Source organism: Salmo salar, chromosome 20 (assembly GCF_965601325.2).
Source record: "Salmo salar chromosome 20, fSalSal1, whole genome shotgun sequence".
NCBI classification, from domain to species: domain Eukaryota; kingdom Metazoa; phylum Chordata; class Actinopteri; order Salmoniformes; family Salmonidae; genus Salmo; species Salmo salar.
In genome coordinates this window covers 5,475,381-5,758,332 of record NC_138310.1, presented here as the reverse complement: position 1 = coordinate 5,758,332, position 282,952 = coordinate 5,475,381, and the positions used below count along the sequence as shown (strand labels likewise).

The 282,952-nt window shown below is 42.9% G+C and overlaps 4 protein-coding genes, 1 long non-coding RNA gene and 1 pseudogene across 6 annotated transcripts; all 6 read right to left on the bottom strand.

The window, feature by feature from the left end:
- Positions 1–3,474: 3,474 nt before the first annotated feature.
- On the bottom strand, positions 3,475–14,945 carry LOC106580196 (uncharacterized). The gene is made up of 2 exons (XR_001322836.3): positions 14,707–14,945; positions 3,475–4,330 (listed from the first exon to the last, which is right to left on the bottom strand). It is a non-coding gene; the product is annotated as an uncharacterized LOC106580196 (long non-coding RNA).
- A 4,479-nt stretch (positions 14,946–19,424) lies between these two features.
- On the bottom strand, positions 19,425–27,690 carry LOC100195274 (MAD homolog 4 (Drosophila)). 2 transcript variants are annotated; one of them, XM_082966052.1, is made up of 11 exons: positions 27,474–27,690; positions 24,032–24,526; positions 23,515–23,689; positions 23,406–23,435; positions 23,075–23,290; positions 22,557–22,664; positions 22,359–22,409; positions 22,069–22,252; positions 21,762–21,928; positions 20,538–20,678; positions 19,425–20,240 (listed from the first exon to the last, which is right to left on the bottom strand). In XM_082966052.1, the coding sequence occupies exons 2-11, from the start codon at positions 24,269–24,271 to the stop codon at positions 20,029–20,031; spliced, it is 1,524 nt and encodes a 507-aa protein (XP_082822178.1). In that variant the 5' UTR covers positions 24,272–24,526; positions 27,474–27,690; the 3' UTR covers positions 19,425–20,028. The 2 variants fall into 2 exon arrangements, with proteins under 2 accessions (XP_082822178.1, NP_001133775.1); NM_001140303.1 differs by having other exon boundaries at positions 19,427–20,240; positions 20,538–20,676; positions 21,760–21,928; positions 27,474–27,639.
- Positions 27,691–62,545: 34,855 nt separating this feature from the next.
- LOC145862468 (general transcription factor II-I repeat domain-containing protein 2A-like) lies at positions 62,546–81,299 on the bottom strand (annotated as a pseudogene).
- Positions 81,300–86,118: 4,819 nt separating this feature from the next.
- On the bottom strand, positions 86,119–212,247 carry LOC106580197 (uncharacterized). Its single transcript, XM_082966838.1, has 6 exons — positions 212,037–212,247; positions 209,043–209,167; positions 200,049–200,102; positions 198,123–198,230; positions 107,978–108,600; positions 86,119–86,281 (listed from the first exon to the last, which is right to left on the bottom strand). Exons 1-6 carry the CDS (start codon positions 212,245–212,247, stop codon positions 86,233–86,235), a joined length of 1,170 nt encoding a protein of 389 aa, XP_082822964.1. The 3' UTR covers positions 86,119–86,232.
- A 6-nt stretch (positions 212,248–212,253) lies between these two features.
- On the bottom strand, positions 212,254–214,334 carry LOC106580244 (nucleus accumbens-associated protein 2-like). Its single transcript, XM_045704208.1, has 4 exons — positions 213,885–214,334; positions 213,601–213,694; positions 212,986–213,162; positions 212,254–212,294 (listed from the first exon to the last, which is right to left on the bottom strand). The coding sequence occupies exons 1-4, from the start codon at positions 214,332–214,334 to the stop codon at positions 212,254–212,256; spliced, it is 762 nt and encodes a 253-aa protein (XP_045560164.1).
- A 16,562-nt stretch (positions 214,335–230,896) lies between these two features.
- LOC106580198 (uncharacterized) lies at positions 230,897–246,139 on the bottom strand. Its single transcript, XM_082966165.1, has 7 exons — positions 245,939–246,139; positions 245,402–245,652; positions 242,933–244,764; positions 242,586–242,765; positions 232,034–232,276; positions 231,390–231,922; positions 230,897–231,208 (listed from the first exon to the last, which is right to left on the bottom strand). The coding sequence occupies exons 1-6, from the start codon at positions 245,959–245,961 to the stop codon at positions 231,569–231,571; spliced, it is 2,883 nt and encodes a 960-aa protein (XP_082822291.1). The 5' UTR covers positions 245,962–246,139; the 3' UTR covers positions 230,897–231,208; positions 231,390–231,568.
- Between the last annotated feature and the right edge of the window lie 36,813 nt (positions 246,140–282,952).

The window sequence follows — 282,952 nt, the reverse complement described above, 5'->3', positions numbered from 1 at the left end:
TATGAAGATATTACACTATTGTGGAGAGATGTACTTCTTGGATTCTTTACCTACGATAGAAATAAGCTGAAACATTTTTATGGAATTAATTTCATTATTCTTTTGGCCAAATTTCATATTCACAAATGTAAATTTACAAACAAAACACCACATTTTCTTACCTTACAAAAATAAATGTAACTGTATTTTAAGACAATTAAATACTCTACTAACAAAAAAAGCTGTTGGAATAATAAGTGTATGTACCCCCTAGCCCAGTTGTCCTTTGAATATTATTCATATATACTAATGTTCCCACATGTACTTCCTGTATTAATTTGTTGTTAATTCAAAAAAAGATAAGGTATTTTACGCATCAGCTAACCACATCATATTGTAATGAAACAGGCAGAGAGCAGGTCTCGAACCCTCGACCTTCTAGCCCGAAGTCCAGTGCGCTATCGACTGTACCCCAAAAACAGGCTCAAGCGGCAGAGTCGATATCCGCGTTATAAACCCAGGGTCGTTACAATATGTTATAGCATTCATTCAGTAAATTACCCAGTCGATAATGTGCTATGCAACCTATGGGCGCATTCCTCTGCCCAGGCGTTGCTGATGCATGCAAGATCGTACAATGCCTGTATAGGTATTTTACTTATCAGCTAACCACATATGTTACAGCAATCTGTCAGTCGATGACGTGGCACTCAACCATTGGTTGATGCATGCAATGTCTTTATTTTATTTAACCTTTATTTATTTTAATTAACCTTTATTTAACTAGGCAAGAACAAATATTTTATTTACAATGACGGCCTACCTAAAGGCAAAAGGCCTCCTGCGGGGACGGGGCCTGGGATTTAAAAAATGAATACAATATAAATATAGGACAAAACACACATCACAACAAGAGAGACAACACTACATAAAGAGAGACCTAAGACAACATAACAAGGCAGCAACACATGACAACATAGCATGGTAGCAACACAACATGACAACGACAACAACAAAACATGGTAGCAGCACCAAAACATGGCACAAACAAAAAAGTCAACAGCACAAAGGTCAAGTAGGTAGAGACAACAATACATCATACAAAGCAGCCACAACTGTCAGTAAGAGTGTCCATGATTGAGTTTTTGACCTAGGTCTGGGCGATACGGCCAAAATATCATATCACGTTTTTGACGGTATTTTATGTTTTTGAATAATAAAAGTTCTAAATTAGCCTAGGGTGGCAACAAATACATTATTAGTGATTTCAATGGGGCTTTATACATTCTGATTGAAGAGAATAAAACATAACTTAAACCAAAAATAATTTCCTGCATTTTCATCAATTTCTGCATTTACTACACTTTTGTTATCATCTCCAAATTGTGCCACGTAGAGCTGAATGGTAAATATGGGCAAACAATCTAGGCCTAGTTTATTGGTGAACTGTATGAATAATGGAAATAGAAAGATTATTATAATTCAATAGCTGGAATATAGTGGGCAGCACTTTGAATATATTGTTGTTTGAAATGACAACAAATTAATAAGCCAGGGAGGAATTATGGATTCAGTGGTTCAGCCTAATAGTTCGGTTCTAGGCAGTCTTGTATCTATTCCAATTCAAGCCAACCCCATGGTATTTTCTAATAGAAAGCCTGCTGAGCATGGCATGTTCTTATAAGAGACTCTGATCTGAAATCCCACAGCTGCAGCTTTGGGGAAAATAATTTTTATTCTATCTGGCTTCTGTACCAACATGGACATTCTGGTTATAACTGAATCTTGGTTAAAGGAGTCTATGCCGGACTCTGGTGTGTTTCTGACTGATTATAATGTTTTTAGTCTGACAAAGTTGGCAGAGGAGAAGTAGTCGCCATATACATAAAGAGCCATTTAAATGTTTCTGTATCCATTACCACCTCTGAGCTAAATCTAACTCAGCTGATAACTAAACCAACTCGCTCCAACTTTAAACACCCTAACAAATCTACTCTTTTAGATATTATTCTAACAAATGCCCCTCATAATTGTACAGCCAATGGGATATTTGCTAATGAGTTCAGTGACCATTGTCCCGTTTCCTGCATAAGAGGTGTTTAGATACTGCATAAGCGAGATTTGGGTATTACAAATAGACATTTTTTTATTTTAATGAGCAATATTTTGTGTCTGAGCTGGGGATGAGTGACTGGTGGATTGTGCCAACCATCACTGACTCCGATCAGGCCCTTAATTGTTTCCCAATTTAATTCTGTTGCAGATAAACATGTGCTGTACAAAAAGATAAGGGTAAAAAACAGATCTAATCCTTGGTTCACGCATGAATTGTCTTAAATTACAGGAAATAAATGTAGCGTGGGTAAAGACTGACTGATTCTACGTCTAATTGCCAGTCCTTCAGACAATGAGAAATAGATGTCTATCTCTGGTTAGAAAAAGCAAAATCAACATATTTATTGAATTGTGTATCTGAGAGTGGTGGTAATCCAGCTAACTTCTGCACAGTGGTCAAATCTTTTAAACAAAACTGCACCCCCTCGTTGCTGCTTTTAATAACCATTTGGCTTCAGCTGGCCAAAAATGTGTGGTGCTTTTAATAACCAAATCCAATATCCAAACAATTGTTCTGTATTCAAATGAATCACCCTTACCTTGATTAATTTGTCTGTGTTGTTATCCTCCGACATGATGTTCTACTATGGTCGAAATTTGTGGTGCTTTTAATTACCATTTTGCTTCAACTGGCCACACATTTGTGGCGCTTAGCGATCAAAACCGCAATATATCATAGGTAAATTGTGACTGACTGATCTACAAATAATAATGAATGGGAAGAATGGGAGAAACTCCCCAAATGTGACCCGTTTCAGGAAACTAGGCGTATGTTGCAAGTAACGACTTCACAGGAGAGCCATTTGAACGTAAACCATTTTTTTTAAATCAAAATGCGTTTTTTGGCAAAAATGCCTTCTTGAACATGTGAACTTTCATGCCATCTGTAAATGCGAATAAAGTTGTTAAATTATGAGCCTAGTCGGTATAGCAAAAGAAAAGGCAGGAACCTTCCCACTAGCCATGATTGGCTGAGATAATGAGTGGGGTGGACCTGCCGAGAGATGAGTTTCAGATTGGTCTGCGGTGTTGCATCTTGAGTCTATAAAATAAGCTGCTTGTTATGCATAGATAATCCTTTATACAATTTTTTTTTCATAAGATATAACATTAGCCATGGAGAACTGCAAATATGTTGCTATTGCTCTCAATAACATTGCTGTCCTGATTTTATCAGGCGCTATTGACAAAGGTCTGTGGGAAAAAGTTGTGATGGACTACTTTCTGGAGGACGATAGTGCCAAATTGACTCTGAAAATGAATCAGACGATGAGGAAATCCCTGATTTATGTACAAACATATTTGGTTAACTTTAGCTAATGTTAACGTGACGTGTTAGTAGTTGATGTTATTATTCAATAACACAGACCCCAAAGCAAATCAGGGGGAGGAAAATAGGTTTATTCAAAATGAACAAATCATGCGGGGCGGTAGATGGTAGATGTTCATGCTCCCCTGTCCTTGGTGATTCTCTCCTCAGTGATGCTCTCTACAGAACAAAGGGACAGGATGTAGTTTTATAACCCAGCACTAGCCTGTGGTTGACAATTAAAATTCCTTGTCTCTAACCCATTGATATTACAGAAAAACAACTATTTCTGTTGATCGTTAGTACTCTATTGACTTTTTGTCCTCTTGACCTCTCGTACTCTGCTTTGTGTATTTATCTTGGAAATATTCTTACACTCCCCCTAGACCATTTTAAAAATAAATATTCTTCAAAATGTATTTTTAGAAAACAATAAAAAAACATGTAAAAATAGACAGTATATAAAACGTTGGCAGTAAGCATAGAATCATTCACATTAAACACCTTGCATTTCTATAAAACACTTGATGTTACAATAAGAAATAGATTTCAAACAAAGTTATAGAAAATAAGTATTAACAGGTTTAATGATGATGTCCCTTACGATTCCTACCACATCTTGTATTAGGTAGGAAACTCACACAAAAAAAATGATTGTCTACAAGACAATAATATTCAATTGTCCTATTGGCAAGGTAATCATTCACCAAGTCCTTTAAAAGTGAACAGCTCTTACACACTGGTATCAGTCCCACATAGATAACTATTAGAAATTATGTTCTGACAGTCTGCCGGTAGTGAGTAATTATTCTTCTGTTCCACTGATTGATAAGGACTTCTAATGAACACTTCACCGGTGATCTTGTATCATTTCAAGTACAGTCCATGGATCAAGGGATATTGCTTCAGACTGTAGATTCTCATAACCTGTAATGAAGGAAACAAAAAGGTGAAAGTAACATGTCCTGCTTTGAAGAGAAATTGATATTTCCCATATTTCCCTAAGTACGCATGTCCCGATACTTCAGGATATTTCACCTAGATATTCCTAATATGATGACTGTGGTGTACAACATTGACGCTTATCATGTTCTGATCATCTTACTATGCTTCTTCACCCGAGATTGGCCCCTGATTGCTAATCAATCAGTTCTTTCCAACGGCTGACTAAATAAACCCATCAGAGACCTCCAGCCTACACTTCTCTACTTTAAAATGGTTCTTCATATCACTAGACAGTGAATTAAAATATTTTTCATACTCACATCCAGAGGAGCTGTCCCACCCTTTTCCAGAGTGGTTTTCTCACTTAACAATGGCATTATTTTAACTTCGAATCAAATTGTATTTGTCACATACACATGGTTAGCAGATGTTAATGCGAGTGTAGCGAAATGCTTGTGCTTCTAGTTCCGACCATGCAGTAATATCTAACAAGTAATCTAACCTAACAATTTCACAACAAGTACCTTATACACACACAAGTGTAAAGAAATGAATAAGAATATGTACATAAAAATATAAGTGAGTGATGGCCGAACGGCATAGGCAAGTTGCAGTACTGTCCCGTCATTGTGGATAGGGGGCTGCTCCCTCTGCTGTTTCCTGAAGTCCACGATCATCTCCTTTGTTTTGTTGACATTGAGTGTGAGGTTATTTTCCTGACACCGCACTCCGAGGGCCCTCACCTTCCTCCCTGTAGGCCGTCTCGTCATTGTTGGTAATCAAGCCTACCACTGTAGTGTCGTCTGCAAACTTGATGATTGAGTTGGAGGCGTGCATGGCCACGCAGTCGTGGGTGAACATGGAGTACAGGAGAGGGCTGAGAACGCACCCTTGTGGGGCCCCAGTGTTGAGGATCAGCGGGGTGGAGATGTTGTTACCTACCCTCACCACGTGGGGGCGGCCCGTCAGGAAGTCCAGGACCCAGTTGCGCAGGGCGGGGTCGAGACCCAGGGTGTCGAGCTTAATGGCGAGTTTGGAGGGTACTATGGTGTTAAATGCTGAGCTGTAATCGATGAACAGCATTCTTACATAGGTATTCCTCTTGTCCAGAGGGGTTAGGGCAGTGTGCAGTGTGATTACGTCGTCTGTGGACCTATTGGGGCGGTAAGCAAATTGGAGTGGGTCTAGGGTGTCAGGTAGGGTGATATGGTCCTTCACTAGTCTCTCAAAGCACTTCATGTTGACGGAAGTGAGTGCTATGGGGCGGTAGTCATTTAGCTCAGTTACCTTAGCTTTCGTTGGGAACAGGAACAATGGTGGCCCTCTTGAAGCATGTGGGAATAGCAAACTGGGGTAAGGTATGATTGAATATGTCCGTAAACACACCAGCCAGCTGGTCTGCGCATGCTCTGAGGACGCGGCCGGGGATGCCGTCTGGGCCTTCAGCCTTGCGAGGGTTAACACGTTTAAATGTTTTACTCACGTTGGCTGCAGTGAAGGAGAGCCCGCAGGTTTTCGTAGCGAGCCATGTCAGTGGCACTGTATTGTCCTCAAAGCGAGCAAAGAAGTTGTTTAGTCTGTCTGGGAGCAAGACATCGTGGTCCCCGACGGGGCTGGTTTTTCTTTTGTAGTCCGTGATTGACTGTTGACCCTGCCACATACCTCTCGTGTCTGAGCCGTTGAATTGCGACTTCACTTTGTCTCTATACTGATGCTTAGCTTGTTTGATTGCCTTGCGGGGGGAATAGCTACACTGTTTGTATTCGGTCATGTTTCCGGTCACCTTGCCCTAATTAAAAGAAGTGGTTCGCACTTTCAGTTTTGCGCGAATGCTGCCATCAATCCACGGTTTCTGGTTGGGGAATGTTTTAATAGTTGCTGTGGGTACAACATCACCGATGCACTTGCTAATAAACTCGCTCACCAAATCAGCGTATTCATCAATGTTGTTGTTCGACGTTATGCGGAACATATCCCAGTCCACATGATCGAAGCAATCTTGAAGCGTAGAATCCGATTGGTCGGACCAGCGTTGAACAGACCTGAGCGCGGGTGCTTCCTGTTTGAGTTTCTGTCTATAGGCTGGGAGCAACAAAATGGAGTCGTGGTCAGCTTTTCCAAAAGGAGGGCGCGGGAGGGCCTTATATGCATTGCGGAAGTTAGAATAACAATGATCCAGGGTTTTGCCGGCCCGGGTTGCGCAATCGATATGCTGATAAAATTTAGGGAGCCTTGTTTTCAGATTAGCCTTGTTAAAATCCCCAGCTACAATAAATGCAGCCTCAGGATATGTGGTTTCCAGTTTACATAGAGTTGAATGAAGTTCTTTCAGGGCCGTCGATGTGTCTGCTTGGGGCGGAATATACGCAACTGTGATTATGATCGAAGAGAATTATCTTGGTAGATAAAGCGGTCGGCATTTGATTGTGAGGAATTCTAAGTCAGGTGAACAAAAGGACTTGAGTTCCTGTATGTTGTTATGATCACACCACGTCTCGTTAATCGTAAGGCATACACCCCCGCCCTTCTTCTTATCAGAGAGCTGCCCATTTCTGTCGGCACGACGCGTGAAGAAACCAGGTGGCTGTACTGACTCCGATAGCGTGTCTCGAGTGAGCCATGTTTCCGTGAAACAAAGAACGTTACAGTCTCTGATGTCTCTCTGGTATGCAACCCTTGCTCGGATCTCGTCCACCTTGTTGTCAAGAGACTGGACATTGGCGAGTAGTATGCTCGGGAGCGGTGTGCGATGTGCCCGTCTACGGAGCCTGACCAGAAGACCGCTCCATCTGCCCCTTCTACGGCGCCGTTGTTTTGGGTCGCCGGCTGGGTTCCGAACCATTGTCCTGGGTGGTGGACCAAACAGAGGATCTGCTTCGGGAAAGTCGTATTCCTGGTAGTAATGTTGGTGAGTTGCTCTTATATCCAATAGTTCCTCCCGACTATATGTAATAAAACCTAAGATTTCCTGGGGTATCAATGTAAGAAATAACACCTAAAAAAAAAAAATACCTAGGAACGAGAAGCATGGCGGCCATCTCTGTCAGCGCCGGAAGTCCAGTTGTTATATATATATATATATATATATATGTTTCTGTATTTATTTAACCCCAATATATATATGTGGGTGTATATACAGTTGAAGTCAGAAGTTTACATACACCTTAGCCAAATACATTTAAACTCAGTTTTTCACAATTCCTGACATTTAGTCCAAGTAATATTTCCCTGTCTTAGGTCAGTTAGGATCACCACTATTTTAAGGATGTGAAATGTCAGAATAATAGTAGAGAGAATGATTTATTTCAGCTTTTATTTCTTTCATCACATTCCCAGTGGGTCAGAAGTTTACATACACTCAATTAGTGTTTGGTAGCATTGCCTTAAAATTGTTAACTTGGGTCAAACGTGTCGGGTTGCCTTCCACAAACTTCCCACAATAAGTTGAGTGAATTTTGGCCCATTCCTCGTTGTGAATTTTGGCCCATTCCTCGTGACAGAGCTGGTGTAACTGAGTCAGGTTTGTAGGCTTCCTTGCTCGCACACACTTTTTCAGTTCTGCTCACACATTTTCTATAGGATTGAGGTCAGGGCTTTGTGATGGCCACTCCAATACCTTGACTTTGTTGTCCTTAAGCCATTTTGTCACAACTTTGGAAGTATGCTTGGGGTCATGGTTCATTTGGAAGAGCCATTTGCGACCAAGCTTTAACTTCCTGACTGATGTCTTGAGATGTTGCTTCAATATCCACATAATATATATATATATATATATATATATATATATATATATATATATATATATATATATCCACATAATGTTCCTACCTCTTGATGCCATCTATTTTGTGAAGTGCACCAGTCCCTTCTGCAGCAATGCACCCCCACAACGCGATGCTGCCTCCCCCTTTTTCCTCCAAACATAACGATGGTCATTATGGCCTAACAGTTCTATTTTTGTTTCATCAGACCAGAGGACATTTCTCCAAAAAGTATGATCTTTGTCTCCATGTGCAGTTGCAAACCGTAGTCTGGCTTTTTTTATTGCCGGTTTTGGAGCAGTGGCTTCTTCCTTGCTGAGCAGCCTTTCAGGTTGTGGATATAGATACTTTTGTACTGGTTTCCTCCAGCATCTTCACAAGGTACTTTGCTGTTGTTCTGGGATTGATTTGCACTTTTCACACCAAAGTACGTTCATCTCTAGGAGACAGAACGCGTCTCCTTCCTGAGAGGTATGATGGCTGCGTGGTCCCATGGTGTTTATACTTGCGTACTATTATTTGTACAGATGAACGTGGTACCTTCAGGCATTTCGAAATTGCTCCAATGGATGAACCAGACTTGTGGAGGTCTACAATTTTTTTTCTGAGGTCTTGGCTGATTTCTTTAGATTTTCCCATGATGTCAAGCAAAGAGGCACCGAGTTTGAAGGTAGGCCCTGAAATACATCTGCAGGTACACCTCCAATTGACTCAAATGATGTCAATTGGCCTATCAGAAGCTTCTAAAGCCATGACATCATTTTCTGGAATTTTCCACGCTGTTTAAAGGCACAAGTAAACTCAGTGTATGTAAACTTCTGACCCACTGGAATTGTGATGCTGTGAATTATAAGTGAAATAATCTGTCTGTAAACAAAAAAAATTACTTGTGTCATGCACAAAGTAGATGTCCTCACTGACTAGCCGAACCTATAGTTCGTTTACAAGAAATTTGTGGAGTGGTTGAATAACGAGTTTTAATGATACCAACCTAAGTGTATGTAAACTTCCGACTTCAACTGTGTGTATGTGATATATATATGTGTCCTAGAAGAGGTTTGAGTCCTCAAAACGTTTTTTTTATATATATATATATATATATAATATATATATATACACAGTGCCTTGCGAAAGTATTCGGCCCCCTTGAACTTTTTGACCTTTTGCCACATTTCAGGCTTCAAACATAAAGATATAAAACTGTAATTTTTTGTGAAGAATCAACAACAAGTGGGACACAATTATGAAGTGGAACGAAATTTATTGGATATTTCAAACTTTTTTAACAAATAAAAAACGGAAAAATTGGGCGTGCAAAATTATTCAGCCCCTTTACTTTCAGTGCAGCAAACTCTCTCCAGAAGTTCAGTGAGGATCTCTGAATGATCCAATGTTGACCTAAATGACTAATGATGATAAATAGAATCCACCTGTGTGTAATCAAGTCTCCGTATAAATGCATCTGCTCTGTGATAGTCTCAGAGGTCCGTTTAAAGCGCAGAGAGCATCATGAAGAACAAGGAACACACCAGGCAGGTCCGAGATACTGTTGTGGAGAAGTTTAAAGCCGGATTTGGATACAAAAAGATTTCCCAAGCTGTAAACATCCCAAGGAGCACTGTGCAAGCGATAATATTGAAATAGAAGGAGTATCAGACCACTGCAAATCTACGAAGACCCGGCCGTCCCTCTAAACGTTCAGCTCATACAAGGAGAAGACTGATCAGAGATGCAGCCAAGAGGCCCATGATCACTCTGGATGAACTGCAGAGATCTACAGCTGAGGTGGGAGACTCTGTCCATAGGACAACAATCAGTCGTATACTGCACAAATCTGGCCTTTATGGAAGAGTGGCAAGAAGAAAGCCATTTCTTAAAGATATCCATAAAAAGTGTTGTTTAAAGTTTGCCACTTGCCACCTGGGAGACACACCAAACATGTGGAAGAAGGTGCTCTGGTCAGATGAAACCAAAATCGAACTTTTTGGCAACAATGCAAAACGTTATGTTTGGCGTAAAAGCAACACAGGCCATCACCCTGAACACACCATCCCCACTGTCAAACATGGTGGTGGCAGCATCATGGTTTGGGCCTGCTTTTCTTCAGCAGGGGCAGGGAAGATGGTTAAAATTGATGGGAAGATGGATGGAGCCAAATGCAGGACCATTCTGGAAGAAAACCTGATGGAGTCTGCAAAAGACCTGAGACTGGGACGGAGATTTGTCTTCCAACAAGACAATGATCCAAAACATAAAGCAAAATCTACAATGGAATGGTTCACAAATAAACATATCCAGGTGTTAGAATGGCCAAGTCAAAGTCCAGACCTGAATCCAATCGAGAATCTGTGGAAAGAACTGAAAACTGCTGTTCACAAACGCTCTCCATCCAACCTCACTGAGCTCGAGCTGTTTTACAAGGAGGAATGGGCAAGAATGTCAGTCTCTCGATGTGCAAAACTGATAGAGACATACCCCAAGCGACTTACAGCTGTAATCGCAGCAAAAGGTGGCGCTACAAAGTATTAACTTAAGGGGGCTGAATAATTTTGCACGGCCAATTTTTCAGTTTTTTATTTGTTAAAAAAGTTTGAAATATCCAATAAATTTCGTTCCACTTCATGATTGTGTCCCACTTGTTGTTGATTCTTCACAAAAAAATACAGTTTTATATCTTTATGTTTGAAGCCTGAAATGTGGCAAAAGGTCGAAAAGTTCAAGGGGGCCGAATACTTTCGCAAGGCACTGTATATATATAGACACTGCTCAAAAAAATAAAGGGAACACTTAAACAACACATCCTAGATCTGAATGAAATAAATAATCTTATTAAATACTTTTTTCTTTACATAGTTGAATGTGCTGACAACAAAATCACACAAAAATAATCAATGGAAATCCAATTTATCAACCCATGGAGGTCTGGATTTGGAGTCACACTCAAAATTAAAGTGGAAAACCACACTACAGGCTGATCCAACGTTGATGTAATGTCCTTAAAACAAGTCAAAATGAGGCTCAGTAGTGTGTGTGGCCTCCTCGTGCCTGTATGACCTCCCTACAACGCCTGGGCATGCTCCTGATGAGGTGGCGGATGGTCTCCTGAGGGATCTCCTCCCAGACCTGGACTAAAGCATCCGCCAACTCCTGGACAGTCTGTGGTGCAACGTGGCGTTGGTGGATGGAGCGAGACATGATGTCCCAGATGTGCTCAATTGGATTCAGGTCTGGGGAACGGGCGGGCCAGTCCATAGCATCAATGCCTTCCTCTTGCAGGAACTGCTGACACACTCCAGCCACATGAGGTCCAGCATTGTCTTGCATTAGGAGGAACCCAGGGCCAACCGCACCAGCATACGGTCTCACAAGGGGTCTGAGGATCTCATCTCGGTACCTAATGGCAGTCAGGCTACCTCTGGCGAGCACATGGAGGGCTGTGCGGCCCCCCCAAAGAAATGCCACCCCACACCATGACTGACCCACCGCCAAACGGGTCATGCTGGAGGATGTTGCAGGCAGCAGAACGTTCTCCACGGCGTCTCCAGACTCTGTCACGTCTGTCACGTGCTCAGTGTGAACCTGCTTTCATCTGTGAAGAGCACAGGGCGCCAGTGGTTAATTTGCCAATCTTGGTGTTCTCTGGCAAATGCCAAACGTCCTGCACGGTGTTGGGCTGTTAGCACAACCCCCACCTGTGGACATCGGGCCCTCATACCACCCTCATGGAGTCTGTTTCTGACCATTTGAGCAGACACATGCACATTTGTGGCCTGCTGGAGGTCATTTTGCAGGGCTCTGGCAGTGCTTCTCCTGCTCCTCCTTACACAAAGGTGGAGGTAGCGGTCCTGCTGCTGGGTTGTTGTCCTCCTACGGCCTCCTCCACGTCTCCTGATGTACTGGCCTGTCTCCTGGTAGCGCCTCCATGCTCTGGACACTACGCTGACAGACACAGCAAACCTTCTTGCCACAGCTCGCATTGATGTGCCATCCTGGATGAGCTGCACTACCTGAGCCACTTGTGTGGGTTGTAGACTCCGTCTCATGCTACCACTAGAGTGAAAGCACCGCCAGCATTCAAAAGTGACCAAAACATCAGCCAGGAAACATAGGAACTGAGAAGTGGTCTGTGGTCCCCACCTGCAGAACCACTCCTTTATTGGGGGTGTCTTGCTAATTGCCTATAATTTCCACCTGTTGTCTATTCCATTTGCACAACAGCATGTGAAATTTGTCAATCAGTGTTGCTTCCTAAGTGGACAGTTTGATTTCACAGAAGTGTGATTGACTTGGAGTTACATTGTGTTGTTTAAGGTGTTCCCTTTATGTTTTGAGCAGTGTATATATATATATATATATATATATACCCTTTGAGGACTCAAACCTCTTCTTAGACACAAATTGTCTCTGTTTGCCCTGGCTACCCATAAAAACGTATGATGTTCACTTCAAAAAGCTTTTCGATGGCTTACATTAACCACATGTGTAAAAATGTTTACTCAACTAACAACTCACTTCTATGCAACAAGAAGGTTTAACAAAAAGAAAGGACTCTAACCTGTTAATAGAGAACAAAGGACTTGAACCTTTATAAATCAAAGGTTACACCAGTCATACAAGGAAGCTTATGCCTCCCATCAAAAAGAGAGCTGGCCCAAGCAAGCACAGGTTACACCTGAAGCATGAGGACTTGCAGTGAGTGGTGAACTTCAACAACTACGCAGAGGATAATGTAATAGTATTACCAGGACACCACACAGGACACAAACACTGGCTGAAAGCTGCTGCTATCCCATGTGACAAAAGCAGCAGTGTGGCATCTCTACAAGGAATCGATGACAGCACTTGGTATGTAAAGCAGAAACAACACGTTTTCATTATTTAATTGACTTCCAACATGATTGACACTACTTTTATTGATTTCACATTATTTCTTCCCCCGACTGGTGCTTCGGCCTCTTCAAGCAGTGCTTCAGAAAGATCAGAGTAAACACTTTGTCTGAGATTGTTGGTGTTGTGAAAAGCTATGGCTGGCAACACCTGACGCCGTACTTCAGGCCGCTGCAACAGATCAAGCAGTACCAGCACTTCAGGTGAATATAATTTTCATTGTATGAGGTTATTGTTTTTATCTATTTCCTGTTTTACAGCTTTGATGCGCTGGAGCCTGGTGTTGTTGGGACCAGGTTTCAGCTGCTGCGCAACGCTGACATCCTTCCTGCCATGGATGGTCTGCATGTACAATCACCACCTGGACTGGACACAGCTAGACAAACTATATTTTTGAGAAGATCAGGGAGTTTTGCGACGAAGAGGCTATGGACATCACATGTCCTGCACCAAAGTCAAGGGCAGGACAGAAACAGGCTCTCCGAAGATAGATTCCCTTGTTCATGCGTAGTTCGGACAGACCAGCCATCAGCAATATCTGCAGTGCCTCTATTCAAATGACTCTCTCCTAACACACACGCCATACGTTGCTGCTACCATTTTTTTTTTTTATCCTGCTGCTCAGCCACTTTACCCCTGATTGTATGCATATAACTACCTCAGCTATCATTATTGATATTGTTCTTGTACATACTGTATATTATTTTATTTATAGTGACACTATCTATGTCTGATATTGCTACTATGCAAGTAACCATTTGGCTGTACCGTTTACACCTTCTGTAGAGACCCTTCCACTTAGCAAGACTTAGAAAATATTGATATACATAAAATTAATATTGATATGTAACATGATTTTGTGACATACCAGAAAAATATAATCTGACCGTATCAAGTGTCCACCATATATATATATGGAGCATGCAGCTGTTTATGTACTGTACATGTGCATCTCACTCAGGTTTCAACTCAGTTTGCATGGCCTTAATTTATGTATGGAATACTATGTGATAAGTGTGTGTGTAACAGTATATGAAGTATGCTAATGTACTGTGGTGTAAAGTACTTCAGTAAAAATACTTATTTTTTTGTTGTATCTGTACGTTACTTTACTATTTACATTTTTGGCAACTTTTACTTCACTATATTCCTAAAGAAAATAATGTACTTTTTACTCCATACATTTTCCCTGGCACTCAAAAGTACTCATTACTCAAGTAGTATTTTACTGGGTAACATACCTTAATAGAAAATTACTCAAGTAAAAGTATCTTTACTTTTACTGAAGTATGACAATGTAGTACATTTTTCACCACTGGATGTGGCTAGGGGTTATAGCATTTCTTTCACATGACCCATCAATTTAGACTGGGTAAGTATCATCTAATATTAATAAAATATTTTTGTCTGGACACTTTGTTTACCTGGAATTTTTCCTTATTGTAAGCTATTACTTTTACCACTTTTAGTCTTCATCTTTACTACACTACTCACTGTTTAGCACATGACCTCACATGTGAATCCATAAAGAGATGGGTGGGGCTGGCTTAAGAGGGTGTGAACAATGCTGAATGCATTCAAAGGCCCTTTTCTCAAAAGTGAGTTTACATGTGATAAACCTCTTCAAGATTAGGAGAGTTTGTCACAAATTACCAAAATCAAATGACCAAAATCACTCCAGAAGGAGAGTTCTTTCAAACAGGACAGTACCTGCGTGTTTGTTTCTCCGTCCTGGTCCACGCAGGCCGCAGGCGAGGTCAAGGATAGCAAGGTTCGGTACACGAATCGGGTTCTCGGTAGGTCCAGGTCCAAACGCCAACAGGTAAGTCCAAACAGTCCAGCTCATACACGGTAAATCCAGTCGAAATATATTGTCTCTTTCTCTATGGTTCGCAGATCCTTCCAGCCCCTTCTCTCTCTTCCTGGTTTGTCTTGACCCCTTATTTGTGGGTCGGCCCCACCTTCTGAGCGTTCCCCTTGCTTCTGGGAATTGTAGTTTTGGCGGTCGGTCATTTTGTGATCTGTAGTTCTGATTGGTGTGGCCATTTTAGTGAGAGGGTAGAGCCCGTTTATTAGTTCTGCTCTCACATATCTGCCATTTATCACTCGACCCTCTTCTTTGCCACACATCTCCCCCCTAGATCCGACCCCCTAGGTCAGGCTACCGCAGCAAAATATGCGTGCATGCGGGATAACCCATCCACATTTCCCATTTCCTTTCCTGCTCTGTGTTTTAAGTCCAATTGAAACGGTTGGAGCCTCAAAAACCACCGCATCACCCGAGCATTCTTCTCTTTAGCCCTATGCATCCAGGTGAGTGGGGCATGGTCACTGATGAGGATGAAGTGGCATTATTAAAATGGCATTATTACAGACAAATACTCCTCAGCACCCCGCCCCGCCTCCCTTCAGACAATCCCGCAGGTGAAGAATGCTGTGGAGGCCCTGGGCAGGCGTGGTTACAAGTGGTCTACGGTTGTGAGGCAGGTTGGATGTTCTGCCAAATTCTCAAAAATGACGTTGGAGGTGGCTTATGGTAGAGAAATCCACATTGAATTCTCTGGCAACAGGTCTGGTGGACATTGCTGCAGTCATGAAAAATTCACGGTCCCTCAAAACTTGAGACATCTGTGGCATTGTTATGTGACAAAACTGAACATTTTAGAGTGGCCTTTTATTGTCCCCAGAACAAGATGCACCTGTGTAATGATCATGCTGTTTAATCAGATTCTTGATATGCCACATCTGTCAGGTGGATGGATTATCTTGACAAAGACTAAAATGTTCACTAACAGGGATGTGAACAAATTTGTGCAATTTTATTTGAGAAATAAGCTTTTTGTGCATATGGAGAATTTCTGGGAATTCTTATCAGCTCATAACATGTTACCAACACTTTACATGTTGCATTTATATTTTTGGTCAGTGTAATTGGCTAAAGTAAAGAGACAGGAGAAAAAAGTCCACACTGGAACAAGAGATGTGTCAAAATGTCAGGTGTAAGAATTAACTTAAGTTATCAAGGGTAGAATATTCAAATAATAACAGGTTAGGTAATAGCATGATGTGAACCACCCAAACCCACATTTTATTTGGTAAGGCACAAAAATAGGAGTTCCATTGCATGGATGTTGGTCTGTAGATTTAGTTTTATTGGAATATTTGCAACGGTTGTCAATAGAGGGGGCGGAAAGTAGCCTGGCAGGGTCGGAGTGTTGGGCCAGTAACCAAAAGATTGCTGGGTCAAACCTCGAGAGGTTGGGTTAAATGTGGAAGACACATTTCAGTTGGTCAACTGACTAGTTATCCCACTTTCCCTTATGGTAGTCAATCCTACACGCTACAGTTATGCCAAGTTAAATGCCATTCAGATTGGTTTAAGCCTTACTCTGGTAATGTCTTCTACCTTGTATTTGTTTCAGGCAACCGATTCCACCCAACAAGCAAGATTAAATCACTGTGTGATAACCATGTCCAACCCCAGGCTCCCAAGCAGGGCAAGAGGGCCTCTGTTCCATCCCCAAAAAGGAGAAAAGTCAGACTCCTCAACAGACATAGATAACCCAACCCCCTTGCATCCAAAAGTAAGGCTCATTTAGGTTTTATTACTGCTACAAAAATTGCCCTTCTTGTGTTCAATGAACAGTGATTGTCAGAATGTATTATTCACATGATATCCAGAAGTCAAATGTGACAAAGAACACAGCTGAAGAGTTCCTAAAACAGTACCGGTCATCAGACAGCGTAAAGCTCACGAACGAAGTGGATGAATTGGAGCAGATCTCCAAACTTACACAGGAGAACTTTGAACTGAAACAGCAGAATGACACATGGAAGGAGATTGTTCTTCAATGTAACACTGAGCAATAGTCTTGACTCTTATCGGCTGGTATAACGACACAAGGCGAGACCCAGATGCAGACATGGGAGGCAGATGGTTTGAGCTCTGATATTTATTATAATCCAAGGAGTGGGCAAAAGGCAGGTTGGGGACAGGCAAGAGTTCATTATTAAAAGCACCTTTGGCAGCAATTACAGCCTTGAGTCTTCATGGGTATGACACAAAAAGCTTGGCACATCTGTATTTGGAGTTTCTCCCATTCTTCTCTGCAGATTCTCTCAAGCTCTGTCAGGTTGGATGCGGAGCATTGCTGCACCGCTATTTTCAGGTCTCCACAGAGATATTAGATCGGGTTCAAGTCCAGGCTCTGGCTGGGCCACTCAAGGACTTGTCCCGAAGCCACTCCTGCGTTGTCTTGGCTGTGTGCTTAGGGTCGTTGTCCTTTTTGGAAGGTAAACCTTCGCCCCAGTCTGAGGTCCTGAGCACTCTGGAGCAGGTTTTCATCAAGGATCTCTGTACTTTGCTCCGTTCATCTTTGCCTCGATCCTGACTAGTCTCACAGTCGCTGCCTCTGAAAAACATCCCCATAGCATGATTCTGCCACCACCATGCTTCACCGTAGGGATGGTGCCAGGTTTCCTCCAGACGTGACACTTGGAATTCAGGCCGAAGACTTGAGTCTTAGTTTCATCAGGCCAGAGAATGTTGTTACTCATGGTCTGAGAGTCTTTAGGTGCCTTTTGGCAAACTCCAAGCGGGCTGTCATGTGCCTTTTACTGAGGAGTGTCTTCCATCTGGCCACTCTACCATAAAGGTGTGATTGGTGGAGTGCTGCAGGGTCGGTTGTCCTTCTGGAAGGTTTTCCCATCTCCTCAGAGGAACACTAGAGCACTGTCAGTGACTACCGTCACCTACCTGACCAAGGCCCTTCTCCCCCGATTGCTCAGTTTGGCAGGGCGGCCAGCTCTAGGAAAAGTCTTCCTGGTTCCAAACTACTTCCATTTAAGAATGATGGAGGCCACTGTGTTCTTGGGTGCCTTCAATGCTGCAGACATTTTTTGGTACCCTTCCCCAGATCTGTGCCTCTACACCAGCGGTCGCCAACCGATCTTCAAGGCATTCCTAGTCGTTCACCAAATATTTCTGTAGAAAAGCCAACAAACGACAAAGGCTTATGCTCCTTTTTAAAAAATCGCGTTGAGCTGTTGCCGGTAGGTGCACTTGATTCAAAAGTCCTGCGCACCAGGTAGCAAAGTGTTCCCATGAGACACACTGCCTACTCCGCAGACCGGCGAATCTGTGCCTAAATCGAGTGCACCTACTGCGCTGCCCAATCAGATAGCTCAAATCACCGTGGCTACAGAGCTTCCATTACCCTGGCCACAGCCAAGTTTAATAGGCTACTAGCCTACGTAAGATTGAATAACTTTTAAAACCATGACCACAGAGAGACTGTCAACGAATACAGCAAAGAGCTGGTGTTTTTATGAGTGAGTTCATGATTTAGTTTATATTCAGCGCTTCTCCGTACTTCGCTCGGGCTGCAATGAATGAGTAACATAAACTCACCCCATTCCGTACAAATGTGCGCAACCGCGACATTCAAACGAGGCTGCAAAGAAAACTAATGGGACTGTAGCGACTGTGTTGACTTCAAAATCTGGGGTGTGAACTACGTTTCTATTCAAGCGTTGATCGACATGGTAATGGCTCTATAGTATTGGAGAAAAGTTGAAAAAAAAAAACTGTCCCTCCGTTACATCGTGACGTGTCATACCGTAATGTACATCACGAGTAAAGCAACTATTTCTGTCTTACAATCTCTCTCCACCAGGTGTAGCACTTCTCTCATCGTTTAAAAACAAGAAATGGACAGTGACGGGGGTAAGAGGGGATATCTAGTCATTTTTTGAATCGTCACTGCTAGCGATCATGACTAATTTTCCAGACTTTTTACATTTTTTTATTTAATCCATTTTAAAAGGCTGTAACGTAATAAAATGTGGAAAAAGTCAAGGGGTCTGAATAGTTTATGAAAGCACTGTAAATGTAGCAGAAATTCTGTAAAAACAAAAAAAGATGTGTCCTCCGAGGGGGGGGGCTGGTGTATGAGGTTATAAAAAATAGATTTAAAAAAGGTCTAAGAAGTGGAAGATGCCATTAAGTTTTGTTTTCGAACAGCTGAAATAATATTGATGGTTATGGAAATTATATTTCACAGCGGTTTAGATGGTACAATGATTATCTAAACTATACTAGCTTATCTTGTCACAAACTGACATTAGGTTAACTATTAGAGTTTTACTATAAATTACATACTGCAATTCACAAAGATAGTTGAACACTTGTTGAAATTCTTTCCGTAACTTATCTTGTCAGTCTCTCTCTTCTCTTAACACCTATGGACCCAGAACTTAATTTAGCTTTTTGTTCATTTTAGAGACCTATTTTGTCATTTGACAAAAGTGCTCGACACATTTGTTTAATTTGACATTTAACCTTTAATTTATAAAAAAATTGGGCTATTTACTTCATTTTTCTGTTTTAATAAAATACAATCTGAAGAACAAACAATTGTGGCAATTCATATCTTGCAGTAAAATACTTTAATCTCAAGAGTAGGCAGGTTAAATGTTGAGAGGTTTTATGTTCTTACTTAGAAAATAGTCCTGATCATATGATCAATATCCTAAACAACTAACAATACTTCAATTCAGTCATTTAAATTGTAAACACTTTTCCAATCTGGGAGGTAACCTCAAAGTATGCAATGATTTTGCTATGTATTTTGTATGGAATCAAGGCATTAGAATGTATCAGAGACCACCAAAATAGAGCTTGTTCTGCAAAAGAAAAAAAAAACAACAGGGGAGCCTGGCTGGCTACTTTTTCTATTTGGCTGAATACTCCATGTGCTTGTGGAAAACACTGCATAGGTTACCCAGATGGGATCACTGGTGAAGGGCACCAGGGCGATTGAGAATAGTAGCCTCCTTTCTTCATCAGAGCCTCTGTCCTGACTTGGACGTACTTGACAATATGAAGGCAAAGAGAAGAGGAACGACCCATAGAGAGAAACAAGTCTTTGTTTACTTGTATAGCTAAACAGGGAGTCTTTCCTGTCCCCTACCCCACCTCATTCCAAGTTCTCTCATAATGAAGTGTCACAGGGGAGGGGTCACTCTGGTGGTTCAGTCCAAGGATTGGGGGTCAGCGATGGGCATGGTGTGCAGCACCTCGTCCAGTAGCTGGAGGGCGCGGTGTAGGTGGATCTCAATCCAGCAGGGGGTCTCCTTGATGCTCGTCCGGGGGTAGTCAGGACCCCAGCCCTTGACAAAGCTCATGCGCAGGATGCACAGTCTCCTCAGGTCGTCCACGCCGATGCCGGCTGCTGCCGAAAGGCCTGGGTGAGGAGAGAGTGAGCCCGAGTTGGGTATACATCCACACTGATGAGGTATCTGAACTACAGAACTAGTATGGATTCCTACGGATCGTCAATGACTGACCGATGCTGCAATTTGATGTGATAATTGGTAAATTACTTTAGAATGGGCTATGTGAGCATTGTATATATCTATTATAAAAGTGGTGTGAGTGATGTAACAGGTTTGAAGTTGTGTGCGAGTCAATAGCAGCCAAGTGTCCTGTCTGTGGGAGTATGTGAGTGTTGCTCAAAGGAGGGAAGTGTTGTGCTGCTTACTGATGGCGGGAGCGATGCCTCCCACTGAGCCCGGCCCAGAGATGTTCCCAGCAATAGAGGCAGCCTGAGCTGCGGCTGCCGCCTGCGCCGTCGCTGCCTGCTGCTGCATTTGCCTGTGGCACTGATGCAGGTCAAACACCTGGAAAGGGGAACAAAAAAAAAAAACATGTATATCGTGTATGTGGACACCCCTTCAAATTAGTGGATTAGACTATTTCAGCCACACCCGTTGCCGACAGGTATATAAAAATCGAGAACATAGCCATACAATCTCCATAGACAAACATTGCCACCTTCCCAACAAGTCAGTTCGTCAAATTTCTGCCATGGTAGAGCTGCCTAGTTAACTGGGAGTACTGTTATTGTGAAGTGGAAACATCTCGGAACCACAACCGCTCAGCCGTCGAAGTGGTAGGCCACACAAGCTCAATGAACATGACCGCTGAAAGCTGAAGGATCACCATGCGCAATGACAAGCGTCGGCTGGAGTGGTGTAAAGCTCTCCGCCATGGACTCAGAAGCAGTGAAAACACTTTCTCTGGAGTGATGAATTATGCTTCACCATCTGGCAGTCCGACAGATGAATATGGGTTTGGTGGATGCCAGGAGAACTCTACCTGCCCCAATGCCTAGTGCCAACAGTAAAGTTTGGTGGAGGATGAATAATGGTATGGGGCTGGTTTTCATGGTTCAACCTAGGCCCCTTAGTTCCAGTGAAGGGAAATCTTAACGCTACAGCATACAATAACATTCTAGATGATTCTGTGCTTCAACTTTGTGGCAACAGTTTGGGGAAGGTCTTTCCTGTTTCAGCATGACAATGCCCCCGTGCACAAAGTTTGTTGAGATCGGTGTGGAAGAACTTGACTGGCCTGCAGAGCCCTGACCTCAACCCCATCTAACATCTTTGGGTTGAATTGGAACGCCGACTGCAAGCCAGGAATAATCACCCAACATCAGTGCCTGACCTCACTAATGCTCTTGTGGCTGAATGGAAGGAAGCAAGTCCACGCAGCAATGTTTCAACATTAGTGGAAAGCAACTCCATATTAATACCAATGATTTTGGAATGAGATAATCGAGCAGGTGTCCACATACTTTTGGTCATGTAGTGTACATTTACTACCAGCTGCATGCAATTCACAGCTTGGACACCAGGGGGTTGATAACAACACAATGAACACATTGGTAAAGCTAAGCAAACAGAGAAGTTGGGACCTCCCTTGATGTAGGCGCTGGGGTAGATCTTGTGCACGGCATCGCCGGGGGCGCGGCCGGCTTCCCTGTCCAGGTAGTAGCTCTGCACAAACACTGCGTGGTCGCTATGGCAACGGACCCACACGTCCCCTTCACCTTTGCACTCCAGCTGGATCCCCTTCCCGATGTGGAGCCTTGAAGTGAAAAGAACAGCAGTTATTATCAGTGGGGTGACCAAATACTCTTCTGGCAATGTCAAGAATTCACCTCCATTCAGAGCTAGAAGCTCATCATAGTTAAATGGTAAGGGGGGTAGGAGGCTGGGACGCCGTACCTGGCTCTTTCAATGGCCTCTGTCCGGTGCACGTTGCTCAGCTGGCCCAGACAGAAGCGGTCTCCACCCGACGGGTCCACGTAGCCGTCCACGGTCACGACAGGGCAAGTGGAGGGCACCTTGAAGGTCTCGCCCACCTGCACGTCCATCTCAAAGTAAGCGGTGGAGCACCAGTAATCGGGCGCTGCAACAGACCGCAGCAACAACACCCCGAACTCAGTCCTCTCCAGACTCACTCATGGCACTCTGAACACCTTGTTGGGTGAATATAGGTGTTGTGCTTCACTTACCTGGATGGTTGGATATGGGGGGCTGGAAGCCATGCTCGTTGTGCACAGGCCCTACGAAGGTGACATGAAAGCAGCAATGTTAAATCTTGGAACGTAACTCCTTCAACCCAGTTCTGAGTTGCAGGCATTATATGTTCTAAAAGTGAAATTCATGTTCTACTACTACAGAGAGTAATCCTGATGGTGGCATGGACTCACAGTAGTGCCCTGGATGAGGCATGGGTGGGTGGTGTTGCAGGTGCCCATTCTGATGGTGAGGCATGTTGGGCATGAAGCTGCTGTTTCTCGTCCAGGTGGAGGTGGCATCTGTAAGGGCACAGGTGGATTCTTACAGGTGAGAATTGTAGGGAGAGCCACACTTCGACACTGTCCATACAGCTAGTAAATGAGCTGTGATACATTTCAAAGAGGGTCGGGGAAAGTCGGGGTGTAAATAAGAGCCAATGAGAGGGAAGAGAGAAAGTGACCACAGGTGGGCAACATAATAAGTTCCTTTTCCTAAGCCATTACATTGCAGAATGAGTTTGACATTACTGTGAGATGAGTAATTTAGGGGTGTTGTAATCTTCTGTCAACAAGCCACAAGTAGATAAGCTGTAGCCAAATAAACCACTCAAACTTTGCCTATGACCTCCAATGATTTGGGTGAGGAGGATACAAAGAGCCATAAAATTAGGGGGAGATAAAGTGGATAGGGTGGTGGAGTAGGCACTCACTTCCTGATCCAACAGAGATGCTGGGGAAGGCGGAGGTGGTGCGGGCATCAGCGAGGGGCAGCAGGCCAGCGGTGCTGAAGGGCTCCGAGGGGGTCCCAACTCGGCTGGAGGGAGGATGCTGGATGGTTTGGAGGGAGTGACCCCCATCCATGGTGGGCAGCTGGGGCTGGCCGTCAAAGTCGTACTCATCTTTAACCATCAGTCCCAGGCTGGTAGCTGAGAGCACAGAGAGCAGCAGTCATGATACAAGTCAACAACAAACAAAACATACATTAACAGAAGATAGTTGTATACTTTTTTTAACGGAATTATCAAAACGAAGGTAACTTACCTGTGCTGGTAAGAGTCAAGCTTGATAGGTCTGTGAAATAAAATAAAAAGATCACTCTAGAGTTAAACCGTAAAAAATAAACTAACACCAGAGGCATCAGTGCACTCACCAATACCCGGAGACACCACCCGGTCGTAGTGGTAGGGGTTCACGCAGACATTGTCACACTTCAGGTCAAATGCAAACTGGCAGTATTTGACATGCTTCAGTTCATTTTTATGCAGATCGGGCCATCTCCACAACCGAGTGTAGATCACGTGGGGGAACCCTTTACGCCCTGCTACCTGAGAATATAAGATTAAACCCATTGATTTAACTAAATAAATACTTTGTTCTTCACCCAAAAGTGCTAATAGGTCCCATACCCTATACTTTTCACCTTTACAAGATCCCCAGTCATAATGCCATCTCATCTCGCCATTTTTACCTTTGCCGCTTACCCCAGGGGTGTATTCACTAGGTTCACTAGGAACCAAAGAAGCAAACGGGCCGAAATCGGGAGAGACTAACTTGAACAATGACAAAGGATTGTTTTGGTTGCAAAACATTTTCTGTTACTACATGTTTTTCTACGGTGTGTACTAGTGAATACACCCTTGATCCCCAGACAGTGGTGCACTCCCTACCTGCAGGCGGCCATCTAGAGTCCGCTGGATGGTGACACACTTGCTGGGGTGAGCTCCATTGGTGGTGATGGCTGTGATAAGGGAGTCCAGTTCATCCTTCTTCTCCTTCAGCTTTTTCACTAGACTTTCTATTGCTCGCTTGGCAAAGGTCTCACTCTCTGCCCCTTGCCTATGACACATCAAGCTGTGTACAATGCTCAGGCAAGCGTCGTTACTCGTAGGCATGTTGGTGATAGACATCCTGAGGTCCAATAGAGTATACTACTCCGTATAGGAAATAAATAATTTGTCCCAACAATAAATGTTGCTGTTTTGTCGTGTTTATAGTGTGGAGCAACGCATAAGAAAGATTTCGATATGAGAGGGTGTTTGTTTCCCCTCCAGTCACTGTCACTCTGGTTGTCCAGTTGTCCAAGTTGAAGTCCAAGGCATCCCAGAACAAAATTAAATGGATTGTCACACTTGCTGTGCGTCCAAAACCCACCACTTCAAGGGCTAGGATTAAGGGAAAAAGAGGACAAGAGTGGGTTATTATGGCACTGTACATACACTGAACAAAAATATAAACACAACATGAAACATGGGACCAACACTTTACATGAGCTGAAATAAAAGATCACAGACATTTTCACAAATTTGGTTACATCCCTGTTAGTGAGCTTTTCTCCTTTGCCAAGATAATCCACCCACCTGACAGGTGTGGCATATCAAGAAGCAGATTAAACAGAATGATCATTACACAGGTGCACCTTGTGCTGGGGACAATAAAAGGCCAGTATAAAATGTGCAGTTTTGTGACAACATAATGCCACAGATGTCTCCAAATGAGGGAGTGTGCAATTGGCATGCTGAATTCAGGAATGTCCACCAGAGCTGTTGCCAGAGAATTTAATGTTAATTTCTCTACCATATGCCACCTACAACATTGTTTTAGAGAACTTGGCAGTACATCCAATAGGCCTCACAACCGCAGACCACGTGTAACCACGCCAGCCCATGAGCTCCAAATCCAGCTTCTTCACCTGCGGGATTGTCTGAGACCAGCCACCCGGGCAGCTGATGAAACTGGGTTTTGCACAACTGAAGAATTTCTGCACAAACTGTCAGAAACCATCTCAGGGAAGCTCATCTGCGTGCCCAGTGTCCTCACCAGGGGCTTGACCTAACTGCAGTTTGGTGTCGTAACTTACTTCAGTGGGCAAATGCTAACCTTAGATGGCCACTGGCACCCTGGAGAAGTGTGCTCTTGACGAATTAATCCCGGTTTCAACTGTACCGAGCGGATGGCAGACAGCGTGTATCGAGTCATGTGGGCGAGCGGTTTGCTGATGCCAACGTTGTGAACAAGAGTGCCCCATGGTGGTTGGGTTATGGTATCGGCAGGCATAAGCTAAGGACAACGAACACAATTGCATATTAATCGACGGCAATTTGAATGCACAGAGATCCCGAGGCCCATTGTTATGCCATTCATCCGCCGTCATCACCTCATGTTTCAGCATGATAATGCACGGCCCCATGTCGCAAGGATCTGTACACAATTCCTAGAAGCTGAAGATTTCCCAGTTCGTCCATTGCCTGCATACTCACCAGACATATCACTCATTGAGCATGTTTGGGATGGTCTGGATTGACGTGTACGACAGCGTGTTCCAGTTCCCGCCAATATCCAGCAACTTCGAGCTGCCATTGAAGAGGAGTGGTCACACCAGATACTGACTTTTTTTTTAATCCACACCCTTACTTAAAAAATTTAAAAATAGGTATTTGTGACCAACAGATGCATATCTGTATTCCCAGGGCCTAATGAATTTATTTCAATTGACTGATTTCCTTATATGAACTGTAACTCAATAACATCTTTTAAATTCTTGCATGTTGCATTTATATTTTTGTTCAGTGTATTTTACCAATATCTCATAAGAAAAATGAAGAAACCCACACACTGCTCTCGATAGGTAAAGCTTATTAAAGAGCAGTGATACTATCGGACTCAAGGCCTTCGTCAGAGCTTTTGTGAGTTTAAAATGTGCAGCCTTATGTAGACATAGCTCCACACACATCTGTTCCAATGCATCCAACGAGGTTGGAGTCGAGGGGAAAAAAAGTGTTACCAAATATAACAATGTGCATTTCATAAATATTCTAATAAAAGGTGTGTACATAAAACGTATTAAACACGTCTGTAAAACCACAATGAGGACATCGGCACACCAAGCAAGTTTTCATAAACCAATGGTTGCAGCGCAAGAAACACATCAGAGTAATCAGAAATGGGGGCATTAATTCATGTTCACATTTACAACATAACATACATAGCCATTTCATCATTAAGACCTTTAGGAAATTATGTCTGGAGGGTGAAAATCCCAAAACATTCTCTTTTGCTCAGATTATTATTTATATCACCTCCCCTGTCTGATATGTCAACTTTCTCTATGCCACAGAATCTAAAAGGTAGAAATGTCATGTCTTTGGTCATTAAAATGTACTGTACAGTGAAATATAAGTATGCCCCCAATTCAATCCTTAGAAAAAAGATGGCAGTTTTGAAACTGCAGTAAAAGTGCAGTAACAGCGGTATTTTGGACACAGTAATTGCAGTTATACTGAACTGTAACTGTAGTTACACATCAAAATTACTGCAGTATTATTTTTTTGATATTTAGGATGCAGTATTTGCAACATACTCTAAGTATACTCATACTCTAAGTGCAATCTTTTTTGTAAGGGAATTCTGATCTCTAATACAGCCACAGTGTGACTTCAACATTAGTTAAAAAATATATATATTTTGTTCAATTTATATGGCAACATTCCAAACTTGTTTAACATTATCTAGATCAAATACGTAACGATAGCACTATTTGTATCCACTTGCATCACTTTCAAATAGAGGGGACGTATTTTGAAGGCGAACCACAAATTCAAGTGACTAATCCTTATTGTGTCTAGCATCACATAGGTCAAAACTACTATTGTGGCTGACTTCAAAACACGTCTAACATTACAGCTAAATTAGCGGACTAAACTCCACGGTGAAGGAAGCTTCTGATGAACTGCAACGGAGTGGAGTTTAGTCAGCTATTTTAACAGTAGTTAGTTACGGTAACTAAAGTAACCCAATGCACAATAATAAAACATTATCTGGTAGTCGGTCACAAGATGCTATTGTTGCTACAACCAGTTAGCTAACGTGCTGGCTTTGGCTTCTCAAAACGAAGATGTCAACAGAAATTAGCTGTTATTCTCAGTCCAAATGTTCATACGGTCTTGCTAACGTTAGCTAACTATCCACTGTTACTTTGCCTGATATTAATCAGCAGCGGTGTAAAATAAGGGAGGTTTGAGCCCATCGATTAGGCTATTTCGCTGGCTAGCTGGCAGGCTGCACTAGTTTCCCAAACTACGCTAGCCTCCCGTCTCGGCCTCATCCACATACCCTGCAAACGCGTTATTTCTCCTCTTGCATATGCGCTCGAATTGTGCTGATCGTCCGTGCTTCTTTGTTCGATCATTTAAAATAACATAAGGAAATCTTTTGAATTTCAAAATAAACGTAGATAAACATCAGATAAGTTGGATAACAAAACGGATTTGTATCAGCGCTTCTCGTTCCCAGCAATTTCCTCCAACATGGCGCTTTGCGCATGGGCGACATTATGTAGTATAGCACTCACAACAAACAGTGAACAACCAGGGGAGGATAAAAATGATGGTTAGGGAGAAATCAACCTTACGAACACTAGGTGTCGTCGTATACCCACAGATCAAATAGACTTTCAACAGTACTTGATAGAGTCCACAAGCTTGCTGCACTGATGGAAAATGTCACTATTTCACATGATATGTATATTATCTGGGACATTTTGGATATGTTAGACAGATACATCTATGCCATAAAAATTAGGCATAATCTAATGTTTTGCTTTCGCTGTAAAGCCTTTTTGAAATCGGACAATGTGGTTAGATTAACGAGAGTCTTGTCTTTAAAATGGTGTAAAATAGTCATATGTTTGAGAAATTGAAGTTATAGCATTTTTGAGGCATTTGTATTTTGCGCCGCGCGATTCCACTGGCTGTTGACTAGGGTGGGACGCAAACGTCCCACCTTGCCCAGGGAGTTTAAAGTGACTATGCATATATGATAAACAGAGAGTAGCAGCAGTGTAAAAGAGGGGTTGGGGGCGTGGGATAATGCAAATAATCCAGGTAGCCATTTGATTACCTGTTCAGGAGTTTTATGGCTTGAGGGTAAAAGCTACTGAGAAGCCTTTTGGCCCTAGACTTGGCGCTCCAGTACCGCTTGCCATGAAGTAGTAGAGAGAACATTCTATGGCTGGGGTGGCTGGGGTCTTTGACAATTTTTAGGGCCTTCCTCTGACACTGCCTGGTGTAGAGGTCCTGGATGGCAGGCAGCTTAGCCCCAGTGATGTCCTGGGCCGTACGCACTACCCTCTGTAGTGCCTTGCTGTCGGAGGCCGAGCAGTTGCCGTACCAGGCAGTGATGCAACCAATCAGGATGCTCTAGATGTTGCAGCTGTAGAACCTTTTGAGGATCTGAGGACCCATGCCAAATCTTTTTAGTTTCCTGAGGGGGAATAGGCTTTGTTGTGCCCTCTTCACAACTAGTTTGTTGGTGATGTGGACACCAAGGAACTTGAAGCTCTCAACCTGCTCAACTACAGCCTACTTTTCCTGTAGTCCACAATCATCTCCTTTGTCTTGATTATGTTGAGGGATAGGTTGTTATTCTTAATGTTCTTGGGCACAGGTACTATGGTGGTCTGCTTGAAACTTGTTGGTATTACAGACTCAATCAGGGACATGTTGAAAATGTCAGTGAAGACACCTGCTAGTTGGTCAGCACATGCCCAGAGCACAAGTCCTGGTAATCTGTCTGGCTCCGCTGCCTTGTGAATGTTGACCTGTTTAACTTAAGGTATAGGGGGCAGTATTTTCATTTTCGGATGAAAAGCGTGCCCAGAGTAAACTGCCTAATACTCAGGCCCAGAGTCAAATATTTGCATATTATTAGTAGATTTGGATAGAAAGCACTCTGAAGTTTCTAAAACTGTTTGAACGATGTCTGTGAGTATAACAGAACTCATATGGCAGGCAAAAACCTGAGAAAAATCCAACCAGGAAGTGGGAAATCTGAGAATTGTAGTTCTTCTTTTGAATCCCTATCAAAACTACAGTGTCTGTGGGGTCACGTTGCACTTCCTAAGGCTTCCATTGGCTGTCAACAGCCTTTAGAAACATGTTTCATCATTCTCCTGTTACTGGGCAGAGAATAGTAGCTCAGTCAATGAGTGGACTGCCTATGGACAAAGGGCTTGGGTATGCGCGAGCCGTGAGTGCGCCGTGCCTTCTTTTTCTCCTGGAATGAATACGCTATTGTCCGGTTGGAATATTATCGACGTTTTATCTAAAAAGACCCTAAGGATTGATTGTAAACAATGTTTGACATGTTTCTACGACCGGTAATGGAACATTTTGACTTTTCGTGTCCTGATTTACACTTGCGTGTTATGCCTTTGGCTAGTGATCTGAACGCACGAACAAAACGGAGGTATTTGGACATAAATATGGAGTATTTCGAACAAATCTAACATTTCTTGTGGCAGTAGGAGTCCTCAGAGTGCATTCTTACGAAGATCAGCAAAGGTAAGAGAATATTTATAATACTAATTCAGAGTTTTGTTGATGCCAAAACTTGGCGGGTAGCTGTATAGCTTGCTTCGATGGCTGAGCTATGTACTCAGAATATTGAACAATCTGCTTTCTCCGTAAAGTTATTTTGAAATCTGACAAAGCGGTTGAGTCAAGGAGTAGTGTATCTATAATTCTTTCAATAACTGTTGTAAATTTGATCAACGTTTATGATGAGTATTTTTGTAAATTGATGTGCACATTCACCGGAAGTTTTGGTGGGAATAAATTTTCTGAACATCACGCGCCAATGTAAAATGCTGTTTTTGGATATAAATATGAACTTTATTGAGCAAAGCATACCTGTATTATATAACATGAAGTCCTATGAGTGCCATCTGATGAAGATCATCAAAGATTAGTGAATATTCTAGCTGTACTTTTGGTTTTTGTGATGCATGTCCTTGCTTGGAAAATGGCTGTGTGGTTTTTCTTGTGAAGTTTATGTCCTAACATAATCTAATTTTATGCTTTCGCCGTAAAGCCTTTTTGAAATTGGACAATGTGGTTAGATTAACGAGAGTCTTATCTTTACAATGGTGTAAAATAGTTGATTGTTTGAGAAAATGTAATTATGAGAATTTTGCTGTTTTGTATTTTGCGCCATGCTATTTCACTGGCTGTTGAATAGTGTGTCCCGCAGGTGGGACGGTAGCATCCCACGTAGCCCTGAGAAGTTAAAGGACTAACTCACGTCGGCTACGGAGAGCGTGATCGCACAGTCATCCGGAACAGCAGATGCTCTCATGCATGCCTCAGTGTTGCTTACCTCGAAGCGAGCATAGAAGTGATTTAGCTCGTCTGGTAGGCTCGTGTCACTGGGCAGCTCGCGGCTGTGCTTCCCTTTGTAGTCTGTAATAGTTTGCAAGCCCTGCCACATAAGACGAGCGTCGGAGCCGGTGTAGTATGATTTAATCTTGCCTATTTGATGGTTCGTCGGAGTGCATAACAGGTTTTATTGTAAGCTTCCGGGTTAGAGTTCCGCACCTTGAAAGTGACAGCTCTACCCTTTAGCTCAGTGCGAATGTTGCCTGTAATCCATGGCTTCTGGATGGGGTATGTACGTACAGTCACTGTGGAGATGACGTTCTCGATGCACTTATTGATAAAGCCAGTGACTGATGTGGTATACTCCTCAATGCCATCAGAAGAATCCCGGAACATGTTCCAGTCTCTGCTAGCAAAACAGTCCTGTAGTTTAGCATCTGCTTCATCTGACCACTTTTTTATAGACCGAGTCACTGCTGCTTTCTGCTTTAATTTGAGCTTGTATGCAGGAATCAGGAGGATAGAATTGTGGTCAGATTTACCAAATGGAGGGTGAGGGAGAGCTTTGTATGTGTCTCTGTGTGTGGAGTACAGGTTATCTAGAACTGTTTTCCCTCTGTTTTGTTATTTAACATGTTGATAGAAATTAGGTAAAACTGATTTAAGTTTCCCTGCATTAAAGTCCCCGGCCACTAGGAGCGCCGTCTCTGGGTGAGCGGTTTCCTGTTTGCTTATTTCCTTATACAGCTGACTGAGTGTGGTCTTAGTGCCAGCATCCGTCTGTGGTGGTAAATAAACAGCTACAAAAAGTATGGATGAAAACTCTCTTGACAAATAGTGTGGTCTACGGCTTACCATAAGATACTCTACTTCAGGCGAGCAAAATCTAGAGACTTCCTTAGATTTCATGCACCAGCTGTTGTTTACAAATATGCACAGACCACCCCCCCCCCCAGACCACCAGCGTATATCCCGCTAGCTGAATATCCATGTCATCATTCAGCCATGATTCCATGAAACATAGGATATTACAGTTTTTGATGTCCCGTTGGTAGGATATTCGTGATCGTACCTCGTCTAATTTATTGTCCAATGATTGCACGTTGGCAAGTAATATGGACGGTAATGGCAGCTTTCCAACTCACCGTCTGCGGATCCTTACGAGGCACCCCGCTCTGTGTCCTCTGTACCTGCGTCTCTTTCTCTTGCCAATGACGGGGATGTTGGACTTGTCACGTGTTCGAAGTACATCCTGTGCGTCCTGCTTGTTGAAGAAAAAATATTTCTCTAATCCAAGGTGAATGATCGCTGTCCTGATATGCAGAAGCTCTTTTTTGCCATTAGATACGGTGGCAGAAACATTATGTACAAAATAAGTTACAAATAACGCGAAAAAAACTGGTTTGGCGCCCGTAAAACTGTCATTTCTTCCGGTTCCACACTCTTCTAAAAAGTAATTTATACACACGATATACTAGTAACTCTATTAGAGTCATCTCTTGTACATCACACTAAAGGTCTATCTCTTTCTCTACTATTAAGAAGATTTAAGATATTGTAGCATGTTGTTTGTAATGGTAGTCTAGGTGCGAAGGCCATCCCGTGGTTGCCTGAGGACCCAGCTGCCATAGAATTGACCTTTGATTGATGGATGTGCCTAGTGACAAGCTGCTGGAGCCTGTCCTCTGCATGGTGAGAAACACACATGCACAACACATACATACTCACTATGTTCACTGACATTCACATTCACTGCTCACAAACATGCTGGTACTTGCTGTTTCAACATACACGTCCAGGTATTGCACATTAACTCTCACATTTGTGTAATTGCTGAACCATGCTCATGCTTGTGTTTGTCTTCTCTGTGTCCCTCTGCCCTCCAGTCTGACATGCTGTGCTCACTATCCACCATGCGACCCACAGTCAACACGGAAGACTTGTTCAAGGTCAGGAAGTTCACAAAGAACTTGGGACAGGAGGGTTGAGAGGTCCCGGTCAGCCGGGGCTTCACTACTCCTTACCGTGTCTCTCCTCTAACGTCCCATTCGTGCAACCTCCTGTCAACTAGTAGCTACAGTACTACAAACTTGGACTTGTTCGACTAATCTGCATTGGCAAGAATGATGGAGCATTTTAACCTCATGCATATTCTTTCCCTCTAATCATACACTATTTGACAGAGTCCTGAAGACTGAAATACTTCTTATTTCTTTCTTTGCCGTCCTGCGCTTTTTTAATTTAAAAATGTGTATTAATCATTATGAAGGAGTGTCAGGGAAAACTTTGATAGCAGGAGGGGTGAAGTCAGGCGCAGGAGACTGAGATCCGTTTAAACGTACGTTTAACAATCAAAACAGAAAAAATGCTGCAACAAGGCAGGTTGCAAAACAACTAGGAAGGAGGACAGCTTCAAAGATCCACAAGGAGGCGGCGCAGCCCGGCAACCCTAAAGCCTAAACAAGCAGCTTCACTGGGAAAACATACAAAAATTCCCGACTATCAAACAACATGACAAAGAACAATCCCGCACAAATCCCCAAACGAAACAGACAAACTAAATACATTTACATTTACATTTAAGTCATTTAGCAGACGCTCTTATCCAGAGCGAAATACCCCCACTAATTAACTAACACAAAACAGGTGCAGATCTAATCAGACAAAACCAACAGACACAGAAACATAGATCGGTGGCAGCTAGTAGGCAGGCGATGACGACCGCTGAGCACCGCCCGACCGGGGAGAGGCGCCACCTTCCGTGGACGTTGTGACAGGAGTGCTGTTGAAGCGATAATTTTCTTGTCTCGCAACTGTATAATTAGATTCATGTGTTTTATTCAATGTGTAAGTCTTAAAGGAAAACGCCACCCAAAATCTATATTTTTCAAAGTAAAACATTTGCCCATTATTCTTTTGAAAATTCTTCAAGATCTGTCAAATTTGTTGTTGATCATTGGTAGATAACCATTTTCAGGTCTTCCCATAGATTTTTAAGTAGATTTAAGTCAAAACTGTAACTCTGACACTCAGGAACATTTACTGTCTTCTTGGTAAGCAACTCCAGTTTATACAAAGGGTGGGTCTAATCCTGAAAAAAACGCATTCCAGCCGGTGTCTATTCCACAAGTTGCCACCGGCTAAATCTATGACATTAAAATGCCTGGTTTACTCTGTTCCATCTAACTGCGTAATCCATTGTCTCATCAGCCCAGCCTAGCAATTTATAAACTTGATCTCCACTATAAAAAGCATCTAGACATTATCAAACATTTCTTTTAGACTAACATTTAGTTTTCAACAGCCGAGATTTGTATAATCCTTGCTGTCTGTCTCTCCGACATTTGCAACATTGTTTCAGTATTCAAATTCGACGTACTGATGTCCCATAGTAATGAACATGTTGTGAGTCGGAACAAGACAGACAGGCATTTCTCAGCCAGTCGAAATCATGACTGGCATACTTTTTATGGGTATATACAAAAAATGTAAATTTTAAAAAGGTCAAACGAAACAGATCATTTGCAGTCTTTCTATCTTCAGTTTGAAGTGATTGTGTTACTGTAGCTGTGTTGTTGGCTAGCTCCTCTAAACAACAGTGTCCTGACAAGTGATCACATTTTCTATGCCAGGCAAAATCTCACTTCATCAGCTTATTGTATTCCCTGTAGCTCAGTTGGTAGAGCATGGTGTTTGCAACACCAGGGTTGTGGGTTCGTTTCCCACGGGGGGCACAGAAAAAAAAAAATGTATGAAATGTATGCATTCACTACTGTAAGTCGCTCTGGATAAGAGCGTCTGCTAAATGACTAAAATGTAAATGTAAAATTGTAATGGATGTATCCAAATCAATGTCACTACTTTGATGTTATTCTAGCTGCACTTTTTTGACGTAACTGTAAGTTATCCGCAGTTGGCTAGCTAGCAAGCAAGGTGTTGTGACGTGACTATCATTAATGTGATGACTGCTATTTATTGAATAATTACCTACTACGTTTAATTATTACTCTATTAAATTAATCATGTAACAATTAACAATTAAAAAGTTGTTTACCAAGTTACTATCTCCCGACTTAAACTCAAAAGATTATCTAAATATCTCTTACATCAATAACAGTCAATTATTAATTATGTCCTCATATCAGACTCATTTTGAACGTCATTGACTTCGTAAATCTGCACGAACCCTAACATAAGTGATGAATCAGCAATACACAAATTGGCTTAATTATTTATTTACTAACTAACTAAATAATCACACAGAAAAACATAAACACACACACGGTATAGGTTATTGATTACTAACATAATGCAATGAAAAGAGTCCGTAGTGGACTAACAAAAACATGATTGTTTGGTTACACAATGGAAAGGGGGTGGGGAAAGATAAAGAGAGGGAGAGACAGAGAGAGTCAACTTATCGTACATACATTTGGAAACTACGCTCACCGTAACCAAAACATTTAGCACCCTAACAACCACTCATTGGGATTAGAAATGTAACATATATTTACGCGTAGATGTCAAACTAAGTATTACAGGACACTACATAAAGTGTAAAATAATAGGTTATAAATGTTCTGCTTTTCCGGACGACTGTGTGATCACGCTCTCCGTAGCCGACGTAAGACCTTTAAACAGGTCAACATACACAAGGCTGCAGGGCCAGACGGATTACCAGGACGTGTGATCTGAGCATGTGCTGACCAACTGGCAGGTGTCTTCACTGACATTTTCAACATGTCCCTAATTGAGTCTGTAATACCAACATGTTCAAGCAGACCACCATAGTCCCTGTGCCTAAGAACACAAAGGCAACCTGCCTAAATGACTACAGACCCGTAGCACTCACATCCATAGCCACAAAGTGCTTTGAAAGGTTGGTAATGGCTCACATCAACACCATTATCCCAGAAACCCTAGACCCACTCCAATTTGCATACCGCCCAAACAGATCCACAGATGATGCAATCTCTATTGCATTCCACACTGCCCTTTCCCACCTGGACAAAAGGAACACTTATGTGAGAATGCAATTCATTGACTACAGCTCAGCGTTCAACACCATAGTACCCTCAAAGCTCATCACTAAGCTAAGGATCCTGGGACTAAACACCTCCCTCTGCAACTGGATCCTGGACTTCCTGACGGGCCGCCCCTAGGTGGTGAGGGTAGGCAGCAACACATCTGCCACGCTGATCCTCAACACTGGAGCTCCCAGGGGTGCGTGCTCAGTCCCTCCTGTACTTCCTGTTCACCCACGACTGCATGGCCAGGCACGACTCCAACACCATCATTAAGTTTGCAGACGACACAACAGTGGTAGACCTGATCACTGACAATGACGAGGCAGCCTATAGGGAGGAGGTCAGAGACCTGGCCGGGTGGTGCCAGAATAACAACCTATCCCTCAACGTAACCAAGACTAAGGAGATGATTGTGGACTACAGGAAAAGGAGGACCGAGCACGCCCCCACTCTCATCGACGGGGCTGTAGTGGAGCAGGTTGAGAGCTTCAAGTTCATTCGTGTCCACATCAACAACAAACTAGACAGCCGTGAAGAGGGCACGACAAAGCCTATTCCCCCTCAGGAAACTAAAAAGATTTGGCATGGGGCCTCAGATCCTCAAAAGGTTCTACAGCTGCAGCATCGAGAGCATCCTGACTGGTTGCATCACTGCCTGGTACGGCAATTGCTCGGCCTCTGACCGCAAGGCACTACAAATGGTAGTGCGTACGGCCCAGCCCAGTACATCACTGGGGCTAAGGTGCCTGCCATGCAGGACCTCTACACCAGGCAGTGTCAGAGGAAGGCCCTAAAAATTGTCAAAGACCCCAGCCACCCCAGTTTTAGACTGTTCTCTCTACTACCACATGGCAAGCGGTACCAGAGTGCCAAGTCTAGGACAAAAAGGCTTTTCAACAGTTTTTACCTCCAAGCCATAAGACTCCTGAACAGGTAATCAAATGGATACCCGGACTATTTGCATTGTGAGCCCCCCCACAACCCCTCTTTTTACGCTGCTGCCATTCTCTGTTTATCATATATGTATAGTCACTATACAGTGAGGGAAAAAAGTATTTGATCCCCTGCTGATTTTGTATGTTTGCCCACTGACAAAGAAATGATCAGTCTATAATTTTAATGCTAAGTTTATTTGAACAGTGAGAGTCAGAATAACATAAAAAAATCCAGAAAAACGCATGTCAAAAATGTTATACATTGATTTGCATTTTAATGAGGGAAATAAGTATTTGACCCCTCTGCAAAACATGACTTAGTACTTGGTGGCAAAACCCTTGTTGGCAATCACAGAGGTCAGACGTTTCTTGTAGTTGGCCACCAGGTTTGCACACATCTCAGGAGGGATTTTGTCCCACTCCTCTTTGCAGATCTTCTCCAAGTCATTAAGGTTTCGAGGCTGACGTTTGGCAACTCAAACCTTCAGCTCCCTCCACAGATTCTATATGGGATTAAGGTCTGGAGATAGGCTAGGCCACTCCAGGACCTTAATGTGCTTCTTCTTGAGCCACTCCTTTGTTGCCTTGGTCGTGTGTTTTGGGTCATTGTCATGCTGGAATACCCATCTACGACCCATTTTCAATGCCATGGCTGAGGGAAGGAGGTTCTCACCCAAGATTTGACGGTACATGGCCCCGTCCATCGTCCCTTTGATGCGGTGAAGTTGTCCTGTCCCCTTAGCAGAAAAACACCCCCAAAGCATAAAGTTTCCACCTCCATGTTTGATGGTGGGGATAGTGTTCTTGGGGTCATAGGCAGCATTCCTCCTCCTCCAAACACGGCGAGTTGAGTTGATGCCAAAGAGCTCCATTTTGGTCTCATCTGACCACAACACTTTCACCAGTAGTCCTCTGAATCATTCAGATGTTCATTGCTAAACTTCAGACGGGCATGTATATGTGCTTTCTTGAGCAGGGGGACCTTGCGGGCGCTGCAGGACTTCAGTCCTTCACGGCGTAGTGTGTTACCTGTTTTCTTGGTGACTTTGGTCCCAGCTGCCTTGAGATCATTGACAAGATCCTCCCGTGTAGTTCTGGGCTGATTCCTCACCGTTCTCATGATCATTGCAACTCCACGAGGTGAGATCTTGCATGGAGCCCCAGGCCGAGGGAGATTGACAGTTCTTTTGTGTTTCTTCCATTTGCGAATAACTGTTGTCACCTTCTCACCAAGCTGCTTGGCGATGGTCTTGTAGCCCATTCCAGCCTTGTGTAGGTCTACAATCTTGTCCCTGACATCCTTGGAGAGCTCTTTGGTCTTGGCCATGGTGGAGAGTTTGGAATCTGATTGATTGATTGCTTCTGTGGACAGGTGTCTTTTATACAGGTAACAAACTGAGATTATGAGCACTCCCTTTAAGAGTGTGCTCCTAATCTCAGCTCGTTACCTGTATAAAAGACACCTGGGAGCCAGAAATCTTTCTGATTGAGAGGGGGTCAAATACATTAAAATGCAAATCAATTTATAAAATTTCTGAGATGCGTTTTTCTGGATTTTTTTGTTGTTATTCTGTCTCTCACTGTTCATATAAACCTACCATTAAAATGATAGACTGATCATTTCTTTGTCAGTGGGCAAACGTACAAAATCAGCAGGGGATCAAATACTTTTTTCCCTCACTGTAACTATACACTCACGTACATACTACCATACTACCTAATTGGGCTGACCAACCACTGCTTCCGCACATTGGCTAACCGGGCTATCTGCATTGCGTCCCACCCACCACCTGCCAACCCCTCTTTTACGCTACTGCTACTTTCTGTTCATCATATATGCATAGTCACTTTAACCATATCTACATGTACACACTACCTCAATCAGCCCAACTAACCGGTGTCTGTATGTAGCCTCGCTACTTTTATAGCCTCGCTACTGTATATAGCCTGTCTTTTTACTGTTGTTTTTATTTCTTTACCTACCTATTGTTCACCTAATACCTTTTTTTGCACTATTGGTTAGAGCCTGTAAGTAAGCATTTCACTGTAAGGTCTATACTTGTTGTATTCGGCGCACGTGACAAATACACTTTGATTTGATTCTGCTGATTTATGAAGGTTATCTCATGATCCACAGGTTACTGTAGGGTGTGATAGGTATTTAGGTGTGCTTGCATTTGTGTGTGTGTGTGTGTGTGTGTGTGTGTGTGTGTGTGTGTCACGCCCTGACCTGAGAGAGCCGTTTTTCTCTGTTTAGTTAGGTCGGGGTGTGATATGGGGTGGGCATTCTATGTATTTTATTTCTATGTTTTGGCCGGGTATGGTTTCCAATCAGAGGCAGCTGTCTATCGTTGTCTCTAATTGGGAGCCATACTTAGGCAGCTTTTTCCCACCTGGTTTTTGTGGGTAGTTGTTTTCTGTTTTGTCTTATGTGACCTGACAGAACTGTTGGCTTTCGTTTTGTTTCATTTGTTAAAGTGTTTCGTATTATTAAATAATTATCATGAACACTCACCACGCTGCGCTTTGCTCCCCTCCTTTCGACAGCCGTAACAGAACTACCCACCATCAAAGGACCAAGCAGCGTGGGCCGATTGACTGGACCTGGGAGGAAATCCTGGATGGGGCAGGACCCTGGACAAGGCCTGGGGAGTATCGCCGTCTGCAAGAAGAGATAGAGGCAGCGAAAGCAGAACGGCGATACTGGGAGGAACAGGCAAGGAAACAATGGAAGCCCGAGAGGAAGCGGCACATTTTTTTTGGGGGGGGGGGGGGGGGGGGCACACGGGGAGATTGGCGAAGTCGGGGTTGAGACCTGAGCCAACTCCCCGTGCTTACCGTGGGGAGCGAGTGACCGAGCAAGCACCGTGTTATGCGATGATGCGCACTGTGTCGCCAATGTGCACTCACAGCCTGGTGCGCTCGGTGCAAGCTCCTCACCGTTGCCGTTGGTACTCAGCCAGGAAGGAGTGTGCCTGCTCAGCGTTCCTGGTCTCCGGTGCGTCTCTTCGGCCCAGGTTATCCTGCGCCAGCACTACGCACGGTACCCCCCGTTCACCAGCACAGCCCAGTTCGTCCTGTACCAGCACTCTGCCATTGCTGGGCTAAAATAACCATCCAGCCAGGACGGGGTGTGCCAGCCCTAAGCTCCATACCTCAAGTGCGCCTCCACGGCCCAGTATAGCCTGTGCCTGCTCTGCACACCCAGTCTCCTGTGCGTCTCCCCAGTCCGGTAAGACCGGTTCCAGCTCCACGTAGGAAGCCTCCAGTGATGATCAATGGTCTGAAGCCGCCAGTGATAATCCATGGCACGAAGCCTCCAGTGATGATCCATGGCCCGGAGCCTATAGGGATGATCCATGGCACGAAGCCTCCAGTGATGATCCATGGCCCGGAGCCTGTAGGGATGATCCATGGCACGAAGCTTCCAGTGATAATCTATGGCCCGGAGCCTGTAGGGATGATCCATGGCACAAAGCCTCCAGTGATAATCCATGGCCTGGAGACTCCAGTGATGATCCATGGCACAAAGCCTCCAGTGATGATCCATGGCGCGGAACCTGTAGTGATGATCCATGGCACGGAGCCTGCAGCGACGGTCCCCAGTCCGGAACCTACAGCAACACTCCCATGTCCGGAGCCTCCAGCGACGCTCCCCAGTCCGGAGCCTCCAGCGACGCTCCCCAGTCCGGAGCCTCCAGCGACGCTCCCCAGTCCGGAGCCTCCAACGACGCTCCCCAGTCCGGAGCCTCCAGCGATGGTCTGCAGCCCAGAACCTCCAGCGGCGGTCTGCAGCCCAGAACCTCCAGCAGCGGCCTGCAGCCCAGAACCTCCAGCGCCGGCCTGCAGCCCAGAACCTCCAGCGGCGGCCTGCAGCCCAGAACCTCCAGCGGCGGCCTGCCGCCCAGAACCTCCAGCGGCGGTCTGCAGCCCAGAACCTCCAGCAATGATCTACAGTCCGGTTCCTTCGACGACGATCCACGGTCAGGTGGTAATAAAGCAGAAGGATCAGCGGGTGGAGTGGGGAGTACGCCCAGAACTGGAGCCGCCTCCTATGCTGGAGGTTAAGGTTATGTGGACTGCATTTGAGCCGCCATAGACTTTTGTCACCCTCCCTACCCTCCCTTTTGTTTTGTGGTTTCTTTTGTTTTTGTTGCATTCGGGGTCTGCACCTTTGGGGGGGGGGGGGGGGGGTACTGTCACGTCCTGACCCTAGTAAGATGTCATTTTCTATAGTAGAGTAGGTCAGGGTGTAACGGGGGTGTTTTGGTTTTTCTATGTTGTCTATTTCTATGTTTTAGTTCTAGTTTTTCTATTTCTATGTTGTTTTTTTGGGTTGATCTCCAGTTGAAGGCAGCTGATCCACGTTACCTCTGATTGGAGATCAATTGCCAGCCAGCTTTACCAACTAGCAGTACAGAAGAAACTAAATATACTGCTAAAAAAAATAAAGGGAACACTTAAACAACACAATGTAACTCCAAATCAATCACACTTCTGTGAAATCAAACTGTCCACTTAGGAAGCAACACTGATTGACAATAAATTTCACATGCTGTTGTGCAAATGGAATAGACAACAGGTGGAAATTATAGGCAATAAGCAAGACACCCCCAATAAAGGAGTGGTTCTGCAGGTGGAGACCACAGACCACTTCTCAGTTCCTATGCTTTCTTGCTGATGTTTTCATCACTTTTGAATGCTGGCGGTGCTTTCACTCTAGTGGTAGCATGAGACGGAGTCTGCAACCCACACAAGTGGCTCAGGTAGTGCAGCTCATCCAGGATGGCACATCAATGCGAGCTGTGGAAAGAAGGTTTGCTGTGTCTGTCAGCGTAGTGTCCAGAGTATGGAGGCGCTACCAGGAGACAGGCCAGTACATCAGGAGACGTGGAGGAGGCCATAGGAGGGCAACAACCCAGCAGCAGGACCGCTACCTCCGCCTTTGTGCAAGGAGGAGCACTGCCAGAGCCCTGCAAAATGACCTCCAGCAGGCCACAAATGTGTATGTGTCTGCTCAAACGGTCAGAAACAGACTCCATAAGGGTGGTATGAGGGCCCGACTTCCACAGGTGGGGGTTGTGCTTACAGCCCAACACCGTGCAGGACGTTTGGCATTTGCCAGAGAACACCAAGATTGGCAAATTCACCACTGGCGCCCTGTGCTCTTCACAGATGAAAGCAGGTTCACACTGAGCACGTGACAGACGTGACAGAGTCTGGAGACGCCGTGGAGAACGTTCTGCTGCCTGCAACATCTTCCAGCATGACCGGTTTGGCGGTGGGTCAGTCCTTGGATCAATTATATTGGTGGCGTGTCAATACATTATTTCCATAAAATAATAAATACAGATTACTATAGGCAATTATAAGATTTCTACATGCTATTATCTGACTATAACATTATTACGGGCCATTATATGATTAAGTACAGATAACTATAGGCCATTATAGAATTATACCAATAAGTACACTTAATCCCAGGATTACACATAGTGCCTTTGCTTACTCGCTTTGTGCTATTCAGCCTTTAAACAAAAAAACATTATCTTAACAGAAAGCACCCAAACATGTTGTTAGTAAAAATTGAAAAAAGCTAGGGGCCTAAACAGCTACCCTTGGGAATTCCTAATTCTAACTGGATTATATTTTAGAGGCTTCCATTAAAGCACACCCTTTGTGATCTGTTAGACAAGTAACTCTTTATCCACATTATAGCAGGGGGTGTAAAGCCATAACACATACGTTTTTCCAGCAGCAGACTATGACCGATAATGTCAAAATCTGCACATAAGTCTTACAAGACAGCCCCCACAATCATTTTATCATCAATTTCTCTCAGCCAATCATCAGTCATTTGTGTAAGTGCTGTGATTGTTGAGTGTCCTTCCCTATAAGCATGCTGAAATTCTGTTGTCAATTTGTTTACTGTGAAATAGCATTGTATCTAGTCAAACATAATTTTTTCCAGAAGTTTACGAAGGGTTGGTAACAGGCTGATTGATCGGCTATTTGAGCCAGTAAAGAGGGCTTTACTATTCTTGGGTAGCAGAATGACTTTAGCTTCCCTCCAGGCCTGAGTGCACACGCTCTCTAGTAGGCTTAAATTGAAGATGTGGCAAATAGGAGTGGCAATATAATCTGCTATTATCCTCAGTAATTTTCCATCCAGATTGTCAGACCCCGGTGCCTTTTCTTTGTTGATAGACAGCAACAATTTTTTTCACCTCTTCCACAACTGACTTTACGGAATTCAAAAGTACAATTCTTGTCTTTCATAATTTGGTTCCATATACTTGGATGTGTAGTGTCAGCGTTTGTTGCTGGCATGTCATCCCTAAGTTTTCTTATCTTGCCAATGAAAAAGTGTAACCGCTGTCTTCAAGAATGGACCAAGGCGCAGCGGGAATGTGGATACTCATATTTGAATTCAAAAGAGTAAGGCATCCACAGGAAAAAACAATAAACAAGACAGCAACAGTTTTGCAGGCTATCAAACGCAGTGCAAAAACAACTACCCACAACCCCAAAGAAAAACACACAGTACTATATAGGACTCCCAATCAAAGGCAACTCAACACACCTGCCTTCAATTGGGAGTCCAATCACCAACACAACCATTCACACACACAAAAACCCTGCCACATCCTGACCAAAACTAACACCATTATGCCCTCTGCTGGTCAGGAGGTGACAAAAAGTCATTAAAGTAGTTTGCAAAATCAGTGGGCTTTGTGATGAATGAAAGAGCCGAGTTGGCTTTTTTCCCCAAAATGTATTTTAAGGTGCCCCAAAGCTTTTTATTATAATTTTTTATTTCATTTATATTTGTTTAATAGTGTGGTTTATTTTTATTTAGTTTAGTCACATGATTTCTTAATTTGCAGTATGTTTGCCAATCAGTTGGGCTGCCAGACTTAATTGCCATACCTTTTGCCTCATCCCTCTTGCCTCATCCCTCTCAACCATAACATTTTTCAATTCCTCATCAATACAAAGGGGCTTAACAGTTTTTACAGTAATTTTCTTAATGGGTTAATGGGTGCGTGCTTATTAGTAACTGGAATAAGTCGTTTCATAAATGCGTCAAGTGCAGCGTCTGGTTGCTCCTCAATACACACCACAGACCAGCAATTATTCTTTACATCATCAACATATGAATCACTACAAACCTTTTTGTATGACCTCTTATACACTATATTAGGCCCAGCCTTTGGAACTTTGGTTTTCCTAGATATGGCTATTATATTGTGATCACTACATTCTATGGATTTGGATACGGCTTTAAAGCAAATATCTGCTGTGTTAGTAAAGATGTGATCAATACTTGTTGATGAGTTAATTCCTGTGCTGACTGTAACTACCCTGGTAGGTTGACTGACAACCTGATCCAGGTTTCAGGCACTGGTTAAAGTTTACATACACTTAGGTTGGAGTCATTAAAACTAGTTTTTCAATCACTCCACAAATTTCTTGTTAGCAAACTATAGTTTTGGCAAGTCGGTTGGGACATCTACTTTGTGCATGACAAGTAATTTTTCCAACAACATCTACTTTGTGCATGACAAGTAATTTTTCCAACAATTGTTTACAGACAGATTATGTCACTTATAATTCACTGTATCACAATTCCAGTGGATCAGAAGTTTACATACACTAAGTTGACTATGCCTTTAAACAGCTTGGAAAATTCCAGAAAATTATGTCATGGCTTTAGAAGCTTCTGATAGGCTAATTGACATCATTTGAGTGAATTGGAGGTGCACCTGTGGACGTATTTCAAGGCATACCTTCAAACTCAGTGCCTTGTTGCTTGACATCATGGGAAAATCAAAAGAAATCAGCTAAGACCTCAGAAAAATGATGGTAGACCTCCACGAGCCTGATTCATCCAGCAATTTCCAAACGCCTGAAGGTACCACATTCATTTGTACAAACAATAGAATGCAAGTATAAACATCATGGGACCACGCAGGCGTCATACCGCTCAGGAAGGAGACGAGTTCTATCTCCTAGAGATGAATGTACTTTAGTGTGAAAAGTGCAAATCAATCTCAGAACAACAGCAAAGGACCTTGTGAAGATGCTGGAGGAAACATGCACAAACGTATCTATATCCACAGTAAAACGAGTCCTATATCGACATAACCTGAAAGGCCGCTCAGCAAGGAAGAAGCCACTGCTCTAAAACCACCATAAAAAGCCAAACTACGGTTTGCAACTGCACATGGGGACAAAGATCGGAGAAATGTCCTCTGGTCTGATGAAACAAAAATAGAACTGTTTGGCCATAATGACCATCGTTATATTTGGAGGGAAATATGGAGGCTTGCAAGCCGAAGAACATCATCCCAACCGTGAAGCACGGGTGTGGCAGCATCATGTTATGAGGGTGAATTTGCTGCAGGAGGGACTGGTGCACTTCACAAAATAGATGGGATCATGAGGCAGGAAAATGATGTGGATGTATTGAAACAGCATCTCAAGACATCAGTCGGGAAGTTAAAGCTTGGTCACACATGGGTCTTCCAAATGGACGATGACCCCAAGCATACTTCCGAAGTTGTGGCAAAATGGCCACAAGGACAACAAAGTCAAGGTATTGGAGTGGCCATCACAAATCCCTGAGATGACAACCTCTGTCTGTAGAGTTGAGTGGGCAGAGTAAAGAACATTAAATAGCCAGCGCATATTATAGAAAGATTGCTTACCAGAGATAAATCCGGTTTGGTCAGAGTTAATTGTATTAGGCATCACTTTCTCTAAACGTCGCAAGAGGACCTTAGTGAGAATTTTATTATTGCAGCACAAAAGGCTTATAGGGCGGTATGAGCCCTATAATGAGCCCTAGGGTATTTTTGAATTTTTTTAAGCAAAACCGAAATAGTCGCCTGGGTAAGTGTCTGTGGCAGTTTCTGACTAGAAAGGATTTCATTGTACATAGAGCTGAGGATAAGGGATAATTTAGAGGAGAATGCTTTATAAAATTCAGTAGGGCAGCCATCAGGCTCAGGGGCTTTACCGCTTTACCGAGTAGCTTCATCATCACTTATTGAGGCATCCGTGTTAGTTTGTTCATCTGAATTGAAACAGGGGATGTCCAGATTGTCTAGAAATGCATGCATACGAGATGTGTCAGGAAGAGCCTCTGACGAGTAAAGAGCAGAGTAGAATTGCTTAATTTGATTGTTGATTTCTTTGGGATTGGTAGAAGTTAAATCAGCTGCAACACATATTTCAGGTATGGCGCTGCTAGCAGCAGATTGTCAATGCTGGTGAGATAACAACTTGCCAGCTTTCTCTCCGTGTTTATAGATTTTTTTGCCTCGACTTAAACAGAAGCTTCTCCGTTTGTTTGGTGGAAAGATTGTCAGATTCCAATTGGTGTAGCAGTCTCTCTTTGTAGAGTTCAGGAGTCAGAGTAGAGGCATATCTGTTGTCCACATCTAGAATGAGTTGAGATAGCTCCAGTGCTCTGTTTGTTGTAATACACAGTGTATGAAATAATTTGACCCCTTAGATATGCTTTTAACGACTCCCCCACAGTAGAGTGAGACACGTCAAGGTTGCAGTTGGTCTGTAAAAGACATCAATGTGAGTTGATATGTATTTTTTAAAGGCACTACAGGATAATAGTAGTGGGTCAAGTAGCCATGGATGTTGTGACACAGTATTGTCCGGAAAGCGGATTTATGGCGCACACCTGTCACCAGCATTACGTGCATAATGGCACTCACCTGGACTCCATCACCTCCTTGATTACCTGCCCTTAATATGTCACTCCCTTTGGTTTCTTCCCCAGTCGTCATTGTTGCTGTTTACTTTTCGTTGTGCTGTTCGTGTTTCTTGTTTTGTTCATTTATTTATTCAATTATTTCACTCCCTGAACTTGCTTCCCGACTCTCAGCGTACTTCGTTACAGCTAGACAGGGCTATGGTCTGAGATAACGATACTGTGATATTGGCTATTAGTTACAAAAGGAAGAATTCTATTGTCCAGCAGGAAAAATTAAATCCTAGAGTATGAGCGGTGGACTGGAGAAAAAAAGGAGTACTGTTTTGCAGTGGGATTGCTCCTCCTCCATGGATCAGACAATTTATAGGATTCTAGAAATTTGTTGATTACTGCGCCTGATTTTGAAATTACATTGTTGGGCTTTGGTCTGGATCTGTCTAGACTTAGATGCAACACAAAATTGAAATCTTCACCCAATATCAAACGATGAAAGTTAAGGTCAAGATGTGTTGCGATGAGGTCAGAGAAAAATTAAGCATCATCTCAATTAGGACCATAGAGGTTAGCCAGAATAACCTGTGTGCTAAACAGTTTCCCCATCACTATAATATATCTTCCATTAGTATCTGAAATTACTTTGGAGGCGACAAGGATGGCTTCACCTCTGGCCTTAACACCAAAGTTGGAGTGAAATATTTGGTCTACCCATCCTCTCTTTAGTTTATCGTGGTTGCTGGACCAGAGATGGGTCTCTTGGAGAAAACAATGTCCGGACTTAAGGACTTAAGATGAGCATACACTCGGCTACGCTTGATCACCTGGTTAATTCCTTTCACGTTCGAGCTGATAAAGCATAGAATTAGGAATAGTCATAGTAATCAGAAAGGAATGTTAGTACGATCACATCGCCAATGTGCTAAAAGGTCAGAGTAATAAAATATAAAGAAAATAGAACAAAATACCCAGAAGAAAACCTTGGACCCCTATGCATCTACCTCTCCTAGACTAGAGCAAAATGCTACCATGTTAAACTGAACCTCAGTAGAGCTCTATCCAGGGCGAACATAATCAAGTTTATACCAGGGTCGGATTCTGTGGAGGGAACCACCTCAGTTATCTAAGGTATCTTAAGCAATATTCATACTTGAAGGATAGTAAAACAATATATAAAAAAGGAGGTATAGGAACATGTCCGTCCCCCCCCCCACCCGACCAACCCCATCCACTTTTTAAATAAAAAATAAAATAAAATAAATATATATATATATATATATATATGTATATACACTGCTCAAAAAAATAAAGGGAACACTTAAACAACACAATGTAACTCCAAGTCAATCACACTTCTGTGAAATCAAACTGTCCACTTAGGAAGCAACACTGATTGACAATAAATTTCACATGCTGTTGTGCAAATGGAATAGACAACAGGTGGAAATTATAGGCAATTAGCAAGACACCCCCAATAAAGGAGTGGTTCTGCAAGTGGAGACCACAGACCACTTCTCAGTTCCTATGCTTCCTGGCTGATGTTTTGGTGACTTTTGAATGCTGGCGGTGCTTTTACTCTAGTGGTAGCATGAGACGGAGTCTACAACCCACACAAGTGGCTCAGGTAGTGCAGCTCATCCAGGATGGCACATCAATGCGAGCTGTGGCAAGAAGGTTTGCTGTGTCTGTCAGTGTAGTGTCCAGAGCATGGAGGTGCTGCCAGGAGACAGGCCAGTACATCAGGAGACGTGGAGGAGGCCGTAGGAGGATATCAACCCAGCAGCAGGACCGCTACCTCCGTCTTTGTGCAAGGAGGAGCAGGAGAAGCACTGCCAGAGCCCTGCAAAATGACCTCCAGCAGGCCACAAATGTGCATGTGTCTGCTCAAATGGTCAGAAACAGACTCCATGAGGGTGGTATGAGGGCCCGACGTCCACAGGTGGGGGTTGTGCTTACAGCCCAACACCGTGCAGGATGTTTGGCATTTGCCAGAGAACACCAAGATTGGCAAATTCGCCACTGGCGCCCTGTGCTCTTCACAGATGAAAGCAGGTTCACACTGAGCACGTGACAGACATGACAGAGTCTGGAGACGCCGTGGAGAACGTTAGCTCTCAATGGCAAGAGGAAGATCTAAATCATATTATTATTCACATTCATAGGTCTGAGTGGCAACGGCAAGGTTCATACAAACCTGGTCTGTTGCAAACTAAATGCTAGCTAGAAGCAAGAGGACATAATGTGTTTAATAAAAGCATACACTCTTAGATTTATAAAAGGGGTTATATTTAGAACCTGTTGGTTAAATCAAAATTGAACAATCATTCCGATTCAAAACCAACTGCCATTCCATTCCAGCATGACAACTCAAGAGAACGGTGGTTGAACCAACTTACAAGTAGCCTACCAATAAGCATGATATTTCAATGTATTAAGGTAAGCAAAGTTTATTATTTAATTCAAATATATGATACCGTTAACCCCATTAATCAGTTAGCAGAAGGAATTGGGTATTCCAATTTCCCATTTTAATTTAATATTTAATTTTATTTTACCTTTATTTAACTAGGCAAGTCAGTTAAGAACAAATTCTTATTAAAGGTGGAGCATCAGGTCTTTACTTATTTGGGGATAAAGGTCACAAGCTCATTTAAGGCTCTGTTTAAACAGAACTTCAAAACACTCCTGGAGTGCATGAAGCCGGATTTCATAAGGTGGTCGTCTCTTCCCATTTCATTAGCAGGTCGCATTAATTCTGTTAAGATGACTGTACTACCTAGGTTTTTGTACTTATTCCAAATGATTCCCATTTTTCTGCCAAAGTCGATGTTCAAACAACTGGACAGCTACATTTCCAACTTCATTTGGAATAAGTCCAAATTAATAACTTCCAACTTCTCCAGTCTCGCTCCTGTGCTCCCCAATGCCCATGAACCTTGGCACCCATGTTTTGAACCCCATTGTTAAGAACTCCCTTAAAATCTGGTCCCAATTCAAAATCACTTTAGCCTTAAACAAGCAAGCGGCTTCTCTCCATTAACATCTAATCATCTCTACCCAGCGTCACAGATTGACACGGCATTCCAGTTCTGGCATAGGAACGATCTGGTGTTTTTATGTGACCTATTTGTTGATAACATATTTGTCTCATTCGATACTCTGAGTGTTGACCATAATATTCCAACTACCCACTTTTTTTTAGATACCTGCAAACTTGCAGCTTTGCCAAAAAACATTTGCCTTAATATCCACTCGATCCTACTAAGTGTCCAGTCGAGAGATGCTTAGATCTTAACCCTTATCTGAAGGGCACAATCTCCAGATTATACGACATAATACAGAACATTAATCCGCCTTCCTTTGCAAATACAAAATCTGCATGGGAGCAAGACATAGGTGGCAAGCTACCCAATGATATATGGCAACAAAATATTGAGCGTATCCACACATCATCATTTTGCATAAGGCATGGGCTTATTAAGTTTAAGGTTTTGCACCGTCTCCTTTACTCAAATGACAGATTGGCAAAAATGTACCCAAATGTTGACCCCAAGTGTTTGAGATGCCACCAGTGTATGTGGGACACGTTTTGGTCATACCAATCTTTGAGTGGCCTCTGGGACTCCATTTTTTAGGCATTCTCACATATGTGTAATACAACTGTTAGCCCCAACCCGGTCACTGCCATTTTTGAGGTACTTCCTCTAGACCAGAATGCCACCACGCATCAGGCAAATGCGAAAACTCGCCGCCTTGTCATCTTTCACTGGAAGTCTGCAAAGCCGCCCTCCTTTATGCAGTGGGTTAAGGAGGTGATGTCATCTCTGCCTCTGGAGAAGGTTAGGTACACTGTGAATGAGTCCCGACAAAAGTTCGACTTAACCTGGTCCCCATTAATACAATACGTAGAGAGACTGTCTTTTACTTAGTGTAACTTGCACAATGTGGTAAGCAGTCATTTCTGTTCTAGTGGCCATTTGTGCTGATAAGAATTTTTCTTTAACATTTTTCCTAATGTTTTTCTTTGTATTACTGTTTGTTTCTGTTTCTTTCCTATTTAACTTTTATAGATGCCTTGGTGGGTGGGTGGTTGGGAGGGAATGACTGGTGGGAGGGAGGGAGGGATGAATGGGAGAATGAGGGTTTGGGGTTGTACTGTTTTTGTTGTTATATCTGAAAATCTATAAATAAAGTAAAAAAAAATAAAATAAAATGATTGTGGGGGCTATCTTGTTAGACTTCAGTGAAGATTTTGACATTATCGATCATAGTCTGCTGCTGGAAAAACGTTTGTGTTATGGCTTTGCACCCCCTGCTATAATGTGGATAAAACGTTAATTGTCTAACAGAACACAGAGGGTGTTCTTTAACGAGCTGCAGTTAGTTTGAGTGGGTGGCAAGGAATAAGTTATCCCTAAATATTTCTAAAACAAAAAGCATTGTATTTGGGACAAAACATTCACTAAACGCTAAACCTCAACTAAATCTTGAAAATAAATCATGTGGAAATTGAGCTGAGATGACTAGACTGCTTGGAGTATACCTGGATTGTAAACTGTCATGGTCAAAATATATTGATACAATAATAGCTAAGATGGGGAGAAGTATGTCCATAATAAAGTGCTTCTCTGCCTTCTTAACAACACTATCAACAAGGAAGGTCCTACAGGCCCTAGTTTTGTAACACCTGGACTACTGTTCAGTCGTGTTGTCAGGTGCAATAAAAAAAATGGCTCAGAACAGGAAAGCACGGCTGGCACTTGGATGTACATAGAGAGCTAATATTTATTATACTCATGCCAAAGTGGAGGAGAGATTGACTTCATCACTACTTGTATTTATGAGAGGTATTGACATGTTGAATGCACCAAGCTGTCTGTCTAAACCACTGGCACACAGCTCGGACACCCATGCATACCCCACAAGACATGCCACAAGAGGTCTCTTCACAGTCCCCAAGTCCAGAACAGACTATGGTTGATGCAGAGTACTAAACTCAGCAAAAAAAGGAAGTTCCTTTTTCAGGACCCTGTCTTTTAAAGATAATTCGTAAAAATCCAAATAATTTCAAAGATTTTCATTGTGAATGGTTTAAGTTTGCTGAAAGTAAACATAGTTGACAGTGAGAGGACGTTTATTTTTTTGCTGAGTTTATGTTAAAAAATGTGTCCTGTCTCAAACATACAGTCAATAACTGTCACGACTTCCTCCGAAGTCGGTCCCTCTCCTTGTTCGGGCGACGTTCGGCGGTCGACGTCACTGGTCTTCTAGCCATCGCCGATCCACCTTTAATTTTCCATTTGTTTTGTCTTGTCTTCCCACACACCTGGTTCCAATTCCATTCATTACATGTTGTGTATTTAACCCTCTGTTCCCCCCATGTCCTTGTCCGGAATTGTTTGTTGTAAGTGCTTGTGCACGTTATGTCTGGTGTGCGTCGGGTTTTGTACCCATTTATTGATTGTTCTGTTTTCCGGTGGGTTTTTATTATTAATAAACACCCTTGAAACCGAGCTAATCATACTCTGTCCATGTCTTATCTGTGTAAACGTCTTGACCCAATCCCCTGGTCTGCCACAAGTGGTGGAAAATGCAAACGTCCCACCTTGCCCAGGGAGTTTAAACTGCGCCGTTGGAAACATTGTTTTTGCTCTCCTGCATCTGACTTCTCTGCCACCAGTACGCATTCCGGACCAAACTTATGGAGTCAGCAGGAGCATGTACCCTGTGTATAGGGGTGGAGGAGCATGTCTGGGAGCACGCAGCAATGCTCCACCATCTTGGGACCGCCATGGACCGCGTTGTCCAGACAATGGACCACTGAGAGAGACAGGGAGTTCTCCCAGCGCCTCCACCAGCACAGCCGGGGTCTCCACTACGCGCCCCTCGCCGTCTGGAGAGAGGGAGATGCGGCATTGGACCAGTTCACCCGCCACTCTACCCTCGGGCGGGTGGTCGAAAGACTGCCCGGAAATGGCGGGTGAACTCCTCAAACTGGTCCAATGCCGCATCAGACCTCTCTCCAGACGGCGTTGGCCCACTCCAGGGCTTTCCCGGTGAGGCACGAGACGAGGGCGGACACCCTGTCATGGCCCGAAGGAGCCGGGTGGACGGTTGTGAATGCCTCTTCCATCTGAGGCAGGGGACGAGGAGCGCCCAGGAGTTTGCCCTGGAGTTTCGGACCATGGCTGCCGGCGCGGGATGGAACGACAGGGCCCAGATCGACCATTATCACTGCAGTCTGCGCGAGGCTGTCCATCAGGAGTTGGCCTGCAGAGACACCACCCTCACGTTCGACCAGCTGGTGGACCAGTCCATCCGGCTGGATAACCTGCTGGCTACCCGCGGACGTTCAGATCGGGGTCTGTTGGTTCCATCCCCTTGCACCCCCTCTCCGATAGCCATGGAGCTGGGAGAGGCGGTGCGCAGGGAGAACGGAGGGGGTTCCAGCTCGTGCACCATCTGTGGCCGCAGAGGTCACACTGCCGGTCGGTGCCGGGTTGGTTCCTCTGGGTATCGAGGCAGCAGTCAGGGCGCTCTGGTGTCACCCCAGGTGAGCCGGCACCATTCTCACCCAGAGCCCTCTGTTGCACATATGTTTGTGTATGTCACTTTTCCTGAGTTTTCCCCGCATTCCCAGCATAAGGCGCTCGTCGATTCAGGCTCGGCTGGGAGTTTTATAGATAGATCGTTCGCCCATAGTTTAGGGATCCTCATTGTTCCCGTGGCTGTGCCCTTCCCCGTTCACACCTTAGATAGTCGACCATTAGGGTCAGGGTTGATTAGGGAGGCCACCGCTCTTCTGGGCATGGTGACGCAGGGGGGTCACAAGAGAGAATTAGTCTCTTCCTTATTGACTCTCCTGCGTTTCCCATGGTGCTAGACCTACCCTGGTTAGCTTGTCATGACCCCACTGTTTCTTGGCCACAGAGGGCTCTCACGGATGGTCGTGAGAGTGCTCGGGGAGGTGTTTAGGGGTTTCTGTTGGTGCTACTATGGTGGAAAGTCCAGACCAGGTCTCCACCGTGCGCATTCCCCCTGAATATGCCGATTTGGCTCTCGCCTTCTCCAAAAAGAAGGTGACTCAATTAGCACCCCATCAACGGGGCGATTGTGCGATAAATCTCCTGGTAGACGCTGCACTTCCCAGGAGTCACGTGTATCCCCTCTCACAGGTGGAAACGGAGGCTATGGAAACATATGTCTCCAAATCCCTGCGTCAGGGGTACATTCGGTCCTCCACTTCACCCGCCTCCTCGAGTTTATTTTTTGTGAAGAAGAAGGAGGGAGGTCTGCGCCCATGTATTGACTATCGGGGTCTGAACCAGATCACTGTGAGGTATAGTTACCCGCTACTGCTCATAGCCACAGCGATTGAGTCAATGCACGGGGCGCGCTTCTTCCCCAAACTAGACATCTGGAGCGCTTACAACCTGTGCGTATCTGGGAGGGGGACGAGTGGAAGACTGCTTTCAGTACCAACTCAGGGCATTATGAGTACCTCGTCATGCCGTACGGGTTGATGAATGCACCATCAGTCTTCCAGGCCTTTGTAGATGAGATTTTCAGGGACCTTCATGGGCAGGGTGTAGTGGTGTATATTGATGACATTCTGATATACTCCGCTACACACCCCGAGAATATGTCCCTGGTGTGCAGGGTGCTTGGTTGCCTGTTGGAGCATGACCTGTACATCAAGGCTGAGAAGTGCCTGTTCTTCCAGCAGTCCATCTCCTTCCTAGGGTACCGCATTTTCACCTCAGGGGTGGAGATGGAGAGTGACCGCATTTCAGCCGTGCGTAATTGGCCGACTCCCACCACGCTAAAGGAGGTGCAGCGGTTTTTAGGGTTTGCCAACTACTACCGAAGATTTATCCGGGGATTTGGTCAGGTAGCGGCTCCCATTACCTCACTGCTGAAGGGGGGCCCGGTGCATTTACAGTGGTCGGCTGAGGCGGACAGGGCTTTTGGTCACCTGAGGGCTCTGTTTACATTGGCTCCCGGGCTGGCCCATCCGGATACCTCTTTGAAGTTCATAGTGGAGGTGGACGCGTCCGAGTCTGGGATAGGAGCTGTGCTCTCTCAGCGCCCGGGTACGCCACCGAAGCTCTGCACCTGTGCCTTCTTCTTGAAGAAGCTCAGCCCGGCGGAGCGAAACTATGATGTGGGGGACCAGGAGCTGTTGGCTGTCGTCAAGGCTCTGAAGGCGTGGAGACATTGGCTTGAGGGGGCTAAACACCCTTTCCTCATCTGGACTGACCACCACAATCTGGAGTACATCCGGGCAGTGAGGAGATTGAACCCTCGCCAGGCAAAGTGGGCCATGTTTCTCACCCGTTTTGTGTTTACCCTTTCCTACAGGTCAGTCTCCCAGAACGTGAATGCAGACGCATTGTCCCGGCTGTATAACACAGAGGAGCGGACCATGGATCCCACTGCCATACTCCCTACCTCCTGCCTGGTGGCGCCGGTAGTGTGGGAGCTGGATGCGGACATTGAGCAGGCGTTACGTGCAGAGCCCGCTCCCGTCCAGTGTCCCGCTGGGCGTCTGTACGTCCAGTCTGCTGTTCGTGACCGGTTGATCTATTGGGCAAACACGTCACCCTCCTCTGGTCATCCTGGGATCGGTCGGACAGTAAGAACGTGAGGGTTTATGTTTCCTCCTGCTCGGTGTGCGCCCAGTGTAAGGCTCCTAGGCACCTGCCCAGAGGGAAGCTACACCCCTTACCTGTTCCACAACGGCCTTGGTCGCACCTGTCGGTGGATTTTCTAACCGATCTCTCCCCCCCTCACAGGGTAACACTGCGATCCTGGTCATTGTGGATTGTTTTTTAAAGTCCTGTCATCTCCTCCCTCTGCCCGGTCTCCCTACGGCCCTACAGACTGCGGAGGTCTTGTTTACGCACGTCTTCTGGCACTACGGGGGGGGGTTTCACCCTGAGAGTAATGGGCAGGTGGAGAAAGTAAACCAGGATGTGTGCAGGTTTCTGTGGTCCTATTGCCAGGACCGGCCGGGGGAGTGGGCTGCCTTTGTGCCCTGGGCCGAGATGGCACAGAACTCGCTTCGCCACTCCTCCACTAACCTCTTTCCCTTCCAGTGTGTACTGGGGTACCAGCCTGTTCTGGCGCCTTGGCATCAGGGTCAGACCGACGCTCCTGCGGTGGACGACTGGTTTAGGCGCACAGAGGAGACATGGGAAGCTGTCCGTGTTCACCTTCAGTGGGACGTGCTGTGCCAAAAGGAGAACGCAGACCGCCACTGCAGTGAGGCCCCGGTGTTCGCACCGGGGGACCGGGTCTGGCTCTCAACCCGAAACCTGCCCCTCCGCCTGCCCTGCCGGAAGCTGGGTCCACAGTTTGTGGGGCCATTTACAGTCCTGAGGAGAGTGAACGAGGTTTGTTATAGGTTACAGCTTCCCCCCAATTACTGTATTAACCCCTCGTTCCATGTCTCTCCTCAGGTCGGTGGTGGCTGGCCCGCTCCAGGAGTCTGAGGTGCGGGAGGTTCCTCCGTCCCCTCTGGATATCGAGGGGGCCCCGGCGTACTCTGTTCGCTCCATACTGGATTCGAGGCGTCGGGCGAGGGGCCTTCAGTATCTCGTGGAGTGGGAGGGGTACGGTCCAGAGGAGAGGTGCTGGGTTCCAGTCGAGGACGTGTTGGACCCTTTAATGCTGCAGGAGTTCCACCGTCTTCATCCGGATCACCCGGCGCCTCGCCCTCCGGGTCGTCCTCGAGGCCGGTGTCGACGCGCTGCTGGAGCCGCTCATCAAGGGGGGGGGTACTGTCACGACTTCCTCCGAAGTTGTGACAGTTCTGTTTTCCATTGGGTTTTAATTATTAAACTGCGCCGTTGGAAACACAGTTTTTGCTCTCCTGTGTCTGACTTCTCTGCCGCCAGTACGCACCCCTTACATTAACACTATAGAAAAGTCTATATACAGTGTGTGCAAATGAGGTAAGGGAGGTAAGGCAATAAATAGGCCATAGTGGCGAAATAATTATAATTTAGCAATTAAACACTGGAGTGATAGATGTGCAGAAGATGAATGTGCAAGTAGAGATACTGGGGTGCAAAGGAGCAACAACAAAAAAATAACAGTATGGAGATAAGGTAGTTGGATGGGCTATTTACAGATGGGCTATGTACAGGTGCAGTGATCTGTGAACTGCTCTGACAGCTGGTGCTTAAAGTTAGAGAGGGAGATATGACTCTCCAGCTTCAGTGATTTTTGTAATTCGTTCCAGTCATTGGCAGCAGAGAACTGTAAGGAAAGGCGGCCAAAAGAGGAATAGGCTTTGGGGGTGACCAGTGAAATATACCTGCTGGAGCGGGTGCTACGGGTGGGTGCTGCTATGGTGACCAGTGAGCTGAGATAAGGCGGGGCTTTATAGATGACCTGGAGCCAGTGGGTTTGGCGATGAATATGAAGCGAGGGCCAGCCAACGAGATCAAACAGGTCGCAGTGGTGGGTAGTATATGGGGCTTTGGTGACAAAACGGATGGCACTGTGATAGACTGCATCCAATTTGTTGAGTAGAGTGTTGAAGGCTATTTTGTAAATGACATCGCCAAAGTCAAGGATCGGTAGGATAGTCAGTTTTACGAGGGTATGTTTGACAGCATGAGTGAAGGATGCTTTGTTGCGAAATAGGAAACCGACTTGCCGTGCAGATGCAGAGAGAACAGTCTATGATTAGGGTGGCTGGAGTCTGACAATTTTTAGGGCCTTCCTCTGGTATAGAGGTCCTGAATGGCATGAAGCTTGACCCAGTGATGTACTACCTTCTGTCGTGCCTTGTAGTCGGAGGCCAAGCAGTTGCCATAACAGGCAGTGATGCAACCAGTCAGGATAGTCTCAATGGTGCAGCTGTAGAACCTTTTGAGAATCTGAGGATCCATACCTAAGCTTTCTTATTGTCCAACAAGCTTTCTCTACCCTTAACCTTTTTCTGAACACCGCCAAAACAATGGTCATGTGGTTTGGAAAGAAGAATGCCCCTCTTCCCACAGGTGTTATTACTACCTCTGAGGGGTTAGAGCTTGAGGTAGTCACCTCATACAAGTACATGGGACTATGGCTAGACGGTAAACCGTCCTCTATTGTAATCGCTCCTCTTTCACCCCAGCTGCCAAACTAACCATGATTCTGATGACCATCCTACCCATGCTAGATTATGGAGATGTAATTTATAGATCGCCAGGTAAGGGTGCTCTCGAGTGGCTAGATGTTCTTTACCATTCGGCCATCAGATTTGCCACCAATGCTCCTTATAGGAAACATCACTGCACTCTACACTCCTTAGTAAACTGGTCGTCTCGGTATACCTGTCGCAAGACCCACTGGTTGATGCTTATTATTAAAACTCACTTATGCCTCACTCCCCCCATCTGAGTTATCTACTGCAGCCCTCATCCTCCACATACAACACCCGGTCTGCCAGTCACGTTCTGTTAAAGGTCTCCAAAGCACACACACCCCTGGGTCGCTCCTCTTTTCAGTTTGCTGCAGCTAGCGACTGGAATGAGCTGCAACAAACACTCAAACTGGACAGTTTTATCTCAATCTATTCATTCAAAGACTCAATCATGGACACTCTTACTGACAGTTGTGTCTGCTTTGTGTGATGTATTGTTGTCTCTACCTTCTTGCCCTTTGTGCTGTTGTCGGTGCCCAGTAATGTTTGTACCGTTTTATGCTGCTACCATATTGTGTTTCTACCATGTTGTTGTCATATTGTTTTGATACCATGCTGTGTTGTCATGTGTTGCTGCCTTGCTATGTTGTTGTCTTAGGTCTCTCTTAATTATGTGTTGTGTTGTCTCTCTTGTTGTGATGTGTGTTTTGTCCTATATTTACATTGTATTTATTTTTTATCACAGGCCCCCATCCCCACAAGAGGCCTTTTGCCTTTTGGTAGGCCATCATTGTAAATAAGAATTTGTGTGAAAGATCCTTTGAGGTAATCAGAGAGGAATGAAAATTGTTGTCAACCTTTTAATAGGCTAACAGCGAATGTCTATTGAACGTCTGTTGAATGTTTGATATAAAACCTACTTTATCTTGGTTCTGTACCACCCCATAGTTGCACACGCATCGGTTTTGTTGCTAAACAACCAACCCATAAATAGCAACAAATCAAAAATAATTAACGACTGGGTCGCGTCTTTATAGAATCTTGGCTGGAGATTTTCCATTGATCTTGCTTTTTAGTCCAGGACTAGACTCAATCTGTGTCTCCCCATATTGTTTAAATGAGTGGAATGGGTTGATGTCTTACATGAAAAAATCCATTTACATTACCAAATACATTAATGGGGTAAACCTACTCTAAGAGTATGTATTAGGCTGTTTGAGAGAAGGTTTGACAACCCATCCAATATGAGTGCATCTGTTGTTGAAGTACAGTAGATCAATAAAGCTACAGTACTCTAGCAGAGGTCAAGGTGCTTATACTGAAAAGCCTCATTAGTGCATAGGTCAAACTAGCTTTTGAAGTTGTATTTTTTTCGGCTTCAGGCAAAAGCAAAAATTTTACTTAAAAAGTATTTAATTTTACTAATACGTTGATACATTAGATAGGATCCATCTGCTAACTATCCCTGTCCAGGCACGACTCCAACACCATCATTAAGTTTGCAGACAACACAACAGTCGGATCACCGACAACGACGAGACTGCCTATAGGGAGGAGGTCAGAGACCTGGCTGGGTGGTGCCAGAATAACAACCTATCCCTCAACGTAATCAAAACAAAGGAGATGATTGTGGACTACAGGAAAAGGAGGACCGAGCACGCCCACATTCTCATCGACGGGGCTGTGGTGGAGCAGGTTGAGAGCTTGGTGTCCACATCACCAACAAACTAGAATAGTCCAAACACACCAAGACAGTCGTGAAGAGGGCACGACAAAACCTATTCCCCCTCAGGAGACTGAAAAGATTTGGCATGGGTTCTCAGATCCTCAAAAGGTTCTCCAGCTGCAACATTGAGAGCATCCTGACTGGTTGCATCACTGCCTGAATTAGAGGCATGGAAATAAATTCATACATTTCAGTATTGGGTCAGTATTTCAGTCCCATTGATTTTAGGGCCTTTCTTTTATTGAAATGGAATAAAATGTTATATTAAGAAAATATATTGATCGTGAAGGAAGGGGTTTTAACATCTTACGGATCCGCCCCTTTTTTCAATATTCACCTAAAATGACATTCCAAAATCGAACTGCCTGTAGCTCAGGCCCTGAAGCAAGGATATGCATAATCTTAGTACCATTTGAAAGGAAACACTTTGATGTTTGTGGAAATGTGAAAGGAATGTAGGAGAATATAACACAATAGATCTGGAAAAAACAACTGGTCTTTTGTATTATAAGACTCCTGAACAGGTAATCAAATGGCTACCGGACTATTTGCATTGAGTCCCATCACCCCGCCCCCAACAACCCCTCTTTTATGCTGCTGCTACTCTCTGTTTACCATCTATGCGTAGTCACTTTAACTATACATTGAAGTACATATTACCTCAACTAGCCCGACTAACCGGTCCCCCCGCACATTGGCAACCATGACTATATGCATTGCGTCTCGTCACCCCCCCTGCCAACCCCCTTTTACGCTGCTGCTACTCTCTGTTTATCATCTATGCATAGTCACTTTAACTATACCTATATGTACATATAACCTCAATTAGCCCGACTAACCGGTGCCCCCGCACATTGACTCTGTACCGGTACCACCTGTACATTGCCTCGCTACTGTTATTTTCACTGTCATTTTACTGTTATTTTTATTTTGTATTTCTTTACTTATCTATTGTTTACCTAATAACTATTTTTTTACTTAAATTGCACTGTTGGTTAGGGCTTGTAAGTAAGCATTTCACTGTAACTTCTACACCTGTTGATTTCGGTGCATGTGACAAATAAACTTTGATTTGTTTTGAACAAACTATGAAGAAATTGCCTGTAAATTCCAAGGGTTACCGATCGACTGAAAAGTGGTTCTCTGTAGCTCAGTTGGTAGAACATTGCACTTGCAACGCCAGAATAATGGGTTTGATTCCCAGGACCACCCATATGTAAAATGTATGCATGCATTACTGTTAGATGCTTTGGAAAAAAAGTGTCTGCTACATGGCATATATTATTATGGCGTGGTGTGGGGGCTGTCCTTTGGCAAAGTGGGTGGGGTTATGTCCTGCCTGTTTGAGCCTGTCCGGGGGGTATCATCGGATGGGGTCACAATGTCTCCTGACCCCTCCTGTCTCAGCCTCCAGTATTTATTTACATTTACATTTAAGTCATTTAGCAGACGCTCTTATCCAGAGCGACTTACAAAATGGTGCATTCACCTTATGATATCCAGTGGAACAACCACTTTACAATAGTGCATCTAAATATTTTAAGGGGGGGGGGGGGGGGGGTTAGAAGGATTACTTTATCCTATCCTAGGTATTCCTTAAAGAGGTGGGGTTTCAGGTGTCTCCGGAAGGTGGTGATTGACTCCGCTGTCCTGGCGTCGTGAGGGAGCTTGTTCCACCATTGGGGTGCCAGAGCAGCGAACAGTTTTGACTGGGCTGAACGGGAACTGTGCTTCCTCAGAGGTAGGGGGGATTTATGCTGTAGTAGTTTATGTGTCAGGGGGCTAGGGTCAGTCTGTTATATCTGGAGTATTTCTCCAGTGTCCTGTGTGAATTTAAGTATGCTCTCTCAAATTCTCTCTTTCACTCTTTCTTTCTTTCTCTCTCTTGGAGGACCTGAGCCCTAGGACCATGCCTCAGGACTACCTGGCATGATGACTCCTTGCTGTCCCCAGTCCACCTGGCCGTGCTGCTGCACCAGTTTCAACTGTTCTGCCTGCGGCTATGGAACCCTGACCTATTCACCGGACGTGCTACCTGTCCCAGACCTGCTGTTTTCAACTCTCTAGAGACAGCAGGAGCGTTAGAGATACTCTCAATGATCGGCTATGAAAAGCCAACTGACATTTAATCCTGAGGTGCTGACCTGTTGCACCCTCGACAACCACTGTGATTATTATTATTTGACCATGCTGGTCATTTATGAACATTTGAACATCTTGGCCATGTTCTGTTATAATCTCCACCCGGCACAGCCAGAAGAGGTCTGGCCACCCATCATAGCCTGGTTTCTCTAGGTTTCTTCCTAGGTTTTGGCCTTTCTAGGGAGTTTTTCCTAGCCACCGTGCTTCTACACCTGCATTGCTTGCTGTTTGGGGTTTCAGGCTGGGTTTCTGTACAGCACTTTGAGATATCAGCTGATGTAAGAAGGGCTATATAAATACATTTGATTTGATTTGATTATTATATGAAGTCAAGACATTTGAGAGCTTCTCAACATTTCTATTACCTGCCAAGTTTCAATGCCAAATGTTCCTTGTCATCAAAACGGATTTACTTGATCAGTAGTTGAAAGGTAGCCCAGTAGCCACAATGTTTTTCAAAATGTTTTGTTAAGTAATGGGCCATAGAGCCAAGATGTGCCACACCTATTGAAACTGAGGGCGCTCGTTCCCCTACAATTTGATCAATATTTATTATTAAACTATACAATAAAAATACAGAATTGATACCATTAGTGACCTGTTAAAACAATTGGTGCATGATGCCACTGCCTCTACGCATATAAGCACTCTCATGTAAATGGGAAAGAGTAGAACGTCTTGAAATGCCTGCAGTATCTATGGTGTTGTTATTAATTATACCCAGCGGGCAAAACTGGTTGCAACAACATCATTATGACGTCTTTTATGAAATCCTGGTCAAGTTGAATACTAGTTGCATTAGAACGTTTTTTGTATCGTTGTTTAGCAACCAGAAATATGTATCTTTATCTTGTTGTAACCTGGTTATCTGACCAAATGAAAATATGATGTATTCCCCACGATGTCTTGATCTCATCATCAGAAAGACATCTTTACCTGTGTCACAGTATCTAACGAAGGTGGCGCCCCTCCTCGGTCGGGCGGCGCCCGGCGGTCGTCGTCGCTGGCCTATTAGCTGCCACCGATCATTGTTTCTGTGTCTTTTGGTTTTGTCTGTCTATGCCGCACCTGTTTTGTGTCTGTAATTAGTGGGGGGTTATTTAGTGTGCATTTTCAGTTGGGATTCTTGTGCGGGAATGTCTATCTGTCGCTAGAGGACAGGTGTTAGTTAGCGCTGGCTTAATATTAAACGTGTTACTGTTCTGTACGGTGTTTGCCGGGCTGCGCCCCGTGCGTTAAACGTTTCCGTACGATTCTCCTATTTTTGGGTGTTATGCGCACCCTGTGCTTTTTTTCGGACGCCTTATTGTCTAAGGTGGAAATAAACTTTTGATCTACCGGACCTCAGTCTCCTGCATTTGACTCTGCTCCTTTCCTGCTCCTAAGAGAATACGTGACAACCTGCTTGTAACATTGACCAGTTGGTTGTAAAGTCTGCCCACTGGGTATTTTGCTTCAGGTGCGATGTACAAGTGACAACAGGAAGAACTGACAAATTCACTGACTACCAAACAGATGTGGTTCGAAAGGAAACATTTTCAATTTATTGGATTCTGAAAAAAACACTGTGCAATTAAAAAAGTTACATCAGAATGTGCATACTTCAGTGGTTCTTCCTGTGTAGTCTCCTCTCCAACTTCAGTATATCCCGCTCTCTCTGTCTCTTTTCCACTCTGGCCAGAGTTTGTTGCACATTCTTGCAAGGCACCTCTGTTTTAGATCTATTAAAAAGGGAGAAAGAAACAAAAGACATCAACATGTTCATATCATGTATAGCTAACTAATATCTCATTTTGAAAAAAACAAGAAAATCAACTCTTATAGAATATTTTGCTCTAGAATACGAACACTTGTACTGTAAATCAGTTCTGGCACCTTTTTTATTCCTCTTCAAGCACTACTGAATGTGTCAGAATTAGAGGCTTGGAAATTAATTCAATTTCAGTATTGGGTCGGTATTTCAGTCCAATTGATGTTCGGCCTTTCTTTTATTGAAATGGAATAAAATGTTATATTCAGAAAATATATTGATCATGAAGGAAGGGGTATTAATCCTCTTAAGAATTCACCCCTTATTTATTTATTTTTGCCTAAAATGACATTCCCAAATCTAACTGCCTGTAGCTCAGTCCCTGAAGCAAGGATATGCATATTCTTAGTACCATTTGAAAGGAAACACTTTGAAGCCTGTGGAAATGTGAAAGGAATGTAGGAGAATATAACACAATAGATCTGGAAAAAGATAATACAAAGAAAAAAAACAACCGTTCTTTTGTATGTTTTTTGTACCATCATCTTTGAAATGCAAGAGAAAGGCCATAATGTATTATTCCAACCCAGGTGCCATTTAGATTTTGGCGATTAGATGGCAACAGTGTATGTGCAACATTTTAGACTGATCCAATGAACCATTGCATTTCTGTTCAAAATGTTGTGCCAAGAGTGTCCAAATGTGCCTGATTTGTTTATTAATAACTTTTCATCTTCATAATTGTGCACTCTCCTCAAACAATCGCCTGGTATTCCTTCACTGTAATAGCTACTGTAAATTGGACATGCTGTTTAATTAACAAGAATGTAAGCTTTCTGCCAAATATCAGATATTTCTATGTCCTGGGAAATGTTCTTGTCACTTACAACCTCATGCTAATCGCATTAGCATACGTTAGTTCAATCGTCCCGTGGAAGGGACACCGATCCCATAACAGTGCTATTTGTGAGTTCCTAGGTCAAGCCATGTGGTAACACGCATCTTAATTATCATTGTTGGTAAGGGCAGGTAACACCACATCTGCCACACTGATCCTCAACACCGGGGCCCCTCAGGGGTGCGTGCTTAGTCCTCTTCTGTACTCCCTGTTCACCCACGACTGCGTGGCCAAGCACGACTCCAACATTAAGTTTGATGACGACACAACAGTGCCTGATCACTGACAACGATGAGACAGCCTATAGCAGGCCTGGGCAAATATTTTCCATGGAGGGCCACATTAGAATATATTTTTGCCTTCGCGTGCCAGAATCATATTACAGGATTATACCACATGTGTATGATTGTGTTGACAGATATATCTACTGTAAATCACATCCAGATATGCTACTTATTTAACTTTTTTAACATGCACAGAAATAAACCACATCCATGTTCTCTGTTTGGTAGGTATTTTCATTATTAAACATGCAATGTATTACACATAGGGAAAAGTACACTGTGAAATTCAGCACCACGGACAGAACTCTTGTTAATGGGTATGCAGAAAAACACAAGAAAGAGAGAGCTCAACATTACAATTAAACTACACAATCAGTGTGAGGAGTGAAGTCTCTGATGGGCATTGACTAGAGCAGTGAAGTCAGGTATATTCTCTGACGTCACTATGCGCAGAATTGCTGAGAGGTGAGAGTCAGTAAGAGATGATCTGTGCCTTGACTTGTTATCCTCTCTTGGGTATGTGGGACGTGACTGTCCCACCTGCGGGACACACTATTCAACAGCCAGTGAAAAGCAGGGCCCAAATTCAAAATGACAAAAATCTCATAATTCAAATTTCTCACACATACAAGTATTATACACCATTTTATAGATAAGACTCTCGTTAATCCAACCACATTGTCCGATTTCAAAAAGGCTTTACGGCGAAAGCAAAACATTAGATTATGTTAGGACAGCGCCTAAACAATAAAAGCCACACAGCCATTTTCCAACCAAGGAGAGGCGTCACAAAAACCAGAAATACAGCTAAAATTAAGCACTAACCTTTGATGATCTTTGTCAGATGGCACTCATAGGACTTCATGTTACACAATACATGTATGTTTTGCTCGATAAAGTTCATATTTATATCCAAAAACCTCATTTTACATTGGCCCGTAATGTTCAGAATTGATTTTCCTTCAAAAACTTCCGTTAAATGAGCACATCAATTTATAGAAATACTCATCATAAACGTTGATAAAATATAAAACTGTTATTCAAAGAATTATAGAAAAACATCTCCTTAATGCAACCGCTGTGACAGATTTCAAAAAAGCTTCACGGGGAAAGCACACTTTGCAATAATCTGAGTACGGCGCTCAGGAAACAACAGCAGGCAATACAGATACCCGCCATTTTGGAGTCATCTAAAATCATAAATAGCATTATAAATATTCACTTACCTTTGATGATCTTCATCAGAAGGCACTTCCAGGAATCCCAGGTCCACAATAAATGTTGTTTTGTTCGATAAAGTCCATAATTTATGTCCAAATACCTCCTTGTTGTTAACCTCTATGGGCTAGGTGGGACGCTAGCGTGCCACCCGTGGTGCACTCCATCAACAGCAGGTGCATTTCAAGAGCGGCAAATTTGAATCCAAATAAATGTCAAAATACAACTATTTTACACCATTTGAAAGATAAACATCTCCTTAATCTAACCACGTTTTACGATTTCAAAAAGGTTTTACGGCGAAAGCATAAATTTAGAGTATGTTAGGACAGTACATTTACAAGAGTTGTGTGTAATGTTTTGTCAAGTCAAATACAGGGTCACCAAAACCATAAAACCAGCTAAAATGATGCACTAACCTTTTACAATCTCCATCAGATGACACTCCTAGGACATTATGTTAGACAATGCATGCATTTTTTGTTCTATCAAGTTCATATTTATATCCAAAAACAGCGTTTTACTATGGCATTGATGTTGAGGAAATCGTTTCCCTCCAATAACCGGCAGTCAAGTCAGCGTCACAAATTAAATAATTAAAATTAGAAAACATTGGTAAAATATTATATTGTCATTTAAAGAATTATAGATTTACATCTCTTGAACGCAATCAACTTGCCAGATTTAAAAATAACCTTACTGGGAAATCACACTTTGCAATAATCTGAGCACTGCGCCCAGAAAAATACGCGTTGCGATACAGACTAGACGTCATGTTGGGGAGATCTAAAATCGAAAATACTATGTAAATAATCCATTACCTTTGATTCTCTTCATCAGATGTCACTTCCAGGTATCACAGGTCCATAACGAATGTAGTTTTGTTCAAAAAAGCTCATCATTTATGTCCAAAAATCTCCGTCTTGTTCGCACATGATCTAAGCCAGCCGGACTTCTCGTCATGAACGAGGGGAAAAAATATATTTCCGTTCGTTCAAACATGTCAAACGTTGTATAGCATAAATCATTAGGGCCTTTTTTAACCAGAACATGAATAATATTCAAGGTGGACGAATGCATACTCTTTTATAACGTATTGGAACGAGGGTACCCAACATGAACTCGCGCGCCAGGTGTCTAATGGGACATCATCGTTCCATGGCTCTTGTTCGGTCAGATCTCCCTCCAGAAGACTCAAAACACTTTGTAAAGGCTGGTGACATCTAGTGGAAGCAATAGGAAGTGCCAAAATATTCCTAAACCCCTGTGTTTTTCAATGGGATAGGTTTAAAGTCAATACAACACATCAGGTATCCACTTCCTGTCAGAAAATGTCTCAGGGTTTTGCCTGCCAAATGAGTTCTGTTATACTCACAGACACCATTCAAACAGTTTTAGAAACTTTAGAGTGTTTTCTATCCATATATAATAAGTATATGCATATTCTAGTTACTGGGTAGGATTAGTAACCAGATTAAATCGGGTACATTTTTTTTATCCAGACGTGCAAATGCTGCCCCCTAGCCCTAACAGGTTAACACATTCAGTAAGCTACTCCAAATGTAGGAAGCGCGCCAAAAATTTCACGACGAAAAGTCAAAAAAAGTTATATTTACGTTCGTAGAAACATGTCAAACGATGAATAGCATCAATCTTTAGGGCCTTTTTAACATAAAACTTAATACAATAATATTCCAACCAGACGATTCCAATGTCTTGAAAAATGTAATGGAACACAGCTACCTCTAACGTGAATGTGCGCCAATGAACTCATGTCCTTTCCTGAGTCAACAAATTCCAACTTCCTTTGTTTGCTCTCTGTTCACCATAGAAGCCTCAAACAACTTTCTAAAGACTGTTGACATCTAGTGGAAGCCTTAGGAAGTGCAAAATGAACCCTAAGTCACTGTGTGTTAGGTAGGCAATCACTTGAAGAAACTACAAGCCTCAGATTTCCCACTTCCTGGTTGGATGTTTCTCAGGTTTTTGCCTGCCATATGAGTTCTGTTATACTCACAGACATCATTCAAACAGTTTTAGAAACTTCAGAGTGTTTTCTATCCAAATCTACAAATAATATGCATATCCTACATGCTGGGTCTGGGTAGCAGGCAGTTTACTACGGGCACACTTTTCATCCGGACGTCAAAATACTGCCCCCTACCCTAGAGAAGTTATATTTCTTTATTGAAAATGTCTGTTCACATACATATGAGCATGACTCCTACTCTTTGGAAAGTTTTGTTCATCGAGAGATGCATAGAACCTTGTCAGTGACGTTGTTTTGAATAGTTCTCCAATCAGTGCGTCAGACTGAAGATCGATGAGCTCAAGTTGCAGGTCAGTGGGAGCGTTATCCACATTGAAGGTGAAAGGAGAAGAAACCAACAGCATGTCATTTTCCAACACTTTGAAATCCTCAAAACGATGAGAAAACTCACCGTTCAAAGCACGCAGCAGCGATGTATACTTCTCTTCTGGTCATCTGATAGGGAACAGACTAGTAGCGTCGGAAGGTGGGTGAGATTGTTGGCTTCTACTTGACAGGTCAGTAATTTTCACTTGAAGGCTTTGACAAGGCTGTACATTTGATGTGCAAAAAGGCCCTTCCCTTGTAGTTTGGAATTCAGGGCCATGATGTCCACGGTGAAGCAAAAATCAGCCAACCATTCTTTATCTTGCAGTTGAGGGAAATCCACATATTTTCCTTTCATTTGCAAAAACTCAGCAATTTCCGACTTCAAGTCTCACACCGTTTTAAGCACCTTCCCCAAACTCAGCCATCTCACATTTGTGTGGTAGGGGAGACCTGCATGACCCGACTCTGTCTCTTCCAACAGTGAGACAAACTGCCTGTGGTTTAAAGATTTTGCTCTTATGAAGTGTACCACTTTATTGACTGTATCCACAACATGGCTTATTTTCAGAACACATTTACAGAGCACCTCCTAATGAATAATGCAATGTGGGAAAATAATTTTTGGATCTGAGTTCAGCTCAGCTATTTGGTCTTGTAGCCTTTTCAAAAGGCCAACGTTTTTTCCTGACAAGTTTGGGCACCTATCAGTGGTCACAATGGATAACAGGCCCACATTAACCTGTTGGGGCTAGGGGGCAGTATTTTCACGGCTGGATAAAAAAACGTACCCGATTTAATCTGGTTACTAATCCTACCCAGTAACTAGAATATGCATATACTTATTATATATGGATAGAAAACACCCTAAAGGTTCTAAAACTGTTTGAATGGTGTCTGTGAGTATAACAGAACTCATTTGGCAGGCAAAACCCTGAGACATTTTCTGACAGGAAGTGGATACCTGATGTGTTGAATTACCTTTAAGCCTATGCCATTGAAACACACAGGGGTTGATTAATGTTTTGGCACTTCCTATTGCTTCCACTAGATGTCACCAGCCTTTACAAAGTGTTTTGAGTCTTTTACTGTGAGATCTGACCGAACAAGAGCTTTGGAACGGTGATGGTCGATTAGACTCTGGCGCGCGAGTTCATGTTGGGTACCCTCGTTCCAATACGTTATAAAAGAGAATGCATTCGTCCACCTTGAATATTATTCATGTTCTGGTTAAAAAAGGCACTAATGATTTATGCTATACAACGTTTGACATGTTTGAACGAACGGAAATATATTTTTTCCCCTCGTTCATGACGAGAAGTCCGGCTGGCTTAGATCATGTGCTAACAACACGGAGCTTTTTGGACATAAATGATGAGCTTTTTTGAACAAAACTACATTCGTTATGGACCTGGGATTCCTGGAAGTGACATCTGATGAAGAGAATCAAAGGTAATGGATTATTTACATAGTATTTTCGATTTTAGATCTCTCCAACATGGCCGTTTGTCTGTATAGCAAAGCATATTTTTCTGGGCACAGTGCTCAGATTATTGCAAAGTGTGATTTCCCAGTAAGGTTATTTTTAAATCTGGCAAGTTGATTGCGTTCAAGAGATGTAAATCTATAATTCTTTAAATGACAATATAATATTTTACCAATGTTTTCTAATTTTAATTATTTAATTTGTGGTGCTGACTTGACTGCCGGTTATTGGAGGGAAACGATTTCCTGAACATCAACGCCATAGTAAACCGCTGTTTTTGGATATAAATATGAACTTGATAGAACTAAAAATGCATTTATTGTCTAACATAATGTCCTAGGAGTGTCATCTGATGGAGATTGTAAAAGGTTAGTGCATCATTTTAGCTGCTTTTATGGTTTTGGCGACGCCTGTCTTTGAATTGACAAAACATTACACACAGCTATTGTCAATGTACTCTCCTAACATAATCTAACTTTATGCTTTCGCCGTAAAACCTTTTTGAAATCGGACAACATGGTTAGATTAAGGAGATGTTTATCTTTCAAAGGGTGTAAGATAGTTGTATGTTTGAAAAATTTGAATTTTGACATTTATTTGGTTTCAAATTTGCCGCTCTTGAAATGCACCTGCTGTTGATAGGGTGCACCACGGGTGGCACGCTAGCGTCCCACATAGCCCCAAGAGGTCGACGGGGCTGTAGTGGAGCAGGTCGAGAGTTTCAAGTTCCTTGGTGTCCACATCACCAACAAACTATCATGGTCCAAACACACCAAGACAGTCGTGAAAAGTGCACGACAACACCTTTTCCACCTCAGGAGACTGAAAAGATTTGGCATGGGCCTCCAGATCCTCAAAAAGTTATATGGCTGCACCATCGAGAACATCCTGACCTGTTGCATCACCTCCTGGTATGGCAACTGCTCAGCATCTGACAGTAAGGCGCTACAGAGGGTAGTACGCACAGCCCAGTACGTCACTGGGTCCAAGCTTACTGCTGTGATGGAAATTTTATGCATGTGCTTTTTCTTATAACTAATTTCTGTCTTCCATTCATGTGATGTTCTATAAAACAATTTCTGTGTTCACGCAAGTGACTGATTGAACGAATCCTCACTTATCAGTAGCTGCAATTTGGCAGTACGCCCAAACCTTGTTTTGAATGAAAGATCTCAGTTTCAAGGTCTCAGTATAGAGAGAAGAAGCCTCGTGAGTTATTGGTCTGTCACATGTTATGAACCAGTATCGGTCGGTGACATGAATGACAAAAAACGGTAAGGATTAATTAATTATGCTAAATCATGCAAATATAACTTGTCTGTGTATAGCTGTATTCAAGCAAGCAGAGCTTCTGACAGACAGACGTTCACATATGGTGCATTCAGTATGTTGGAACCTCTCCAGTGAGCTGACAAATAAACAAGGATTAATTTTAGATAGACTTTGAGTGTCCCTGTGTAAGAATTTCCACAACACTGCCATCCAGGACTTATATACTAGGCGGTGTCAGAGGAAGGCCCAAAAAATTGTCAAAGACTCCAGTCACCCAATTTATAGACCGTTCTCTCTGCTACCGCACGGCAAGCAGTACTGTAGCGCCAAGTCTAGGTCCAAAAGGCCCCTTAACAGCTTCTACCCCCAAGCTATAAGACTGATGAAGAATTTATCAAATGGCCACCTGGACTATTTACATTGACCCCCCCCCCCCCTCATTTTTTTTACACTGCTGCTACTCGCTGTTTATTATCTATACATAGTCACTTTTGAAACATAGACGTCTATGATTGGTTCAGATTTGGTCTGGTACACTAATTATTAAAAAGTGTTACAACCAAACTCAGTCTCCCCTACGCGTATACAAATAGTATTAAAATATGTGTCTTATCCTTCCACTGTCTCCACATTATGGCTAGATCTCCCACATGACACCTTGACTTTGAAAAAAATCTATTTTGGTTACTGAACTACAGTAATTGAAGAGGATTTACACTCGGTTACAGAGTCACGGCAAAATAATTTGTTCATGCGTCCCTGATTTGTACTACATAGAAATGCATAATTATGGATACAAATGTAATTATTTTCATGATGATGTATACTAAATAGGTACACAAAGGTAGAAATATGCAATATCCTCCTTTGCATATTTGGGTATTATTCTACACACTGGCTATTATTTTAATAAGCTCCACCCCCAAACAAGACCAAACTTGTTGGTCCAGACCTGACCAAATCAGAACGAATCATAAACGTCTATGTTTCACAAGTTTGGACATCAAAGAACATCACAGTAGAGCTCAGTACAGCACAGAACAGAACAGTAGAGTACAGTTCATTATATGGTACTCAACTCCAGTGTGCTCTACTGTGTACTGTACTGAACTCTATTCTACTCTACAGTACATAATTGTACTGAACTATACTGTAGTAAACTTTTTACTTTATTTCACTGTACTGTACTGTACTGTAGTGTACTGTGCTCTCCAAACTTGTGAAACATAGATGTCTATGATTGGGCCAAATGAAGACAGTTCCGGACCTGACCAAAACTCATCTGCGGATGTTGAAATTAAAGCTGGTCCGGACTGAATCAAAAACAACCTCTGTGGACGTTGAAATTAAAGCTGGTCCGGACTGAATCAAAAACAACCTCTGTGGATGTTGAAATCAAGGCCAGGGCAGACTGACCAAATTTCAGCTACTTTTCAATGTAAAGGACGTCTGGTGTCGGTCGGTGCTGCTCAGTGGGTAAGGATGCTGGTTACAGTAAATGGAAAGAAAGGGGGTTCATGGGTAGGTGTCAGTAAGATATGGGAGAGTTGACATGAACTGGAGAGAGAGTGGCAGAGAGAGAGAGAGAAATAGAGAGGGAGAGGGATAGAGAGAGGAAGAGGTTGTCCAGACTCTTCACACTTGAAGACAGAAAGAGAAAGAAAACTTATGAGCTGAACATAACAGTATGCCAGTGGAATGCAGGACCATAGCAGGTGACCCAACTCATTTGTGACGACTATGATTTCCTATTGTAGCCAATTCATTCATTTACAGATTTTCCAGAAATTGTCTTACCAATTCGGTAATAGAATTTTGAGTTTGAATAATTTAATTATTCATAAACCAAGTACATATCAGTAAAAACACTAACTGGTAGGTCTACCTTTACTTGTTACTTCTGTTAACTTCATTATCTTCTCTCCTCATGAGGGAGAACATTTTGAAAATATAAAATTTTAAATCTGTAGAATGACTACATTACCGATAATACTCTTTAACTGATCATTCCAAATTACCATGGCAGTTATGCATCCCAATAGTCATGATATTTCTATTGTGAAGGGCCTTCTATGATGTAGGGCAGGCCAGTAGCCTCTGTAATCAAATTATATTACTGTGTCAAGTAGCACAAAGACCTTTATGGTCACACAAGATGCCACCGATCGATTCAAAATGAGTGGCCTAACAATTAACCAATTTACATAGCCCAAGTAATTTTTGCGAGCAAAATCAATCATAGTTGCACACATAGGGTGGCAGTGAGCATTTGACAGTGATCATGAGCAAAAAGCTTATTAGTAGCATAAATAAATTGTACTTCTATGGTTGTAATCCTCAAATATTGAATTGCACTGAATCGAATTAATCAGATCCAATGATTTACTGGCAACAGGGCGAGGTGCTTCTAGCATATATAATATGTACTATGTTTAAATATATATGTGTGTGTGTGTGTGTGTGTGTGTGTGTGTGTGTGTGTATAGTACCAGTCAAAAGTTTGGATACACCTACTCATTCAAGGGTTTTCTATATTTTTACTATTTTCTAAAGACCTCAGAAAAAAATTGTAGAACTCCACAAGTCTGGTTCATCCTTGGGAGCAATTTCCAAATGCCTGAAGGTACCATGTTCATCTGCACAAACAATAGCACACAAGCATAAACACCATGGGACCTCGTAGGCGTCACACCGCTCAGGAAGGAGACGCGTTCTGTCTCCTAGAGATGAACGTACTTTGGTGTTGAAAGAGCAAATCAATCTCAGAACAACAGCAAAGGACCATGTGAAGATGCTGGAGGAAACAGGTACAAAAGTATCTATATCCACAGTAAAACGAGTCCTATATCGACATAACCTGAAAGGCCGCTCAGCAAGCCACTGCTCCAAAACCGCCATAAAAAAAGCCAGACTACGGTTTGCAACTGCACATGGGACAAAGATTGTACTTTTTGGAGAAATGTCCTCTGGTCTGATGAAACAAAAATAGAACTGTTAGCCATAATGACCATCGTTATGTTTGTAGGGAAAAGGGGGAGTTGTCACGCCCTGACCTAAGAGAGCTGTTTTTTCTGTTTAGTTGGGTCAGGGTGTGATAGGGGGTGGGCATTCTATGTTTGTGTTTCTATGTTTTGGCCGGGTATGGTTTCCAATCAGAGGCAGCTGTCTATCGTTGTCTCTGATTGGAAGCCATACTTAGGCAGCCTTTTCCCACCTGGTTTTCGTGGGTAGTTGTTTTCTGTTTCGTGTATGTCACCTGACAGAACTGTTGGCTGTCGTTTTGTTTCTTTGTCAAAGAGTTTCGTTTTCATTAAATATAATTATGAGCACTCAACTCGCTGCGCCTTGGTCCCCTCTATACAACGCCCGTTACAGAACTACCCACCACGATTGGATCAAGCGGCGTGCCCGGGCAGAGATGGATACCTGGTCGATGGAGGAGTGGATTGAAAGGAGAAACTGGACTTGGGGCCAGGTTTTGGACAGGAATCGTAGCCTACCGGGGAAGAACGAGAGGCAGAAAGATTTGGGGGGGCACACGGGTAGTTTGGCTGGGCCAGGGGTGAGACCTGAGCCAACTCTCCGTGCTTATCGTGGGGAACATGTGTCTGTTCCTCGCACTCTCCCTCCAGTGCGCCTCCATAGCCCAGTACATCCGGTGCCTGCTCCTCGCACTCTCCCTCCAGTGCGTCTCTCCAGTCCGGTGAGACCTGTTCCAGCTCCACAAGAAAAGCATCCAGTGATAATCCATGGCAAGAAGCCTCCAGTGATGATCCATGGCCCAGAGCCTGTAGGGATGTTCCATGGCACGAAGCCTCCAGAGGTAATCCATGGCCTGGAGCCTGTATGGATAATCCATGGCAAGAAGCCTGTAGGGATTATCCATGGTCCGGAGCCTGTAGGGATAATCCATGGCAAGAAGCCTGGAGCGATGATCCATGGCCCGGAGTCTGTAGAAATGATCCATGGTGTGGAGCCTGCAGCAACGGTCCCTAGTCCGGAACCTACAACGACGCTCTCCAGTCCGGAGCCTCCGGCAACGCTCCCCAGTCCGGAGCCTCCGGCGACGCTCCCCAGTCCGGAGCCTCCGGCGACCCTCCCCAGGCCAGAGCCTCCGGCGACGCTCCGCAGCCCGGAGCCTCCGGCGGCGCTCCGCAGCCCGGAGCCTCCGGCGGCGCTCCGCAGCCCGGAGCCTCCGGCGGCGCTCCGCAGCCCGGAGCCTCCGGCGGCGCTCCGCAGCCCGGAGCCTCCGGCGGCGGTCCGCAGCCCGGAGCCTCCGGCGGCGGTCCGCAGCCCGGAGCCTCCGGCGGCGGTCCGCAGCCCGGAGTCTTCGGCGGCGGCCTTCAGCCCGGAGTCTTCGGCGGCGGCCTTCAGCCCAGAGTCTTCAGCGGCGGTTGGCGTTTCAAAGCCTCTGGCGATGATCCACGGTCTGGTTCCTCCCGACACACAGAAGCGGGGGGGATCACGCCCTGAACCAGAGCCGCCGCCAAGTACAGTACTGTTTTTTCTCTGTTTAGTTGGGTCAGGGTCTGATAGGGGGTGGGCATTCTATGTTTGTGTTTCTATGTTTTGGATGGGTATGGTTTCCAATCAGAGGCAGCTGTCTATCATTGTCTCTGATTGGAAGCCATACTTAGGCAGCCTTTTCCCACTTGGTTTTCGTGGGTAGTTGTTTTTCTATTTCATGTATGTAACCTGACAGAACTGTTGGCTGTCGTTTTGTTTCTTTGTCAAAGAGTTTCGTTTTCATTAAATATAATTATGAGCACTCAACACGCTGCACCTTGGTCCCCTCTATACGACGCCCGTTACAGGAGGCTTGCAAGCCGAAGAACACCATCCCAACCATGAAGCATGGGGGTGGCAGCATTATGTTGTCGGGGTGCTTTGCTGCAGGAGGGACTAGTGCAATTCACAAGATAGATGGCATCATGAGGATTGAAAGGTATGTGGATATATTGAAGCAACATCTCAAGACATCAGTCAGGAAATTAAAGCTTGATCGCAAATGGGTCTTCCAAATGGACAATGACCCCAAGCATACTTCCAAAGTTGTGACAAAATGGCTTAAGGACAACAAAGTCAAGGTATTCGAGTGGCCATCACAAAGCCCTGACCTCAAACCTATAGAAAATTAGTGGGCAGAACTGAAAAAGCATGTGCGAGCATTGAGGCCTACAAACCTGAATCATGTACACCAGCTCTGTCAGGAGAAATGGGTCAAAATTCACCCAACTTATTGTGGGAAGCTTGTGGAAGGCTACCCGAAACATTTGACCCAAGTTAAACAATTTAAAGGCAAAGCTACCAAATACTAATTGAGTGTATGTAAACTTCTGACCCACTGGGAATGTGATGAAAGAAATAAAAGCTGAAATAAATGATTCTCTCTACTATTATTCTGACATTTCACATTCTTAAAATACAGTGGTGATCCTAACTGACCTAAGACAATTTTTATTAGGATTAAATGTCAGGAATTGTAAAAAACTGAGTTTAAATGTATTTGGCTAAGGTGTATGTAAACTTCCGACTTCAAATGTAACACTGAACATCAAATCCCATTCAATTCCATTGATTTGCAACCACCAGCACAGCAGTGGCGGTTCTAGACCCTTTCAACTGGGGGGGCCAAGCTGGGGCCAGTTGTACTTTTAGAGGGGCCAGTTACATTAGACGTTATTGTTGTCATATCGTTTTCTTCACTGCATTGCAGGCATTAGCAGGCAAAAACCATGTTCATAATCATCATCATTGCCACTGTCTAATAATGGATGTAAAAAAAGAACGATAGAAAATGTGTTATGTAAAAATTATTTCATACTCCACATTTAGGGGGGCCACAAGGGGTCCACAATTGTTGTCACAGGGGCATTGCGGTCTAAGTCACTGCATCTCAGCGCTAGAGGCGTCACTACAGACCCTGGTTCGATTCCAGGCTGTATCACACCTGGCAGTGATTGGGAGTTCCATAGGGTGCCACACAATTGGCCCAGTGTCATCTGGGTTAGGGTTTGGCCCAGGGTAGGCAGTCATTATAAATAAGAATTTGTTCTTAACCTCTTGACGGTCGCCTAGGATAGGGGGCGCTACAGCGATTTTTGAAAGAAATTCGTGCCCATTTTAAACGGCCTCCTACTCAAACTCAGAAGCTAGGATATGCATATAATTAATACTTGTGGATAGAAAACACCCTAAAGTTTCTAAAACTGTTTGAATGGTGTCTGTGAGTATGACAGAAGTCATATGGCAGTCAAAACCCCGAGACAGATCGTAACAGGAAGTGGAATTCTGAATTGCGGACTCAACTTCAACACTTTGCCTATAAATCACACCGTGAGCAATGGTTCATTGAGCACTTCCTATTGCTTCCACTAGATGTCCCCAGTCTTTACAAAGTGGTTTGAGCCTTCTACTGTGAAAACTGACACAATGAGAGTCTGTGGAACGTGGTCACATGAGGAGGGCCATCACCATTATGACGCCGGCGCCCCTGGCTACCCTCCCCTTTCGAAACGTTTTGAAAGACAATGCAATCGTCCCCCTTGAATGTTATTGGAGCTCTGGTTGAAAAAGGCCCTAAAGATTTATGTTATACAACGTTTGACATGTTTGAACGAACCTAAATAAAAAAAAATGCATTTTGTTGAAAGAGGAGTCCCGCGGCCGACGGAACTTTTGGAGCAGCCTTCAGAACGCGCTAACAAGAACAAGCTATTGGAACATAAAGGATGAACTTTTTCGAACGAAAATACATTTGTTGTGGACCTGGGATTTCTGGAAGTGCTTTCTGATGAAGATAATCAAAGGTAAGAGATTATTGACAATAGTATACAAGAGTAGATTTGATATGCGATTGTTCCAAGATGGCGCTGACCTGTAACGGTAGCCTATTTTTCTGAGTATCGCATCCCCTTTTATCGCAAAGTGTGATTACCCAGTAAAGTTATTTTTAAATCTGGCATTACATGTGCTTTCAAGAGATATTCATCTATAAATCTTAGAATGACAATATTAAATTTTAAATGTTTTCGAATAGTAATTTAGTCAATTGTAGCGCTGTTTCACCGGATGCATTTGAGGGAAAATAGTTAGTCAACGTCACGCGCCGTTGTAAAATGCTGTTTTTATATATAAATATGAACTTTATCGAACAAAAGAATGCATGTATTGTGTAACATGATGTCCTAGGAGTGTCATCTGATGAAGATTGTCAAAGGTTAGTGCTGCATTTAGATGTTTTTTGGTTATTTGTGATGCATGTGGTTGGTCGGAAAATGGCTATGTGGCTACTTTTACGATATACTCCTCTAACATAATCTAATGTTTTGCTTTTGCTGTAAAGCCTTTTTGAAATCGGACAACGTGGTTCGATTCAGGAGAGGTGTATCTATAAAACGATATAACATAGTCCTATATTTGAAAAGAAAAGAAAATACATTTTGTTATGCTAATGGCGATAGGATTTTTCGTTGGATGTCCGTCCCGTATGCCCGCCCAGAGGTTAACTGACTTGCCTAGTTAAATAAAGGTAAAATATAATAAAAAAGTAGAGTAGCAGCGCTTGTTTACTCTTTACTTTTGATGTTTGATCACGCTGATAAACCACTCATCAGCGTTCCATCCAGCTGAATTTTTTTTTACAAATATAAAGGCAATTCGTAATCCAATTCCAAACTAGCCTTGAGGCCACAGATATGTGAGGCCACAGATATGTGATGTCTCCTTCAGACATGCTTCCAAAACAACCACAAAACAGGGAATCCAAAGCGCCAATCGTGTAAAAACAAACATACATTCATTTTCCAAACAAAGGTAATTTTGTATGCTATATTCCATAAATGGTCAAAGTCAAAGCGATCAGATTTAAACGGTAAACAAAAAGTGTAGACTAATAGCAGATTTCTTAGTTCCAAGTATTGTTTTGTAAAAAATGTTTTGGGGTGGATCAGCTTAATATTGCGGAAAGATTCCATCAATGTAATTGTCTGCATCATTTCCAAATCCCCATATATTTTTTGGGGTAAATATATATATATATATATCTCCATATACATACACGCATGCATACATATACACATATATACATACACATAACTATATAGATATACATACTTTTTAAGAATATACCTCTATTATTCCCGCAAACCCTACCACCCTTCCCCCAATTGGAGTAAACTAATAAACACTTAGGCTTCTACCTTCAGTTTATACATGTGTGAAGGTGAACGTGTGAAAGTGTGAAGGTGAACGGAAAGGCTCTGGAGCAACGAACCGCCCTTGCTGTCTCTGCCTGGCCGGTTCCCCTCTCTCCACTGGGATTATCTGCCTCTAACCCTATTACAGGGGCTGAGTCACTGGCTTACTGGTGTTTTTCCATGCCGTCCCTAGGAGGGGTGCGTCACTTGAGTGGGTTGAGTCACTGACGTGGTCTTCCTGTCTGGGTTGGCGCCCCCCCTTGGGTTGTGCCGTGGCGGAGATCTTTGTGGGCTATACTTGGCCTTGTCTCAGGATGGTAAGTTGGTGGTTGAAGTTATCCCTCTAGTGGTGTGGGGGCTGTGCATTGGCAAAGTGGGTGGGGTTATATCCTGCCTGTTTGGCCCTGTCCGGGGGTATCATCGGATGGGGCCACAGTGTCTCCTGACCCCTCCTGTCTCAGCCTCCAGTATTTATGCTGCAGTAGTTTATGTGTCGGTGGGCTAGGGTCAGTCTGTTATATTTGGAGTATTTCTCCTGTCTTATCCGGTGTCCTTTGTGAATTTAAGTATGCTCTCTCAAATTCTCTCTCTTTCTTTCTTTCTCTCTCTTGGAGGACCTGAGCCCTATGACCATGCCTCAGGACTACCTGGCATGATGACTCCTTGCTGTCCCCAGTCCACCTGGCCGTGCTGCTGCTCCAGTTTCAACTGTTCTGCCTGCGGCTATGGAACCCTGACCTGTTCACCGGACGTGCTACCTGTCCCAGACCTGCTGTTTTCAACTCTCTAGAGACAGCAGGAGCGGTAGAGATACTCTCAATGATCGGCTATGAAAAGCCAACTGATATTTATTCTTGAGGTGCTGACTTGTTGCACCCTCGACAACTACTGTGATTATTATTATTTGACCATGCTGGTCATTTATGAACATTTGAACATCTTGGCCATGTTCTGTTATAATCTCCACCCGGCACAGCCAGAAGAGGACTGGCCACCCCTCATAGCCTGGTTCCTCTCTAGGTTTCTTCCTAGGTTTTGGCCTTTCTAGGGAGTTTTTCCTAGCCACCGTGCTTCTACACCTGCATTACTTGCTGTTTGGGGTTTTAGGCTGGGTTTCTGTACAGCACTTTGAGATATCAGCTGATGTAAGAAGGGCTATATAAATACATTTGATTTAATTTGATACATCTTAAACACATTTTACAGACACAATCTATTTTACAATAGTTATATTTTGTTTGTTTTTAGTCCTTCCTATTTATGATGTCCATCCAGTTTGATTTCTATTTGTAACTGTGCTATTTCAGAAAACGTCTGAACCTCTATACATTTTACAAACTCCATATGTTTTACATTGGTTATCTTGTTATTAGTCCCACCCTTCAGCTCCATTCAACCCCTCCCATCTATCTCTCAACATCATCCATTTTGGATTTCTATTTGTCATATATTTTTTAGCTGTGCTGTGATGCTTCACAAAAGTACTGAATCTTTCTATTCTCATAGCTTCTACAGATTGTAAATTAAAACTAAACATTTTTGCTAAAATAATTATTATATTATTGATTGATTGACTATGGCTTTTCAAATAACCCAGTATTGCTATCTGCAGCATTAGTTCTAGGCTAATGTTGCAATTCTTCAGCCATTCCTGGACCTGTGACCAAAAACGAGCTACATATGGACAATACCAAAATAAATGATCTAATGCCTCTGCCTCCTCACAGCAAAATCTGCAGAGATGGGAAGATTGTATCCACCCTATATATATAACATTCTATTGGTTGAAAGAATATTGTAAAGTAATTTAAATTGAAAAAATTGTAAGTTTTGAATCCAGCGTTGTTTTGCGTATCAGTTCATAAACCATGTGCCATGGAATGGGTACATCGAAAATCTCTTCCCAACTAGTTTGCAATTTATATGGCACAGCTGTCAGTTTTTTTGGTCCTTAAATTAAATTGGTATATGTTTTTATTTATCACACTTTTCTTTAACCATTTATGTTCTTTAATACAGGGCCGACGTACAAGTTCCTTACTTTTTGCCCCTTCTACTTGCCTCTTCCGTTTTTGTGGTAATGCTGCAATTAATTGGTTGTAATTTTGGGTAGAGCAGACATTTCCATATGTCTGTGTTAGCTGCATGTGTGACATAACTCCACCAGTCCGATTTATGATATCATTCAATAAAATTATACCTTTTTCAAACATTTCTTCGAAAAATACGTATTTTTTTATCAATTAGTGTATTTGAGTTTAACTACAATATTTGTATTATTTGTTCTGTCTTTTCAGGTGGATTAAACTGAAATTGCAACCAACTTTCTAAGGCTCGTTTAAAAAATAACGATATTTTGGAGATTATTTCCTTTTCAAACTACCGAAAGTGAGCAGGTGTAATCTGAATAAAGGGAAAAAGGCCATTCTTGAACATAGGTTGAGACATTCCTACCAATTTACTAGAGAACCAGTTTGGATATAAGTATAACTTTTGTATGACTGATGCCTTTAGTGAGAGGTCTAATGCTGTAATATTTAATCATTTCTGCTCTCTAGGTCCAAGTATTAGCGTAGCGGTCAAAAAACTGTAAGGTACCGCCATACCTGAGGCCTAGTTGACCCATTCTGCCAAAAACCTAAATAGGTGAAGGGAAGGGGAAAATGGGAAAAAAGGAGCGAGACCAGGAAAGGCTCCCTAATGGTTTTAAATACCCATAATAGAAAACCAAATAAGCAAAATTCATCAACCATACTCCTCAGTTCATAATGCAATATTTCTACTTATGTTCAATAATAGTATTCTTCAACAAAAAATAAATACACCACACACACACACACACACACACACACACACACACACACACACACACACACACACACACACACACACAGTACATGACCAAAAGTATGTGGACACTCGTCGAACATCTCATTCCAAAATCATGGGCATTAATATGGAGTTGGTCCCCCCTTTGCAGCTATAACAGCCTCCACTCTTCTGGGAAGGCTTTCCACATTATGGAACATTACTGCGGGGACTTGCTTCCATTCAGCCACAAGGGCATTAGTGTGGTCAGGCACTGATATTGGGCGATTAGGCCTGGCTCGCAGTTGGCGTTCCAATTCATCCCAAAGGTTCTTCCACACCGATCTCAACAAACCATTTCTGCATGGACTGCGCTTTGTGCACAGGGGCATTGTCATGCTGAAACAGGAAAAGACCTTCCCCGAACTGTTGCAACAAAGTTGGAAGCACGTCTTGAATGTCATTGTATGCTGTAACATTAAGATTTCCCTTCATTGGAACTAAGGGGCATATCCCGAACCATAAAAAACAGCCCCAGACCATTATTCCTCCTCCACTAAACTTTACAGTTGGCACTATGCATTGGGGCATACCTGCGTTCTCCTGGCATCCGCCAAATCCAGATTCGTCCTTCGGACTTTCAGATGGTGAAGCGTAACTCATCATTCCAGAGAATGCATTTCCACTGCTCCAGAGTCCAATGGCTGCGAGCTTTACACCACTCCAGCCGACGCTTATCATTGCACATGGTGATCTAAGGCTTATGTGCGGTTGCTCAGACATGGAACCCCATTTCATGAATCTCCCAACGAACAGTTTTTGTGCTGAAGTTGCTTCCAGAGGCAGTTTGGAACTTGGTAGTGAGTGTTGCCACGGGGATCAGACCATTTTTTTGTCTTGTTTCGTCTTTGTTTTGTGAGCTTGTGTGGCCTAATACTTCACAGCTGAGCCTTTGTTGCTCCTAGACATTTTCACTTCACAATAACAACATTTACAGTTGACTGGGGCAGCTCTAGCAGGGCAGAAATTTTTGGCAATGTGGCATCCTATGACAGTGCCATGTTGAAAGTCACTCAGCTCTTCAGTAAGGCCATTCTACTGCCAATGTTTGTCTATGGATAGTGCATGGCTGCGTGCTAGATTTTATACACCTGTCAGCAACAGGTTTGGCTGAAATAGCTGAATCCAGTTATTTGAAGGGGTGTCCACATACGTTTGTATATATAGTGTACCTTTTGTGAGTAAATTCCTGTGTACTGAATAAAAAATACAAGTGAAATGGGTCTCCATCGCTTTTTAAACTTTACTGATGGTTTATTCACAAATAAAATTGCATTATATAGTGAGTGTGCCCACTCTGGTATTGGCACATGGGTTCTAGCGTGTTGGCTAAAGCGCATGTATAGCCTACATGATGAGATTATTGTGGACAAAAGAGCAAGATCATTTGGTCAAACGGCAGGCAAGCATCAATGATCATGTCACGAGATTAAGACCTTCAATATTTATTGGAAAGGAGCACCAAGCTCATCACCTTGCACTTTCACCAACCTGTGATGATCATCATAATTAATTTAATCTGTAGCCTAATAAACTGCAGGCTTTCTCGAATAGTCGTAGTGGGAGGACCACACAACATCGCGTGACACCAACTTTACTTTGATATGATGCTTATTATATCAATATTTGCACATAAATGCGTTTCCATCGACATTTCTTGCATAATTCATTTTACCAACACAAAAAGATCCCACTTTGTCTAGCGTATTCTGTTTTGGCGATATTTGGAATCCACATAATTTCTTTGGAATCACACACACACACATATATATATACACTGCTCAAAAAAATAAAGGGAACACTTAAACAACACAATGTAACTCCAAGTCAATCACACTTCTGTGAAATCAAACTGTCCACTTAGGAAGCAACACTGATTGACAATAAATTTCACATGCTGTTGTGCAAATGGAATAGACAACAGGTGGAAATTATAGGCAATTAGCAAGACACCCCCAATAAAGGAGTGGTTCTGCAGGTGGGGACTACAGACCACTTCTCAGTTCCTATGCTTCCTGGATGATGTTTTGGTCACTTTTGAATGCTGGCGGTGCTTTCACTCTAGTGGTAACATGAGACGGAGTCTACAACCCACACAAGTGGCTCAGGTAGTGCAGCTCATCCAGGATGGCACATCAATGCGAGCTGTGGCAAGAAGGTTGGCTGTGTCTGTCAGCATAGTGTCCAGAGCATGGAGGCGCTACCAGGAGACAGGCCAGTACATCAGGAGACGTGGAGGAGGCCGTAGGAGGGCAACAACCCAGCAGCAGGACCGCTATCTCCGCCATTGTGCAAGGAGGAGCAGGAGAAGCACTGCCAGAGCCCTGCAAAATGACCTCCAGCAGGCCACAAATGTGCATGTGTCTGCTCAAACGGTCAGAAACAGACTCCATGAGGGTGGTATGATGGCCCGACGTCCACAGGTGGGGGTTGTACTTACAGCCCAACACCGTGCAGGACGTTTGGCATTTGCCAGAGAACACCAAGATTGGCAAATTCGCCACTGGCGCCCTGTGCTCTTCACAGATGAAAGCAGGTTCACACTGAGCACATGTGACAGACGTGACAGAGTCTGGAGACGCCGTGGAGAACGTTCTGCTGACTGCAACATCCTCCAGCATGACCGGTTTGGCGGTGGGTCAGTCATGGTGTGGGGTGGCATTTCTTTGGGGGGCCGCACAGCCCTCCATGTGCTCACCAGAGGTAGCCTGACTGCCATTAGGTACCGAGATGAGATCCTCAGACCCCTTGTGAGACCATATGCTGGTGCGGTTGGCCCTGGGTTCCTCCTAATGCAAGACAATTCTAGACCTCATGTGGCTGGAGTGTGTCAGCAGTTCCTGCAAGAGGAAAGCATTGATGCTATGGACTGGCCCGCCCGTTCCCCAGACCTGAATCCAAATGAGCACATCTGGGACATCATGTCTCGCTCCATCCACCAACGCCACGTTGCACCACAGACTGTCCAGGAGTTGGCGGATGCTTTAGTCCAGGTCTGGGAGATCCCTCAGGAGACCATCCACCACCTTATCAGGAGCATGCCCAGGTGTTGTAGGGAGGTCATACAGGCACGTGGAGGCCACACACACTAATGAGCCTCATTTTGACTTGTTTTAAGGACATTACATGAAAGTTGGATCAGCCTGTAGTGTGGTTTTCCACTTTAATTTTGAGTGTGACTCCAAATCCAGACCTCCATGGGTTGATAAATTGGATTTCCATTGATTATTTTTGTGTGATTTTGTTGTCAGCACATTCAACTATGTAAAGAAAAAAGTATTTAATAAGATTATTTCTTTCATTCAGATCTAGGATGTGTTGTTTAAGTGTTCCCTTTATTTTTTTGAGCAGTATATATATATATATATATATATATATATAGTGATGCTGTTCTTGTTTGCTGTGATTGATTATGTCCCCTAGGCTAATGAACACTTACTTCTGGAGAAAGAGACTCTTCTGACCCGTCTACACACCTCAAAGGTATGTTTCTCATACCACAGGTGACTATCAGCACAATACCTGTAGGACACCAAAGAGTAAGTCAATTACACTTGACAAAGTCAATGAAACAACCATTTTCAAATAGTTTGGGGTAGGTTTGCAAAACTTTTCAGAACTGTTGGTAAATGAACAGGTAATTTTGGTAGTCTATGGAAACTTTAGATATTTAAATTAGAGTAATTAAAAAATATAAAAGGTATTCTTCATCTCTATACTGTACAGTATCTGTGTGCATGTTGTCCAGGAGTTTCTAATAGATTGACCATATGTTTCATGCAGTGGAAGCTGCTGAGGGGAGGACGGCTCATAATAATGGCTGAAACGGAGTTAATGGAATGGCATAAAACACATGGAAACTATATGTTTGATGTATTTGATACCATTCTACCGGTTTTGCTCCAGCCATTACCACGTCCTCCCCAATTAAGGTGTCACCAACATCCTGTGGTTTCATGAGAAAATTGCCTAATTAATGAAAGAAAACATCTAATCAACAATGACGTAATTTGCAATTAACTGCAACTCTTCCAACTATTCACTTATTTCACAACTGCCACCAGTTCAGCCCCAAAACTCTTACAGCAAAGACATATTGACCTACTAAAACAAAAAAACCTAGTCAAGAAGAGCAGAAACCCTCGATCAACTTAGTGAATACTGTTGCTGTTCAATATTATATTGGACAGCATCAGTATTCACAAAGTTCAGGGGTTAACTTAGAAAAATCTATATTTGTGATTCTATTTTTCACATAAAAAATATGATTTTATATCTTTTACATGTTATGAAAATCACCTAAAATCCTCAAAAGTTAAAAAATTCTAGTAGTTTACTGGTAAATATATAAAGTTTACCGGTAATATTCCCCCCACTTTGCAACCCTAATTTGGAGGCACTCAAGTTGAAGGGCATAACATAATGATTATCTCACCATCGGTGACGTGAGACAACAAATAATCTATATCTAACTGTGATTGTTAGAATATATTGGATGCACCTTGTTCAATCAGCTTGTGAAAGTATACTGTAGTGTGGCTAAAGGGATCACTATTCGATACCTCTTCATGTGAGTCTTGTAGCTGTAGGAGTGGCAGAGGCACTGGGAGAAGAACTTGCAGAGCTCGAGTACGCAGGGCTGTAGCTTGTGAGCACTCACAGTGGTGGTGGTGCTGCTAGTAAGGGAGTTGTCACTCCGCTCTTCTATTTTGGTCAAGCCAGGCCTTCTCCATGGGCAGCCTGCCAAAAAGAGACATGGTTTCTAAAAGTAGTGAAGCAACACCTAGGATTGTAATAAAATAAAAATGTAATCTACCAACTTCTTACTTTTTTACCACAACATAAAGGAGATCAATTACTATGTCGATTTGTGAGTCAAGACATGAATGGAAATGGCAGTGGCGCAACACAGGACTCTCTGGAATTCATAATAATAAATTAAATAATAATATTAATCACAGCTAAATGATTACAAGATGATTTTGATAAGGTGCTCTAGACTTTTTTACCCCTAGGCCTACAGTAGAATCATGAATTGCAAATCTGACTTCATTTTCCTACCATCTCTTCATAAAAGTAAATAGTTGAGATTTCGGTCCCGCTTTAAATTACATTCAGCTTATAAAGGGTTAATAAATGTGGCATAACTGTGTGACAAAATCACCTATAGCGAATGTGATAAACATGTGCTTTATAAAGGGTGACATGTTGTGCTGAAGGATAGCATACGCTTTAAAGTGATGTGTCGTGGAAAATTACATAATTAGCCATGCTATCCCATGTTTTACTGTTTAAAGAATTGTCTCTTGTTATATGCTAGTGTTTTTTCTAACCTGATACAAACTTGTCTTTGTGGGACTTAGTCATAAGACTGGGCATATAGCTAAGGTCTGCTTGGGTGCAGCCACAGCATGTGATATCCCGTGGGTTTACTATCTACAGAAAGTCACATGTATGGACACTTGCAGAAAGGAGCACATTATAGTGTTTTGCTGTTGTGAATGTGCTAACTAATTACCTTCTACACACTGTCTGTTGACTGCCACGTATACAGAAAGGGGTTGTATGTATTTTCTCTATAAAAGCAGAGACCCGGCTATGTTTGTTAAGCTTTCAACTCTGAACCATTCTTGGTGATGTTGATTATCATAAGATTTGCAAAAATTAAGCAAAGTGTTGTTTGAAAGAATCTGCAGTCTCTCTTCCCTTTGATTAGATATTCCATGACAAATTGGTGACAGCGGTGGGATGCTAACTCCACTTGCTTATTGCTGCCGGGAGACCGAGGTTAAACTGCGCTCAGGGGTGCCACCCACAGGGCTCCACCCACCTCGGACCTGCCAGGACTGTCAGTGAGTGGATAGTCAGTTCAGATAGATAAGATAAAATAAGGGTGAGACTGATTTTCTTAAAAACAACCTCTAATTGGGGAAAGTTAACTTTTAGAAAGTCCTGTTCTAGGAACAGGTCACACGTGTTATAGATACCAGGACAGAGTCCTAAAGTAATATACTATGAGTTACAATCATAATGCATGAGCTATGTTACGAGATACCAGCACAGAGTCCTGATGAAAGTGTTCCAAGATATTATCCTGAAGAAATAAGAAAATATTCCTGCAGGTTAGAAGAAAAAAAATAAGAAAAATATACAAAGTTAAATTAACATTGTAAAAGAAAATGTATTAATCAGTGGACTGGTAAAACAGTTGGTTATGATTGGGAAACCAGCTATAAATGTAAACTCTACACGGAAATGTGCATATACAACATTTAAAATTACATAGAGTAATTAAAACATATTTTGGAGGAGAAATTACTCTTTTCAAATTATAAGAAAGACGTTCCTAACCAAATACTGTTTGTTTTGTGTGTTTGTTTCCTGGATGTGTGTATTGACGAGAGATTTATATTATGGATGGACGATGGACCCTATCAGTCCGACTGGCTACATTGTGTGATCGAATAAAGAAACACATATTCTCCAGTAGTGAATTGGTAGACGTTCCAGTATTGTTTCTAATACAAGGTATCAAAACCGTTACCAATTAAAATGCACAAATACCATAACTACTCCAGGAAAGTGGGTATCACTACCTTACAAAATTGTTAAATTGGCATATATTAGAGCGGTGAGTGAGTAAATCTAAACACTCTGACCACGGCCAGGAAGAGGTAAACTATAGCAAAGCCTGCTGACGGAAAATTCCAATCTAATAAAGAATTCAGATGCTATTGTGAGTTGGCACAATGACATAAAATGAAAGTCTAAGGCTCAATACATCAACGTGTTGATGTCACCGTTCTATTGGCAGAGGAGAAAAGCCGATAGAACCAGGATTAGTAAATGTACTCAGCATAACCGCACTAACCGTACTATTTGTGAAGTAAATTGAGTATGTAGTATGCTTATTGGTCATAAATACCAATTCATTGCTTTAACTAATTATGACAAATGTTAAGAAAATGTTGAACAATGTTGTAAAGTTATGACTTTTCAAATCAAGTTATACGTTATGTTGGCTGACAAATTTGTTGCTTACGCTATCCTTATGAACCTCATAGCATATAATTGCAGCAAACTTGCTAGTATATAAACTATATGGTATCCAACTACCCAACGTTTATTGACTTGATTATTCACGTCATTCTTAGCTTAGCTAAATGGTATAGTTGTTGTGCGTTCTCAATGGACATTTTTAGATAAGGTGCTTTGTAAATTCACTCTGGCTATTTGTTTCTGATTTCAGAGCACTCTTGTCTGAATGTACCAGAGCGCAGAATAACTGATGAATTTACGAATGGTCAACTCCTGTTGAATATGGCCGGTGTCAATAAACGTAAGGGAAAGAACATAATGAAATAGTTAGAAGCGGCACAGTTAGTCACCAACGCTTTGGATAACATGAAAAAAGCCTAACAAGCTCTGCTAGGGTGAGTAAATGGTCAAAGTGAGGATGTGTTCTCTTATTTGTGTCTGGAAGTAGCAAGCAAGCTAGCCAACTTTAACCAGTTGGCTTGGGTGCTTGACTGCCTTTGTGAAGTCAGAGAGCTTGGATCAATCCTGCCCCTTCGGGCAGTGTGTGCTCTAAACAGTCCAAATTGTTTTGTAAAATGTCTAACAAGTAATTTGTTATGCTAACAAGCTAGCAAGAGGCTGCATAGTAACAGCATCAACTTCCAGGAGACATGCAAAGCTCAACTGAAAGGTTACCGTTTGTTTACAGTACACTAAAATTAACTAATAGTATATAGTATGAAGTTGTCATGACTCTCCTGGGAAGATCTGAAGGATCAGGTTACAGTGGGTCCTCTCTACAGCGCACTCTCTCTTGTAGAGCGGTGAAGTCATAAATACCGAAACTCGTTTCCCCACTCTGCTAAAATGAAAGTTGAGAGTCCCTTTGTTACCACAGAGAAAGACTTTGTGGTATGGTAACCTTAAAAGGTTGAATAATGTAACAATATTTCTGTATTCCAATCAGTTGGAATGGTCCGTGGTTATTTAAACAATAATCATGTCCAACGTTTACTGTGTGGTGATATCATTTAAGACGTTATTGTCACGTTTGTCGTATGATGAAGACCAAGGCGCAGCGTGTGTATCGTTCAACATTTTATTATAACTGTGAAACTATGCAAGACATATAATTAAACTGCTAAACAAAATAACAAACCGTGACGAAAAGGTGAAACATACACTACCTCAAAATAATCTCCCACAAAACCTAGTGGGAAAAACAACAACTTAAATATGATCCCCAATTAGAGATAACGATGACCTCTAATTGGAGATCATCCCCCCTAAAAAACATAGAAATACAGAAACTAGAACCCCACATAGAAATACATAAACTAGACAAAACCCCAACATAGAAAAAATAAACTGGAACCAACATAGACATAAATAAACTAGACAAAACCCCCTGTCACACCCTGACCTACTCTACCATAGAAAATAAAAGCTTTCTATGGTCAGGACGTGACAGTACCCCCCCAAAGGTGCGGACTCCGAACGCACAACATTAAACAACAAAAAAAACAGGGAGGGTTAGACATTTACATTACATTTTAGTCATTTAGCAGATGCTCTTATCCAGAGCGACTTACAGTAGTGAAGGCATACATTTCCTAAAAAAAAATTCAGTACTGGTCCCCCGTAGGAATCGAACCCAGAACCCTGGTGTTGCAAACACCATGCTCTACCAACTGAGCCACACAGGACCGTGTGTTAGGGTGGGTGTCTAATGTCGGTGGCGGCTCTGGTGCAGGACAAAGAACCTTCACATCCCACGGATCCTCCTGCATTGGAGGCGATTCTGGTACAGGACTAAGAACCCTCACATCCTGCTTATCCGCCAGCATAGGAGGCGGCTCCGGTTCGGGGCTTACCCCCCGCTCTGCCAGCTGATCCCTCCGCTTTCGTGTCACCGGACCGTGGATCATCGCCGGAGACTCCGGACTGCGGGCCGTCTCCGGAGGTTCCGGACTGCCGGCCGTCTCCGGAGGTTCCGGACTGCCGGCCGTCTCCGGAGGTTCCGGACTGCCGGCCGTCTCCGGAGGTTCCGGTCTGCAGGCCGTCTCCGGAGGTTCCGGTCTGCAGGCCGTCTCAGGAGGTTCCGGTCTGCAGGCCGTCTCAGGAGGTTCCGGTCTGCAGGCCGTCTCAGGAGGTTCCGGTCTGCAGGCCGTCTCAGGAGGTTCCGGTCTGTAAAACGTCACCGGAAGCTCTGGACTGGGAACTGTCGCCGGAAGCTCTGGACTGGGAACTGTCGCCGGAAGCTCTGGACTGGGAACTGTCGCCGGAAGCTCTGGACTGGGAACTGTCGCCGGAAGCTCTAGACTGGGATCTGTCGCCGGAAGCTCTGGACTGGGAACTGTCGCCGGAAGCTCTGGACTGGGAACTGTCGCCGGAAGCTCTGGACTGGGAAGGCACACTGGAGGCATGATGTGTGGGGCTGGCACAGGTGGCGCCAGACTGGTAACACTCACCTCAGGGCGAGTGCGGAGAGCAGGAACAGGACACACCATGCTGGGCAGGCACACAAGAGGCCTGATGCGTGGGGCTGGCACAGGTGGCGACAGACTGGTGACATGCACCTCAGGGCAAGTGCAAGGAGCAGGCACAGGGCGTACCAGGTTGGATAGACTCACTGGAGGCCAGGTGCATGGGGCAAGTACAGGATATACTGGCCCGTGGAGGCGCACCAGAGGTTTTGAGCGTAGAGCTGCCACAACCCGTCCTGGCTGGATGCTTACTTTCACCCGGCAAATGCGGGGCGCTGGCACAGGACACACTGGGCTGTGAATGCGCATTGGCGACACAGTGCGCGGAGCCGGCGCAGGATATCCTGGACCGAGGGGGCGTACTGGAGACCAGGAGCGCTGAGCTGGCACCACCCTTCCTGGCTGAATGCTCACTCTAGCCCGGCAATTGCGGGGCACTGGCAACGAGCGCACCGGGCTGTGAATGCTCACTGGAGATACAGTGCGCATCACCGCATAACACGGTGCCCGACTGGTCACATGCTCCCCACGATAAGCACGGGGAGTTGGCTCAGGTCTCCACCCTGACTCTGCCAATCTACCCGTGTCCCCCCCCAAAAAAATGTTTTGGGGGCTGCCTCTCGTGCTTGCCTTGATGGTATAAGGCCTCGTAATATCGCCGTTCTGCTCTCACTGCCTCCAACTCCTCCTTTGGATGACGATACTCCCCGGGCCTTGTCCAGGGTCCTGCTCCATCCAGGATTTCCTCCAATGTCCAACTCATCTTCCCCGTAAACGCACGCTGCTTGGTCTTTTGGTGGTGGGAGATTCTGTCATGTTTGTCGTATGATGAAGACCAAGGCGCAGCGTGTGTATCGTTCCACATTTTATTATAACTGTGAAACTATGCAAGACATACAACTAAACTACTAAACAAAATAACAAACCGTGACGAAGAGGTGAAACATACACCACCTCAAAATAATCTCCCACAAAACCGAGTGGGAAAAACAACAACTTAACCTCTATGGGCTACTCAACAGCCAGTGTAATCCCGTGGCGCGTTATTCAAATTCCTCAAAAATTTCAATTTTACAAACATATGACAATTTTACACCATTTTAAAGACAAGACTCTCGTTAATCTAACCACACTGTCCGATTTCAAAAAGGCTTTACAACGAAAGCAAAACATTAGATTATGTCAGCAGAGTACCCAGCCAGAAATAATCAGACACCCATTTTTCAAGCTAGCATATAATGTCACATAAACCCAAACCACAGCTAAATGTAGCACTAACCTTTGATGATCTTCATCAGATGACAACCCTAGGACATTATGTTATACAATACATGCATGTTTTGTTCAATCAAGTTCATATTTATATCAAAAACCAGCTTTTTACATTAGCATGTGACTAGCATGTGACTAGCATTCCCACCGAACACTGCCGGTGAATTTACTAAATTACTCACGATAAACGTTCACAAAAAGCATAACAATTATTTTAAGAATTATAGATACAGAACTCCTCTATGCACTCGATATGTCCGATTTTAAAATAGCTTTTCGGTGAAAGCACATTTTGCAATATTCTAAGTAGATAGCCCGGCATCACAGGGCTAGCTATTTAGACACCCAGCAAGTTTAGCACTCACCAAAGTCAGATTTACTATAAGAAAAATGTTATTACCTTTGCTGTCTTCGTCAAAATGCACTCCCAGGACTTCTACTTCAATAACAAATGTTGGTTGGGTTCAAAATAATCTATTGTTATAAGCATGTCAACCGCTGTTTAAAATCAATTTTTATGCCATTTTTCTCATAAAAAAGCGATAATATTCCGACCGGGAATCTGCGTTTAGGTAAACAGACGAAAGAAAATAAAGCATGGGGTTGACTCGGGCACGCGCCTAAGCCCATAGTACTCTGATCGGCCACTTGCCAAACGCGATAAAGTGTTTAAGCCAGAGCCTGCCTCGATATCGTTCAGCTTTTTCCCGGGCTCTGAGAGCCTATGGGAGCCGTAGGAAGTGTCATGTTATAGCAAAGATCCTCAGTCTTCAATAAAAAGAGCCAAGACGAAACACAACTTGTCAGACAGGCCACTTCCTGCATGGAATCTTCTCAGGTTTTGGCCTGCCATATGAGTTCTGTTATACTCACAGACACCATTCAAACAGTTTTAGAAACTTTAGGGTGTTTTCTATCCAAAGCCAATAATTATATGCATATTCTAGTTACTGGGCAGGAGTAGTAACCAGATTAAATCGGGTACGTTTTTTATCCGGCCGTGTCAATACTGCCCCCTAGCCCTAACAGGTTAAGGCAGGGATAAATGGGGGCTGTATTGATAAAAAGTTAATACTGGTAATAAGTAGTACAAACTGTCTATATGATCCAGTTTATTAATTTACATTCTAACTATTGGTGTGTGCTAAGTTGAGGGTCTTGAATTTGAGTGATATACTGAACATGGAGCATTAAAAGACATGGCGTAAAAAGACAAATAAACTTTGATAGTAGGGTAACTTTACTATTGTATTGGAACATCTGAAAGTGCTCAGTGGTGATTCGAATCTTGTATCATATGACACTGTGTGTACTATAAAGCCAGGCTGAACGTCATTTAAAGGGGAATGAGATGTCTGAATCATATTTCACCCAAATGCAATAACATACAGTATCTAGGCTTTCATTAAAACAAATCCCAAATTTTGTCAAACACTGATCTGTTTCAACTGTCTTGTGATTGTCTCCAACCCCCACTAGATGTCTCCCATTACCTCATGTGTATTTATACCTTTGTTTTCAGTTTGTTGCCAGTTCGTCTTGCCCCGTCAAGTACTACCAGAGTGTTCCCGGGTTTCCTGTGCTCTAGTTTGAGCTTTTCCTAGTCTCCCCAGTTCTGACCTATCTGCCTGTCCTGACCCTGATCCTGCCTGCTGTCCTGTACCTGCCTGACTCTGATTTAGATTATGACTATTTTCCTGCCTTGACCTACCAATCGCCTGCCCCTTGTACTGTAACAAACTCAGAAACTATTACTATCCGCCTCCTGTGTCTGCATTTGGGTCTTAGCCTGAGCCATGATAATACGAACTGGCCATGACTGACCCAGCAGACTCGGACCAGCTCTGCAATGTTGTCTCCTCCCAAGGAGCCACCATTTGGACGACACGAGGAGTTACTGTTACACCCTGATCTGTTTCACCTGTCTTTGTGCTTGTCTCCACCCCCCTCCAAGTGTTGCCTGTTAGGCAGCCTACCACGACGGTAACCTCCCAGCCCCTCAGTAATCCGGCTGTTAGCAGCACCGCCTCCCCGGCCACCCCGGTTTCCCAGGAACCCCGCTTACCTCCCCCAGAACGCTTCGATGGAGAATTGGGCACCTGTCGGGTGTTTCTCGCTCAGTGTTCCCTCATCATTTAGCTGCAGCCCTCCTCCTTCCCCTCGGACTGCTCTAAGATAGCGTATTTCATCACGCTGGTGTCCGGGAGGGCTCTCGCCTGGGCTACGGCAGTATGGGAACAGCAGTCAGCCGTATGCCTCAGTCTGAAGGAGTTTGTGGCGGAGGTAAAGAAAGTTTTCAATGCTCCATTGTACGGGAGAGAGGCTGCCCAAAAGTTACTCCAGCTTCGACAAGACTCCCGCGGTGTGGCAGACTATGCGGTGGATTTCCACACGTTGGTGGCTGAGAGTGCCTGGAACCCGGAAGCGCTATTCGACATGTTCCTGGAGTGGGCCCACTCCTCCAGGCTTGCCTGTGCCACCTTGGCTCCCGTCGGACCCTGGCCTTTGTGCGACATCGTTTTTGGTGGCCCAACATGGTTCCTGATGTCTCCACGTTTGTTGCCGCCTGCACTGTGTGTGCGCAGAACAAGACACCGCGTCAAGCTCTGGCTGGCATCCATCAACCACTCACCGTTCCTCACCACCCCTGAGTGAAAAGACACTGAACATGTATGCAATAACTGTAAAGTGTAGAGTTGATCTCCTTTTGTGTCAGTATGTAGGCCTCACAAAAAAATGCAGGTAGTTGTTTTAAGTCACCGTTCATTTCTGAGAGGGTGAAAAGGCCACCGTGTTGTCATTGAGTCTATCACAACCCCAAAAATTATAATAATAAAAAAAAAAATCCAATGATGATGAATTTTTTCCTGTTGGTCAGTGACAGATCAACTGCCATATGAAGTGTGATGAGGGTGGCTATAACTCAGTGAGCAGATGTTGCCGTCTAGTGACTGTTTCAGTTTGGATCAGTGTGGCCTTTTAGGTGACAATTAATTAGATTGCATGGACAGAGGGAACCTGATCCTAGATTGTTAACAATTAATATTTAACTAATAGTAATACATTTCTTCCCTAATAGTGTCTGTGTTTTTAGTGTCTCTTTTAGTTCCCTGCAGCTAATCTGGGCGTATGGTCACCAGAGATGGCTTGAGCTGACAAATGAGTTAACCTGTTATGGCTAGGGGGCAGTATTTTCACGGCCGGATAAAAAACGTACCCGATTTAATCTGATTATTACTCCTGCCCAGAAACTAGAATATGCATATAATTATTAGCTTTGGATAGAAAACACTCCAAAGTTTCTAAAACTGTTTGAATGGTGTCTGTGAGTATAACAGAACTCATTTGGCAGGCCAAAACCTGAGAAGATTCCATGCAGGAAGTGCCCTGTCTGACAATTTCTTGCCCTTCTTGATTATCTCTGTCCATTACAGGGGATCTCTGCTGTTACGTGACACTTCCTACGGCTCCCATGGGCTCTCAGAAGGCGGCAAAAAGCTGAATCGTGGCTTTGCAGGCTCTGGCTGAAAAAAGTAGCGCGTTTGGATAGTGGCTGGTTACAGTACTGTGAGACTCAGGCTCGTGCCCGAGTCGACCCCATGCTTTATTTTCTTTTGTCTGTTTACCTAAACGCAGATTCCCGGTCGGAATATTATCGCTTTTTTACGAGAAAAATGGCATAAAAATTGATTTTAAACAGCGGTTGACATGCTTCGAAGTACGGTAATGGAATATTTAGAAATCTTTTGTCACGAAATGCGCCATGCTCGTGACCCTTATTTACACTTCGGATAGTGTCTTGAACACACGAACAAAACGCCGCTATTTGGATATAACAATGGATTATTTTGAACCAAACCAACATTTGTTATTTTAGTAGCAGTCCTGGGAGTGCATTCTGACGAAGAACACCAAAGGTAATCAAACTTTTCTAATAGTAAATCGGAGTTTGGTCAGGGCTAAACTTGGTGGGTGTCAAATTAGCTAGCCCGTGATGGCGAGCTATCTACTCAGAATATTGTAAAATGTGCTTTCACCGAAAAGCTATTTTAAAATCGGACACCTCGATTGCACAAAGGAGTTCTGTATCTATAATTCTTAAAATAATTATGTTTTTTGTGAACGTTTATCGTGAGTAATTTAGTAAATTCACCGGTTTGCGGGGGGTATGCTAGTTCTGAACGTCACATGCTAATGTAAAAAGCTGGTTTTGAACTTGATTGAACAAAACATGCATGTATTGTATAACATAATGTCCTAGGAGTGTCATCTGATGAAGATCATCAAAAGGTTAGTGCTGCATTTAGCTGTGGTTTTGTTTTTTGTGACATTATATGCTAGCTTGAAAAATGGGTGTCTGATTATTTCTGGCTGGGTACTCCTGACATAATCTAAATGTTTTGCTTTCGCTGTAAAGCCTTTTTGAAATCGGACAGTGTGGTTAGATAAAGGAGAGTCTTGTCTTTAAAATGGTGTAAAATAGTCATATGTTTGAAAAATGGAAGTTTTTGTATTTTTGAGGAATTTGTAATTCGCGCCACGCCTATCATTGGATATTGGAGCAAGTGTTCCGCTAGCGGAACGTCTAGATGTAAGAGGTTAAAGACTGCATTACATAGACAAGAATGTGTTTTTCTTGGGATAGCTTAAGAGTAGAACAATCCCTCATCGTCTCAAAATCATCCTTGCATCTGGGAAACTAAGCCAGGGTGGGGTTAAGACAACAACCCTGTGCAGATAACGACCGGATGAAGCCAGAGTGGCTTATGATGCCCCAATCTGCATGGCATGGGTGGAACCAACCATGACTAAGCATTTTTAGTGTCAGCTATATATAGTACTCTGCATTTGTGTAAAGGTTAAGTTACTTGGTCCAACACTCAAGGGTGTGGTGTCGACCAGCCTCATTATTGCAATAATTAATCTATATTGAATAAAGATGATTGTTTGAATAAATTACAAAGTCTCTCTCACTTGATTAGAATATTCCACGACAATCAGTATTCCTACTCTGAGACGCTTGATACATACAGACCCAGGTCTGGCCAGAAGGGAGCGGTGGTACGCCTTTATGTGAACACAGTCAATTAAAGTAGGGATTTTTTGTGATAGTCTGTCAATGTGCCCTTGAGCAAGGCACTTAACCCTAATTTGCTCCAGGGGCACCGTACTACTATGGCTGACCCTGTTAAACACATTTCACTGCACCTATCTGACAGTAAAACCTATTTTTATTCATTTTTTATTATTGGTTTTTAAAAGGAGAGTTTTTAATCTGTTTTTTAAAAGGAGAGTGTGATTAATTTTATTAATAATAAATCAAGATGAAAATAAGATATTTATGGGGTGGTACGTAGTCTAGCAGTTAAGTGTTGGGACAGTAACTGAAAGGTCGCTGGTTCGAATCCCAGAGCTGACTAGGTGAAACATCTGTCAATGTGCCCTTGAGCAAGGCACTTAACCCTAATTGCTCCTGTAAGTCGCTCTGGATAAGAGCGTCTGCTAAATGACAAATGTAAAATGTAACTTAGGAGTTATTTAGATCAAATGTCAAACAACAGCACTGTAGAAAACCGTGGTCAGGGTTCGTTTATTCTTTGAAGTGCAAGGCCTGCTGGTGGACGACCCTCTGCACTAATGACATGTTAGGGCATGTCCCCTAAAGTGACCTTTCATTGGACCTCTTGACCTGTCCGTCAACTCCTTTGACCCAGCCCACCTGGGCCCAGGCCAACGGGCCTGTGGGGCGGGACAACTATAAAAGCATAGCTCTACCCTTATCGGTCTTTAGTAGTTATGGGCCCTTTTCAGTGAGCCGGTTCGTTCGGCTCAGCTCACCAAAAAGACCGTCTCTTTAAAAAAAATATGTTTTGTATTTTTTTCAAGTCAAACAGTTTGCGATGGTTTGACTATGATTGGTGTTAAAACGATTCTAATTAAATTATTAAATGAAATCATACTCTAACTTGACCACAATGTATTTAAAAATGCATTGTTTTGTTATGAAAAAGAATGCTATTAAACATTTGCATTTAAAGTATAACTTTTTAATGTATGTAAACAAAGTGCATATAAACCATTCAAAACGAATACAATCTGAACAACATAATACTAGAATATTGCACCATATCAAAGAAAAATAGATAACAGTGTGAAAACTGCAGCATCCCACTTAAAACACTAAACTGGTCCCTCTTTTCTCTCACTTCTTTATTGCCATGTTATAACCAGCAGCACACAGCAATGCTGACCATATTTTTCGTTTATGAGAGATTTGCATTCAGAAACACAAGCTGCCTCACTTTTGAGGGGCTGATGTGGTTTCTTCTCTCAGTAATTATTTGTCCCGTTTTTGAGAAGACCCACTCAGAGGGGGCGGATGTGGCCGCTATGCAGAGTCCCCCTGTCATGACTTTAGTAAGCCGTGGGTAGAACGGGGCCTTGTTCTTCCACCAGCTCAGAGGATCTGCAGATCTTTGGAGGAGGGGATCCTTCAAATAGGATCAGACCTCCATTATGGCATCTGCTGAGGGATTCCTTCATGCTGCATCCCCAGTTGCGCTCTCGTCAAACTGCAGACGTTTGTGGCACTACTGCTGGTGCTTCTGTTCCATCTGATCCCTCTTCCTGTTGCCCTGGTGCCTGAGCCACCTGACTGCTGGGGCTGTCCCTCCCTGCTGCTGAGGTTATTCTTTGAAGAGCCTCATCAATCGCTCTGGCTTCACTGAGGGCTAACGTCTTAAACTTGGGGTCAAGTGCAGCGGTTTCTGATAGCACGTGATTATATTCCATTCTGTGGAACTTTCTGTCCATTGATGAACATAGGGTGTCCATAAACTCTGTCACATGTCCTGTGGTTACATTTGCTTCTCTCTGGTGGCTGGCTGTGATTCGCTGCAGACCCTTACACAGGAGTATCTTTTTTGAGGCTGTCACATAGCTGAAAAGAGAGAACAGTAACTTATTAGTTCATGTTTTGTCTACTGATACTACATTCTCATCTACTGCTCATATGCATTTATAATACTGGATTAAATAATGATGTAGTAATAACTACTTACTGTACCTCTCTCCACTGATCTCCACAGCGACCTGCTCAAAGGGTTCCAGGACTCTGCACAGCTCCACCACCACCTCCCATTCCTCTTGGGTCAGAGCATCAACAGGTGCATTGACAATGGCCAGGGAAGAGATGATGGCATCCTTTGACTCAAGAAACCGCTTCAACATATAAAATGTTGAATTGCACCTTGTAGTGCAGTCTTGTTTAGGCCTCAGCTCAGACTTTAGTTTTTCAGCACCTACTGTGCTCCTGTGGAAGTATTCCACAGCTACTTTCACTTTGTCCACAGTGGGCTTCATCACCTTCAGAGCATCTCCTACAATCAGGTTGATTGTGTGGGCAAGACATGGATGATGTGTCCATTAAAAAATGTTCATGGCTTTGGTTATGTTAGCTGCATTGTCGCTAACACAATAGACCATTTTTCCATCTACATGCCATTCTCTGGCCACTCTCAACAGTTCCTCTGCCAAGTTCTGAGGTGTGTTTGTTGCTGAACTCAAAGCAGTCCAGAAGACAGCTAGACATCGAAAAATCTTCAATGAAGTGACATGTAACCGACATGTAAGAAGTGGTTACCCTTGATGTCCAGCAGTCAGTGGTAAGGCAAACTGCAGTAACTTTTTGGGCTCTCTTTTTTCCTTTTTCCCGCACTGAAGCCTGTGTGCTCTCATACTGTTGTGGAATAAGTGATTTTGAAAGGGTTTTCCGGCTTGGAATTGCATACATTGGGTTTAGACTATTGCTATCATTTCTAAAACCTCTGTCCTCCACGATCGAAAATGACTGGAAATCGGTGGCAATCATTTTAGCCAATGCAATATCAATTTGGCCTTGTTTTGCTACAGGACATAGACTTTGATATAAACTGGTCCATAGAAGACTGCGTTGCTGTGGGTCGCGGAGTAGGCCTACCTGACTGAGTGGATACATCTCCACGTGTGGAGGTGCTGGCTCTACCACTATCACTAGCAGACCCGCTAGTTTCTCGAAGCTCCGCTACAGCTAGCTTCACAGTTGGGTGCACAGTTCGCATATGCCGGTGTAGGTTGTGCGTAGAACCAGCTTTATATGAGATTTTGTTTTGGCAAATTCTACACTTTGCTCTAAGATTGTCTACATTATTAAAATGCATCCAAATGCTACTGTGCTTCCGACTCATTTTCCAGCTGTTTTCACAAATGTCCTTCCTCTTTCTCCTCAGCTGCTAAGTGTGTGACTGAGTGAGTTGGCTCGGCCCTCCCTCACGCATCTGTGGCTCATTGGTTGACACTGCTTGTCTGATTGACAGGAACAACAGGTGAGGCTCTTAGTCTGAGCAGACAGTCAGAACAAATGTGTGCGCTTAAGCATTTAGGCCTATATTATATTTATTTTTTCGTTCTTTGAATTGGTAAATTCTATTCATTTAAATCTTTTGATTATTCATATCTAATTTTTAAAATATTTTTTATAAATACAGATGAAGTCGGAAGTTTACATACCCTTAGGTTGGAATCATTAAAACTCGCTTTTCAACCACTCCACAAATTTCTTTTTAACAAACTATAGTTTTGTCAAGTCGGTTAGGACATCTACTTCGTGCATGACACAAGTCATTTTTCAAACAATTGTTTACAGACAGATTATTTCACTTATAACTCACTATCTCAATTTCAGTGGGTCTAAAGTTTACATACACTAAGTTGACTGTGCCTTTAAACAGCTTGGAAAATTCCAGAAAATTATTTCATGGCTTTAGAAGCTTCTGATAGGCTAATTGACACCATTTGAGTCAATTGGAGGTGTACCTGTGGATGTATTATAACCTGTTGTGGACAGACGTTCCGCCAGCTGAACCCCTAGCCAACAGCCAATGGAACAGCAGGGCGCGATATTCAAAACATACAAAAACTAATAATTAAAATTTCTCAAACATACGACTCTTTTACACCATTTGAAAGATAAACCTCTTGAATCCAACCACGTTGTCCGATTTCAAAAAGGCTTTACAGCGAAAGCAAAACATTAGATTATGTTAGGATACCACCACAGCAAAAAATCAACACAGCCATTTTCTTAGCAAGGACAGCCATTTTCAAAGCAAGGGTAGCCGTCCAAAAAGCACAAAACCAGCTAAAATTATGCACTAACCTTTGACGATCTTCATCAGATGACAGTCCTAGGACATTATGTTAGACAATACATGCATTTTTTGTTCCATCAAGTTCATATTTATATTTAAAAAAAACATTGGCGCGTGACATTTACATTGGCGCGTGACGTTCAGAAAATGTATTCACCCCAAAATTTCCGGTGAATGGGCACCATAATTTACAGAAATACTCATCAACGTTGACAAAATATATAACAATTAATTAAAGAAGTATAGATTAACTATTCCTTTATGCAACCGCTTTGTCAGATTTCAAAATAACTTTACGGAGAAAGCACATCGTTCAATATTCTGAGTACTGTGCCCCAAGCTATTCAGTTAGCTGTCCAGCCACGGCATCCACAAAACGCTGAAATTTGTTAAAAATATTATCTTACCTTCGCTGATCTTCGGCTGAATGCACTCGGAAGGTCTCCCACTTCCACAAGAAATGTTCATTTGTTCGATAAAGTCGATAATTTATGTCGAAATAAATCCGTTTTGATGGGGTGTCCAGATCACCATTCCAAAATACATCTATCCACCGTCGACGAAAAGTTATAAAGTTCACTCAGCGTTTGTAGAAACATGTCAAACCATGTTCACAATCAATCTTTAGGGTGTTATTATAGTAGAATTTCGATAATATTCCAACCAGACAACAGCAGATTCATTACAAAAGAAAAAGAAAAATGGCTAATCCTTCGTGAGTGCGCACGAGGTAAGGCAACGACACCAGGTTGACCACATACTGTTCTGGGTGTTATTCAATCAAATTGTATTGTAGAAGCCTCAAACGAGGTTCTAATGACTGTTGACATCTAGTGGAAGCCTTAGGAAGTGCAATATGACATCACGGACACTGTAGTTTAGATAGAACATAATTTGAAATGACTACAGGTCAAACTTCCTGGTTGGATTTTTCTCAGGGTTTTGCCTGCCATATGAGTTCTGTTATACTCACAGACATTGTTCAAAAAGTTTTAGAAACTTCAGACTGTTTTCTATCCAAATCTACTAATAATATACATATCCTACCTTCTGAGTCTGAGTAGGAGGCAGTTTAATTTGGGTACTTTTTTCATCCGGCCGTGAAAATACTGCCCCGTATAATGAAGAGGTTTTAAGGCCTACCTTCAAACTCAGTGCCTCTTTGCGTGACATCATGGGGAAATCAAAAGAAATCAGCCAAGACCTCAGAAAAAAATTGTAGACCTCCACAAGTCTGGTTCCTCCTTGGGGGCAATTTCCAAACGCCTGAAGTTACCACATTCATCTGTACAATCAATAGTACGCAAGTATAAACACCATGGGACCATGCAGCCGTCATACCACTCAGGAAGGAGACGAGTTCTGTCTCCTAGAGATGAACGTACTTTGGAGCGAAAAGTGCAAATCAATCCCAGAACAGCAGCAAAGGACCTGTGAAGATGCTGGAGGCAACAGATACAAAAGTATTTATATCTGTCTCGGTTGTCATCTGGAATGGAGGACCAAAACGCAGCAGGAATGTGGATGCTCATCTTGATATTTATTTGAACCAAGAAAACACCAAAAATAACAAAAGAAGAACGAACGATCAACTAAACAGTCTTGTAAGGCTCACACACGCAAAATAAGAAACAATCTCCCACAAACACTAAACCAAACACATACCCATATATAGGACTCTCAATCAGAGGCAACGAGAAAGCACCTGCCTCCAATTGAGAGTCCAACCCCCCATTAACCTAAACATAGAAATACAACTAACTAGACTAAACATAGAAATACATAAACAAGGAACAGTGCCCAAAAACCCCAGAATACCTAAATCAAATACCCTTCTACAAAAAACACCACCCCGAACCACATAAAACAAATACCCTCTGCCACGTCCAGACCAAACTACAATAACAAATAACCCTTATACTGGTCAGGACGTGACAATATCCACAGTAAAACGAGTCCTATATCGACATAACATGAAAGGCCGCTCAGCAAGGAAGAAGCCACTGCTCCAAAACCGCCATAAAAAAAGCCAGACTACAGTTTGCAACTGCACATGGGGACAAAGAGCGTCCTTTTTGGAGAAATGTCCTCTGGTCTGATGAAACAAAAATATAACTGTTTGGCCATAATGACCATCGTTATGTTTGGATGAAAAAGGGGGAGGCTTGCAAGCCAAAGAACACCATCCCAACCGTGAAGCACGTGGGTGGCAGCATCATGTTGTGGGGTGGTTTGCTGCAGGAGGGACTGGTGCACTTCACAAAATAGATGGCATCATGAGGACGGAAAATTACGTGGATATTTTGAAGCAACATCTCAAGACATCAATCAGGAAGTTAAAGATTGGTCCCAAATGGACAATGACCCCAAGCATATTTCCAAAGTTGTGGAAAATGGCTTAAGGACAACAAAGTCAAGGTATTGGAGTGGCAATCACAACGCCCTGACCTCATCCTATAGGACATTTGTGGGCAGAACTGAAAAAGAGTGTGCGAGCAAGGAGGCCTGCAAACCTGACTCAGTTACACCAGCTCTGTCAGGAGGAATGGGCCAAAATTCACCCAACTTATTGTGGGATGCTTGTGGAAGGCTACTCGAAATGTTTGACCCAAGTTAAACAATTTAAAGTTAATGCTACCAAATACTATTGAGTGTATGTAAACTTCTGACCCACTGGGAATGTGATGAAAGAAATTAAAGCTGAAATAAATCCTTATCTTTACTATTATTCTGACATTTCACATTCTTAAAATAAAGTGGTGATCCTAACTGACCTAAGACAGGGAATTTTTGCTAGGATTAAATGTCAGGAATTGTGAAAAACTGAGTTTAAATGTATTTGGCTAAGGTGTATGTAAACTTCCGACTTCAACTGTAGATTCGGCTCTTCTGATATGTGAGCCGGCTCCCAACGTTCACCTACAAGAGCCGGCTCTTAGAGCTGATTTGTTCGCGAACAACCCATAAGTAGTCTTTTGTGCAGAGTTCTTCCAGGAGAGATGTGGATACCTTTAGTCAAGAAGAATACACTGTAGCTGAAGAGTGCATACTAGACTGCAAAATCTGGACACTTTTCCTAACATGGTGTGGTGCTAGTGCATCAATGCAAAGTAAGTGGCCTGTTCTAGCATACCATTGTCATGCTTGAAGTGTGTATATGTGTGTAATTAGCCAATATATTCTCTATTATACTGTCTTACAGTGTTGTAACAATGTTGTCATTGTGTTACAAATGCTTGCACTAAAAACGGAACCCGCTACCACAGGCCCTCTTGTGTGCTGTACATATTGTTAGTGTGGTTCTGTTAGTTTCCATTACTTTTCATGCTTTTAGAGTGTGAGTCATTCCATGTGGTATCCCCATAACATATCCCCTATGTGACCTAAAATGGCAGTTGTGTTTGTAGTCCCAAACTGCTAAAAGACAACAAATATTTGGCATGGTTTCCAGCATTACTTATGGTTTCTGGTCTATTTCCTTTTTAACATGCTAGTGTCGTTAGCATGCTAGAGTCGTTAGCATGGTTAGTATGCTAACTCCCCATGGTAAATAGAGTGTTTAGTTTGCCTAACTAAACTGTTAGCATTGCAGCGCCGTTAACATAATTACTCCACATTGTGTGTATTGGTTGTTTATTTACTGAAGCCTTTGTGTGCATCTTCTATTAGCCTAATGGTATGCTGTTTACAGTACGTTATGTGCTATTTACTGTTATTTATCTACTGGTTACTGCTAATATTGCACTGTTAATTCCAATGCTAATGTAGCCATCTGTATCCACTGATTATGCTATGCTAAGTAGCTTATTAGCCGTTTACCGTTGCTTCGATGTTCGATTGCACTGCTCCTGCTGGCACCTTATATACATATGTTAATACATTAGCATAGTAGCATACATTTCTATTGTATAGCAATAACTGTAATTACAGCCCGTGTTTCTTTCTGTTTCTTACCAATTTAAAACGACTTTCACTATCACTTGCACTTCCACCATTATCAACCCTACTACAATTCAATGCCGTGTGTGTATTTGTGGCAACCAATTAGTGACTTTAGTATGTCTTCTGCTGCATCATTGTCCCTCTGAAAGGGGACCCGGGGAGCATGTCTCTAGTTTACACCGCCACTTCTCAGAGTTCACCGACCATCAGATGGCGCTCCTTCAGTACCTAGTACAATGGCTGAAGATGGAAGCAGAGTCACCTGGGTGCAGCTAGGGCCCATACCCAACAGGAGAAGCCTGCAGCCTTTCAGCAAAAAGGCTCCAATGCCACCATGAACTATGTGGCAACAAAGCCTCCTCCACAGAAACTAACACCTGCACAACCCGCTGTTTACCATCAATGCAATATTCTATGCCCTGCTAGCAGCTTATGTACCTTTATTCAACTCTACTGATGGTCTTCTCACAAATAAAATTGCATTATATAGCAAGAGTGGCCACTCCAGTGTTGGCACATGCGTTCTAGCATGTTGGCTATAGCGCACGTATAGCCTACATGAGATTATTATGGACAAAAGAGCAAGATTATTTGGTCAAACGGCAGGCAAGCATCAATGATCATGTCATCAGATTAAGACCCTCAATATTTATTGGAAAGAAGGATCAAGCTCATCACCGTGCACTTTCACCAACCTGTGATGATCATCATAATTTATTTAATCTATAGTCTAATATCTACAACCCTACTCAAATACCTAGGTGTCTGGTTAGACTGTAAACTCTCCTTCCAGACTCACATTAAGCATCTCCAATCCAAAATGAAATCTAGAATCATCTTCCTATTTCACAACAAAGCCTCCTTCACTCATGCTGCCAAACATACCCTCGTAAATCTGACTATCCTTCCAATCCTTGACTTTGGCGATGTCATTTACAAAATAGCCTCCAACACTCTACTCAGCAAACTGGATGTAGTCTATCACAGTCCCATCCGTTTTGTCACCAAAGCCCCATATACTTGTCACGCTTGTCGTCGTAGAGAGAAAGGGACCAATGCGCAGCGGGTTTCGTGCTGAACATATTTATTTATAAAATAATGCGAACACCACGGAAGAAAACAATAAACAAACTAGCGACATGAAACAGTAAAAGCAGGCTCAACAAAAAGCAGTGCTCTCAAACAACTACCCACCAAAAACAAAGACAAACACACCCTACTATATAGGACTCCCAATCAAAGGCAACTCAACACACCTGCCTTCAATTGAGAGTCCAACCCCAATCAACTAGACATAGAAACACAGACATAGACCAGTGACAAACCCCATAATACATACATCAACTACCCTCTGCCACGTCCTGACCAAACTACAATAACCAAATATACTCTATACTGGTCAGGACGTGACAATACTACCCACCACTGCGACCTGTATGCTCTCGTTGGCTGGCCCTCGCTACATAGTCATCGCCTAAACCACTCGCTCCAGGTCATCTATAAGTCTCTGCTAGGTAACGCTCCGCCTTATCTCATGTCACTGGTCACCATAGCAACACCCACCCGTAGCACGCACTCCAGCAGGTGTATTTCACTGGTCATCCCCAAAGCCAACACCTCATTTGGCCGCCTTTCCTTCCAGTTCTCTGCTGCCAATGACTGGAATGAATTGCAAAAATCACTGAAGCTGGAGTCTTATATATCTCCCTCTAACTTTAAGCATCAGCTGTCAGAGCAGCTTACCGATCATTGTACCTGTACACAGCCAATCTGTAAATAGCACACCCAACTACCTCACCCCATATTGTTATTTATCTTTTTGCATCCCAGTATCTCTACTTGCACATCAATCACTCCAGTGTTAATGCTATTATTGTAATTATTTCACCTCTATGGCCTATTTATTGCCTTACCTCCCTAATCTTCTACATTTACACACACTGTACATTGATTTTTATATTGTATTATTGACTGTACGTTTGTTTATGTGTAACTCTGTGTTGTTGTTTTGTCGCACTGCTTTGCTTTATCTTGGCCAGGTCGTAGTTGTAAATGAGAACTTGTTCTCAACTGGCCGACCAGGTTAAATAAAGGTGGGAAAAAATAATAATAATAAACAGCATGCTTTCCCGACTAGTCATAGTGGAAGGACCACACAACATGTCATCGGATGACTCCAAGTTTACTTCGATATGATGCTTATTATATAAATATTTACACATGAAAGTGTTTCCACTGACAATCTCACCAAATTCTTTTTACAGACACAAAAAGATCCCACCTTTAGCGTATTTTGTTTAATCGACATTTTTAAAGTTTTCCTGAAAAATGTTATGTTCCCATCTGGCCTGTCGACATTTTTTATCTGACATGTACTTTGCTCGCATAAAAAAGGTTGGATGGAAATCGGATTTCTGGCAAGCCAAAAAATGTTGGCATGACAATTCCATAAGGAGTTCGCAGCAAAGCAGAAACAGAATGGCACCCAGACTAAGTATTCTTGCCTTGCATTAGTAAACTTGATTACTTACCTGGTTTCTCTGTGATGGGTGCTTTGGTGATCACTCTGGTTGCGGTTGTGGTTATATTGGTAATGGTCCATGGGGCTGTGGTTGTAGTTAGTTGGGCTGTGGGCAATTGTGGTGTGGTTGTAATAGCTTGGCCTGTGGCTGGTGGGTCTGTGGTCGGTTGTGCTGTGGTTGAGGTTATCGGGATTGTGGTTATGGTTGATGGGGCTGTGGTTATAGAAATTCGAACTGGGGTTGTCGTCATTCGGAATCTGATTGTGGGTGGCAAGGCTGTGGTTGGTTGGTCTGTGGTTGTGGTCAGTTGGGTTGTGGTTGTGGTTGTCGTCACTTGGACTGTGGTCAGTTGTGGTGTGGTTGTAGTCAGTTGAGCTGTTGTGGTCAGTTGGTCTGTGGTTGTGGATGATGGGACTTTGGTCGGTTGCACTGAGGTTGGAATTGGTTGAGCTGCAGTTGGCGTGGCTGTGGTCGTGATTGGTAGGGCTGTAGTTGTGGTTGGTTGGGCTGTGGTTGTAGGCAGTAGGGCTGGGATTGGTAAAGCTGTAGTTGGTTGGGCTGTGGTTGGTAGGGCTGTAGATGTGGTTGGTCGGGCTGTGGTTGATTGGGTTGTGGTTTGTAGGGCTGTAGATCTACTTTGTTGGGCTGTGGTTGTGGACGGTGGTGCTTTAGTTATGGTTGGTTGGGCTGTGATTGTGATCGGAAGGGCTGTAGTTGGGGTCGGTAGGACTGTAGTTCTGCTTGTAGTGGTATGAGGAACTGATATTGAGGTCGGTCGGCCTGTAGTACTGGTTCTAGTCTTTGTAGTCGGTGAGGGTGTGGTTGTGTTGGGTTGAGCTCTTGTTGAGGTCAAGAAGGATGTGTTTCTGGTTCTACTGGTTGTGGTCAGTGGAGCTGTAGAGGTAATTTCTGAGGCTGTGGAAGATACTAGTCAAACATGGACAGATGTAAGGTCATTCATTGCTGTACATAGCTTTTACAGAGCCTGTGAGAATGTGCAAGCACTAGCCTAACTGAAAATGTTACTCATCAGGAGGAGGCCAATAATACATACAGTTGAAGTCAGAAGTTTACAAACACTTAGGTTGGAGTCATTAAAACTCGTTTTCCAACCACTCCCCAAATTCTTGTAAACAAACTATAGTTTTGGCAAGTCGGTTAGGACATCTACTTTGTGCATGACACAAGTAATTGTTCCAACAATTGTTTATTGACAGATTATTTCACTTATAATTCACTGTATCACAATTCCAGTGGGTCAGAAGTTTGCATACATTAAGTTGATTGTGCCTTTAAACAGCTTGGAAAATTCCAGAAAATTATGTCATGGCTTTAGAAGCTTCTGATAGGCTAATTGACATGATTTGAGTCAATTGGAGGTGTACTGTGGATGTATTTTAAGGCCTACCTTCAAACTCACTGCCTCTTTGCTTGACATCATGGGAAAATCAAAAGAAATCAGCCAAGACCTCAGAAAAACCTTCACAAGACTTGTTCATCCTTGGGAGCAATTTCCAAATGCCTGAAGGTACCACGTTCATCTGCACAAACAATAGTATGCAAGTATAAACACCATGGGACCACGCTGCCGTCAAAACGTGTCTCCTTCCAAAGCGGTATGTCTCCTAGAGATGAACGTACTTTCGTGCGAAAAGTACAAATCAATCCCAGAACAACAGCAAAGGACCTTGTGAAGATGCTTGAGGAAACAAGACCAGAGAATTGTCCTCTGGTCTGATGAAACAAAAATAGAACTGTTTGGCCATAATGACCATCGTTATGTTTGGAGGAAAAAGGGGGAAGCTTGCAAGCTGAAGAACACCATCGCAACCGTGAAGAACGGGGGTGGCAGCATCATGTTGTGGGGTTGCTTTGCTGCAGGAGGGACTGGTGCACTTCACAAAATACATGGCATCATGAGGCAGGACAATTATGTGGATATATTGAAGCAATATCTCAAGACTTCAGTCAGGAAGTTAAAGCTTGGTCGCAAATGGGTCTTCCAAATGGACAATGACCCCAAGCATACTTTCAAAGTTGTGCAAAATGGCTTAAGGACAACAAAGTCAAGGTATTGGAGAGGCCATCACAAAGCCCTGACCTCAATCCCATAGAAAATTAGTGGGCAGAACTGAAAAAGCGTGTGCGAGTAAGGAGGCCAACAAACCTGACTCAGTTACACTAGCTCTGTCAGGAGGAATGTGCCAAAATTCACCTAATTTTTTGTGGGAAGCTTGTGGAAGGCTACCTGAAACGTTTGACCCAAGTTAAACCATTTAAAGGCAATGCTACCAAATAATAATTGAGTGTATGTAAACTTCTGACCCACTGGGAATGTGATGAAAGAAATAAAATCTGAAATAAATCATTATCTCTAATATTATTCTGATATTTCACATTCTTAAAATAAAAATAAAATAAACTGACCACATTCCCTTGGAATTTTTACTACGATTAAATGTCAGGAATTGTGAAAAACGGAGTTTAAATGTATTTGGCTAAGGTGTATGTAAACTTCCGACTTCCACTGTATGTTTTTATGTCAATAGCTGCAAGATCACGATAAAGTGCTGTTTACGATTGTCAGCAAGTTGCATGATTTACTATAATTGATTATAAAAAATGCATTCTGTTTAGCACTATTAGCACGAAGAGAATGTTGATTGTCAATGAACTGCATTCAAATGGAACAAACAGTGACCATTACCAGTACTATCATGATACAAGGCATTGGTAAATAAAAAGTTAATGGCATGTACAACTTACCAAGTTCAGTGGAGTGGACTCTACTGGTTAGGGACAGATGAAAATTGACAGAATGGTTACCTGGAGGAAAATGGGGACGGTCATGTTTTTTCAATTTCAGTCAAGGGGAGGGTTTAGTATTTTTTAAATCTAATACAGGGGAGGGTCATGCAATTTGTAATTGATGGAATGTCAATATTTCTCAGTGTTTTAGAATGAGTTGCTTATTAGGCTATACACCGAGCGTACAAAACATGCTTTTTCCATGATATTGTCACGTCCTGACCAGTTTAGGTATTATTTGTTTTGTAGTTTGGTCAGGACGTGGCAGAGGGTATTTGTTTTGGTTGGTTCGGGGTGGTTGGTTGGTTGTGTTTAGGGTGTGTGATTTGTTAGTTCTGAGTGTTGGGTATGTTCTAGGTTGTATTTTCTACGTTCTGTCTAGTTTAGTTTTTCTATGTTTAGGTTTGGGTGTGGACTCTCAATTGGAGGCAGGTGTTTCTATTTAGCTCTGATTGAAAGTCCTATATATAGGTATGTGTTTGGGGTTGTTAATTGTGGGTAGTTGTATTTTGCACTGCTGTTAGTATTGTAGCCTGTGAAACTGTCGGTCTGTCATTCTTTGTTTTCCGTGTTCACGTTTATTTAATAAATTATAATGATGAGCACGCAACCTGCTGCGCCTTGGTCCTCTCTCTCCTACGACAGCCGTTACAGATATAGACTGTTCAGGTGAATCAAGGTGAAAGGTATGATGCCTTTTTGATGTCACTTGTTACATCTAAAATCAGTGTAGATGAAGGGGAGGAAACAGGTTAAAGGATTTTTAAGCCTCGAGGCAATTGAGACATGGATTGTGTACTGTATGTGTGCCATTCAGAGGTTGAATGGGCAAGACAAAATATTTAAGTGCTTTTGAACGCGGTATGGTAGTAGGTGCCAGGTGCACCAGTTTGAGTGTGTCAAGAACTTCAACGCTGTTGGGTTTTTCATGCTCAACAGTTTCCAGTGTGTATCAAGAATGGTCCACCACCCAAAGGACATCCAGCCAACTTGACAACTGTAGGAAGTATTGGAGTCAACATGCATGGGCCAGCATCCCTTTGGAACGCTTTTGACACCTTGCAGTGTCCATGCCCTGACAAATTGAGGCTGTTCTGAGGACAAAAGTGGGTGCCATTTAATATTAGGAAAGTTCCTAATGTTTTGTAAACTCAGTGTATATCGATGTGTGCCCGATGCCTCTGACTCTTCACTGTACGCACAATATGAATTGTGGATGTAGGCTATTTAATGTGGTCTCAATCAAATAATCCATAGCCTATAGGCTACAAAGTGCATGCTCAGAGAAGCACAGATCAAAGTTATATTTCTAAGAGCTGCTGGGATGGTGAAAATAAAACTAGGCTGCATTACATACCGCAATGGATATTCCAAACCTGAGCCCCGGCTGTGCTGTGTAGGTCTAGGGTGGCCGTTCAGCAGGAGAGTCAAAGTATTCTTCTGAAAATTATTTTTGATTAGGCTTTCGAAAATGGACAGTTCATGGTGATTAAAGTAGGCAAATTCGCCTCGCGAGTGGTGCAGTGGTCTAAGGCACTGCATTATAGTTGCTAGCTGTGCCACTAGAGATCCTAGCACATGCATGCTGACACGGTCGCCAGGGGTACGGTGTTTCCTCCGACACATTGATGCGGCTGGCTTCCGGGTTAAGTGGGAATTGTGTAAAGAAGCAGTGCGGCATGGTTGGGTCGTGTTTCGGAGGACGCGTGGCTCTCGACCTTCACCTCTCCCAATTCCGTAAGGGAGTTGCAGCGATGAGACGAGACCGTAACTACCAATTGGATACCACTAAATTTGGGAGAAAAAGGGGTAAAAATAAAAAAAAGTAGGCATAATTCATTTAAGCCTAATTCTTCCTATTTAAGAAATAACAGGTAGGTGTCACACCCTGATTTGTTTCACCTGTCTTATGCTTGTCTCCACCCCTTTCCAGGTGTCGCACATTTTCCCCATTATCCTCTGTGCATTTATACCTGTGTTTTCTGGTTGCCCGTTGCCAGTTCATCCTGTCTCGTCAAGCCTACCAGCGTGATTTTCTGTACTCCTGTTCGTTTTCTGGTTCTTCTGGTTTTGACCATTCTGCCTGCCCTGAGCCTGCTTGCTGTTCAGTACCTTTTGACACTGCCCTGCACTGACCTCTTCCTGCCCTTGACCTGTCGGTTGCCTGACCCCTGTTTTGTTAATACACTTCTGTGATTCGAACTGTCTGCATCTGGGTCTTATCCTGAGGTCTGATAGTAGGCCTACCTGTTTGACAGATGAAATTAAGCTATAGGCTGCAATATCCATAGATTTTTCAGTCAATTCCTCCACCCACTATGCATTCATTAAATAGCCAACCTCCATGTCAGTGAAGGGCTGTTAAGTTAAAACCAAGACTCAAGTTGAGGGGATTTCAGAGGGTATGCCTTAGGTCTACCTTTTCAATTTTTGGGCGACCTGACCAAATTCACATAGAAATGTGAGTTACAGATATGTTATTCTTATTGAAAGCAAGTGAGTAGATATGTTCTATGTGAGCTATTTCTATGCTTACCTTAAGTGTTTTTGTGTCTTTTACTATCAGTTTTGTACACCAACTTCAAACAGCTGACAATACAATATTTTTTGTTATGGAAAATACATTTCGCAGCGGTTTAGATGGTACAATGATTTGCTACATTATACTTGCTTGTTTTGTCACATAAATTAGGCAAACTTTTTGAATTTTACGAACCCGGAAATGACAGAGCAATTTCCGCATAGTGCATCTTTACAGAAAATGGCAAATAGCACAGACTACCCCATGTTAGCTTAAGAGTTTGAAGAAAATAAAACGCATCCAATTATATAAAGTGATCTATAACAGTGCTTTGGTCCGCAATGCTTTATGCTAGAAACAAGCTGTAAAATACCCGGGAAAGATGTGACTCCGATGCATATGGGGATAACAGTGTTATGTTTCTTTGACATAACTTTTGAAAGTACCATGCTCAGATTCCTAATGATGTCTCAGATTGTATTGAATTTTGTTGCAAACAAGACACACTGATTTGGCATTGGAGAAATATGATAAGATGAACACATAGGCCTATCTCACTGTAATTTTGGTCATTTGTGTGGTATAGAAAATAAATCCGCTAATATGTAAAATGATGTAGAATTGAATGACATTTTTTATAAAAGGCAATTTTTTCTCAGGCCTGCAAAAACGATGATTGATTCATGCAATGCTTTAAGCATAAAATACATCTTTCAATGCTACTCTTGTCCACGGTGGTCTGTGAACCCACAAACCTCTGGCCCCTCAGCCCTGTGTTCTATCAAAATTCCTGCGTTGCTATGTAATGATTACAGGACGAAGAACAGTTTCTAAAACTGCATATCTAACATGCTGACCACACCACTCGTTGCACCCACAGTCTGCGTAGCCAGGCGCTAAAATAGAACATGGTTCTATTTGTGACCCTTGACGCACTGCAAGTCCTGCCTCTCCCGTTTCCTCATTGGTTTTTAGGAGCATATACCCACGTGCCATCTCCTCATTGGTTTTTAGGAGTATTTACCCACGTGGGTGATTGAGGTTCACACTCCAGTCCAGTTGGAGTGTAAAGTCCAAAGAAGAAGAAGCCTGAAGGAGGAGAGATTACTAGAAACAAACTCAGTTTTCCCTTTTATCTGTGGATTAGTTGTCGGAGCAGAGAACCTTGTGCATTTCAGGTAAAATAACAACCCAATGTTTATATCCCAGGACAAATTAGCTACCAACAGCTAGCTAGCTAAATTGCCATAAATGTTTAATGCTTTTCAACCTGTCCCCAAATGAATATAGTTGGTTCAGAGTTCGTTTTGATATTTAAACCTGTGTGTCCTGATCGCGTCTGGTGTGGGTGGATAAAATCAACATGTGCGCGATGGCGGATGAGCGGTCGGGTCAGCATGTAAGGCTCTGGGTCCATCAAAGAAGTGAGGTTAAAGGGTAGACTATTCTCTGTGCTATCCACTTTGTTTTAATAATTATTTTGGGTATAGGTGAGGGTTACTTGTTTTTTTTCAAGCATTCAGGGAGGGTTTAGGTCAAATATTTGCTGAAGGGAGTGCCAACCATTTATATTTCAGAGAGGTCTGATTTTCTCCATGTAACCCTTATTGTAAATAACGTTCACTCCCTTGGTATCACACTAAGCCCAAATGGAGATATCTGTCATCTTGAACATAATTGTTGCTTTGGCGTTTAACTGCCTCACACATTTACACAATATAATATTTAGCATAACTTCAAATTGGCTGCTGTGATGTCAGTGTAGTTTTGCTGCTCCACTGTATGGAGAATGTAGTATTGTGTTGTGAGATATGTCACCCCACATGGAGATATCATTAAGATAAAGTGTGTGTGTGCATGCTTGTATGTGTGCGTGCGTGTCTGTTTCTGTGTGCTTGCTTGTGAGTGTTTGGGTGCATGCCTGTGTCTGCCTGTGTGTGTATTAAGAGGGGAAAAATACCTTTATGTGCGCTTTCTGTAATGGTCTGATTGAACAGAGGCATGATGGAGTCAACTTCCCAGAGTTGAGACAGGTATTTATCTGAAATATTTAGACAAAAATGTATACTCATGTATAAACATCATCAATGAGCAAAACTTATTCAAAATTATACAAATGTATAGCCAATATGAATCATCCAAACTTTTGATTTTACACGCAGACTTTAAATATGGAACATTTACAATACATTTCCATGTCAGTTTAGAAATCTGAATATTACAATAACTGGTTTAGAAAAGCCTCCACAACAATGACAGAAGACAATCACCATTTACCACAGAAGATATAACCAATATGCTAAAAACTCTATAAACTTTACCTGATTTACCTGCCATTACACAGATGTATATGCAGTCAGAAATATTATTTTGGCTCACTGAAAGAAAGAAACAGTATGACATTCAAACTTTAGTCATGATCCCAATGATGACTTACAGTCATATACTGTGCAGTATATTAAGGTGGCGCATGCAAGAGTCAAACCCACAGCCTGAACCACACATTCAGGGTAGTCAACTCAAACTGTGTGTATTGGTTCTCTTTCAACTACTCCTTTAGATGTATCACAATGGGATTCCCTGGAGGTGGATCACCAATAGGAAGTACCAATCACACAACGTCTTTCGGAGACAGACCGGTCAAGTGGCGAATGAAGTAAGCCCCTCCCTCTTTACAAGAGCCACTCATCCCATCCTCTGGTCATCCTTGCTCTCTTCTTTGTGAAGATCACTACGCTCCTGAAGCTCTCTGATCCCTGTCTTAACTGTTCACATGCAAACCGTTTACGTTAACAATGCCAAACATAGGACCTCAGCTCCTGTCGATAGTGTTGAGTACTGACCGAAAGGAATGTAGAATTAGTTTTCAACTTTTCAGTCACTAGAATTAGTTTTCAACTTTTCAGTCACCAGTGGTAGCTAGCATCACATGGCTAGCTATCAAGACCTGGTTAGCCCATGCTGCTAAGCATAAGCTAACTTGGCTAGCTCGCTGGACGGCAAGGTAACCACACTAGCATTCTACCTGCACAGATGGCACTATTGCTAGCTCCCTTCTCTTGTTTATTTTAACCTATGTTCACTCATTTGTGTTGACTAGACCGACCATTTTAGCCTCGCTGCTCTACGGCCGTGAGAGAATACCAGCTCAAAGTTGAACACCTCTCCCACGCAGTTCCCTTCGGCTACTACTGTGCACCTTAGCTATAGCGTTCATACTGTGCTCACCCTAGCTAGCCATTAGTCACAAGGTTTCTAACAAGCTAGCTTACGTCTATTCAAAACCACCGGGCTGCCACATTTGTTTTACAACAGGCGTCTCGGTGTTACCAAGCCCCATTCTATATAATGGCTACCCAGTCCCAGGGCGAGCCAAGCGCTTCTAGTCAAACCAAGCACTTGTACTGCCACGTTCTTGCGCTTGAGGTTCCATGATTGTTGGGAAGGATTTTCACCTTCTATAAATCAACTGCCTGGGAAAGGAACATGCCCAGGCAGAACTCGACAACCCTGAATCCTGTGAGCACTGCAAAGCACTGACTAGGGCGGGCTCAAAACGTTCCCTCCCTCCTCACCTCTAAGCCACCGGCAGAGGCTGAGATTCAGCTCCTCGCAACCGAGCCCAGCTGGAGTGAGGTTATGGATAGCCTCAATTCCCTCCCCTCCCTGTATGATGACTTGGTGTCAGGGGAAGGCAAGCTAGGAAATGACAAGGATAACGATGGGATTAATCTTGTGGGTCTCATTAACTTCGTGACTGAAATGTAGTGTGAAGAGCCCATTCTTTCTCTCAAGCCGCTATGTCTCCCTGCTCCCAGTACAGGAGGGCTGCTCTCACCCTCTTGGAGTTTTGGCTCTCCGCGGTCAAACTCGGCATCGAGTGGTGGGCTCCCTTGGGGGGTTAAGGATCCCATTAGGGACTTGTACAATGGGTAAAGACTCCTGTCCCGTATGGCTCCAGTTAAGCAACTGCTTCCCACACTTTCAGCTTGCCTCAGGGAGGTGAAGGGCTCATGGCAAAAGCCACTTACCAGCAAGAACCTTATAAGGGGCTCCCTTAGCCTGGACATGCACAATATGGAGGCATCCAGGTTTTGCAACATGCCCCCATGGTGGCGCCATCGCTGGCTGACCACCTCAACCCCCTGGATCTCAGTGCAAGAGGCATCACTACAGACCCTGGTTCAATTCCAAGCTGTATCACAACTGGCCGTGATTGGGAGTCCCATAGGTTGGCGAACAATTGGCCCAGTGTCGTCCGGGTTTGGTCGGTGTAGGTCGTCATTGTAAATAAGAATTTGTTCTTAACTGGCTTGCCTAGTTACATTAAGGTTAAATAAAAAATACCATTGTTATACATCTCACTCATTATTAGAGAACCGGGGTTACGAAAGTAACCTTGAGTTTTATATAGCACTATCATCCTTACCTGATAATATGGAGCTAGATTTGAATAGCTCTTGTAGATAGCTTGTGGAATTTCCCATAACATCCAACAATATGGCAGTGAAGTCTGATGGGAGACAAAAAGAAAAAGCAAAGATAATCTTGACATGTTTTATTTGCTTGTTTATCTACTGGTATTGTTGCCTCAACAATGATGGTATTAAAGCAAAACAAAGCACAACTTTAGAAACTGTTTATACTTATTATTGTCATTCCACTGGAACCTCTAGTGCCAAAACTGTAAAAGCTACCAACACTAAAACAACTTTTAAACATGCAAGCTGACTGTTTTCAGGTTGCAAAAAATAAATATATACTACTAAACAACCACATTTGTATACTGTAAAATCCAATGCATTTCAATGGCCATAGACTTGAATGGTAAAAGTTTGGACTGTAACTAGGCCGTCATTGTATATAAGAATTTGTTATTAACTGACTTGCCTAGTTAAATAAAGGTTAACTAAAACATTTAAAAGTTTTCAACTATTTAAAGGGGAATAATGGCACATTTTGAAAATGTGTCTATGTTCCTAAACCCCTCTGACTTGTTGGACTGTCTGTCAAAGTGTGCACCACTCTCACTCAGGGAGAATGAGGTAGAGTTAGAGCCACATCACAGGGTTATACAGCCCCCCACTCACTGCAGCGCTAGATAGAACTTTGTGGAATAACCCACATCTACGAAACATATAGAAGTCCTATTGATTGAGAGATATTTTCTGTGATTTGGGTCGCGGGTTCACAGTTTGTACCTTTTCTGAGATATCTGCCAAACAAGGAGGATACAGCAGCCAGCTCATGCAACAATACATGCACGAGGGGGCTCCTCATAAACACAACACACAAGCAGTTTTCAAAATACCATATATCACACTTTAGCACATCACTGACCAAACACAACACTAGACCACTAGACCTCAGTAGTAGCTTATTTATCTCTTATTTATCTCTTTCAATGCTCTGGAAAGCTAACAGAAAATGCTGTGCTCTAAAGATGGCATCGTAGCCACACAAATAAATAAAAGGTAATTGTCGATCTGATCAGAAACACTGTGCTCAGAACCTTTATCACCTAAATGATGTCGCTGGTGTATTTTGTTTGAATGTTGGAATATATTGTGCAATAGGCTATACGGTTTTTACGAGGCACGAGTCCATCCAGATTCGAGTCCCGTGTGCGAAACAACACACATAACGAAACCGAGAAATGTATACTAAAGCAAAGTTTCACCCACATTTTAGATAAGAAAATATCCTCCTCCCTTTCTTAAAACCAGATGGATATACAATTTTTTGTGGATGGATATCCAAATAAAATATAATTCCAATCTCTCTTTTGTCTTTAAAACTTTCACATAGCCTATTCCATGATATGGCGTAATCCAATGAGCAACACTCCATCTGTTGATTGCAGTGATCACCATTCATCACGTGTGCTATACAGTCGGGGGGAAAAAAGTATTTGATCCCCTGCTGATTTTGTACGTTTGCCCACTGATAAAGAAAGGATCAGTCTATAATTGCAATGGTAGGTTTATTTGAACAGTGAGAGACAGAGTAACAACAAAAATATCCAGGAAAACGCATCTCAAAAATGTTATAAATTGATTTGCATTTTAATGAGGGAAATAAGTATTTGACCCCCTCTCAAGCAGAAAGATTTCTGGCTCCCAGGTGTCTTTTATACAGGTAACAAGCTGAGATTAGGAGCACACTCTTAAAGGGAGTGCTCCTAACCGCAGCTTGTTACCTGTAAAAAAGACACCTGTCCACAGAAGCAATCAATAAATCAGATTCCAAACTCTCCACCATGGCCAAGACCAAAGAGCTCTCCAATGATGTCGGGGACAAGATTGTAGACCTACACAAGGCTGGAATGGGCTACAAGACCATCGCCAAGCAGCTTGGTGAGAAGGTGACAACATTTGGTGCGATTATTCGCAAATGGAAGAAACTGTCAATATCCCTCGGCCTGGGGCTCCATGCAAGATCTCACCTCGTGGGGTTGCAATGATCATGAGAACGGTGAGGAATCAGCCCAGAACTACACGGGAGGATCTTGTCAATGATCTCAAGGCAGCTGGGACCAGAGTCACCAAGAAAACAATTGGTAACACACTACGCAGTGAAGGACTGAAATCCTGCAGCGTCCGCAAGGTCCCCCTGCTCAAGAATACATATACATGCCCGTCTAAAGTTTGCCAATGAACATCTGGATGATTCAGAGGACAACTGGTGAAAGTGTTGTGATCAGATGAGACCAAAATGGAGCTCTTTGGCATCAACTCAACTCGCCGTGTTTGGAGGAGGAGAAATGCTGCCTATGACCCCAAGAACACCATCTCCACCGTCAAACATGGAGGTGGAAACATTATGCTTTGGGGGTGTTTTTCTGCTAAGGGGACAGGACAACTTCACCGCATCATTTGACAGGGCCATGTACTGTCAAATCTTGGGTGAGAACCTCCTTCCCTCAGCCAGGGCATTGAAAATGGGTCGTGGATGGGTATTCCAGCATGACAATGACCCAAAACACACGGCCAAGGCAACAAAGGAGTGGCTCAAGAAGAAGCACATTAAGGTCCTGGAGTGGCCTAGCCAGTCTCCAGACCTTAATCCCATAGAAAATCTGGAGGGAGCTGAAGGTTCGAGTTGCCAAACGTCAGCCTCGAAACCTTAATGACTTGGAGAAGATCTGCAAAGAGGAGTGGGACAAAATCCCTCCTGAGATGTGTGCAACCCTGGTGGCCAACTACAAGAAACGTCTGACCTCTGTGATTGCCAGCAAGGGTTTTGCCACCAAGTACTAAGTCATGTTTTGCAGAGAGGTCAAATACTTATTTCCCTCATTAAAATGCAAATCATTTTATAACATTTTTGACATGCGTTTTCTGGATTTTTTTGATGTTATTCTGTCACTCACTGTTCAAATAAACCTACCATTAAAATTATAGACTGATCATTTCTTTGTAAGTGGGCAAACATACAAAATCAGCAGGGGATCAAATACTTTTTCCCCCCACTGTATATAATCAATACACGACTTTCAAGGAGTCGGGTATTTGATGCAAACAGTGTCTTTGAACAGTATTCAGACCCCTTGACATTTCCCCAATTGTTTTAGGTTACAGCCTTATTCTATAATTGGTTAAAACGTTTTTTTTCCCCTCATCAATCTATACAAAATACCCCGTAATAACAAAGCAAAAACAGGTTTTTAGAAATGTTAGAGAATTTATATATATATAAAAAAAAATGGTATCACATTTACATAAGTATTCAGACTCTTTACTCAGTATTTTTTGTTGAAGCACCTTTGGCAGTAATTACAGCCTTGAGTCTGGGTATGATGATACAAGCTTGGCACACCTTTATTTGGGGAGTTTCTCCCATTCTTCTCTGCAGATCTTCTCAAGCTCTATCAGGTTGGAAGGGGAGCGTTGCTGCACAGCTATTTTCAGGTCTCTCCAGAGATGTTCGATCAGGTTTATGTCCGGGCTCTGGCTGGGCCACTCAAGGATATTCAGAGACTTGTCCCGAAGCCACTCCTGCATTGTCTTGGCTGTGTGCTTAGGGTCGTTGTCCTGTAGAAAGGTGAACATTTGACCCAGTCTAAGGTGCTGAGCACTCTGCAGCATGTTTTCATCAAGCATCTCTCTATACTTTGCTTCATTCATCTTTGCCTCGATCCTGACTAGTCTCCCAGTCCCTGCCACTGAAAAACACCCCCACAGCATGATGCTGCCACCACCATGCTTCACTGTAGGGATGGTGCCAGAGTTCCTCCAGGCGTGACGGTTGGCATTCAGGCCAAAGAGTTGAATCTTGGTTTTGTCATGACTCTCTCTCTCTCCTTGGTGAGGATCAAAGGCGCCAGATCAGCTCAGCACAGGGCTGACAGATAGCCAGACCCCCCCTCCCTCCCTCCTCTCCCACCAGAGAGGAATGGGGGAGTTGGGACGGTTTTATGACTTAACGCCGGTCATAAACTTTCTCTCTCTTGCCCTGCAGTATTGAACAAAGGAATGTGCTGTGTGTAGAGAGATACTCTTGCCTAAGAACTCTAAGACTGGACAAAGGAACATTCATTTTGAAATCCAAATGTTTGGAATGGTTGGTGGGGATCCAAACAGTAATCACGTCATATCATTTATTATTTTGTGATGTCATTAAGGATGGTATAACAAGATAACTAGGATGTGTACACTTTCAGAGTTAGTTATCTGGCTTGCATCTAAATGTTGTAAAAAATAAATGATTAAGTATAAGAATACTTTTGTGAATATAGAAATGTGATTTTAACCTTCTAAATGAGATAATGGCTGTTCATATAAACCTAGGCCCAGTCAGGAACCACGCCCACGTGAGCACAGACATTGTGTCAATACGACGGAACGCCATCCAATGCCAGAGTGCTTAAAAGGACTCGCTGAGACTTTAAATGCAAACCAGAGAACGTGAGGACATGGTCCACACATTGAAGACAAGAAAATGGTAAGCCCCTCAAACTCTCGACAAGTGAAGAAGGTGAAGACTAGACCAAAACATGCACCGTCTGCAGCTCTGTATGTAAAGTAATCTAGGACAATTGACCAAAGATGGGAGGGAAGAACAGATCCCTCTCACCACCGTGTGGTACAACTCTGATGTATTCATTCTAATGAACACTCCAAAACAAAGAAGCATACAACTAAGAAGGACATTGACCTCTGGTGGACAACCAGAGACTCACATCGAACTACTCGCCATAGACGGATAGAGTGGTTTCAACAGAGCGACGACAGAGTGAGACATCGATGCGTAAATATGTTGCATTTCTAATCGGAATGAGCGATTGTTAGGGTGCTAAATATTCTGACTATGGTGAGCGTAGTTTCCAAATGTATGTACAAGAAGTTGACTCTTGGCCCAGCCAAACTACCCGTGTGCCCCCCCATAAAAAATTATTGGGGGTGCCTCTCGTGCTTCCCCATCGGCGCGTACAAAGCTTCATACCGGCGCCGCTCCGCCTTGGCTGCCTCTATCTCCTCTGATGGGCGACAATATTCCCCAGCCTGGTGCCATGGTCCAGCCCCGTCGAGAATTTCCTCCTATGTCCATGATTCCCCTGGGCTCTGTTGCTGCTCTCCGCTGCTTGGTCCGTGTTTGGTGGGAGATTCTGTCACGGGTGTCGTAGGGTGTAGATCAAAACGCAGCGGGAAAATGTATACTCATCTTCTTTGTATTTGTGAAGAAGGAAAACACAAACAACGTATACAAAAAAAAAAAAAAAAAACTGGACAGTCTCGTCAGGCACACAGCTAAACAAGAAACAATCTCCCACAAAATCCCATGACAAACACATTCCTATTTATAGGACCTTCAATCAGAGGCAACGATAGACAGCTGCCTCCAACTGAAGGCCCCAACACCAATTAGCTAAACATAGAAATACAAACGACTAGAATGAACATAGAAATAAACTAACATAGAACAATAACCAAAACCCTGGACTAATAAATCAAATACCCCTCTACATACACAACAACCCCGAACAATATAAACCAAATACCCCCTCTACATGAACACATACACAAACACACCCTAAACCACATAAAACAAATACCCTCTGCCACGTCCTGACCAAACTATAAGAACAAATAACCCCTTTACTGGTCAGGACGTGACAAACGGTATATTTCTATGTTACCGCGCGTTCCGGTAAACATTGCGAAAAATAACGCCGAAAGGGTTTGAAAGTGAGACATCACGAATAAACCCGTTCCCTTGTTGAAGGGGGACCCTTTTGCTTGGAAGAGATTCTGGTACAAGTGGGGCTAGGTTGCAATAGATGCTAAGCTTACAAAGGAAGAGCAGCCATTTTTCCTTTGTTTACGGTGAAATCCTGCGCCGTGCGGGAATCTCGTTTGACCTCAGCTTTCTGGGATCAGTGACCTTTGGGCGACAGAAGTTCCACCTCCTCGGGACTCCCATTTTCGATTAGTGACCCCTGGTGGTAAAGAACTTTTTTTTACAAGTAAAAAAAATAAATAAGAATTCCATTGAGGCCCAAGGTTGTCTCACAATCCTCAGGGATTAGTGACCCTGGTGGTGAATGTATACTCACATTTGATCTACTGGTTACACTTATGATATCCAGCCAATCTCAACTTATTGGATATTGTTGTCACATTCAATTCAACCCTTTTCAGATGGATCATTTGGATAAGATCCAAATTGATTTGTTTCCACCAATGTGACATTTTCAACTTTTCCACATTATCCTAGTTACAGCAATGCTTTCAGGTTATGTAAAGTTTAATTCCCAGATAGCCTATACAGGTATGATTGATCATTAACATTGATTAATCAATTAAATTAGCTTTTGCAAATTCATTCACATCCAAGTCCCACATTACTTATCCAGTATTGATGTTTCATTAACGTATTTAAATAGATTCAAATCGTTTTTGCAGATCCACACCAACTCAAACCCCAAATTTTGAAAAAAGAATATATATATACAGCATATTTAATCATGTGCAAGCTACTCTATCAGAGGGGGTTGAAAACATTCTGCTGGCCGAGGAACTGCGTTTGAAAACTGAACAATTCAAGTAATTGCAAATACTTATGATGTTGAACGAGCACAAACTCTTCAACTAAATAGTTTTTCTACAGGAACAACTCGATTTAGCCAAAACTAAATACGATGATAACATGCATGCAGTTTTGATGAATATTACTCAAAGCAATAATGTTCTAGTCGTAATGCTGCAGACCAAAGCGATCAGTTAATGAACACAATGACTAAGTTACATGACAAATCAGCAGAACTCATTGAAGTCACTGACCAAATGAATGATGAGAGAACTCAGGTGATGAAGATGGAAATATTGATTTCTAAGCAAGAGGAAATCTCATCACTGAATCTCTCGCTCCGGTATGGAGCAAGCGCGACTCTCACGTGTGTAAAATCAGTACTCTAAGCAACGAAGTGGACTCTGCTATGCAGCAGAATATCACCCTTAGGTACCATCTGGAGGAATTCCAGAACAGTCACGCGCTACAGCGTGACTACCCAACCAAGCAACCGGAGCTCGGTACACAAAGGTGCAACGACCGTCCAAAGGAGTAGACCAAGGTGCAGCGTGGTGAGTGTTCATCTTATTTTTGTCTCCCTGTAGCTCAGTTGGTAGAGCATGGTGTGTGCAACGCCAGCATGGTGTGTGCAACGCCAGCATGGTGTGTGCAACGCCAGGGTTGTGGGTTGGATTCCCATGGGGGGGCCAGTACAAAACAAAATGCATGAAAATGAAATGTATGCATTCACTCTGGATAAGAGCGTCTGCTAAATGACTCAAATGTAAATGTAATTATTTATTATAAATCAGAACACTTAAACAAAATCAGAAACAAACAACCATCACGTCAACAGCAGGCTATAACAAGCAGTACAAAAATAAGATCCCACAACTACAGGTGGGGAAAGGCTGCCTAAGTATGATTCCTAATCAGAGACAATGATAGACAGGTGCCTCTGATTAGGAACAATACTTGGCTCAACACAAAGAAATACACACCATAGAATGCCCACCCCACACCCTGACCTAACCACATAGAGAAACAAACCGTCTCTCTCAGGTCAGGGCGTGACAAAAGGAGTGAAGACGAAAGAAGGTTTCAGACTCTCTCGGGTGTCCCTCAGTCTTCTCCTCTTGGCCATATGGCACAGAGTAATATGGCGCCTCCTCACCAACAAAGCTAAACCTTGGCTTCTCCTCTTGGCCTTTCAGACCTAATTTCCCCACAGGATGAAGCCAACCCTTTCCACCTGCTGGGCACGGAACGCCTTGACAAACTCGTCAAAACCTTCCGCCCCTTTGATCCCGTTCCAGGTAAGCCAACAACACTGAGACGTTCCTAGCAGACATAGAGGACGCCTTGGATGGCTACCCAAACGCTACGGGTTCTGAAAAGCTTTATCTGTCGAAGCGAACGAATAGACACATGACGAGGTTAATTCGTCTACAACAGCAACACGTGCAAAACGACTACGCTAAACTTGCCACAGCTTTGAAAATAGAATGTGAGTTGCAGAACCACTGAAAACACGACAGCTCACTGGTTAACACTGTCAAACAAGCTCGGAATGAACACCCACAAGCTTACTATCATAGGCTTTGTTCAGCTTACTTTGGCCAACTCTGAAAGAGTGAAAAAAGTTGTTACCATTCAAACAAATGCTTTTGTCGAACATGTATCCCAACTTCATTACCTTCTTAGCCCCTACAGCCCACGTTGGCTTGCCAATCTTACATCTCAGAGAGCTTGCAAGCACAGCTTTTCAAGCATCAAAAGTACACGACGCTAAGAGCCCTGACATCTCAGTTTTGAAGTTTTATCAGGAGCACTCACTCCAATTAGAGGGTGCATTATCAGGTATTAGAGCGTTGGCAACAATGGTTTCTACCACAAAACCACGAGACCAATACCCACTGCGGTCAAAATAACTGTAAAGTACGTCGCTATCGAAACGACTACCACTACAATCGATCTAATCGCTACGTTCCTGCACCCAACCCACATAGAGTGTCAGAGCACAAGGGTAACAAAGGGTTCAATGACGATCACAACATAGACCGATGTTCTCGAGATGTTTTACTACATGAAGTACTAAAGCTAGTAAAATGTGAGAAAAGGGAAAAAGATAAGTCAGTAGGACTAGACGTGGAATTGCGAGACAACAGGTCCGCCGGAATTAACACCCTTAGCAAGGACGTTAACAATCAAATAACTCCCGCTCTCACTCGTGACCCTATCCAGGGCCCGCTCGATCAAGAAACAAGTCCACGGGATTTGTCTATAGACTCTGATAAAAAGGTTGTGAAGAAAAAGGTCAAAAACTTCGCAAGAGCCAATTCCACTCAAAACACGATAAGTCGATCTGTTTTCACCATGAACAGAAATGACACATCACGTTGTTGCGAACATCCACTCCACTTTGTGGGGAATATGACCACTAAACACAACTCAGAGGCCATACCTGGAAACAGTCCTGGAGGACTGCTTAACCTGTCATGCGCTAATTGATTCGGGCTAAACAATATCGCTCATCTCTCAAACGTTGTTTAATGATCTCAAAAGGGCTTTGAAGCCAGCTAAACGTTGGTTAAAAACAGAACGATGTGACACCACACTTTGAGGTTTAACTCAGACTACCTCACCTCTCACATTGAGACTCATGCTGAAACTACACTTCCAGGACGTATCGCTTGTTCACCCTGTGTATGTTACCAACCTCGAATCTGAACACCTGCTACTTGGAGCAGACTTGATGGATCGTTTACTCCCACTGAAGGATTGGAAAACCAAACAAGTATGGTCACAGTGCTGTCTCCAATGACCACACTGTCTTCTCCTAACGCTAGCTAAAACGCAGTCATCCATGAGGGGTATCTGTCGAAAGCACCCCTTGGGAAAAGACGTTTCAAAACCTCTAGTTGCAGAATCTGACCCAAGGATATATTACAATATCTCATCACATTCAATTAGCAAACCTGATTGACCATTCTTTTCATGATTTTGAGGCAGCAGTCTCTGTGAATGAGCAACTTCCCTCCTTGGAGTTGTGCAATGAGATGAACTTCTCTTGTCCTTCGAATACTTCTGCAAGCACTGCGGCCATCTCAGCAATAATAGCATCGACGGGCAGAGTGTACTCTGCTTCCGATGATACATTTTCAGCTTTGTGGGGGACTGGTACCCTTTACAATGACACTAACGGGCGTCAGTTCCGCAACTGACCTGATGACTCCCACTGGTGAAACGCTGTGCGATATCGCAGACAGATATCCTTCACTCAGTTCGCAGGTACTGGAGAGGTTGCCACACACAGACGCTGTGGTGATTGACAGGCCTCGACAACCACTGAACGTTTTGAAGCACAAACACCAGGAGATTTAGTTGAAAGGTTGCAGCCAATCTAATAACGCAGCTGCTGACAACTCGTACAAAGGGTCTGACCTTTTCATTTGTGCCAACCGCTGGTGGGGGGGGGGGGGTCCCGAGACAAAGGGGGGGAATACTAGCCCAGACCCATGATGAGCCTCGAGGCCATGTGCAACACTGTACGAGGCCGCCAGAGCAGGTAACAAATCTAGTTGAAAACTTCCACATGTAAACAGAGAGGAGCGGACAGGCCCCTCGACGGGCATAACCTTAGAACACGTCTGAGATATCCCTGAGGTGTACCATACTGGTCGTAAAAATAGTCCAGTGGACTTTCCACCTCCCAAAAAATTGGCAACAATCATTCCTTGCCATGTGTATGTTCAACATGTGCAATGTTCAATTACAATGCAACTAGTAAAATGCTCTAATCATGTACATGTTATTCTGAAATGTATCCTACATTTCAGAAAAAAATCGGTAGGATAACTTGTCCCCTTGAGTACCAGTACCAATGTCAGCACAGTCAGTCCAGCCACAATCAGTAAGAAGGTTAGAGACCTTACATGTCAAATTGCTATTGATAACAGCGACAGAGGAGCTGGTAGTCACTCAGATTGCAACACATGGAAGGGAATCTCCAAAACTGATGATGATTAACACACATGCCACTAATAAATAGAACCCTCCTGGACGAAAGTTATTAGAAGTCATGAACCATGATCACACCGCGTACGACTGGTTCAGTGCTTATAGAGTACTTCCGTCGTGAGGTTAGCTCCTCCGTGGATAACATAGCTATGAAATAGACTCCTTCATATCTAGACTCCTTCGCCACTACAATGGTGTAAGACACATTGACGTGTAGTAAAACTACTACAGTTCCCCTTAACATATGTCTTGAGGTCGACATCAATTCTTACTGACCTCCAGGCATTGACATGGAAATTATCTGATGACGTCAGACTCATTCTGAACAGGTTGCAGTCTACCAGGTGTGGCAGACCAGAGGGTTGGTCAAGATGTTCACAGAGATCAGATACGGACAGAGTAGGATTAGCTCGGTTTCATGGGTGTCTATTTAAATAATAAATCAAAAAGAAAAGGATAGGTCTCCCCATGAGACCCTCTCCAGGATACCGTCTTCTGGGCTCCGGGTCTTGCTGTATCCTGTCGGGCCCAAAAACTGAACTCCCTCCTATTACCTCTGCAACCGTCCCCAACTATACTATACTTTACGCACGACAGTGTCTAGGGTTTACCGAGAATGGTGTGAAAAACAAAAACCATCCAGTCAGCAGCAGTCCTGTGGACAAAAACAGCTCATTGATGAGAGATCGAAGGAGAATTGCAGGAATCATATAAGCTAACAGTTGGGTCACAAACAGGTAGCAGTGGTGTGCAGGACAGCATCTTGGAATGCACAACTCGTTGGTCCTTGTCACGGATGGGCTATTGCAGTCTATTCCAGTCCTATCAGCTAAAATCAAGAAGAAGTGGCTCCAGTGGGCAGGCGGTCATCAACACTGGACATTTGAGGAGTGAAAAAACATTGCCTGGTCCGACGAATCCCGATTCCTGTTGTGTCATGATGGCATAGTCAGGATTTGGCGTAAGCAGCATGAGTCTATGGCCCCATCCTGCCTTGTGTTAACAGTACAGGCTGGTGGCAGTGGTATATTAGTGTGGGGAATGTTTTTCTGGAACACTTTAGGTCCCTTGATACTAATTGAGCAACGTTTTCATGCCCCTAAAAATGAATTAGGGGTTAAGGCAGGTTTTAGACATGGCAATATAAGACATTTCATAATGAAAGAAACAGATTCTGTGTCTCACCTGTTAAGTCGTTTGTCTCATTTGTTACACAATAGCAATACCTTCTTGGAAACATGTTGTCCGTGATACTTCTGAAATTAGAAACTACAAAACATACTCATAAGAAATGAAAAAGGAACCCTTTGAGAAACAGTTCAGTGTGTCCATTAAATTAGATTTGACTGATTAAATACTGTACCAACATGTAGGATCTTAATTATATCACCCTGCTGCAGGAGAACATTTGAGGTTTAAAAAGGTTTCTGAAGTTTCTAATTTCCACTTTGAAATTTCAGACTTGATTTCCCCTTATAAAAATATGTATCAACCCCAACAAAAATGTCCATTAATTATAATTGAAAACAGAAAGGAAAATGCTGCACACTGCTGCTCATGCTCCCAAGTGATATTTATTTACAACGTTTCGACCCTTAGGTCTTCCTCAGGGATCCATATCCCAGGTGGGGGTGGAAGGTCCTATATATAGGGGCAGTACTCAGTGACATCACTTCCTGAAACAGGAGGTAAAAAATGTATAACATAGTTTCACAATATTAACATTCAGTGTATCAAAATATATGATCATACACAGGGAATGTGATCCAGAAAGTTTCCCTTTGAAGGGGTGTAAATGCAAGTAATTGACCTACCCCCACACAGGACAAAGATTTAAGATCAAGGGCCTGATTACTTGCATGTCCACCAATGTTATTTTCATGTTGAAATATCCTTGTTGTCTGTCTTACATAGGGAAAACCCATAGAAGCTTTAAGACACGGATCAGTGAGCACCGCAGCAATATACAGACAAAAATCCAGTTGCTGCTCATCCTATTAGTTCTCTGACATACATTGGAATAGAAATGGTTAAGATTTTTTTATTTAACCTTTATTTAACAAGGCAAGTCAGTTAAGAACAAATTTTTATTTACAATGACAGCCTACCCTGGACCAATTGTGCACCACAATGGCAGATGTGATACAGCCTGGATTTGAACAAGGGACTGTAGTGACTCCTCTTGCAGTGAGATGCAGTGCCTTAGACCACTGCGCCACTCGGGTGCCCAAAGATGCCCTGCTTGGGAGGGAACATTGAGAGGACACTTCTTCAAAGGGAATCTGTGGCTCAACACACTGTCTCCTCTTGGCCTTATTAACGAGGAGTTTGACTTGAAACCGTTTTTATAGTTTCAATATGTCTAAATTGTGTATTTTTTTAATCCTAATTGAATATTGTATGTGTATGTATATTACTGTAAATATTGATCACATTTCCTGTGTATGATCATATATTTTGATACATTGATTGTTAATATTGTGAAACTACGTTATAAAGGTGATGTAACTGAGTACTGCCCCTATATATAGGACCTTCCACCCCCACCTGGGATATGGATGCCTGATGAAGACCTAAGGGTCGAAACGTTGTTGTAAATAAATATCACCTGGGAGCATGAGCAGCAGTGTGCGGCATTTTCCTTTCTGTTTTTCATGAGCTTTCCTACAACTCCAGCACTTGTGGAAAGTACCTGGATGTGCGTATGTTCTTCAGCTTTTGTACATTAATTATAATCCACATAATAATTCACATTTTCCTGTTGTAGCAAACTGGCTAAAATTAAGATCCTACACCTATATATGTGTTAGTAATAAGTTTGTGCTACAGGATGATTTTTTCCCCCCCTTTTAAATATGTTTTATATCATCAGCTTAATCCGAGGCGCTGTGCTTCTACCAGACCTGGGTTTCAAATACTTAAAAAATCAATTCAAATACTTTATCTGTGTCTGGTTGAGCTTGCCTGGCTTAAAAAACATATAGAAAAGTGAAAAAACTACAAACGCTTTGACTTGATTTTTACTATTTGAAACCCAGGTCTGCTTTCTACTACAGCTATCATTTAGCATTACTTACTGTATATTATACAATTAAAGATGAATATTGTGTTATTCAATAGACTATGGTTGACATGATGTGCTAAGGGAATTAAGCAAACATGATACTGATCGACAGTATGTTGAATCATGACAAGGTCTTAATGAAATTGACAGTGATGATATAGAGCAGTGTTTTCCAAACTATGGGTCAGAACCCACTAGCAGTTGTGGCAAGGGGTCTAGATGGGTCACGGGATGCCATATCTTGTCCATTTTACAAATAATTTGATTATTATACAGTCAATTCCATACAAATTGGCCAGAAGCTCGTACGCAAATCTTCATAAGGTTAGTTAGGGGGAAATTACAGGTTTTTTTTTACAATCGCTTACACACTGAAAGTGGTACTTGAGGCACACTCAGTGAACTTAATGTACCTAATCTTCAGACCAAGTCTGCAAAACTGTAAGCACATTATCTGCTTTACACTTAGTTTGCAATTGTAAAACACACTTTTTGCAAAACACTAAACACAGTTCTCTACATAGGACACATCATTTAAAACTAACAGGTCTTGTGTTTTGTTTGGAAAACACTGCCATTCAAAATGCCACACTCATCTACCGTTTACCTACACCCAGTGCTCATGTGTGAAAACACTTATAGCTAATTTCTTCACTTAGAAATCAGAGCTTGAACACCCTAAATAGAAACTGTTCAGAGGAGACCGCGTGAATCCGGCCTTCATGGTCAAATTGCTGCAAAGAAACCACTTGAAAAAGGACCAATAAGAAGAAGAGACTTGCTTGGGCCAAGAAACACGAGCAATGGACATTATTTTTCCCCCCTTGCATTTCTGTTTGTAGTGTAAATATATACTGAATATGCATACATACTGTATATATTTTTGCACAAACATGTACGTGTGAGTGCTATGACAAACTGCAGTGGACTCCACTGAACATGCAAAAGACACAAGATAGTAGTGTTTTACATTTGTCACATCTGTGTGTAGTTGGCGTGTATAAGAGCTAATCATTTGATGGTTTGTGTGTAGAGTTTTGATGCAAAAACACAATTTTGAGCAGAGTTAAAATAGTTTTGAATGAAGTGTTTGGTTTTGCAAGAGATGTGTGACGTTGTGTGTGTGTTTTGGGGTTTTGTGTGTAGAGTCTAGAGAAAAAGAGCCATAGTTTCAGAAATCATGTGTAAGCAATTGTCAAAAACTGTAATCAATGTTTTACTTATATAATTTTTTTTATGTATGTTTTTTCACAGCGCAATCCTTACAGTGTGTCACGAAGCAAAAAGTTTGATAACGCCTGCTGTATTGTACAACAGTAAGTTCATGTTTCAGGCAGTTACTATTAAAAACTACAAGAGTGAACTTTGACCATAAGAGCTGGCCAGTAAGAAGGGCTATGTACAGTCAGTGTAACAAATCAGATTAGAATCCATCACCTTAGCACACGCGCACGCACACACAGCTGTTCTACCTATCTAAGGGCAAGCCATTCACAACAAGCCTGGCAAGGAGACTGCAGAAACCAGCATGCACTTGCAATATAACACCCCAACAGACACATCAGAGCTACAGATGGGGGAGTTGGATAGTGGTTAATACAATGGTTGTTGAAGTCATAAATTATGTGGTTGTTTACTGTTATAGACCAGTAGAGTGAGCTTGTGAAGAGCCAGGGAGCTGTGTGAGGTCACACTCAACAAAGAGAAGAGCTGACGTGAGCCTAGAGTGGGAGAGACAAATCGATAAAGATTAAAGGGGAAGTTCCGTATTTTACAACTTTATGTTAGATGCTTCATCACCCTGAAAGTATCCTTTAAGGGCAGCTGAACTCAAAAAAACAACTTCTCTGGTTGAAAATGGCCTATGTTGCATCAATATTAGTCCGAAACATTGATTCTATTGTAAAAATGTACTACAAAGTGTAAATAGCATAATTTTGGTCATAAAGTCAGTATCTTCCAAAATTGAGATTTTGAGAAAAATGTGACGTTCCCAGATCCTTGGATATTTGAGGGTTGGGTTTTATCATGCGCAGTCATGCCCACTAACGTTGCATTTTTTTGATTTGTTTTTTTACCTTAATCTTTAACTCTACATTTTTGTAAAACAACCTGTAAGCATTTCACTTTTAGTCTATACCTGCAGTTTACAAAGCATATGACAAATACCATTTTATTTGATTCAAGATTATCCGTAATCATGGTAGCATCCACATTAATGTAGAAGTTTTAAAATAAAGTAACTCCAAAATGACACAATACATTATTTACCATTAATTTCTATTGGGGACAAAATAATCTGAAACACAACCAAAACAAACTGAAAATGCATCCAACAAAGCTTGATGTAGCCATTGCGTACTAGGAATATGGGACCAAAAACTTTTGAATACTTTATTTATAATAATCTTTAGGTGTATCAATAATTTGGACCCCTCCCTTTTTGAGAGAAAAAAAGTGTTTGAATTATTTATTTTGATAAAGTCATTATTGCTCATCTTTATCAAGGGTGTCAATAATTTCGGACCCCACTATAACAAACATAATACACCCACATTGAACCACACCCCCAAGACACACATTTCTTTTTTCTTAATGAGCAGCAGAAAAGCCCAGGCAAAATCAGTGAGTTCAGCTGCCCTTAAAAAAAACATTGCATGGTTTCCCTTATTACTTCCATTGATTGTTAGCTAGCGGTGGCTAAAGTTAGCTGAAGTTTATCATATACGCATAGTCACTATAGCTATACACTCATGTACATATAACCTCAATTGGGCCAACCAACGCACATTGGCTAACCGGGCTATCTGCATTGTGTCCCACCCACCACCCGCCAACCCCTCTTTTACGCTACTGCTACTCTCTGTTCATCATATATGCATAGTCACCTTAACATTTACATTTTAGTCCTTTAGCAGACACTCTTATCCAATGCAATTTACAGTAGTGAATGCATACATTTCATAATTTTTTTTCTCTGTACTGGTCACCCGTGGGAATCGAACCCACAACCCTGGCGTTGCAAACACCATGCTCTACCAACTGAGCCACACGGGACAGTACCATATCTACATGTACATATTACCTCAATCAGCCCGACTAACCGGTGTCTGTATGTAGCCTCGTTACTTTTATAGCCTCGCTACTGTATATAGCCTGTCTTTTTACTGTTGTTTTTATTTCTTTATTTCTTTACCTACCTATTCTTTACCTACCTATTGTTCTTTACCTACCTTTTTTGCACTATTGGTTAGAGCCTGTAAGTAAGCATTTCACTGTAAGGTCTACACCTGTTGTATTTGGCGCACGTGACAAATAAACTTTGATTTGATTTGAAGTTTGTAGTGGCTGTTTAAAGAAAGCCAAAACATTGATTACAGTTTCTCTTGGCCCAATAGACTAATTTTAGGGTGAGTAATGTTGTAACTTCTTGTAAAAGAAACACTAATGAAACGCTGCTCTTTATAAACTGATCTTGTGTTTTTTAAGTTAACCGGAGCCGTAAAAATCTTTGAGGTGGAATCTTCCAGACTCCAACTGAGGTGTGCAGACTGCGCGTTCACAGTTGAAATGACATCATGATGAGACAACTGCTTTAAAAATTAATTGCATTTTGGTGACTTACCTAATTGTGTTGAATTAATTAATGTATTGACCAAGGGAGTGAGATCTATGGAAGTTGGATCAATATACTCTGCCGGGATTTCTGGGAAGGAAGGAAGAACAACATTGTTAATGTGAGTAGATACAGTTTACTTATGAAACTCCAATATGGCAATGTCCAAAATGTATCACAGATTAAACTTTATCGCATATTCATTGCTTTTCTGAAGCAAAACAAGACCAAAAGTCTTTAAAGTAAACAATTTTATAAATATGTAATAAGTAGTGAAAAATCAACCAATATGTGAACCCTAAAAAAAAGTCTGACGAATAATTTCAACTTTACTGTTTTAAAATTGTTCCAGAGATCAACTATTTCGGTGATTCTTTTTTTGAATTGTACATCATTATGGTGTCATATTATTGTCATAATGTCACTGGTTAAATAAAGGTTAAATAAAAACATTAAAAAAAAAAAATGTGGGTGTGTAACAAATGTCATAACAACTAACATAGCTGTTTCTGATGCATAGCAAATAAGCCATGTCACTTGACATTCAGTGATACAAGATGTCATGACATCTTATGACGTTTGTTTTGTCATGTTTATGACAATATTATGATGAACAGTTCAAATAATTTTTATTTTATTTAGTATACACATCAGAACATAATGGAGGTTTGTTTTTAGAAGTGCACAGTACCTGTCGATGCTAGAAGATCCCTCTTATATATTTCCTCCTGGTTGCCATGCCTTTCAGCTGCATGTAAATTATATGAAAAGTAACATCTGATCATTATATCACCAAGCTGTCTGTTTAAACTAATAGCACACACTTCGGACACCCATGCATACTCCACAAGACATGCCACTAGAGGTCTCTTCACAGTCCCCAAGTCCAGAACAGACTATGGGAGGCGCACAGTACTATGTAGAGCCATGGCTACATATCAACATTATAGTTTTAACCATGTTTTGAGGCTATACACTGTTTGTTTACATTTACTTTGTTTACAAACATCGGAGTAAAACAAGCTTATATTTTGGGTTCTGATGGGGTACGACAGTTGAGATAAGCTCATGAGGCATTTCTAAGTTCTTTAAGAATCAATTTGCACATATCATTCATTTCTAAGTAAAAAAAAATGTAGTTACTGCAGATTGCCCCTTTAATTTCCTCGCAATAAAAGTCTCATATCAAAGTGAAATATAGTCTTGAAATAATATGATCATCTTCATTTTCCATTCATAATTTACATGATTGACAATGACAACAGCAATGTTACAATATCTAACATGAAAAAATGACCTTACTACTAAGAATATGTAAACATTTTCAGTGGCAAGAATTACAAAACAACAAGGCCATCTAGATGGAATTCAAGGTATAGGATTAGAGTTCAGTTATACTTATCTTCTATCACCTACCTATATGAAAGAAGACTAGGGGGAGCAGAATAGCTACACATGTCGTGAGACACAGCTTTGAGTGATTCCTTGATGCCCAAAAGCCTGCCATCATATGTGAACACCCCACTACAAAAACACAAAACAAGACATGCTAGAGCTGCTTACAGGGCATCTCAACCTAAAGTTAAATGGCTTACCTCATCAAGGGTATATTGTTATGCAAAACCAAAAATGTTCCATGTATCACAACATTATGATGTCACGGGCAGATTTTTTCCCCACTCCCCCCCCATTGCATTCAGTGATATTCAACTCTCATAAGAAAGAGGTAAAGCTCCATTTTGGGAAACAAAACAGATTATATAGCGATACATACAAGTAGTCAATGGTTATTTTTTACAACTGCTACAGATAGTAAATAAACTAATCTCGTCCCCAGGCTCAATTCAACAGAGAGAGAGACAGCAGGTAGACATTATACATCAACCCAAAAAATATTTTTTCTCACATTAGTGTCAGTGACATTGGCTTCAGTGATGTAATGTGTTAGAGGTTAATTTCCCAAAGACTTTGTAGTTATGTGGTATGTTATTTCTCTGTTCATAATCCTGGGCACAGTTATAAAATTGGTATTTTGTCGGACAGTTTTCTGTGGGTAAACAAATAAATGTGTCAAATGAAGCACTTTTCTGCTTTATAAGTGACATCAGTCATGGTTCTTATTATAAACCTCTCCCCTGATAACAGTTTGCCACTGGAGAGAATGCTCAATGTCCTTGTACATCTTTGTAATCACCGATTTTCAAGGTGGTAACAGCAATGACATAAAACTGAGGGACACACGTTATACTAGTAAAACATTTGTATTTTAATAGCCTTCTTAGTTTTTATTGATTCATGCAATATATTAAATACCTCTAATATTCAAAATAATAGATAGATGTCTCTAAATCCCCAAAACATGTCACTACAAATCTACATATCACTACCGGGACAAGACAATTTGCTTAAACTAAGCACTTTAAATAAACTACAAAACATTATGTCTATGCATTAACAGACTTGCATTATGTTGTATCATTGATAAACAGTTCAATATAAACAAAAACATGTATGATGTGTAACTATTTGTCATTTTAAAGTGTTTTTCATGGTTGCAAAGATAAGGGACGCAAATGCCACCGCAATTCAAGAACGACCCACATCCCCATGTCCCAGCCAGGGGCATAAAGAAAAATATAAGATGAAAACAACCTTGATTTCCATGATCCATGGATAAACAAGTTTATTTTTCAGCTGGAGTTGATTTTTCCTAGTATCATCATTTTTAAACACGTCCCATCATTTCTAGTCACTCTTAACAACATAAAGATCTTACCTCTGAATCCTGAGCCTGAATTCAGCCACACAAGTCACCCAACAACATCCAACTCCAATGGCCATGTAAATAGCTGTAATAAGCTGCTGGCATGTCATATGAGACCCGGTGGTGGCGGAGGGAAGAGGAGTTTGAATAGGAGTCTTTAATGATGGTGAACGGTGGGCACTCCGGTTACGGTAGCACTCACCAGTAATTGGCAGACTGTCTAAATAAACCTTGGGGGCTCTGGGACACGGGCGAGGGCCTGGGAAAGACTTCTCATGGGAGAAGCCCAGGTAGCTTACTGCCTTGTAAAAGTTTCTGTCATGCAGTACTCAAACTTTTTACAGGAAAAAAGCAGTGCAAATTGATAACACCTCAGTTAAACCTGATGTTGAACCTTTGCTTAACAAGTCACATACACAGAACAAAAATATAAACACATCATAACAACATGAGCTGAAATAAAAATCCCAGACATTTTCCATACGCACAAAAACCTTTGTGCACAAATTTGTTTAGATCCCTGTTTGTGAGCATTTCTCCTTTGCCAATATAATTAATCCACCTGACAGGTGTGGTATATCAAGAAGCTGACTAAACTAAATGTCCATTACAGAGGTGCACCTTCCCAGATAGCAAAAAATGTCCCACCGCTTGCTATTTTCCCCTAGTGCTATGCCCAAGGCAATACAATTGTACTTCCAATGGGTGAGTGGTTTGCAGTTCAAGACAATGTTTGCATCTCTAGCAGGTAGCCCCCATTCAGAGAACTGCTATTAGCCCTCGGCAGACTGATTTTTGCATCTCTGGCGGACAGCTATAAGCCCTAGGCAAGCCATTTAGCCATTATTTAGAATTTCTCTAATCTCAAACTGGCCTGCCACCTTCCAGCTAGCCACAGCCATCCAGAGGCTGTAAACTTTTTTTTATTTTTATAAATACTTGACATTTGTTGTGATTTTAATTTGATGTAATTTTTGGGCCAATTTAAAAACACAATACAACCACACGAGGACGAAATCCGTTTATAATCATTGCTGATGACACAAAAATGGTTTAATTTTCAGTTTTAGTGGATCAGTGATATATTGCTTATGCCAAAAATAGCCTACATTTTTACCATTGATTTAATAGAAGCTACTATATATTTGAGGTTCCTTCTAGCAATAAATGGCACTCCCTAAACCGCCTCACACACTTGAAGAAAAGTGTTGATCACAATGGCCATTAGGTGGCAGCACCTCTTAAACCCCCTAGAAGAAGCGGAAAAGTCTCAACAGGTTCTTCGTAGCTACCATCCTCCATTGTCGTCACTAGTTACCACAGCCACAAAGTCATATACCCTGCCATTTAAAAAAATGTTCTTCTTAAAATGTGAGTCTCAACCAGGGACATAGCTAGGCCTATTTTAGAGGGACTTTAGGACCATGGGAGGCTGCTGTGGCTGTAGAGGCTGTAGAGGCTTCGGCGGCTGCAGAGGCTGCACGCGCAGTGTTGCCAAGTTAGTGACTTTGTCGCTATATTTAGCGAGTATTCAGACCCCTCTAGCGACATATTTTTAAAAAAGCGACTAGCGACAAATCTAGCAACTTTTTCTGGTATTATTGGAGACTCTGACGTGAAAGCACGTATCGTTCTTACTCTTCTCAACGAGCAGCGGGTGCTGCCATGGGCCCCACCCCCGTCCCAAAGCACTCACAGGTGGCCCAGTCCTCGCACAGCAGTCCCTCCCAGCTGCAGTCAGAGCAGGAGATGCTCATCCCTCTGCGTCCAGAATGCAAATGAATCGCGTATGCGGGAAGCTGCCGCTGGCTGATCTCGCCCTGGCTTACATTAAAAAAGAACAATTAACCTGAATTAGGGCCAATTTAGTTACCATAATTTTCTCACATTGCCATTGACAGTTTTTCTATTGTCTCTTTTTGGTCCATTTAGATTGTTAATGTAGATTGTATACAAAAAAATTGAAAAAATGTTATGGTTGTAGGCTCCTAAGTGGACCATACGGTTAAAAACCAAATTAAGAAAACTAAAAAAAAAATTACATTAAATAAAGAATTAAGTAAAAAACTAAGTCACTCTCTTTTGGGTCACTTTTGCTGGTCCCAAGCCCGGATAAAGGAGGAGGGTTGGAATTGTGACGTAAAAAAAACAAGAATCAACAGAAGAAAGTTCATTTGTAGTTCTAAACATATTTAGGGTGTTTTTTACTCACGTTTTGTCTCTCCCACGACGTTATTCCTCTCCTCCTACAGCGTCCATCACAATTACATGCACATGGCCAATTATGCAAATTAGGCGATGACGTCATTTAGCGACTTCTAGCGACTTTTAGGACAGCCAATAGCTACTTTCCTTACTGAGGAGTTGGCAACACTGTGCATGCGCTAGTGACTATTAGACTTTCTTTAGCAAAGATGGCTGACAAAAATACAAGGATGGAAGCAAATGTAAGTGATTATAACGTCATAATGAATCATGCAAAAACATGTACAGTTGACAGGAATATGATAGTTAATGTAAGACAAACGATTATGCATTTTTTTTAAATCATTAAGTTAATTTACCAAAATCGCAATTTAGCAAGCTAGCTGGCTAGCTAACATTAGCCAGCTATGTTAGCTGGCTATCTTTTTGGGTGTTGTGACATGAGTATGAAATTGTAATTCTGGCTGTTTAATGTTTTAGGGACTCCTGAAACAATCATCAAACCAGGCTGTCATCTTGTCAAACAGTGGATGTAAAGAATCTAGCTAGCTTAAGCATTTACTGCAAATTGAATGTACAATTTTGTAAGCTTGCCTTGCTGATATTTCCTATGCAATGCAGATAGATGAAATAACAGAGCTAGCTATGTTCTTGCTTATTGTGCAGTGGAGGATAAAAATACCTGTATGCCTATGGATGTGTAGCTAGCTATCTAGCCGATCTGTGTATGGACCCAATCGTTTGGTATACATGTTAGTTCAGAACCTAGCTATGAACCTCAGCTATCATAGCCAGTTGTATCAACTTCAAAACAGTCAATGACATTAATGGAGCCTATGGATTGAGTAGAATATAATATAACTTTGTGCCAAGGATGCAAGTCGTATATACATGTAGTTATTACCATGCATGAGATCCCCACATTGTGGCCTGTACATTTAATATATTCACTGATCATGTACTCTACCTTGGCAAATAAAGGTGCAGTTCAGGTAGGAATGTCTTTGTGTCACGTCCTGACCAGCAGAGGGAGTAATTGTATTAGTTTTGGTCAGGACGTGGCAGAGGGTTTGTGTTTTGTATGTATTTCTACGTTCTGTCTAGTTTAGTTTTTCTATGTTTAGGTTTGGGTGTTGGACTCTCAATTGGAGGCAGGTGTTTCTAGTTGCCTCTGATTGAGAGTCCTATATATAGGTGTGTGTTTGGTTTGGGGTTTTGTGGGTAGTTGTATTTGCACTGCTGTTTGTTTAGCCTGCAAATCTGTTAGCTGTCGTTCTGTTTCTTGTTTTTTCCCGCCACTCACTTTAAATAATAATATTAAAGTATGAGTATTCAGGTACCCGCTGCGCCTTGGTCTCATCTCTTCGACAGCCGTTACACTTTGAGATTATTTTTCACCCCTGGTATTGGATATGACTATCAAATTCCAGACTTTGAATGATGTTGTGTCTGCATGTATGTATTACAATTATACACTTCAACAGTGTTTACCAATCTTGGTCCTGGGACATCAATGGTTAAAGGCTGATTTGTAATTTAGTTAAAGGCTGGTTTGTAATTTATATATACAGAAATATAGATTTAAAAAAAAAGTACATTACACTTCCTATGCATCATGTAAATAGTCTAAACCGGTTTATCTCAATATCTAATGCCCTTCATCTGCATTGATATGATAAACACAGGATAGGTATAGTATTTCATCAAATGAGAGACTTCATTTCAACCAGTAGAGAATGTGAAACGCTTTATTGAAATAAGTTCATTATCCAAGTGTTATAAATACATGCATTATAAATATAATTGTAATATTATAAATGCAAGTTCAATCTGTACTTCAATGCACATATGTTGTGCATTATAAAAACAGGAAGAAAGAGGAGGTGGCGAGAGAGGTGGGAAAGAGGTAAGAACACAGGAGCAGGGAAGGCAGCATAGGATTAATGAATCATATTCCTACCCAAATATTATCTCAGTTCATCACAATTACATAATAGTGTCCCTAGTTGGCCCGAAAGTTATCTTAAGAGCAGGTGAGGTGGCGATGATGGGACTGGGGGTTGGCATCCTCTCTCACATCAAAACATCTGCAGACGAGAGACAGATGGAGAGAGAGAGAGCATGTTTAAGCCTTGTTTCTATTTTTTATTCTAACATTGTTAGTCATCATAATAATAAGGTGAAATGCAAAACTGACCTTGGGTCATTAACTCTGGGACTACTGCATCTCAATCTGTATTTCAATGTAAAGCATCTCTTTAATAATACTTCCCTGTTGACCTGACCAAGTGCCCTCCATGTAGCCAGTTCAGATGCGGGAGGGGTTCACTGAACACAGCTGATATAACCTAGTGGATTTAGGGAGAAGAGGAGAGAGGGATGAAGTGGAGAGAGATTGTTATTGAGAAAATAAGGTAGTTAAAGAGACAGTGTTCAACAGGAATCTGTGTGTGGCCCCACATGGTGTCCACACCACACTAAGTGTCGGCAGGGTACTTAATGCTGAAAAACATGATCGGGCACACGAGTACAAACAATATAGCGTAGTTATAGAAATAATGAAGTGTCTTACTATTCTCCATGGTTGGCCCTCTTACCTATTTGTTGAAGGTGTAAGGAGCCACAGTTATACACTTGAGCCTGCTTACTGCACAACACAATCCATCAATCAGATTGATACACGAGTGTGTAGGTGTGGGTTATAGGGTGTCTAATTGTTCTAAATCTATGCTCGCTTCGAGGCAAGCAACACTGAGGCATGCATGAGAGCATCAGATGTTCCGGACGACTGTGTGATCACGCTCTCCGTAGCCGACGTGAGTAAGACCTTTAAACAGGTCAACATACACAAGTCTGCGGGGCCATACGGATTACCAGGACGTGTGCTCCGGGCATGCGCTGACCAACTGGCAGGTGTCTTCACTGACATTTTCAACATGTCCCTGATTGAGTCTGTATACCAACATGTTTCAAGCAGACCACCATAGTCCTTGTGCCCAAGAACACAAAGGCAACCTGCCTAAATTACTACAGACCTATAGCACTCACGTCCGTAGCCATGAAGTGCTTTAAAAGGCTGGTAATGGATCACATCAACACCATTATCCCAGAAACACTAGACCCAGTCCAATTTGCATACCGCCAAAACAGATCCACAGATGACGCAATCTCTATTGCACTCCACACTGCCCTTTCCCACCTGGACAAAAGGAACACCTATGTGAGAATGCTATTTATTGACTACAGCTCAGTGTTCAACACCATAGTACCCTCAAAGCTCATCACTAAGCTAACGAACCTGGGACTAAACACCTCCTTCTGCAACTGGATCCTGGACTTCCTGACGGGCCGCCCCCAAGTGGTGAGGGTAGGTAGCAATACATCTGCAACGCTGATCCTCAACACTGGAGCTCCCCAGGGGTGCGTGCTCAGTCCCCTCCTATACTCACCTGTTCACCCACGGCTGCATGGCCAGGCACGACTCCAACACCATCATTAAGTTTGCAGACGACACAACAGTGGTAGGCCTGATCACCGACAACGACGAGACAGCCTATAGGGAGGAGGTCAGAGACCTGGCCGGGTGGTGCCAGAATAACAACCTATCCCTCAACGTAACCAAGACTAAGGAAATGATTGTGGACTACAGGAAAAGGAGCACCGAGCACGCCCACATTCTCATCGACGGGGCTGTGGTGGAGCAGGTTGAGAGCTTCAAGTTCCTTGGTGTCCACATCAACAACAAACCAGAATGGTCCAAACACACCAAGACAGTCGTGAAGAGGGCACGACAAAGTCTATTCCCCCTCAGGAAACTAAAAAGACTTGGCATGGGTCCTGAGATCCTCAAAAGGTTCTACAGCTGCAACATCGAGAGCATCCTGACCGGTTGCATCACTGCCTGGTACGGCAATTGCTCGGCCTCCGACCGCAAGGCACTTCAGAGGGTAGTGCGTACGGCCCAGTACATCACTGGGGAAAAGCTGCCTGCCATCCAGGACCTCTACACCAGGCGGTGTCAGAGGAAGGCCCTAAAAATTGTCAAAGACCCCAGCCACCCCAGTCATAGACTGTTCTCTCTACTACCGCATGGCAAGCGGTACCGGAGTGCCAAGTCTAGGACCAAAAGGCTTCTCAACAGTTTTTACCCCCAAGCCATAAGACTCCTGAACAGGTAACCAAATGGTTACCCGGACTATTTGCATTGTGTGCCCCCCCCCCCCCCCCCCCAAACCCCTCTTTTACGCTGCTGCTACTCTCTGTTTATCATATATGCATAGTCACTTTAACTATACATTCATGTACATACTACCACAATAGGCCCGACCAACCAGTGCTCCCGCAAATTGGCTAACCGGGCTATCTGCATTGTGTCCCACCACCCACCAACCCCTCTTTTTACGCTACTGGTACTCTCTGTTCATCATATATGCATAGTCACGTTAACCATACCTACATGTACATACAACCACAATATGCCTGACTAACCAGTGTCTGTATATAGCCTTGCTACTGTTATTTTCAAATGTCGTTTTACTGTTGTTTTATTTCTTTACTTACACACACACACCTTTTTATCGCACTATTGGTAAGCATTTCACTGTAAGGTCTACACCTGTTGTATTCGGCGCACGTGTCAAATAAACTTTGATTTGATTTGATTGATAGATGCATGGGCACACATATGTGCATGTGTAGCATGTGACAATAACAGGATCATATCAAGGATAGCATCACAAATGAATACATAAATACCACTCGAAGCTTGATGATGAGTTGATAATTTGAATCAGCTGTGCAGTGCTAAGGCAAAAACAAAAATGAGTCCCCAGGACCAGGACTGAGAACCACTGCTCTTCATTGGGACCTCCTCATATGTAGACAGGCTTTCATAGCTCTCTTTATGCGAAGACAGAAAACCTCACAAGAGGCAGACTTCATTATAGTCAAATTACACCGCTCTGAATGTTATGTTATATTATCTCCGTCCTCACTTCTAGGGACAGGAACTACACAAGTACCTTCCCTATCCAGAATAGCCTACTCTCTCACTTTGACAGTCGGGGCTGCTATCCTTTCACCCCCCTCCATGGCTGTTAGCTAGCTACCTACAAATGCATTTGGAGTTTGTTTTTTACAGTGATAAATACATCAAGATAGCTAGTCTCTAAGCCTAACCGTAATGACACTGCTAACAATAACCTGACATTAAGATAGCCAATTTTGACTTTGTGGCTTTGGTAACTAATGTTAGTGGAAACCATCGTCCATCAAGTTTTCAAACCTCTTTGATGCTGACTAGCTAGTAAATACTAGCTTGCTAGCTTTTGGGAAAGAAAATTCCTCAAGCTTTTTGAACTAAAGAACAGTTTGTTTTATTTACACCACCGAACGCTTGGAAATACTAAAAAACAATACACTAGCGGCACGCATTCTGTCGCCGAGATAGCACAACAATTCACTAGATTTTGAATCTTGCTTGCAGGCAAGCAGTGGATCCTTTGATGGAGACAATAGACCTCGTTAGCTAGATAGCTAACTAGTTTTTGTTTTGTTTTTTGTTTTTAAACCAACGCGTTTGAATTGTTTTTCAGTTTTTAGTTCTCATCTGTTCATGCACCAGATTGGAATGCAGCGTTGTGATATCCATGGAGGTATGTAATGTTACATTCACTTAGCCCAGATGAGACTTTATCTGATCTTTCTTGCACAGTTTTTACTTAATTTAAATGTATTGTTATTGTTTCAAACAGGGCCACGAGTGAGATGCTACAAAGGGCCAACGGTGCCAAATTCATGAAAAGTCATGAAGGTAAGAACATAAGTTACCAACTTAAATGTAAATACTTATTAGAAATATCTGCCATCGGTCTTTAGACTGTCACAATAAATGTATATAAAATATAGGGGGTGGGGGATGGAAATATATTAACATAGTGTGTAATTTCTACTGTAATACTTATCTTGCATTTTGTAGCTGAGGTTTCTGACTGTAATGGGGCCAAGGACCTAAAGTCGACAGTGTGGCGGATGCTACCGTGCATTCTGTCAAACAGTCTTGCCATCACCACCCCTGGGCAGGGGATGAGGTCTGTTTCAGGAACTTATTTCTAATGACCATTCTTCACAGTAAGTTTTGATATTTAATGTGTTATATTTGTTGTGTGTACTTTTAAGTAAATTCTTAAACTTGTTTAAGACCATCTGGGATTCAAATGTTTTTTCTTTGTGTATAGAAGCCATTTGGAAGAACCCAGCAACCCTGGATGCCACGGATGAAGGGGTCCAGATTGTGAATGCGGAAGTTGGCAGCGCAAAGGGGTGAGGGATCTGCTGCCGTGAGGGTCAACATTTGTATTTCTATTTATTATGGATCCCCATTATCTGCTGCCTTGCTTCTCGGGTCCGCAGGAAGCATTTAAAAAATGTTACAATTCATTCACAACAGATTTTAAAACACGTGAAGTGTGTGCCCTAAGGCTCCTACAACACAAAATCCATGTGTACGTGTCTGTATTTATCTTTTTTCGACTAGGTAAGTCAGTTAGTGAAAATAAGAATTTGTTCTTGACGGCCGAGGAACAGTGGGTTAACTACCTTGTTCAGGGGCAGAAAGACAGATTTGTTTTACCTCAGGGATTTGAACTTGCAACCTTTGGGTTACTGGGCCAACGCTCTAACCACTAGGCTACCTGCCGCACTACGTGTACAGTCCGTATGTTATTGTGTGCTTGTATGCATGTGTCTGTGCCTATATTTATGTTGCTTCACAGTCCCGCTGTTCCATACGGTGTATTTGTATCCGTTTTTTTAATCAAATTTTACTACTTACATGAGTTACTTCATGTGGAATAGAGTTTCATGTAGTCAACATCAACTTTCAGACAACCTGTCTCAAAGCCAGCCTCTACCCCCAAGTCACAAGACTATCCAAAATCTGAACCCCGGGCTGACTACTGCACCCCACACATTTATGCGTATTCTGTACACACTAAAATCTGTTTTGTTTCCTGTTTTATTTCAAGAATGGTCCACCACCCAAAAGACATCCAGCCAACTTGACAGAACTGTGGGAAGCATTGGCCTCAACATGGGCCGTTATCCCTGTGGAACACTTTCGACAGCTTGTAGAGTCCACGCCCCGACGAATTGAAGCTGCAACTCAATGTTAGGAAGGTGTTCTTAATGTTTTGTACTCTCCATATACACTTTCATATAATAATTATATTCTGTACCTGCACTTATTGTACCTGCACTTATTTCACTCACTGTGGACATGGACAAACAATGTCCATAGCCTACTATATCCCTATAGGATTTATTTTTTAAATCTTATTTTAATTTATATCTTATATTTTATCTGCATGCTTCTTGTACTTGATTTAGTCTTTTTATTATGTTATTATGTTATATATTTACACTGTTACTTCTTTTATTACTATGACACCGCGTTGCACTGTGTGAGAAGCCTGCAAGTACATTATTTTATTTGTAGTCACTAGTATCCAGGTGACCAGGACTGCCCTCATTATCTGATATACACTGTAAAACCAAAAGTATGTGGACACCTGCTCGTCGAACATCTCATTCCAAAATCATGGAGTTGGTCCCCTCTTTGCTGTTATAACAGCATCCCCTCTTCTGGGAAGGCTTTCAACTAGATGTTGGAACATTGCTGCAGGAACTTGCTTCCATTCAGCCACAAGAGCATTAGTGATGTCAGGCACTGATGTTGGGGCGCGATTAGGTCTGGCTCTCAGTCGGCGTTCCAATTCATCCCAAAGGTGTTCGATGGGGTTGAGGTTAGGGTTCTGTGCAGGCCAGTCAAGTTGTTACAAACCATTTCTGTATGGACCTCGCTTTGTGCACAAGGGCATTGTCATGCTGAAACGGGAAAGGGCCTTCCCCAAACTGTTGCCACAAAGTTGGAAGTACAGAATTGTCCAGAATGCCATTGTATGCTGTAGCATTAAGATTTCCCTTTATTGCAACTAAGGGACCTAGCCCGAACCATGAAAAGCAAGCCCAGGCAATTATTCCTCCTCCACCAAACTTTACAGTTGGCACTTTGCATTTGGGGAGGTAGTGTTCTCCTGGCACCGTCAAACCCAGAGTCGTCTGTCGGACTGCCAGATGGTGAAGCATGATTCATCACTCCAGAGAATGCGTTTCCACTGCTCCAGAGTCCAATGGCAGTGAGCTTTACACCACTCCAGACGACGCTTGGCATTGTGCATGGTGATCTTAGGTTTATGTGCGGCTGCTCTGCCATGGTAACCCATTTCATGAAGCTCCCAAAGAACAGTTATCATGCTGAAATTGCTTCCAGAGGCAGTTTGGAACTCGAGGACAGACGGTTTTTACATGCTGCGTGCTTCAGCACTCGTTGGTCCCGTTCTGTGAGCTTGTGTTGCCTACCACTTCGCGGCTGAGCCGTTGTTGTTCCTAGATGTTTCTACTTCACAATAACAGCTTGACCGGGGCAGCTTTAGCAGGACCGAAATTTGACTAGTTTACTTGTTGGAAAGTTGGCATCCTATGACAGCGCCACGTTGAAAGTCACTGAACGGTTCAGTAGGGCCATTCTACTGCCAATGTTTGTCAATGGAGATTGCATGGCTGTGTGCTCGATTATATACACCTGTCAGCAACGGGTGTGGCTGAAATAGCCATGTCCACATACTTTTGCATATATAGTGTATTTTTTTTGCATACAATATTTTACAGTACTTTTCCAAATTAACATTAGTACGGTACCTTGAAAATAAGTGGCGATAGGGCGGAGGCATGCTACTGGCATGATGCTGAAAAAGTGTCATGTCTCTAACTAGCAGCTGTAGTGTCACCGGTCAGGAGAAGGGCGGGTCATGGGCGGTTGGGTGGCGTGGAGAAAACAGCATGTGAACGGCAGGAGCACGACTCCCACTTGACAAAGCGGCATATCGCGGGTACCCATGAATGAGGCGACGGGCAAAAAAACTGTAACACAGCGCGCGACCACTCTGGAGGGACGCCGGCCTCCCAATTGCTCATTGCTAACTTGGTTGTGCTGGGGGCAATAAAAGGACACTAAAATATGCAGTTTTGTCACACAACACAATGCCACAGATGTCTCAAGTTTTGACGGAGCACGCAATTGGCATGCTGACTGCAGGAATGTCCACCAGAACTGTTGCCAGAGAATTTAACCTTCATTTCTCTACCAAGGTTGCTGGATCAAATCCCCGAGCTGACAAGGTCAAAATATGTCGTTCTAATGCTGAGTTAGGCAGTTAACCCTCTGTTCCCCGGTTGCCGAAGATGTAGATGTCGATTAAGGCATTTATATTTTTGTTCAGTATAATAAGTTGCATGGACTCTGTGTGCAATAATAGTGTTTAAGATGATTTTTGAATGACTACCTCACCTCTGTACCCCACACAATTATTAGTATGGTCCCTCAGTCGAGCAATGAATTTCAAACTCAGATTCAACCACAAAGACCAGGGAGGTTTTCCAATGACTCACAAAGAAGTTCACCCATTGGTAGGTTAAAAAAACATTGAATACCCCCCCCCACCCAAAAAAAAGCAGACATTGAATATCCCTTTGAGCATGATGAAGTCATTCATTACACTTTGCATGGTGTATCAAAACACCCAGTCGCTACAAAGATACAGGCAGCCTTCCAACTCAGTTGCCAGAGAGGAAGGAAATGGTGACTGTAAAAGAGTTACAGATTTTAATGGCTGTGATAGGATAAAACTGAAGATGGATCAACAACATTGTAGTTACTCCACAACAGTGACCTAAATGACGGAATGAAAAGAAGGAAGCCTTTACAGAATAATAAGATATTCCCAAACACACATCCTGTGTGCAACAAGGTACTAAAGTAAAACTTTAAAAAATGTGGCAAAGAAATGAACTTTATATCCTGAATACAAAGTGTTATGTTTGGTGCAAATCCAATACAACACATCCCTGTGTACCACTCTTCATATTTTCTAGCATGGTGGTTGGCTGCATCATGTTATTGGTATGCTTGTCATCGGCAAGGACTAAAGAGTTTTTTTAGGATAAAAATAAAACGGAATAGAGCTAAGCACAGGCAAAATCCTAGAGGAAAACCTGGTTCAATCTGCTTTCCAACAGACAATGGGAGACAAATTCACCATTTAGTAGGACAATAACCTAAAACACAAGGCCAAATATACACGGAAGTTGCTTACCGAGATGACATTGAATGTTCCTGAGTGGCCTTAAATCGTCTTGAAAATATATGGCAAGACTTGAAAATGGCTGTCTAGCAATGATCAACAACCAACTTGACAGCTTGAAGAGTTTTAAAAATAATGATGTGCAAATATTGTACAATCCAGGTGTGCAAGGCTCTTAGAGACTAACCCAGAACGACTCACAGCTGTAATCACTTCCACAGGTGATTCTAACATTGATTCAAGGTTGTGAGACATCTGTATTTTATTTAAAATACATTTGTAAAAATGTCTAAAAACATGTTTTCACTTTGACATTATGGGGTATTGTGTATAGATGGGTGAGATTTAAAAAAAATGTAATCCATTTTGAATTCAGGGTGTAACAGAACAAAATGAGGAATAACTCAAGGGGTATGAGTACTTTCTGAAGGTACTGTATATGTATGTTTGAATTGGAAATGTGTTTTTTGCATTTCCTAGCTCCCCCTGAGGTCACATCCAGGATCAACCATTGTTAACATCAACCCTTGAGCAAGTCAAGTGCCTTGCTCAAGGGGACTGACAGATTTTTCCCCTTGTCAAGGGGTATGAATACTTTCTGAAAGCACTGTAGTTGCTGAGCTACAACCTTCTATAGCTGAAGAGACCAAAAATGTACTTTGCTTGGGAAGTAATCTAATTCTGTCATTATCAATTGATTAAGCGATTCACTTTATGTACAATAAAATATGTTTAAACCCAGACAGCATTTAAATCCAGACAGCATCTCTCACTTCACTTCTCTCGTTGGGTTAAGCCACGGAACAGGGACAGTTTTGCAAACAAGAGACACTGATTTGGCATTGGAGAAATATGATAAACTGAACACAAGCCTAACTCTCTGTCCATTCTTCATTTGTGACTACTTAGAATTGCATAAAAGGTTCACAAAAGGCAATTTTTTCTCGAACCTGCAAATACGTTGATAGATTCATGCAATGCTTTTACTATAAAATATATTTCCACCCCTACTCTTGTCCACGGTGGTCTGCGAACCCACAACCTTCTCGCCTGCAGCTCTGTGCACTATCAATATTCCTGCGTTGCCATGTAATGCTTACAGGATGAAGAACAGTTTCTAAAACTGCATATCTAAGGCTCTGGTCTGTCTAAGAAGTGAGGGTAAATGGTAGACATGTTCTCTGCTATCCACTTCATATTTGAATTATTATTGTGGGTATAGGGGAGGGTCACTTGTTTTTTTTAAGTGTTGAGGGAGGGTTGTTCTATTGTCCAGCCTATAGATGGACAGAGCGTATTTACGAAAGCACCCGAATGTCCATTGAGAAAGCACAACGACTATACCATTTAGCAAAGCTAAAAATGATGGGAATAATCAAGTCAATAAACGTTGGGTAGTTAGCCTATAGTTAATATACTGTCAAGTTTGATGTATAACTACTAACCGTTTGGTAGCTAGCTAACATACCAGTACATACTGCTGTAATGATATGCTATGTGGTTCGTAAGGACAGCGTAGCTAACAAATTGTCAGCCAACATAACGTGTAAGGTAACTTATTTGAAAAGTCATTGCTTTATGACATTGAGTAGCAAGCTACCCCTTGGTCGTTAGGGCAAATCTGGTCTGTGATTGGAGTTTTTTTTTCACACCAGCTCAGCTATTAGACTATTTGTTAGTAAAGGTTGAATAGTCTATTGTTCAGCTATTAGCCCCCCTCCCCAACTTGCAACACATTATTGTTCCCATCTCATTCCCTTCCCTCTTCCACACGTCATCATTCTGGGCCTGAGTGGCTTACTTGTGGGCGTGCTGGCAGGATATGGCAGCATCTTCGGTTGAGTGTCAAGAATTCTGCATACAGTAGCACATTTGTATGAAGGTGTGGTTATTCACAGGCAAATTGTTATATGCAATGGAGGTACATTCGTGTCTTTTTGTCGAGAACAAAACTTTTTTTATTTTCAATCAAAAATAATTGTTCTGAAAGCAACTTTTTTCCGACACAAAGGAAGTCATAGCGGACACCTTTTTTAAAAATGTTTTATTTCACCTTTATTTAACCAGGTAGGCTAGTTGAGAACAAGTTCTCATTTGCAACTGCGACCTGGCCAAGATAAAGCATAGCAATTCGACACATACAACAACACAGAGTTACACATGGAATAAACAAAACATACAGTCAATAATACAGTAGAACAAAAGAAAACAAAAAGTCTTTATACAGTGAGTGCAAATGAGGTAAGTTAAGGTAATAAATAGGCCATGGTGGCGAAGTAATTACAATATAGCAATTAAACACTGGAATTGTAGATGTGCAGAAGATGAATGTGCAAGTAGAGATACTGGGGTGCAAAGGAGCAAGATAAATAAATAAATACAGTATGGGGATGAGGTAGGTAGATAGATGGGCTGTTTACAGATGGGCTATGTGCAGTGATCTGTGAGCTGCTCTGACAGCTGGTGCTTAAAGCTAGTGAGGGAGATATGAGTCTCCAGCTTCAGAGATTTTTGCAGTTCGTTCCAGTCATTGGCAGCAGAGAACTGGAAGGAAAGACGACCAAAGGAGGAATTGGCTTTGGGGGTGACCATTGAGATATACCTGCTGGAGCGCATGCTACGAGTGGGTGCTGCTCTGGTGACCAGTGAGCTGAGATAAAGCGGGGCTTTACCTAGCAGAGACTTGTAGATAACCTGTAGCCAGTGGGTTTGGTGACGAGGGCCAACCAACGAGAGTGTACAGGTCACAATGGTGGGTAGTGTATGGGGCTTTGGTGACAAAACGGATGGCACTGTGATAGACTGCATCCATCCACCTACGAAGAAGGACTGTGTGATGATGCCATCTCAGGTAAGCAGCACTGGGCTGTATTGACGTATCCTGAAAATGACATCTGCTGCTTTAGATTGAACGGTCATATCTCAGTTATTGTTTTAATATCTATAAAAAATAAGCTGTTTTCTTTACTTTCAGAGAGCGAGCTGATCAAGGAGTCGAAAATGTAGATATTGCCAGATGTTCACTGTCCAAGGAACAGGCCGTGGAAGCTTTATTGCTAGCAAAAGTGTCCATAACCAGAGGTAATTAAACTTTACTGTGTTCTTTTTGTCTCTTCATCTCTGCCTGTCTTGTTGTACATGGAACCTGTCTCACGTGCATGAATTAAAAAACCCTTAAGATGTCAGCTGCTAATTTTCAGATTTACACCACAAACACAGCCATTTTCACTGGACTATCTGTTGCTGCCAAGTCATGATTTCCCTGGGGGTTAGCCTTGCAATAACCAAGTGGTGAGACACATAGCCCTCTATATTTAAATGTTTCAGGTACACTCCGATAGGTGTCTGCGTCACATACAGTATCTACTATTGACATTTTCTTCTATTGTTTGTCCTCATGTGTCTGTTTTTAAGCATAAAATACTCTGTAGCCACTTAGTGTGGACACCAGGTGAGACCACAAACACACAATAACAGTCAAGAGAGACTTCACTTCATCCCTCTCCCCCTTCTCCCTAAATGCTCTAGGTTATATCAGCTATTTTGGTGAACCCCTCCCGCATCTGAACTGGCTGACACAGAGGGCACAGCATGATCATAGGTGAGAGGTCACTTGGTTGGGTCAACAGGAAATATTATTAAAGAGATGCGTTACATTGAAATACAGACAGAAATGTAGTAGTCCCAGAGTGATTGACCGTGTTAGAATAAAAAAACAAGGCTTAATCATGCTCTCTCTCTATCCATCTGTCACTCGTCTGCAGGTATGTTTTGATGTGAGAGAGGAAGCCAGTCCCATCATTGCCACCTCACCTGCTCTTAAGAACAGCGGCAGACAGCATATGATTAATGAATTACAGTGCTACCCTAATATTCTCTCAGTTCATCACAATTGCAGTGTCTCCTAACCAACCTTGGGCCCCCAGTTAGCCCAAAGGTTATCTTAAAAACATCTTTGCTATAGGGGGCAGTATTTTCACGGCCGGATGAAAAACGTACCCAAATTAAAATGCCTACTACTCGGTTCCAGAAACTAGAATATGCATATTATTAGTAGATTTGGATAGAAACCACTCTGAAGTTTCTAAAACTGTTTGAATGATGTCTGTGAGTATAACAGAACTCATATGGCAGGCAAAAACCTCAGAAATATCCAACCAGGAAGTGGAAAATCTGAGAATTGTAGTTCTTATTTTGAATCCTTATTGAAACTACAGTGTCTGTGGGGTCACGTTGCACTTCCTAAGGCTTCCATTGGCTGTCAACAGCCTTCAGAAAGTTATTTCAGCCTTCTACTGTTACTGGGCAGATAATAGTAGCTCAGTCAATGAGTGGACTGCCTATGGACAAAAGACTTGGGTATGCGCGATCCCGCAAACGCGCCGTTCCTTCTTCTTCTCCTGGAATGAATACACTATTGTCCGGTTGGAATATTATCGCATTTTTACATTAAAAATACCATAAAGATTGATTGTAAACAACATTTGACATGCTTCTTTGAATGGTAATGGAACATTTTGACTTTTCGTGTCTTGAATTGCGCTCGCACATTATGCCTTTGGATAGTGATCTAAACGCACGAACAAAACGGAGGTATTTGGACATAAATATGGATTATTTCGAACAAAAAGAACATTTCTTGTGGAAGTAGCAGTCCTGGGAGTGCATTCTGACGAAGATAAGCAAAGGTAAGAGAATATTTATAATACTAATTCTGAGTTTAGTTGACCCCGAACTTGGCGGGTGTCTGTATAGCTTGCTGTGATGGCGAGCTATGTACTTAGAATATTGAAAAATGTGCTTTCTCCGTAAAGTTATTTTAAAATCTTACACAGCGGTTGCATTAAGGAGTAGTATATCTATAATTCTTTAAATAATTGTTATATATTTTGTCAATGTTTATGATGAGTATTTTTGTAAATTGATGTGCTCATTCACCGGTAGTTTTGGTGGGAATACAATTTCTGAACATCACGCGCCAATGTAAAATGCTGTTTTTGGATATAAATATGAACTTTATCGAACAAAACATACATGTATTGTGTAACATGATGTCCTAGGAGTGTCATCTGATGAAGATCATCAAAGGCTAATGCTTCATTTAGCTGTGTTTTGAGTTTTTGTGACACATATACTTGCTTGGAAAATGGCTGTGTGGTTATTTTTGTCTATGTACTCTCCTAACATAAACTAATGTTTTGCTTTCGCTGTAAAGCCTTTTTGAAATTGGACAATGTGGTTACATTAAGAAGAAGTGTATCTTTAAAATGGTGTAAAATAGTCACATGTTTGAGAAATTGACATTATTCGATTTTTGATGTTTTGTATTTCGCGCCTTGCTGTTCCATTGGATTTTGGCTAGACGTTCCGCTGGCGGAACTGCTGTAGCCAACAGGTTAAATCTTTCCCTTTCTGTCTTCTCTAAACTCTCTCCCCACCTCGTCTTTCTTCCTCGTTTTATAATGCACACCATATGTGCATTGAAGTACAGATTGAACTTGTATTTATAATATTACAATTATCATAATTAGAATGCATTTATTATGTATTTATAACACCTGGATAATGAACTTCTTTCAATAAAGCGTTTCAAATTCTCCACTGGTTGAAATTAAGTATCTTATTGAAATACTATCCTGTGTCCTCAGATTCATGCAGATGAAGGGAGTTAGATATGCATCGTTTTTTTCTATATATATGAATTAGAAATCAATCATGTTTCTAGTCTATTGCATAGTTACAATGTGTAATCATTGATGTCCCAGGAGCAGGAGTGGTAAACACTGTTGAAGTGTATAATTGTAATACATACATGCAGAAACAGCATCATTCAAATAATGGAGTTTGATATGACTGAAAAAGAATGTCTCAGAGATTCATACCTGAACCGCACCTTTATTTGCCAAGGAAGAGTACATGATCAGTGAATATATTCAATGTACAGGCTACAGTGTGGGAATCTCATGCGTGGTAATAACTACAGTACATGCACGTATATAGGACTTGCATCCTTGGCACAATAAAATTGTTATATTCTACTCTATCCACAGGTAGACTGGACACATGACATTTTTAACAATGCTTTTTTCTAATATAAACTATACTGCTCAAAAAAATAAAGGGAACACTTAAACAACACATCCTAGATCTGAATGAAAGAAATAATCTTATTAAATACTTTTTTCTTTACATAGTTGAATGTGTTGACAACAAAATCACACAAAAATAATCAATGGAAATCTAATTTATCAACCCATGGAGGTCTGGATTTGGCGTCACACTCAAAATTAAAGTGGAAAACCACACTACAGGCTGATCCAACTTTGATGTAATGTCCTTAAAACAAGTCAAAATGAGGCTCAGTAGTGTGTGTGGCCTCCACGTGCCTGTATGACCTCCATACAACGCCTGGGCATGCTCCTGATGAGGTGGCGGATGGTCTCCTGAGGGATCTCCTCCCAGACCTGGACTAAAGCATCCGCCAACTCCTGGACAGTCTGTGGTGCAACGTGGCGTTGGTGGATGGAGCGAGACATGATGTCCCAGATGTGCTCAATTGGATTCAGGTGTGGGGAACGGGCGGGCCAGTCCATAGCATCAATGCCTTCCTCTTGCAGGAACTGCTGACACACTCCAGCCACATGAGGTCTAGCATTGTCTTGCATTAGGAGGAACCCAGGGCCAACCGCACCAGCATATGGTCTCACAAGGGGTCTGAGGATCTCATCTCGGTACCTAATGGCAGTCAGGCTACCTCTGGCGAGCACATGGAGGGCTGTGCGGCCCCCCAAAGAAATTCCACCCCACACCATGACTGACCCACCGCCAAACCGGTCATGCTGGAGGATGTTGCAGGCAGCAGAACGTTCTCCACGGCGTCTCCAGACTCTGTCACGTCTGTCACGTGCTCAGTGTGAACCTGCTTTCATCTGTGAAGAGCACAGGGCGCCAGTGGCGAATTTGCCAATCTTGGTGTTCTCTGGCAAATGCCAAACGTCCTGCACGGTGTTGGGCTGTAAGCACAACCCCCACCTGTGGACGTCGGGCCCTCATACCACCCTCATGGAGTCTGTTTCTGACAGTTTGAGCAGACACATGCACATTTGTGGCCTGCTGGAGGTCATTTTGCAGGGCTCTGGCAGTGCTTCTCCTGCTCCTCCTTGCACACAGGCGGAGGTAACGGCCCTGCTGCTGGGTTGTTGTCCTCCTACGGCCTCCTCCACGTCTCCTGATGTACTGGCCTGTCTCCTGGTAGCGCCTCCGTGCTCTGGACACTACGCTGACAGACACAGCAAACCTTCTTGCCACAGCTCGCATTGATGTGCCATCCTGGATGAGCTGCACTACCTGAGCCACTTGTGTGGGTTGTAGACTCCGTATCATGCTACCACTAGAGTGAAAGCACCGCCAGCATTCAAAAGTGACCAAAACATCAGCCAGGAAGCATAGGAACTGAGAAGTGGTCTGTGGTCCCCACCTGCAGAACCACTCCTTTATTGGGGGTGTCTTGCTAATTGCCTATAATTTCCACCTGTTGTCTATTCCATTTGCACAACAGGATGTGAAATTTATTGTCAATCAGTGTTGCTTCCTAAGTGGACAGTTTGATTTCACAGAAGTGTGATTGACTTGGAGTTACATTGTGTTGTTTAAGTGTTCCCTTTATTTTTTTGAGCAGTGTAGTTCATTGCATCCGCGGTGGAGCCTAGTTTCATAATATTACCATATGTCCCAGCTGCTTGCCATAGTATTGAAGTAATCACGAAATAATAGGCCTTATTTTAGGGCACTTTTCACCCTGCCAGCTCCTATTAGTTCTATTGAGCACTGTGGCACCAACTCGCCTTCCGAACATTCTAATCCCAGTTTATTGGCAGCTTCGCTATTGTTGGCAATGGAGACCTGCTCACGTTGTTTATAATTAAAATGTAGACAACAAAAAATGAGTCATGGAACTGAGGTCGTCCCATTGTTTACTATAATGACAGTTGAAGTCGGAAGTTTACATACACTTAGGTTGGAGTCATTAAAACTTGTTTTTCAACCACTCCACAAATTTCTTGTTAATAACAAACTATAGTTTTGTCAAGTCGGTTAGGACATTTACTTTGTGCATGACACAAGTCATTTTTCCAACAATTGTTTACAGACAGATTATTTAACTTATAGTTTCCATACACTTAGTTGGCTGTGCCTATAAAAAGCTTGGAAAATTCCAGAAAATTATGTCATGGCTTTAGAAGCTTCTGATAGGCTAATTGACATAATTTGAGTCAATTGGAGGTGTACCTGTGGATGTTTTTCAAGGCCTACCTTCAAACTCAGTGCCTCTTTGCTTGACATCATGGGAAAATCAAATGAAATCAGCCAAGACCTCTGAAAAGAATTGTAGACCTCCACAAGTCTCGTTCATCCTTGGGAGCAATTTCCAAACACCTGAAGGTACAACAATCATCTGTACAAACAATAGTATGCAAGTTTAAACACCATGGGACCACACAGCTGTCATACCGCTCAGGAAGGAGACGCATTCTGTCTCCTAGAGATGGAAGTACTTTGGTGCGAAAAATGCAAATCAATCCCAGAACAACAGCAAAGTACCTTGTGAAGATGCTGGAGGAAACAGGCACAAAAGTATCTATATCCACAGCAAAACGAGTCCTATATCGACATAACCTGAAAGGCCGCTCAGCAAGCCACTGCTCCAAAACCGCCATAAAAAAAGCCAGACTACGGTTTGCAACTGCACATGGGGACAAAGATTGTACTTTTTGGACAAATGTCCTCTGGTCTGATGAAACAAAAATAGAACTGTTTGGCCATAATGACCATCGTTATGTTTGGAGGAAAAAGGGGGAGGCTTGCAAGCTGAAGAACACCATCCCAACCATGAAGCACGGGGGTGGCAGCATCATGTTGTGGGGGTGCTTTGCTGCAGGAGGGACTGGTGCACTTCACAAAATACATGGCATCATGAGGCAGGAAAATGATGTGGATATATTGAAGCAACATCTCATGACATCAGTCAGGAAGTTAAAGCTTGGTCGCAAATGGGTCTTCCAAATGAACAATGACCCCAAGCATACTTCCATAGTTGTGGCAAAATGGCTTAAGGACAACAAAGTCAAGGTATTGGAGTGGCCATCACAAAGCCCTGACCTCAATCCCATAGAAAATTTGTGGGCAGAACTGAAAAAACGTGTGCAAGCAAGGAGGCCTACAAACCTGATTCAGTTACACTAGCTCTGTCAGAAGGAGTGGGCCAAAATTCACCCAATTTATTGTGGGAAAGTTGTGGAAGGCTACCCGAAACGTTTGACCCAAGTTATTAAACAATTGAAACGCGATGCTACCAAATACTAATTGAGTGTATGTAAACTTCTGACCCACTGGGAATGTGATGAAATAAATAAAATCTGAAATAAATTATTCTCTCTACTATTATTCTGACATTTCACATTCTTAAAATGAAGTGGTGATGCTAACTGACCTAAGACAGGGAATTCTTACTCGGATTAAATGTCAGGAATTGTGAAAAACTGAGTTTAAATGTATTTGGCTAAGGTGTATGTAAACTTCCGACTTCAACTTTATTTATGCAGTAGGTCCCACTCACCTCAGCCACTGTGAAGACAGTTGCTTGTCTCTGCTCCTCTGATTCATTTTACGGCTCTTGCAAGTCCTGTAGATGACAAAGTGTAAAATACACATTATAAAAACTTTATAAATATCTTCATGAACATCATAGCAACTTTGCACAGCACCTTAACAACTGTGTCAGTCCTGTCAAAAGATGAGTACTCACATTTTGTGGCACAGTGAAGTCTGTTTATTTCTTTTCTACATCCGAGGTCTGTCAAGGTTCTGGAAATTCTCCTACAGAAAAAATACATTTATCCGATTAGGATCGTGAGCATGTCTGTCCCAGAGAAAGCCACAATTGGCGATCTCTTCAGTGTTCTGTGCTAACTGGGTGACAGTAGCTAGCTAAGATGATCTACAAGCTAGCTAAATCTTCAAATCAGCTGGGCCTCGAATTAACTTGACAAGATAACGTATAACCTTTTAACGGTAGCTAGCAAGCGTGAGGAACTTTGGTGCTAGCGCCTTGGAAACGTGTTAAGAGTATAAGTTAAGTGTATGCTAGCTAGCTAAATTAAGTTGTTAGCTAACATTAATACTCACCATACTTTCCATCTTGTCCATGTATTTTTGTGAACTCCATCTCTCAGTCATTCTTCTGTGTTAGTGGAATACTTTATTTTCGGCAGAATTACTCTAATTAATAACTACAATCAGCTAGCTTCACTTTTTTGTTTATATTTGTCACGTCCTGGCCAGTATAAGGGTTAATTGGTATTGTAGTTTGGTCAGGACGTGGCAGAGGGTAGGTATTTGTTTTATGTGGTTCGGGGTGGTGTTTTGGAAAAAGGGTGTTTGATTTAGTATTTCCGGGTTTTTGGGTTATGATCTTTGTTTACGTATTTCTATGTTTATCTAGTTAGTTGAATGTCTATGATTGGTTAATTTGGGTGGACTTCCAATTGAAGGCAGCTGTGTGGTGTTGCCTTTGATTGGAAGTCCTATATTAGTTGGGTGTGTTTGTTTGTTTAATTGTGGGAGATTGTTCTGTGTTTAGCCTTGTGCCTTGCCAGACTGTCGGTATATCGTTCGTTCGCTTGTTTTGTTATTTTTGTACGTTCATTTCGGGAAGTTAATAAATGTTCAAAATGAACAAACACAGTCCTGCTGCATTTTGGTCCTCCTTCACCGACGATAACCGTGACAATATTTTTATATTATATTTATATTTATATTATATTTATATTGAATTTATGTAGAAATGTAAGGGTGATGTAGTGACATAGAAAAATCTGAAAATCTGTAGTCAAGGAGTCACCATGACAACAAGCTGAAATTATGAAAGATACATAGCTAGCTAGATCAAAACATTTTAATTTCTAAAGTCAGTCAAACAGTCACCAGGACAAGAAGCTGAAAGTACAAGGAGACGAAGATAGGTAGTTAGTGTGGAACAACAGTGACACCCAACAGCTTCCCCTAAACCAGGGGTGGGCAACTCCAGTGCTCCCAGGCCTGATTGGTGTCACACTTTTCCCCCAGCCCTATAGCTGATGATGCATTTAAATGGTCTGAACAGTTTGGGCTACACACTAATATGACCCCTCTGTGTAAAGGTGAGACTCACAAACACGTACTGTCACACCCTGATCTGTTTCACCTGTCCTTGTTATTGTCTCCACCCCCTCCAGGTGTCGCTTGTTTTCCCCAGTTTATTTATCCCTGTGTTTCCTGTCTCCCTGTGCCAGTTCGTCTTGTATGTCCAAGTCAACCAGCATTTTCCCCCTTCTCCTGATTTAGCTATTTCTCCTTTTTCTAGTCCTCCCGGTTTTGACCCTTGCCTGTTTCTGGACTCTGGGATTCAAACTAACGGTCATGGTGTTCTCTTGCACCTATGAATTTAAGAGTGGTTACAATTCTGTGGCCCCATCCCTCAGTTTTTAGAGAACCAAGACAATCAACGATGGTCGCATGTCATGAGTCGTGGAAGCCAAAGACAGCGACAACCCTCAAAGCGGTCTACACTCCCAATGAGAGGCCCGGAGAGGATACAAACAACGAATAGTTTCGCCGTCCTGGTGCCTGATCTTCCTGCACCTTTGTCGCCTGTGGCCACAGTACCTACTACTACGAATTAGAAGTTGACGTTGGAAACCTTCCGTCCCTGCTCTGGCTGGAGCGGGGCTTCTCCATCTGTCTGAGGCCTGCACCAGGCACCAGGAGCAACGGGCTCAAGTTATCCTGCCTCTCGCCCATCCATAAAGGATTCTCCGAGTCCTGTGAAGTGTGGGAGTTGGAGGATTTCCTTGTGTTTCTCGCCAGCCATGATTTTAGGAAGCTCCATTGTAAGAAATGTGACCATTCCTGGTGCAAAAACAATGTCTTATCCCGGAGCTCGAGTAAATTACATTACTAAGCTGCTCCCAAATGTACTACGTCAGGATATGGAAATCGATTCTATCATAGTCCATGTGGGTTTTAAGGACATTATGATGGGGCAGCTCTGAAAAGTTGAAATTGGATTTTAAAGAGCTTATTGACTCTGCTAGACACTAACAAAAGACCCATCATATCTGGCCCTGTGCCATCTCTGAATCGCGGCATTGAACACTTTAGCAGGATTCTTTCTCTTCACAACTGGCTTTGTGATTATTGCAGCTCAATGGGTGTAACTTTTGTTGACAATTTCAATACCTTTTGGAAACCAAAACACGTTTCATAATGAGGATGGGATCCACCCAAATCATTTGGGATCCTTTCACAGCACTATAAGGCTGCATTGAGACAATTACTTATCAATAACCCAAGCCCAGCTCAGATAATCCCTACCATTGTGACCAAGAGTTGTCATAATTCTTCAGCAAATGCACATTACACCAGGGGCACAATTTAAGTAACCTAATTGATGTCCCTTTATCTGCCCTGAATGCCTTTACTGATCCTACAGCTATTGTATGCAGTAATCATGTGCCTATGAACCAGATTTATACTGTTAGCACTGATGGGTTTGGATTTCTAAACTTTAAATATTGTTAATCATCAGATATGCTATAGACATGAGGAGTGCCATAGTCTGGTTTATACACCAGAAGTTAATGGGTATCTGTAGGAGGAATGTACAGTTGAAGTCGGAAGTTTACATACACCTTAGCCAAATACATTTAAACTCAGTTTTTCACAATTCCTGACATTAATCCTGACAAAAATTCCCTGTCTTGGGTCAGTTAGGATCACCACCTTATTTTAAGAATGTGAAATCTCACTTTATTTCAGTTCTTATTTCTTTCATCACATTCCCAGTGGGTCAGAAGTTTACATACACTCAATTCGCATTTGGTAGCACGCGTCTCCTTCTTGAGCGGTATGATGGCTGCGTGGTCCCATGGTGTTTATACTTGCGTACTACTGTTTGTACAGATGGACGTGGTACCTTCAGGCGTTTGGAAATTGCTGCCAAGGATGATCCAGACTTTTGATTTTCCCATGATGTCAAGCAAAGATGCACTGAGTTTGAAGGTAGGCCTTGAAATACATCCACAGGTACACCTCCAATTGACTCAAATTATGTCAATTAGCCTATCAGAATGTTCTAAAGCCATGACATCATTTATTGGAATTTTCCAAGCTGTTTAAAGGCACAGTCAACTTAGTGCATGTACTTCTGACCCACTGGAATTGTGATACAGTGAATTATAAGTGAAATAATATGTATGTCAACCATTTTTGGAAGAATTACTTGTGTCATGCACAAAGATGTCCTAACCGACTTGCCAAAACTAGCTTGTTTCCAAGAAATTTGTGGAGTGGTTGGAAAACGAATTTTAATGACTCCAACCTAAGTGTATGTAAACTTCCGACTTCAACTGTAAGGGCCGGGTGTCAGGGGCATCGTAAGGATTGGACCAAAGCACAGCGGGTAAAGTGCTCATACTTAATTTATTTAAAGATAACACTTAACCTGTTAGGGCTAGGGGGCAGTATTGAGACGGCTGGATAAAAAACGTACCCGATTTAATCTGGTTACTACTCCTGCCCAGTAACTAGAATATGCATATAATTATTGGCTTTGAAAACACCCTAAAGTTTCTAAAACTGTTTGAATGGTGTCTGTGAGTATAACAGAACTCATATGGCAGGCAAAAACCTGAGAAGATTTCATGCAGGAAGTGGCCTGTCTGACAAGGTGTCGTTCTTCTTGTCTCTGTTTATTGAAGAGTGAGGATCTTAGCTGTTACATGACACTTCCTACGGCTGCCATAGGCTCTCAGAAGGCGGCAAAATGCTGAATCGTGGCTTTGCAGGCTCTGGCTGAAAAAAAGTAGCGCGTTTGGGTAGTGGCTGGTTACAGTACTGTGAGACTCAGGCTCGTGCCCGCGTCGACCGAAAGCTTTGTTTTCTTTCCTCTGTTTAGCTAAATGGAGATTCCCGGTCGGAATATTATCGCTTTTTTACGAGAAAAAATGCCATAAAAATGGATTATAAACAGCGGTTGACATGCTTCGAAGTACGGTAATGGAATATTTAGATTTTTTTTGTCACGAATTGCGCCATGCGCGCGACCCTGATTTACCATTTCGGATAGTGTCTGGGACGCACGAACAAAACGCCGCTATTCGGATATAACGATGGATTATTTTGGACCAAACCAACATTTGTTATTGAAGTAGCAGTCCTGGGAGTGCATTCTGACGAAGACAACAAAAGGTAATCAAACTTTTATAATAGTAAATCTGATTTTGGTGAAGGCTAAACTTGCCGGGTGTCTAAATAGCTAGCCCGTGATGGCTGGGCTATGTACTTAGAATATTGCAAAATGTGCTTTCACCAAAAAGCTATTTTAAAATCGGACATATCGAGTGCATAGAGGAGTTCTGTATCTATAATTCTTAAAATAATTGTTATGCTTTTTGTGAACGTTTATCGTGAGTAATTTAGTAAATTGTTAGTAAATTCCCCGGAAGTTTGCGGGGGGTATGCTAGTTCTGAACGTCACATGCTAATGTAAAAAGCAGTTTTTTGATATAAATATGAACTTGATTGAACAAAACATGCATGTATTGTATAACATAATGTCCTAGGTGTGTCATCTGATGAAGATCATCAAAGGTTAGTGCTGCATTTAGCTGTCTTCTGGGTTTTTGTGACATTATATGCTAGCTTGAAAAATGGGTGTCTGATTATTTCTGGCTTGGTACTCTGCTGACATAATGTAATGTTTTGCTTTCGTTGTAAAGCCTTTTTGAAATTGGACAGTGTGGTTAGATTAACGAGAGTCTTGTCTTTAAATAGCTGTAAAATAGTCATATGTTTGAGAAATTGAAGTAATAGGATTTTTAAGGTATTTGAAAATTGCACCACAGGATTCAACTGGCTGTTACGTAGGTGGGATGAATTCGTCCCGCCTGCCCTAGAGAGGTTAAACAAAATAAACGTACAACGAAAAACAGTTCCATAAGGCACACAGGCTATACAGAAAATAACCACCAACAAAACACAAGTGAAACAAACCTCAACTAAATATGGCCTCCAATTAGAGACAACGACAACCAGCTGTCTCTAATTGGAGGACCTACCAAAAACCCAACATAGAAATAGAAAACTAGATTTAAACATAGAAATAGAAAACATAGAACCTAAACCAAAAACACCAAACACACAAAACAAACACCCCCTGCCACGCCCTGACCAAACTACAATGACAAATAACCCCTTTTACTGGTCAGGACGTGACAGTACCCCCAAAGGTGCAGACCCCGAATGCACCTCAACAACAAAAACCCCACACAAACAACCCCAAACTTAAAGGGAGGGAAGGGAGGGTCGCCACCGTCAACGACGGTCCCTGTGCTACACCCCCCTTTCCCAATCCTCCCATTACGGAGGTGGCTCTGGCTCTGGGCGTAGCTCCCGTTCAGAAGACTCTGTGCTGCACGGCATCGCTGGAGGCCCCGGGCTGAGAGGCGTCGCTGGAGGCCCTGGGCTGAGAGGCGTCGCTGGAGGCCCCGGGCTGGGGAGCATCGCTGGAGGCTCTTGGCTGGGGAGCGTCGCTGGAGGCTCTTGGCTGGGGAGCGTTGCTGGAGGCTCAGGGCTGAGGAGCGTCGCTGGAGGCTGCTGGCTGAGGGGCGTCGCTGGAGGCTGCTGGCTGAGGGGCGTCGCTGGAGGCTGCTGGCTGAGGGGCGTCACTGGAGACTGCTGGTTGAGGGGCGTCGCTGGAGACTCCGGGCTGAGGAGCGTCACTGGAGGCTTCGGGCTGGGGAGCGTCGCTGGAGGCTCCTGGCTGGGAGCGTCGCTGGAGGCTCAGGGCTGAGGAGCATCGCTGGAGGCTCAGGGCTTAGGAGCGTCGCTGGAGGCTCAGGGCTGAGGAGCGTCGCTGGTGGCTCAGGGCTGAGGAGAGTCGCTGGAGGCTCAGGGCTGAGGAGCGTCGCTGGAGGCTCAGGGCTGAGGAGCGTCGCTGGAGGCTCCTGACTGGGGAGCATCGCTGGAGGCCTCCTGCGTGGAGCTGGGACCGGACTCCCCGGACTGGGGAGACTTACAGGAGACTGGGTGTGCAGAGCGGGCACGGGGCACACTGGGCCGTGGAGGCGCACCGGCGGTCTGGAACTCAGGGCTGGCACAGCCCGTCCTGGCTGAGTGGTCACTGTAGCCCGGCACGGGATGAGCGCTGGCACAGGGCGAACTGAGCTGTGCTGGAGAGTGAGGGCTGCCGTGCGTGGAGCAGGTGCAGGGTAAGCTGGACCGAGGAGACGCACTGGTGGCCAGATGCACTGTGCCGGCGCACTTCTCCCTGGCTGCGGACCAACTCTCGCCCGGCAACGCTGCGGAGCCCGTTCTGGCTGCACCAGACTGTACGTGCGTATGGGCGACACTGTGCACATTACTGCATAGCTCTGTGCTCTCCTCGTCACCTGCTCCCCACGGTAAGCACGGGGAGTTGGCTCAGGACTCCACCCTGACTCTGCCCAACTCCCCGTGATGCCTCTCGGCCTCATGTAGCTCCCTTAATTTCCTCTCCCAGAAACGTCGTTCTGCCTCCCACGTCCATCCTTTTCCTCGGTGCTCCAATCCCCGCTGCTTGGTCCTTGTTTGGTGGATGGTTCTGTCAGGGGCATCGTAAGGATTGGACCAAAGCACAGCGGGTAAAGTGCTCATACTTAATTTATTTAAAGATAACACTTAAACAAAATAAACGTACGACGAAAAACAGTTCCATAAGACACACAGGCTATACAGAAAATAACCACCCACAAAACACAAGTGAAACAAACCTCAACTAAATATGGCCTCCAATTAGAGACAACAACAACGAGCTACCTCTAATTGGAGGTCCTACCAAAAACCCAACATAGAAATAGAAAAATAGATTTAAACATAGAAATAGAAAACATAGAACCAAAAACACCAAACACACAAAACAAACACCCCTTGCCACGCGCTGACCAAACTACAATGACAAATAACCCCTTTTACTGGTCAGGACGTGACACCGGGAGAATGGGGGGTGGTCAACCGTGCCCGTAATTGTTTAGTTGGGGTGTCAGGTTTATCGAGGAAGGTGCGAAATTCTGCGAAATTCATAGTAAAACAGGGAGAAATGGGGGTAGGAATGAGAAGAGTTTTTACCTGTAATATATGGTCCTGTTTGTAAATGTACATTGTAACCGTGAGAAGCTTGAAAACGAGTGGTAAACTCAAAGTAAAGCACTAAGGACTGTCATTCTAAATTTGGGTTGGATAATTTATCAAATGTTTTAATTATGATTCAGATAAAGCGAGAGAGAGCGCTACTCTCAAACTGTGAGGGGTGGGTGCATTGCTCAAATGTATTGGGTCTAGGGAGGGTTTCTCTCTCTAGAAACCTTATCTTTCAGTGTCCTCCGAGAGCGAGGTTATCAGAGAACTTACTGGATGATAGCTGGAGTCAACCATGAAGGGATTTTTGTTTTACAATGTCATCATAATCCTAATGTTAAAGCATATCAATACATATGGATTGTTGGATGGTACGGTAGAATTAATTGCATACAAGGTTCATAGTCTGTGTCTTGCGTTAACACCCAAGGATGAAAATGAAGGAGACGGGCATGGAGACTAGCATCACATGGGCATAGAACAAAACGGATGGATGGTTCTTTCCCCAGTCTTAGTCGCATCAAGGGTGGTGTGAAATTACTAAAAACATGTACTTTCTCTCTTCCCTGTTCAAGTCAATATGTTTTTAGGTGTCGTGGAACATTAGAGTGATCATTGTTCCAGAGGAGGTATTGGTGTATATTGACTAATTGATTTGAGAATGTTTTAGTATGGGAATAACTATAGTAGATACTATTTTGTTATTGGTTAGATGGAATGATATATGTGCAAATGTATTTGTAGCAGGAGGCAAGGTACACACGAGGCCTGTGTTTGAGACAGGATGTTTACATAAGGGTGTAAGCAGAAGGAAATGTGACTGGGGGAGATCTGTGGGGGCTCATAAATTAAGATTGGGGTGATAGAGTGTTATCATCCCCAGAGACTATGTATATTGTTACAGTAGATAGCTTGTACGAGAGGGAGGACAGCTAACTGTTCACAATATAGAGACTATTATGAAGTTAAATTGAATGTACACATACCCAGATCATGGTGAGAGTAGCAGAGATAGTGTTGGCATTTCAGACACAACTTTCAAGAAACTTGTGACTTTGAGTTTTGTTAGGTTGGATATTCTTCCAAAGTCATTCACCTCTTCCCCATTTCTAACAGCCAGCGAACACTTGACAGATTCCATGCAGTAGTTATTCTCACGGCAGTCGCTGTAGGGACAGTAATTGGACGCGGCTATGGCGACAGCATGGAATTGGACTACGGTGCAAATTAGAGATTTTGAGGATTTGTGTCATGGGCAGTGTCAGTAGTATCAGGGATTACTTTAGTAGCATTGTTTTGATATCATTTTATGAGGACTCTTGCCACATGTAGTGGTAACTGGGAGACCGATGGGAGTATTGGGTGCTATTATTCACAGGTCACGAATTAGTGATCTGGCCATAATGGGAGAGACTATGTTGTCCTGTTGTCAGGAAATGACCCATGCGTTGCAGTGTGTATATTCCCAGGTGAAAGCTGCACATGAGGAGCAGGAGATTACCGAGAGCAGGGGTTGAATTTTGGAGATTGAGTGTACATCAAGATACACCAGGCGGGGGTCTTGGGACAGCGTTGGTCTGGTCCACACACACTACTCCTTGCAGAACCTGCAGCGGTAAAGATCATCATGTCTCTCCTCGGTGGGTTCACACTTCTTACATGAAGTGAGATCCAGCTGCATAATTGGTGAGCTTGAAGACGCCATGACAGAGGAAGCGGAGCTAAAGAGAGAGCGAGAACAACTATATTCCACTGTAGACATGCAGATGGGTTAGGACTGGGAGATACTTGAACCGCCATAGTTGGGTTGGGTTAGCTGCTTTATTGGTTAATGCATCATATAAAAGGATAGATGTTGGGGTAATTGTTCACTGGACAACATTCTGAAGGTATTGATGTGAAACGTGTATACAGTGCTGAGTTACCTCAAGAAGATGTAGCGTTGATTAGGGCTATGCACTTGCCTATCAGGTGACGTGCCTACCAGGTAGCAATGGAGGAGGAAGCAGATGTGGAACAAAGTGAAAATGACATAGCTTGGGAACACCTCTTATAACCTTTGGCCTGATGGGGAAGACTGGGTGAAAGCTTGAGGAGGTCTATGTGGAATCCAGCAGAAAAGTATTCTGAAGGCATAGAATCAGGCAAAGACAGAGTGGGAATTGTCATGTTTTCAAACTTTGGGTTTTCATGAATATTTATTTGCGCATATCTTAACACATTATGCTGTTATGTCTTGTGTTTCTTTTTGCTATTCAAGTCTTGTGCTATCACTCTCTTCGGAACCAGAAGGAGAAAGTTGAAATGGAAGAAGTCAACAGCTCCAGCGGACATGTTATTATCAGTGTTCTATGAGAAATGGAAATAAGTGTTCATGGTGTGACTATAGAACAGAGGCCTAAGTCTCTGAGTTTGTAAACCCCACTGTGAATGTTAATTATGTTTATTTTTTGTTCATGTTTTATTGTTATTGTTTGTCCATTTATAAGTAATTTCCAAGTTTATGTAAGTTGAACAGTAGGAGGCTAAAGTTCAAGAGAAGGGACTGATGGATTCGGATTTCTAAACTTTAAATATTGTTAATCATCTGTTATGCTAGAGACATGAGGAGTGCCATAGTCTGGTTTATACACCAGAAGTCAGTGGGTATCTGTAGGAGGAGTGTATATGGTAGAAGCAATTAAGCTTGGAATGTACTGAGTGAAGGAAAGACAATCACATCTTGGCAGGCACCTATAAGGGTGAAGAGATATGGTTTATTGAGGAAGGGGGCCGAGGTCAGGTCAAGTCACGTTAAGGGAGAAGGAACAGTTTATTGACTGCGTCACTTAATTTCCTGCCTAACAACAAAGATGTGATGTTTAGAGAGAAGGAGGAGATTCCAACCAAAATTGGGGTATATATCTACTACTGGTGGAACAATGTATTTTTCTTATGCAGCTGTATTGACCCAATGGGTGAATAAACTTGGTTGGAGCTTTCATAGTGTCCATCAATTTCTAACTCTGATATTTATAACCTAACAGCACTAAGCCGGTGTTGTCCTAGGAAGAAGTCCACTGTGTGCAGCTCACTCTGTACTAACATAAAGAACATGAGCACATCTACTGCTGCTTATCTTCCCAGCAAAGCAATAAAAGCAAGTAAGCATCCCAGAAAAGAAGTGCTCAAAATAGCCCATGTTAACATATGTAGCTTATGAAACAAAGTTCATAAAATCAATAATTTGCTAGTAACAGACGACATTCATACTCTGACAATCTCTGAAACTCAATTAGATAATACCTTTGATGACACAGTTGTAGCAATACAAGGTTATAACATTTACAGAAAATATAGAAATGCCAACGGTGGCGCTTTTGCTGTTTATATTCAGAACAAAATTCCTGTAAAGATTAGAGAGGATCTGATGTTAAATACTGTTGAAGTAGTATGGCTACAGGTTCATCTGCTTCACCTAAAGCCCATTCTGGTGGGAAGCTGCTATAGACCACCAAGTGCTAACAGTCAGTAACTGGACAACATGTGTGAAATGCTTGATAATGTACATGAAATCAACAGAGAGATATATTTTCTGGGTGATTTAAATATTGCCTGGCTTTCATCAAGCTGCCCACTCAAGAAAAAGCTTCAAACTGTTTTCAGTGCCTCTAACCTGGTTCAGGTTATCAGTCAACCTACCAGGGTAGTTACAAACAGCACATGAATGAAATCATCAACATGTATTGATCACATCTTTACTAATGCTGCAGAGATTTGCTTGAAAGCAGTATCCAGATCCATCGGATGTAGTGATCACAATATACAGTAATAGCCATATCTAGGAAAACCAGACAGGGCACTTCCTGTATGGAATCTTCTCAGGTTTTGGCCTGCCATATGAGTTCTGTTATACTCACAGACACCATTCAAACAGTTTTAGAAACTTCAGAGTGTTTTCTATCCAAATCTACTAATAATATGCATATTCTTGTTTCTGGGAAAGAGTAGTAACCAGTTTAAATCGGGTATGTTTTTTATCCAGCTGTGAAAATACGGCCCCCTAGCCCAGACAGGTTAATGATGAGCTTGGAGAGTATATGATGTTGAAGGCTGATCTTGTCCACATACTGATTGTGCCCACATTTTCAGACCGGTATAGACAATTGAAAGACTCATTGTGATCTGATTGTGAGCAGATATTCCTGACCACCTTTGGAGGTAGTCAGGCATGTATTGTGTCTGGATATCTTACAAATGTAGACGGCTCTGGACAGTGAAACCATTTAAAACATCCTTATCCCGCCTACTAAAATCATTGACAGGCGGCACCATTGATTTATGCAATCAATGTGTCTTAAAATAAATAAATACATATTACGTTGAAAGATTAGCTTAGCTAGATTTTAATAAATCTAGTCACAATGTGTTCATAGTGAATGGATAGGAGACCATGTGTAGACATATTTCTGAAAATGTGGGCACAATCTAAATGTGGACAAGATACGGACAAAGGGACGCATGTTAGAACCAGGTATAAAAAGGGTTTTGGATTGGAATTGGCTGAACAGAAATGGTATTCATCTCAACCCTGATTGGCAGTGTTGTTATACCTTCAGAGCTCTCACGCATGGCATAGGTCTTCATCCGGAAGGCTGTGTGGAATCCGCCGGGTAAGGTCTCCTTGGAAGGACTCTTCAATGGAGTCCAGGTTCCACGGCATCAGCACCCTCCCCCTCGAATTAGGCACGCGACAAAGCTCCAGAAAACTCAGTTTTTGACTGAGACGAGAGAGAAAGGGAGGGGTAAAATCAGAAATCCTTTTTACTGCCTTGAATTTATTAAGTTACATAGATGATAATAGCAGTGATGACAATATGGTAATACACAGGCAATCAGCTGCTGTGAAGCAATTTCTCCATAATGGAGGTCAATTCAAGATCTACTCTGTGGACACATTTGATAATACCAGTGCCTCGACAGAAAATTCAATAACTTGGTTTCCATTTTGTTTTTGCTGTCTGGTACTGGAGACGTATTCACAGTCTGCTGCCTAAACCTAACAACCCACTGGGCGCAGACGTCATTTCAACATCTAGCTTTTTTTTTTTACATTTGGTTGAGTCACTTTGGTCCAATCAGTTTTCCACGTTGATTCAATGTCATCACATTGAATGTTTTTATTGAAATTACGTGGAAACAACATTGATTCAACCAGATTTTGCCCAGTGGGAACCCTTCAGTGCCAAGGCTTTAACAAAAACTCATAGACCGCAGTAAGAGATTGGACTTCTTTATTGTTGAATTTGCGGACAATATTTGGCAGCGCGGAAAGCTCCCTCAGTAAAATAAGACTCCTGTGCCTTGAAAGGTAACCGGAGCCGACAACAGCAAAACTAGACCCGAAACACAGAGGCATTCTCCCGACTTTGCTCCCACAGTGGAGAACACAATATGCTTCTCTATCTCGCTTTGGACAGAAAGGACGGCAGATTACAGCGCTGAGAGGCTGAAGAATAGGACGCTTTTGAGGGAAGAAAGGCCTCCTTTCTGACTGCTCCTCCCAACAGGATAAATGAGAGAAAATTGGTTGTGATTATCGTGCGGTGGCAATAAACGACGCAACCCACAAAAAGTGCTACAACTCCCAACCACCCTCCCGCAATCACCCAAGCTTTGACAAGTCTGCCTTAAAAGCTACACTGACAATACACCCCTCAGATATGATGTAATTTATTTCACTATACTGCCTCAAATGGACTGAGTGTGTAACACGAGCAATGAGATAATACCCCCAAAATTATGTTAAGAAACATGGTGATCAGGCTGATAAGAAACAAGAGATAACCTTTCCTTTTTGCATATCACCCATTAGTTGTATATTGAGGCTACTTTTGTTTCTCGCATGGACGAAAACCCCTCTGGTTTGATATCCATCTGATCTTTCAAAGCCGGGAGCGATAATGTCAGACCACTAATTTCCCACCCAAAGATCATATCGATGCACTTGGGAACATTCTCTCTTTCTCCTCCATCTCTCTCCCTCTCTCTCCCCCCTCCTCTCACTCCTCTCTCTATCTCGCCCTGTCTCAGACTTGGCTGAGGTGCCTAGACCGGCCAAGTAGCATTTAGGGGCAGTAATTCAACCCTGAGTGGTGAACATGGATTAGCAGAGGGGGACTCTTCAAGTCTTGTAATGAGGGACTATCAGGACTCAGAGTGTGACTTGGCCAGGAAAATGGGTGCGCTGGACAATGGGTGCGTTCCAATAATATCTCCTTTCTCCTGAAGTGTACACTCGTTTACTACTTCCCACAAAATAAAAATAAAAATGAGATTGGTGGAGGCATGGGCTAGAATGAATTTCCACCATATTCTTTATAGCAGTCATTTCCTTTAAAATCAGTGAAGGGCAGTGAACAAGTGCAGTGTTTGGAAGGGAGGACAGATAATTGGGACGTAGCCAATGTTTAGCAAGGTGGTTGTTGTCAAAAGCACATCTCATGAAATGTAGGCAAATTAATATACCTTCTTCTCATGAATGTATCTCACAATGGAAATAAGTCCCAGAATTTATTATGTGTTATTCTTGATGATTTTACTCATCTACATGTATGTAGTTTTCAAGTTTTATGTTCGCGTGTTTTTAAAATGGTTGAATTAATAAACTAACCAAAAATTAAAAGGACTCTTGAAAAGTGGTAGTAGGAGCATAACAGTGGGCCGTGGGCCTTCTTGTCTTACCCAGGACAATTTATTTCAACTCTCCTCTCCATGCACAGCACAAAAAAACCTGATTTGACTTGTCAACTAATCATCCAGGCCTTGACTGATGACTGTGTGCGACTAGAACACTCAAGGACTGGAGTTGAGAAACACTGGCCAAGGACAACAATGGCAACATCTGGGATGATTAATAGATCTGCGTAAGACAACAGAAAACATTGCGTGAACTAGTATCTTTGTGCTAAGTGACAGAGTTGAAGGTGATTGAAACAATATTAAAGCAGAATAGAAAAGGAGATGTACAGTAGGCAACAGGATCTCTTTCATCTTCATTGTTTTTAAGAGGGAGTAGGAAAACTAACTGAGGATAAGATAAAAGAGGAAAAGACAAGTGCCCAAAGGGCAGTGAACAAAGAGAAGGGACAAGCCAGGATACAATCTTAGAAAAAAAGGGTTCCAAACAGGTTCTTTGGCTGAACCCTTTTTGATTCAAGGTAGAACTCTTTTGGGTTCCATGTAGAACCCTCTGTGGAAAGGGTTTTACATGGGACCCAAAAGGGTTCTACCTGGAAACAAAAATGGTTCTTCAAAGGGGGACATCAGAATAACTATTTTTGCCCTAGCACTACACTGTAAAACTTTTCCCTGTAAATTTACAGCATTATACTGGCAACACAGTGGCCAGTTTAATACTGTAAATTTGCTTTACAGCAGTGATTCTGTAACATAGTTTACAGTACTATTTTCCTTACTTTAAAACATATTACAACATCCCTGCTATAGACCGCTGTCACGGCTGTTCAAAGGATCGGACCAACGCGCAGCATGGTTGTAGTTCCACATATTTATTTATTCCGTGAAACGTTTGCAATACACCAAAAATACTTGTAACAACAAACCGTGACGCAGAGAAAATAACACTACTCAAAAATGAACAACACACAACCACAAATGGAAAACCCCCCTACATAAATATGATCTCCAATTAGAGACAACGAGAACCGGCTGCCTCTAATTGGAGATCATCCCAACAACCCCAACATAGAAATAGAAACCTAGAAAAACAACATAGAAACAGATAACAAGAAAACCACCCAAAAACACCCACTGTCACGCCCTGACCTACTCTACTATAGAAAATGACATCTTACAATGGTCAGGACGTGACAACAGCTTCCTGAAATGTAATATTGTAATGAAAAACAATACTTGTACAAATACAGCCTTGTTGGGATTGGGGCAGTGCTCATGCATGGCGTCGACAGTCTCCCTCACCATCTGCCACCTCTACCCTCTTTCCTTGGGCAATGGCCTGCTTGAGGCCGGAGGGAATCTTCTGCGAAGGTACCTGGAGGTTGCTGAGCGACAATGTGCAATGTTAATCATTGTTGTTGTAGGCAAAGAAGAGGTTGGATTTGGAGGGGACGGCAGTTCACTCACACCACTGACTGACTCACAAGGCAGAGGGGATGATGAGCAACCACCAGTATCTTTAAAGAAGAAAATAAAACAATTTAGGCAAAAATTACAATGTGTAAGGAATACAGTCCTTACCAATGTTCCCTCTGCTGAGCGCAAACTTGAATGTTGTGAACACTGAGTCTGTACCCGTTTTAAGTTACAGTTTTAACAGTGGCCAAGTAGGCTAATGTGGCTTTTTGATCATAATGTAGGCCCACCAGATTGGCCTACCATCAAAAACAATGGAGAAAATGCATCCCATAACATTTTAATTAACATGGTGTTCTATCATTCAGCCTACAGTAGCAGCCAATGTGTGGTGTTTAATGTACAGTAGTCCTACATTCCATGAGACTTTTGAAAAAAACATGCAGGGCTTGACATTAAAACCTGTTCATCCACTTGTCCTTCAGACAAGGTGACTGAAAATGTTGTGTTGTTTGATGCAAGAAACCACTTAACAAAGTAAAATGATTCCCATATCATTATTACTGTAACACTTGTCGTCTGTAGAAGAAGGGGACCAAAGCGCAGCGTGGTGAGTGTTCATATTAATGTTTTAATAATAAGACACACTTCAAACAAGAAAATGAACGACAGCCAACAGTTCTGTCAGGTCACAAAATGTACAAAACAGAAAATAACTACCCACAAACCCCAAAGGAAAACAGGCTGCCTAAGTATGAATCCCAATCAGTGACAATGATGTACAGCTGTCCCTGATTGAGAGCCATACCAGGCCAAAACAAAGAAATACAAAGCATAGAAAAAAGGACATAGAATGCCCACCCAAATCACACCCTGACCAAACCAAAATAGAGACATAAAAAAGGCTCTCTCAGGTCAGGGCGTGACAGTACCCCCCCCCCCCCCCCAAAGGTGCGGACTCCAGCCGCAAAACCTGAACCTATAGGAGAGGGTCTGGGTGGGCATTTCTCTGCGGTGGCGACTCTGGAGCGGGACGCAGACCCCGCTCCACCACTGGCTCACCCCACTTTGGTGGCGCCTCTAGAGCGGCATCCCTCGCCGCGGGCCCCGGACTGGAGGGCGACTCTGGCTGCGCCGGAGGACAGGCGGGCGACTCTGGCTGCGCCGGAGGACAGGCGGGCGACTCTGGCTGCGCCGAATTCCCCAGGCTGGGGAGACCGACTGGAGGCCTGGTCCGTGGAGGAGGCACAGGATAGACCAGGCTGGGAGACGCACTGGAGGCCTGGTCCGTGGAGGAGGCACAGGATAGACCGGGCTGTGGGGGAGCACTGGAGATCTGGTGCGTAGGCTTGACACCCCTCCTCCAGGCTGAATGCCCACTCTAGCTCGGCCCCTCCAGAGCGCAGGCACAGGTCGAACCGGGCTGTGGGGGAGCACTGGAGATCTGATGCTTGCTACACGCACCTCTCCATTTGGCTCAATGCCCACTTTCCCCCGGCACGGGTGGAGCGCAGGCATAGGACGAACTGAGCCCTCTCAGCGCCCCGGAGACACAGTGCGCAGAGCCGGCGCAGGATACCCTGGACCGAAACGGTGCACTGGAGACCAGACATGCTGAGCTGGCACAATCCGCCCTGGCTCGATGCCCAGTCTCGCATGGCACTTGCGGGGGGCTGGCATTTAGCGCTCCGGGCTATGAGCGCGTACTGGAGACACCGTGCGAGAGTCGGCCGCATAACACGGTGCCTGACCAGTGCTATGCTGCTTCCGGTAAGCACGGGGAGTTGGCTCAGGTCTATCGCCTGACTCCGCCAATCTCTCCGTGTGCCCCCCCCCCCCCCCCCATTTTTTGGGGGGCTGCCTCTGGTGCCTGCTGCGCTGCCTTGCCTCATATCGCCGCCTCTCAGCTTTTGCTGTCTCTAGTTCCTCCTTCGGGTGGGGATATTCCCCTGCCTGGTGCCATGGTCCTGCCCCGTCCAGGATCTCCTCCCAGGTCCATGACTCTGTATAGTCCTCCTGTTGCAGCTTCCTCCGCTGCTTGGTCCTTTGGTGGTGGGTAGTTCTGTAACGCTTGTTGTCTGTAGAAGAAGGGGACCAAAGCGCAGCATGGTGAGGGTTCATATTAATGTTTTAATAATAAGAAACACTTCAAACAAACAAGAAAATGAACGACAGCCAACAGTTCTGTCAGGTCACAAAATGTACAAAACAGAAAACAACTATCCATAAACCCCAAAGGAAAACAGGCTGCCTAAGTATGACTCCCAATCAGCGACAACGATGTACAGCTGTCCCTGATTGAGAGCCATACCAGGCCAAAACAAAGAAATACAAAGCATAGAAAAAAGGACATAGAATGCCCACCCAAATCACACCCTGACCAAACCAAAATAGAGACATAAAAAAGGCTCTCTCAGGTCAGGGCGTTACAATTACAGAGAATCAGACAAATTATGCTATCCTCTGCCTATTGGCTACTTAGCTTATTCAAGCTATAACACTGCCTCTTGAAGAAAAAAAATACGATTTACCTGACTGGCTTTTCAAAGATGTCTTGAAATGTACACATTTTGTGCTCTTGTAGGAAGCAATCACTCCCCCATTGTGGACTACAAATGATCTATAACTGGGCAAATAACTCAGTAATTAGCAAAAGATGTACACACTTGGAGCTCTCGCTTTGATCTCTAAACAAGCCCATCTACTCACGACCACAGCTGTAAACACAGTCCAGTTAAAACTAAAAGGCACAGATCCATATATGGCAATGGTCTATTTGCATTGAGGCCTGCTGCAGCTCTGATTGTTTATGCCGCGCTGGTGTAGAGTATGTGCCTAGTCCTGTGTGTCAATGCAATAGAATCCTACTCCAATGCGTTCTGCCTACAACAACATCTTTTGCGTAGTTCATTTTGTTTCGGTATGTTGCATTGAAAGTGTCTAATATTGTGTTGATTCGATCACAATTGCCACAGTAAAGGAAAATGTTGATAGTGTTAACTAACAGGGAAAACTGTACAAAGTTGAGTGAAGTTCAATTCCGTGCTTCTCTTCGTGGGCTGATATTTATTCTACGTGTGAGCTGCGTACCCGTGCAGCTTAAAGGGAACATTGGTCCTAACCACATGTATTTGAACAATGAAGAGTAGAGCACTGGCTCTAAACTCCAGCATTTTGGTTTTGAGATCAGATGATGAATATGATGTGAATGTACATGTAACCTTTTATTTGAGGGGAAATATTAGGGTGGTATGTTCCTATTCACTCACACATTGTTCCAAGGTAAGAAATGTTCGCAACAGCTGAAAATGCTGATGATTTGCTTAGTCCTATTCAATTATCAATGAAATAGACGACATAATAACGCATGGCAGGGCTCTACAGTGTGACCATTTTACTTGCACAAGAGGACAAACAAACAATTTACAAAAACATTTGTAGATTTTTTTACTTTCTTTTATGCATTTTTGTCATTTCTGTCCCTTTTATTGCATATGTCTCGCTCCCACTGTCACGACTGTCTTCGTCTTCTGACGATATTGCGAAATCGTCGTCTAAAAAGGTAGACCAATACGCAGCGGATGTCGTGTTCATTTTTTAATTTAATTAATTTCTCACGTGAACACTATACAAAAAATAATAAACAATGACAGTGCAACAGTTTTGCAGGCTATGCTAACGCAGTGCAAAAACAATCTCCCACAACAGACACACCGTCATATATGGGACTCTCAATCAAAGGCAAATAGACAACACCTGCCTTCAATTGAGAGTCCCAACCCCAATGAACCCAAACATAGAAACAGACACACTAGACTCAACATAGAATTACATAAACATAGATCATAAACCAAAACCGCCCTCTTACCAAAACACCACCCTGAACCACATAAAACAAATACCCTCTGCCACGTCCTGACCAAACTACAATAACAATTAACCCTTTTACTGGCCAGGACGTGACAGTACCCCCCCCCCCCTTAAAGGTGCTAACCCCGGAAGCACCTTAAAAAAAAAAAAAAAAAAAAACACAACCCCAAACAACAAAACAAAAATTCCCCTCTACTAAAAGGGAGGGAGGGTGGCTGCCGTCAACAACGGCACTGTGCTACACCCCCCCTCCCCAACCCACCTATATCAGGAGGTGGCTCCGGTTCTGGCCGTTCCAGGCAGTCGGGCCACTCTGGCAGCTCGGGGCAGTCTGGCAGCTCAGGGCAGTCTGGCAGCTCGGGACAGTCTGGCAGCTCGGGACAGTCTGGGCAGTCTGGCAGCTCGGGACAGTCTGGCAGCTCGGGACAGTCTGGCAGCTCGGGACAGTCTGGGCAGTCTGGCAGCTCGGGACAGTCATGGCAGTCTGGCAGCTCGGGACAGTCTGGGCAGTCTGGCAGCTCGGGGCAGTCTGGGCAGTCTGGCAGCTCGGGGCAGTCTGGGCAGTCTGGCAGCTCTGGGCAGTCTGGCCACTCCGGCGGTTCGGGGCAGTCTAGCCACTCCGGCGGTTCGGGGCAGTCTGGCCACTCCGGCGGTTTGTGGGCAGTCTGGCCACTCCGGCGGTTCGTGGGCAGTCTGGCCACTCCGGCGGTTCAGGGCAGTCTGGTGACTGTTGACTGGCGGGCAGCTCTGGTGACTGTTGACTGGCGGGCAGCTCTGGTGACTGTTGACTGGCGTGCAGCTCTGGTGACTGTTGACTGGCGGGCAGCTCTGGTGACTGTTGACTGGCGGGCAGCTCTGGTGACTGTTGACTGGCGGGCAGCTCTGGTGACTGTTGACTGGTGAGGCTGGGTTTACGCACTTGAAGCCTGGTGCGTGGTGCTGGTACTGGGCGTACCAGATTGGGAACACGCACCTCCAGGCTAGTGCGGGGAGCGGGAACAGGACGAGTTGGACTGGGTTGACGCACTTCCGGGTCCGCACGAGAGACAGGAGCTGGAAACCCAGGGCTATGGAGGCGTACAGTCGGTCTTGATCTTACCTCTGCACAACCCGTCTTGGCTGGATGGAACTAGTAGCCCTGTACGAGCGGGGTGCTTGTACAGGGCAGACTGGGCTGTGCAGGGGCCTGATGGTAGCCGTGCGTAGAGTGGGAGTTGGGTAGCCTGGTCCTCGGAGGCGTACCGGCGACCAGATGCGTTGCGCAGGCATCCTCCTACCAGGCTGGATGCCCGCTCTAGCACGGCACCTGCGAGGGGCTGGAATAATGCGCACCGGACTGTGCGTGCGTATGGGTGAGATAGTGCGCTCCTCAGCGAAACGTGGCGCTCTCCACCTCATACGCTCCTCCATATAACCACGGGTAGCTGGCTTCCGGCTCTTCCTAGGCCTAGCCAAACTACCCGTGTGCCCCCCTCCAAAATTTTCTTGGGGGTGCCTCTCGTGCTTCAACGCCAGTCGTGTCCCTCGGAAACGTTCCCGGTCCATACCAGCCGTACTCCATGGGCCTTCTCCGGCCATAACCTGCTCCCATGTCCATCTCTCCCCATAGTCCGTATCCTGAGCGTGCTGCTCCTCTCTCCGCTGCTTGGTCTTGGTTTGGTGGGAGATTCTGTCATGACTGTCTTCGTCTTCTGACGATATTGCGAAATCGTCGTCTGAAAAGGTAGACCAATACGCAGCGGATGTCGTGTTCATTTTTGAATTTAATTAATTTCTCATGTGAACACTATACAAAAAATAATAAACAATGACAGTGCAACAGTTTTGCAGGCTATCCTAACGCAGTGCAAAAACAATCTCCCACAACAGACAAACACAAACACACCCTCATATATGGGACTCTCAATCAAAGGCAAATAGACAACACCTGCCTTCAATTGAGAGTCCCAACCCCAATGAACCCAAACATAGAAACAGACACACTAGACTCAACATAGAATTACATAAACATAGATCATAAACCAAAACCGCCCTCTTACCAAAACACCACCCTGAACCACATAAAACAAATACCCTCTGCCACGTCCTGACCAAACTACAATAACAATTAACCCTTTTACTGGCCAGGACGTGACACTCACACAGCATAAACCATTTATTTTGAGGGCAAACAAATTAACTATTTACAGAACCTGTTTAACCTTGTGTGTGTACACTCTTAGAAAAAAGGGTTCCGAAAGGGTTCTTTAGCTGTCCCCATAGGAGAACCCTTTTGGGTTCTATGTAAAACCCTCTGTGGAAAGGAATCTAAATGGAACCCAAATGAGTTCTACCTGGAACGAAAAGGGTTCAAATCAAAAAGGGTTCTTCAAAAGCTTCTCCTATAGAGAAGAACCATTTTAAATTCTAGATAGCACACATTTATCAATCACGATCAAACCTCTTTGCTTGAAGGACTGAAGCAATTCCCGGCACTGTATTGGCGTCAAATGGTCTTTTATGTCCTCCGGCTGAACATATTCAAGGTCTTTAATATTCTCCACTCCAACATTTCCCCTCAGATGCTCTGACTAAGATCTCACCATCTCGGTCTCAAACTCAGGCAATTGGTTTTTAATTGCATCTTGAAGAGCCTCCATGCCTACACTGGTTTAAGAAGAACACACTTGCAGGGAAACAACAGAGAAACCTGACACTTATAAACTGGTAGTGGGAAATAATCACTCAGACTATCTACATTAACACACACATAATTAAATGTTACCCCTCCCGAAGTCTCTGGGCTATGGCGCATCGCTGAAGACCTCGGGCTGATGAGCGTCGCTGGAGACCTCGGGCTGAAGGGCGACTCTGGCTGCGCCGATTCCGGACTGTAGGGCAACTCTGGCTGCTCCGATTCCGAACTGTAGGGCGACTCTGGCTGCGCCGATTCCGGACTGTAGGGCGACTCTCGCTGCGCCGATTCCGGACTGTAGGCCGTCTCTCTCGGCTCCGGACTGTGGGCCGTCTCCCTCGGCTCCGGACTGTGGGCCGTCTCTCTCGGCTCCGGACTGTGGGCCGTCTCTGCTGGCTCCGGACTGTGGGCCGTCTCTCTACGGGGCACTGTCGCCGGAAGCTCTGGACGAGGCACTGTCGCCGGAAGCTCTGGACGATGCACTGTCGCCGGAAGCTCTGGACGAGGCACTGTCGCCGGAAGCTCTGGACGAGGCACTGTTGCCGGAAGCTCTGGACGAGGCACTGTTGCCGGAAGCTCTGGACGAGGCACTGTCGTCGGAAGCTCTGGACGGGGACTGCGCACTGAAGGCCTGATGCGTGGGGCTGGCTTAGGACACGCCAGACTAAGGACACGCACCACAGGGCTAGTGCGAGGAGCAGGAGCAGGGCTGACGTGGGGCTGGTAGTGGAGGTACCAGACTGGAGACACGCACCCCAAGTCTAGTGCGAGGAGCAGGAACTGGATACACCGGGCCATGGGTAAGCACTGGAGGTCTGGAGCGTACCTCCTGCACAACCTGTCCTGGCTGGATGGTAATAGCAGCCCTGCATGAGTGGAGTGCTGGCACAGGGCGAACTGGGCTGTGCAGAGGCCTGATGATTGCCCTGCGTAGAGCAGGCGTAGGGTAGCCTGGGCCTAGGAGGCGCACCGGTGGCCAGATGCGCTGCGCAGGCATCCTCCTTCCAGGCTGGATGCCCACTCTAGCACGGCACTTGCGAGGGGCTGGGCAATCTCGCACCGGACTGTGCATGCGCATGGGCGAGATCATGCGCACTTCCGCATACTCCGGCGCTCTCCACTCCATATGCTCCCCATAATAAGCACGGGGAGTTGGCTTAGGGCTCACCCTTGGCCCAGCCAAACTACCCGTGTGCCCCCCCCAATATTGGGGTGCCTCTCGTGCTTCCCAATCGTCACGTATAAAGCCTCATACCGGCGCCGCTCCACCTTGGCTGCCTCTATCTCCTCCGGTGTGCGACGGTATTCACCAGCCTGGTGCCATGGTCCAGCCCCGTCCAGAATTTCCTCCCATGTCCATGATTCCTTGTAGTCCACATAGTTCCTCTGCTGCTCCTTCCCCCGCTGCTTGGTCCGTTGTTGGTGGGTAGTTCTGTAACGGTCATCGTACGGAGTAGACCAAGGTGCAGCGGGAATGTGTATACTCATCTTCTTTAATTAGTAAAAAGAAGGAAAAAACTAACAAAACACGTATACAAACAACGAACGACACTAAGATTCCTGTCATGTGCTCAGACACTAAACAAGGAGACAACTTCCCACAAATCCCATGATAAAAACACCCCTCTTAAATAAGACCTTCCATTAGAAGCAATGAAGAGCAGCTGCTTCCAATTGAAGGTCAACCTCATCAACTAAATATAGAAATAGAAAGACTAGACTAGAACATAAAAATATACTAACATAGAACATTAACCAAAACCCCGGAACACTCTAAACAAACACCCCTCTACATAAACACATACCCCAACAAATCCAGAACCACATAAAACAAACACCCCCTGCCATGTCCTGACCAAACTACAATAACAAATAACCCCTTTACTGGTCAGAACATGACACGCGTGATGTTCAGAAAATATTTTGCCTCCAATACTGACGGTGAATCAGCACAAAAATTTACAAAAATACTCATCATAAACGTTGATATAATATTAAACTGTTATTTAAAGAATTATAGATGAACATCTCCTTTATGCAACCGCTGTGACAGATTTCAAAAAAGCTTCACGGGGAAAGCACACTTTGCAATAATCTGAGTACTGCGCTCAGAAAAATACACTCGGCAATACAGATACCCGCCATTTTGGAGTCATCTAAAATCATAAATAGCATTAGAAATATTCACTTACCTTTGATGATCTTCATCAGAAGGCACTTCCAGGACTGCCAGGTCCACAATAAATGTTGTTTTGTTCGATAAAGTCCATAATTTATGTCCAAATAACTCCTTGTTGTTTCCGCGTTCAGTAAGCTACTCCAAGTGTAGGAAGCGCAGCCAAAATGTCACGACAAAAAGTCAAAAAAAGTTATATTTACGTTCGTTCAAACATGTCAAACGTTGTATAGCATAAATTTTGAGGGCCTTTTTAACCTCTTACATCTAGACGTTCCGCTAGCGGAACACCTGCTCCAATATCCAATGATAGGCGTGGCGCGAATTACAAATTTCTCAAAAAGACAAAAACTTCAATTTTTCAAACATATGACTATTTCACAGCATTTTAAAGACAAGACTCTCCTTTATCTAACCACACTGTCCGATTTCAAAAAGGCTTTACAGCGAAAGCAAAACATTAGATTATGTCAGCAGAGTACCAAGCCAGAAATAATCAGACACCCATTTTTCAAGCTAGCATATAATGTTTTCGATCCAAAGCCAATAATTATATGCATATTCTAGTTACTGGGCAGGAGTAGTAACCAGATTAAATCGGGTACGTTTTTTATCCAGCCGTGAAAATACTGCCCCCTAGCCATAACAGGTTAACTTAGAACTTCAATAATATTCCAACCGGACGATTCCAGTGTCTTGAAAAACGTTTTGGAACACAGCTAACTCTCACGTGAATGCGCGCCAATGAACTCATTTGCTTTCCTGAGTCAACAACTTCCAACTTCCTCTGTTCGCTCTCTGTTCATCATAGACGCATCAAACAACTTTCTAAAGACTGTTGACATCTAGTGGAAGCCTTAGGAAGTGCAAAATGAACCCTAGGTCACTGTGTGTTCGATAGGCAATGACTTGAAAGGACTACAAGCACCTGACTTCCCACTTCCTGGTTAGATTTTTCTCAGGTTTTTGCCTGCCATATGAGTTCTGTTATACTCACAGACACCATTCAAACAGTTTTAGAAACTTCAGAGTGTTTTCTATACACATCTACTAATAATATGCATATTCTAGTTCCTGGGCCCGAGTAGTAGGCCGTTTAATTTGGGTACGTTTTTCATCCGGCCGTGAAAATACTGCCCCCTAACCTAGAGAAGTTAAGTGTCTTCTCTTTAAATAAAATAAGAAGATGATCAATATACCCGCTGCATTTTGGTCCACTCCTTACGACGCCCGTGACAGAACCACCTGCCAAAAGAGGACAAAGCAGCGGAAGAAGGAGCAGCAGGATAAATATTTGGAGTCGTGGACATCGGAGGAAATATTAGATGGAAAGGGACCTTGGAGGCAGGCTGGGTAGTACGGGCGACTGAAGGAGGAATTGGAGGCAGCAAAGGCAGAACGACGGAGGTATGAGGCATTATATCCTCCATTTCAGGAGGTGAGGAGGCAGCCCCAAAAAAATGTTTTGAGGGGGCACACGGGAAGTTGGGGTAAGTCAGGCAATAGACCTGAGCCAACTCCTCGTGCTTATGATGGGGAGCGTTTGGCGTGGAGAGCACCGTGCTATGCGGAAGTGCGCACGGTCTCGCCCATCCGCACGCACAGTCCGGTGAGGTCGATACCAGCCCCCCGCAAGTGCCGTGCTAGAGTGGGCATCCATCCACAAAGGAGTATGCCTGCTTAGCATATCTGGCCACCAGTGCGTCTCCTACACCCAGGCTACCCTGCGCCTGCTCTACGCACGGCAGCCATCATTCCTCAGCACATCCCAGTTCGCCCTGTGCCAGCACTTTGCCCGTGCAGGGCTACAGTGACAACTCAGCCAGGACGGGTTGTGCAGGCTGTGCGCTCCAGACCTCCAGTGCGTCTTCAAGACCCAGTGTATCCTGTTCCTGCTCCTCGCACTAGCCCTGTGGTGCGTGTTACTGTTCTGGCCCCTCCAAAGCCAGCCCCACGCATCAGGCCTCTAGTGCGCCTGCCCAGTCCAGTACGTCCTGTTCCTGCTCCTCGCACTAGCCCTGTGGTGCGGGTTACTAGTCTGGCGCCTCCTAAGCCAGCCCCACGCATCAGGCCTTCAGTGCACAGTCCCAGTCCAGAGCTTCCGGCGACAGTTCCCCATCCAGAGCTTCCGGCAACAGTTCCCCGTCCAGAGCTTCCGGCGACAGTTCCCCGTCCAGTGCTTCCGGCAATGTCCTACAGTCTGAAACTGACAGAGACGACCTACAGTCCGGAACAGACAGAGACGGCCTACAGTCCGGAACCGCCAGAGACGGCCTACTGTCCGGAACCTAAAGAGACGGCCCAAAGTCCGGAGCCTGCAGAGACGGCCCACAGTCCGGAGCCTGCAGAGACGCTCCTCAGTCCGGAACCTGCAGAGACGGCCCACAGTCCGGAGCCTGCAGAAACGCTCCTCAGTCCGGAGCCTGCAGAGACGCTCCTCAGCCTGAGGTCTCCAGCGACGCACCTCAGCCCAAGGTCTCCAGCAACGCACCTCAGCCCGAGGTCTCCAGCGACGCACCTCAGCCCGAGGTCTCCAGCGATGCACCTCAGCCCGAGGTCTCCAACGATGCACCTCAGCCCGAGGTCTCCAGCGACGCACCTCAGCCCAGAGCCTTCAGCAGTGGTCTACAGCCCTGAGCCTTCAGCGGGGGTGGGCAGGTTAGAATGGGGACTAAGGCCAGAGCCAGAGCCACCTCCGTAGTTGGAGGATTGGGGGGGTGTAGCATGGGAGCTGTCGTTGACGGTGTCCACCCTCCCTTCCCTCCCTTTAATTTTGTGGTTTATTTTTGTGGGGTTTTTGTTTTGAGGTGCATTCGGGGTCTACACCTTTGGGGGGGGGGGGGTTACTGTCACGTCCTGACCAGTAAAAGGGGTTATTTGTTATTGTAGTTTGGTCAGGGCGTGGCAGGGGTGTTTGTTTTGTGTGTTTTGGGGTTTTTGATTTATGTTCTATATTTTACATTTCTATGTTGTGTTTTTTTCAATGACCTCCAATTAGAGCCAGCTGGTTGTCGTGGCCTCTAATTGGAGGCCATATTTAAGTGTGTTCGTTTTTCACTTGTGTTTATGGGTGGTTGTTCCTAGTATAGTCTGTGCACCTTACTGGACTGTTTTCATCGTTTGTTTTGTTTAACCTGTTAGGGCTAGGGGGCAGTATTGACACGGCCGGATAAAAAACTTACCCGATTGAATCTGGTTACTACTCCTGCCCAGTAACTAGAATATGCATATAATTATTGGCTTTGGATAGAAAACACCCTAAAGTTTCTAAAACTGTTTGAATGGTGTCTGTGAGTATAACAGAACTCATATGGCAGGCAAAAACCTAAGAAAATTTCAAACAGGAAGCGGCCTCTCTGTCAAGTTGTTGTTCATCTTGGCTCTTTTTATTGAAGACTGAGGATCTTTGCCGTAACGTGACACTTGCTACGGCTCCCATAGGCTCTCAGAACCCGGGAAAAAGCTGAATGATATCTAGGCAGCCTCTGGCTGAAACACATTATCGCGTTTGGATAGTGGCTGGTCAGAGTACTCTGAGACTCACGCTCGTGCACGAGGGCACGAGATGTATTTATTTTCTCTCTCTTTGTACGTATACAGGCTTTCCCGGTCGGAATATTATCGCTTTTTTACGAGAAAAATGGCATAAAAATTTATTTTAAACAGCGGTTGACATGCTTCGAAGTACGGTAATGGAATATTTAGACATGTTTTGTCACGAAATGCGCCATGCTCGTCACCCTTACTTACCCTTTCGGATAGTGTCTTGAACGCACAAACAAAACGCCGCTATTTGGATATAACAATGGATTATTTGGGACCAAACCAACATCTGTTATTGAAGTAGAAGTCCTGGGAGTGCATTCTGACGAAGAACAGCAAAGGTAATAACATTTTTCTTATAGTAAATCTGACTTTGGTGAGTGCTAAACTTGCTGGGTGTCTAAATAGCTAGCCCTGTGATGCCGGGCTATCTACTGAGAATATTGCAAAATGTGCTTTCACCGAAAAGCTATTTTAAAATCGGACATATCGAGTGCATAGAGGAGTTCTGTATCTATAATTCTTAAAATAATTGTTATGTTTTTCGTGAACGTTTATCGTGAGTAATTTAGTAAATTCACCGGCAGTGTTCGGTGGGAATGCTAGTCACATGCTAGTCACATGCTAATGTAAAAAGCTGTTTTTTGATATAAATATGAACTTGATTGAACAAAACATGCATGTATTGTATAACATAATGTCCTAGCGTTGTCATCTGATGAAGATCATCAAAGGTTAGTGCTGCATTTAGCTGTGGTTTGGGTTTATGTGACATTATATGCTAGCTTGAAAAATGGGTGTCTGATTATTTCTGGCTTGGTACTCTGCTGACATAATCTAATGTTTTGCTTTTGTTGTAAAGCCTTTTTGAAATCGGACAGTGTGGTTAGATTACCGAGAGTCTTGTCTTTAAAATGGTGTAAAATAGTCATATGTTTGAGAAATTGAAGTAATAGCATTTCTAAGGTATTTGAATAACGCACCACGGGATTACACTGGCTGTTGAGTAGGTGGGACGCAAGCATCCCACCTAGCCCATAGAAGTTAAGTGTCTTCTCTTTAAATAAAATAAGAAGATGATCAATATACCCGCTGCATTTTGGTCCACTCCTTACGACGCCCGTGACAACTTAAGTATGATCTCCAATTAGAGACAACCATGACCAGCTGCCTCTAATTGGAGATCATCCCAAAAAACAACAACATAGAAATACAGAAACAAGAACATGACAACATAGAAAATTTAAACTAGACACAACCCCGTCACGCCCTGACCTACTCTACCATAGAAAATAAAAGCTTCTATGGTCAGGACGTGACAGGGGAAATATTCCACTACACTTTTGCTAAATCACACGCACTCCCAGACTGAATAGAGCTAACAAGAGATATTTAGAGAAAGGTGTCCAGTGGTAGGCTGGACAATAGAATGAGTCAAAATTCACCCAAGGCTGAAAAATGGCAATACAGCGTTGGCTAAACTGGAACACTAGCGCAAGCCCATAGCAAATGAATTTAATCAAACGTTCGCAGAACCTATTTTGACAGGAATTATGCTTACAATTCCATTTAGCCTAAATGGCACAATTTCTCTTTAATCCCTTTTCATATTACCACTACAATTTGTTCTTAGGACGAAACTGTAGAAAGTAAACATACGCACCTCGATTGTGTCAACTGCGCTTATGTCTGCATAATGAGGAAGTAGGAAACAAATTGCAACCAATGACAATTTTTGGTCTAGCGATCGATGACAACGAGATACACTGGCCAGCCTGACATAATTAGAAAGAAGAGATTATACTGATCAAAGTGGTGTCCTACTTGAAAAAATCTAAATATACGCAATGTGAGATATTTGGCAAAAATATACCAGCATGCCTCTCCATAGGAAAACAATGGGGGGAGCTCAGCGTTCCAAAGGCAAAAAGTATTTTGGGGCTAGCGATCGATGACAATGAGATACACAGCCCAGTCTTACATAACTAGAAATAAGAGATTATGCTGAATAAAATGTTGGCCTACTTTACACATCGAGAGATATTTGGCGAAGTATACATACATACCCCTATTTCCCAAAAACAATGGCAGTCTGAAAGTTCTAAGAACAGTCTTTCATTTAACCAGTTTACCATTTATCTACTACCATTTGCCTTTTTGTGTTTAACATTTTGGGGTTTGTAATCTAGAGGTTAAGAGCGTTGGGCAGTAACCGAAAGGGGGCTAGTTTGAATCCCCGAATGGACTAGGTGAAAAATCTGCCGATGTACCCTTGAGCAAGGCACTTAACCTTAGTTGCTCTGGATAAGAGCGTCTGCTAAATGACTAAAATGTAAACTAGGCCTCTATGTGAAAGCGTGGCAATAATTTATGACCTTTTCATTATTTACAGATCTACTCCTCTGATGGCAGGCAGCACACTCACAAAAACTAACTGCTCAGCAAAACAAAGGCTCTTTTGAGAGCTACCAGATTTATAATTTTAAAAAGCTACTTTTTAGTATCTGTGTCCAGTGTCTGTGTTGTTAAGGGGGTGTTACTTTCGCAGATAATGTCACCCATCTAAATAAAATGTTTTTTTATTTATTTAAAAGAATTAACTAAATGTATGGTGTTTATGTCAGTTTGATTGTTTGTTATGGTTTAAATTGTTATTTTATGGTTGTAAGTGATAAAATGAACAAAAAATTGTATATTTTGCAATTCTGAGTAATTACTACTTTAGTAAGAATATACAATTTATTCAGTACTACTGCAGTTGCTAAATAATTCCAATAGATGGGAGAATAAGATCACAAATAAAATTTCAGAATATTCGTTTTCTCCCTGGGTACACCACTCCCCTCACAGGAAAACTCCTGCGCACTTTTTTCTGTCCCTTTCCACACTGATAACACAAGAGGAAGGGCTGAAAAGACATTTAACAGATTACTGTGAAGTAATATAATGATGATTCATGTTTATTATTACCAGTTTTCATGCTCATGTTTAGAAATTATACTTCATTATACTTCATTTATAATGCATGTCTACTAGAGTGAGGTTGGCGCACCTGTCTAGTGAATATTTGGCCGGGGTTCAGTACCTGCTGTAGTCACCATTTTTTTGCTCTCCAAGCAACATAGGCCTAATACAAGATAAATAGCTACTTGTAAAGTAATGAGTGACCATTTTCTAAAAAATCATGGGACATATAGTCTTTGGTTGCATACCAATTTATGTCAATCATATTGCTGCTATAGCCTATACTTGATGGTTTGTGGTCTTATGCTGACATCTATTGGAAATATTTTGCAATTAAAAGTTATTAATCCACATAAAGACATTGGTGAAGCTGCTGAGAAATAAAGTGTATTTTTCTTATTAATTCCTGAGATCACTCAAACCTGCCCCACCTATCCCAGCCAATTGCTGGACTTCACATATAGGTTACTAGGTCACACCCAGTTCAAACCAAATTAGAAAAATACAATATGCCTTGTATATCAAGTGTTCTGCCTTGCATTAATAAATATCACAAAATAACTAATAACAACAAAACAATTGCAAAATGCTTGCATACAGTAGGGTTTGATTAAACAAATAATCAAAATGCTGTTTAGTACTATAATGGTATTTACTGACATAATATTATTACAAAAATAGTTTTTAAAAGTGTTCTAGGCTACCCTACCCAAGAATTAGGCTAAAATAAGGCTAAAATAGGTTATACCTATTGTTAGGGTTAAAATAGGTTATACCTTGGGTTAGGGTTTTTAAGGAAAAAAACAGTATGGGTTTATAGCTCTCCTGCTCCTCCCTGTGGCCTTTGTGGGGACTACATAACTCATTCGTGACTCTTGGCTCATAATCTGAGGTAGGAACTGCGTCAGATCTACAAATCAATGAGCTAGACCTCTCCATTTGGTTTGCAACTCTGTGAACCTGCGCAGCATTCGCTCCATTCGATGCCTACTAACAAACAGATTTCGACGCATATCAAATTACCCAGCAGACATTTAGAAACAACAAATCGTCTAAAAAATAGGTTATTTCTTAATTTTAAAAAGTATTCTGGCTGTTTCAATCAGGCATATCTTGAAAAAGAGGACATGGACATGCGTTTTGTTTAGGTTTACACCTTTTTCTGAAAGAAAATATGCTTAACCATGACCAGAAAATTTCAAAAGTTTGATGGGTATGCGCCAGCCATCTTTAAAGCTGTGGGTCACAACGTTTACACAGGTGGATAGTGAGCATGCTTACTCAGTAGCTGTAACCACGTTAAGATTAAAATAATTGATGTAGGAGTGTAACCTAGGCTTGTTTCATTGCCAGCAATAGCAAAGCAGGCATTGTGATGTAGTATAATGGGCTGGAAATAGAATTTCTGGAAGGTGAGTTGGTGCCACAGTGCTCAACATAACTAATAGGATTTTACAGGGTGAAAAATGCCCTAAAATAAGACCTGTTTCTTCACGATTATTTCAAAACTACGCCAAGTGTGTGCAAAGCTGTCATCAAGGCAAAGGGTGGCTACTTTGGAGAATCTAAAATATATTTTGAAATTTTGGTTACTACATGTGTTATTTCATAATTTTGATATTTTCACTATTATTATACAATGTAGAAAATAGTAAAAATAAAGAAAAACCCTGGAATGAGTAGGTGTGTCCAAACTTTTGACTGGTACTGTATATGACTCATAAATTAGAAATATAATATAATGGTATTTGAATTAGAATTCCTGTATTTTCTTCACAATAAAATAGTATTTATAATGTTTCAAGTATACTTTTACAAATAGACTTCTACTCATTAACCACATTAGGTATTGTAATTAGCCATATAAAGGTTACATTGATTGAGCAAGGCCCCTTCTCAGCCAATGTTAACATTCTATTTAAATAGCAGTTGTGGCTGAAGCAGACATTTACAAGTAACACTTTTGAGAACTGTGCACCATTGGCATTTCACACGATAGTTGTTCACATTACGGTACAACGTTGATTCAACCAGTGGGATGTTTTTTTTCAATAGAACCATACATAAACTTTAAAGCGGCAAACAGCTCAGGGATGGGGCTGGAAAAATGTAACCACTCTCAAATTCATAGATGGAGCTATCGATGCAAGGACTGACCATCCATGAGTTCAAAATTATAGTTTTAACTGTTTTTTCAAGCTATACAGTGTTTGTTGACAATAACATTATTTACAAACTCTGAAGTAAAACAAGCTCATATTTTGGTTTCTGATGGGGTAGAATCAATGGCTTTATATCATTACTTTAAAAGCCCCAAAATTGATGTAGCAATTGCAGATTACATTCCCCCCAGAACATGTTTTCTCTAAGTTGTCTTTATGTTTTGAAAACATTCCTAATGTCACACCATTTCTGAGAACATTTTCAGAATATAGTCAAACATTTTTTTTTAAATACAGCCAAAATAATTGTTTCCTAAAGTTCTTGTAACTATTTGAGAACATTCCTAACGTCACACCATTTCTTACATTCCCAGAATAACGTTAAATAGAACCATGAGCTTATAAAGTAAATGCTATGTTAAAGTAAAGACATTTCCCAAAATGAACATTGTTTCTGAAAGCAACTTTCTAAACAATGTTTTGGTTCACTTCTAGCTTGTTAGCTAGCTAGCTAAGCTGGCTAGCCTGTTCAAATAATGACCATATCATATAGCTAATTTGTCTTCATTTTTAAAGGAAAATAAACTCACAACAAGATCATTATTTACAAGTTAATGGCGAGCCAATTAGAGAAAATAGCTTATGGTTGTGAGTGTGATGAAAAGTAGGGCATTCTACCAGAGAATTTTAGAACTTGGACACTGTCTCATTGGCCTAACGTTATATCCTAATTTGACTTTGGTGCAGGTCATGTTCTTCACATTACCATCTCTGGTCAACACATACTATATCAAATAAAATCAAAGGTTATTTGTCACATGCACAGGATGCAGAAGGTGTAGTGAAATGGTTACTTGCATAGTGGAGTCTTTTGTTTAGACGTGTAGCTAGCTAGCTAGCTAGCTAAACAATTACCAATAATCCCAACTCATAACATTAGTACCCTGCATGAATCTGCATGTAGCTAACCAACCAGGTTCAATGTTAGCTAGCTAGCTAACATTAGGCTATAACTAATGCAAATGGATCTGAGATACAAATAATATTGCTGCACAGATTATACATGTAACGTTAGCTAGCTAGCGAGCCAGCCAGCCAACGTTAGCTAGCTAACTAACAGTACACTTTAACTTGAAATGTAAATGAATTTCTGACGAAATTAGAAATTTATAATATCTGAAAATGTAGCTAGCTGGACTCTCTTACACATATACATGGATGGATGCTTCTTCCTCTCTGTCTTAGTTTGAAGATGTAATCCGGAGACAGGTGTTTTATACAACAGTCTTCTGCGTGTTCTCTTTTCGTCTCCCTCTGCATATTTGCAATCAAATGCCAGAACTTTCTCCATCTCCTTTGCTGTCATACTCTAATTCCACCTGACATTCCACTGATTTCAAAACTCAGTCCTCTGAAAAGTGGTGAGCAACACTTTTTTCAGTCCTACAATGTGATATCTTTATTAAAAAAACACGTTGGAAAGGAGTACCTACACATACTGACCAGTTCATGTTATAGACAGAAGCGTGCTACATGGCAGACCAATTCGAACTCATCTCTCGCAATGTCCAGCCCATCCATTATCTCAGCCAATCAACGCTAGCAGGAAGGTTCCTTGCTTTTTCCGTGGCTAAACCAACTAGGCTTGTAATATAACAGTTTTATTCATATTTACAGATGGCATACATGTTTGTTATTAAAACCTGAGTTTGACAATAGCCAGTGAAAAATCAGAGCGCCATATTCAAAACCACAAATCTAATCATTTCTATTTCTCAAACATAGGACTATTTTACACCATGTTATAGATACACTTCTCCTGAATCAAACCATGTTGTCTGATTTCAAAAAGGCTTTACAGCAAAAGCAAAACATTAGATTATGTTAGGAGAGTACATAGACACAAATAACCACACAGCCATTTTCAAAGCAACTACATGCATCACAAATACCCAAAACACAGCTAAATGAAGCACTAACCTTTGATGATCTTCATCAGATGACACTCCTAGGACGTCATGTTACACAATACATGCATTTTTTGTTCGATAAAGTTCATATTTATATATAAAAACAGCATTTTACATTGGCACGTGACGTTCATAAAATATTTTCCCTCAAATAATGCCGGTGGAGCAGCACCGCAATTTACAAAAATACTTGACATAAACGTTGATAAAATATTAAACTGTCATTCAAAGAATTATAGATGAACATCTCCTTTATGCTAATGCTGTGAAAGATTTCAAAAAAGTATCACGAGGAAAGCACTCTGCAATAATCTGAGTACTGAGCTCAGAAAAGGGGTCATCTAAAATCATAAATTGCATTAGAAATATTCCCTTTGATGATCTTCATCAGAAGGCACTTCCAGGTATCCCAGGTCCACAATAAATGTTGTTTTGTTCGATAAACTCCATAATTTATGTCCAAATAACTCCTTGTTGTTCGCACGTCCAGTTCAGCTACTCCAAATGTAGGAAGCACGCGGAAAATGTGACGATGAAAAGTCAAAAAAAGTTGTATTTATGTTCGTTCAAACATGTCAAATGTTGTAAAACATCAATCTTTAGGGCCTTTAGAACGTGAAGATTCAGTAATATTTCAACCGGACCATTCCTGTGTCTTGAAAAACGTTTTGGAACAGAGCTACCTATCGCGTGAACGCGCACCAATGAAGTGATGTCCTTCCCTGGGTTACCAACTTCCCAGCCTTCTCATTCGGTCTCTGTTCATCGTAGATGCCTCAAACAACTTTCTAAAGACTGTTGACATCTAGTGGAAGCCTTGGGAAGTGCACAATTATTACTACGTCCCTGTGTGTTCAATAGGCAATGACTTGAAGAGAGCCCACGCATCCAGATTTCCACTTCCTGGTAGGATTTTTCTCAGGTTTTTGCTTGCCATATGAGTTCTGTTATACTCACAGACATCATTCAAACAGTTTCAGAAACATCAGAGTGTTTTCTATCCAAATCTACTAATAATATGCATATCCTAGCTTCTGAGTTTGAGTAGGAGGCAGTTTAATATGGGCACATATTTTTTTCGAAATTGACAATTCTGCCCCCTATCCCTAAAGGGCTGTAAGAGGTTTTAACACACATGAAAGTTCATATTTTCCAGAAGGCATTTCTGCCAAAAACGCATTTAGATTTTTTTGTAAAAAGTTTATGTTCAAATGCCTCTCCTGTGAAATAGTTTCCTGAAACAAGTCACATTTGAGAGCATTTGCAATGTCACGCCATTTCGAGATTGTTCCTAGAATATTACCAAAAATGACATTTAAATGTAATCATTCCCAATGTCACACCATTTCGAGATTGTTTCTAAAATATTACCAAAATTACATTTAAATGGAAATGTTCCATTAAAGTAATGACATACAAAGAAAATCATGTTTTTTGTAAAGTTCCTTAAATGTGCTGAGAATTACTTTTGAAATTCAGAAAGGATATTTGTAGAAAAAAATACATTATAACAGGGGAAAGGGGAAAGTAATCCAGTAATCAGATTACATTACTGAGTTTGGGTAATCCAAAGGTTACGTTACTGATTTAAATTTTGGATAGGTAACTAGTAACTAGTAAGTGTAACAGATTACACTTAGAAAGTAACCTACCCAACCCCTGGTTCTTAGAATGTTTTTTGCTAGCTGAGAACGTACCAGGTCAGTTGGCTGAGATTCTCTTTTACAGCAAAGACCTTGACAGGTACCAACCAAGGGTCTGTCTACAAATACATACCAGGCCCCACCACAGAGCATCGGTGTGTGTCAAAGTCCTGGGGTTCAGGCTTAACCTGTTGGGTCTAGGGGGCAGCATTTGCACGTCTGGATAAAAAAAATGTACCCGATTTAATCTGGTTACTAATCCTACCCAGTAACTAGAATATGCATATACTTATTATATATGGATAGAAAACACTCTAAAGTTTCCAAAACTGTTTGAATGGTGTCTGTGAGTATAACAGAACTCATTTGGCAGGCAAAACCCTGAGACATTTTCTGACAGGAAGTGGATACCTGATGTGTTGTATTGATTTTAAACCTATCCCATTGAAAAACACAGGGGTTTAGGAATATTGTGGCACTTCCTATTGCTTCCACTAGATGTCACCAGCCTTTACAAAGTGTTTTGAGTCTTCTGGAGGGAGATCTGACCGAACAAGAGCCATGGAACGGTGATGTCCCATTAGACACCTGGCGCGCTACTTCATGTTGGGTACCCTCGTTCCAATACGTTATAAAAGGCTATGCATTCGTCCACCTTGAATATTATTCATGTTCTGGTTAAAAAAGGCCCTAATGATTTATGCTATACAACGTTTGACATGTTTGAACGAACGGAAATATATTTTTTCCCCTCGTTCATGACGAGAAGTCCGGCTGGCTTACATCATGTGCTAACGAGACGGAGATTTTTGGACATAAATGATGAGCTTTTTTGAACAAAACTACATTCGTTATGGACCTGTGATACCTGGAAGTGACATCTGATGAAGAGAATCAAAGGTAATGGATTATTTACATAGTATTTTCGATTTTAGATCTCCCCAACTTGACGTCTAGTCTGTATCGCAACGCGTATTTTTCTGGGCACAGTGCTCAGATTATTGCAAAGTGTGATTTCCCAGTAAGGTTATTTTTAAATCTGGCAAGTTGATTGCGTTCAAAAGATGTAAATCTATAATTCTTTAAATGACAATATAATATTTTACCAATGTTTTCTAATTTTAATTATTTAATTTGTGACGCTGACTTGACTGCCGGTTATTGGAGGGAAACGATTTCCTCAACATCAATGCCATAGTAAAACGCTGTTTTTGTATATAAATATGAACTTGATAGAACTAAAAATGCATGCATTGTCTAACATAATGTCCTAGGAGTGTCATCTGATGGAGATTGTAAAAGGTTAGTGTATCATTTTAGCTGGTTTTATGGTTTTGGTGACCCTGTCTTTGACTTGACAAAACATTACACACAACTCTTGTAAATGTACTGTCCTAACATACTCTAAATTTATGCTTTCGCCGTAAAACCTTTTTGAAATCGTAAAACGTGGTTAGATTAAGGAGATGTTTATCTTTCAAATGGTGTAACATAGTTGTATTTTTGAAAAATTTGAATTTTGACATTTATTTGGATTCAAATTTGCCGCTCTTGAAATGCACCTGCTGTTGATGGAGTGCACCACAGGTGGCACGCTAGCGTCCCACCTAGCCCCAAGAGGTTAACAGCGAGGCCCAAACCCCAGAGTCCAACATCTCCACGGTGACATTGTCCTTCTCAACCAAGTACACCAGGACGGAGGCCAGGATGAGGGACAGTAAGACAATGTACCAGTCAGTGATCAGCTCCTACAGGCCATCACACAGACACACAGAAATAGTTTTTTTCAGGGACGTGAAAAGTTCTGAACTTTGCAGATAGAAATATGTACAATGAATGGAGTCGACACGATTTATATAACAGACATTAATTTCTGTTCTACACAATACAGTTGAAGTCAGAAGCTTTTATTTCTTTCATCACATTCCCAGTGGGTCAGAAGTTTACATACACTCAATTAGTATTTGGTAGCATTGCCTTTCAATTGTTTAACTTGGGTCAAACATTTCAGGTAGCCTTCCACAAGCTTCCCACAATAAGTTGGGTAAATTCTGGCCCATTCCTCCTGACAGAGCTGGTGTAACTGAGTCAGGTTTGTAAGGCCTCCTTGCTCGCACACGCTTTTTCAGTTTTGCCCACACATTTTCTATAGGGTTGAGGTCAGGGCTTTGTGATGGCCACTCCAATACCTTGACTTTGTTGTCCTTAAGCCATTCTGCCACAACTTTGGAAGTATACTTTGGGTCATTGTCCATTTGGAAGACCCATTTGCGACCAAGCTTTAACTTCCTGACTGATGTCTTGAGATGTTGCTTCAATGTATCCACATCATTTTCCTGCTCATGATTCCATCTATTTTGTGAAGTGCACCAGTCCCTCCTGCAGCAAAGCACCCCCACAACATGATGCTGCCACCCCCATGCTTCACGGTTGGGATGGTGTTCTTCGGCTTGCAAGTCTCCCCCTTTTTCCTCCAAACATAATGATGGTCATTATGGCCAAACAGTTCTATTTTTGTTTCATCAGACCAGAGGACATTTGTCCAAAAAGTACGATCTTTTTCCCCATGTGCAGTTGCAAATGGTAGTCTGGCTTTTTTATGGCAATTTTGGAGCAGTGGCTTCTTCCTTGCTGAGCAGCCTTTCAGGTTATGTCAATATAGGACTCGTTTTACTGTGGATATAGCTACTTTTGTAAAAACTGTTAAGTCCCATTGGATTGATGAGGAGTTGAAAAATTGTATGGTTGAGAGGGATGAGGCAAAAGGTATGGCAATTATGTCTGGTAGCCCAACTGATTGGCAAACATACTGCAAATTAAATAAAAAAAATCATGTGACTAAACTAAATAAAAAGATAAATAAACTACACTATGAAACAAAGATAAATAATATAAAGATTGATAGTAAAAAGCTTTGGGGCACCTTAAATGACATTTTTGTGAAAAAAGCCAACTCGGCTGTAATGGGTAATGGTGGCAGGGAAGTCAGGAGCAGGAGAACAAACTTGGTATAAACTGAGTCGTTTAATAAGTGCTCACAAAACTCCGAAAACCAAAATATACAAAAAGTGCGTACAAAACCCGTCGCGCACCAGAACATAACTTGCACATCACATACAAACAAACAATCATAGGACATGAGGGGAAACAGAGGGTTAAATACACAACATGTAATTGATGAGATTGGAACCAGGTGTGATGTAAGACAAGACAAAACCAATGGAAAATGAAAAATGGATCAGCGATGGCTAGAAGGTTGGTGACGTCGACCGCCGAACACCGCCCGAACAAGGAGAGGGACCGACTTCGGCGGAAGTTGTGACAGTATCCCCCCCCTGACACGCAGCTCCAGCAGCGCGTTGACACCGACCTCGGGGACGACCCGGAGGGTGAGGTGCAGGGCGATCCGGATGGAGACGGTGGAACTCTCGCAGCATTGAAGGATCTAACACGACCTCCACCGGAACCCAGCATCTCCCCGTCGGACCATACTCAACCCAGTCCATGAGGTACTGAAGGCCCCTCGCCTGACGTCTCGAATCCAGTATGGAATGAACGGAGTATGCCGGGGCACCCTCGATGTCCAGAGGGGGCGGAGGAACCTTCCGCACCTCCGAATCCTGAGGAGAGACACATGGAATGAGGGGTTAACCTCTTAGGGCTAGGGGGCAGTATTTACACCGCCGGATAAAAAACGTACCCGATTTAATCTGGTTACTACTCCTACCCAGTAACTAGAATATGCATATACTTATTAGATATGGATAGAAAACACCCTAAAGTTTCTAAAACTGTTTGAATGGTGTCTGTGAGTATAACAGAACTCATATGGCAGGCAAAAACCTGAGAGATTCCTTTACAGGAAGTGGCCTGTCTGACCATTTATTGGCTTTCTTTGACATCTCTTTCCAAAACAAAGGATCTCTACGGTAACGTGACACTTCCCACGGCTCCAATAGGCTCTCAGAGCCCGGGAAAAAGCTGAATGTCGTCATTCCAGCCCCAGGCTGAAACACATTATCGCCTTTCTCAAGTGGCCGATCAGGGGACAGTGGGCTTAGGCGCGTGCACTGGCCGCCCCCGTCTTTCTTTTTTTTCCTCTATTTACCGAAACGCAGATTCCCGGTCGGAATATTATCGCTTTTTTACGAGATAAATTGCATAAAAAATGATTTTAAACAGCGGTTGACATGCTTCGAAGTACGGTAATGGAATATTTAGAATTTTTTTGTCACGAAATGCGTCATGCTCGTCACCCTGATTTACCATTTCGGATAGTGTCTAGAACGCACGAACAAAACGCCGCTGTTTGGATATAACGATGGATTATTTGGGACCAAACCAACATTTGTTATTGAAGTAGAAGTCCTGGGAGTGCATTCTGACGAAGAACACCAAAGGTAGTAACATTTTTGTTATAGTATATCTGATTTTGGTGAAGGCTAAACTTGCTGGGTGTCTAACCTCTCTGGGCAAGGCGAGACGAAATCGTCCCACCTACGCAACAGCCAGTTGAATCCTGTGGCGCGATTTTCAAAACCTTTGAAATGCTATTACTTCAATTTTTCAAACATATGACTATTTTACAGCTATTTAAAGACAAGACTCTCGTTAATCTAACCACACTGTCCGATTTCAAAAAGGCTTTACAACGAAAGCAAAACATTAGATTATGTCAGCAGAGTACCAAGCCAGAAATAATCAGACACCCATTTTTCAAGCTAGCATATAATGTCACAAAAACCCAGAAGACAGCTAAATGCAGCACTAACCTTTGATGATCTTCATCAGATGACAACCCTAGGACATTATGTTATACAATACATGCATGTTTTGTTCAGTCAAGTTCATATTTATATCAAAAACCAGCTTTTTACATTAGCATGTGACGTTCAGAACTAGCATACCCCCCGCAAACTTCCGGGGAATTCGCTAACAATTTACTAAATTACTCACGATAAACGTTCACAAAAAGCATAACAATTATTTTAAGAATTATAGATACAGAACTCCTCTATTCACTCGATATGTCCGATTTTAAAATAGCTTTTTGGTGAAAGCACATTTTGCAATATTCTAAGTACATAGCCCAGCCAAACAGTTTTAGAAACTTTGGAGTGTTTTCTATCCAAAGCCAATAATTATATGCATATTCTAGTTACTGGGCAGGAGTAGTAACCAGATTAAATCGGGTACGTTTTTTATCCAGCCGTGTCAATACTGCCCCCTACCCTCAACAGGTTAAAACATGTCTTACCAAGCCTTTCCATAAGTCCACTCGAGTTTCTTCAACTGTCTTCTGACTGAGATTAGAGCGATGTTGATGTTGTGCCATGATGCCAGAAGATTACAGATGGCTTTTGCCGATCGCTCATCATCTTCATTCATCACTGAGTCGATGGCTTCAATAGTCTCGCTGGAAATGGAATACAATGTAAAAATGTGCAGCATACAATAAAGACCAGCAATCGATTTATTTAAAGCGGGATGTATCTCAGTTTATTAAAACTTGTGATACGTGTCAGCGCACAAGCAAGCCAAACCAGGTTGTAAAGCCAGCACCTTTGTATCCAATACCAGCCGTAGGGCAACCTTTTGAGCATCTTGTTATCGATTGTGTTGGGCCTTTACCACGGTCCAAGTCAGGTCATAGCTACTTATTAACTGTTATGTGTCAAGCAACTAGATATCCGGCAGCTTTTCCCTTGCGTACCATACCTTCAAAATCAGTAGTTAAAGCGTTAACTCAATTTATTTCAACATTTGGGATTCCAAAAATCATCCAGTCAGATCAGGGATCTAACTTTACCTCCCATTTATTTGCTCAGGTTCTCAAACAGCTTAAAGTTAAACACAATAAGTCTACTGCGTACCATGGTCAGAGGCAGGGAGCTTTGGAACGTTTTCATCAAACTTTAAAGTCCTTGCTTCGTGCATACTGTACAGAACTGTCTGCAGATTGGGAGGAGGGGTTACCTTGGTTGTTACTAGCTGCTCATGAGGTAGTGCAGGAAAGCACAGGGTTCAGCCCAAATGACAGTGTTTGATCATAAGGTGCATGGGCCTTTAGCAGTACTGCAGGATGGTTGTTTGCCTGAGGAACCACCTCGGAACCTTATTGACTATGTAAATGGTTTTAGGTTCAAGTTGTATAGGGCTGGTGAACTGGCGAAAGAAAAACTAAAACGTTCTCAACAGAAAATGAAACTGAAATATGACGGACAGGCTGAGCTGCGTGAGTTTAGTCCCGGTGATCGTGTACTTTCTCTTTTGCCTCTTGTAAGTTCGCCTTTTCAGGCAAAATATCGTGGTCCTTTCACTGAGTTGCGCAAAGTGTCAGATTTGAACTATCTTATTGAAACCCCTGGCCATAGGAAGTCCTCTAAATTATGCCATGTGAACCTGTTAAAATGTTATCACTCCCGTGATCTAAGCAAAGTGGAAGGTACTCCAGCAGTGAGGTCAGCGTTGACTGCTGCTCCAGTCACTGCATCTTGTGGCTTTAACTTTGTGGAGGAGGGAGAAGAGGAGGTAGTTAGGGTTTTGGATGAGGTCTTACAAGGTCGGTTGAAAAACCCCCAGACTTTGCAAAACCTTGGGGTTTTGGTAGATCATTTGGACTCTGAGAAACGTGATGAATTGGTAGCTCTTATTAGAAGCTACCCTGTTTTGTTTTCTGACACTATCGAAAACCCACTTAGTTGAGCATGACATAGACATCGGAGATGCTAAGCCTATCAAACAGAGATTTTATCGTGTATCTCAGGAGAAGAGACTGCAATTGGACGACGTGGTCGTCTACTCAGACTCCTTGGAGGAGTATGTCTGGAGGGTGCAAGCCCTGTTCGAAAGACTGGTGTGGGCCAGGTTGACTATCAATTTGGAAAAATGTGAGTTTGCCAAAGCTACAGTCACATACCTAGGCAAGGTTGTTGGTCAGGGTGTTGTCTGTCCCGTGGAAGCCAAGGTTCAGGCTGTGAAGCAGTTCCCACAGCCCTCCACAAAGAAAGAACTGATGCGCTTCCTGGGAATGGCGGGGTACTACCGTGCTTTTTGTAAAAACTTTTCGGTAGTAGTGTCCCCCCTGACCAATCTGTTGAATGCCAAGGCTGAATTTCTCTGGTCCACCCAGTGTCAAGAGGCATTTGATGCAGTTAAGGCTCTTTTGTGTTTGGCACTACTAAAATTTGGTAGCACCAAATTTTGAGAAACCTTTCAAATTGCAGGTAGACGCCAGTCAAATCGGTGCTGGGGCTGTGCTTCTCCAGGAAAATGCTGACAATATTGAGTGTCCAGTCAGTTTCTTTTCCCGGAAATTTAAGAAGTATCAGAAAAACTATTCTGTAATTGAAAAGGAGGCTTTAAGTCTCATTTGGGCTTTACAGCACTTTGAGGTCTATGTTGTTCTGGTTTAACCCCTTTAACTGTGTTCATTGACCACAACCTACTTACTTTTCTGAAGTCCTTGCAAAATCCCAACCAGCGCCTGATGCGTGGGGCTTTGTTCTTGCAACCATTTAACCTTGATATCAGACACATTAGGGGCAAGGATAATATCATTGCTGATGCTCTGTCCCGTGCTCCTTTAATCTAGTTTGTATTTTCTCTCTGCTGAACCCTGCGGGCTGTCTGCGCCTCTTTCCTCTTAATTTGCTCCCCAGGTACCAGGGCTGCTGAGTTTGAGGACGGACAGTCAGCTAGGGGACACGGGGCTTCTACTAGGAGCCGGGACTGGTATCTGTTTTTTTTTTGGGGGGGGGGGGGGGGATTTGGATTATGTGTTAAATATGTTGGGTCGTAATTTGAATTGAGGGTGGGACCCTCATTTTAAGGAGGGGGGTGTCACGGCTCCTCCTCTGCAGTGCAGGGGCGGTTCCTCCTGCAGGCAGAGGAGGGTCGTTAGTGATTGGAGCTGGTGTGATTGGAGCCACCTGGGCTCAGGGTATTTAACAAACTGCTCCACTAACCTCTCTCTCGCTTGGCTTGCTCTCTCTCTCCCTGCTCCTCCACATATGATCCTGTTTTGTTTGTTCCTTTGTTGGTTTATTTAGTTTCCACTCAGTCATGTTTACACACACATATTCACGCATCCATGCACCCTACATACACCCTACATTATGACATTTCCACACCTCATTCCTTTTTATTTGTTTAGAATTAATAGTTTTGTTTTATAATAAAGAACGTTTTGAATTGGCCTATACCGGTTGTTGATGTCCTCTCATTTTTGCCACAGGCTATGAGCCGGCCTGTGACAACATGCATCCTGTTTGCAAAAAGGCACTAAAGTAAAACTGTGGCAAAGAAATTAACTTCATGTCCTGAATACAAACCGTTATGTTTGGGGAAAATCTAACACAACACATCACTGAGTACAACTCTTCAAGTATGGTGGTGGCTGCATCATGTTATGGGTATACTTGTCATTGGCAACGACTAGGGAGATTCTTAGGATAAAAAGAAACCGAATACAGATAAGCACAGGCAAAATCCTAGAGGAAAACCTGGTTCAGTCTGCTTTCCAACAGACATTGGGAGACAAATTCCTATCTGGACACGAGGAATACCTATGTAAGAATGATGTTCATTGACTACAGCTCAGCATTCAACACCATAGTAACCTCCAAGCTCATCATTACGCATGAGGCCCTGGGTCTCAACCACGCCCTGTGCGATTGGGTCCTGGACTTCCTGACGGGCCGCCCCCAGGTGGTGAAGGTAGGAAACATCATCTCCACTTTGTTAATCCTCAACAGTGATCGTTAGACCCATTTACGTTTTGTTTCGTTACAGCCTTATTTTAAAATTTATGAAATATTCTTTTAGCATCAATCTACAAAAAAAACCTATAATGATAATATTAAAACAGGTTTTTAGACATTTTTGCTATGAGACATGAAATTGAGCTCAGATGCATCCTGTTTCCATTGATTATCCTTGAGATGTTTCTACAACTTGATTGGAGTCTGGACTTGAACCCAATCAAAAATCTCTTGAGGGACCTGAAAATAGCTGTGCAGTGATGCTCCCCATCCAACCTGGCAGAGCTTGAGAGGATCTGCAGAGAAAAATTGGGTAAACTCCCCAAATACAGGTGTGCCAAGCTTCTTGTGTCGTACCCAAGAAGACTTGAGGCTGTAATCGCTGCCAAAGGTGCTTCAACAAAGTACGGAGTAAAGGGTCTGAATACTTATGTAAATTTGATATTTCAGATTTTATTTTTAATACATTTGCAAAAATTTATAGAAACAAGTTTTTGCTTTGTCATTGTATGTAGATTGATGATATTTTTTGGGTTGTAATCTAACAAAATGTGGAAAAAGTAAAGGGGTCTGAATACTTTCCGAATGCACTGTACATATCTACCTCCATCACCTCGTACCCCTGCACTTCAACTCGGTACTGGTACCCCGTGTATATAGCCAAGGTATCTTTACTTGTGTAATTATTTCTTGTGTTCTAATGTTTCATAATTTCACTTTTTCTCTCTGCGTTGTTGGGAAGGGCCCATAAGTAAGCATTTCACTCTTAGTCTACACCTTTTTTTATGAAGCTTGTGACAAATAAAATTGTATTTATGTATTTGAGATTTTTGTATTTAATTTTCAATAAAATAGCAAAATGTTCTATTACCATGCTTTCACTTTTTAATTATGGGGTATTGTGTGTAGATGGGTGAGAAATATATTTTCTTTAAATTCAGGCTGTAATACAGCATGTGGAGTAAGTCAAGGGGTATCAATACATTCTGAAGGCACTAGATTGAAAATAACACATCAGTCTTCTCCCTCTTCCTCAGCAACCTTTCAGTCCATGTGCAGTCTGAATGTAACGATCTTCGTATAGAGGTGACCAAGATGCAGTGTGGCATGTGTTCATGATTGTTTATTTAAATCAAACAAACACTCGAACAAAAATAACAAAGGGAAACAAAAGCGCGCAGTTCTGTCAGGTACAGAAACACAAAACAGAAAACAACTACCCACAAACACAGGTGTGAAAAGGCTGCCTAAGTATGATTCCTAATCAAAGACAACGATAGACAGCTGCCTCTGATTAGGAACCATACTCGGCCCAAAACAAAGAAATACAAAACATAGAATGCCCATCCCACACCCTGACCTAACAAAATAGAGAAATAAACCGTCTCTCTCAGGTCAGGGCGTGACACGGAATAAGTGTGAAAAGGCAGTTAACCTGTTGGGGCTCGGGGGCAGTATTGAGACATTTTGAAAAAAATATGTGCCCATTTTTAACTGCCTCCTACACCAACTCAGAAGCTAGGATATGCATATTATTAACACATTCGGATAGAAAACACTGAATTTTCTAAAACAGTTTGAATGGTGTCTGTAAGTATAACAAAACTCATATTGCAGGCAAAAACCTGTGAAAAATAGATCCCAAAAAATGTGAATTTTGTGACTGTACTATTTAGTGTCATTTTTTTATAGATACCATAGTGAGAAAGGATTCATTTCGCAACACCTACGGCTTCCACTAGATGTCAACGATCTTTATAAAGTTGTTTGAAGCGTCTATGATAAACAGAGAGCAAATTAGAATCCAAGGAAGTTGACATGTCATCACTTCATTTTTTTGCGCCTGCGCATAAATCTGAGAAACGTGAGTTTGTCATCATTTTTTATCTAGACATAGGATAGGTTGTGTGCAAATATTACTGATGTTTAACGTTAAAAATGGACCAAAAGATTAATGCTAAACAACATTTGACATGTTTGAACGAACATAAATAGATTATTTACTAGGTTTTTTTAGCTTTTCGGCGTGATTTTACCAGCTCCCCCAACCACGTTTTGTGGGAGCATAATGAACGCTAAGTACTTGGTGTTATTTGGACATAAATTATGAACTTTGTCAAAAGAAACCACATTTGTTCCGGACCTGGAATGCCTTCCGGACCTGGGATCCTGCCTTCTGATGGAGATAATCAAAGGTAAGGGGGTATTTACAATGTTATTATCGATTTTAGATGATGCTAACTGTATAGCATAGCCTGTTGTTCTTAGCATAGCACCCCGTTTATTGCAAAATGTGATTTCCCAGTAAAGTTATTTTGAGATCTGGCCATTCGGTAGCAATTACGAGATGATAATATATTATTCTTTGAATGACAATATTATAATTTACCAATGTTTTCGAATAGTAATTTTGTTATGTTCACCGGAAGCATTTCTGAGAAGAAAAAAATCTGAATTTCACGCTACTGTAAAATGCTGTTTTTGGATATAAATATGAACTTGATGGAACAAAAAATGCATGTATTGTATAACATAATGTCCTAGGAGTGTCATCTGATGGAGATTGACAAAAGTTAGTGCATAATTCAAGCTGGTTTCTGCTTTTGGTGACGCCTGACCTTGAATTGAAAATGGATGTTTGTACTTTTGTGGCTATGTACTGTCCTAACATAATCTAACTTTATGCTTTTGCCGTAAAGCCTCTTTGAAAATAGAACAATGTGGTTAGATTAAGGAGATGTTTATCATTTAAATTGTGTAAAATAGTTGATTGTTTGAGAAATTGAAATTATTAGATTTTTGATGTTTTGAATTTCCAGCCTTGTTAGCAATCCCGACTCGGGGTTCATTGCTAACCTGTAGCCCCAACAGGTTTTAAAAAGGCTCTAAATACTTTTGTGTTTGTGATTAGAAAATTCTGACAAATGAACAATGTAAAATATTGTTTTTATTTACAAAAACAAATGGCGATGGTTGTTGGCCTATGGCGGTTCTAATGTTAAGGAATTATACTGACCTTTGATACATTCTCTTAGAAGTGCATGTTTGAACTGTAATTCCTGTGATTTTACATGCAGCAGAGTTGACAAAGCATACAGTACATACACATATATAGACATATACACTGAGTGCACAAACGTGAACACCTGCTCTTTCCATGACATAGACTGATCAGGTAAATCCAGGTGAAAGTGATGTTCCCTCATTGATGTCACTTGTTAAATCCAATTCAATCAGTGTAGATGAAGGGGGGAGACAGGTCAAAGAAGGAATTTTAAGCGTTGAGACATTTGAGATATGGATTGTCTATGTTGTGCCATTCAGAGGGTGAAAGGGCAAGATAAAATATTTCAGTGCCTTTGAATAGGGTATGGTAGTAGGTGCCAGACACACCGGTTTGTGTCAAGAACTGCAACGCTGTTGGGTTTTTCCCACTGAACAGATTCTCATGTGTATCAAGAATGGTCCACCAACCAAATGAAATCCATCCAACTTGACACAACTGTAGGAAGCGTTGGAGTCAACATGGGCCAGCATCCTTGTGGAATGCATTCGACACTTTGTAGAGTCCATGCCCCGACGAATTGAGGCTGTTCTGAGAGAAAAAGAGGGGGCTGCAACTCAATATTAGAAAGGTGTTCTTAATGTTTTGTACACTCAATGTATATTGGTGTATATGTATATTGGTGTATATTTGTGGAGAAGAGATAAGATCTCACTGGTCATCTCCTAGTGACGTGTCCTCCTGCTGTCCTGCGTGTTTGGTGAAGGAGGAGGAGACCCCAGCCCCAGCCTTACACTGTGGGATGAGGGAGGGGACCTCAGCTTCTCCTTCCGAGCACTCAGAGCGGGGCTCAGTTTCATGGCCTGCCTGGGCTCTGGCTCAGAGTCAGCCAACCGTGTTGCTAGCCTCCTCCTCCGCCCTGTTGGTCCCCACAAACTGCAGGGGAGTTAGGAGAGTCTCTTTGCGGCTCTCGGTGTAGAGCTGCTGTCCTAGGGTCAGGTAATGTTGGGTTCACCTTGGGGTCATGATAGGGGCTGTACCAAATGTTTGATGTATTATAATAATTGATTATGCTTATCTTGTATTAATAGAAGGGTTATAAGACCCCCCCCCCTTACATTTATAGGGTCCTAAACTACAGATTAACAATATATATATATATAGTGGCAAAGAAGGGGGTCGAGTGATAAATGGCAGATATGTGAGGGCAGAACTAATAAACGGGCTCTGCCCGATCACTAAAATGGCCACCCCGATCAGAACTACAGATCACAAAATGGCCGAAAACTACAATTCCCAGAAGCAAGGGGAACCCTCAGAAGGTGGAGCCGACCCACAGATAAAGGGTCAAGAAAAACCAGGAAGAGAGAGAGAGGGCGGGAAGTATTTCTGAACCATAGAGAAAGAGACAATCTACATTGGCTGGATTTACCGTGTACGAGCTGGACTGTTTTGGACTTACCTGTTGGCGTTTAGACCTGGACCTACCGAGAACCAGATTTGTGTACCGAACGCTGCTATCCTTGACCTTAACTGTGGCCTGGGTGGACCAGGACAGAGAAACAAACATAGAGGTACTGTCATGTTCGAAATAACTTTAATTCTGGGCTGACTTTGGTGACAGTTTCCCACGTAATTTGTGACAAACGCTCCGAGCTTTGAAGAGGTTTGCCACAATATATATATATATATATATATATATATATATATATATATATATATATATATATATATATATACTGCTCAAAAAAATAAAGGGAACACTTAAACAACACATCCTAGATCTGAATGAAAGAAATAATCTTATTAAATACTTTTTTCTTTACATAATCAATTGAAATCCAATTTATCAACCCATGGAGGTCTGGATTTGGAGTCACACTCAAAATTAAAGTGGAAAACCACACTACAGGCTGATCCAACTTTGATGTAATGTCCTTAAAACAAGTCAAAATGAGGCGCAGTAGTGTGTGTGGCCTCCACGTGCCTGTATGACCTCCCTACAACGCCTGGGCATGCTCCTGATGAGGTGGCGGATGGTCTCCTGAGGGATCTCCTCCCAGACCTGGACTAAAGCATCCGCCAACTCCTGGACAGTCTGTGGTGCAATGTGGCGTTGGTGGATGGAGCGAGACATGATGTCCCAGATGTGCTCAATTGGATTCAAGTCTGGGGAACGGGCGGGCCAGTCCATAGCATCAATGCCTTCCTCTTGCAGGAACTGCTGACACACTCCAGCCACATGAGGTCTAGCATTGTCTTGCATTAGGAGGAACCCAGGGCCAACCGCACCAGCATATGGTCTCACAAGGGGTCTGAGGATCTCATCTCGGTACCTAATGGCTGTCAGGCTACCTCTGGCGAGCACATGGAGGGCTGTGCGGCCCCTCAAAGAAATGCCACCCCACACCATGACTGACCCACCGCCAAACCGGTCATGCTGGAGGATGTTGCAGGCAGCAGAACGTTCTCCACGGCGTCTCCAGACTCTGTCACGTCTGTCACATGCTCAGTGTGAACCTGCTTTCATCTGTGAAGAGCACAGGGCGCCAGTGGCGAATTTTCCAATCTTGGTGTTCTCTGGCAAATGCCAAACGTCCTGCACGGTGTTGGGCTGTAAGCACAACCCCCACCTGTGGATGTCGGGCCCTCATACCACCCTCATGGAGTCTGTTTCTGACCATTTGAGCAGACACATGCACATTTGTGGCCTGCTGGAGGTCATTTTGCAGGGCTCTGGCAGTGCTTCTCCTGCTCCTCCTTGCACAAAGGCGGAGGTAGCGGTCCTGCTGCTGGGTTGTTGCCCTCCTACGGCCTCCTCCACATCTCCTGATGTACTGGCCTGTCTCCTGGGTGCGCCTCCATGCTCTGGACACTACGCTGACAGACACAGCAAACCTTCTTGCCACAGCTCGCATTGATGTGCCATCCTGGATGAGCTGCACTACCTGAGCCACTTGTGTGGGTTGTAGACTCCGTCTCATGCTACCACTAGAGTAAAAGCACCGCCAGCATTCAAAAGTGACCAAAACATCAGCCAGAAAGCATAGGAACTGAGAAGTGGTCTGTGGTCCCCACCTGCAGAACCACTCCTTTATTGGGGGTGTCTTGCTAATTGCCTATAATTTCCACCTGTTGTCTATTCCATTTGCACAACAGCATGTGAAATTTATTGTCAATCAGTGTTGCTTCCTAACTGGACAATTTGATTTCACAGAAGTGTGATTGACTTGGAGTTACATTGTGTTGTTTAAATGTTCCCTTTTATTTTTTTGAGCAGTGTATATATATGCATTATAAGGTTTAATATTGTTCCACAGTTATTTTTCTAGTCTTTGCCTCTTATAAAGAAACAGTCTGAGAGATGTGTGAGATATGACAGTCAAAACAGGGTTCTGTGAGAAAGAACCCTGCAGGGGAGTGAAAGAGATAAGAGACTAGTCAGACATTCCACTATAAATCAACTTGGGGAGTGGACATTTACTGCTGAGCCTTTAGATAACACTCAAACTTTTGTTTATATAGCTGTGTATGCATGGGCTTGGTCTCATGAGTAGAAGGCGATGATGTAGGCAGTGACATCACTAAGGCTGGACTTCGGCCTTAATAAAATAACTTGGACCCTTTACTATTTTGCAGAACTTACTCGGAAACATGCGTGCTATTTTCCTGTTGTCAACTTCTGTCTGCAATTGCATTAATAAATGAATGATTGATTTACTTAAAGATATTGTCTGAATGCTAATTTCACTAATGAGCCAATGATTGACAAGGAATAAAGAACAAACCCCAACAGCAGGACGATGCCAGGTGTCTGAAGTCCATTTCAACGGGCAAGGCTGACGATGCAGCTCTCGTCTGGGATGAGGCACAGGCCCTGGACTGTCCCTTCCTGGAGCTCCCGTTGCCTTTCTTGGTCTCCGGGAGCATGGACTGGATATTGGGCAGCCAGCGCTTTCGCAAGCGCCGGGCATTTGTGCACATGTCGGCTGCGATCATGTTCATCTAACTCTCCTTGAAATTAGGTGCAAAGTTCTGACAGTAGACTGCAAAAAAGGGGGGAAAGAGAAAATGCAACACTGAAAGAAATGCACACTGTCTTAATTTGCTTACAGTGCTGAGCCAAATTAATATAGTGTGGTGTTTAAGACTTGAGAAAATAGAAGGGCACCTACGTTTGACAGTGTTTAGGACTCAGTTGTCCAAAGGTTTTCATCTGGGATCATTGGTGGAGGAGCGAATTCCAGTTCCAAAGCTAATTGCCAGTGTTTCTATGGATAATCTCTTTCTCCCTCCCTTATAAAGAGCTAGTTGCCTACTGTGTCGGTCTACAATATGGCTACGGCAATATATTTACAATTGAACTGTTGACTTGAACTTTCTAACCTGTCAAAAAAGGTGGTGAGCAGCCAACGCAGCAGCACTTTGTGCCTAATGCCAGCACACAAATGACAGTTCATCAACTGGCCACGAGTCATATGTATACACACCAGAACCTGGGGAAAAGGACAGAACAATGAAACTTGGGTTGACATCCATGATGAAACAATAAAATGACGTGTCTCCCTAACTATTTCTATCTCCAGGACAGCATACTTGTATTGTATGATACAAACAAAAAAAATTCTGCACATGAGGGCTTAGATCTTTCCTTGAGTCCTTGAGGCAAGCTGAGATACACCATAGAGATACATATTACCAGAGAGGCCTATGTTATGGAAACTGCGTGTGTCTTACCTACTACCAGCTGCACCTTCTCTCCAGGATCTCCCTCTATGTACAGTCTGGGGTGACAGCGGTAGCCAATCTGGCTGACGAGATTGGCTGGCAGCGCCATCTTGTCCCTGCCGATCAGAACAAAGGGCCGCCTCTGAGTGGCCAGAGGTAGGGAGAACACATCCAACTTATCCTGCACTGGGGAACACAAGAAGAGGCGGAATTTCAATACCAGCCCGTGAGTGTTCTAAAGCTGAAGATGTGCTCAAAGCAGTCCCTCCAGGATTTTGCAGTGTTTTTCTTAATGATATTTGCGGGCCAAAATTGTACATTTTGTGATGATTGTTGTCCAATTTGTCATGAAAATGCACTGACAGGGGAAAACTTTTGTTTTATGTGGTAAAAGTATGGTGTAGTGAGGTGATCTGACAGTTTCATGCAGCATTAGTGGCGATTCAACGGTAATATGCAGCATTAGTGATTTTATGCTGTAATAGTGCAAAGTTTGGTCAAATGTACAATTCTTGATTTCGCAAAAATAAAATCCTGTAGTGACTGTCAAAGGAGAACTACTGTTTTTTCTCAAAAGTAACCCAGAGGATGGATCATTTACTGCTGTATGAGTTGGTGGGATGCCCATAGATCTGTCCATAGGCCCCGTTTTTGTATTTCTGCTGCCGTAGAACTCCTCTTCAAACTCCTCCTCGTTGGGAAGTGGGGCTGTCGGTGGCTGGGAGGTTGGAGGGCCCTGGGCTAGAGTGCTCCCCAGAGGCCAGAGGGTAAACCTGCACTCTGGGTACCATGTAACATAGCGCTGCTCATTGTTGCGTGTCACTCAAGGTCCCTGGCTGTGTGCTCTTCACTCATTGGAGACTCACATCTTTCCTGCTTAATTCTACAAGTTGCCATTGATATGCCACCTGAAACAGGTCCGGATGGTTGATGTTGGGGCTCAACGTTTCGAAGCCCAGATCCTCGGTGGTGGCCGTCTGGGAATCGCAGTGTGGAGAGTTGGCCTTTAGCATGAGATCCATACCGTGCTCCACAATGTTCTGGATCTGAAGGTAGCCAGCCATGTACATGAGCACGAGCTGCTCGCTGGCGGCCATGGTCAGCTTGCCCGTGTAGCAGAAGGAGAGGATCTGCTGGAAGCAGGATGGGGTGACCAAGGAGGGTAGTTCAAACACGTTCTGGGAGATGCCGCTGAACAGGTCTCTAAAGTAGAGGCTACTGGCGGCCAGCACAGCGCGATAGGTCTTAAAGACCGTGACGGCCACATCACAGTAGTGGTCCTGCATGCGCTGCTCATTTAGACTTTCCAGCAGGGAGCTGCCGAAGTTGGGGATCTCCACATGCAGGAGCTGGGACATTATGACGACAGCGGGTCTTCACTGGAGACAGGTCTTGATGAAAGGGCATTTGCAGACAGATGGAGAAAAAAAGTTATCCAAATTCAGACAAAACATGCATGTTAATATGCTATTTACAAATAACCTTCTGAGTTCACAGTATCTTTGCAACTACTTACTACAAACAAAATCAGCGAATGCCAGTAAGCTAAAAGAGAAATTCCTGAACTTATTCCATTGTATCAACAATCCTGAATATAAGGTCTGAGTTTTGAACTGCTCTGTATAAGCTTTCAGGTGTCCAATAGACTAAATGGAATCTGAACAGACAGTCAGCAAAAACACTCATCCTCCTATCACAAAGTATCTAACATGTATGGCACAGTCCTCTCTAAACAAGTCAAACATAAATTCAGATGGAAGATACATTTGCCCACCAGAAAGAACAGAAGCGCTCCGATTCTCTCCTTCTCCAATCGAGATTTAGGTGGTGGAAGAGGGTGAGGTTCTCTGTGCACAATCAATGCAAAGTTTAGCGTATGTGTCACAGGGAAAGGGGGGCAGGCTATAGACGCAGACAGAGGAAGGGTGGGTGTGAGACAGAGGAGGAGTTATTTATGGACATGGAGAGAGCTAATGCAGACAACTGCCCTGCAGAGGGTGACTGTGTACTATAGAGCCGGGAAAGGAATACATGTATAACATAACTAATCTGTTTCAGGGATGAGTAAGGAGTTAGATTGATTGTTACCGAGACTGTCTAAAATACAATAGACAAATAAAGACCTCCAACATATGTGTTGTCACGCACACTGTGGTATAACACTGCAGACTCATGTTCTTAACAGTAGATGATCTGCACCGTGTGATCACACTCAGCTTGTGTGCCATGAGTTGGGCAAATGCACAGCACTGCAATGCAGTGCCTGTCCCAACTTGGCATGTTGAGTACATAGTGTGCGTACTGCGTCTATGTACCAACTAGGAGCCAGACACACAGGGTACTGCACACAAATGAGTAGACTACGCATCTGTGAATAAAGAAGGGGCTGGATGTGCCTGTTATTTCTTATAATATGGCAAGGATGACTTGTAGGTTATCGAGGATAGCTGGTTATTATCCGATACTTCTAGGATTATTGTCTTAAGGCTATATTGAAATGGATATATTTTCAATCAAGAATGAGGAAGGGCATGCCAACTTGATTTTAAAAGACAGCTTCTAAGCATGTAGCCAGCATTAATCTAAATGACCCTTGTAATGCAAGATACTAGATGGCGCTGGGACATATGAGGGCATGTGGGACTGGTTCTTTAAGGACACTGTCAATGGGTTTGCAGATGTGATGTTAGTAGTAGGCTGATCATAAAAACAATACGTATTTTTGTTAACCTCTCTAGGGCAGGCGGGACGAATTCGTCCCACCTACGTAACAGCCAGTTGAATCCTGTGGCGTGATTTTCAAATACCTTAAAAATCATATTACTTCAATTTCTCAAACATATGACTATTTTACAGCTATTCAAAGACAAGACTCTCGTTAATCTAACCACACTGTCCGATTTCAAAAAGGCTTTACAACGAAAGCAAAACATTAGATTATGTCAGCAGAGTACCCAGCCAGAAATAATCAGACACCCATTTTTCAAGCTAGCATATAATGTCACAAAAACCCAGAAGACAGCTAAATGCAGCACTAACCTTTGATGATCTTCATCAGATGACACACCTAGGACATTATGTTATACAATACATGCATGTTTTGTTCAATCAAGTTCATATTTATATAAAAAAACAGCTTTTTACATTAGCATGTGACGTTCAGAACTAGCATACCCCCCGCAAACTTCCGGGGAATTTACTAACAATTTACTAAATTACTCACGATAAACGTTCACAAAAAACATAACAATTATTTTAAGAATTATAGATACAGAACTCCTCTATGCACTCGCTATGTCCGATTTTAAAATAGCTTTTCGGTGAAAGCACATTTTGCAATATTCTAAGTAGATAGCCCGGCATCACAGGGCTAGCTATTTACACACTCACCAAGTTTAGCCCTCACCAAAGTCAGATTTACTATAAGAAAAATGTTATTACCTTTGCTGTTCTTCGTCAGAATGCACTCCCAGGACTTCTACTTCAATAACAAATGTTGGTTTGGTTCAAAATAATCCATAGTTATGTTCAAATATCCTCTGTTTTGTTTGTGCGTTCAAGACACTATCCGAATGGTAAAGAAGGGTGACGCGCACGACGCATTTCGTGACAAAACATTTCTAAATATTCCATTACCGTACTTCGAAGCATGTCAACCGCTGTTTAAAATCAATTTTTATGCCATTTTTCTCATAAAAAAGCGATAATATTCCGACCGGGAATCTGCGTTTAGATAAACAGACAAAGGAAAAGAAACCATTCGGTCGAAGCGGGCATGCGCCTAAGCCCATAGTACTCTGAGTGGCCACTTGCCAAAAGCGATAAAGTGTTTCAACCAGAGCCTGCCTCGATATCGTTCAACGTTTTCCCGGGCTCTGAGACCCTATGGAAGACGTATGAAGTGTCACGTTATTGCACAGATCCTGAGTCTTCAATAAAAAGAGCCAAGATGAAACACTACTTCTCAGACAGGCCACTTCCTGCTTGAAATCTTCTCAGGTTTTGGCCTGCCATAGGGGTTCTGTTATACTCACAGACACCATTCAAACAGTTTTAGAAACTTTAGGGTGTTTTCTATCCAAAGCCAATAATTATATGCATATTCTAGTTACTGGGCAGGTGTAGTAACCAGATTAAATCGGGTACGTTTTTTTATCCAGCCGTGCAAATACTGCCCCCTATCCCCAACAGGTTAACATCTTCTAACCACGTATGAGACCAATACAATTTGATTAGATTTAATTAGATAACAAGGTAGACAAAATTAGGACAAGGGTTGCTTTCCAGAGAGACATCCAGGATTGTAACATTCTCTGTTTCACGGAAACATGGCTTTCTTGGGATATGCTGTCGGAGTCTGTACAGCCACCGGGATTCTTTATTCATATGGCCGACAGAAATAAACATCTCTCTGGGAAGAAGAAGGGTGGGGGTGTATGATTCATGATTGACGACTCAAGGTGTAATCATAACAACATACAGGAACTCAAGTCCCTTTGTTCACCTTACCTAGAATGTATTGCAATCAAATGCCGACCATGTTATCTCCCAAGAGAATTGTCGTCGGTTATTATCACAGCCGTGTATGTCCCTCCTCAAAACGATACCACAATGGCCCTCAAGGAACTTCACTGGACTCCATGCAAACTGGAAACCATATATCCTGAGGCTGTATTTATTGTTGTTGGGGATTTTAACAAAGCAAATTTGAGAACAAGGCTACCTAAATTCTATCAGCATATTACAACCTGTTGGGGCTAGGGGGCAGTATTGAGAATTTTGAAAAAAATATGTGCCCATTTTTAACTGCCTCCTACACCAACTCAGAAGCTAGGATATGCAAATTATTAACGGATTTGGATAGAAAACACTCTGAGTTTTCTAAAACTGTTTGAATGGTGTCTGTAAGTATAACAGAACTCATATGGCAGTCAAAACCCTGAGACAAATTATGACAGGAAGTGGATACCTGATGTGTTGAAGTACTTTTAAGCCTATGCCATTGAAACACACAGGGACGTATTAATCATTGAGCACTTCCTACGCCATCCACTAGATGTCACCAGTCTTTACAAAGTGGTTTGAGTCTTCTACTGTGAAAACTGACCGAACAAGAGACTTGGAACGTTGGTCATAAGCGGATGGCCGAAACGACTCTGTCGCGCGAGTGCATGTTTGGGTACTCTCGTTCCAATACGTTTTAAAAGAGAATGCAATCATCCGCCTTCAATATTATTGAAGTTCTGATTGAAAAAGGCCCTAATGATTTATGCTATACAACGTTTGACATGTTTGAACGAACGTAAATATTTGTTTTCCTTCTTTGATGAAGACAAGTCCGGCCGGCGTCGTTCATGTTTTTGAGTAGCCTACAGGACGCGCTAACAACACGGAGCTTTTTGGACATAAATTATGAGCTTTTTCGAACAAAACTACATTTGTTATGGACCTGGGAATCCTGGAAGTGCCTTCTGATGAAGATAATCAAAGGTAAGGGATTATTTACATAGGATTTTAGATCTCTCCAACATGGCGCTTAGTCTGTATCGCAAAGCCTATTTTTCTGGGCGCAGTACTCAGATTATTGCAAAGTGTGATTTCCCAGTAAAGTTATTTTTAAATCTGGCAATGCGGTTGCGTTCAAGAGATGTTAATCTATAATTCTTTGAATGACAATATAATATTTTACCAATGTTTTCGAATAGTAATTATTTAATTTGTTGTGCTGATTGACTGGCGGTATTGGAGGGAAAATATTTCCTCAACATCAACGCCATAGTAAAACGCAGTTTTTTGGATATAAATATGAACTTGATAGAACAAAAAATGCATGTATTGTCTAAGGAGTGTCATCTGATGAAGATTGTCAAAGGTTAGTGCATAATTTTAGCTGGTTTTCTGCTTTTGGTGACGCCTGTCTTTGCATTGACAAAACATTACACACAGCTATTTTCAATGTACTGTCCTAACATAATCTAACTTTATGCTTTCGCCGTAAAGCTTTTTTGAAATCGGACAACGTGGTTATATTAAGGAGATGTTTATCTTTCAAAGGGTGTAAGATAGTTGTATGTTTGAGAAATTTGAATTATGACATTTAATTGTTTTCAAATTTGGCGCCCTTGATATTTCACCTGCTGTTGATAGGGTGTACCAGGGGTGGGACGCTTGCGTCCCACGTTCCCAGACAGGTTAACTGTAGCACTCATGCGGGCAATACACTGGATCACCGCTACTCTAACTTCCGCGATTTGTACAAGGCCCTCCCCCACCCTCCCTTCGGCAAATCAGACCACGACTCCATTTTGCTCCTACCGTCCTATAGGCAGAAACCCAAACAGGATGTACCCGTGACTAAAACTATTCATGCTGGTCTGACCAATTGGAATCCATGCTTCAAGATTGTTTTGATCACGCGGACTGGGAAATGTTCCAGGCAGCCTCAGAGAATAACATTGATTATACAGTCGTGGCCAAAAGTTTTTCATAAGTGTCAAAGGCTTTTATTGACAATTACATGAAGTTGATGCAAAGAGTCAATATTTGCAGTGTTGACCCTTCTTTTTCAAGACTTCTGCAATCCGCCCTGGCATGCTGTCAATTAACTTCTGGGCCACATCCTGACAGATGGCAGCCCATTCTTGCATAATCAATGCTTGGAGTTTGTCAGAATTGGTGGGTTTTTGTTTGTCCACCCGCCTCTTGAGGATTGACCACAAGTTCTCAATGCGATTAAGGTCTGGGGAGTTTCCTGGCTATGGACCCAAAATATCTATGTTTTGTTCCCCGAGCCACTTAGTCATCACTTTTGCCTTATGGCAAGGTGCTCCATCATGCTGGAAAAGGCATTGTTCGTCACCAAAATGTTCCTGGATGGTTGGGAGATGTTGCTCTCGGAGGATGTGTTGGTACCATTCTTTATTCATGGCTGTGATTTTAGGCAAAATTGTGAGTGAACCCACTCCCTTGGCTGAGAAGCAACAGCACACATGAATGGTCTCAGGATGCTTTACTGTTGGCATGACACAGGACTGATGGTGCCTGTGAAGCTCTTTTTGTGCAAAGCAATGATGACGGCACGTGTTTCCTTGCAGGTAACCATGATTGACAGAGGAAGAACAATGATTCCAAGCACCACCCTCCTTTTGAAGCTTCCAGTCTGTTATTCAAACTCAATCAGCATGACCGAGTGATCTCCAGCCTTGTCAACACTCACACCTGTATTAACGAGAGAATCACTGACATGATGTCAGCTGGTCCTTTTGTGGCAGGGCTGAAATGCAGTGGAAATGTTCTTTATGGCATTCAGTTCATTTGCATGGCAAAGAGGGACTTTGCTATTAATTTCAATTAATCTGATCACTCTTCATAACATTCTGGAGTATATGCAAATTACCATCATACAAACTCAGGCAGCAGTGTCATTTGTGTCATTCTAAAACTTTTGGCCACAACTGTACACTGATTCTGTGAGTAAGTTTATAAGGAAGTGCATTGGAGATGTTGTACCCACTGTAACTATTAAAACCTTCCCTAACCAGAAACCATGGAGAGATGGTGGTATTTGCGCAAAACTGAAAGCGCGAACCGCTGCATTGAACCATGGAAAGATGACTGGGTATATGGCTGATTATACATGGTGTAGTTATTCCCTCCACAAGGCATACAAACAAGCAAAATGTCGGTATAGGGACAAAGTGGAGTCGCAACTCAACGGCTCAGACACGAGGCGCATGTAGCAGGATCTACAGGCAATTACGGACTACAGAAAGAAAACCAGCCATGTCACGGACACTGACGTCTTGCTTCGAGACAATCCAATTACTGCGGGCCCCGCTACCAAGGACTGCGGGCCCCTCCTCTCCTTCTCTATGGCCGACGTGAGTAAGACATTTAAACGTGTTAACCCTCGCAAATCTGCCGGCCCAGACGGCATCCCTATCTGCGTCCTCAGAGCATGCGCAGACCAGCTTGCTGGTGTGTTTACGGACATATTCAATGTCTCCCTATCCCAGTCAGCTGTCCCCACATGCTTCAAGATGACCATCATTATTCCTGTACCCAAGAAGGCAAAGATAACTGAACTAAATGACTGTCACACATAGCACTCACTTCTGTCATCATGAAGTGCTTCGAGAGACTAGTCAAGGATCATATCACCTCCACCTTACCTGCCACCCTAGACCCACTTCCGTTTGCATACTGCCCCAACAGGTCCACAGACGATGCAATCGCCATCACACTGCACAATGTCCTGTCCCATCTGGACAAGAGGAAAACCTATGTAAGAATGCTGTTCATCAGCTAAGCATTCAACACCATAGTACCCTCCAAGCTAATCAGCAGTGGAGAAAGTTGTAAGTTCCTCGGCGTACACATCACAGACAAACTGAAATGGTCCACCCACACAGACAGTGTGGTGAAGAAGGTGCAACAGCGCCTCTTCAACCTCAGGAGGCTGAAGAAATGTGGCTTATCACCTAAAACCCTCACAAACTTTTACAGATGCACACTGGTACAGCAACTGCACCGCCCACAACTGCAAGGCTTTCCAGAGGGTGGTGCACAACGCATCACCGGGGGCAAACTACCTGCCTTCCAGGACACATTTACATTACATTTAAGTCATTTAGCAGACGCTCTTATCCAGAGCGACTTACAAATTGGTGCATTCACCTTATGATATCCAGTGGAACAACTACTTTACAATAGTGCATCTAAATCTTTTAAGGGGGGGGGGGGGTTAGGATTACTTTATCCTATCCTAGGTATTCCTTAAAGAGGTGGGGTTTCAGGTGTCTCCGGAAGGTGGTGATTGACTCCGCTCTCCTGGCGTCGTGAGGGAGCTTGTTCCACCATTGGGGTGCCAGAGCAGCGAACAGTTTTGACTGGGCTGAGCGGGAACTGTGCTTCCTCAGAGGTAGGGGGGCCAGCAGGCCAGAGGTGGATGAACGCAGTGCCCTTGTTTGGGTGTAGGGCCTGATCAGAGCCTGAAGGAATGGAGGTGCCATTCCCTTCACAGCTCCGTAGGCAATCACCATGGTCTTGTAGCGGATGCGAGCTTCAACTGGAAGCCAGTGGAGAGAGCGGAGGAGTGGGGTGACGTGAGAGAACTTGGGAAGGTTGAACACCAGACGGGCTGCGGCGTTCTGGATGAGTTGTAGGGGTTTAATGGAACAGGCAGGGAGCCCAGCCAACAGCGAGTTGCAGTAATCCAGACGGGAGATGACAATTGCCTGGATTAGGACCTGCGCCGCTTCCTGTGTGAGGCAGGGTCGTACTCTGCGAATGTTGTAGAACATGAACCTACAGGATCGGGTCACCGCCTTGATGTTAGTGGAGAACGACAGGGTGTTGTCCAGGATCACGCCAAGGTTCTTAGCACTCTGGGAGGAGGACAGAAGGGAGTTGTCAACCGTGATGGCGAGATCATGGAACGGGCAGTCCTTCCCCGGGAGGAAGAGCAGCTCCGTCTTGCCGAGGTTCAGCTTGAGGTGGTGATCCGTCATCCACACTGATATGTCTGACAGACATGCAGAGATGCGATTCGCCGCCTGGTTATCAGAAGGGGGAAAGGAGAAGATTAATTGTGTGTCGTCTGCATAGCAATGATAGGAGAGACCATGTGAGGATATGACAGAGCCAAGTGACTTGGTGTATAGCGAGAATAGGAGAGGGCCTAGAACAGAGCCCTGGGGGACACCAGTGGTGAGAGCGCATGGTGCGGAGACAGATTCTCGCCACGCCACCTGGTAGGAGCGACCTGTCAGGTAGGACGCAATCCAAGCGTGGGCCGCGCCGGAGATGCCCAACTTGGAGAGGGTGGAGAGGAGGATCTGATGGTTCACAGTATCAAAGGCAGCAGATAGGTCTAGAAGGATGAGAGCAGAGGAGAGAGAGTTAGCTTTAGCAGTGCGGAGAGCCTCCGTGACACAGAGAAGAGCAGTCTCAGTTGAATGCCCAGTCTTGAAACCTGACTGATTAGGATCAAGAAGGTCATTCTGAGAGAGATAGCAGGAGAGCTGGCCAAGGACGGCATGTTCAAGAGTTTTGGAGAGAAAAGAAAGAAGGGATACTGGTCTGTAGTTGTTGACATCAGAGGGATCGAGTGTAGGTTTTTTCAGAAGGGGTGCAACTCTCGCTCTCTTGAAGACGGAAGGGACGTAGCCAAGGATGAGTTGATGAGCGAGGTGAGGTAGGGGAGAAGGTCTCCGGAAATGGTCTGGAGAAGAGAGGAGGGGATAGGGTCAAGTGGGCAGGTTGTTGGGCGGCCGGCCGTCACAAGACGCGAGATTTCATCTGGAGAGAGAGGGGAGAAAGAGGTCAAAGCACAGGGTAGGGCAGTGTGAGCAGGACCAGCGGTGTCGTTTGACTTAGCAAACGAGGATCGGATATCGTCAACCTTCTTTTCAAAATGGTTGACGAAGTCATCCGCAGAGAGGGAGGGGGGGGGGAGGGGGAGGAGGATTCAGGAGGGAGGAGAAGGTAGCAAAGAGCTTCCTAGGGTTAGAGGCAGATGCTTGGAATTTAGAATGGTAGAAAGTGGCTTTAGCAGCAGAGACAGAAGAGGAGAATGTAGAGAGGAGGGAGTGAAAGGATGCCAGGTCCGCAGGGAGGCGAGTTTTCCTCCATTTCCGCTCGTTTACCTACAGCACCCGATGTCACAGGAAGGCCAAAAAGATCATCAAGGACAACAACCACCAGAGCCACTGCCTGTTCACCCCGCTACCATCCAGAAGGCGAGGTCAGTACAGTTGCATCAAAGCTGGGACCGAGAGACTGAAAAACAGCTTCTAGCTTAAGGCCATCAGACTGTTAAACAGCCGTCATTGACACAGAGAGGCTGCTGCCTACTCACAGCCTCAAAATCATTGGCCACTTTAATAAATTGATCACATATCTTGCATTACACATCCCATATGTATATACCGTATTCTATACCATCGATTGAATCTTGCCTATGCTGCTCGGTCATCGCTCGTCCATATATTTATATGTACATATTCTTATTCCATCCCTTTACTTTGATTTGTGTGTAGTTGTTGTGGAATTGTTAGATTACTTGTTAGATATTACTGCCCTATCAGAAATAGAAGCACAAGCATTTCTCTACACTCACATTAACATCTGCTAACAATGTGTATGTGACCAATAACATTTGATTTGAACAATTGTAATTGCGTCTGATTGGATGCCCAAGCTGTTTAGCACATATTGTGCTCTCTTGTCCATGGCGTCGGACAGCGACTGATGAAAATAGGCCTTGAAATCGAGGCTCCATTTGACACAAACTGTCCAGTGTGTGTTCGTAGTCGCTCCTTGATTACAAGGCCAAGAGCGCTTAGATGGCATGCTGGTAATCGGCTATAGATTGGGCACCCTCTGACCCCATCTTGTGATATGAGAAAAATAGACAAGATGTTAGCGTCTATAATCATGTGTAAAGATCCATGACCTTCCAGAGCTGACTAACCAATACTTGTCAAGCGCTGCTTTTCTTCTGACTTCTCAATACTGAGCTTCAACTTCTTATCATTTTGACTTATGTTGGAGTCATTAAAACAAATTTTTCAACCACTCCACAAATTTCTTGTTAACCAAACTATAGTTTTAGCAAGTCGGTTAGGACATCTACTTTGTGCAAGACACAAGTCATTTTTCCAACAATTGTTTACAGATAGATTATTTCACTTATAATTCACTGTATCACAATTCCAGTGGGTCAGAAGTTTACATACACTAAGTTGACTGTGCCTATTTGAGTAAATTGGAGGTGTACCTGTGGATGTATTTCAAGGCCTACCTTCAAACTCAGTGCCTCTTTGCTTGACATCATAGGAAAATCTGATTTTTTTTTAGACCTCCACAAGTCTGGTTCATCCTTGGGAGCAATTTCCAAATGCCTGAAGGTACCACGTTCATCTGTACAAACAATACTATGCAACTATAAACACCATGGGACTATGCAGCTGTCATACTGCTCAGGAAGGAGACGCGTTCTGTCTCCTTTGGTGCGAAAAAGTGCAAATAATGCCCAGAACATCAGCAAAGGACCATGTGTAGATGCTGGAGGAAACAGATACAAAAGTATCTATATCCACAGTAAAATGGGTCCTATATCCACATAACCTGAAAGGGCACTCAGCAAGGAAGAAGCCACTGCTCCAAAATCGGCATAAAAAAGCCAGAATACGGTTTGCAACTGCACATGGGGACAAAGATTGTACTTTTTGGAGAAATGTCCTCTGGTCTGATGAGACAAAAATAGAACTGTTTGGCCATAATGACCATTGTTATGTTTGGAGGAAAAAGGGGGAGGCTTGCAAGCCGAAGAACACCATCCCAACCGTGAAGCACGGGGGTGGCAGCATCATGTTGTGGGGGTGCTTTCCTGCAAGAGGGACTGGTGCACTTCACAAAATAGATGGAATCATGAGGGGGGAAATTATGTGGATATATTGAAGAAACATCTCAAGACATCAGTCAGGAAGTTAACTTACATCTAGATGTTCCGCTAGCGGAACACCGCTCCAATATCCAATGATAGGGCGTGGCGCTAATTACAAACTCCTCAAAAATCCAAAAACTTCAATTTTTCAAACATATGACTATTTTACACCATTTTAAAGACAAGACTCTCCTTTATCTAACCACATTGTCCGATTTCAAAAAGGCTTTACAACGAAAGCAAAACATTAGATTATTTCAGGAGAGTACCCAGCCAGAAATAATCACACACCCATTTTTCAAGTTAGCATATAATGTCACAAAAACCAAAACCACAGCTAAATGCAGCACTAACCTTTGATGATCTTCATCAGATGACACTCTTAGGACATTATGTTATACAATACATGCATGTTTTGTTCAATCAAGTTCATATTTATATCAAAAACCAGCTTTTTACATTAGCATGTGACGTTCAGAACTAGCAAACATACCGAAAACTTCCGGTGAATTTACTAAATTACTCACGATAAACGTTCACAAAAAACATAACAATTATTTTAAGAATTATAGATACAGAACTCCTTTATGCAATCGCGGTGTCAGATTTTAAAATAGCTTTTCGGTGAAAGCACATTTTGCAATATTCTGAGTAGATAGCCCGTCCATCATGGCTAGCTATTTTGACACCCACCAAGTTTGGCACTCACCAAACTCAGATTTACTATAAGAAAAATTGGATTACCTTTGCTGTTCTTCGTCAGAATGCACTCCCAGGACTTCTAGTTTACACCCAATGTTGTTTTGGTTCCAAATAATCCATAGTTATATCCAAATAGCAGCGTTTTGTTCTTGCGTTCAAGACACAATCCGAAGGGTGAAGCGCCGGCACATATCGTGACAAAAAAATTCAAAATATTCCATTACCGTACTTCGAAGCATGTCAAACGCTGTTTAAAATCAATTTTTATGCAATTTTTCTCGTAAAATAGCGATAATATTCCGACCGGGAGACGTCGTTTTCGTTCAAAGACTGAAAATGTAAAATGGACTCTTCACGTGCACGCGCGCCCATTTCATTGTTCTCAGATCGACCACTATCCAAATGTGCTACTGTTTTTCAGCCAGGGACTGCAGAGTCATCATTTCCCATTCTGGCGCCTTCTGAGAGCCTATGGGAGTCTTAGAAAATGTCACGTTATAGCAGAGATCCTGTATTTTCAATAAAGAGGCTATAGAAGGACAAGAAATGGTCAGACAGGGCACTTCCCATATAGAATCTTCTCAGGTTTTGGTCTGCCATATGAGTTCTGTTATACTCACAGACACCATTCAAACAGTTTTAGAAACTTTGGAGTGTTTTCTATCCAAATCTACTAATTATATGCATATTCTAGTTTCTGGGCAGGAGTAATAACCAGATTAAATCGGGTACGTTTCTTATCCGGCCGTGAAAATACTGCCCCCTTTCCCTAACAGGTTTTAAATGTCAGTATTTGTGAAAAACTGAGTTTAAATGTATTTGGCTAAGGTGCATGTAAACTTCCGACTTCAACTGTAGCTGGTAAATTCGCTCTGGCTATCTTCTCCAATTTCAGCGCACTCTCGTCTGAGTGTTCCAGAGCTCAGAATAACTGACGAAATTACGAATGCTCAACACTCATTGAATATGACCGTTTTCAGTAAACATTGGCAAAAAAGCGTGATTAAATTGTTTCCAGCAGCACAGTTGCAGTCACCAATGCTCTGGATAACATAAAAACAGCCTAACAAAATGGTCAGTGAACTTTTCTCTCATTTGTGTCTGGAAGTAGCTAGCAAGCTAGCCAACATTAGCCAGTTAGCTTGGGTGCTTGACTGCTGTTGTTAGGGCAGAACGTTCGGATGAACCCTACTTTTCGGCCAGAGCGTCCAGTGTGTGTTCCGAGAGCGAAGCACTTTGAATTTACAAACGGCCAATCTGACAACGCTCTGAGTTTATGAATGCCCAGAGCACACTCTGACACTCCAGATTAAATTCACGAACACACCCGTAGTATAAGCCAGCCTTTTGTTTTGAAATCTTTGGTTGTTCAGTACATATCCTCACATGTGAATCATTATAGAGATGGTCGGGGAAAAAGCTTAAAATGGTGTGAACAATGCTGAACAGGTGTAGACAAAGATGAGCTCTCCAGTAGGTACCAAAACATTCAAGAAACATTTTCTCAAAAGTGAGGTTACAAGTTTATCAACTTTCAAAGCAGAATTGCTTTCCCATTGTTCCTCAACTATAGTGTATGATATACCATTTTCTAGCTCTGAGTCTCTTCTTTTATCCAATGTAAAAAACAGAATTTCAAATGTTTCTACATTTAAGAATGATGGAGACCACGGTGTTCTTTTTTGTTGTTGTTCCAACCTTACAGAGCTTGAGAGGATCTGCAGAGAAAGAATGGGAGAAACTCCCCAAATACAGGTGTGCCAAGCTTGTAGCATCATACCCAAGAAGACTCAAGGCTGTAATTACTGCCACAGGTGCTTCAACAAAATACTGAGTAAAGTGTATGAACACTTATATAAATGTCATGTTACATTTTTTTTTTTTTGTTGCCAATATGTCTAAAACCCTGTTTTTGCTTTGTCATTATGGGGTATTGTGTGTAGATTGATTTTGGGGGAAAAAACTATTTAATCAATTTTAGAATAAGGCTGTAACTCAACATTATGTGCAACAAAAAAAAAACTTTCCGACCGTACTGTATATACAGTACTAGTCAAAAGTTTGTACACGCCTACTCATTACAGGGTTTTTTATTGTTTTTACTATTTTATACATTGTAGAATAATAGTGATGACATCAAAACTATGAAATAACACATATGGAAGTAACCAAAAAAGTTATATATATTTTATATTTGAGATTCTTCAGAAGACCAAGTCCATATTATGTCAAGAACAGCTCAAAAAGCAAAGAGAAATTGCAGTCCATCATTACATCTAGACGTTCCGCTAGCGGAACACCTGTTCCAATATCCAATGATGGGCGTGGCGCGAAATACAAACTCCTTTAAAATCCGAAAACGTTCATTTTTCAAACATATGACTATTTTACAGCATTTTAAAGACAAGACTCTCGTTAATCTAACCTCACTGTCCGATTTCAAAAAGGCTTTACAGTGAAAGCAAAACATTACATTATGTCAGCAGAGTACCCAGCCAGAAATAATCAGACACCCATTTTTCAAGCTAGCATATAATGTCACAAAAAACAAAACCACAGCTAAATGCAGCACTAACCTTTGATGATCTTCATCAGATGACAACCCTAGGACATTATGTTATACAATGCATGCATGTTTTGTTCAATCAAGTTCATATTTATATCAAAAACCAGCTTTTTTACATTAGCATGTGACGTTCAGAACTAGCATACCCCCCGCAAACATCCGGTGAATTTACTAAATTACTCACGATAAACGTTCACAAAAAACATAACAATTATTTTAAGAATTATAGATACAGAACTCCTCTATGCACTCGCTATGTCCAATTTTAAAATAGCTTTTCGGTGAAAGCACATTTTGCAATATTCTCAGTAGATAGCCCAGCCATCACGGCTAGCCATTTAGACACCGACCAAGTTTAGCCCTGACCAAACTCCGATTTACTATTACAAAAGTTTCATTACCTTTGTTGTCTTCGTCAGAATGCACTCCCAGGACTGCTACTTCAATAACAAATGTTGGTTTGGTCCAAAATAATCCATCGTTATATCCAAATAGCGGCGTTTTGTTCGTGCGTTCTAGACACTATCCGAAATGGTAAATCAGGGTTACGAGCATGGCGCAATTCGTGACAAAAGATTTCTAAATATTCCATTACCGTACTTCGAAGCATGTCAACCGCTGTTTAAAATCAATTTTTATGCAATTTTTCTCGTAAAAAAGCGATAATATTCCGACCGGGAATCTGCGTTTCGGTAAACAGAGGAAAGAAAACAAAGCATTCGGGCGGCGCGGGCACGCGCCTGAGTCTCACAGTACTGTAACCAGCCACTACCCAAACGCGCTACTTTGTTTCAACCAGAGCCTGCAAAGCCACGATTCAGCTTTTTGCCGCCTTCTGAGAGCCCATGTGAGCCGTAGGAAGTGTCACGTAACAGCAGAGATCCTCTGTAATGGATAGAGATGGCAAAGAAGGCCAAGAAATGGTCAGACAGGGTACTTCCTGTACAGAATCTTCTCAGGTTTTGGCCTGCCAAATGAGTTCTGTTATACTCACAGACACCATTCAAACAGTTTTAGAAACTTTGGAGTGTTTTCTATCCAAAGCTAATAATTATATGCATATTCTAGTTTCTGGGCAGGAGTAATAACCAGATTAAATCGGGTACGTTTTTTATCCGGCTGTGAAAATACTACCCCCTATCCATAACAGGTTAAGACATGAAGGTCAGTCAATCCGGAATATTTCAAGAACATTGAAAGTTTCTTCAAGTGCAATCACAAAAACCATCAAGTGCTATGATGAAACTGGCTCTCATGAGGACCGCCACAGGTAAGGAAGACCCAGAGTTACCTCTGCTGCAGAGGATATGCTCATTACAGTTAACTGCATCTCAGATTGCAGTCCAAATATAAGCTTCACAGAGTTCAACTGTTCAGAGACACGTGAATCAGACTGTCATGGGCGTCGTAAGGATTGGACCAAGGCGCAGCGGGTAAAGTGCTCATCTTCTTAATTTATTTAAAGAAAACACTTAAACAAAATAAACAAACGACGAAAAACAGTTCCATAAGGCTCCCAGGCTATACAAAAAATAACCACCCACTGCCTCAGGTAGTCCACTTGTTGAGTCAGCTCTTATTCTCTCCCCAGTAACAGTAGAAGCATGAAACAAGGTTCTAAAGACTGACATCTAGTGGAAGCCTTAGGAAGTGCAAAATGAACCCTAAGTCACTGTATACTGTATAGGCAATCACTTAAAAAACTACAAACCTCAGATATCCACACTTCCTGGTTGGATTTTTCTCAGGTCTTTGCCTGCCATATGAGTTCTGTTATACTCACAGACATCATTCAGAGTGTTTTTCATCCAAATCTACTAATACTATGCATATCCTACCTTCTGGGCGTGAGTAGCAGGCAGTTTACTCTGGGCACGTCAGTCATCCAAGCTACTCAATACTGCCACCCATCCATAAGAAGTTTTAATGAACTTTGTTCTAACCATCTCACAATTTATTTTGTTGGAAAACTTATTTTGTTCTTGAATGTGTCCAAATTCTAGGCTGTAAGTAAAGAAAATGGAACATGGTTCAAGAGGGTGTACACTTTTTGGCACTGTACTGTACTTTTTGTTAGGAGCCATGTTGCACATTATTGTGTTATGTTTCATCAGCAATGGTTAATGGAGGTTATGTGCTTATTGCTTGATAGACCAACAATCAGGGAGGAATGCTCAATAAAAATATGTACACGTAGGGTCAAATTAATTCCAATATGAGTGATTTATTTAAATTCTTCAACGATCATAGATAATCAAGATAATCAATACATGTAATTGTAACTGAATTCAAAGCATTTGAGAATGTAATGGCAATTAATAAGATATATTTAATAGAGGGAACAGTAACCTTCTTTCTCAGGTTCAAAAGGATGGTGTCATGTACATGTGTTTGAGAACTGATATAGTGTCCTCTAGGAGAAGACTGAAAATCTCCTCAGACAGTCTCATCTTCACAGTAATCTGGTCAGCGCTGTAGTCCACCCACTGAAGTTCTTCTTTGTGAAGCTCTTGGATCTGAGGATTCAATGTGATCATGAACTTGAACATTGTTGCTGAAAGTTCTGTATGCTTTCACCCACTATAACCTAGCTAGGCATTGCACTTGTTGATGCTCATATACTCTAAATATCTTTCATGTAGGCCTAACAATAAACTGTTCCCACCAAGGCATTTGAACAAAATTATTATCACATACCAGAATGTAGTCTACTCTGTCTCTCTTTGTACTCCTGTATTTGCACAACGTCAGGAGAATCTCTTTCATCTGAAGGTCTGTCCGTTCCAAGTTGAGCTCTTTCTGCACCTCAGATTTAACAGCAGCCTGCAAAATATGACATTACATTTCAAATTTTGACATTTTTGCACGTATGTTCTTCAGAAGTTCACCTGGGGATGATTACTGCACAAAATCAACACCAAGTGGGTTATTGTTATTTTTCTATGTACTGTACATACATATTTGTGCATTGCATTGTACTGTACATATAATATACATAATACACAAAATATGGTAAGTGCATAGGTTCCATGTTCATTTTCATATTTATTTAGACAGGAGATTGTGTATATAGCAGACATAAGGCAACTTGTTACCTTCAGGTCGGTGAGAAAGTCTCTACTTGATAGGAGACTTGAGAGTATATTTTTTGTCTGCCACATAGATTTAGTAATCCCAAAGTGATTGGTCAACACCCCATGAAGAATCTCAGAGGTGAGTTGGTGCATGATCTAGAGTAAGATATAGTTGGCTAATGACCTCAAACATACATAATATTAGCATCCTGATCTGTGAATTCATCCAGGTTTACAATCATCCAATAATTGCACACAAACTCTCACCCGTCCGTAAACTCTGACACTCTCTTCGTCAATGATGTAGCCTGGTGCTTCTGGGTTGTAAATCATGGAACTCTTTGCTTGGCCTAAGAGGATTTCCAAGGCAGTATCAACCAGTCTGTACACTATGTCACGGTCGTGGGGCTGGATTAGAACCTTCTCAGGAGCTGGAGAGCAGAGAGTATCGTGCCACTGTTCTATGAAACACAGCTTATTTGCTGTGCTGTCATCTTTCTTCATTACTGTCTGAAAATCATACAAAACTATCACGTAAACGATAGTTCAAAAGAAAACGACAAGTAATAGGCCTACACATTGCATATTCATGAATTCAAACTATTTAACCTTTATTTAACTAGGCAAGTCAGTTAAGAACAAATTCTTAATTACAATAACAGCCTACCAAAAGGCCTCCTGTGGGGACGGGGGCATGGGATTAAAAATAAAAAATAAAATATATATATAAATATAGTACAAAACACACATCACAACAAGAGAGACACCTATTACTGCATTACTAAACAAAATATGTCCTTCAGTAGGCGCTAAACAGAAAATGGAAGGTTTTGAATGGAAATAGGGTACACCTATCTTTGCCATGATCATTTCTGACAGTCTGCAATTGAGTGCCGCCCATGCTAATGTATCTCAGTTTATAAGCGGGGGATGCCAGGTTCTTGTTAACACTCGATTTGTGTTAGCAATCTGCCTGCTTCTCTGAGCTCATTGGCAGTTATTAATAAACAGAGAAGGTGCATACCAGCTACTATGATGGAGTCTGAATGGCCATAACGCCAAGGGTGGGGATTAACTGCCACCTGCAGTGCTGGAATTTTAGATCATGAGTTTTATGGTGAAAGACCTTAATGGCATCCTAAAACAAGCTTTGTGGCAAGTGAACCCTCTGTCCATCTCTATGGTTTGAAATCATCATTGTGGTGGTTCCCTGCTGAAAAAAACAGCATGGACCAGCCTTTGTTGTGTTTTCACTGGTGACTAGCCTTCGCTGTATTTTTGCTGGTGACCAGCAGAATATGCTGGTCACCCACAAAACGTTATGCTGGTTTGCAATAGTGATGGGTCATTCGCGAATGAGTCGGCTCTTGTAGGTGAACGTTGGGAGCCAGCTCGCATATCAGAAGAGCCGAATCTATTTATTTAAAAAATAAAAAATTAAGATATGAATAATCAAAAGATTTAAATGAATAGAATTAACTAATTCAAAGAATGAAATAATTAATGAAATAATATAGGCCTAAATGTTAAAGCGCACACACATTCGTTCTGGCTGTCTGCTCAGACTAACAGCCTCACCTGTTGTTCCTGTCAATCAGACACGCAGTGTCAAAACAATGAACCAAAGATGCGTGAGGGAGGGCCGAGCCAACTCATTAACAGTCACACACTTAGCAGCCGAGGAGAGAGGAAGGACAGCTGTGAAAACAACAGCTGGAAAATGAGTTGGAAGCACAGTAGCATATGGTTGCATTTTAATAATGTAGACAATGTTAGAGCACAGTGTAGAATTTGCCAAAACAAAATCTCATATGAAGCCGGTTCTATGCACAACCTACTCCGGCATAAGCGAACTGTGCACCCAACTGTGAAGCTAGCTGTAGCGGAGCCTCGAGAAACTAGCGGGCCTGCTAGTGATAGTGGTGGAGACAGCACCTCCACATGTGGGGATGTATCCACTCAGGCAAGTAGGCCTACTCCGCAACCCACAGCAACGCAGTCTTCTATGGACCAGTTTATGCCAAAGTCTATGTCTGTAGCAAAACAAGGCCAAATTGATATTGCATTGGCTAAAATGATTGCCTCCGATTTCCAGCCATTTTCGATCGTGGAGGACAGAGGTATTAGAAATTATAGCAATAGTCTAAATCCAATGTACACAATTCCAAGCAGGAAAACCCTTTCAAAATCACTTATTCCACAACTGTACGAGAGCACACAGGCTTCAGTGCGGGAAAGAGTCCAAAAAGTTACTGCAGTTTGCCTTAACACTGACTGCTGGAAATCAAGGGTAACCACTTCTTACATGTCGGTTACATGTCACTTCATTGAAGATTTTTTTATGTCTATCTGTCATCTGGACTGCTTTGAGTTCAGCGACAGACACCTCAGAGAACTTGGCAGAGGAACTGTTGAGAGTGGCCAGAGAATGGCAAGTAGATGGAAAAGTGGTCTGTTGCTTTAGCGACAATGCAGCTAACATAACCAAAGTCATGAAAATGTGAAAATGGACCCATCATCCATGTCTTGCCCACACAATCAACCTGATTGTAGGAGATGCTCTGAAGGTGATGAAGCCCACTGTGGACAAAGTGAAAGTAGCTGTGGAATACTTCCACAGGAGCACAGTAGGTGCTGAAAAACTAAAGTCTACACAACGACAGATGGGGATGCCTGAGCTGAGGCCTAAACAAGACTGCACTACAAGGTGCAATTCAACATTTTATATGTTGAAGCGGTTTCTTGAGTCAAAGGATGCCATCATCTCTTCCCTGGCCATTGTCAATGCACCTGTTGATGCTCTGACCCAAGAGGAATGGGAGGTGGTGGTGGAGCTGTGCAGAGTCCTGGAACCCTTTGAGCAGGTCGCTGTGGAGATCAGTGGAGAGAGGTACAGTAAGTAGTTATTACTACATCATTATTTAATCCAGTATTATAAATGCATATGAGCAGTAGATGAGAATGTAGTATCAGTAGACAAAACATGAACTAATAAGTTACTGTTCTCTCTTTTCAGCTATGTGACAGCCTCAAAAAAGATACTCCTGTGTAAGGGTCTGCAGCGAATCACAGCCAGCCACCAGAGAGAAGCAAATGTAACCACAGGACATGTGACAGAGTTTATGGACACCCTATGATCATCAATGGACAGAAAGTTCCACAGAATGGAATATAATCACGTGCTATCAGAAACCGCTGCACTTGACCCCAAGTTTAAGACGTTAGCCCTCAGTGAAGCCAGAGCGATTGATGAGGCTCTTCAAAGAATAACCTCAGCAGCAGGGAGGGACAGCCCCAGCAGTCAGGTGGCTCAGGCACCAGGGCAACAGGAAGAAGAGGGATCAGATGGAACAGAAGCACCAGCAGTAGTGCCACAAACATCTGCAGTTTGACTAGAGAGCAACTGGGGATGCAGCACGAAGGAATCCCTCAGCAGATGCCATAATGGAGGTCTGATCCTATTTGGAGGATCCCCCTCCTCCAAAGATCTGCAGATCCTCTGAGCTGGTGGAAGAACAAGGCCCCGTTCTACCCACGGCTTACTAAAGTCATGACAGGGGGACTCTGCATAGCGGCCACATCCGCCCCCTCTGAGTGGGTCTTCTCAAAAACGGGACAAATAATTACTGAGAGAAGAAACCACATCAGCCCCTCAAAAGTGAGGCAGCTTGTGTTTCTGAATGCAAATATCTCATAAACGAAAAATATGGTCAGCATTGCTGTGTGCTGCTGGTTATAACATGGCAATAAAGAAGTAAGAGAAAAGAGGGACCAGTTTAGTGTTTTAAGTGGGATGCTGCAGTTTTCACACTGTTATTTATTTTTCTTTGATATGGTGCAATATTCTATTATTATGTTGTTCAGATTGTATTCGTTTTGAATTGTTACATTTATATGCACTTTGTTTCTATACATTAAAAAAGTTATACTTTAAGGCACATGTGTAATAGCATCCTTCGTTTTTACATTTATTTCAATTTGTGGGATGCTGCAGTTTTGCAATTGTTACTTATTTTTCTTTGATATGGTGCAATATTCTATTATGCTGTTCCGATTCTATTCGTTTTGAATGGTTAGATTTATATGCACTTTGTTTACATACATTAAAAAGTTAAACTTTAAATGCAAATGTTTAATAGCATTCTTTTTCATAACAAACCAATGCATTTTTAAATACATTGTGCTTAAGATAGAGTATGATTTCATTTAATAATTTCATTAGAATTGTTTTAACACCAATCATAGTCAAACTATCGCAAACTGTTTGACTTAAAAGAATATGTTTTGTATTTTTTCAAAGAGCCGTTTGGGAGCCAAAAGAGCCAGCTCTTTTTAGTGAGCTGAGCCGAATGAACCCGCTCACTGAAAAGAGCCGGAACGCCCATCACTAGTTTGTGATAGGCATTCCGGTGATGTCTAATTCCTATTGGAATCCAGCCTTAGCGGGGATATCCAACAATATGAACTTTTATTCACCTAAAATCTGCATTCAGTATGACTGCCAAGTAGAAAAAGTATATACACAAGACTACCTAAAGCATTTAAACTGGAACAACCATTTCGGTAACGGATGCAATAAACCCACCTATCAAATTGGATTAGTTTAGAAAAAAACATGTCATTTATCTGTAGCATGAGATAAATTAATCGATTAATCAATCAATCAATCAATCAATCAATCAATCAATCAATGTACATGCAAAAACACAGATTTTGAAACAATCTGCAATAGAGCATGCTGGGAAGTATGATAATGATGGGTGTGGTTTTGCAGACCAGCTAGACCAGTGGTCACCAGATCACTGTCTAAGTCAAAGTGCAGGCTGAGATCTCCCGCTAAGATATTTTTTTTTTACATGATATATAAGCCTATATACACTGCTCAAAAAAATAAAGGGAACACTTAAACAACACAATGTAACTCCAAGTCAATCACACTTCTGTGAAATCAAACTGTCCACTTAGGAAGCAACACTGATTGACAATAAAATTCACATGCTGTTGTGCAAATGGAATAGACAACAGGTGGAAATTATAGGCAATTAGCAAGACACCCCCAATAAAGGAATGGTTCTGCAGGTGGGGACCACAGACCATTTCTCAGTTCCTATGCTTCCTGGCTGATGTTTTGGTCACATTTGAATGCTGGCGGTGCTTTCACTCTAGTGGTAGCATGAGACGGAGTCTACAACCCACACAAGTGGCTCAGGTAGTGCAGCTCATCCAGGATGGCACATCAATGCGAGCTGTGGCAAGAGGGTTTGCTGGATCTGTCAGCGTAGTGTCCAGAGCATGGAGGCGTTACCAGGAGACAGGCCAGTACATCAGGAGACGTGGAGGAGGCCGTAGGAGGGCAACAACCCAGCAGCGAGACCGCTACCTCCGCCTTTGTGCAAGGAGGAGCAGGAGGAGCACTGCCAGAGCCCTGCAAAATGACCTCCAGCAGGCCACAAATGTGCATGTGTCTGCTTAAACGGTCAGAAACAGACTCCATGAGGGTGGTATGAGGGCCCAATGTCCACAGGTGGGGGTTGTGCTTACAGCCCAACACCGTGCAGGACGTTTGGCATTTGCCAGAGAACACCAAGATTGGCAAATTCGCCACTGGCGCCCTGTGCTCTTCACAGATGAAAGCAGGTTCACACTGAGCACATGTGACAGACGTGACAGAGTCTGGAGACGCCATGGAGAACGTTCTGCTGCCTGCAACATCCTCCAGCATGACCGGTTTGGCGGTGGGTCAGTCATGGTGTGGGGTGGCATTTCTTTTAGGGGCCGCACAGCCCTCCACGTGCTCGCCAGAGGTAGCCTGACTGCCATTAAGTACCGAGATGAGATACTCAGACCCCTTGTGAGACCATATGCTGGTGCAGTTGGCCCTGGGTTCCTCCTAATGCTGGACAATGCTAGACCTCATGTGGCTGGAGTGTGTCAGCAGTTCCTGCAAGAGGAAGGCATTGATGCTATGGACTGGCCCGCCCATTCCCCAGACTTGAATCCAATTGAGCACATCTGGGACATCATGTCTCGCTCCATCCACCAACGCCACATTGCACCACAGACTGTCCAGGAGTTGGCGGATGCTTTAGTCCAGGTCTGGGAGGAGATCCCTCAGGAGACCACCCGCCAACTCATCAGGAGCATGCCCAGGCGTTGTAGGGAGGTCATACAGGCACGTGGAGGCCACACACACTACTGTGCCTCATTTTGACTTGTTTTAAGGACATTACATCAAAGTTGGATCAGCCTGTAGTGTGGTTTTCCACTTTAATTTTGAGTGTGACTCCAAATCCAGACCTCCATGGGTTGATAAATTGGATTTCAATTGATTATTTTCATGTGATTTTGTTGTCAGCACATTCAACTATGTAAAGAAAAAAGTATTTAATAAGATTATTTCATTCATTCAGATGTAGGATGTGTTATTTTAGTGTTCCCTTTATTTTTTGAGCAGTGTATAATGCTGAAAGCAGGTTACTTGAGACTATTCCTCACTTGGGATTTAAACTCACAACATCTTGGTTGCTGCTGACCAGAATTTCCTGAAACATCATCAGGTCTGTCGCCATGACTGAGATTGGCCACAGATTTAAAGAAGAATACATTTCTGCACTTTGATAAACATTGCTCAGAATCAAGTCAATAATTTTCAGATTATCTGACAACACCAACTTTAAAATAGCAGTGCTCAAGGACACTTGAAGTAAAGTGTGCATAAAGGCTTTCTGGATTTGAATTTGCTAGCTTTGGGGTCGAAGTGCGTAACGTTTCAGAAGTGCCACCAGGTACATCTTTATTACCAAGAATGTACAGTGCAGGTACAGTACAGTGTTGTTCCCCGGGGGAACAAAAAGGTCAAAGGCACACATAGGAACTTTTTTAGGGTACATGTGCGGATAATCTACTACAACGGTACATTTTTCTACACAATATCGTGAATATTAAGCACAATAATCTCTGCACTTTGAAATGTAGGTGAGGGCAATGTACCTGTGGGGATCACTAGCATATTTTGGGGTGTGGTCTAATATTTGTCCATTTGTGCCAACCGTAGGTGGAACCGATGTTTAAACAAATCTTTCTGAACCATTGAGTCTATGCAGCCAATTGTTTTGAAATTAGGGTTAATACGTGAGGCTTTGATCAACACGGTGTACATGAGTGACAACTGCCGGTCAAAATAATAATATTTTAAGATACAGGCATCGGCACACTGCTTTGAAGTACACTGCTTGGCAATTTATTTTTCTCCACTGTTTTCATCAAAACTCTGTGGTGCAGTGGTAAATCGTTGGCTTTAGTAGTCTGAAATCCATAGGAAAACCACGTTTTTGTCTAACATCATGCTTCCCTTTTTGCCCTCAAGTTGACTATTTTTCAAGATCTGAATCTATGGCATTATTTAGGATGTTTGAAAAACGAGTTTTAATTACTCCAACCTAAGTGTATGTAAACTTCCGATTTCAACTGTATGTATTAAGGACAACAAAGTCAAGGTATTGGAGTGGCCATCACAAAGCCCTGACCTCAATCCTATAGAAGATTTGTGGGCAGAACTGAAAAAGTGTGTGCGAGCATGGAGGCCTACAAACCTGACTCAGTTACACCAGCTCTGTCAGGAGGAATGGGCCAAAATTCACCCAACTTATGTTGGAAAGCTTGTGGAAGGCTACCTGAAACGTTTGACCCAAGTTAAACAGTTTAAAGGCAATGCTACCAAATACTAATTGAGTCTATGTTATCTTCTGACCCACTGGGAATATGATGAAAGAAATAAAAGCTGAAATAAATCTCTGCTATTATTCAGAAATGTCACATTCTTAAAATAAACTGGTGATCCTAACTGACCTAAGACAGGGATTTTTTACTAGGATTAAATGTCAGGAATGGTGAAAAACTGAGTTTATATGTATTTGACTAAGGTGTATGTAATCTTCCGACTTCAACTGTACCTATATTTATTTGTAAGTACGGTGTCCAGTAGAGGTCATTGATTGAAAGCAGCTTGGAATTGAAGAAAGCACTGGAACCATGGCAAAATCAGTGGGATCTCGAATTGGGCAACATACAGTTTGAAAAAGTATGTGATCAAAAGAAGCTTCAGAAGTCATTGAGGATGTACTTCAAAGTTAGCTGCTTAGCAATCTCGACGCATGCCTCGGAGCTCCAGTATCAAACGTAACATCACTAACTGCCAGTAACATACTGGCAGCTTAAATGGCAACCTCTTGCAAAGATTGTAGAACTAGGTATGGACAAATTAAGTGCTTAACCTTGTTCATCATAACAATAAAACCACTTAAGCTGGTACAACACTTCCATATATTGTTGGTACGAATATAAATTATTTTAGACCATGCCCCCAAATATGAGTCCCCGCCAGCACATTGTCTACATTTTGAAGTGCAGTTAAGGTAAACAACAGCAAGACATTTTACAACAATAACACCTTCATTCAACTGTAAAATACTGTATTTTTACTGCAACTCGGTAACTGGTAACTTACTGTAACCGGTAACTTAACTTACCCAGCCAAACTGAGCAATCGGGGGAGAAGGGCCTTAGTCAGGGAGGTGACCAAGAACCCGATGGTCACTCTGACAGAGCTCTAGAGTTCCTCTGTGGAGATGGGAGAACCTTCCAGAAGGAGAACGATCTCTGCAGCACTCCACCAATCAGGCCTTTATGGTAGAGTGGCCAGACGGAAGCCACTTCTCAGTAAAAGGCACATACCAGCCCACTTGGAGTTTGCCAAAAGGCACCTAAAGACCTAAAACAAGATTCTCTGATCTGATGAAAGCAAGAGTAAACTCTTTGGCCTGAATGCGAAGCGTCACGTCTGGAGGAAACCTGGCACCATCCCTATGGTGAAGCACGGTGGTGGCAGAATCATGCTGTGGCAATGTTTTTCAGTGGCAGGGACTGGTAGACTCGTCAGGATCGAGGGAAAGATAAACAGAGCAAAGTACAGAGAAATCCTTGATGAAAACCTGCTCCAGAGTGCTCAGGACGTCAGACTGGGGCAAAGGTTCACCTTCCAACAGGACAACGACCCTAAGCACACAGCCAAGACATTGCAGGAGTGGCTTCGGGACAAGTCTCCGAATGTCCTTGAGTGGCCCAGCCAGAGCCCAGACATGAACCCGATCTAACATCTCTGTGGAGACCTGACAGAGCTTGAGAGGATCTGCAGAGAAAAATGGGAGAAACTCCCCAAATACAGGTGTGCCAAACTTGTAACGTCATACCCAAGAAGACTTAAGGCTGTAATCGTTGCCAAAGGTGCTTCAACAAAGTACTGAGTAAAGGGTCTGAATACTTATGTAAATGTAACATTTCAGGGTTTTATTTTTAATAAGTTAGCAAAAATGTCTTAACTGTTTTTGCATTGTCATTATGGGGTATTGTGTCTTTTTTAATCAATTTTAGAATAAGGCTGTAACGTAACAAAACGTGGAAAAAGTCAAGAGGTCTGAATACTTTCCGAAAACACTTAAACTGTAGAACCTGTCATTGGCTCTACATGGAGCCAGAGGGTTCTTCATGAGTTGATTTAAATGGAACTCTAAATGGTTCCCCTATAGCAGCGTTGGGCAACTTTGATGGGGGGGGGGGGGGCCACAAAAAGTCTGAACTCATCATGAGGGGTGGTAGTGACTCATGGGTCTGTTTACCCACATACAGACCCACACAAGCAGTCAAAGCCCTGACTTTTTCTTAATATGATGTCTGAGTGAGAGTGAACACAAAATAAGTGAGGGCCCCCAAATCGGTAATTCAACCATGATTACAACAAGCCTAGATAACTGCATAGAATAAATTACCAATCTAAAATAAATTCAGCCGACATGGCTAATTGAGTAACGGTCAGTGACTGACGTAAAAAAATAGACACTGCTGATGCAGATGAGGGGGGGGGGTCCGCCAGTTGGGTTCTTCGTGGGGGGTTCTTCATGAAGGGTTCCCCCATAGGGACAAATTACATATCTATTGCTTCTAACCTTTTAACAATCTTTATCATACCCACAGATCCAATGGCGTAGCAGGAAATCCAGGTCACTGGCAACCGAGATGTTGCAAGTCCAAATCCCAAGTAAGGTTGACCCCTGATCATCATCATTTTGCTGGTCTACAAAACCACACCCATTATTATGTTTCATCATATTTCCCAGCATGCTCTATTGCAGTTGAAACATTTTGAATTTCAATATCTATGTTTTTGCATGTACATTGATTGATCAGTTAATATATCTTATGCCACATAAAGATAAATAACATACATTTTTCTAAACTAATCCAATCTGTTAGTTGGACTTATTGCACCCATTAGTGAAATGGTTGTTCCAGTTTAGATGGTTTAGTTGTCTTTCTAACCTTGGCAGTCATTCTGAATGCAGATTGCAGGAATATACCCTGGTTGGTTTCCATATAGGAATGAAACATCCCTTTGCAAGCTAGTATAAAACATTACTTGATTCTGGTTTTGCTTTAGGTTATGCTGGACACCAGTGTCCAAAGCACAGTGTAGGCTGGTCACCAGTGGAAGCACAATAAAGGCTTTTCACCAGTGAAAACACAACAAAAGCTGGTCTGCAAGCATAACCTGCTAGACCATGCTGGTCTCCCATCATAACCCGCTAGACCATGCTGGTCAGCCAGCAAAACCAGCTAAACTATGCTGGTTAGACCAGCTTGACCAGAATCTGACCAGCATAAAACAGAATAGACAAGTATGGAAAAGCTTAACATTTATGCTGGTCTATGCTGTTTGTTTTGGGAAGGTGATGTAAAAAAACTGAACATTTAAAACTTTACTCACATCAATTTGTTTGTTGTCCTCTTTGAGCAAGCCTTTGTCTCTGTTTTTCATCCTTATCTCTAGAGCATCCATTAAAAGGTCTTGGATCAGCTCCTCGGTCAAACTTTCCACCCAAGAGTTTATGTCAAACCTAGCCCTCATGTTGTGTCCTGCTGTTTGGGGGCATGAATCAAAACCAATCTGCAAAATAGGACCAATAAATAGTTTGACGAGCGAGCATTTTTTAAGGAGTTTAAAGTAGGTCTGGCACTCTAAAAACACATCAAATACCCCCAAGGTAAAAGTCTGTGATGACTATGGTTTGCCTCAATTGTGCTATTACACGGTCTGATTAAGACAAAACTCACTTGAAATAATGATGATACAGGCATAGGGGTGGATGAACTTGATGCCACAGGTGTCTCGTTACAACAATCAAGTTGAGGGTTTTGGCACCATTTCTCTTGTAATTGTCCCTCTTTATAGGTAATTTTAGTAGTTAAAGGATCATTGATTGGTTTATTTTGTCCCCTGTATATGTTTCCTTCCAATGGTCCAGCTGAGGCTTCATCTTCTTTCAATCCATCCTCTTGTGATTTCAAGCAGTTTGGTGGTTCTTCATCTGAGAAGGGATCCTCCTCAGCCTCAGTATCCAGATCACTGTCTTGTGTCCCTCGTAAAGGAGAGATGTCCTCTGCTCGGACCAGAACACCACAGTTCCTATCACATCTGAAATATTTCACCCCTCTAAAGGTTCCGTTGTGGTTTCCTTCTGGCCTGTCCAGCACCACGCCTGCCCAAAGGCCACCAGCAAATGCTGCCGGCCCCTTGTATTTCAACACACCAGGTCTGGAAAGGCAGACAAGAACCCTGTCACCAATGTCAAAGGAGAAGAGCAAGTCTGTGACATCCTCTTCCGCTGGAATCAAACTGGAGTTCTCAGTTCTGTCAAAGACATTCTGACCTTCAGCTAGGTCTTTGTTAGTTTCACCAGAGTTTTTTGTGTTGTTTACATGTGGTGTCTTATCATCAGGGAGAGGAGGAACAAGCTCACTGTTAATGGATGGATCTTCTTTGAGATACAGATAATTTCCTTCGGAAGAAGGCGGGAATTCCTCTTCACTTGTGATCACCTCAAAAGCTGGTTGGGGAGGTAGCAGAGTGGAGCTAACACTCCCATATCCTGCACAGTGCGGTACAGGTGGAGGGAGCTCGTAGCTTCCATAGGACAGAACCTCATCCACTGGGGAAAGGATTTCTGACAGACCCTCCTCAGAAACAGTTGTTTTTGACCACCCTCTGGTAACTGGTTTGGACATCTGTAAAACCAGTGGAATGCACGACTGAGCGAATGGCTTACTTGAAGAAGAGTGGTATATCCTTGCTGGATTTAGACATAAAGGCTGAGTTTGTGATCCATTTTTTGACATTTTGGTGAAGTGTGGAAAGCGTGTGTTTCCTCCGCCTCTTGTTCCATCTATAACAGCCTTCTCCTCGTCCTCAATGTAGGTCAGACAGTCACTGCTGGAAGAAAATGCATCTAATTCATCCCCTGTTTCAGAAACACTGTCAACACACGAGGGGCTTTCACGACTCATCTTTGTGCCACTATTGTTTGTGTTGTGGACAAAGGTTGCACTGAACAGACTTCCTCTGTTGGATACAAATATGTTGGTCTTCATTGTTTGTTCAGCTTCTTTAGGTTCTATTATGGTGCTGCCAGGGTGGGATACCAAACACTCCTCAGTCCCTGTACTGGTTAACTGGTGATTGGTCTCATCATTATTGCTTAACGGCAATAGACCTTGTGATCTTTGGTCGTTCTGTACATTGAGAATTACTGGGTCTCCCATCGCCTTTATAGCGAAGTCTATGTCCACAGCATCGAGATTAGCACAGGACGTCATTGGTAATTTCTGATCCTGTGCATTCCTCTGTCCCTCATATCTCTTCTGGCAGTCTTCAAAGAGCTCCTTGCTATTGGATAGGAAAGAAGATCCTGTCATGGAACTTACAGTGACTGTTTTTGCTTTCGGGGTGTTTGAGAATGATGGACAGATGGAAACATTCTCAAGAGACGAGGGCACATTGAGTAAAGGGGGAAGTGTTTCTTTATTGCCATTCTTTTCAGACGATCTCTTTTCCTCAGGGGAAGCAGGATGAGACTTGGGTGTCTGAATCTTCTCTTTAGTCAGACATCCTGTAAAAAAATAAAATAATAATAATAATAATAATACATTGTTCCATAGCATATACAACACAGCTTAGTTTAAAAAGTCTGACAGGGAGATTCATTTTACAGATAAATGTTCATGTTCACAATTGAACAACATTCTCATCAGATGCAATTGAATCAGTCAATACAAAAACAGTAGCGCGAATTGAAAACAGTCTCTGCCTCCCACCCTGTTTTGCCTTGGACTAAATATGCTGAGTCAGCCTGAGAGCATGAATATATATGCAAGGCTGGAAAATCTTCTGGATAAAGATTGTCATCTTTATGTAGCAGTATATTGTTAAAAATCAGGAAAATAAGAATCAATAGCTCCAATGCAATACATTTAACATGCTGCCTTTATCAGTTTCTGAAAAAAAGTATATCATGAGACAGTGTAGTGTTACTGACACACATTCCTCCTCGGCAGCCTGTATTGCAATAATAATAATATTCTTTAGTAACGTCAGCAGGGAATGAATCTACAGCATATGTCAAAGATCCACTCCAATCAAACGTGGAAGTTGAGATTTTGAAAGCATCATGAATTATTCTGACCTTTTTTAACCACTTGTAAGAAGATTATTGCAGTGTCTGCAAAGCCTGTTCCCATTCCACCTACCTGTTAGAATATCTTCCGGGATTTGCACACCTCGCTCCACTGTCTCACACCGAGGCGATTTTCCTGCACAGAGCTCAACTCTGACACTTTGAGACTGAGGTAAGCCTTTGAGAGTGTCTCTATGAGAGGAGCTTGGCTCCTTAGCTGTACGTAGGTCTTGCTTGGACAAGCGCTGTTCCTTAGAATTCCCGTCATAGTTCCATAGTTCCCCAGATGAAAAGAGTCTGCTCAACCCTGAGCCTGTCCAAAACCTGACAAGACAAAACACAGATAAATATTCTCTCTTAAGAGCAGAGCAGCCATGCTGAAATCCTTTGGACACTGATCTAGCCTGGGTCTGGTTAATAAATCTCATATAGACATACGGTAATATTAAGTATCAGTATGGCTCAGACATGTGGGACACACCAACCCAGGATGCTCTTTGTCCTCAACCAGTCCCTATTACATAGATTGTCCTATTAAAAATATTGTCCTTTGAAATCTACCAAGCAGTGCATGCATATATAATACTGAGAAAAAATTTCCTCCACCTACCCTGGCCTGTTCATGACTGGCATACTGGCACAACTGTTATGTCAGAGATGTTGCAGCTCAAGGCAAGACTGAGTTTCCCTGAGAGAGACTGCAGCCACACCCCTGGCTGCATCTCTTTCATTTCAGCCGTCTGACCCATCTTACTATCCTAACACCAGAAATGATCACATAGCACGAGGAGGATGCATCTTTCACTGAAGCTTTTCCTTGCTCCTCTCTAGCTTGTTTCACTCCCACTTCCTCTCTCGCTTTCTCTGGCCAATCAGTTTCTCTCTGTATACACCCTCCCCTCTCCACTCCTTCTTGTTCTTTCTCCCTCTCCCCCTCTCTCTCACTCTCTCTCTCTCTCTGAGTTTATATCCTGTCTGACGCACCGTAACAAAGCTTTTAACATCTTCTCTCAGTATACACACTGCTGACAATGTAAATCCCCTAAGAAGCACTTCAGGTTCAAAATCATCCTTGTTTTCCCCCTGAAATAATATACTGCAGTGGCTGTAGTACATACCCAGCAGACATGTCCACATTGGCAAGATGACAGCCCAATGCAGGCTAAAATATTGGCCCCACTTAGGCTGCCCACATTGGGCCGATGGGCTTCTGCTCATCGGCTCCACATTGGCCTCCAAGACATTGGCCCAGTGTGGGCAGCCCATTTCTGGTGATGGCAGCCCTCACATCGCCTGAAATAAGCCCATCTTTTCCCAGAAAACATGCCCACATTGGCACGATGTGGGCCCAATGCATATTAAAACATTGAACCCAAGTAGGCTGCCCACACTGGACCGATGCGCCTTTGCCAATCAGCTCCACATCGGCCCTAAGGCAGGTGGCCCGATAATTGATAGTCACGTCTATATTAGGTTTAGAGTCAGCAAAGCATGTTAATAAATTATTGAAAGCAGTAGTCTTCCACAAATGAAGGGGATGATTACATAATCTTTGTGAGAGGGAGGGTATCTGATTTCATTGGTTAGCCCTGAGTTAGCCTGCCCCTGAGCAGGTTAGTTCTGAAGGATTAAAGGTGAGCCACTTTCATGCTACCGGTTATAACCAAAGTTACCTCTAACGGCTCAAACATGATTTATAGTATAGGGCTCAGAACGAAGCCCTCTATGTTGCCGTCTCCTCTGTCCCACCGCTAAAGCACTATGCTCCTAGTTCATCCCCATCAAGCTGATTGTTGTGTCTGTGAATGCATCCATCCACACACAGAGAGACAGAGGAAACAACTGTAAATCAACCATACACTAACAGTATCTACACATAATTAGCAAAGCAATCAGTAATTAAGAATTGATGATTCATCATAGTGAGATGGTAAGAACTGAATGAGAGTTGTACTGTAGCATGAGATCATAAAGACAGATGGAGTCATGCTCACCGCTATTGTGCCTTGCTGTGCCTCTACCTCTTTTATTCCCTTTTTTGCTTCTTATTTTCTGGTGCCCACTCCTGGGAGGTTTCATCAGTCTCCAATGAACAAGGCAGGCCGGTCCAGTAAATTACCGTCCAGCTGTCTCTAATAATGGTCACATTGTTGGACCATGCACTACTATACAGTCTGCTACATTAGCTTGTAACACTGTTCACTACATTAAACTGTAACTGACAATAACAAAGGGTTTGAAGTCTACATCACCCATAGTACAGTACACTCCACTCCATTGGGCCGCATTAGCCCGCTGTGTGTGTGTGTGTGTGTGTGTGTGTGTGTGTGTGTGTGTGTGTGTGTGTGTGTGTGTGTGTGTGTGTGTGTGTGTGTGTGTGTGTGTGTGTGTTGATCGGTCTGTGGGGGTTCTTCCACCAATACAGCTTTGCCCTGCTCATTGATGGCCATGAAAGTGTTTTGTAGCTCATTATACACAGCCTTCACACTGGGAGAAAAGGAGAAAAGGGGAAAAGAGAAAGGGGAGGGAGGGAGAGAGAGAGAGGCAAAATGAGAGATCAGGGCATGACAGAAATGGTCATTGAGAGATGAGATGAAGATCACCCACATCCACATAGGCCATCCTAGTAACAGTTTGACTACAGGTGTAGCCTACAGTGGGGGAAAAAAGTATTTGATCCCCTGCTGATTTTGTACGTTTGCCCACTTACAAAGAAATTATCAGTCTATAATTTTAATGGTAGGTTTATTTGAACAGTGAGAGACAGAATAACAACCAAAAAATACAGAAAAACACATGTAAAAATTTTTATAAAATGATTTGCATTTTAATGAGGGAAATAAGTATTTGACCCCTCTGCAAAACATGACTTAGTACTTGGTGGCAAAACCCTTGTTGGCAATCACAGAGGTCAGACGTTTCTTGTAGTTGGCCACCAGGGTTGCACACATCTCAGGAGGGATTTTGTCCCACTCCTCTTTGCAGATCTTCTCCAAGTCATTAAGGTTTCGAGGCTGACGTTTGGCAACTCGAAACTTCAGCTCCCTCCACAGATTTTCTATGGGATTAAGGTCTGGAGACTGGCTAGGCCACTCCAGGACCATAATGTGCTTCTTCTTGAGCCACTCCTTTGTTGCCTTGGCCGTGTGTTTTGGGTAATTCTCATGCTGGAATACCCATCCACGACCCATTTTCAATGCCCTGGCTGAGGGAAGGAGGTTCTCACCCAAGATTTGACAGTACATGGCCCTGTCAAATGATGCGGTGAAGTTGTCCTGTCCCCTTAGCAGAAAAACACCCCCAAAGCATAATGTTTCCACCTCCATGTTTGACGGTGGAGATGGTGTTCTTGGGGTCATAGGCAGCATTCCTCCTCCTCCAAACACAGCGAGTTGAGTTGATGCCAAAGAGCTCCATTTTGGTCTCATCTGACCACAACACTTTCACCAGTTGTCCTCTGAATCATCCAGATGTTCATTGGCAAACTTTAGACGGGCATGCATATGTATTCTTGAGCAGGGGGACCTTGCGGGCGCTGCAGGATTTCAGTCCTTCACGGCGTAGTGTGTTACCAATTGTTTTCTTGGTGACTATGGTCCCAGCTGCCTTGAGATCATTGACAAGATCCTCCCGTGTAGTTCTGGGCCGATTCCTCACCGTTCTCATGATCATTGCAACCCCACGAGGTGAGATCTTGCATGAAGCCCCAGGGCGAGGGATATTGACAGTTCTTTTGTGTTTCTTCCATTTGCGAATAATCGCACCAAATGTTGTCACCTTCTCACCAAGCTGCTTGGCGATGGTCTTGTAGCCCATTCCAGCCTTGTGTAGGTCTACAATCTTGTCCCTGACATCCTTGGAGAGCTCTTTGGTCTTGGCCATGGTGGAGAGTTTGGAATCTGATTGATTGATTGCTTCTGTGGACAGGTGTCTTTTTTACAGGTAACAAGCTGCGGTTAGGAGCACTCCCTTTAAGAGTGTGCTCCTAATCTCAGCTCGTTACCTGTATAAAAGACACCTGGGAGCCAGAAATCTTTCTGATTGAGAGGGGGTCAAATACTTATTTCCCTCATTAAAATGCAATTCAATTTATAACATTTTTGACATGCATTTTCCTGGATATTTTTGTTGTTATTCTGTCTCTCACTGTTCAAATAAACCTACCATTAAAATTATAGACTGATCCTTTCTTTATCAGTGGACAAACGTACAAAATCAGCAGGGGATCAAATACTTTTTTCCCCCACTGTACCTCTCATTGTCTCAACTGGCTAGTCCTTGCATCCATAGCGAGGTTACATTTCTCCAGCCCTCAGCTTTTCCAGATGAGGGGTGGGGCAAATGCTTTGTTATTGTTTCTACTGCTGATTGCTACTTTAACAATATAATTGTCACGTCCTGACCAGCAGATGGAGCTATTGTATTAGTTTTGGGGTCAGGACGTGGCAGTTTTGTGTGTGTGAATGTTTGTGTTGGTGATTGGGACATCCAATTGAAGGCAGGTGTGTTGAGTTGCCTTTGATTGGGAGTCCTATATAGGTGTGTGTGTTTTTCTTTGGGGTTGTGGGTAGTTGTTCTTGCATTGCGTTTTTGTATGCCTGTAAGACTGTTCCTGTCGTGTGTATTGTTTTTCCAGTGGATGCTTTACTCCTTTTTTTAAATTAAAATATGAGCATCCATATTCCCGCTGCAGTTTGGTCTATTCAACACGGCTCTTTTTGTGACAGAACTACCCACCACCAAAGGACCAAGCAGCGTAATAGGAGGAAGCCACAGGAGGACTATTGGAAGCAGCGCGCTCGGGAGGAGATGGATTCCTGGTCGCTGGAAGTATTGGAGGAGAGGATTGACTGGACATGGGACCAGTTGCGGCCCCACTGTGACAACCTACCTGGGAGGCAGGTAGAACCCGAGAGGCAGCCCCAATAATTATTGGGGGGGGGGCACAAGGGCTATTTGGCGGGGCGAGATTGGAGCCCCAGGCCAGCTCCCTGTACCCTTGTAGGGCAGAATGGACAGGTCCCGTGCTTTGGGGTTGGGGCTGTGGTGAGGCCTGGTAGGCACAGTACCAGCGCCCCGCATGTGCCAGGGCGAAGTAGGCATCGAGCCGGAAGGGGTGATGCCAAACCTGCGCTCAAGACCGCCAGTGCGCCTCTACGGTCCGGTGTTTCCCGCCATACGCACTAGCATGGAGGTGCGTGTCTCCAGGCTGGCACGTCCAGTACCAGCCCCACGCATCAGGCGTCTAGTGCGTCAGCCCAGCCTCGCCAGTCAAGAGACACCTGAGCCGCCCGCCAGTCGAGAGTCAGCCTGAGCCGCCAGCCAGTCGAGAGTCGCCTGAGCCGCCCGCCAGTCGAGAGTCGCCTGAGCCGCCCGCCAGTCGAGAGTCGCCTGAGCCGCCCGCCAGTCGAGAGTCGCCTGAGCCGCCCGCCAGTCGAGAGCCGCCTGAGCCGCCCGCCAGTCGAGAGCCGCCTGAGCCGCCCGCCAGTCGAGAGCCGCCAGAGCCGCCCGCCAGTCGAGAGCCGCCAGAGCCGCCCGCCAGTCGAGAGCCGCCAGAGCCGCCCGCCAGTCGAGAGCCGCCAGAGCCGCCCGCCAGTCGAGAGCCGCCAGAGCCGCCCGCCAGTCTGGAGCCGCCAGAGCGGCCCGACTGCCCGGAGCCGCCAGAGCGGCCCGACTGCCCGGAGCCGCCAGAGCGGCCCGACTGCCCGGAGCCGCCAGAGCGGCCCGACTGTCCTCCGGCCCAGCCCGAGTGGCCCGACTGTCCTCCGGCCCAGCCCGAGTGGCCCGCCTGTCCTCCGGCCCAGCCCGAGTGGCCCGCCTGTCCTCCGGCCCAGCCCGAGTGGCCCGCCTGCCCTCCCGCCCAGCCCGAGTGGCCCGCCTGCCCTCCGGCCCAGCCCGAGTGGCCCGCCTGCCCTCCGGCCCAGCCCGAGTGGCCCTCCTGTCCTCCGGCCCAGCCCGAGTGGCCCTCCTGTCCTCCGGCCCAGCCCGAGTGGCCCTCCTGTCCTCCGGCCCAGCCCGAGTGGCCCTCCTGTCCTCCGGCCCAGCCCGAGTGGCCCTCCTGTCCTCCGGCCCAGCCCGAGTGGCCCTCCTGTCCTCCGGCCCAGCCCGAGTGGCCCTCCTGTCCTCCGGCCCAGCCCGAGTGGTCCGTCTGCCCGGCGCAGCTAGCGGTGCCACCGAAGTGGGCGACGCCGAAGGTGGAGCGAGGTCCACGTCCTGCACCTGAGCCACCTCCAGGATAGGTGGGTTGGGGAGGGAGGGTGTAACACAGTGCCGTCGTTGACGGCAGCCACCCTCCCTTCCCTCCCTTATTGTTTAGGGGTTATTGTTTAATGGGTTTTTGTTGTTGGTGTTTTCTGTTGGTAGGTGCATTCCGGGGTCTGCACCTTGAGGGGGGGGGGGGGTACTGTCACGTCCTGACCAGCAGATGGAGCTATTGTATTAGTTTTGGGGTCAGGACGTGGCAGTTTTGTGTGTGTGAATGTTTGTGTTGGTGATTGGGACTTCCAATTGAAGGCAGGTGTGTTGAGTTGCCTTTGATTGGGAGTCCTATATAGGTGTGTGTGTTTTTCTTTGGGGTTGTGGGTAGTTGTTCTTGCACTGCGTTTTTGTATGCCTGTAAGACTGTTCCTGTCATGTGTATTGTTTTTCCAGTGGATGCTTTACTCCTTTTTTTAACTAAAATATGAGCATCCATATTCCCGCTGCAGTTTGGTCTATTCAACACGGCTCTTTTTGTGACAATAATTATTTCACAATACTGACGAAAGCTCCTGGAGAGATATTATCACCTATGGCTACAAATATTGAGGTGGCTTATTCTAATGCTTACCCTGTAATAATGCACTAAATCAAGATTTGGCACATCATTGCGCACTTTGCACATCATGAAATTCAATCAGTGGACAGTTTATTGGGTACACATATCTAGTACCGGGTCAGACCGACTTTACTTCCAGAACAGCCTGAATTGTTCTGGGCATTAATTCTGCAAGGTGTGATGTTCAAACGTTACTCAATTGGTATCAAGGGACCTAACGTGTGCCAGGAAAACATTCCCCACACCATGACATCACCGCCACCAGCCTGTACCGTTGACACCAGGCAGGATGGGGCCATGGACTTGTGCTGCTTACACCAAATCCTGACTGCCATGGGGCATGACGCAAAGGAAACAGCATTCATCAGACCAGGCAATGTTTTTCCACACATCAATTGTCTATTGTTGGTGTTCACGTGCCCACTGGAGCTGCTTCTTCTTGTTTGTAGCTGATAGGAGTGGAAGCCAGTGTGGTCGTCTGCTTCAATAGCCCATCTGTGACAAGGACCGATGAGTTGTGCATTCTGAGATGCCGTTCTGCACACCACTGTTGTACTGCTCTGTTATTTGCCTGTTTGTGGCCCACCTGTTAGCTTGCGCGATTCTTGCCATTCTCCTTCAACCTCTCATCAACAAGCTGTTTTCACCCACAGGATTGTCGCTGACTGGATGTTTTGTTTGTCGCATCATTTTCAGTAAACCCTAGACACTGTCGTGTGTGAAAAGCCCAGGAAGCCGGACGTTTCTGAGACACTGGAACCAGCGCGCCTTGCACTGACGATCAAGGTCACCTAGGTCACTTGTAATTGCCCATTCTATCGGTCAATTGAACAGTAACGGAATATCTTGATGCCTGTCTGCCTGCTTTATATAGCAAGTCATGGCCATGTGACTCACTGTCTGCAGGAGCGAACCATTTTCGTGAACGGGGTGGTGTACCTAATACACTGTGTACAGTATATTGAGGCAAAAATTTGACAGTGTACAAATTGCTAAATAAAACTTTTATGTAGCCTATAATGTATTACCTTTCAACAAAGTAATTTCGGTTTTCATTTGACGCGTCTTTATATCCTTGCAAAGGAATTTGTACTTTTAGTCTGTAGGCAGGTTTCCATTGACCCAAGTTTATTCGACAAAAGCAATGTTGCAAAAACAATCTTTGTGACGTGTAATGGAAAATATAGGAAATATTTTCTAAGGACAACAACATTTTTATCCGTTCGACAGGGGTGGATTTTTGTTTTGTCGAACGTTCTTTATTGCGACAAATTATGGAAACTGTTTTTCAAATGAATGATTATTACAGAATACTTATGAAGGTAACATTGAATTCTAAATGCCTATTGCTTTTTTCTATAAAAATGTTTCTTTGCAGGACAAGGATTGTCCTGGCTGTCAAAAAGCCTGAATTGCTTCGCCTTGCTTTTCTGGTTGGCTGGCAAGAACACTTTAACAACTACATTTTTATTCAATACTTGGTCTTTACATGAACCTTTACGTTGTTGTTGATGTGACGTCATTACGTCCATGTCAGGCGGTGGTTAACTGGTGCAGTGAATCAGGCGCAGGAGAGCAGAAGTGAGTGTACAAGGTATTTAATTCCACGACAGCACCAGTATACAGACAATACTCGAAGTGCGGAGAAATACCGGTCACTCGAAAATAACGGGCGTAAAACATAACCCGGTAAACATAACCAGCCGACAAGTACCGCCATGAACAATCAATAAACACGCACACTAACATGTGGGAAACAGAGGGTTAAATAATGAACATGTAATTGGGGAATAGAAACCAGGTGTGTAGAAAACAAAGACAAAACAAATGGAAAATAAAAAGTAGATCGGCGATGGCTAAAAGACCGGTGACGTTGACCGCCGAACGCCGCCCGAACAAGGAGAGGGACCGACTTCGGCGGAAGTCGTGACAGTCCAGCTGTTTTTATTGACACGCACCCTAGCAGGCGCATACAGGTTGCATACATTTTTTTATGCCAACTTTCTAAATGTCGACAACAAAATCACTGGACAAGTTCATGGAAACATAGGTACTGTCACATTTGTTCTGAAGTTGTCGGTAGACACAGAAAGACAGATTAACAACTTGATTTTGTGTTTAGCAGAGATCTTCAGTGTATAAAGTGACGTGGAAGGGAAAAAATGCATCTAAAGATGTACTTAGCTGTTCTACGAGTGTTCTGAACTAGTCATTCAACAACTTTTGTAACAATGATTTTGGGAAACAGCTTGGAGATCTAACTATGCTCCTACGAATGTTCTAACGATGAATTTAGCCTTAAGATGCTTTTGGGAAACCAGGCCCAGCTAGCTAGATAGCTTGGCTTAATTAAGCTAGTTAGTCGTCTATGACCTAACGTTAGTTAGATAGTTCATTTGCTAGTTAACCTGTTAGGGCTAGGGGGCAGAATTGACACGGCTGGATAAAAAACGTACCCGATTTAATCTGGTTACTACTCCTGCCCAGTAACTAAAATATGCATATAATTATTGGCTTTGGATAGAAAACACCCTAAAGTTTCTAAAACTGTTTGAATGGTGTCTGTGAGTATAACAGAACTCATATGGCAGGCCAAAACCTGAGAGATTCCATGCAGGAAGTGGCCTGTCTGACAAGTTGTGTTTTATCTTGGCTCTTTTTATTGAAGACTGAGGATCTTTGCAACAACATGACACTTCCTACGGCTCCCATAGGCTCTCAGAGCCCGGGAAAAAGCTGAACGATATCGAGGCAGGCTCTGGCTGAAACACTTTATCGCGTTTGGCAAGTGGCCGATCAGAGTACTGTGGGCTTAGGCGCGTGCACGAGTCGACCGAATGCTTTATTTTCTTTCCTCTGTTTACCTAAATGCAGATTCCCGGTCGGAATATTATCGCTTTTTTACGAGAAAAATTGCATAAAAATGGATTTTAAACAGCGGTTGACATGCTTCGAAGTACGGTAATGGAATATTTAGATTTTTTTTGTCACGAATTGCGCCATGCTCGTAACCCTTATTTACCCTTTCGCATAGTGTCTTGAACGCACGAACAAAACGCCGCTATTTGGATATAACGATGGATTATTTTGGACCAAACCAACTTTGTTATTGAAGTAGAAGTCCTGGGAGTGCATTCTGACGAAGACAGCAAAGGTAATAACATTTTTCTTATAGAAAATCTGACTTTGGTGAGTGCTAAACTTGCTGGGTGTCTAAATAGCTAGCCCTGTGATGCCGGGCTATCTACTGAGAATATTGCAAAATGTGCTTTCACCGAAAAGCTATTTTAAAATTGGACATAGAGTGCATAGAGGAGTTCTGTATCTATAATTCTTAAAATAATTGTTATGCTTTTTGTGAACGTTTATCGTGAGTAATTTAGTAAATTCACCGGCAGTGTTCGGTGGGAATGCTAGTCACATGCTAGTCACATGCTAATGTAAAAAGCAGTTTTTTGATATAAATATGAACTTGATTGAACAAAACATGCATGTATTGTATAACATAATGTCCTAGGGTTGTCATCTGATGAAGATCATCAAAGGTTAGTGCTACATTTAGCTGTGGTTTGGGTTTATGTGACATTATATGCTAGCTTGAAAAATGGGTGTCTGATTATTTCTGGCTGGGTACTCTGCTGACATAATCTAATGTTTTGCTTTCGTTGTAAAGCCTTTTTGAAATCGGACAGTGTGGTTAGATTAACGAGAGTCTTGTCTTTAAAATGGTGTAAAATAGTCATATGTTTGAAAAATTGAAGTTTTAGCATTTTTGAGGAATTTGAATAACGCGCCACGGGTTTACACTGGCTGTTACGTAGGTGGGACGATTTGGTGCCACCTAGCCCAGAGAGGTTAACATGTCCGCTAATATCGGCGATACAACGTCACTGCCCAGCGACAAACAAACAACTTTTTACCTTAACATAATACCTAGCTATTTATGTTTGGACATTCAACACTGGTAAAATTATCCAATCTCTGATGACCATGTCCTAAAGCTAGTACTCAATGGTTACTACTTCTTCTTCTGTAGTATTATGGCGGTCCGCAACAAATGTTAGAGGTGCATGCCACCACCTACTGGGACAGGTGAAAACTGATCAACTTTAATGTAGAAATATTACGAATAACAAAGGGAAAAACAGCCATGTTGTGGACACTGACGTCTTGCTCCCGGACAAGCTAAACACCTTATTCGCCCTCTTTGAGGATGACGCGGGCTGCTCCTGAGGACTGTGAGTTCTCGTTCTCCATGGCTGACGTTAGTGTTAATGTCCAATTCCGCCACCTACTGTACAGTAAACTGTCCATTGCGCAATGTAATTTTTTTGTACAAAACAACATGAATTAAAAAACCATCCCACTCCTTCGGTCACAGTCCAATCCAAATCAAATCCCTACACAGGTTCAGGGGCCTGAGAGGGGGTGGAACATATTCATTCAGTATTCCATGCAATGCTTCGGCTGCTAAAACAACACATTTCACTGCACCTATCCAGTGTATGTGACAATAAAAAAACAAATTCCTCCAGACCCAAAAACCTTTCAGCCGCAGCTACAATTCCACAGCTCCATTTTCTCTTTCAACTATTTCCTGCACCACTCTGTAAGAGACCTGTTGTACATCTTGGATCCTTGCAACTTCAAACTCCTTTAGTCTACTAGGGCACTCCAGGAACTCGCCAATGTAATTTACACCACAATTTTTACACCGGACATCATCAGATTCTTCAACTACATGTTGATTCCGTACTACATGTTGATTCCGTTGACACATACTTGATATTGCCATACTTTTTGCAATTTCGGCACTGTAACAGTCTATTTATGAAAGCTCTTACAGTATATCTCACTTACCCAAACTTGTAGGCAGATATTCTTCATCAAACATCAGGAAAACGAACTGACTATCTTCCTTCTTTGCATCCAATGTGCTTCCAACACTCCTGGAATATTTCTCTCAAGACATGAAGCCTCAATGTCCAGCGATACTCCTGATATCACACCTTAAATCAGTGCCCTGCTCCCAAAGTCATGGTTTTCCACTTTAGATGTCACCAACCTATGGTTCTTCTGATACTCATGAAATCAGAACAAAACCACTACTGGTAACTGACTGAATTGTACCTTTCCTAACACCTCTTTTATCTTCTTTGTGACCTCAGACAAACTAAACAACTTCTTTGCTCGCTTTGAGGACAATACAGTGCCACCAACACGGCCCGCTACCAAAACCTGCGGGTTCTCCTTCACCGCAGCCAATGTGAGTAAAACATTTAAACGTGTTAACCCTCGCAAGGCTGCCGTCCCAGACGGCATCCCTAGCCGCGTCCTCAGAGCATGTGCAGACCAGCTGGCTGGTGTGTTTACAGACATATTCAATCAATCCCTATCCCAGTCTGCTGTTCCCACATGCTTCAAGAGGGCCACCATTGTTCCTGTTCCCAAGAAAGCAAAGGTAACTGAGCTATTCACTATCGCCCCGTAGCACTCACTTCCGTCATCATGAAGTGCTTTGAGAGACTAGTCAAGGATCATATCACCTCCACCCTACCTGACACCCTAGACCCACTCCAATTTGCTTACCGCCCCAATAGGTCAATAGATGACGCAATAGGTCCACAGACGACCCTGGGTCTCGACTCCACCCTATGCAACTGGGTCCTGGACTTTGACAGGCCGCCCCCAGGTGGTGAGGGTAGGAAACAACATCTCTACCCTGCTGATCCTCAACATTGGGACCACACAAGGGTGTGTTCTCAGCCCTCTCCTGTTCTCCCTGTTCACCCATGACTGCGTGGCCATGCACGCCTCCAACTCAATCATCAAGTTTGCAGACGACACTACAGTGGTAGGCTTGATTACCAACAATGATGAGATGGCCTACAGGGAGGAGGTGAGGGCCCTCGGAGTGTGGTGTCAGGAAAATAACTTCACACTCAACGACAACAAAACAAAAAGGAGATGATCGTGGACTTCAGGAAACAGCAGAGGGAGCACTCCCCTATCCACATCGACGGGACAGTGCCGGAGAAGGTGGAAAGTTTTTAACCTCTCTAGGCTAGGCGGGACGAATTCGTCCCACCTACGTAACAGCCACTGCTATCCTGTGGCGCGATTTTCAAAACCTTAAAAATCCTATTACTTCAATTTCTCAAACATATGACTATTTTACAGCCATTTAAAGACAAGACTCTCGTTAATCTAACCACACTGTCCGATTTCAAAAAGGCTTTACAACGAAAGCAAAACATTAGATTATGTCAGCAGAGTACCAAGCCAGAAATAATTAGACACCCATTTTTCAAGCCAGCATATAATGTCACCAAAACCCAGAAGACAGCTAAATGCAGCACTCACCTTTGATGATCTTCATCAGATGACAACCCTAGGACATTATGTTATACAATACATGCATGTTTTGTTCAATCAAGTTCATATTTATATCAAAAACCAGCTTTTTACATTAGCATGTGACGTTCAGAACTAGCATACCGCCCGCAAACTTCCGGGGAATTCGCTAACATTTTACTAAATTACTCACGATAAACGTTCACAAAAAGCATAACAATTATTTTAAGAATTATAGATACAGACCTCCTCTATGCACTCGATATGTCCGATTTTAAAATAGCTTTTTGGTGAAAGCACATTTTGCAATATTCTAAGTACATAGCCCAGGCATCACGGGCTCGCTATTTAGACACCCGGCAAGTTTAGCACTCACCATAATCATATTTACTATTATAAAAGTTTCATTACCTTTTGTTGTCTTCGTCAGAATACACACCCAGGACTGCTACTTCAATAACAAATGTTGGTTTGGTCCAAAATAATCCATCGTTATATCCGAATAGCGGCGTTTTGTTCGTGCGTTCCAGACACTATCCGAAATAGTAAAGAAGTGTCACGCGCATGGCGCAATTCGTGACAATAAAATTCTAAGTATTCCATTACCGTACTTCGAAGCATGTCAACCGCTGTTTAAAATCAATTTTTACGACATTTTTCTCGTAGAAAAGCGATAATATTCCGACAGGGAATCTCCTTTTCGGCAAACAGAGGAAAAAATCCCAAAGGCGGGGGCGGTCGGGGTCACGCGCATAAGCCAGTGTCTCTTGATCGGCCACTTGAGAAAGGCGATAATGTGTTTCAGCCTGGGGCTGGAATGACGACATTCTGTTTTTTCCCGGGCTCTGAGCGCCTATGGACGACGTGGGAAGTGTCACGTTAGAGCAGAGATCTTTAGTAAATGATAGAGATGGAAAAGAAGTTCAACAAATGGTCAGACAGGCCACTTCCTGTAAAGGAATCTCTCAGGTTTTGACCTGCCATTTGAGTTCTGTTATACTCACAGACACCATTCAAACAGTTTTAGAAAATTTAGGGTGTTTTCTATCCATATGTAATAAGTATATGCATATTCTAGTTACTGGGTAGGAGTGGTAACCAGATTAAATCGGGTATGTTTTTTATCCAGCCGTGTCAATGCTGCCCCCTAGCCCTAACAGGCTAAGTTCCTCGGCGTACACATCACAGACAAACTGAAATGGTCCACCCACACATACAGCGTGGTGAAGAAGGTGCAACAGAAATTTGGCTTGTCACTAAAAACACTCAAACTTTTACAGATGCACAATTGAGAGCATGCTGTCGGGCTGTATCACAGCCTGGAACGGCAACTGCTCCACCCACAACCATAAGGCTCTCCAGAAGGTAGTGAGGTCTGCACAACGCATCACCGGGGCAAACTACCTGCCCTCCAGGACACCTACATCACCCGATGTCACAGGAAGGCCAAAAAGATCATCAAGGACAACAACCACCAGAGCCACTGCTTGTTCACCCCGCTACCATCCAGAAGGCGAGGTCAATACAGTTGCATCAAAGCTGGGACCGAGAGACTGAAAAACAGCTTCTAGCTCAAGGCCATCAGACTGTTAAATAGCTATCACTAACATTGAGTGGCTGCTGCCAACATACTGACTTAAATCTCTAGCCACTTTAACCTCTGGACGGGCTCCGTCCCGTATGCGGGATCAACATCCAGCGAAAAATCCTATCGCCATTTTCTTTACAAATTTTATTTTTTTCAAATATAGGACTATTGTATATCGTTTTATAGATACACCTCTCCTGAATCGAACCACGTTGTCCAATTTCAAAAAGGCTTTACAGCAAAAGCAAAACATTAGATTATGTTATAGGAGTATATCGTAAAAGTAGCCACATAGCCATTTTCCGACCAACCACATGCATCACAAATAACCAAAAAACAGCTAAATGCAGCACTAACCTTTGACAATCTTCATCAGATGACACTCCTAGGACATCATGTTACACAATACATGCATTCTTTTGTTCGATAAAGTTCATATTTATATATAAAAACAGCATTTTACATCGGCGCGTGACGTTGACTAACTATTTTCCCTCAAATGCATCCGGTGAAACAGCGCTACAATTTACTAAATTACTATTCGAAAACATTTTTAAAATGTAATATTGTCATTCTAAGGTTTATAGATTAACATCTCTTGAAAGCACCTGTAATGCCAGATTTAAAAATAACTTTACTGGATAATCACACTTTGCGATAAAAGGGGATGCGATACTCAGAAAAATAGGCTACCGTTACAGGTCAGCGCCATCTTGGAACAATCGCATATCAAATCTACTCTTGTATACTATTGTCAATAATCCCTTACCTTTGATTATCCTCATCAGAAGGCACTTCCAGGAATCCCAGGTCCACAACAAATGTATTTTCGTTCGAAAAAGTTAATCCTTTATGTCCCAATAGCTTGTTGTTGTTAGCGAGTTCTGAAGGCTGCTCCAAAAGTACCGTCGTGTGCATGACTTCTCTCTCAACAAAATGCATTTTTTTTAAATTTAAGTTCGTTCAAACATGTCAAACGTTGTATAACATAAATCTTTCGGGCCTTTTTCAACCAGAGCTCCAATAAGATTCAAGGGGGATGGTTGCATTGTCTTTCTAAACGTTTCGAAAGTGGAGGGTAGCCAGGGGCGCCGGCGTCATAATGGTGATGGCCCTCTCCATGTGACCACTTTCCACAGACTCTCATTCTGTCAGTTTTCACAGTAGGAGACTCAAACCACTTTGTAAAGACTGGGGACATCTAGTGGAAGCAATAGGAAGTGCTCAATGAACCATAGCTCACGGTGTGATTTATAGGCAAAGTGATGAAGTTGAGTCCACAATTCAGAATTCCACATCCTGTTACGATCTGTCTCGGGGTTTTGACTGCCATATGAGTTCTGTTATACTCACAGACACCATTCAAACAGGTTTAGAAACTTTAGGGTGTTTTCTATCCACAAGTATTAATTATATGCATATCCTAGCTTCTGAGTTTGAGTAGGAGGCCGTTTAAAATGGGGACACATTTTTTTCAAAAATTGCTGTAGCGCCCCTTATCCTAGGCGACCGTCAAGAGGTTAACAATTAAATATTGGATATAATAAATGTGTCACTAGTCACTTTAAACAATGCCACTTTATATAATGTTTACAATCCCTACATTAGTAATCTCATATGTATATACTGTACTCTATACCATCTACTGCATCTTGCCTATGCCGTTCGGCCATCAGTCACCCATATATTTATAAGTACATATTCTTACTAATTCCTTTACACTTGTGTGTCTAAGGTAGTTGTAGTGAAATTGTTAGATTACTTGTTAGATATTACTGCATGGTCGGAACTAGAAGCACAAGCATTTCGCTACACTCACATTAACATCTGCTAACCATGTGTATGTGACCAATAAAATTTGATTTGATTTGAAATTGATCTCCCTAAGTATAGAGTGCCTTCGGAAAGTATTCAGACCACTTGACTTTTTCCAAATCTTGTTACGTTACATAAAACGCTGTGTATTAAATAGTTTTTCCCTCATCAATCTACACACAATATCCCATAATGACAAAGCAAAAACAAGTTTTAGAAATGTTAGCTAATTTATAATTTTTTTTAAAATTAAATACGACATTAAATAAGTATTTAGACAAATTACTCAGTATTTTGTTGAAGCAGCGATTACAGCCTCAAGTCTTTGGTTTGACGCTACAAGCTTGGCACACCTGTATTTGGAGTTTGCCATTCTTCTCTGCAGATCCTCTCAAGCTCTGTTATGTTGGATGGGGAGTTGCTGAGAGACTTGTCCCGAAGCCACTCCTGCATTGTCTTGGCTGTGTGGTTAGGATCGTTGTCCTGTTGGAAGGTGAACCTTCGCCCCAGTCTTAGGTCCTGAGCACTCTGGAGCAGGTTTTCATCAAGGATCTCTCTGTATTTTGCTCCATTCATCTTTGCCTCAATCCTGACTAGTCTCCCAGTTCCTGCCGCTGAAAACATCCCCACAGCATGATGTTGCCACCACCATGCTTGCAGGTTTCCCCAGGTCAGAGTGACCACTGGGTTCTTGGTCACCTCCCTGACCAAGGCCCTTCTCCCCCGATTGCTCAGTTTGGCTGGGCGGCCAGCTCTAGGAAGTCTTGGTGGTTCCAGACTTCTTCCATTTAAGAATGATGGAGGCCACTGTGTTTTTAGGGACCTTCAATGCTGCAGAAATGTTTTGGTACCCTTCCCCAGATCTGTGCCTCGACACAATCCTGTCTCGGAGCTCCTCGGACAATTCCTTCGACCTCATGGCTTAGTTTTTGCTCTGACATGCATTTTCAACTGTGGGATAATATATAGCCAGGTGTGTGACTTTCCAAATCATGTCCAATTTATTGAATTTACCACAGGTGGACTCCAATCAAGTTGAAGAAACATATCAAGGGTGATCAATGGAAACAGGATGCACCGGAGCTCAATTTCGAGTCTCATAGCAAAGGGTCTGAATACTTACGTAAATACATTGTTTTCTGTTTTCATTTTTAAGAAATGTGCCAACATTTCTAAAACTGTTTTTGCTTTGTCATTATGAGGTATTGTGTGTAGATTGCTGAGAAAAATGGTATATTTAATCCATTTTAGAATAAGGCTGTAACTTCACAAAATGTGGAGAAGGGGTCTGAATACTTTGTACATCCTTAACAAATCACATGCCAACAAGAAACCAATGATAATTTACAACCTTTGCTATTTTTGCTCTATATTTCATTGCCAGTCTCACTCTCGCCGAGCTTGCTCAATGAGCCTTCAGAATCAACCAGCACTTCTGCTTCCACCATGATTCCGTGCAGCCGTTGCTTCTCCAACCTATCCATATCCTCCATCGCCGCATCCTCACTACTCGCCGCCATTCAGCTCCCAAAATAGCAGTTTGAACCAGTTGAACAGCTTGGACGCTCAACCCACCGGCCGTCCTAACGTTACAGTATGGTCTTCACTCGCCTATGCAAAACCCATAGAAATAAGAATGAATAGAAAGGGTGTCAATGATGGCATAATAGGTTGATTGGCAGCCATTTTGAGTGTACTCATGCCAGGAAGTAAAAAGTAAAAGCTGGAAGTGTACCCTTCAATCTGTGCTGTAGTTAATGGCTATAGTTAATTCTTACATGTTTTTAGGTTTGAGATGCTTTTGAAAGCAAAAGTTGAATTGAAAACATTATTCGCATTGTTGAATTCAATTTTAATAATAGCAAGCTGGGACCAATGGTTTGGTTAGCTAAACGAGTAATTATGTTTGTTTTGGTTACCAAGGCTAATACTATTGCTATCTAGCAAATTTTCAAGCTACTTTAGTGGATGTTGAACACATTTGTACCTTCAAATGAACACATTTATAGCGGCATTTATAGCGGCAAATCACAGCTTACAGACTAAATGAATAAAGAAACAAAACATGAAGAAAAACTAAACCTTTCTACATAATCCTGTGCTACTAAGAAAATAAAAAGAGCTCTAACTTCTAACAAACCCTCCCCCATACCCCAAATCCCTTCCAAACCCCACGCATCCCCTTCCAATCTCCAGCTGTACCATTTATAAAACCAACCACTTTAGGCTGCCAATGACAGCCACGTTGCAGATTGTACCTATAAGTACTGTATATAAAAAATGACTTGTGACCTTAGAACTATAAGGTTCAATCTGAAAAAATATGATTCCAAGATAATTGGCTTTAAAGTTCTGAACCCTCATTGGTTTAAATGGTGTCAGCAATTTCTATCTTGTATTATTTTTTTACTTAACAACATGAATTGGGGTATTTGCAAACCATGCCCCAAAATAATTCTAATGAAGTAGCTGGGACTGGTGTGGGCTAGACTGTGCTGGGCTTGGTTTGGGCTGGCCCGTGTTGGGCTGGTGTAGGCTAGCCCGTGTTGGACTGGTGTAGGCTTGGTTTAGGAAAGTCCATGCTGGACTAGCCCAGGATTGGCTGGTGTAGGCTAGCCCGTGTTGGGCTTGGTGTGGGCTGGCTCATGCTGGGCTGGTATGGGCTAGCCTATGTTGGGCTGGTGTATGCTAGCACACTTTGGGCTAACAACGCTAGCCCAGCACAGAGTTGCCCACAGCAGTCCCACATTAGCCCAACACGGTCTAGCCCAGCATAAGCTAGCCCACAACAAGCCCAACTCATGCTAGCCCACACCAAGCCCACAGCAGACCAATACGGGCTGGCACATGATGTGCCGGTGTGGGATAGCCTTGTTGAACTGGTGTGGGCTTGTTGTGGGCCAGCCTGTGTTGGGCTGGTGTATGCTAGCCCGTGTTGGGCTGATGTGGGCTAGCCTGAGTTGGGCTTGATGAGAGATAGCCCATTTTGGCTGGTGTGGGCTAGCTTGTGCTAGGCGAAAATGTGTTGGGATGATGTGGGCTAGCCTGTGCTGGGCTAGCCCGTGTTTGGCTGTTGTGGCCTTAATGTGGGCTAGCCCCTGCCCACCAAATGGGGCCATGTTTGCTGGGTAAACATTACACAACACAATGTTGCGAGGACCTTAGCATCATTATGTGCTGAATATGATTAGTGAATGAGTAATGGTTTTGACAGAATGATACATAAATTACTGATTTTGGGCCTAGTGGTTAGAGCATTGTTCCAGTTACCGAATGGTTGCTGGATCGAATCCCCGAGCTGGCAAGGTAAAAATGTGTTGTTCTACCCCTGAACAAGGCAGTTAACCCACTGTTCCCCGGTAGGCTGTCATTGTAAATAAGAATTTGTTCTTAACTGACTTACCTAGTTAAATAAAGGTTAAAAATAAATAAAAAAATGACATTCACTGCTAATTTCAGATTTTACTGAGCCACACATACTTTCTCACAAGATCTGAGATTTATTGTGATAGATTGTTTCTGAAGATAATGAGATTTCTTAAGATTATTCTTATATGACTAAATGCATGTTTCCTAAAAGGATGGACCTTTACTTCACTCTTGCTTTTTCTTCTCATTGGACTGCTTGCCCATAGGTGGCACATCAGACAGGAACTCAGGTTTTGCAGTGGGCCTCTGTATATCCTGTGTAGAGAATACATTGCACTGTATAATGACTACAGGATGTTACTGAAAGTGAATGAAATATGTTACCTACTGTGAATTATGTTTGACAGTAATAGGTGGACATTTGTTGACAGTTTAAGTATGACAAAACTTCAAGTATTTTATTCGACTTGGACAACATCTCTTTGCCCAATCCTCTCACCATCCTCATGGGAAAAAATACTTCCTCTTATGTGTGGTATGGTCTGCTTACATTTGATGAGATGTATGCAATAGCATATCCAACCCATACTCCCTTGTATCTACAGGTATTATACTGTCTTTACACTTAGTACCATTGGTCTTGGTTAGCTGATCCCTACTAGGAGAGGGAGGTGAGAAACCAGTGCAGACACCATTCCTTCTGCCTGAGTGTTAAATCTGTGCCACTCTGGCCTTGCAGCTTATGTCTGAACTGGGCTGCAGTCCTCCTGATATGCTGAATATCCCTCTGGTGTTGGAGTAGCAGCTTCCTCTGCCTCCCACATTGGTAGACATTACGCCAGTGGTGGATCTCAGCCTAATCACAAATGGCAAATATGTCTGATCTCTAATTATTATCTGCTCTTGATCAAATTATGCAAATTATGCAAACATTTATTTATGGATCTGCATGACATAAAAAGAGCAAAAGACGTGTACACCCTTGGAACTATCTCTGTGTGTACACCAATGAAATTATATTCATCCATTCATACCCTTAATAAAACAGCACACACTTATTTACCTGCTGCTCATAACTTCATCTTGCGTCCTGCTGATGCTCGCCAATTCTTCTTCTTCCCTGCTCCTGTTAAGCAAGTAAGAACACCGTGACAATTCTACAATCAACTCTGGTCACACTACTACGCCATGATATTAATGTGCCAAATGGTACCTTATTTCCTACATAGTGCACTGCCCTGGGCCCGGTTTCCCCAAAACATCTTAAGTTTAAGTTCATCGTTAGAACCATCATAGGAGCATTGTTAAGCTATCATTATTAACGTTGCAATTGAAAACGACTTCCGCCGAAGTCGGCCCCTCTCCTTGTTCGGGCGGCGTTCGGCGATCGACGTCACCGGCTCACTAGTTACCACCGATCTATGTTTCCCTGATCGTTTGGTTTTGTCTTAATTATACACACCTGTTTCATATTCCCTGATTATGTTCATTATTTAACCCTCTGGCTTTCCTGTTTGTCTAGTCTGTGATTGTTTCCTGTTTTTGTAATTGTTGGAGGTGTTTCTCCCAACCATGTTTTATTGCTGTGGGAGAAGTTGGATTATGGTTTTGAGTAAACACGTTTTGTTTGCACTCATCCCTGTGTCCTGCGCCTGACTCCGATACTTCTCCTACGAAAATCATTACACGCTCGTAATCTAACGCCTGCCTCAGGCCACTCGTAGAACAGCTAAATGCATTTTTGGATGCTTTTGTTCCCTTCCGCTTCACTTTATACACAGAAGATATCAGTTAAACCTAGAATCACATGGTTTATTAGTCTCTCTGTGACTGCTGATAACTTCAGTACGAAGTTGCCAATGTCTTTGCAATTGATACAAACCAAATGAAAACCAACATGACTGCATTAAATATAAACTGTAAGCTATAGGCCTATTTCAATCATATTGAAATACATTTCACATTCTATGTTGCTACTTGTAGTCTACTGTCTGTAATTTGTCTCATATGTCATGATGTGGAGCCTGATTTCGAGCATTTGTATTTGGTAAGCAGTAGAATAAGCTACCTCAATATTTGCAGCTGTAGGTAGTAACATCTCTCTAGGAGCTGATCCGTCATCAGTATCGTGAAGTAATTCTAATCTTAAGGAAACATTTGAATGGAGAGCACTGATCCTCGAGCAGTGCTCCCTTTCTTTCAATCCTATCAGTATCGACACATGCTCCAACAATGCACTTAGCGACCAGTCTCTCTGTGCAGTGTTTTGGGAAACTCATGTTACATCTTCGGCCGTTGTAGGGAAGGTGCGTTGTTAAAAACACTTCTAAGCCTAAGTTCCATCGTTATCGTGAAACCGGGCCCTGGTCAAAAGAAGGGCACTATAGGGTGCCATTTAGGACACAACCTTAGATTTTGTGAGAAGAGAATTTGTATTCAACCCATAGGCCCACAGCACCATCACACAGCTCACTGTTTGCCATGCTCCAACAAGGCAAGCTCTGCTTGGGTCCTCTCCCTCTAGAAGGTTCTCAGGCCGAGAAACAGCCTCATACATTTGCAATGACTTCAATTCATTTTGACCATCGCAAAAATTACGACATTTAGAAAAGTCCCGGAGTCACAAGACTAGGTGCATGTCACATCCTGGCCAGTATAAGGGTTAATTGTTATTGTAGTTTGGTCAGGACGTGGCAGAGGGTATTTGGTTTATGTGGTTCGGGGTGGTGTTTTTTTCTAAAAAGGGCATTTGATTTAAGTATTCCGGGGTTTTTGGGCACTGTTCCTTGTTTACGTATTTCTATGTTGATCTAGCTGGTTGTATGTCTATGTTTGGTTAATTGGGGTGGACTTCCAATTGAAGGCAGCTGTGTGGTGTTGCCTTTGATTGGAAGTCCTATAGTAGTTGGGTGTGTTTGTCTGTGTATTTGTGGGAGATTGTTTCTTGTCTAGCGTATGTGAGCATGAGAAGACTGTCTGTACATCGTGAGTTCGTTTTGTTATTTTTGTATGTTCATTTTGAGTTTATTAAATGTTCAAGATGAACTATCTCAATTCTGCTGCATATTGGTCCTCCTTTTCCGACGATGATTTCGCCATATCGTCTGACGACGAAGAAATCCCTGACAGTGCATTGAAACCGCATCGGCCCATAGGGACGGACCCTGAAGTTTCTGTCTGATAGCTCATTCAGTGACCCCGTAGCAACGCCTGGAAAAAGTGGATTTTCAGCACTAATTAACCTTTACATTACCCTGCAGTTTACCTATAAAATGGGCTGATGGTGAAGTAGACATACTCGGTATTCATATCACAAAATATATAAATAAGCTCTCCACAATGAATTTCAATAGAAAACTTGTAAAAATAGATAAGATCCTGCAACCATGGAGAGGTAAATACCTGCCTATTTATGGAAAAATTGCCCTGATTAACTCCTTAGTCATATCTCAGTTTACTCACTTACTTATGGCGCAGCCTACTCCTGATGATTTGTTTTTCAAATCATATGAGCAAAAAATATTTCGCTTTATCTGGGACGCTAAACCAGACAAACCCTGCCTATCTATATAATGAATATGAATTTGGTGTGTTGAGATTATTAAATATAAAAGCACTAAACCTTTCTCTAAAATATTCACTCATTCAAAAGTTGTACTTGAACCCAAAATGGTTTGCAATCTGTGAATTATATTCGATTAGATAGATTGAAATTGTACATTAAACATCACAGCATATTTGAACGATATACGGTGTGTAGAAATCCAAAGAGGGTAGCCAGCAGAGATAGGTGGGATGGGCTGAGGGAAGCTGAATGTTGGGATGTGCAATTGGAGACAAGTGGGAGTGGAGTTGCTGGGCAGGGGATAGAATGACTGTCACAGTTAAAAGTAAAACAAATAAAGTAAAAATAAAACATAACAAAAAAGTATCCATTGATCTATTAATACACAGAAACACATCCTCCTGTCACTTCTCACACTTCATAATTGAGCAGATACTTATCCACTATTCAGTGGAAAAAAGACATTCTCGCAACAGTCATTCTGCAGGGGATTCTGTTCCTGGCAGCTGATACGTGGACTGTAGGAATTCTCATGCGGGGGAACAGTGGGAAAGTTGATATCAAATACATAATAGGACTTGAAACACACATCCAGTGCCACAAGCAGTGTACCTTGCTCCAATGCCAATGTACTAATGACTATAAACACCTGTGAGCAGTCCCCAAGAGCCAACACAAATGGGTGGGGGCTGGTCACCTCCATCTGGTGCAGGTACTCAACCATGTTGGTTCCAATCTGTTAGAGAGATAATTTGATTTTAGAATATGAGGACTTGTGCAAAGCATGGAGGCACACTGACACTGCCATCACACACACACATTATTTTGTATATTTTATAGCCATTTACCTGTACATCAATCAAGAACCAATCCCTGTTTAATGCCTACATCTTCCATTAATTTGGGTCTATGGCTTATAGATTCATTTACACAACACTAACCACATTCCATTCTGTAATGATGTACGCTGAGAGTCGGGAAGCAAGTTCAGGGAGTGAATACATTTAATAAGTAAATGAACAAGAGCAAACCACGAACTTACAAGCTGCAAGTTAATTTCTGGTTTCATTGAAGCTGGTTCGGAATTTCTTTCTGCCCATCTTGTAGACTGGTGTTGGGAGGACAACTGGTTGAAGTCTTAAAGCGACATCACCTTGTGTATCCTGTGGAGACGTGGGCTGGGATAAAAAAATGTTATAAAAAAATGCTTGTGCGCTTCTTTGAGCGCATCTATGGTTTGCTATTGTTTTCCTCTCCTATTCCCCCTGCTATGAGAGTTTTAGAAACATAGGGTGTTTAGATTTCCTCATTCACAGCTCCAATAAAAGCCCTCTATCAATTACTTTTCAAGACATTGATGCCCACTTCCATAACAATTGATTTATCTCCCCACACACACACACATACACACATACACACACACACACACACACGCTCACTCTAAAGCCTCACGGCCACCACAGCTGGGCTTTTATGGGTCAAGTAGCGAGCCAAACCCACTCTGGATTTACCCCCTAGGACTTACTCTCTGCAGGTACCAGCCTGCTCAGGCTTACCTTCCGGGACTTACCCTATTCTTTATGGTACTTGCAGGAACCAACCCAATCGGGATTTACCCCCTAGGACATACCCTCCATGCTCAGGCTTACCTTCTGGTGGCTAAACCCTCCTAGGAATGCAATGCCTAGTCTAACCTTCTGGTGGCCCCAACCCCTAGGTCTACCGGTAGTATTTACAGTGGGCCTATTGAATAAACTCAAGCTTTTCAGATCCGTATCCGGTAATTTGTATTCAGCATGCGACTCTTGTCTCCCCAAGATGTCAGCATGAGTAGTAACAGGTGTAGGAACATTGCTTACCTTGTTTTTTATATGCCAGCTCCTGTTCCACTGATTCAGACTCTCCAGTTCGTCTATAAATTGTGGTGAATCCTGCCGACAACGCCAACTGTTAGGTTCTGACAATCAGAGTTAAAACTCAAACGGACAACTAGAAAAAGCTTTATTCACCCACTGGGTCAAACAGCTGAATAGAAAAAGACATGTTTCTACAAGTACATTTATTTATACCCTCTACTGGGCGGAGTCAACTCCTTGCACATCTAGACAGGCAATACGTCTCTGTTGCTCGGCAGGAACTTAAGTGGTTCCTCTCATTTGTGTAGTCATGACCCTGCCTCCTATCTATGTATGTCATAGGACTGTTCCTCCTCAATTCATCTGACCTGACCTCGGCCCACATTCCTCACTCCTCCCTAACTCACGGCTGTCCTACCTTATTAGTGAATGAAACCAGATCGTTACCCTTCTCCTCTCCATAGGGTACATGAGATTTAACCATAACATGTTCTGACAGAACGTAAACTTTCTGCACTCCCCTTTCTCACTCAGTAGATTTGCATACACTCAGTTCTACTATGTTAACATGAATAAGGATATTTCAAGTTAGAACCCAACAGGGGTCATAGGAAATTCCAGGACATAGTGTCGGTAATACTGTAATAAGCTCACATACAGTACCAGTCAAAAGTTTGGACACACCTACTCATTTATGGGTTTTTCTTTATTTTTACTATTTTCTACATTATAGAATAATAGTAAAGACATCACAAAAAAGTGGTAAACAAATCAAAATATACACTGCTCAAAAGAATAAAGGGAACACTTAAACAACACAATGTAACTCCAAGTCAATCACACTTCTGTGAAATCAAACTGTTCACTTAGGAAGCAACACTGATTGACAATACATTTCACATGCTGTTGTGCAAATGGAATAGATAACAGGTGGAAATTATAGGAAATTAGCAAGACACCCCCAATAAAGGAGTGGTTCTGCAGGTGGGGACCACAGACCACTTCTCAGTTCCTATGCTTCCTGGCTGATGTTTTGGTCACTTGAATCCTGGCGGTGCTTTCACTCTAGTGGTAGCATGAGACGGAGTCTACAACCCACACAAGTGGCTTAGGTAGTGCAGCTTCCCCAGGATGGCACATCAATGCGAGCTGTGGCAAGAAGGTTTGCTGTGTCTGTCAGCGTAGTGTCCAGAGCATGGAGGCGCTACCAGGAGACAGGCCAGTACATCAGGAGACGTGGAGGAGGCCGTAGGAGGGCAACAACCCAGCAGCAGGACCGCTACCTCCGCCTTTGTGCAAGGAGGAGCAGGAGAAGCACTGCCAGAGCTTTGCAAAATGACCACCAGCAGGCCACAAATGTGCATGTGTCTGCTCAAACGGTCAGAAACAGACTCCATGAGGGTGGTATGAGGGCCCGACATCCACAGGTGGGGGTTGGGCTTACAGCCCAACGCCGTGCAGGACGTTTGGCATTTGCCAGAAAACACCAAGATTGGCAAATTCGCCACTGGCGCCCTGTTCTCTTCACAGATGAAAGCAGGTTCACACTGAGCACGTGACAGACGTGACAGAGTCTGGAGACGCCGTGGAGAACGTTCTGCTGCCTGCAACATCCTCCGGCATGACCGGTTTGGCGGTGGGTCAGTCATGGTGTGGGGTGGCATTTCTTTGGGGGGCCGCAAAGCCCTCCATGTGCTCGCCAGAGGTAGCCTGACTGCCATTAGGTACCGAGATGAGATCCTCAGACCCCTTGTGAGAACATATGCTGGTGCGGTTGGCCCTGGGTTCCTCCTAATGCAAGACAATGCTAGACCTCATGTGGCTGGAGTGTGTCAGCAGTTCCTGCAAGAGAAAGGCATTGATGCTATGGACTGGCCCGCCCGTTCCCCAGACCTGAATCCAATTGAGCACATCTGGGACATCATGTCTCGCTCCATCCACCAACGCCACGTTGCACCACAGACTGTCCAGGAGTTGGCGGATGCTTTAGTTCAGGTCTGGGAGGAGATCCCTCAGGAGACCATCCGCCACCTCATCAGGAGCATGCCCAGACGTTGTAGGGAGGTCATAGAGGCACATGGAGGCCACACACACTACTGAGCCTAATTTTGACTTGTTTTAAGGACATTACATCAAAGTTGGATCAGCCTGTAGTGTGGTTTTCGACTTTAATTTTTAGTGTGACTCCAAATCCAGACCTCCATGGGTTGATAAATTGGATTTTCATTGATTCTTTTTGTGTGATTTTGTTGTCAGCACATTCAACTATATAAAGAAAAAAATATTTAATAAGATTATTTCTTTCATTCAGATCTAGGATGTGTTGTTTAAGTGTTCCCTTTATTTTTTTGAACAGGATATTTCAGATTTTTTAGAAGTAGCCACCCTTTGCCTTGATGACAATTTTGCACAATCTTGGGATTCTCTCAACCAGCTTCATCTGGAATGCTTTTACAACAGTCTTGAAGGAGTTCCCACATATGCTGAGCACTTGTTGGCTGATTTTCCTTCACTCTGCTGTCCAACTCATCCCAAACGTTCTCAATTGGGTTGAGGTTGGGTGATTGTGGAAGCCAGGTCATCTGAGGCAGCACTCCATCACTCTCCTTGGTCAAATAGCCCTTACACAGCCTGGAGGTGTGTTTTGGGTCACTGTCCGTTGAAAAACAAATGATGAAAGTCCAAATTAGTCACTTAGTCATGAAAACTCATTTTTCAACCACTCAACAAATTTCTTGTTAACAAACTATAGTTTTGGCAAGTCGGTTAGGACATCTACTTTGTGCATGACACTATACATTTTTCCAACAATTATTTACAGACAGATTATTTCACTTATAATTCACTATATCACAATTCCAGTGGGTCAGAAGTTGACATACACTAAGTTGACTGTGCCTTTAAACAGCTTGGAAAATTCCAGAAAATTATGTCATGGCTTTAGAAGCTTCTGATAGGCTAATTGACATCATTTGAGTGAATTGGAGGTGTACCTGCGGATGTATTTCAAGGCCTACCTTCAAACGCAGTGCCTCTGCTTGACATCATGGGAAAATGAAAAGAAATCAGCCAAGACCCCAGAAAAGAAAGTGTAGACTTCCACAAGTCTGGTTCATCCTTGGGAGCAATTTCCAAACGCCTGAAGGTACCACGTTCATCTGTACAAACAATAGTACGCAAGTATAAACACCATGGGACCACGCAGCCTTCATATATTGAAACAACATCTCAAGACATCAGTCAGGAAGTTAAAGCTTGTTCGCAAATGGGTCTTCCAAATTGACAATGACCCCAAGCAGACTTCCAAGGTTGTGGCAAAATGGCTTAAGGAGAACAAAGTCAAGGTATTGGAGTGGCCATCACAAAGCCCTGACCTCAATCCTATAGAACATTTGTGGGCAGAACTGAAAAAGCGTGTTTGAGCAAGTAGGCCGACAAACCTGACTCAGTTACACCAGCTCTGTCAGGAGGAATAGGCCAAAATTCACCCAACTTATTGTGGGAAGCTTGTGGAAGGCTACCCGAAACGTTTGACCCAAGTTAAACTATTTAAAGGCAATGCTACCAAATACTAATTGAGTGTACGTAAACTTCTGACCCACTGGGAATGTGATGAAGGAAATAAAAGCTGAAATAAATAATTCTCTCTACTATTATTATGACATTTCACATTCTTAAAATGAAGTGGTGATCCTAACTGACCTAAGACAGGGAATTTTTACTTGGATTAAATGTCAGGAATTGTGAAAAACTGAGTTTAAATGTATTGTATGTCAACTTCCGACTTCAATTGTATGTAAATAAAGTATTTCTTTTTTTTATTTTTATAAATTTGCAAACATTCTAAAAACCTGTTTCGCTTTGTCATTAACTTCTATGGGCAACGTGGGACGCTAGCGTCCCACCCGCGGTACACACTATCAACAGCCAGTGAAATATCAGAGCGCCAAATTTGAAAACAACAAAATGTCATAATTCAAATTTCTCAAACATACAACTATTTTACACCATTTGAAAGATAAACAACTCCTTAATCTAACCACGTTGTCCGATTTCAAAAAGGCTTTACAGCGAAAGCATAAAGTTAGATTATGTTAGGACAGTACATAGACAAAACATTACACACAGCCATTTTCAATGCAAGAACAGGCGTCGCCCAAAAGCAGAAAACCAGCTAAAATTATGCTCTAACCTTTGACAATCTTCATCAGATGACACTCCTAGGACATTATGTTAGACAATACATGCATTTTGTGTTCTATCAAGTTTATATTTATATCCAAAAACAGCATTTTACAATGGCGGTGATGTTCAGAAAATATTTTACCTCCAACAATGCCGGTGAATCAGCACAACAAATTACAAAATTACTCATTAGAAACGTTGATAAAATATTAAACTGTTATTCAAAGATTTATAGATTAACATCTCCTGAATGCAATCGCGTTGACCGATTTCAAAATAACTTTACTGGGAGAGCACACTTTGCAATAATCTGAGTACTGTGCTCAGAAAAAAACTACAGGCAATTATAGACACCGGTCATCTAAATAGCATTATAAATATTCACTTACCTTTAATAATCTTCATCAGAAGGCACTTCCAGAAATCCCAGGTCCACAATAAATGTTGTTTTGTTCGATAAAGTTCATAATTTATGTCCAAATAACTCCATGTTGTTTGCGCGTTCAGTAGGCTACTCAAAATGTAGGGCGCGCGAGGGAAATGTGACGACGAAAGTCAAGAAAAAGTTATATTTACGTTCGTTCAAACATGTCAAATGTTGTATAGCATCAATCTTTAGGGCCTTGAGAACGTGAAACTTCAGTAATATTCCAACCGGACCCATGCTATGTCTTGAAAAAAGTTTTGGAACACAGGTATCCTCTCACATGAACGCCCCCTATGAACTCAATGGATTTTCAGGGCACCTGCTTACCAGCGTTCTCCTTCGGTCTGTGTTTACCGCATAAGGCTCAAACAACTTTCTAAGACTGTTGACATCTAGTGGAAGCCTTAGGAAGTGCTATTTGAGTCCTAACTCAATGTGTGTCCGAAAGGCAAGGACTTGAGAACTACAGGAACCAGATTTTCATTTCCTGCTTGGAATCTTCTCAGGTTTTTGCCTGCCATATGAGTTCTGTTATACTCAGACATATCCTAGCTTCTGAGTTTGAGTAGGAGGCAGTTTAATATGGGCACGTATTTCATCCGAAAGTGACAATACTGCCCCCTAGCCCCAACAGGTTTTAAGGGGTATTGTGTGTAGATTGAAAACAAATAATTTAATCAATTTTAGAATAAGGCTGTAACGTAACAAAATGTGGAAATAGGGAAGGGGTCTGAATATTTTCTGAATGCACTGTACGTGTTCGTGAGAGTCGCATTAGTGCGTTGCCCAAACTGTTTGGACGCTCCAGACAAAAGTTGGCAGGTCGGATGTTTTTTGGGTTTTTTTTACAAGGCAAGTCAGTTAAGAACAAATTCTTATTTTCAATGACAGCCTAGGAACAGTGGGTTAACTGCCTTGTTCAGGGGCAGAATGACAGATTTGTACCTTGTCAGCTCAGGGATTCAAACTTGCAACTTTTCAGTTACTAGCCCAACGCTCTAACCACTAGGCTACCCTGCCACCCCAATGTACCGGCTTTAGACGAATCCCAAGACGCTTGGGGATCGTAGAGCTAAACGGAGAACAATATTGTGTTCGTGAGAGTCTCATCTTTCCATAGAGGGGCCATAATAGTTTGTAGGCCAAACCGTGCCGATGCTACAGACAATTTTGTGAGAAGTCTCATGGTCTGACAAATGCTATAGCTCTGTCACCTTTCACCGCAGATGTGGAAGTGCGACATAGCAGGTGCAGGAGATTGAGACACATCCAATGCTAAAAAACAAATATCTCTGTCTTAAACTGATGGATTTTTATATTTAACCTGTTAGGGCTAGGGGGCAGTATTGACACGGCCGGATAAAAAACGTACCGATTTAGTCTGGTTACTACTCCTGCCCAGTAACTAGAATATGCATATAATTATTGGCTTTGGATAGAAAACACCCTAAAGTTTCTAAAACTGTTTGAATGGTGTCTGCGAGTATAACAGAACTCATATGGCAGGCCAAAACCTGAGAAGATTCCATGCAGGAAGTGGCCTGTCTGACAAGTTGTTTCATCTTGGCTCTTTTTATTGAAGACTGAGGATCTTTGCTATAACGTGACACTTCCAACGGCTCCCATAGGCTCTCAGAGCCCGGGAAAAAGCTGAACGATTATCGAGGCAGCCTCTGGCTGAAACACTTTATCGCGTTTGGCAAGTGGCCGATCAGAGTACTATGGGCTTAGGCGCGTGCCCGAGTCGACCCCATGCTTTATTTTCTTTCGTCTGTTTACCTAAACGCAGATTCCCGGTCGGAATATTATCGCTTTTTTATGAGAAAAATTGCATAAAAATTGATTTTAAACAGCGGTTGACATGCTTCGAAGTACGGTAATGGAATATTTAGAAATTTTGTCACGAATTGCGCCATGCTCGTCACCCTTATTTACCCTTTCGGATAGTGTCTTGAACGCACAAACAAAACGCCGCTATTTGGATATGACTATGGATTATTTGGAACCAAACCAACATTTGTTATTGAAGTAGAAGTCCTGGGAGTGCATTCTGACGAAGACAGCAAAGGTAATAACATTTTTCTTATAGTAAATCTGACTTTGGTCAGTGCTAAACTTGCTGGGTGTCTAAATAGCTAGCCCTGTGATGCCGGGCTATCTACTGAGAATATTGCAAAATGTGCTTTCACCGAAAAGCTATTTTAAAATCGGATATATCGAGTGCATAGAGGAGTTCTGTATCTATAATTCTTAAAATAATTGTTATGCTTTTTGTGAACGTTTATCGTGAGTAATTTAGTAAATTCACCGGCAGTGTTCGGTGGTAATGCTAGTCACATGCTAGTCACATGCTAATGTAAAAAGCTGGTTTTTGATATAAATATGAACTTGATTGAACAAAACATGCATGTATTGTTTAACATAATGTCCTAGGGTTGTCGTCTGATGAAGATCATCAAAGGTTAGTGCTACATTTAGCTGTGGTTTGGGTTTATGTGACATTATATGCTAGCTTGAAAAATGGGTGTCTGATTATTTCTGGCTGGGTACTCTGCTGACATAATCTAATGTTTTGCTTTCGTTGTAAAGCCTTTTTGAAATCGGACAGTGTGGTTAGATTAACGAGAGTCTTGTCTTTAAAATGGTGTAAAATAGTCATATGTTTGAAAAATTGAAGTTTTTGCATTTTTGAGGAATTTGAATAACGCGCCACGGGATTACACTGGCTGTTGAGTAGGTGGGACGCTTGCGTCCCACCTAGCCCATAGAGGTTAACTAGGCAAGTCAGTTAAGAACAAATTCTTATTTACAATGACAGCCTAGGAACAGTGGGTTAACTGCCTTGTTCAGGGGCAGAATGACAGATTTATACCATGTCAGCTCAGGGATTTGATTCGCCAACCTTTAGGTTACTAGCCCAACGCTCTAACCACTAGGCTACCTGCCGCGCTGTATTATGCTTATTAGTTTTCAGCGAGGCGCAGACATCGACCTTAGGGGGTTTTGAAAGGAGAAACATACGTTTATGCAAGATTGAACACAAAAAGGAAATACACACCAAACTAACAGGACAACATTTATGCAATGCGTAATAGATAGTGCTGGTGCTAATTTGAAAGCAGATAACTATTTTAAACATGAAGTTAGAAGACAACCCAAACCAATTTATCTGTGTGAAATCATCAGACGTGATAAAACATAGCTAGCAGGATATCTCATTTTGCCACAGATCTATAAGGATGGGTGCTCTAAAACTGGACTAGGGTCTTGATGTTCTCTTGACAGTGCTAGGGATCAGCCCTCTCCCATCACTCTGTGAAAATGTTTGTTACATTTCTGTCAGTTTTCCCTGCTTCACCAAACGATGGGCTCAGCTCCTCAGCAGACCTCCGATCATGCACCTTTCAATCCTAAATCTGATTCTAAGAATGTTTATATCTACATAATGTCAGACACACAAGGAGCTGAGCCTTAGAGCATAATGTCTCCTCATCCTCTTACCTGATCACTATGCAGTGCCCTGGTCTAAATAGCAGATTGCAAAAATCTCAATGGAGGGTAAACACATAGGGCCAGTTTCCTGGATACAGATTAAGTTTAGTCCTGGACTAAAAAACAGGAATGGAGACTCTCAATTGAAAGTGCTTTATAATCCAAGACTAGGCTTACTCTGTGTCTGAGAACTTTATATGTGTGCAACAGCTGGTGCACGATATCTAAGGAAGTCTCGAGGTTTTGCTCGCCTGAGGTATAGTATCTCATGATAAGCTGTAGACCATACTACCTACCAAGAGAGTTTTCATCTGTTCTTTTTGTAGCTGTCTACATACCACCATAGACCGATGCTGGCACTAAGACCGCACTCAATGAACTGTATACCACCATAAGCAAATAGCAAAACGCTCATCCAGAGGCGGTGCTCCTAGTGGCCGGGGACTTTAACCTCTTACATCTAGACGTTCTGCTAGCGGAACACCTGCTCCAATATCCAATGATGGGCGTGGCGCGAAATACAAATTCCTCTAAAATCCGAAAACTTCAATTTTTCAAACATATTACTATTTTACAGCATTTTCAAGACAAGACTCTCGTTAATCTAACCACACTGTCCGATTTCAAAAAGGCTTTACAACGAAAGCAAAACATTAGATTATGTCAGCAGAGTACCGAGCCAGAAATAATCAGACACCCATTTTTCAAGCTAGCATATAATGTCACAAAAAACAAAACCACAGCTAAATGCAGCACTAACCTTTGATGATCTTCATCAGATGACAACCCTAGGACATTATGTTATACAATGCATGCATGTTTTGTTCAATCAAGTTCATATTTATATCAAAAACCAGCTTTTTTACATTAGCATGTGACGTTCAGAACTAGCATACCCCCCGCAAACATCCGGTGAATTCACATTTACATTTAAGTCATTTAGCAGACGCTCTTATCCAGAGCGACTTACAAATTGGTGCATTCACCTTATAATATCCAGTGGAACAACCACTTTACAATAGTGCATCTAAATCTTTTACGGGGGGGGTAGAAGGATTACTTTATCCTATCCCAGGTATTCCTTAAAGAGGTGGGGTTTCAGGTGTCTCCGGAAGGTGGTGATTGACTCCTCTGTCCTGGCGTCATGAGGGAGCTTGTTCCACCATTGGGGTGCCAGAGCAGCGAACAGTTTTGACTGGGCTGAGCGGGAACTGTGCTTCCTCAGAGGTAGGGAGGCGAGCAGGCCAGAGGTGGATGAACGCAGTGCCCTTGTTTGGGTGTAGGGCCTGATCAGAGCCTGAAGGTACGGAGGTGCCGTTCCCCTCACAGCTCCGTAGGCAAGCACCATGGTCTTGTAGCGGATGTGAGCTTCGACTGGAAGTCAGTGGAGAGAGCGGAGGAGCGGGGTGACGTGAGAGAACTTGGGAAGGTTGAACACCAGACGGGCTGCGGCGTTCTGGATGAGTTGTAGGGGTTTAATGGCACAGGCAGGGAGCCCAGCCAACAACGAGTTGCAGTAATCCAGACGGGAGATGACAAGTGCCTGGATTAGGACCTGCGCCGCTTCCTGTGTGAGGCAGGGTCGTACTCTGCGAATGTTGTAGAGCATGAACCTACAGGATCGGGTCACCGCCTTGATGTTAGTGGAGAACGACAGGGTGTTGTCCAGGGTCACGCCGAGGCTCTTAGCACTCTGGGAGGAGGACACAAGGGAGTTGTCAACCGTGATGGCGAGATCATGGAACGGGCAGTCCTTCCCCGGGAGGAAGAGCAGCTCCGTCTTGCCGAGGTTCAGCTTGAGGTGGTGATCCGTCATCCACACTGATATGTCTGCCAGACATGCAGAGATGCGATTCGCCACCTGGTTGTCAGAAGGGGGAAAGGAGAAGATTAATTGTGTGTCATCTGCATAGCAATGATATGAGAGACCATGTGAGGATATGACAGAGCCAAGTGACTTGGTGTATAGCGAGAATAGGAGTGGGCCTAGAACAGAGCCCTGGGGGACACCAGTGGTGAGAGCACGTGGTGCGGAGACAGATTCTCGCCATCCGGTGAATTTACTAAATTACTCACGATAAACGTTCACAAAAAACATAACAATTATTTTAAGAATTATAGATACAGAACTCCTCTATGCACTCGATATGTCCGATTTTAAAATAGCTTTTCGGTGAAAGCACATTTTGCAATATTCTCAGTAGATAGCCCAGCCATCACGGCTAGCCATTTAGACACCGACCAAGTTTAGCCCTGATCAAACTCTGATTTACTATTACAAAAGTTTCATTACCTTTGTTGTCTTCGTCAGAATGCACTCCCAGGACTGCTACTTCAATAACAAATGTTGGGTTGGTCCAAAATAATCCATCGTTATATCCAAATTGCGGCATTTTGTTTGTGCGTTCCAAGACACTATCCGAAATGGTAAATCAGGGTCGCGAGCATGGCGCAATTCGTGACAAAAGATTTCTAAATATTCCATTACCGTACTTCGAAGCATGTCAACCGCTGTTTAAAATCCATTTTTATGCCATTTTTCTCGTAAAAAAGCGATAATATTCCGACCGGGAATCTCCGTTTAGCTAAACAGAGGAAAGAAAACAAAGCTTTCGGTCGACGCGGGCACGAGCCTGAGTCTCACAGTACTGTAACCAGCCACTATCCAAACGCGCTACTTTGTTTCAGCCAGAGCCTGCAAAGCCACGATTCAGCATTTTGCCGCCTTCTGAGAGTCCATGTGAGCCGTAGAAAGTGTCACGTAAGAGCAGAGATCCCCTGTAATAGATAGAGATAATCAACAAGGCCAAGAAATGGTCAGACAGGGTACTTCCTGTACAGAATCTTCTCAGGTTTTGGCCTGCCAAATGAGTTCTGTTATACTCACAGACACCATTCAAACAGTTTTAGAAACTTTGGAGTGTTTTCTATCCAAAGCTAATAATTATATGCATATTCTAGTTTCTGGGCAGGAGTACTAATCAGATTAAATCGGGTACTTTTTTTATCCGTCCGTGAAAATACTGCCCCCTAGCCATAACAGGTTAATGCAGGGAAACTTACATCAGTTTTACCAAATTTCTATCAGCATGTTAAATGTGCAACCAGAGGGAAAAAAACTCTACACCACCTTTACTCCACACACAGATACGCGTACAAAGCTCTCCCTCGCCCTCCATTTGGCATTCCTGCTTACAAGCAAAAATTAAAACAGGAAGCGCCAGTGACTCGGTCAATAAAAAAATGGTCAGATGAAGCAGATGCTAAACTAAAGCACTGTTTTGCTAGCATAGACTAGAATATGTTCCGGGATTCTTCCAATGGCATTGAGGAGTACACCACATCAGTCTTGGTGTCATCAATAAGTGCATCGATGACGTCGTCCCCACAGTGACTGTATGTACATACCCTAACCAGAAGCCATGGATTACAGGTAACATCTACATCGAGTTAAAGGGTAGAGCTGCCGCTTTCAAGGAGTGGGACTCTAACCCGGAAGCTTATAAGAAATCCCGCTATGCCATCCGACGAGCCACCAAACAGGCAAAGTGTCAATACAGGACTAAAAACGAATCGTACTACACCGGCTCCAACCCTTGTCGGATGTGGCAGGGCTTGCAAACTATTAAAGACTACAAAGGGATCAAATTTGTATTTGGTAGCATTGCCTTTAAATTGCTTAACTTGGGTCAAATGCGTCGGTTAGCCTTCCACAAGCTTCCCACCATAAGTTGGGTGAATTTTGGCCCATTCCTCCTGACAGAGTTGGTGTTAGTGAGTCAGGTTTGTAGGCCTCCTTGCTTGCACACACTTTTTCAGTTCTGCCCACAAATCTTCTATAGGATTGAGGTCAGGGCTTTGAGATGGCCACTCCAGTACCTTGACTTTGTTGTCCTTAAGCTATTTTGCCACAACTTTGGAAGTATGCTTGGGGTCATTGTCCATTTGGAAGACCCATTTGCGACCAAGCTTTAACTTCCTGACTGATGTCTTGAGATGTTGTTTCAATATATCCACAATTTTCCTCCCTCATGATGCCATCTATTTTGTGAAGTGCACCAGTCCCTCCTGCAGCAAAGCACCCCCACAACATGATGCTGCCACCCCCATACGTTACGGTTGGGATGGTGTTCTTCGGCTTGCAAGCCTCCCCCTT

Coding starts and splice junctions, on each gene's coding strand:
- LOC100195274 (XM_082966052.1), bottom strand. CDS start 24,271: ATGTCTATCACCAACATGCCTACGAGTAACGACGCTTGCCTGAGCATT. Junction 23,690..24,031: donor CTCTAGATGGCCGCCTGCAG/GTAGGGAGTGCA, acceptor TTATATTCTCAG/GTAGCAGGGCGTAAAGGGTT. Junction 20,241..20,537: donor AGGCATCGCTCCCGCCATCA/GTAAGCAGCACA, acceptor CTCCTCACCCAG/GCCTTTCGGCAGCAGCCGGC.
- LOC106580197 (XM_082966838.1), bottom strand. CDS start 212,247: ATGATCGCAGCCGACATGTGCACAAATGCCCGGCGCTTGCGAAAGCGC. Junction 209,168..212,036: donor GGCATCGTCCTGCTGTTGGG/GTTTGTTCTTTA, acceptor GGGGACCAACAG/GGCGGAGGAGGAGGCTAGCA. Junction 86,282..107,977: donor ACCCATCACAGAGAAACCAG/GTAAGTAATCAA, acceptor TCTTTTTGGCAG/GCTGCCCATGGAGAAGGCCT.
- LOC106580244 (XM_045704208.1), bottom strand. CDS start 214,334: ATGTCCCAGCTCCTGCATGTGGAGATCCCCAACTTCGGCAGCTCCCTG. Junction 213,695..213,884: donor ACCATCCGGACCTGTTTCAG/GTGGCATATCAA, acceptor CCAACCTCCCAG/CCACCGACAGCCCCACTTCC. Junction 213,163..213,600: donor GCCTATGGACAGATCTATGG/GCATCCCACCAA, acceptor TGTGTTCCCCAG/TGCAGGATAAGTTGGATGTG.
- LOC106580198 (XM_082966165.1), bottom strand. CDS start 245,961: ATGCCAGTCATGAACAGGCCAGG. Junction 244,765..245,401: donor CCCGGAAGATATTCTAACAG/GTAGGTGGAATG, acceptor ATTTTTTTACAG/GATGTCTGACTAAAGAGAAG. Junction 232,277..242,585: donor AGGACAACAAACAAATTGAT/GTGAGTAAAGTT, acceptor TATGATTTTCAG/ACAGTAATGAAGAAAGATGA.